The following is a 288358-nucleotide window of genomic DNA, read 5'->3' on the forward strand; positions in this document are numbered from 1 at the left end:
TTCTCTGCCATGTGTCCAGGTTCCCAGGCGAAACTTCCCTGCCAAGCCACCTGGGACGGCCACTCCCGCCCCTCTCTAGCCCCTTACTCCACCTCCATAGTTTCTTCTTAGCACCTCTCCCCCCGACACAACACACACCTATGTATTTGTCTGTCTTCCCTGCCGTGGCTGTGGGTCCCTGAGAGCAGTCATTTTCTCTGGTTAGGTCCCTGCCACATCCCCAACACAACACCTGACATGGACACAGGTCTCAACACCTACTTGCTGAATGGGTCAAGTCGCTTAATCCTTACAAGGCCTCAGCTGAACCAAAATAAATGTGAATGTTTCTTTCTACGTTGACGTTTCCTTAGAGGATGTGGTGCGTATCTTCCACGTTATCAGGCTCCCGTCCACTTGTTGTAAGGCTTTCTTTCATTCTGCTGTCGTCCGATTGCACTGACTCTCGCAACTACAGAGGCATGACCATAAATACACTGGGATCCCAATCGGGCTGCTTGCTGGCGTCTAACCTCATCTGGGTTACGTGTCATCTGCAGATAGGCTAAGGATGCTCCTCCTCAAGGTTGCTGAAAGGAGTGAACAGTTACAACGTAAGGAAGACCTGGCTAGGACCCAGTGCCCAGGAGATGCCACGCCTCTTAGTTGGGAAGTTCCCTCCTACCCTCCTCATTCCCTCGCTCTTTCCTCCTCTGTTTCACTGTGTGGTTTTTCCTTTCTCTAAAATGATGTTGAAGCGAGGGCAGCTATGCGCCTCGCGAGTGTGCAGAGAACACAGTTGTCATTCCATGTTTTGAGTGCTTGATACTATGTTAGCTGCTCCAATGGGAGCTTTACAGAACGGCACGGAGGTAGGTCCTGCTATGGTCCCATTTTGCAGTTGAGAAGGTGTGGGCACAGAGAGGTCAGAAGTTTCCCAGGTCACCCACCTGGCTGCCGGGAGGGTTGCTCAACTTGTCCCAGGCACGGCTCCCCGATGTTTAAAACATGGTGACAACAGCCATCCTCCAAGTGCGTGGGTTTCTCATAGGGCCAAATGAGCAAAAGTGAAAGCTCTCCGCAAACCTCCCAGGTGCCGCACACCTTTTAGTTTTGTGTCATTGTGACCAAACCCTGAATTACGTCCCGGAGGCAGACAGATTCTTCAGAGGCTATGAGCCTCTGAAGTGTTGAGACCTTTACATCCACCCCTTTAGCAGTGCAGTGTTTTTAGGACCCTGGCGCCCTTGGTAAAATGTTTGTGGGTGTGTTCATTCCCCATCGTTCACTAGTAGCCCATGTCCTCTCCTGATTGCTAGGTGTGCAAGTGCCAGCCCACAAGATAACTTGTGTGTTAAGTTAGAATCAACAGTATCATCCAAAACGTGACTTTGATTAAAGGCTGCCCTGCTCCAAAGCATTCAACAAGCCCTTGTACATGAGGCAAAAGTCCAAATTCCCTAATTCAATGTTCAAAGCCCTTGCACCCTGACTCCCCAACGCCTCTCTCTGTGGCACATTCTCTGCTTGCTGCTTCTCCCTTGGGCTGACTACTCCTGACCTGGACTCCCGTCACCCCTCCTCTTACACGAGATATGGTGAATCTTCTTCTTTCCCTCCATCTCCCTCTCCCGCAGCATCTCTCCCTCCCCTGAGCTCCTCCGGTTCCACTTCTCTCTCACTCGTGATGGCATTTACTGCCCTGCTCTGCTGGTTTCCCTTTGACCTAGATACATCCTATCCACATCCGTGTCTCAGCTTTGTTGAGCTCTGGGCTCTGTGTCAGCACCCACGTTACAAACAAGAATAAGAGAGGGTGCCTCTCCTGGACGACTGGGGACAGATGTCCCTTCTGTGATGCTGCCAACAATGAGAGGCCTGCTCTCCCTGATATGAGAATGGGTCGAGAAGAAGGAAGGACAGGACCTCTTCATGTCGAGAGACAGCCTTCCAGCCTTCCTTCAGCTCCGAGTCCGAGGTTTATCAAGCTTTGTGGTGCACTCGTCCCTTCCAAGACGATTCGCCTTCCTGGAGTTCCATCAGCTGTGAAGGTGGATTATCAGGCTTGCCCAGTGCACAGGGCTGCCGTGAGGATTAATTAAGTCACTGTTTGTAAAGAACGGACTTGGAGATCTCCCACCAAAGGTGGCTCAGAAGGACACGGGCTGATTATTAAAGTGTTAAATCCCAACTTTGCTGCTAGATAGAAGGCAGCTCAACTCTCCCCAACTGCTCGGGAGAAAAACAGGATTTCTACACATCCCGCCTCCGGGTGAAAAATGAAATAAAACCAGTTAAGATGCACTGTACTTGCTCCCAAATATGTTTACTCTTATTTAAAAAGTGTGTGAGTCTCTCTGTTTATTGATCTGGGCCTTCAGCAGTTAGCTGTTGTTTATTAGGCAAATTTGGTGCATAGAAGAAGAGTGCAGCATCCAACATCTCGGTCAGGTGGAGTGAGTCCCTACGAGATCAGATACTGTGACAGTGATGCGCTTAGCAACTGCTTGTCAACAGACCGTTTACGTGGGAACAACTCCAGCTGCATGCACCTAAAACACAGAGCACCAGGGGCAGGAAAGGCCTTTGTGCAGCGGCACATGAAGAACACATTGCAGAAACCACAGCATTTCATGTGACACAATTCAATTACCCTCCTGGAGCCCACCTGGCCAGCTGGGCTCTCGCCTGTCTTGTGAGTAATGTCACTTATTTTTGAGAACTTCAGTCAAGCTAGAATGGGAGGGCAGCCTGCCTCCAAAGTGTCACAGGGTACTCCCGTGAGCTGAGATGGAGCCGTCTGGAAGCACCCTGATAGACAGCCGAAGTCACAGACAGAGCAGGACTCTGCAGAGGCAGCATGCCCTGAGTGCCCTTTGCCCCATCACACTCAGCACCCGGTGGCAGCCATGACCCCGAGGTGCCTGCCCGGCTCTGCCACAGCAAGCTGTGGGCTTGGGCACAGCATGACACTTCTCTGGGCCTCAGGGTGTCAGATCTGCTTGCCCACTGAGCAGGGCTGGCAGAGGCAGAATCCTATCTGCTGGTTGGTGACAATCAGGTGTGCTCGCCGATGCTGGTGCTGAGAAACAGTCATCTCAGGAGCAGAGGGGTTGCTAATGGGGATTCCCAAGAATCATGCGAGGGAAGTCTCACCCGAAACGCTGGACCCCAAGGGAATCTGGCCCCAGCATCAAAGCAAGAACGGGGTTTGCTCCCTGGAGGCTCAGCAGGTTTGGGCGGTTCATTGACACCTCCTGAGTGTCCCCTAAGGTGTCTTATGAATATTCTTTAACAGCTTTATTGGGATATGATTCACACAGCATGGAATTCACCCATCTAAAGTGCACAGTTCAGCGGGTTTTAGTATATTCACAGATACGTGCAATTATCACCACAGTCGATTTTAGAACATTCATCATCTCAGAAAGTAACCCCATACCTTTAGCTATCACAGCCCACCCCTACCCTACCCCTCTGGCCCCAGGCAACCACTAATCTGCCTTCTGCCTCTATAAATTTCCCCATTCTGGACATTTCATATAAATGGAATCATGTAGCATCTGGTCTCTTGTGACTGGCTTCTTTCACTTCGCATAATGTTTCCAGGTTCATCCACGTTGTAGTGTGTGTCAGCGCTTCATTCCTGTTTATGGCAGAATAATATTCCATTATACAGATAGACCACATTTTATTTTGCCATTCTTCAGTTGGTGGAAATTTAAGTTGATTCTAAATTTTGGATATTATGAAGAATGTTGCTCTGAACATACTTGCTCAAGTTTTTGTGTGGACATGTTTCCATTTCTTACCTAGGAATGGGATTGCAGGTCAGACAATAACTCTTTGTTTGATCATTGAGGAACTGCCAGACTGTTTTCCACAGTGGCTGCACTGTTTACGTACCCCAGCAGTGCACAGGCCTCTGAGTTCTCCACATCCTCACCCATTATCTGACTTTCTGATTCTTGCCATCCTCGTGGGTAAGAAATGGTCTCTCATTGTGGTTTTGATTTGCATTTGTCTGATGACTGATGATGTCGATTATTTTTTCATGTGCTTATTGGCCATCTTCTCTGGAGACCTGTCTATTCAGATTCTTTGCCCATTTTTAATTGGATTTTCTTTTTTATTATCGAGTTATAAGAGCTCTTTATATATTCTGGATACAAGTCCCTTATCAGATATATGATTTGTAAATATGTTCTCCCAGTCTGTGGGTTGTCTTTTTCACTTTCTTGATAGTGTATTTTTTAACACAAAAGGTTTTTCTTTTTTTTCTAATTTTGGTTAAGTCCAATTAACCATTTTTTTCTCTTGTTGCTCATAATTTTTGTGCTATATCTGAGAATTCTTTGCCAAATCCAAGATGACGAAAATTTACTCTTAAGTTTTCTTCTAAGATTTTTATAGTTTTGTCTCTTACATTTGGGTCTTTGATCCAACTTGAGTTTGTTTTTGTATATGGTACAGATTCAAATTTGTTCTTTTGCATGAGGATATCCAGTTGTCTCACCACCATTTGTTGAAAAGACTATCCTCTCCCTTTTAAATGGTCTTGGCCCCCTTGTAGAAGATCATTTGACAATAGATGTACGAGTTTATTTCTGGACTCTCAATTCTGTTACGTTGATCTATATGCCTTTCCTTATGCCATGCCGTACTGTGTTGATTACTGTTGCTTTGTAGTAAGTTTTGAAATTGGGAAGTGTGATTTCTACTATGTTTTGTATGATGTTAGCTGTGGGTATATCTTCTGAATCTTAAAGGTTACAAAGCTCATAAGTAGCAGCACTAGAATTCAGTCCCTGTTTTCTATGGTGCAACATTCTTAGAAGGGGTAACTGGCCATTTTTGAGTAGTTCCAGTGATGGGGAATGTATTTTGCAGGAGCAGTCGTTAAAACATTGGGTCAGCTGCATCTTGACCTTCCCACAGGACTCCAGCAGATACCAAGCTTTGACCCAGAGTAATGCAGTTATGTGTAGAATGGCAAGACATGCCAGTGGCACACGTCAAGTATGCTTTTCATCCTAAAACACTGCCTTGAGCAGCATCAGGCCCTGGTCTAGCAACCACGTAACATTTAACCACCCACATTGCACAACTTTCTTATAACCAAGCAGAACTTCCCCCTAGAAAGCCAGTCTGTGGTCTTCCTGACTTGTAACTTCTTGGATCCCCCTAAGGAGCCCATTCTATTCTGAATGTTTTCACTTAGACTGAAGAGTCATACAGGAAAATGGTGTTTCTTGATTTCCTGCTGCCTGCACTTCTCACCTGCTGGCATCTTCCATACAGAGAAACAGCTATGGCAGTAGGACAAATAGGAGAAGTCACTCAGGAGACCTGCCAGAATGGGCACAACCTTGGCACATTCTCCATTTTATCCTATAAATACCCACCATATGAAAGGAGAGTTTCTGCACTACTTTATATAGACAGGTAAGCAGACTGTTACAATACCGTGTAATAATGCACTGTCTGTCTGAAATAAGAAAGGGGACAGAAAAGAAGACATGAATGGAACGAGTGATGAAATGATGTGATAAGATTTATGATTAAAAAGACACACACGCGAGGTGCCTTAGGAGCATAGAGGAGGGGCATCTGAGCCAGCTTGGGGGTTTGGGGTACCACTTTGGCTTCTTGCAGAAGATGACAAGGGACTGAATCAAAGTGAGAGAGATGGTCCATGCAAAGAGATGTGTGTAGACAGACACGAGGTGTGCGAAGGAGAAGGAAACTGAGGTAGTTCAGCATCATGTGATGGCTCGGTAGGGGCATTGCATCAAATGCTTCAGCAGGTAGGCTGGAGCCCAGGTATGAAGGTTAGGGCATCACTCTAGGGCACTGATTTCTCTTGAAGGTGATGGAGAAACACTAAAGAATTGTCAGCAGGAAGATTTGACTGGCATTCATTTCACAAAGTTGTATCTTAGAGAGCTGTAGAGAATGGACAAATGGGAGCTGGGGCAGGGCCCAGGCAAGAAGCTCCGCAGGCATTCAGAGAAGAGGCAATAAGGCCATGGGCCATGGTCACGGGCTGTGAATTAAAGCAAAAGGGGCCAGCCTGATGGTGTAGTGGTTAAGTTCACACACTCTGCTTTGGCAGCCCGGGTTCACAGTTTCAAATCCCGGGTGCAGACCTACACTGCTCATCAAGCCATGCTGTGGCGGCATCCCACATACAAAATAGAGGAGGGTGGGCACAGATGTTAGCTCAGGGCCAATCTTCCTCACCAGAAAAAAAAAAGGAAGAAAGAAAAGAAATAGAAAGGGGAGGAAAAATGCTTGGAAAGACATTTGAGAGGTGGACTTGAATGACCCCAAAACAGCTGGATATGGGGGTAGGGGAAGTAGTGGATGTTTCTGGGCTGAGTGACATGAATAACATTACTACTCACAAAAAAAGGGAACATAGAAGGAGAAGGTTTTAGTGGATATTTAGTAAGTTGCCCTTCAACCTGGTGATTTTCTAATGGTTTATCTGAAATATCTAAGTAGAAAAGTCCAAAAGGCAACTGGAACTAAGTGTGAGTCTGAGTTGATGCAGACAAGCTGCAGGCAGAGACATGAGCATTGCCATCATGCAGATGGTGCTGTGAAAGTAAATCAGACCTCACTGGAGGGCAGGGGATGAGGCACTAAGAAAGAGTACGTTCACATTTGGGGCAGCTGTAGGCTTGATTTGGGGGTGACGTGGAGGCCTAGGTAGGTTCTTAGTAATTCCCATGGCTAGCGTGGTCATGTCCAATATTTCTACTGAAAACCATTTTTATAAATATATCCTCATAGACAACATGGAACTCCAAGTTTACTCAAGAATAAATGTGGTTTTATGAAATGTTTGTTTCTGTTGTGGTTTCAATTTTCTCTATAATATTCATAATTTGTACGTGCACACTGGATCAAGTTGTCAAATGTTTCAAGTTTTTCAAAAACTTGAAAGCTACCAGCCTAGTTCCATATATAAGAGATGAACCAGGCTCCCGAGCAGGGGGAACTGAAGGTTCCGGGACCCCCATTCAGGAAACAAGAAGTGCACACCAAGAGTCTTGGGAGCACCAAGCTGGCCCCACACCACGTTCTTAGCTGACTCACTGGGTCCAAGTGGCAGCGCCCAAGAAAGGGAGCGCATGGCATCCCACATTGTTCACCAAGCTATTCTGGACTGTTTTACTGCAGGGCACCCTGTGCTTTGTTTCCCGACTTACTCATCAACTGAGCAAATATGAGCACATTGTTGAATGTCTTTCCAGGTTCTGTTTGAATCTGCAAAATGAGGTTAGTAACACCCACTTCATGTAGTTGTTGTGAAGATTAGAGACACTGAGACAGTGCCTGGTAGTGATCCCACACAGATACGCCTGCCTCCCCCCTCTTCCTTCCTTCATCCATTTCTTTATCAATCAAGTATTACTTTAGTGCTTGTTATGCCACACGGTGTGAGATGTTAGTGACATAGTGGTGAGACATGGTCTCTAACTTCTGGTAAAGGCAAATAATCAACAAAATAAGTGCAAATGTATCACTGTGACAAAAACTAATTTTGGTGTATAAAATAGGATTCTTAAAATTTTAAAATGCAATTGAAGAACTCAAAGGTAAATTTGAGAAAATCTACCAGAAGATAGAGAAGAAAGAAAAAGAGATGAAAAAAATATGAAAGCTAAGATCAATGGAAGATAAATTTAGAGACTCCAAATCCATTTAATAGAAATTTTTTTTAAAAAAAGCAGTAAAGAAAATAAATAGGAGAAATTATCAAAGAAGGGAGAAAAAATTTCTCACCGATCAGTGGGCTTCAGGTTGCGTAGATGCACTGAGTGCTAAGCAGTAAGAATGAAGAAAAGATTCCTGCACCCAAACCCAGAAAACCAGGAGGAACAGAAGGTGGTGAGAGCTATCTACAGAGGAAGGCTGTGCTTCTGACAGAACGGGAGTCAGTCTGGCCTCAATGGTGGGTGCTACGGTGGAAGCAGTGCTTCCTCATCTTAGAGAAACGATTTACGTTTAGCGTGTCATGCTGGAGACTGAAATAAGGACGCTCTCAATATGCAAGATGGCCTCGGCCGGAACCCTCTCTTGTAGGTCCTTATTCCGAAAGAATGCCTGCAGCTGAATGTCAACAAAATGGAGAAGAAATCCAGGAAGGAGACTGTTACAGGATGCTAAAAATAAGCAGTTCCCCTGCCCTCAAGTCTCTTAGGGTCTAGAGGGATGAAACAGGCAGGTGGCACTCCGTGATGCCTGCTGTGGTGCCCAGGTCAGGCTATCTCTTTTCCTTTCAAGCTCTCCATGTGGACATTTGTGAAGGCAGGTTTTTCAAAAGCAAATAAACAGAAAGAAATTAGGTCTGAGACCTTGATTTCCTAAAATAAATTTCCCAGAGGGAATTTCTGCCACTGACTTTTAACGTTAAGGAAAAAAAATGCACTAGTTTCCAGGAAGAGGAATTCTGGTAGGTTCTGAATCCTGGCTGCCCCGGGGGGCTCCTAGGCCCCCGGGAAGCCTGCAGAGGAGCAGGGTGGGACTCAGCCTGTGCCTTCCTGCCCAGTGAGGGGACATTTGGCTTTGTGCAATAAATATTCTGTTCTGAGGCACTCGAAGCCATCTTCTGATAAATAATGGGGACACGCCGCTTTCAGACAGAGAATGTGCTCTATCGCATTATCCCTATTCTTCCATTTGTTCTTTTAAGGGGCATTGTCTAACATGGTTTCATTGTTAACAGAACACAAAACCCACGGACGAATATGCTTCAGGTTTATGTGACAACTGTGGTAAATAAGAATCTTGAATCCAATTTATGCTGAGAACGTGAGTTGAGCCATAATTAACAGTTAGCTTCTCACTTATTAATATATAATTTAATTAATTTTTAAATATTGTGAGAAATTTTGTATATGTATTTCTTGATAATACTGCTAACATTCAGTTAAATATTAGCTGCTCACAAAATGCTTCTTTTTATAACTATAGTTTTATAAAAGAATTTATTTTAAAAAGGCAAACATCTGCACGTGACACGGTATTAAAACTGAACATGTTGTCACCATATTAACATGTTTTAGTTTTAGTTTTAGTAGGTTATGTTGTATTTTTCTCAATTATTGGGGGTTTTTTTGGCAAATTTAATGCTGGCTCTGAAATATCTATTTTACACAAACATACGGTTTTATGTTTTTTTCTTTCTGTTCCTTCTTTCCATTTTTCTTTATATCCAAAATAAATTACTTTTTCCATATATTTAAGATTGCAACTGAGTTGATCCTAACTTCTCTCTATTCTTCCTTTTATTCTTCCTTTGAATTAATGTAGCCATATCTCATTATCGTGTTTTATACCGAGTCACTCAAGTGTAGCAGAGTGCCGAAGAGTTAAGTCCTCAATAAATATTGGTTGAATTAATTAAAGGCATTCCTATCTAGAGAGCCAGAAATCTCTGCATATAGCTTTTGCTGCTGCTTACATCATCACAGTTATAAATGAGAAACTGAAACTCAGCGGTGTTATGTAGGTATGTTAATAAATTGGTACATAGTGATAATAATCTATACATGTACAACCATTTATTGAGCATTTACAGTTAGATAGATCCCTTTTGTATATTATCTAATTTAGGGATTGAAAGATTCTAGGAAATCAATGCTTATAAAAAAAGCTCAGGTCATGAGGTAATAAGCAGTAGTACTTTAACAACACAATTCTGTCTGATTTCAAATCTTGTAACCATTAAACATTTTACTTGTTGGTCAAGTCACTTGTATAATGTAATCCAATCAATTAGAATTAGATTTGCTCCTGCACAGGTCACTGGGGTGCTGTCTTTTCCTTCCTTCCTTCCTTCCTTCCTTCCTTCCTTCCTTCCTTCCTGCCTGCCTTCCTTCCTTCCTGCCTTCCTCCCTTCATCCCTCCCTCCCTCCCTCCCTCCTTCCTGCTCTCTTTCTTTCTTTCTTCCTTTATTTTTCCTTTTCTTTTTTTTGTCATCCAATCAACAAACCCGTACTGACCAGCCAGTAGGTGCAGGCACCTAAGACACAAAGGCGAGTGAAATTGTCCCAGATCCTGAGGTGTGCACAGCACAGAGGGTTATGCCATAAGACAGATGAAGAGCTCAGAGTAAAGTTTAAGGGAAATCATTAAATCCTAAGGAGGAGGTGGGGAGATGTTCTTTCATTTTAAATGGCAAAGTTGAAAAGAAAAAAGACAAATCTGGTCTAATTCCTTTCTCTTTCTGGTAATTTATGATTTTAAATCTTCCGTGGTCTATATCCTTGTGTTCTTGGCAAGACACACATGTTCAAACACTTGGTCACTGTCTGTGGATGAAGTCATCCCTTGGGAAAATTGGGTGTACAAGGAAAGGGTTTACAGCTCAGTTTCCAAGGGTAAACTGAAGCAGACAAAGAAGAAAGTTCTGAGGAAAATGACCTTAGTGACTCCCTTTGTTTCTTATTGAATTCAACCACCGAGTTGCCTGTTGCTCAAATGAAGAATTATGAAGAAAGATGATATAATAGTTTCTTGCTGTAAGTGTCGTGCTGGTTGTCCAGGTTAAACAGGTTAACTGAAATGCCCATTCCTGACGCATCACCTCAAAGCATCGCCAGGCTCTTAGTTCACTTGACCTGTGGAGGTGTAAAACAGCCTCGAGATTTCTAGTTCCAGTAAACCACACAAGCAAGATGCACTGAATCCTTTTGAATGGAAGAACCCCTTTGAATGAATATCCATGGAGCTTTTTAGGGGGAACTCACCCAAAGCCACAACCCGAGGGCTCATCCAGGACCACTGGGACTCAAATTCCTTGTCCCAGGTCTTAGCCCTTTAGGTTCTTCCTGGGAGTATATTTGCACAGGCCTTATTACACTGGGAGGAGTCCTAGACTTGCACACGAGAGAGTTCAGTTTCAGTTATGGCTCTCCTTCAGGCTCTCTGGGTAGCTTTGAGGAAATATTTCACCTTCTCTGAGTGTCCATTTCTTTACTCATAAAATTAGCATAAAGTTTGGTTGAAGACTAAATGACATAATAGATAAGAAAATAATGTTTCATAAACTCTTCTAGCTCCACAAACTTTAAGAAGACCAGCCTAGTCCTATAGCCCCTGAAGTCCCTGGAGAAATCAAAGACTCAATGAGGGTCACATGTGAACTCTGGTTGGTAACTGCCATGCTACCATGTAGGCTGATTCCAGCCCATATCTAGGAAGGCGAGTCTCTGTAAGGATGCCTGGAGGGATATTGGGCCATGGGAACCAGGAGTTCTAGAACCTTCTCAGATAGCATAGAATATCTCACAGGCTGCAAAGCTGACTTAGCTGGCAGGGAACAAAACTTCCCAGACAGAGCTTGTCCCAGACTGGACCACCTGAGCAAGTCCCAGGAGACACCTTTTCTCAGAGCCAAAACAGCAAGCCCCATGTCTAGGAGAATAATTCTCAAGGGGAACCATTGTCCCTGGATAGGACAGAAGACACTTGGTCCCTGGAGGAAGCTGAAGGGTCCATGCTGCCAGCTGCAAAGGGGATGCCCTCTTTTTACATTTCTTCCTAATCGGGTCATGAAATCATTAGGTGCTTTATATTGTGGTTTATATTTTGCAGATGGAGAAATCGAGGCACAGAGAAATTAAGTGACTTCGCCACAATCCCAAGCTGGGGAGGACCAGGATTAGAGCTTAGAGAGAACCCCTGACGCTGGGCCTGTGTCCTGACCACGGAGTCACGCTGCCTCCGTTCCTAGGAGAGAAGACTTCCTGCAAGGTAAAGTGTGGCCTCCCTGCCCCTGGGTTGTGTGCAGTCCACACTGAGGTGGGACAGCCCTGTCTACACAGCAAGGTTGTGTACTCTGTGCATGTGTAAAGGACTGACCAGCACGCACGTTTCCTGACGTGGGTTAGGCGTCCGGTCTGGACCACCGTTGTCGGCAAACTGCTCCCTTATACTCCCCTCCTCAGACCTTTCTGCAGCCACATCTCTTCCATCTTCCTTACGTCCTGCTCGAGGGACCTACTCCATCTTTGCCTTCTCCTCTTTTCAAATCTATCACCTCTCCCTCTCTGATCGGTGGATCGACCCTATCCTGGGATTTAAAAAAAGAAAGAGAGAGAGGCTTCCTTCAGCCCTGCTCAGGCTCTTCTCTTATCTCTGTCCTTTTGGGGCCGGTCCTGGGCAGTGCCTTCCTCGTTGCCGGTCCACTGCAGAGTCTATGGAAGTCTGGCTATTGTCCTGCCTTCCTCCTGAAACTTCTCTCTAGAAATCCACCATCAGTCTCCTGAGCACCAAGTCCAGACATTGTCAGAGGTGGAAGGGGTTTTAAGCATCATCCAGTCCCGCATCTCATCATCCAATGGATGAAACTTCCATACATTGATCCCAGCAAGACAATTTCACCTACGCTTGACCATTTCCCAGTAGGGATCAATCTAAGACCAACAAGCTGCATTCATTTCTCCCCTTTCTTTTTTTTTTTTTTTTTTTTGTGAGGAAGATCAGCCCTGTGCTAACATCCATACCAATCCTCCTCTTTTTGCTGAGGAAGACTGTCCCTGGGCTAAGATCCGTGTTCATCTTCCTACACTTTATACAGGACTCTGCCACAGCATGGCCTGACAAACGGTGCGTCAGTGAACGCCCGGGTCCGAACCCTGGGCCACCGAAGTGGAGCACGTGCACTTAACCACTACGCCACGGCGCCCCCCCCCATTTCTCCCCTTTCAAAGCTCTGTGGTCACAATACTCCTTCCTTCCCTGCACCCCTTCTAGAATTTTCTCCTCTCTTGCCTTCCTGTTACATGCTCTTTCTTTAGGTTGTCTCCCTATCCTTTGGAGAACTCTTCTTCTATGGGTGTGTTTTATTTCAGTTCCTGCCCTCTGAAAGCTCCTTCCAATGAGGGTGTGTCTCATTTGGTGGTGTGTTTCTCCTATTGAGAAGGACATGTCAACATACAAACAGATGTGCAATAGTGACAGCCTAGTGAGGACAGCCCAGTGAAATGACAGTCTTGGGACTACTCAGGGCAGACAGAGTCACTCCGTACACTGAGGGGCACTTGACAGTTTACAGAGTTCTTGCAGACGTGTGTGAGCTTTCCCATCCCTCCGACCTCCACATTAAGTGTAGGGGAGAACATTATCTTTACTGTAGAGTTTGTGCAGATGATGGAACCAGGTTCAAAAGTAAAGAGACCCAGTAAGTGGAAAATACTAAATTCCATCTTTAAAATTCCAAGCCCAGCCCTCTTGCTCCGAAATTCATATATATTTCCCACTTAATAATTTCTGAACCATTTTAATTTCTGGAAATTTTCTGTGGAATAGTGTATTTCATCTCCCCTGAACACAAATGTCATTGACAGATGACACACTCTATCTCTTGTAGACAGAAGCTTCTCTAATTTTCTGTTCTTGATTCTTTTACTATTGTCCTCACCTTAAAAAATAAGTCAAACAATTTTTTTAAAAAGCTGGATTAAGAAAATTTATAAATGGACAGTTCTATTATATTTTTCTTTGTCAAAACATATTTGAATCTTTGAATTTTATTTTATTTTATTTTATTTATTTTTGAAAAAGACTGGCCTTGAGCTAACATCTATTGCCAATCTTCCTCTTTTTTTCTCCCCAAAGCCCCAGTGCATCATTGTATATCCTAGTTGTAGGTCCTTCTAGTTCTTCTATCTGGGACCCCACCTCCGCATGGCTTGATGAGCGGTGAGTAGGTCCACACCCAGCATCCGAACTGGCGAACCCCGGGCCATGGAAGCGGAACGCGTGAACTTAACCTCTGTGCCACCAGGCCAGCCCCTGAATATTATTTTCTGTACTACTTCACCAACATTTAAATTAGGGAGAAGTTGGGGGCCGGCCGCATGGCTTAGCAGTTAAATGCGCACACTCCGCTACTGGCGGCCCAGGTTCGGATCCCGGGAGTGCACCGATGCACCGCTTCTCCGGCCATGCTGAGGCTGCGTCCCACATACAGCAACTAGAAGGATGTGCAACTATGACATACAACTACCTACTGGTGCTTTAGGGGGAAAAAAGGAGGAGGATTGGCAATAGATGTTAGCTCAGAGCCCGTCTTCCTCAGCAAAAAGAGAAGGATTAGCATGGATGTTAGCTCAGGGCCGATTTCCCTCACAAAAAAAAAATAAAAAAATAAAAATAAATTAGGGAGAAGTTAAGGTGGAAAATGTTGAATAGAGAACAGATGTAGTCTCAGAAGTAGACTTATAGATCTGCTCATGAATGCAGAACATTATTTACTACTCATCAAAAGCAGTCCTTTCCTCACTTTTGTGGTTTTTATAGCTATCAAAAAGATGTTTCATCTCTCTGTTTTTTTCACTTCACCTAAGGGACAGGTCTAGCTGGGGCAGGCATTAATTGGAGAAGGGAGCCCTCCTGGCTCATGAATACACATGACCAGGGTGCAGAACAGGCCACAGAAGTGAGGCTGGACACATCCTCTTAGACCGGGAGGGGCTGAGCCCAGTGAGGGCCCAGGAGGAACCAGCTCCACTGACAGGAGAGCTCAGAGCGACCAGGAAGTGAGGCTCTGTGAGGAATCACAACCAGGCCATGGGGCACTGGAACTCTTTCCAAATGACTGGTGGGATTACCCACAATTTTTACTTATATGTGGGAAAAATACCACCAGCAAAGTAAAAATAAGCTAAAAGAAAATACTTGCAACAGATAAGAGGGGTAAAGGGGTTAATAACTTAAGTATACAAAAAGCGATTACAAATCAATGTGAAAATTTTAAAAATAAGAAAAATAGGTAAAGGGTGTGAATAAGAATTTACAGAAGAGGACATGCAAGAGGCTAACATATGAAAAAATGCTTACCCTCATTCTTGGTCAGGGAAAGAGAAATGTAAGCAATGATGAGGTATATTATTTCACTCAGTAAAAATAAAAGACTTGTGAGATCCATTGGTGACAAGCACTTAGAGAAATGGGCATCATCATGCCTTACTAAAAGTGCATGGATTTTTATATTTTCCAACTGTAAACTGACAATGTCTTCTGAGAAGACTGTATTATGGAAATATGTACCAAGATGTGCATGATATTTATTGCACCTTTTTAAATTAATGGACTAAAACAAATAAATGAAATAAAACAACCTAGTCATCCGTTAGTAGGAGAACTTACAAGGATGGCTGGATAAATTATAGGCTATGCATTCTGAGGAATGTTATGCATCCATTCAAAAACTGAGTTTAATCCATAAGCACTGACCTGGAGAGAGAGCTGTGATTTTTGGTAAGTGCAAAGTAGTAACTTACAGAAAAGTTCGTGTATAATGGAGCCTGCTTTCGTAAACAATAAACATACAAAGGGAAACTGCTCTGTTGATTCATGTTTCAGGAGTAGAGAGAACACTGGTTACCTCTGGACGAGGAAATTGGCTGGAGGAAGAGAGATTAGAACTGCTGCTTTCTTCCCCACTGCATAGCTGATATGTACTTCATTTGATTTTTTCAACCCAGTAATGTAGAAGAAGTAAAGAAAAGAAAGGCAGGCATTGTTGCTTAGATCTGAGGTAGTCAATAGGGGCCCACTCTGGATTCTCAAGCCAGAGATCTCCATGATGGAAATGGAATGATAACATCACAGCTGTAAATGTAGTGGATTGACAAGGAGGCAAAATAGAGAGAGGCTGGGCATGGAGAAGACTGTTGAATGACTCAGTCTTGATAGGTGAGGGTCTGAGCTGGAGCGTGCCCAGGGGGGTGGAAAGAAATGGCAACAAAAACCAGAATGTGCTAAGTAATTTGACAGAGGAGGGGAGAAACGAAGAAAGTCAAATACGATTTTAAGGTTTCAGACTGAAAGAATGATCACTTCATTTATTCAGTAAATAACCGTGAAGAAATACTGGCCTGACGCTGGGGTATTACAGGATCTCTCCTCAAGATCTTATGAAACAGTGGAGGGAAACTTTCTTACCGTAATACAGAGAAACAAATGTCAAATGGAGAAATTTACAAAAAGCTGAGGCAGGACAGGGGCAAGAGCAGTAAATAATGGTGAGACAGGAAGAAACGACGTGTTCCGGGGCAGGCCCTGTGCTGGGAAGAAACGCTGTGACTGTGGTGTTAACGTGAATTTGATGTGAGCTGTGATACTCTGGAAGCAGCTACAAACGAGGAATTAAGGTTTGAGGGAGAAGTGAGGGTTGTAGACACTGTCTGAGCCATCCCTGTAGAGCAGTAGAGACACTTCCTCTGAGTGTGTGTGGACCTGGGACACAGCTCCGATGGAGCTGGGGCCTCAGGCAGACGATGGTTTCAGGGACAGGGAGCAACAGCATCAAGTGCTTTACTGAGGGTGAGAGTTGATAAGGCCTTGGGGACTTAGGAAATGGGTCACGGGTGACCTCTGAAACAGGGATTTTAGAAGTGACATCCAGCAGGGTGCAAGCTGCCTAGGAGAAGGATCACTGGTGGAGGTTGCTGTTGGAGAAGTTTGCCAGCAGAAGAAGGAGAGAGATGTGACAATTGCTGAAGGTCAGAGGGTCCAAGAGTGGAGGAGACCAGAGCCTAATGGAGAGTAGTAGAAGGCCAGGCGAGAGGAGCAGATTGAACATGCTAGAAAGAAGGGTGAGATAGGGAGCCCCCCTCTCAGGGAAGTTACCTCACAAGACTGTCAGTGCAGAGGCAGGCAGCATATGGTGATGGTTAAGCATAGGGACTTGGAACCTGGGCATGAATTCTGGCTCCAGTGTCTTTTTTAACTGGCTGACCTTGTCCAAGTCACAGGCCCTCTGTACTTCCTGGACTTTGTCCATAGGCAGAGACAGTAATCGACCAACCATGTAGAGTGCTTCAAGGAAGAAGCCAGAGAATGCAGGGAATGCGCTTGGCACAGTGCTCGGCAACAGCGAGAACCCAATCCATGGTCGTGATTTGGGGATCTGGATTCCGGACAAGGAGAAGGATGTTGAAGGGAAACTTCTTGCTGAGAGACTGGCTAGAAGGGAATATCAAATCAGAGGCACGCATCACGTAAGTGTGAGCGATTCTGTTGGCTGGCTCCGCTACCCTTGTATAGGGAAGAGTGCAGGCATTTACTCAGAGGGGAGAAGAGTGGAAACGTGAGACTCCCGATGGGAAAGCCCCTAAGGAGACTATCTAGACTCTATAATAGCCTGAGGTTCATCCAGGCACCCTGATGGTTGTCCATCAGAGCTGTGTTCTCTATTCCAACATACGCCTATGCAGTATGTGCAAAGGAAGGCGTTGATCTTACTTCTTTGCATGACTTTATCATAGCCTGAGATGTAGCACTGGAAGCCTAGAGCTCTGGACTTGTGGGTTTATACCGAGGCATGCTTGGAAAATAGGACCAGACCCGACACTACAAACTAACTTTCCTCAGGTATGAAGAATTATCTTTTCCCAGAACTCTTTCAAAGCCATTGTCTTCTTTGATCTCCTAACACCCCTGGGATACACATGGGTACTCTTAACCACATATTTATAATTAAGAGAACTGAGACACAGAGAGGTTACATGGCTTGCCTAAGACTCTACAGCAAAGAAGACACAAAGGAAGAATTTGACCACGGGAAGTTTAGCTCGAGGGCCCGTGTGGGCAGCCTGTGCTCTACACTGCCTTCCCTAACACCCCATCGTAGTTCAGATTTTGGCACCTGGACTTGTATTACAATTTTCTGTTTGAGTGTCTGTCTTCCCTGTGATTTACTACCTGTTTAAGGGTCTCTTATTTATAAGAAACAGTGCACTACTTAGAGGATCCAGGAAACACAATAATGAATTTAAAAAGATCTTACTCTAGAAAACATTGCGTACTCTGTAAGTAGCGTAAGTTTGTAAACAGCTGTGGTGCAGGAAGAAGGTGAGGGTACACCACAGTGGTGCCAGGGAGTGGGCTGTGAGCTCCCGGGAGAGGCTAAGTCTTCTCTAGGCGTCTCAGGGAAGGGACAGGGCAGAGGAGGAAGGGGTTGTGCCAGTCTCCCTTGACCATGGCGTCATGCCCTCTGCCTGCGAGGATCTGATTTCAGAGCCTCCCAGCAGGCTGAGAATAATGGTTTTTATCTCAGGCCGTTCCTGTCTGAAAAAGCACCAACTACAAGTCACTGCGAGGATTGTAGCCTATCTCTTCTGAACATTCATTCTTTACTTAGTATTTTGGAAGTGTCCCCTTCCTATGAAGGAATATTCAGTTCTAGGAAGTATTTCACTTTTTTTCCACTCCTTTTCTTTACTCTGTAGAACATCTGTCCACATTGCCAAGATGTTCCAACATGCCTTACCTGTTCTGTAAGGGAACTGTGCTATTTTTATTTAGTACAGCTTGGCAAATATTTATCATGCAGCTGCCCTGTGCCAGGCACCATGCTGCAGGCTGAAGAATGCAAAGACACACAATGCACATTCCTGTCTCGACGGCCCCACACTGGTGCTTGGGGCTGAGTCTACCCTGGTGCACTGAGAGCTCCACGCAGGGGCTCTTCTATGAGACAACCCATTTCCCCAGGCTTCCAGGACGACAGCTTCTGAGAGATGCTGAGAGAGAAGTCTAAAACCTGTTAAAAATAGTTAGTTGGATTAAGGGAGATTGTCAAGAGTCCAAGAGAAATACTCTCCACTAGAAAATAAAGTTATGTTCCCCATTTCTCTTTCTCTCTCTCTCTCTCTCTCTCACACACACACACACACACACACACACACACACTTTAGGTTTGTAAATATAACTGAACTTTTGGCTCTAGGAGTCGTTATGGAGACTACACTCTGAAGCAATGCACCATTATACTGGTTCAGATCCTCAAAGGCCAGTAAAACATTTGGTGTCATAAAAGGTAATTAAAAATACAGAGAGGACAACATCTCCCCTCATCACAGGTGATATGTTCGTCCACAACTTGGATATGACGAGCATTTCTGCTTTCCATCCCTTTAAAAGAACATCTACACCTAGAAAATTGAGATGAGAAGAAGGAACACACATCTTTTAAGCGTCTCTCACGTACCAGGCACCCTGCTAGGTTCTCCCGTAAAATCATTTCATTCCATTCTCTCCAACACCCAGTGAGAATGAATGTGGGGACTTGAACGTGAGAGAACTGAGATCCATACACATCACATTTACACCTCACACAGTTAGTAAGTGTGGAGCTGGCAGTCGCCCCGCGGGCCACCTGCCTCTGAGGTGTGCTCCCTCGCCGCCGTGCACAGGGAGACGCGCGTCCACAGAGATCAGGGGAAGGATGGCTGCTGACACAGAGGACTCGGAGAACATCAAGCCCTTCCCTCTGGAGCTGCAGGTGAGACAGATTACACTGCCTGCAAGGCCCTGAGACGTTCCGAGCCGCACCGTACCATGCCTCCACACTCCATCCACTCACCTGGGCTTGTCCCTGCCCTGCGCCCAGCACCCCAGAGATGCCGGAGATGCAGGTGGTCTGGAGGGGAGGATGGAGCCTAAACAAGCACTGTAAGACAAGATTATAATTGCTTTAAAGCAAGTACAAAGTCTCTGCAAACCTATGTGGAGTAACTTTCAGGGAAATTAAAGCACAGATTACTCCAAGAAGAAGGATGGAGAGGAAATTGAAAGAAATTATTGAACATGGAGCGAAAGCACCTACGCTGGAGACACAGCTTCTGCAGAAGTTGGCAGGTGCTGAACTTCTCACCTCCGCGGTCAGCGTCCCAGTCCAGCCCTCTGAATCCCACACCTTGGGAGTCCACTGTCCTCAAAGGTCCTGACTGACTGGATCCTGGGTCTTGAGAGCCAGGATGGGACTACTATTCCTATAAAATTACATAAAATCCTACAGCGTTCCTGCATTTTAGGTCTGGCTTCACCATGACTCTTCAGAGGCCCTGCGACTGAGATGTTCTGTTTTGTTTTCTTCAGACTCGAATATCCTCAAGGGTAGTGAGTTCTGGCCGGGAGCGGGTGTACCCAGGGAGACCCAGGGAGCGTATTCACGCTCCAGCCCCGTGCAGCCTTGGACAGGGCAGTCGGTGTCGTACACGAGGGACGGGACCCACACAGGACTTCAGGCGGTAGGGCTCCACGCAGGAACACTGACACTCTAGTCAGCTGTGGCAGAGAGAAACTGAGCACAGTGTTTCCAGATCCTCCTGCTTTTCCAGAAAAATCAGAAATTCAGATTTGGATATAAAACCTCCAGATTTTGGGGTGTTAGTGTGTGCAGCATGGAGAGCCTCACAGAACAGCTGGATACTGGCTCTAGGGCCATGAGACTCATGGGTGCCTCCTCCCCCGCTGGCCCTAAATTCTGATTCTTTGCATTTTCTGCCAAAACTAGCTGTCAGGATAGAGCAATGAGAAGTCATTAGAAACACACTCATATTCAGAAAGTTGGATTTTTAATGCACATACAGGTTTATTTTCTTACTTTTTCACTTGGAGCCCAAAGAGCAAAAGCTATTTTACCAAAAAGCAGTTTGGTATTTGAAAGGCACCTGATGTGTTATTCCATCTAAAGTTTGGGGAACGGGCGCCTTCCCTGCTCAGCTGTCTTCTGAGCTTGGAAGAAAACATCATGCTGTGACTGTGAGCACAACAGGTGAATGTGACATAAGCTCAGCTGTTGGTCTCTAACTCTGAGTGTGAACTAACACAGCTGGACAGTGGCTCCACGCTTCCCCTGGGTCCCCTGCGCCCCATCAGCTGCTGCTGGGCCCCGCCTGGCCTGGGACATGCGCGCCACGAAGCAGACCCCACGGTAAAATGCAGCTCCCTCCTCCTGTCCCGTGCCACCTCTCCCAGAACTACTTGTCATGGTGTTTTAGGTGCCTCTCCACTTACGATAGACCACACAAATTGAGAAGCAGATTTTTAGTGGGTGTAAAATTGCCAGATCACCCCTTATTTGAATAAAATCAAACCAATTATTTTGTTAAAATACCACTGCCTTGATGGCCCTGGAGTCATCTCTGAAGCCTGTGAAATTTTGGTTTTGTTTGAAATGTTCTGTTAGGTCCCCAGCCCCAGCCTGGTTAAGAGGACCCTTCCTTGGGCAAAGGAAACCCAGGATTTCCTGAGAAGCAAATTCCCCATGGCTCCTTTTGAAGTTACAAAAGACTTCTCAGAGTTTTTAGTTCCCCTCCGGACAGGAGGTCCAACGATTGTGTGCAGCCGGAGGGCGTGCACCTTTGACCCCCCATTGATAAAGCCATCGCCGACCTTCCCATCACACTTGTAGAAGAGAGGCACCTTCTGGCTGCATGTGGGGTGGATATCTCTTTGCAGCTCTGTATTTATATCATAAAAGTTTTTAAAATTATTAATAAATTGTAATTAACGACTAGCTGACCAAGAGAAGCATTAGTTCACTGTAATTCTTTCATTCATTCATTCACTCAGTCATTTAACCAGAATTTACAGATGCCCACTGGTGCCGGCACCTTTCTATCACAGGTCTACCTGCCTCAAAGATGGGATCCTGTTCCTTTGACAATTTTCTTTTCCTGTATTCAGAAGAGTAGGGATTGAGTGAACTTCGTCATGGTTGTTCTCCTGACTCTGTAGGTCCAACGCCTGTGTCCCCCAACATACACACACACAGTCTTGAGGTGGAGAGGGGAGGCTCATCCATGGAGTGAGGGGTCAGCATGGCGCCCTCCTGTGCAGGTGTTTTAATTAGTAGCATCCCCAGGTAGCTCGCTCTCAGAGTGCAGTGTGTCAAGATGACAGACTTCCTCCCTAGGGCTCCCACTACAGGACTTTTTATTGCAAACTGTCATTGTCTCTATTGCTCTTAGGATTTCTTGCATTATTTTTAAAGTGATAACTTCCAAACTAGGCCCAGAAGTTTATTAAGAGTTGACCGCGGCTACTTAGACGATTTACTTTGAGGGTTTCATGACAATACTTGGACAGCCACATCCCTTCAGTTCCACAATCTTGAGCCACGGGAGCAAGCGTGAGTCCTCAATTTTCTGAGACTGTTCTGATTTCAACTATCCTGTCTAGGTATGCCAAAAACTTGCCAAATGTCCTAGAAGTTCCAGTAATTTGGCTTTAAAACTCTATCTTGCAGACTATTTCTTGACCAAAGAAACAGCATAAGTATTGTTTGTCAGACCACATATCTATAATGTTCCTTTTGAAAACACGGCCACTCTGCCCACAGCACTTAAACCACTTCCCACCTCTGTGGACAGAGCATTGTAGTGATGAGAAGGCATCTTCCAGAGTTTTCTCAAGACCAAAGCAAAATACAGGCAAACAGATTTAAATACTTGCTCTGTTTTCCTGACTCATAGCTGAACGTCAGTCAGCACCTTCATAACTTCCATCTGGGAGAAACCAGCGGAGGCCCGTCGTCCACGACGGGAGTCCAAGAAGAGAATGACATTCTGAGGTCAAAATTCAACTTGTTTTCACACATAAACTCTTTTAGCTTTTCAGTACCTGATGATAAGGAGTCCATAACCAAAGAAAGAGGGGCTGCTTCCCCTCTCCAGTTCAGCTTATGGTCAGCTCTTAAAATGCCATGTTTTTGTAATGACTTTCTAAACGTTTTGTATGCCACCTACTTAAAGTTGACTGAATACTTATTAACCAGTTCCTAAAATAATTAGCCTTCAAGGCTCCACATTCGAATGAACTTCAAATACACTAATTTCCATATTATTCTACATTTAAAAAAAAAATGCTACCCGGAAAATCATCCATGAGAGAGAATTGTGCAACATTTTCCCTCTTTATTCCTGAGTCCAGAGGGAGTCAGTTCACTTCTGGGTCAGCTTGACGAACACCTCGCTCTGTTCCGCAGCCACAGGGAGGACGTGGACAGACTTCAGCTGCATCTTCATTTTCTTTTTGCCAAGAAAATGTTGATTTTCTCATTTCTATCCCTCTTGCCTCTGTTGGCAGCAAGCGCCCTCACGGAACATGCACATATAACTCAGTTTGGGGTGAGGGCCAAGGGGCGGGGTCTCTTTCCTTTGAGGATAGTTTCACTGATCACCATCCTTGCTGATAAAGAAATGCAGAGGAGGAGGCAAAGGAAAAATGAGGAGTTTTATTTGCCTAACTTTTCCTCATTTCAATCCTATGAGATTGGAGTACTAAAATTGAAAAATTATAAACCAGGATGCCATGAATTATAAACCCATTGCTCTCTTCCAACTTTGCAACCTCTTAATAATAATTCTATTCTTTCTCTTAATATAATTATTGGACAGAAATCCTAAATTTTAACGTATTTGCACTACATTAAATTCACTGAAAACAGAAAATTTTGCCATATTTTGGAAAACAATTTTTAACTGTTACAGTCCTTTTTGTAAGCTCTATTCAAGAAGGACGACAATGTGTACTTTCTGGTTCCTGCTGCTCCTTACAGGTGGATTATTTTGAGCCAAACTTCCCTGAGTCTGAATTGAGACATGGAAGCAGTTTCTCTTGTGTGAGATTGTGCATGTAGGGCCGGGTCTTGGTTACCTAGGAGACAGTAATTCCAGGGAATAAAATCGCCCGGGAAAACATCAGCATGCAGTTTGATCTGCATACTTTATTTTGCCAGAAGCTTCTAGCTTCTCTTCATTATACCTTTCCCAGACTTTCTTACCAGTCGCAACTTAGTAAATTGAACTCAGCTTCTGCCCTTGCTGCAGTCTTCTCTTCTTGATGATGCTAATGAGCAGTGAAATGACCCAAAGTTGAGCAGCAGGAGGTGAAAGATAGGGTCTGGCTAATTGACAAATGGGTACTTGCCTCCTGAATAATTGAGGAGTGACTTGTGGTGGGGAGATGCAGTGGAGCTCGGGTGCTGTGTCAAGTCAGAGCTGTCCACCACGGAGACTGTGGTCCAAGTGTCCCTCCTGCCAGAAGGAGAGCAGGCTACCGGTGTGCAGAGACACAGGTCAGAACTCAAGGGAGGATGTCGTGGGCTTTCACAGACCTAGGACCCAAGTCAGCTCCTCCCTGGGCCTCACACTTGTGGCCTGAAGAGCTGTTCAGTATCACAAAGCAGCCTCCACTTGACTGAATTTGTGAGTTTTTGATGTAGTTGCTATTCTGTTATCTTCACTGAGGCTCAACCTCAGGAAAGTGTACACGTTATTGGGAGGAGGAAGACAGAGGGAAAATCAAAGTAATAAAATAAATCCTGATTCCAAATATAAAGTGTACATATTATAAAATAATGCACTTGCTCTCTCTTCAGTAAGTCATTCTGATAGCCTTTGTTGGTTCAAAGTAAATTTCTTAAATTCAAGACTTTTCTTTAAGTATAAACCCATTTAAAGTTCCTAAGGTAACCTATGCTTATTTTAAAAATAAACACTGGACTTAAAAATAAAATTACTGTTCACATAGTGCTCTAAGGATGATCTTTCTAAATGTAAATTACTAGAGAGGGAATCAGAGACCCGGGCAATGACAACAGGGGTGAACTTTCTCCAGTTCCAGGGAAGATCAGAACTGAGATGTTAGAAAAACGCTACTGAACCATTCATGGCATCACCAGATGGCATTTCAGACCCACCTGAAGAGGGAATTCAAAACACGGCTCACCCGATGCCTCTAATCACAGTCGCCAGTTGTCGGGGGAGCCGCTGGTGAAAATAAGAGCTGCTGCCTTCTGTTCAAAATGGCAATGGGAAGGAGGAGGGGACTCCTGAAGAAGTGGAATGTGTGAAGGAGCCCGCAGGTGTTAGGTGGCCTTTGACCACGCACTTTTAGGTGTAAACGTTAGAAAATGAAAACGCTCCTCAAATTTTGGACCATAGATTTCATACTTCCTGCTTTATATGAACCTCGCTGGCTGTTTGCATATATTGAAACGTCCATGTAAAAGTAAAATTTAAATCAGTTTTGAGCTCTCCAGTTTTTGGTTTCATTAGCTGAAGGAGAAAGAAAAGGGAACCACCACCGACTCCGGGTCGACTGTTGGCTGCATGCTGTGCTGGACATTTTTTACAAATTATCCCACGGAATCCTCACGGTAAAAGTGGCTTACTTACCAGAGAGCAAAACATATCACAGAGCCCTGAAACTCAGACAGGATTCACACTGGAATAAACAGGTAGAGGACTGGCACAGAGCGGTTCAAAAACAGACCCACTTATGGTGAGAATTTAACATATAGCAAGAGGGATATTTTAGTGTGATGGGGAAAGTATTATTTATTTAATGAGTGATTAGTGGCAGAATTAACTATCCATCTGAAAGGAAATAAGGTTGTCTCCTTCTATATGCAAAAAAAATTGATCAAAAATTTAAATGTAAAAAATAAAACAATTCTTAGGATGAGCAATCAGTTAATGAGGCCATGTTTTTCAATTTAATACCCACAGAGAAAAGCTGGGCTCACTACTCTTTTGGGGACAAGTTCTCTCCTAAGCTACAGCCAGGGGTATCATGAAGGCAGGTTTACCCCTCAGATGGTGTAGGAACCTAAGTGAGCAGGGGCACCGGCTGCGAGAGTGACCACGATGTTCCTCCTAGAAGGTTTGAGAAGCCTGCGCCCTGTTGTAGGAAGCCCCCAGCAAAGCCCCGAACACAATCCCTCCTTGGGTCCCCAGAGCATACCACAGTGCCTGCAAACCTCAGGGTCTTTGCACATCCTGTTCTCTCTGTCTGGAACATCTGCCCCTCTCTTTTTTAAAACCTGAAACCTGCAACTAACCTTTAAAACTCAGCTCAAATTTCGACTCCTCCAGGAAGTCTCTCTTTCCACTTCCCCGGGATGGGTTAGATGCAGCTCATCCATGTTCCTTTATGCTACATAGAGAACATGTCTCAACTTATTCCCCTAACACAAACTTTTCACTCAGTTTTGAATAACTTAAAGAATAGGATTTCATCCCATTATCCCTGTATCCTCAGTCCTATGGCAGGTGCACAGTGTGTCAGGAAATACGCTCTTGCCACAGAACATGACACAGTATTTTCTCCATCACCTTCTTGAATGTCAGTGCACACTTTTGGCTTATGTCATATTGGCTCAATATGCTTTGCTAAAGTTTTACAGTGTTTGGAAAGCTTTTCCAGGCGGAACAGCAGTTTCAGAGCATTGATGTGTTACCCAGGGGTGCTATTGACTTTTATACTGCAAATCCACAAAATGTGCCTGCATTCAGGGATTTCACACCCTGTTTGTGTTTAAATAATAGAAAAAGAGCGGATACTCAGAAGAGGCCCGACAAGCCACTGCATCACGTTGATTCTTAAAATGTTTCTTGAGTTCATTTCTTTCTTCTCGCTTGTGTCTTCCCTGGACAGTTGCGTCCCTGGAGTTGCGCCCAGACTTGCGGGGGGCTACTCTCTCGGCGCTCCCTTCTTAAATGACTACCCCTCTCCTCTTAGCTCTCCTGACCCACTCCTGCTCCCCTCCACGCTGTCACAAACTGCCGCTAAATTCATTTTTTTCCAAAATATATCTGTGAGGTATCTTCCCTCCCCGCCGCACCCCGCCATGCTCAAAATCGACACCAGCTGTACATCCACTGGGTCAATTGTGACCCTTCCCGGGTCTGTTCCGGCCTCCAGAGTGCCCTCTCCACTCTCCCAGTGACCTCACCCAGGCCCTCTCTCTGCTCCATTGGTCCCATCTTCTCAATACTCGACCGTGCTCAGGCCACCTCCCTGACCTGCCATCTTCTCCACAGATTCCCTAACTCATTCATTCACTCCTTCACTCAACAACTGCATTTCAAGTATCTATACGTGAGCTAAAATACAGGCTCTTTCTCTTCCCTCTACACCTAAACAAATAATTCTTAAGTATCAAAACTTTCTCTGATAAGTCTTCCTTCAATGATCCGCCTTACAATGGCTCCTCCTTTTCTGAAATTCTTCTCATTTTACTAAATCTGGTGCAGTCTTATATCTCCACAGATACATCTTCCATTAAGAGACATTAAGCCCATCAAATGGCTATGCTTTTCATTATAGACATTTTTTCAACTCCTGATACCATACTCAGCGCACAGTATTAATAAATAAATATTTGGTGGTCAATTGACATGAATGTTAAATCAGGAGCTGCCAGTGGGACATCACAAGGCCTCAGTGTTACATCTGCTGAGCATCGTTCCTTGCCAGTAGTTTATTTTAATGGCAGATCTGCCCTGCTCTCTTCTATAGCGAGATCCAACACAGCATCTAACTGGAGTCCACTTTACCCCATTCTGACCTTTCCTGTCATAGACTGTGGAGACAGTGAACTGTGCATAGACAGCATTTTATGGTGTCCCTGTCTTCTGCCTGGAATGCAGCTCTGGCCACATTGGACAGAGCAAAGAAATCACAGATGGGGGTTGCAAAGTTATGTGCCTATAATCGGAGGAGCTGTCATCTTTACCGCTCCTCTCTTATCAGCCCCTCTGTTGAGTGAGTAGACTTCTCCTGCTGTGCAGTTTCCCATGTATAAATTATTCATACCTTGTGGAAATATTTGGTGCACAAATGCACTGGCACATATTCACCCATCCGGCAATGTGTTCTTCGACTTAAAGATGACATGTAGACAGGTGGCTTGGTTTCAGGGCCCTGCACCAAAACTTCTACTTGGATGATCTTGGCCAAGTCACATCTATCAAAGAGATATACAAAGATTCCTTCCCTACAAAATTGCGGTGAGGATCATACAAGGTAACATAAAAACGCTTTGTGGTCTCCAAGTGTAAGACGTGTCAGTTACATGAGTGAAGGCTCTGTGTCCCTGAAAAACACCCTAAAAGTTTAGATCAACATGGACAGCAACTGCACCCCAGGACTGGACAACCGTGAGGGCAGCCCCCCAGGTATCACGCTGTCCTCCTGCAATACCAACTCCTCTCCTCTTACTGCTTGATCAGATTAAATCTTGCAGTTACAAGGAGAACCCAGACTATTTATAGGTATTTACCTTCTTGCAAACTTAACAGCAATCTGTTATATTCTTGGTACAAAATGCAACTCTGCGTCAACCCAGATGTGTCCTAATCAACCCTTTAAAAGAGAGTATATAGGTTGCCCTCAAGCTTCACCCAAGTCTGTCCGGTTGCAGACAGCAGGGGTCCCCTGATGAAGCGTTCTCTGCAAGGTCGAGGTCTGGTTTATTATTTTTAATCACACATTTGGAGTGCCTGACGCTTCCCTCCCACGCCCCCTTGTAGAGGGCTTGCCTTCACAGAGGGAAACCGGATTAAAACACTGTCACTAAAATGCTGGCACACTGCTGGCCTTTGCACGCAGGAGAAGCACGCTGACCACCTGCTAATCTATCCCCAGATGGAGGTGGACGCCGAGGAGAAGCGTCATCGCACACGGTCCAAAGGGGTTCGAGGTACGTCCGCGCCTCCCTGAGTCCCTGGAGGCCCCGCTCAGGGTCACCTTCGTCCTGCAGAAGCTGTTTGCATGGTTCATTCCGACCCCGCCTTGACACCCCCCTCTAGGGAAGGTTCTGTGGAAAAGGGGTAATTGTGATAGATGATAAATTTTTATCTATTTCCCATCTCTCTGCAGTTCCCGTGGAACCAGCCATACAAGAGCTGTTCAGGTTAGTGCTCTGCGGGTAAAACGTATCCCCATTAGCAATTTAGAAAATTCATGCCTCTTAATGAGTAGACTGTACTTTCGAGTTCATCGGCAGCTGCTCATGCCCTGCTGCACTGATGAAATTAATTCCCCTGAGACTTGCTAATAAAAAGCATCCCCTAAGTTTCCCCTCCTTTCGGTGTTTTGGTTTCTCCCTTCTGCTGTGTTGCCCTCCTCCCTCTGACGCCACAGAAGCTTTGGTCTGACCCGCCTGCAGCCTGCAGCACCTGTGTAACTGACTCTTTCCTGTTGCAGCTGTCCCACTCCTGGCTGTGACGGCAGTGGTCACGTTAGTGGCAAATATGCAAGACACAGAAGGTAATGTCTGCGTTTTTTCACAATGTGCTAACACGACTCATATAGGGACCCAAAACCAAACGATGGAAATGAGTGGGTGGTGCTCTTGAGGACAGTGAGTGTGGTACTTTCCTTTTCTCCTCTGACCTGAACTCTGCCTTTGGTCTCTTGCACGGGTTCTCAAAGCATAAGCCTTTCTAACCATCTCATGGGGCAGAATTTAAGATAATACGTAAGATGACATAAATTAGGAGCAGCCTTAAACTCATTTTCCCATGTGCATGCGGCGGCTCACTAAGAACCTCCCACTGTCCCGTTGAGAAGGCTCGTTTCTCCTTCCCCGTTTTCTCATTCTGGTGGCTGCAGGACAGTAAATCACGGAGGCTAAATTAAAGTGTAACCTTCCTGATCTTTCTGTAGGAACTGGGCTTCCATAATTTAACAGTTTGTCCTGGGAAACAAAATCCAAGCCTGGCACCTGGGCAGCTGCAGGGGGAGGTTACAGTGGGAGGTGAACGTCCAGGACAGATCACGCTAATGAGACTTTGGGGCTTAAATGATTATATTATTCTCGTAAATACTGGGATTTAGGTCCGTCAGAGAGACGAGTATGGAGACCATCTAGAAGATAAGGTAGCCAGGTAATTATTGCTAAACATGGATCACAGCAGAGTGATATCACAACACCCAAGGCTGGGGGTCACGCAGAAACCAGCCCTGAGATTTACTTTTCCATAAGGATTCTCTCTTCTGTGACATTAATTCAGCTTTGCTTTCCAATGGAAAGTTTCAGTTATGATGAGTTAGAAATGCTTACAGGCTATAATAAATTTCTAGCTAATTTTTCACAAATTGGATTGCTAGGACTAAGGTCATTCAGCCTAACAAACCGTCAGGAGACGGGCCCACGCAATCAATGCTCAGAGGCTTGCAGCACCTCAGGGTGACCTTCCCGCACCGCCTTTCATTTTATTTCCTTTTCAGCTGAACGTTAATTTATGGGTGAAATCAAGCAATTATTTTGATTGTCCTTTAGTAAAATCAAGGGAAAAATTACAAATTACTCCCCAAATCCCTATGCCAGCATTTAAGGAGGCCGGGAATTTTTAATAAGCATCCGTGATGAGACAGTTATCAGACTTCTGTTCTATACCAAAGGAATGACGGGTCATTTTTTAAGGGAATTTTGTGATTTAGAATATTAAATTTAATTAATTATATTATTATTGTTATTGTATGAAAGAGTAAATTGTTGAATATGTAATTTAAATAAGTAGTTCATTTAAAGTATTTATGTTATTTTATGAAGGAGTATATATGTAAATTCTTGATCTAAAAGTTTTCAAAAACTGCACTGTTCATATTTTCAATGGAAAACAAGTTAGTAAACCGTGAGTGAAATCTGATTTTTTTCCCTATCTGTCTCATGATTAGTCAATAGTTAAACTTCATCATTCTGTTACTAAAAGAAATGATTAAATTTGGCTAAAAAGTTTTAATTAGGTGTCAGCTGAATGCAATTTCATAACCACAGTTTTACAGTAAAAATCGTGAAGTTTCCAAAGAATTATTTTAAACATTTATATTCTTACCCAAGGTGCATTCCCTCACGCTGTGGACCGAGGTGTCCAAGGTGGTATGTGTGCACGCCTGTCTGTGAGGTCTCCTTCCCTGCTTAAAAAATGGTACTCAGACTCAGGCTGGGAAAGATTGAAGACCAGGCTCCATCCTCCTCTGAGACATGATGCTGTTGTAAGCACAGAACACCCTGAATCTTACAGGAGCCAAGTAGATGGAATTTTAGAGAGGATTCACAGAAACATCCAAATCGAAAAGTTTTTCAACAAATTTTTAAATTTAACTTAAAATGTCATGATTTTTACCAGGAGTCATGTTGTATGTAATTATTAGAATTCCTAACATTTAAGTAGAATAGCCAATGTGACAGAGTGGAAGGAGAACTACTGCCCGCACAGAGCTTCAGGGTCTAGTTTCCCCTTCACCACGAACGAGCCAAGGGGCTTTGGACAAATTATTTCGCATTTGTGTGCTTCTGTTTCCTCAGTTTAAAAAAGAGTGAGTTTCGGACTTTGTTATGTAAAGCGATTACCATTCAAAACTTATGTCACCGGATGAGCCTCCTCTCAGTAATCTCACTGAGGAAATAAGTGAGGCTTTCTGAGTTTTGTGTTTTGATGTCCATATGTTATCAGAATTTTTAACCAAGGGATCACATTCGAACTTCTTACACTGACAAAGAGCTCATTGTAGTAGACAAGACTCATGTAGACATTAACATCTTTTGACTGTTGTTATTTCAAATCTGTAAAATTTCAATTATATCTGGCTTTGTTTCTTTTTCTGGTTTTAAAAGATTTACTGGGGCCGGCCCAGTGGTGCAGTGGTTAAGTGCGCGCACTCCGATGCTGCGGCCCGGGGTTCCCCAGTTCGGATCCCGGGCGCGCGCCGACGCACCGCTTGTCAGGCCATGCTGTGGCGGCGTCCCGTATAAAGTGGAGAAAGATGGGCATGGATGTTAGCCCAGGACCGGTCTTCCTCGGCAAAAAAAGAGGAGGATTGGCAGATGTTAGCACAGGGCTGGTCTTCCTCACACAAAAAAAAGAAAAAAAAAAAGATTTGCTGCTATAAAGGTTTCTCCCCTCCAACAGCTATTCCTGCACATAAATACCAGCGCGCGCCCCACCGACGGGACCGTGGCCTTGACCTCTGCTGTCCATCCTGCTGGGCCCCAGGGTCCGTCCCGCCTCTCCAAACACGACCAGAGTGGCAGCCTCGGTGTGGGTTTTGATGAAATTGCCCGTCCTTTTGTTCTTTTAACAATAATTTTTCCAATGAATTTATTCCTGTTAGGGCTACAATTGGATTTTATTCATATATGGCATCAGTTCATAGCCGAGTAAAAAGGCATTATTTTAGTGTGTTGAAGTATCTATTTATTTGAACATGCAAAAAATAATTTGAGGCAGGTGTGGGGAATCAACAATGTAAAAAGTCCTGGGAAATTTGATACCAAGTGATAAGATGGTGCCTCCCAGTTAATCTTTATTTTTAACATAAGAACATTTCTCGAGAAATCGAATATTAATCACAATTTCAGAGTGGTGGCCCTTGATGGCTGCACACTGCTTCAGTGCCTTTGGCTTTCCATGGCAGCTGCTGACACCATGGCTTCTTTCTTTATTATTTTCAGTACGATAGAGGTAGGGGTGTGGGTTTGTGAGAAATCAGGAAGAGCAGACAGAAGAGAATCAACCACCAGTCATAGCTGAGAAAGGAGACAGTAATTTGAAAAGGAATTCACAACTTCAGATCTTGATTAAAACAGGGGGGGTTATCATACTTATTTTATTGGATGGTCTGCCTTACTGCAAAAATTGTGTCCTTGAACCAGAGATAATCTATTCATGGGCATTTATGTGTGCTGATAGTTCATAAACAATTTGAGGAGCTGATAAACACATGCACAACTGCACAGTTAAAAGTTAAAGAGATAAATTAGGAAAAACATAAAAGAAATAGAAACAATTTTACCAGAAACCCGGGATATATCAGGGTTGCTATAGTTTTACATTTAGTTCTGAGTCTCCTGGCAGCCAAGGCAAAAACAAGAAAGATAAATGAGGGAATTCCCATTATCTGATACAAGTGTGACACCAACTCCTCAGAGAAACTTACTCTCTTGGTGCCAAAGATAAAAGTGTTTGAGTTCCCATACACTGACTAGCAGGGATCCGAGCTCAGTGAACATTTCTGTGCCCCAATCCATACACCAGGGCCAGACCTCTCATGCCGCTAACCAATATAACAGACATTTATCTTCAGACATCATTAGTATCTGGACACATGAATCTGACTTTTATTTTTCCCACCTGAGGCTTTATATTATTAGCATATAAGTACGACAAAAACACCATGGAATTTGCAGTCAGGGCCAGAAGTAATTCTCCTATTAGAAAACAAAATACTAACTCAGTCTTTTCTGCACATAGCAAATCTGACCTCTTCCTTTTGACTCTCATTATTATATAGCTGTGCACATGGCTCAGCTACTCTGAGTGCACACGACTTTTCTTAGTGATACTTAGAGTGGCTAGAGACATGGATGTATCTCCAACATAGGGTCCAATCACAGAGCTTCCTTTGCAGATGCAAAATCTAACTTCAATCATCGTAAGTGAGTTTTTCAAAGTTTAGTTTTCAGATGGCCAAGTTCAGGGAAGGGAGCTCCCTGGATCACCTCCTCCCCAGTGTGTGAACAGACTTGTGATCTGTAAGCATTTAAAACTCCATGGGTGAAAAACAAGTGCTTTCCCACCTGCCTGCAGCCATTTTTATGGTGAATGGGTGGTAAAAAAAAAAAAAGGAATTTTTGGAAGCCACAAACACAAAAATGTAGGAAGTTCCTGGCCTGCCGGTTTATTGGCAGGAAGGCTCCCGGCAAGGCGTGAAGTACAGAGATGCAGCCCAAAGCCTGCGGCTAGTGTGAGCGACACCACATCAAGGGCGGGCGTCTGCGGCTGCCAAGCTTCTGGAACACAGACCCCGGAGCTGCAGGGACCGTCAGGGGCTGGGACTTGGGCCCTCAGCACTTTCCGGTGGCTCCCAAACCGAACACTGACATCTTAGGAAGGGTGGAAACACGGTGAAAAGAAGCCACGCCTGGCACTCTTTCTGTGAAATTGTTTTGGTATGATTCAACTACTGGACGAAGAGATGTCATTATTAATCCAGAATATTCCACGAACTGATAGTAAGATAGGAGCTAAAACGCTGAATGTCAAAGCATTTCTTCAAAAATTTGCTTTTGAACATTTGACTAAGATTGAAAATTCTAGTGCCTTATATTCACAGTTTGTTTTTTTCTCCCCATGTTGATATAAAATATTGTTTGTGTTGAAGACAAGGTGCAAATTCATGTTTCAAAAGGGGTATATCTATAGAGACTAAATTTATGGCCAAAATAATGGCCAATTTATTGTTGTTAAAGTTTTTTTTAATTTTCCCAATATAAATTAGAAATAGGAATAATAAGAATTTATTAACATCTATTACAGATTAATATTTAACAAAGCAGAGGAGCTTGAATTTTAGCCTTCCCTGTAATAGTTATACACATACTGGAACATTTGAAATTAATTGGACTTACTTCTTTTTGAATAGTGATTTTTGTATAAGCCTGTAATGGGGGAGCCGAAAGACAGAGAGAGAGAGAGAAAGCCCCTAACATGAATTCATTCTTTGCCTATCTGTTTTGTGAACCCTCTTAATTTATTTCAGAAATTTAATGGATTTCATTTACATTTACCCTTCACTGCAATTTTTTGTTTGTTGAGCATAAGGTTCTGATGAAATATTTGACCCGAAATTTAGCTTTAGATTCTTGCGCCATCAACAAGCACCCAAAAGCTAGGTGATGGGTATTGGTATTATATTTAAATCCTCCCCAATTTAGAAAATTCAGTCAAATCAATTGATCTGGAAACTTCAAAATTAAAATCTCCAAATGGCAGTTTTTCTTTTTTATTAGAGAATTATTGGATTCTCTCTGGCCTGTTGTGCATATTCCTTATTCAGACATTTTTCCTTTTCATGTACCTCTGCACCCACCGGTGTGATTGCCATGGCGGCAGCCGCGGGTGAATAATTGCCTGTCTTCGCAGGAGCTTGTTCTGGAGCTGAAGTCGAGGGCTTGCTTCCTGATGTATGCATGCCTCATTTGGATTCTGCCAACAGCCGAGGGGCTGTATTATTCATGCCTTGACAGAGAGCACTCACTAAAAGCCTTGGCACAGAGCCAGGTACTGGGAGCAAGATAGTGGAGCATGGCAACGTGCAACTGAGAGGAGCATCTATAATCCACAACAAAAAAAGGAGAAACAGAGAGGAAGACGGAGAGAGGAATGGGGATCCCACACCTCCCTTTTACCCATGTCACATTGATAGAAATTTCATTTGCATTAAAATAAAATACTCTAAAATAATTGCATTTTTTTCTAACCATGCTTGAAAGTTTAACACAATCTTCCACATTTAATTGCAAAGCTGATTTTAATTAGTAAGGCCCCGCATGTGAAAAATGAAGGTTCGCTTGGGTGCGTGGAACACGTCGCAGTGTCTGCTGAATGCTCTAATGAACGCACGGCTGCTGTACAGCAGGGCACTCCGTGGGATGTTTATGAACAATTCTGCGCACGCAGCCACCCAGCCAGTCTATCTGTGCTCTACTTCATGAATCCACAGAGTAGATAACTCCCCCCTCATTCTTTATGAGACATCATTGTGCATGCCATCACCCCATCCATAAACTTTATGGCATGCCTGTCCTTTTTACTATTTGTCACTGATATTATAAATCAGAAGTTAGGGCACACATATTTTAACATTAATTTGATGGCTTGCACCGTTGTACATGGACCAAAAATTTTGAGATCTGGGGACTTATTTATACGAAGTAGAGAATCAAAACAAGTGGGTTCCCAGACTCGTCATTGCTCTGATACCTTATTATTAATCACATGTGTGCAAACACACCACATTCAGGCAGTCTTCTTGGACTGTGGTGGCAGTTAACCTTTATTGTCACAGTAAATCCTCTATTTAAAAAAAAAAAAGATTCCTGGCCATTATCCTAAGAAAACAATTTGCCTGCCACTTGTCTATAGTGTGTCTGCCCAACAGACAGATCTCTGGCCGTTGCCTATTTTGTTCCATATTTTACAATACAGTGTGACTGACTCAGTGCATTTAAAACAAGAAACAAAGAGCATAATACATTTCAGGGCATATTTTTGACATTTGGTAAAATTAAATATACTTTTAAATAATTCCACATTCAAATAGAAGGAATATAGGTATTTTCAGATAGGGAAATAAAAACAATCCATATACTTAGGGAGAATCTCTGACGTCCACGGTCTGTATTGGTCAAGTCTAGATTTAGTGATGACAGTCTCCACCTGATTTCTTGACTAATGATTAAAGACGTATAAACGTGGCTTTGAAACGTCAACAGAACGTGCACCAGAAATCAGTGTGTAGTACCGCTGTTGTTTGAAGTGTACCCACCGAGAGCCCATGGTTCAGTTCTGACCACCATCATCTGCGTTGGAATTACGGCAAATACACAGCAGCCACTTTTCAGATCTGATGTGCAGAGGGTGGGGTCCTGATGCGGCGATGAAGGATGTCGGGGGGAGTCGGCCCCGCTGTGTGATGATGAACCACACCAACCGTGACACACCTGCAGATGGCTGGCCTTGTAACCTGAGCTGGTCCTCCACCTCGTGTGTGTGGAGTCTCTGCTGATTCTTCCTCTCAGGTCCGAAAGACCGCTGACACCCTGAGTCAGCTGGCTGTTAGATGGATCTCCAGGCTCCGTCTACTGAGGGTGTGTGCTCCCCACTTATTAGAGAAGTGAGGGTGCTGGGAGAGGTGGCCAGGGACTGAGAACCCATCACACCAATTTAAGTGAGTTTAGGTGACGATGCCAGGCAGCAGCTCTAAGTGCCTGGAATCTTCACTCATGACTAACGACTCCGGAGAAACCAGCATGTTGAGCAGCATTGTGATCTAGTTCCTTAAATATGTATTTGAGGACATTCATGCTGTTATTGTTATTATTTTTACTCACACTTTGAGAAGGTGACACTTGCTAATTCTGACTTGGGAAGTGGTTATTTCTCCTCCTTTTCTGACCTTCTGTCCTGAAGAGAAAATCATGCTTCAAATATTAGACCCCAAAATATGATTGAAACCCCAAACTTCAGTATACTCTTCCTGCCAAAATTAGTAAAAGAGTCAGAGGAAAGAAACACTACCTTAGCTATAACGTTGCTTTAATACAATGAGATTTAGTGTTTTCACCTGAAACAGTTTCTGTGTAACTTTGCATGTTTCTAGCTGCAGTAAGTGAAAAACCCACCTCAAATGGGCTTAAACAATACGGAATTAATTGTCTCATGGAAACTGGAAGTGGCGAGGTGCATGTTGGACTCAAGGGGCTCCGGCTCCATCGTCTGGCACCTCCCTTGCAATCTTCTCAGCTCCCGTGTTCTTACCTTATCTTGGGAAAAGACTATAGCCGTGCCTGGCTGCACAGCTGCCCCTAAACATCCAGAGGAGGCTGGAGGGGGTCATTTCTAGAAGCTCTCAGAAGAGCGAGGAGGAACTTTCTGAGAAGCCACCAACACCATCCTCAGAGCTCGAGTGCTCCAGCTGGTCCACGACCGTTCCTGAGCCATCCCTGAGAAGCAAATATCATTGCCCGCATGACTGTCAGGCCATCCCTGGAGCTGGAGGCTGGGTCAGCTTCCCCTAAGTCTGAGGTTCTCAAAGTGAGGTACCCTGACCTGGAACATCAGCATCACCTGGAACTTTCTAGAAAGGCAAATTCTTGCTGCCTCCCCCAAACCTGCTGAATCAGAAGTTGTGGGGTGGGGCCAAGCAGTCTGTGTTTTTGCTTCCCCTCAGAGGATTCTGACGCTCTCCCCAAAGGAACAGACCAGTGTGCACAAAGGGCGGATACCTGATTTGACTTACGGAGTTTTCTGGAAATGAGGAAGAGGAGGATTTATTCTGGGTGGGCACTAACAAACAAAGCCAACAGCGCACAGCACGTATGAATTTGAAAAACAAACATACAAGCCTAGAAAGACAACCAAACCCGGCCCCAAAGACCGTTAGTGCTGGAAGCTACCTTGCAAATCTGTGCTGGTCCCTGCTCCCTCTTTCAGACCTAAGTGCGGCCCAGGAACTTCTCAGTCACTGACACACAGACTTCGGCTGACTCTGAGCCTGACCCAGTGCTCCAGCCCACAGACTGCAGCCTGCATGTGACACACAGCAGCCCCCAGCCTTGACACCACTGTTGCTGCCACCCGGCTTCACTCCAGAGGCCTTCCAGTGGCTGTGGAGGATGACTTCTAATTGGGGACAGCGTTATCTTCCACGTCACTCTGTTCACACCGTGGATTTATGAATCCGATAATCAAGGAAGTATTTAAGAGTGCCGAGGCAGCTGTCTGTCTGGGGAAGGCCTGGGCAGCCTGGTTTGGACAAGATCAGGGCTATGGACCAGGCACCTTCTCCAGGCTCAGCCCTGTTCCACGTTAGGATCCCCCAGACCCATCACGGGGCTTCAGGTCACACATGCAGGTGGGGTCCATAGGTTCTGGGCTGCTCAGAGCCCCCGGTCAGCCCCCTGCCTGTGCATGCCCCCTAGGCCAGGGCGCCGTGGTCACCTTGCCCTTTCTGCCCTGCAGCCTTGGCCTGAACAGACCCCGTGGCCAGGAGCAGACAGTCTTAACGGGCCATAGCAGCTCGGCTGAAGGACACTCTGGACGTGTCCTGGAGATTGTGTGAAACCTTGTGGAGGTGTGTGTCTCCCCCACTTAGAGCGAATGGTCTGGACCCCACAAGCCTCTGTGAGACCCTATGATCCTCAGAACGGAGCGTTTCGATAAACGCACCTTCCTTTTCCTGTGAGGGGAAGGCTCAGAGCTCCACCCATTTAATTCAACAGCTTTTACAAGACCCACTCACTGTAATTGAGCAGCCACTCTGTGGCTGTGAATACTATCTAATGCTGTATTTGACATCGCCAGAGATATGCTTCATATGCAAGTGGACGCATTTCCTAAAACTCTAGGGAGGAGAGAGTAGGGAGGAAGCGAGCATCTTGGAAGCAATTCTATTCATAAATAATGCATCATGATTCAGTGATGCTCTCAGATCACTTCGTTAGCCCCTCAGCCAATCCGATGGCTTGTTGTGCTTCTGAGTGAATGGCCTGTTCTCTCCTGAGAGCTCAGGGCAGGGAGGGAGAGTGGGCAGACAGGATAGAGGAGAGGAGTGGGCAACTGCGGGTCCATTTATCCTTTGGGAGCTGTCTGGCTATCTCCTGTGGGCAGGAGCTGAGAGCTAAGAGGGCAGGGAGGCAGAGGCAGCAACCTAGAGCTAGGGTCTCAAACCCGTGCGCACTCATCACCATTCTCCTGTAGGTCGAGTGGAGTTAATTATAGAGCAGCCACTTGGCCCTCTGTCTAGGAAAGAGACTCCACCCTACAGAGGGGGGCAGAGAGGTGTGGAATGCAGACATGGGGCCACTCAGGGGAGGCAGCACCGTGTTACAGTCCAGATGACCTGTCTTTCATCCTAACTCGGGTCTGGGGTGTCTGTGTTGGGCCTGCCGTATGCAGGCCCACAGTGATGGTATGGGGGCTGCCAGAAAGGGGTCTTGGCAAACTGATGTGTAAGAATGTTGCTGCCGAGGGCTCCTTCCTCCTTCCTTTTGGGAGCCCCTTCTGTGGCCCTCATAATCCCTTGTAATAACAACAGCAACAATCACAGCAGCAGTGACTCCGAGAAGCACTTTGCATTGACAAATCGTGGCCCCCTGGACTGCATCGTCAGTCTCCGTAGCCCCCCAGCTGGAGTAACGCACTTCCTAGGCCCGCAGCTGCTGTTCCACTCCACAGTGACTTCTCCTGCCAGCTCCCTACTTCCCTGCCCCAGCGAGTCCCAGAGAGTGCTAATCAGGTTAGTGCAAGGGGGCACACAACGCTTTGAGTGACTAATGGATTGAACTTTCCCTGAGGCGAGCATGGTTTTTGTCAGAGAAGCTTCTTAAATTAACCCAAACTGAGTTCTAAGAAGTGATGGTGGAGGCAGAGGAGAGGAGATTTTGGGGGCTGGGGCTTCCCCTGGAGCGCCCTCCACCCTGGTGTGTCCCTGCGCTGGGTCACCCGCGGGTGCCATCACAGCACTCAGTGTGGGCCACACAGCACAGGCTCCTGGCCTCCAGCTCAAGCGGGAAAGGGGAAAAGAAAGGCTTTTCCATGTTTGAAACACTTCAGAACCTGAAAAGATAAAAAGGACTTTGCTTTTCAGATTCTCTTAGCTGATTCTCCCAGGGAATTGTATTGGCAAGAGAAGCCAAGAGTAACACTGTGTGGGCCGAAGGTGACCCACGATAAAAGGCGGGGAGATGCTCGTTTCCTGAAATAAGACTAAAAACAAAGCTGTCAAAGAAATGATAATGGAAAGAGGACAGCTTCTTATAAATATATCTGTCATGTTATGGTCACTGTGCTCAGCCCAGAGCAATGTGACATTTGCCCAGAACATCGGTAACCATTGCTACATTTTTTTCTTTGATTTTTAATGCATTTTTGCTACTTAAGTTACTCTCATATTATAGGTGTAAATTTGTATTTCTCTTTTTATTTTTACTTAACGTTATAAGGTGGGCCTTTCTGATGTCATTAAATATTTTGATTTTAGTTTTCATGGCTAACTTCCATCCTGTGGTTGTATTGTAATTTATGCAACTCTTCTCTTATTGTTGGAAATTATTTAGGCTTTCTTTTTTTTTTTTAATTTTCCATGTTATCAATAATGTGTGATAAGTATTGTTCCAGACAATTTTTATGACCTTTTGATACTTTCCTTGGGGTAGATTGTCATAAGGAGGAGCATTGGGTTGAAGGATATGAGGACATGTACTGTTTTAAGAGTTTCTTTCCGGGACGATCAGACCTGTTGACGTTTTCACCAGCAGAATGGAAGGTGGTTATCCTACTGCAGATCATATAAAATACAATTCTTTTTGAAATATTTCCTTCTTATTCCAAAGAGAATTTTCTTATTTGTAAAAGAATCAATTTTTAAAGGGTCGATTGGTAATATTTTTCAACAACGCCTTTGCCAGAAAATTCTTTGTTTCTTCCCGCTTTCCTCTAGTGAGGCGCCTCTGCACGTTTATTTAGCGTCTCTTTAACTCTTGGCTGCTGCTGTCAAGAACTCAACTTGACAGTGCTGGTAGAGCGAGCCAAGTGGTAGGTCAGCAAGCTCTTCTGAGGCACTGCCGAGTCTGACTGAGAGCTGTGCCGGGCACAGCCCTACCCTCAGTGACAGCCCTACCCTCAGTGACCGCCCTAGATGCACGTGCCAAGGAACCAAAAGGCAAATGGACGGTTCCAGCACAGCACAGGGAATGTCATCCTGGCAGCGTGGAGATGGTGCAGTGAGACCAGGAAGGAGCAAGCAGATGGAGGGGCTGGATTTCCAACCCAATGCCGAAACTCACCCAATTGTTTTATTTCAGAAATTATAATACTTGTTAGAGAGTTACATCAAGGCAAGTGTGAAATGGTCGCCTGTCTCCTGGCCAAGTAGAAGATGATATGACTCTACAGATTGCTGAAAAGATGTTCTGTTGTACTAATTATTGAGTGCTCACTGCACACACAGCTCTCTGGTAGAAAGGGTGTTTAGGCACAAGGAGATATCCCTGCCCTGGAAGTACTTACGATGTAAGGTGTGCAACATGTGACAGAGATGCACACGTGCATCTAGAAGTACAGGATTGTAAGGGAGGGTAGTGTGCAGTGAGGCAGGAGGAAGGATGGTGGGAGGAGCACTGGAGACATGAGCACCCACAAGGAGTCTTCTTGAGCTGCAAAGAGGGTTTCACATGAGACCTCTGCCACATGCTCCAAAAAACTAAGCCAAGGAGACCAAGGCTTGAGATGGGCAAAGATTGCTGGCAATATCATTTTTAATTTCTTTCATGCCATTATAAATGCAATGGGCACTATGCTTGTTGGCTTTAATCTGAGAAATAGCTTGGACACAAAAATTCCAAATTTGACAACATTTTGGAAAATGGAAGTTAGAAGACTTTTATTTAGTCCTCGGCTTTGGCTCTAACTAGTGGTAGGACCCAGGACCCTTACCTCACCTCCCTGTGGATGTGAAATACAGATGGACGCCAGACTCCTTCCAGGTTTGGTCTACATTCTGCGTTATTCACTTGCCATATGATTCTTCACTTTCCACAAGGATCCATCATGACTTTCCTTTAAAGAGTAGCTTCTTTTTCTGCATTTAAAACATTATGTTATCTATACAAACTTTTGTGAAGCACTTGCTTCTAAGTTGCCTTTCCATCGCTGCACTGTTTCTGCCCATGTATAAAATTTCCTTCCCAAATAGATTGTCATCAACTCCTCAGAAGATAGAGAAACTCTCTCTCTGTGTCTTACCGTGGCATCCTTTACAGTGCTGGCTCACTGTGGCCACGCATTAAATGCTTGCCGGGAAACATTGTCACCTATGAATAAAAGGATGATAAAAAGGGAAAATGATAGAAAAAATAGAAGAACAATTTCTCCATGCGAACAGATTGGGTTAGGTTTAGTTCTGTGTAAATTTACAATCCGTAGTAAGATAATATGTCTTTTCCTCGGAGGAAGGCTTCTTGATTCCTATCCTAATATTCACTGCCTCCACACCACACACGTGTCAGGACCTCTGCTCTACACAGAGGGGTGTGTCCTGGGAAGGAAACCTTTTCTCCTCTAGGGAACTGCAGCCTCCCTGCATCGTCACAAGTGAGATATGCTGTCCCAAGTGCCTCAGAGGATTTACGTGGAGGGGCAGGGAATCGAGAAGGAAAGGGATGGCACCCTCCTGGCTGCTCAGTCCTCCCAGGAGGAGACTCTCCACTGGCCACTGAGGGGTGTGCATGTGGGGAGAGCTTCGCATATGCAGTCACTCGTTCATCAGGCAGTCAAGCTATTTGCTGAGCCCCCGCAATGTGACAGTGCTGTGCTCAGGTTGCCATAGTAACAGAGGAGTCTCTGGCCCCCACATACTTTCAGGGCCTGAGGGCAGAGGACGCACAAGAACTCTGGAGCAGCTGAGGCTGAGGAGAGACTTGACCTGTAAGTAGGCGTCAGCCCATCGGGGCAGGGTGAGGACAGTGAGGAGAGAAAGGAAAGCAGGTCCTTAGTGGACCCGTGGCAGTCCCCACAGCTGTGAGTGCAGGGGGGTGAAGCACAGCGAGGAAGGGGGCCGTGGTCATAAGAGGGGTCCCCATCATGAAAGGTTCCCCATGTTGAGAGGAGGAGATGTGGAAGCCCAAGCCTTGGGGTGGCAGCACAGGGGGTAAGGATGTCAGCAGGACCAGTGGTCATAGAAGGCAGAGAGAGAGGAAGGAGGACACGAAAGAGGAGGAGAATGGAAGGAAGGAAGGAGGGAGGGAGGAAAGGAGAAAGGAAGGAGGGAAGGAATGAAAGAAGGAAGGAGGGAAGGGAGGAAGGAAGGAAGAAAGGAGGGAATGAAGGAAGGGAGGAAGGGGGGAGGGAGGGAGGGAAGGAAAGAAGGAGGGAGGGAGGGAAGGAGGGAGGGAGGGAAGGAAGGAAGGAGGAGGGAAAGAGGGAGGGAGGAAAGAAGGAGGGAGGGAGGCAGGAAGGAGGGAGGGAGGGAAGGAGAAAGGAGGGAGGGAAGGAAGGAAGGGAGGAAATGAGGGAGAAAGGGAGGAAGGAGGGAGGGAGGGAAGGTAATGATGATGCTTTACAAAGATGACCTGTCAGCACTGTAGTCAGTGAATCAGAGGAGAGGAGAGCAATGAAAAGCTCCCCGTGACCCAGGAGAATAATAGCCAGCCTGACTGAGGCTGGCGGATGCAGAGAGAGGAGGAGCAGCAGCAGCAGGCCTCAAAAGCTGATTGGGCGAGCATGCCAGAGAGGAGGAGTTGCTTAGATCCAGGTACTGCTGTTCTGATACCGAATTCAGTGCAAAGCCCAGGAATTGAGGGGAGTAGAGCACACTTAATGCAATTGTATGTGCCACAGCTGACATTTTCACATTCATCTCAAATCCTTTGTGGAACGAGGCGGACTCTTGATATATTTGCAGCTTGCGTGTACTCTTACACACACAGGAACATTCTATCATTCTATCATCCTCATTTTATGCGGCGACAACTGAAGCTCAGTGGGCTTGAATGCCTTGCTCAGGTCCCAGGGACAGGAATTCGTAAGCTGGCTCACAATCAGTCCTTCCCATTCCAAATCCTGTCTACTTTTCATGACACCTGCATCCCTTTTGGCCCTGTTCCCAGTTTGACATCAATCCTATTGCCTTGTAGTTCTTTCTTTCAGCAGTGGGACGTGGCACTCAGATGCAGTCCCAGGAATCTGAGATATTATGAGGGTCCTTCTTGAGTAAACTGAAGCTAAGATGCCACTGTGGCTATGGGCCCACTCCCACCACTGAGAGCAACCCTGGGGACACACAGGTGAAGGAGTGTCAGGCGCAGCCACCCGCTTGCAGAACTACTGTTTTAAGGTTTGCAGTCTCTCAACGTATCCTGAGGTCAAATGCCCTTTTTATGGCGGATCTTTTCAATTTCTAGAAATGTAATAACCTCCGCAGCACACGGGCATTTTTCAGGAGAAGGGTGGGCAAGCATGTCCAGGTAGACGTTTTCCAACTGGGCTGGGGCCACTTCTGCCTGCAGAACACTGCAGCTCTGCCACCATCCTCACAGCTGGCCAGAAAACTAACTGGCTAACGCTACCCAGTGCCACCTGTGCAGACCCAGCTCCCGTACCAGCAAGAGAATCCCAGCCCGTCTGCACAGTGCAGAGCTCACTGGTTTATCGCTGGTGGCTTATGTTTTCATATTCAGAGACTTCCACATCGCCACGGCAGGATGGGAAATATTGGGCTGGTGTATAGTTCTTAGCCCCGTGGTGAGAAATTGTTTCTATACGAGCATCACTTTAGGAGAAACAAAACTTCTGTGGGCTACAGGTCTTCACCCAAGGGGTGACCTCCATGGAGGTGGGGTGCCAGTGGGTCCTGGAGACTGAACCAGAGCCCGCAGATGGCACCCACCCCTCAGTGAGGCCTGGGCTTGGTCTCTGTAGTGACTGTTTTGCTCCTGAGACAAGGGAAGGGACACCAGGACTGTCGGCTGGTGTCCCATTCTTCTCCCTGAAGACCAACAGAGAGTGGGAAAGGGACAGGGGCAGGGAGTCTGAGTCCAGCTTTCTCCCAGGGGCACCGAGGTCGATTCTGGGCCTCATGGTAAGACATGTGGCCCCAGGAAGCCCGAGTGCACATCATTTTGAAGGAACATCTGTGAATGGCTCATAGGCCTGCTTACTTCATTATGGGATCTAGCCTTGTAGTTTCAGACTCTGTCTTTTGGGGGTTTTTCCAGCAATGAGGTGATACGACACCTATTGACTTTTCTTGTTGTCAGTTCCCGTGTTAGCCTCTCTCAAATACCGAGAAGCGGACAGCCCCAAACAGGTCCACACTCTGTACACGGGTCCTTATTTCTTTTTAATTGATAGTTTCTAATTGATGAGACTGATCTATTTCAAAAAACATGTGAGGAACCCCATTGCAATAGGAACTGTGAAAGGAAACACCAGAGAATCCTAGAAGGAAGGGGCCTTAGCGATTAGGCAAGTTGACTGAGCCTCCCACATCCTCCCCAGTAAAAGCCTTCCATGGAAGCAGGAGGACCCTGACGTAACAGGGACCCCCGAGACACCTGGTCTTTAGTCCTGGTTCCAGAAAACACCCTTGAAGACCACTCTCATTAGCTCTTTCCTTTTGTAGATGAGGAGGCTGACACCCACAGTGATGGTGACCCACTTGAGGTCACACAGTAAGTGAAGAGTCTCCAAATCCAGCTGTTCTGGTCCCAGACCAGTGTTCTTTTCCTGAGTAAGAAGTCGGAGAATCTCTGCACTTTTGGGACTAAGGTATATCTTTCTCCTCACAGGGAGGAGGGGTAGGCAGTTCCTAAGAAAACTGATAGAAAACAAGAAAACTTCTTGGCTGTTTAGTATTATTAAACGTGGAGACAGATAACATGGTGTTAGGCTCCACACAGCAGCGTCATTTATATTCAACCAGGTACTGCTTTGGAGTCTACTGACTTTATTCTGAAGCTGAGAGAGCACCCATACAATGGCTGCCTTCTCCTCCTGAGGAACCTCGGCAGGTGTCTGCACGACACGAAAGAAGCAATACTGCATTTCTTTAAAAAGAGGAAAAGTTCTGCAACTTTTAGCCCCGGATCTTATCCCCGGGGCAGTGGACTAAGTCGGTTTGGCTGCATTTGCAGATGTCCCTTTGGAAGCCTGTCCTCTTTCCATGGGCGACAGTGGGGAAGTATGGGAGCTATGAGGAAGGCTCCGTGGCCTCGTTAGACAACACTATGTGGGGACCCTGCTAGAAACGGTTAGAGCCTTTTCACCAAAACATCTCATCTCATCGCTCACTGTAAATGAGCCATCTGCTCATTAAAACAAGAATAAATAAATAAAAGCCACACTGAGGACCTACTATGTGCCGGGTCTGCATTCTAAGAGTCTTTCTCCTTGTTGCCTTTCTCTTTGACCTGTGCAGGTTCAAAGGAATTCAGAGATCAGAGAAGTAAAGACCTACATCTCAGAAGTTAGTATGAGGGAGATAGAGCTGGCTCACACACACGCATACACACACACTGTGACCTCACACCCAACCAAGACCCCCGGTGACGTCAGATCTAAATAAATCAGTTGATTGCTGTAGTCTGCAGCACCCCGCCCCATGCCAATCACTTCTGCCATATCCCTTCTCACTGGATATTCTGGAAGGCCAGAAGCACCGTCACAACCACACTGGGTGTGTCCCCTGAGGGCATCTCCCTGCTCACAGAGACAAACCAGCTGGAGACAGACGGGACAGAGACACCATATTCAGAGAATCCGAGAGAGACCTCGAAAGGAGCACGGTGGATATTTTGAACTTGTCTTCAAAGCACCTTTCCTGTGAAATTCTACCCCATCTCCCCTGAAGCAAACAGGGAGCTTTCCATTGCTTTCTCTTAGTTATGTGTGAAAGTAGAATGGCCTGTTCAACACTAGCGTTGTCTGTCACGACAATCTGACACCTGAGTTTAGAAAAAAGAGCCAGTAGTTCTAGGGATGGTGGAGATCATAGCCTCGAATGCAGTCTGTGACGAAGCACAGCCCACACGGTGACAGGGAGCTCTGTTGAAGGCACGACCTGAGTGGTGTTGGCACAGGCAGTGGATCTTAGAGCAGGGCAGTAAACACACTAAGAAGTCTGTCATGTGCTCTCTTTGGGCAAGTATTTCTAATGGTTATTAGGAAAGTAAATAACTCAAATAAGCATAGCTGTGTCCAGCTGAGGTTTTAGCCAAACACTGGGTGGGAAGCCCTAAGGCGGATGGGTTTGCTCATAAGGTTCCACCCCAACAGGAAAGTGCAGGCACAACAGCTTGTAGCTAACCAGTGCCACCGAATTAAAACCAAGGTGACGTCATGGGGAAAACATGTTTAATCCTCTTTATAATGACCAGATTTCAAGGCTCATTATTGTAGCCTGGTGCCCATTAAACTACAGAGCAGCTTTGAAAATCTATGTGGAGTAAGAGCTTGTGTTTTGCAAGCAATAACTTACCAGAAAATGCATATTTAAGAACCTCCACAGTTTCTCTGAGAGACATATTTTGCCTGGAGTGTGTATGTGTGTGTTTGTGTGTGCGTGTATGCACATGGGTGCATCTATATATGTATATAAAATGTATTTCTATCATATATTTATATATGATCATAAGAATGATCATATTTCTTTGAATGAGGAATGTTCAAGTGGGTCTCCTCTATCCCCACGCTAAACATGTAAACATCTCAATCCTTCAACTATCAGAATTTTAAATATTTCACACTTGAAGAATTTCTTACCAACCATATAAAGACAAAGTACTGTGTCTTAGAGCATCCGAAGAAGAGGAATCTAGCATGTGTTTGAGGAAGAGTAGGAAATCTTTGGTGTTTTGTTTTTATGTATTTTCTTACATATTTGCCCCTGAGGCAAAGAAGTAATTGGTAGAATCATAAATTCTTGTATAACTTGCTTCTCAGTTCTTCCTCTCAATCTTAAATACTGGAATTCAAGGTAATAGTACTGGTGTGACTTCGGGAGCTTGGTAGTATTACTGCGGTCTTAAGTGCCTACGGTCGTACAAAGTGGGACCGTCACTTGCTAATGATGTTGTCACAGTTGCTGCCTCAAGCATTGAGTTTCTTCATCCGGACTAAATACAGACCGGATAGTCTGTGCTGCTATTATTGTTAAGTGTCACGTAGCACCTTTCTGACCAAGAGTGTTGGTGTCAACTTGTAAATATTCAGAAATATAAAGCTGAAACAGATATGCAGTTGACAGTCTAACCATGCGTGGTGCTCCTTTCCAGCAATGTCCTCTCTGGACGTGTTCCTTGAAGCTAATATAAGTAGACTGCCCAAGAGGCCGTGAGTCCTGAGAATGCAGAGCATAGACAGGTCCCCAGTAGAAGCATTTTTTCTGGCCAATGTTCATTTCAGCTTTTATTGTGGCCTGGCAGAAGAGGTGCTCGCTTAGCAGGCAGCAAGTCCAGTCACGTCCTGGCCTCGTGCATCACTTAATCTATCTGGCCTTAGTTTCTTCGTTTTCTAAGTGAACAGATGGATGGAGTGATTTCTAAGGTTCCTCTCTCCTCGAGACTCTACTGCTCTGAGGATACTGTCTTAGTCAATAGTGTCTCCCAGCACGAGTCGCTAGCTCGTAATGAGCTAGCCGCTTTAGGAACTCCTGTTAACCATCTGAGATTTTTAGCTAAAATAGAAACAGTCTAAGCGTGTTTATACAGCGGTTTAATTACCGATCATACTGCCGAGAGGTAGAGTGGCTGTTGGGATGATTTTATCCCACACTCTCAACGTCCTAGTCCAGTAAATGGCACAGATAGTAAAGTTGTTTTGTAGAGGGAGAGGAGATAGCACACTTTTCACTGAAAGCCAGATGCTGGCAGAACCCAAGTCCCGACAGGCCCGTACCGGAAGTGTCCATAATATCAATCAATAGAAATAAATGTTGAATACCCACTCCTGGGCAGAGTGGGGACTTAGAATAGTTAATTATATGGCACAGTCCCTAAAGCCAGGGAGAAACAGTTCAATTGAGATGATGAGATGAGCACACATCAAAAATTCAAGAAAAATACAAGGTAGTTTACAAGATTGATGCTAAAGATCTAATGGCACAGAGTTCTTAAATGTAGAAGGTCCTGCATTCTAGACTGATCAGGAATGACTTTATGGAGAAGATAGAACTTGAGATGGTCTTGCAGGGTCAGTATAAGAGGGCATTTTAGGCCAGAAGAGTCATGAATGAACATAGAAGTATAGGTTGAGAATGATGGAAAATGGGTAACCACAATGAGGGATGAATGCAGGCATGGAGTAGAATCTAAAATTATATAGAAAGGATATAGCCACATTTTTAAAGTTCTTAAAAATTAAGTAGACAATGTCCAAGTTCAAGATAGGTTTGAACACACTTGTTAGCTAGTACTTCCTTGCAGACCTCATTAAAATGACAGCAAAGAGTTTGGTTCTTAAAGGCAAAAAGACAGTGGGAAAAACAATGGGAGAGGAGGGAACGGCATCAGCATTTTGGAAGTTAGAAAACAGAGAATTGTGTGTGGTCTGATCTGGCAGACTCCCTGCCCCTCAGCAAGAGCTGAATTCTAGGCACCTGAAGAAGGCTGAGAGGCAGCCTGGTGTTGCTGCGGAAGCCCCTGAAGCCCGAGAAGTGGCGGTCCCAGGCACTCCTGAAAGTGTTGGTGACCGTGGATCTGAAAGCTGGAAAACTGGCTTTACGTTTGCTGGGAAGCAGAGACCCCAGTCTACCGCTCTGCTCCGTGAGCCAAAGGAACTAACCCTCTTTCTCGCTAGAGGTGTAATAAGCTTAGAGAATTGTTCCCTAGATAAAATAAAGCGTAGAGCTTATCACTGGGGTCACCAGACAGTTGAGGGCAAACAGGAGGGCTTAGTGGGCATCTGTGCACTGAATGTTGAGACGCTGGATGTCTCCCACAGTGGATTTAAAGCATATTGTCTGCCAGGACGGTATCCTCAGCCAGGAGCTTGAAAGAGCCTTCTCTGGGGAATCTGACCAATACAAGAGGGAAAAAAATACTTCGTGTTGTGTTACTTGGCAAAGCAGCCTCGTCAGATCACTGTACCTGAAGCTCACAATCAACACATAGTCCTCTCCTAAATATGAGCGGACAGTCAAAGTTAAACAAGAAAAAGCCTCTAAGATGAAGACAGTAAAACAGAAGAAACAACTTGAAGAAAACAGAGATTATGCAGAGAGAAGACTTTCCAAAACAACGCAATATTCTCAAAGAAATGGGAAGATAATTTATTTAGAAAACAATTAGAAGCTCTATGAAATTTAGAAAAAATTGAAAGTAAGAAATAAAAATTCAAGAGAATGCTTGAAAATAAAGTTGAAGAAATCTCCCAGTTAGAAGGACAACACCATGGGAAAAAATAGGAGAGAAAAGATAAGACAATGAAAAAACCAGCCCAGGAAACACAACATCCAAACAACAGTAATTCAGAACAAGAGACCAGAGAAAACAGTAAGGATAAAATAGTGTAAGAAGCAATTCAAAAAATTTCCTTGAACTGACTTTCCAGATCGACACAGCCCACTAAGTACCCAGCACTAGAGAGGAAATATCCCCCTCCAAGAGATGTCATCAAGGAACCTCAGAACCCTGAGACAAAGAGGCGATCTGAAAAGCCCCCAATGAGAAGGGACAAAAAGTTAAGTTTTCATACAAAGGATCAAAAATCATAACAGTACTGGACTTTTTGACATGATCACAGGAAACTAGAACATAAGGAGGAAAACTGTTTAAGTTCTAAGGGAAAATGCTTTGTGATTTAAAATTATACACCCACACAAACCATCAATTCAGTGCCAGTGTAGAGCAAAGACATTTCAGACATGCAAGGTAGCAGAAAATGTCCCCTTCATGCGCCCTTCCTCAGTAAGCTCCTAGAGGATGAAATCCACTCAAATGAGAGATGACAGAGGAAGAGAAACCTTGGGTCCAGAAAATGAGAAATCCAACACAGGGAGGAGGGAAGTGCATTCCCATGAAGATGATGATGGGGATTCCACGATGGACAGGGGCCTGGGGTAGACAGTTAGAGTAGGTGAGACAACTCAGATAGAGACTCCTTTAAGGCAAGATTCATGGAAGGCCTGATGGATCTGATCTTAAGCAGAGTTTTATACACCTGGGGGAAAGTTTGGGAATCAAATAATGAAAATTACATAGAAAATTAAAAATGTATTGATACAGGGAAAATTAAAGTTATGCAGGAAAGAAAAAGTACTCCTAGTACAGTACCTGGCTCTGCTGCTCTGTAATGTTCAAATAATATCAAAAGTGAGTATCGATCTAACCAAAATCACACAATAGTCAGATTGGGAATTTGGGGATACTAAAAATGCACTTGTTTACTGGGGGATGTGGGGGGTGGGGAGTGTGATGTCAAAGGTGACCCTCATCTTTCAGAGTAGGAAGTCAACAGAGAATGCCTAAAAGTAGGAAATCAAGAAGTAGTAATATATATAAGCATTTATTTAGAAAAGTAGTAGTGAAAACCAAAAGAATCAGCTTGAATTTTGACAATGATTACTTGGGGGAATGGAAATTCATGAGGGTGAGATTTGGAAGACTTTTCAAACTGGTTGTCTCTTCAAACTATGTGCAAATAAAAACTAATTTAAAAACCAAGCAGAGGAGTGTAAATATGATTCAGTGTAGAAAATCTATTGATGAAATCTGAATAGAGGACGGACCTGATAAAAGTTGTAATTCAAGAAAACGTGTTTGACCTCAAGCAGGATGATAGCAATGGGAAGAGACTAGATTTAGAAATGTCTGCTAGAAGGAAACCAGGTGTGGGAGGTTGAGAACCTTATGAGGGTCAACAGAAGTTGGGAGTGGAAGGAACACCTGGTCAGACCTACATCCTGTAGTGCAGGCTCATAGCCTTCCTGAGATGCATGCTCACCTTCCCCATGCCTCACCACACTTCCCCACTCCTCAACATGCCTCCCCACACCTTCCCCATGCCTCCCCACACCTCACCATGCCTTCCCCACACCTCACCACGCCTCACCACACCTTCCCCACGTCTCACCACACCTCACCAATCGCTTCCTTCCCTTCAGAAGGAAGTGTCAATCAGACAAACTAAATATAAAGGACGATTCCTGGTATTCTTTGTGACCAGACCCATGTCCTCGTGTTTCTGGATCTGCTGCACCTGTGGCATTTCAAGAAATGACCTGACTCAGAATAAATGGTCTTAGTGCAACAGATACTTCTGGAAGGGATTGTAATTGTGAAAGTCCTGAATATCTCCCATTTAGGGTGTGCTTTTGAGGCAAATTCAAGATTAGTGATATGTGGTTGGAATAGAGAAGTCCAACAGAATCGAAAGAAAGAAGGAAGGGAGGAAGGGAGGAAGGAAGGGAGGAAGGGAGGAAAGGAGGAAGGGAGGAAGGGAGGAAGGGAGGAAGGAAGGAAGGGAGGAAGGAAGGGAGGGAGGGAGGGAGGGAAGAAGGGAGGAAGGAAGGAAGGGAGGGAGGGAGGAAGGGAGGAAGGGAGGGAGGGAGGGAGGGAGGGAGGAAGGGAGGAAGGAAGGAAGGGAGGAAGGGAGGGAGAGAGGAAGGGAGGGAGGGAGGACGGGGGAGGGCAGGGAGAGAGGAAGGAAGGGAGGAATAGGAGAGGGGCAGGGAGGCACTGCGCTGGTGCTGGTTGCTGCTGGTGGTGGCACCCACACTCAAGGGCTGCATGAGTTGAGCCCTTTCAGCTTTAAAGGAATGGAGACACACCGGTTATTTCAGGTGAAAAGAGAAAGAGGAAGAGGATATTGTAAGGATTTCAGGAATTTTAAAAGCACACAAGAAATAATCTCAGCAGCCAAATAACCAAACCTCCTGGAAAGTGGATTTGGGAAAACGGTGCCAGCTTACTGCATGTGCCGTGCCCAGCCTCGGAGGGACCATCAGCGGGCGTGGGGGCACGGACCCGCGGCCTTCACTTGGGGAAGTATTTTCCGTGAGTTGAAATAGATTAAAGTTAGTGATTATTTTATGTTTTATTTGAATCTTTGAATTACTATTCAAGGCAATAAATATTTAATAACAGACTACACCATGTAAAGTGACTTAAAAAAAGATGATAAAGCAAGTCTCTGCCTTCCAGAAACAGATTTTTTTTAATTCTCGGAGCAGAAGGGTCAAGTAAATATTTTGAAAAATTATTCCTTGAATGTCTTAGAATGCTTAGAACATTTATGTCACATATAACTTAGAAATGTATACTTTTCAAATCAGCTAGACTCTTATTTACAGCACTCTACAGAGGATAAAAGAACAAAATTATGAAAATACGTCAATATCTAGTTAAAACTGTGAAGTGGTTTTATTAATATATATGTTGAAAAGCTCTATCGGGAAGACATTTGAAATGCTGGCTATTTAATTGAATAATTCAATGAAATAAATTACTTCTGAAGTATTTTTAAATGCTTTTATATATTCTAGAAACATATAAAAATAATCATTTAAAAATTTAGAGGTAAGAAGAGATGTCAATTGTACTTAAAATAAGAAGATGGAGAAAATAAGAAAAAGAGAACTCAGTTCTTGAAGCACCTCCCACATGCTAACCAATAGGTATTTTACATATATTGTGTTTTTTATTTGCTGCCAAAAGTCTATGAAATAGATATTACTGTGTCCATCTTACAGATGGAGCAATTGAGGCTAATGGGAATTATAGAAGTTGCTCAAAGTTAAATAGTTGTGTAACCTTGAGCAAAGTTACTTACACATACACAGTTGGTGGAGTTATTGTTTATATTGATATAGTTCTGGTGCTGTTCACAGACCTCTCCAGGCCTCTGGTGACCTGAACCTTCCTGCATCTTTGTAGACGGCTCACCCTTCCAGGGAGGTTCAGAGCCCGCCCACGGTGCGCTGTCCCAACTGGCCCTGGTCGCTCTTCTCACACCTGCTGTGGGCCCCCGAGCGCTCTGTGAGCTGTCTGGAGGCTGCATGTTTCTATGATCCCACCTTCCTCCCAGCCAGACCGGCATGGCAGGATGGGGGGCATGAACCCCCATGCCTTATGCCTCCTGCGAGCCCTCCCAGCACTCAGCCAGGCCTCAGGCCTCTGCGTCTCCTTCCCCTCTCTCCTCCCTTTCCTAAAGTCCCTCTGGTGCTAGGGGTTCTGTCCTGAGCTGCCTTCTCCTCTCACTCACTCTTTTCCTGGAAGCCAAGTCCATGTCCAACCAGAGACTGCAGTGCTGACTGCCCCAAAGCAACATTTCCAGCCCAGACATCCCTCCTGATTCTAGCCCCTCTAGCTGTCCTCTAAACTGGGACACCTCAAATATAGCGCACCAAGTCAGCCTGATCTCTGCCCCTTCCCACCAAAAAAACCAACAAAATCTTTGAGTCCTGTAAATTCTCCGTATCATGGATATGACCTTGCTTTCCTCCAGCCCGTCCCCACATTGCAGCCACAGTATGGATCTGATCATGCTAGTAAACATTCCAGGGTTTCCCACTGCTCCTAGGATAAACACTAACCACCTTATCACTGCCATCTCCATCTCCAGGTCCACATCTTGCCATCTCACTGATGCAGTCACACTGCTCCCTCTCTCTGTCTCTCTCTCTTTCTCTCTCTCTGTCTGTCTCTCTCTCTGTCTCTCTCTCTCTCTGTCTCTCTGTCTGTCTCTCTCTCTATCCCTCTCTCTCTGTCTCTCTCTCTCTGTCTCTCTGTCTGTCTGTCTCTCTCTATCCCTCTCTCTCTGTCTCTCTCTCTCTCCTTCTTGCTCTCCCACCCCACCCCTGCCCTATTGGTTCCTCTGTGAAGTTTTCCCATCCTCTCCATTAGGGTAACTGTCTCTGGTTGTGTCCCGTGAGGTTAGGAATATGTCTCCACTACTCAGCGAAACATTTCCTGAACAAATGAATCACTCAATCTAATCATTCAACAAATATTTTTTGAGCACCCACTTACTATATGATAGACATTAGAGAAACAAATATGTTATTATTTTAGTGGCTCCTTACAATAGCCCAATGAGAAAGCATGGTGTGTTTGGCCCTCTCCAGACCTCAGAAAGCTAAGACACGGAGAAAAGAGGAGTTTCAAGGACCTTGTTCAGTGTTTCTCAGCCGTGTGACTTTAAACAGTTACTCAAAATGGGAATAATAACTTCTATCTCATAGGGTCATCATGAGGGATTAATAATGGATTAATAATGTAAAGATTTTAGAAAACACCAGGTACATATTAAGTGCTCTGTGAGTAGTGTTGGTATCAGCCGAGCTGAGATTAGAACTCAGGACTCCAGAATCATATTCAAATATTATTTCTATTATTCCAAAATAATTATTTTAACCTTAAAAAACTGAGGCTATTCAAGCAATACAAGAAAAATATCATCCGTGAAAAAAAAGATTATAAAGAACCACTTGTAATTCTCTGAATTGACTTTGTGAGGCCATTCTGTGCTTCACGAGCATCACCGTTGGTGGATGACGGGCCAGGAGGCAAGACCATTCTTATTCCCACCGCTTTGTCTCTTATAAGCGGCTGTAACAAGAGATTGGGGAGCAGGGCATGCTCTAACAATTGGGTTTCTCTGTTACTGAGACCCTACCCCCTGTTCGTATTAAAATTGGATAAATGAAACCTCAAGTAAAAGACCGTTAAAAATAACATGGAAACCAGCCCCGAGACCATGTAATACACCATATTGCAAATATATGTGTTCACTGTGGGAACTCCATAGCAAATAATCAATTTTCTAGAGTATCCTGATGCAAAAGACTGAAGATTGTTGGGGCCAGCCCTGTGGCTTAGCAGTTAAGCGTGTGCGTTCCGCTGCTGGCGGCCCGGGATTGGATCCCAGACGCGCACTGACGCACCGCTTGTCAGGCCATGCTGTGGCGGCGTCCCATATCAAGTGGAAGAAGATGGGCACAGATATTAGCCCAGGGCCAGTCTTCCTCAGTAAAAAAGAGGAGGATTGGCATGGATGTTAGCTCAGGGCTGATCTTCCTCACCAAAAAAAAAAAAAAACTGAAGATTGTTTAAATCAAGTTAACGTCAAAAAGATTGTAAAAGCTACAACAACTAAAAGGCATTTTGAGGAGTCCAGACGAGCATGGTGGGCCCGTAGGGTAGCGAGGCTTGGAGGAACTTGGAGCTAACCAAATGCAGTTCTTCCACTTGTCACTTTAAGTAACTTAAGCGGGGTTAAAACATATGAACTACTATGATCTTATGAGTAGCCATATTTACTAATGCTTTGAAGTTTCTCTGTGTGAAAAACGTATAAAATGCGTTTGTTGTAATCTTCACGTGTCTGCTGCTATAGGAAGGGGCGTGAGTTAGGGTGGGGTGTAAGAAAGAAAGGGTCTGTCAGTGCGTTGCGGACGTTGACTTTGCATCCAGCCTCGAGGGTGTGAAGAAGCATCTGCACATGCTGCAGCGCGCCGGAAGCATCCTTCTTCATTCGGCAGATCCTTATTGAGCGCTTACTGTGTCCCGTGTGGCAGCCGCTCGCCACCTGTGGCTATTGGACACTTGAAATGTGACCAGTGCAGCTGAGAAATTAATTTTTAAATTTTCTTTCATTTTAATTAAATCGCTACATATGACTGGTGGCTACTGTATTGGATACTGCAGCTCTAAAATTTAACAGTCAATTAAACAGAGGCCATTTTCTCAATCTTGTGAAGGAGAAAGACAGTAGGTCAACCCATAATCACATGAGAATGTGATAATGCTTTCATTTTTAATAAATAGAAAAACTGTAGTTTGTCCATTCAATAAATATTCATTGAGCAAGCATCATACGCGAGGTTCCTTCAACCACCGTGGGAAATACTAGTGGAGGCTTGACGAGGGTACTGAAAGCAGGAAGGAGGAATGAGACAGTGACATGAATTCCAACCATAAGCTGAGCTTGGACCCTCCCTGCATGTGGGAGATGTGAGTGAAGAGCCAGACATGGCACCTGCCAAGTTCATTTACCTGGGTTTCACCTTAGTGCCAGCTTCCCAGTTATTCCTAAGAATCTACCGTTTATTCCACATGGTTTCTGTCACTCTGGGGACATTCCAGAATTGTGGAATGTCACATAGAAAGACTCATATGTGTTGGTAGACACGAGCGCAAATGAATGTGGAAGTGATGGCGGCAGTGAGGCAGGCTGGCTTTCCCAGCAGGTGGATGGAGAGCACCTGCCAGGTGGAGGAGCCGTACCCACTCTCGTGCAGGTGTGGAGATTCTCTACTTCCAGCTCACGGGACACCTCATCAGCAGATGTGGTGTTCACAGAATGTGGGTTGAGGAGGACCCACACTCCCCAAGTGTTCCAGAATTGCTTTCTATGCTTCGCTTTGAAATATTCCAAACTATTGGGTCTCGTAGACCAGGAGACATCTGTCGATTTGAGCAGATTTTTGAGCCATGTGCTGTTTGACACAGAGAGAATGAAATCTGTCTTGTGGGCTTGAATTCTGCTGTCACATTTAAAGTGAATAGCAGACCTGGCAGTCAATGAGAATGGCTCAAATAGAGAAGGGACAAACGGGATCTGTTTGTAGTTGGAGTGCAATTTTATTTACTGTTTACATTAACGGCCAGAAGGAAAAGCTTGAGCATCAAACTCTGTGAAGTGGCAGAAGACACTGGAAGTTTGATGCCAGCTAATTCCAAACAGTTTAAAAAATGAAGCCAAATTGTTTACAAAATGTAGGATAGGGAAGTAAAACCAATCCAGGTGAAAATAAGACAATTTCCGTTCTCTTGCTCTGAACTCTGCAGCTTCACCATCTCAAGGTCTAAGCAAACATGAGCCACTTTGAGATCTGGGGCAACGAAGTGTGTGAGAGAATAAAACAGGAAATCCCATCTGAGTGCTGAGTGCATCTGAAGACGCTTCCCATTGCCATGTTGAGTTGGGGGTATTTTGAATAACATTACTGAGGAGCTTGGAGTCAACTGGTTTTACATCATTTCCTAGCAATCTGGATGAAGCTGATGGTTAAAAGTGGGCCTCCTTATCTGTTTTAGTGAATGCCCGTCGTGCAGTTTTGACGGCAGAACAGACGCATCAAACAATTTATTAGTGAGCTGAGAAGAGAGAGAAGAGGTAGGGGAAGGTAGCAATAGTCATTATGACCTGCAAAATCACAGCAGACCCTGCAAGAGCAAGCATACTTACTGTTACATCTACTAACTTATTATTTGGACAAACACAGAGTGAATGCATTAAACAAGTCCACTCAGATCCAGGACCACCTTGTGAGAAGACTGGTTGGTGTGGACCTTAGATTTGACTAGTTGTCAGGTAGAATTCAGCACAATGGCGGTGGAGAGCAAGGTGGAGTGGAACCAATCCATCAACACTATGGAATGTTTGTCTGAGATTACTGACTCAGATTCTTCCCAAAACATGTAAAAGTTCACATAAAAGAAATCTTGGATATCTGTTTATTTCACATTATAAATACTATATAGACCAATATTTGTTTTTTCTGGTTATAATAAGTATTATTCTTGTTTTGATTCTTATATTTTTAAGCGATGATAACTTGTAAAAGGCAAATGACTGATCATCCTAGTATTTCGTAGGATAGTGGCACTGCCTGTGCGCAGCTCCTCATCTCCTGTCTCACGCGCCCTCCAGTCTGCTCTCCTCACTGCACCTTGCTGTCACCTTCCTAACGTACACATTTGATTGCATCATTGAGCACGTGAAAGAACTCAAATAACTCCCTATTTCCTGCAAAAAATCTAGAAGCCCATAATTAGTCCGTAGGTTGGTCTGATCCTGCCAACTCTCAACCCTTACCGCCCGCTCTCATGCGCACTCCCCCCTTCACACTCTAGACTGCAGTGTTTTGTTTTTATTTTAGTTTCCTGAACCTATCATGCTCTTTCATACATTCACATCTTTGAAAACTCTCTGTTTTGCTTGGAGTTTATTGAAATAGTCTCTTTCTCTCACAGACGACATGTATCTTTCCTTCAAGGCCTGGCACCAGTGTTGCCTCTTCCTGGGGAACTCTCAGCTCCCTTCAGTGGCTGCCCCTCTTTTCATGGCCTAGTGTCCTCTGTGTATTTTCATCTTAGCATTTGTCACACTCCACCCATTCATTCAACAGCCGTTTATTGAGTGCCTATGACCCGCCAGGTCTTTGTGTACTGTGGTAAATGGTGATCATGGTTCTAACACATTCTTACTCACTTGTCTAAGTCCCCAGTTGGATCCTTGAGGTGAGGATCTGTGCGTTTCACCTCTGAATCTCCTGCACAGCACAGGGTCCAGCACAAAGGAGCCTTCCAAGATAAATATGCACTGGATGGGTGCATGACTGAATAAATATCTCACCATTCCCAGATCTAAACATAAGCTAATTAAAGTCTACAGGAACCCCTACCAAAGTAGTCGGTTAGTAATGGAGATTGCACATGGCATTTTAGACAAATGGGATATTTGCCCACCCTGTTTTTGCCTCTGTCCTTTTTCCCCTTTTTCCTTGTAGTATATACATAGAGTGTTCAGGAAGAAAAGAACTGTAATTAGCAACATAGCTTTGGAAAATTTCCCTTCCTCCAGGAATGAGTGTGAGCTCCTGCTGTACGGGGCTTACCCACATTTGGGCCGATTTCAACATGATTTGGTAATGACTGCCAATATCGCTGAGTGTTTCTGTAATGCTGGGGGTGGGACTGATGCAAGCCAAGACTGATAACATTCTGTATAAGTTTAATTGTAGAGTTTCTCTCACCAACAGGTGTTTATGGCTAGTCTTCTTTGAGTAGGTTATGGTGTCTAAAGATAGAATTTTATCCATGGAACATGTAAATCCAAATATATCCAAAGCTTTTTCACAACGTGTATTTTTATATATCACATAAATGTATATATGTTAATAGAGCGTGCATGAACTAATTCTTCTTTTAAAATGTGCATTACACACAGTATATATTTGGTAAGATGTTTACTAAATTTGTGTTGTCAACTGCATGATATGGTGCAAGTGCTTCATAAGCCATCCTCATGAATTTTATTAAGATCTCCATGTTATTACGAGGAATGATAGTAATGAGGAACTGGAAGATCAGGCAAAATGTTAATGGTAACTAGACAAATGCAAGCTGAATTTCTTTGTACTATCATTTCGTTAAGAGATTTTGGCACGTGTGTGAGAACGGGTGTATGCTTAGATCCTGCCGGCATTTGTGCTGACGGCACGCGTGCTAAACCTTAGCTCTCTTGGTCAGAACTCTCATTGCTCATATCTTCAAAGATAGTAACACATCTTCTCTCTCTCTCTTTTTTAACAGTGTATATGGCTGCCCCTTGGCTAAAAAAAGAAAAACACAAGATAAACAGCCCCAAGAACCTGCTCCTAAACGGAAACCGTTTGCAGTGAAAGCAGACAGCTCCTCAGTAGACGAGTGCTATGAGAGCGACGGGACTGAGGAGGACATGGACGAGAAGGAGGAGGACGACGAGGGGGAGTTCTCTGAAGATGACGACGAGCAGAGAGATGAAGATGACGAGGAGGAGGAGGTGGACCGCGAGGAAGAGGAGGAGATTGAGGAGGAAGATGACGACGACGACGAAGATGGAGAGGATGTGGACGAGGAGGAGGAAGAGGAGGAGGAGGACGAGGACGAGGAGGAAGAAGAAGAAAATGGTAATCTTTAAAATATTAGCAAAGTATCCAGTGGTGATTTGGGCCAGTGTTTCCACAAGAGTTGCCTGGTGTTAACATTCATGACACGTTAACGACTACCGTATAAATAAGTCGTCCTGGTCAATGCTGAAAAGAACCACCGTTTATGTGTCTTTAACTTTCATTTTAAAGAATTCCTTTAAATTATCTATTAGACACTAGATTTTATTTCAGTCAAGTCAGTGTTCAGATTGGTCATCACAAATACTTGCTGAAATATTTATTGTGTACATGTGATTAGCTTAGCAATTTTTTTCCAGAAAGTTAAGTTAGCACATCTAGTCTTTAATTTTGCATTTTCTTGGATGCTCTACCCAAGAGATACTGCTATGAGCCAAAATAGTGGTGTTGGGATGGCTTAGCCCACATGCCTCCCCGGGAGTTGGGAGCTTTGTTGTGACCACGGCTGCATCAACTGGTGAAGTAGGTTTTGTCTGTCCATTGCCAAAGCTTTACTTTGGTGACTGTCACGTATTGGGATGAGAAGGAATACTGCTGAAATGAATTGATTAGTCGAGCCGCATCTGCTTCCATAGTCGAGAACCGTGTTTCTGCTCTGAGGCGTCCAGCGTTGTGCGTGAGACATAGAAGTGAAAAGCATGTTGCACAGGGTAGTGGGCGTGTTTTAGGCAATACATATAAGATGATTTTGCTTTTATATCCAGTTTTATTTTAGTGTCAGACTCAAAAATATGACTTCAAAGCTAATCTTTTCAAAAAAGTCATTTCTTCCCTAAAAAGAAGTGGCAGTTGTCTGAAGAGTCTAGTTAGATCTTCATTGGCTTCAAGTTTGCCTCAGAGAAATGCCAAAACATGTTTAAGACTGAAGGGAATGTTTTTTTCTTATGCTTCTTCCTGGGATTCAAAGCTCCTCAAGAATCTGAATTCTGGGAGACCTAATTTCTCAGTACAAAGGAGAGTTGTTCCAGCCAGTGGAGAGAGCTCTTTTAGATCAGGCAGGTGTGAGTCGGTTGTTGCTAATTCTGTGTGGCGAGCATAAGTTAACATTCCTCTTTCAGAAGTCGTAATAGTTTGTTCCAGTAAACCTGAATTTTTTGAAATAATCCTGGACTGTTACAGTGGTTTAATGTCCTTATGAAAACAATTTACCACTTACATTCACGTAGATATACAAGCGTATCTATATATACGTGTATACACACACACACACACACATACATTTTATGGATTAAAATTTGGCCTCTCAAGATTATTTTTCCTGCTTTGATATTCTAGAGCATGGTGTGGAGAAAGCGTAATTAGGAATATCAGACACACACATATAAGCACCACCAGTTCTACTAAGTGGACCACGGACATAATGCCCCAGTGCCTTTAACGAGGTGATGCGGAGTTTCATGCTGAGAATGAACAGTAGCTCTGTGTAATAAAATCTGTGGAAAGTTGGGGAGTAGACAAATTTTGCAAATTATTTCTATACACTGTATTAAATGTGTGTAGTTTTGGGTGAAATCGTTAATTGTTGAGGCTGATTAATGATTTGTAACTTAACCACGACTTCTTATAAAGATGGCATAAAATATTGCTTTTCCATGTTCTCATTCTATGCTTGAAAGCAGTAGAATTAATAAGTTATGTATATTTGTATGTGTGATAGATTAGGGTAGGATTTGTAAATATGCACCATCTAACCAAGGGTCTTAACCGAATTTTAGGTTCTGCTCTCTGTTTGCTAGAGACTTTCAATTTTAGTTTACTTAGGGTCATATATATTTTTTTTTTTTTGTGAGGAAGTCCATGCCAATCCTCCTCTTTTTGCTGAGGAAGACTGGCCCTGAGCTAACATCTGTGCTGATCTTCCTCCACTTTATGTGGGACGCCGCCAGTGTGACCTGACAAGCAGTGCGTTGGTGCGTGCCAGGGATCGGAACCCAGGCCACCAGCAGTGGAGCGTGCGCTACACCACAGGGCTGGCCCCCTTTAGGGTCATATTTAAATAATCTATTTTTAAAAATAAAAGGGACATATTTTGAAAAAGTAGTCGGCATAATTACTTGTGGGCATAATGATAGTACCATGAAACAAACAATTGCATAGTTATAATGTAGGCCCCAGCATTTCTAATTACCAATGACATGACCCACCTAGCATGGTGACCAGCACTCAAGTGCTCAGCAAATTTTGTGTCTGAATCTGAGGCACACAAGGAAGCAGGTTCCGGAAAGAAAATACCCATTAAGAGGATAAATAATCGATTGTTGGATTCCTGGTTTCAGAATTTATATTCAGCATCTGGATCCCCAGCTAAGCACCTTCTAGAATCATCTATTACATGAACTTTAAAGGAATCAACTGGAACTACTAAAGAAGGGTTCAGCCATGGGGAAATCTTATGAGATCATTAGGCTATCTCCCTCCATTATAAGACAAATATATCCGATTTACTGAATATCTTTGGCTGTAAAATGTAAGCATTTACTCCCTTTCAGGTAGCCTCTGTCAACCTACAAAAACAGAAACCAGTTTAAGAGGCAAATTGTTTATTTGAGATCTGAGAATTACAATTCAGGGAGCACAGATTCAGGTAGAAACCCAAATAGTGTCCTGATTATAGGAAAGGGGCTCAGGGTGTTTATGGAAAAAGGGAGGATGAGATGAGTCGTATTAAGGAAGAGTTCACTGGCGCTAGAGGAGGTAAGGCTGGGTCTGTACTTCATAGATGGGCTTGAGATTCGGTCATCAGGCAAAAGGCTAGACTGGTACTTCATTGACTGGTTGAGATTTGGTCATCAGCTAAGTCCAGTTTCACCAGTCCTTACAGACAGGATATTCTTGTCCTTACTGACTTCTTGGAACATTGGTGGTTTGGTCCAGTTTGGAAGATAAAGAAAACAAGACATGCAAGGCAATTCCTCTGAAATGGCTGCTCTGGCTCTATTTTAATATGGCTCTACTCGTGGCATCTTTCACATGTCTCGTGCGAATTCTTAGTCTCAAGGAGTAATTTAGATAAACAATAATGGCCTGTGTGGAGCACCCTCCACCATGGTTCTGATTGCTGCAAGTTCTCTGCAGAGAGACACCAAAGCTTTCTAAGATTTCTAAGTCAAACGAAAGTACCTCTCCTAGGAAGAAATCGCTTCACAGGCCTGGTTCCTGGAGACTGTTTCACCAAGCTTCTCCGTTATAGAGAGAAGTCTCCATTGGAGGAGCCCGATGAACAGGTGTTCCAAGACTCCAAGTAGCCAGTATCACATGAAGATATTCTGGTGGACTGTACTCCAGGTATTTCATAACCCTACAGGGTCAGGAATCTTCAGGTAGATTCTAGATCCAAGGAACTGCATAGCTTTGTTGATTGAGCACTCATTTTACGTGATCAAACTCCTAGCTGTGTTTAATTTAGTGAGAAAAAGCTTCGAAAGGCATATGTCTGTCAATCTCCTTCTTCCCTTCTCCCTTCTTTCCCTTTACCAAATACACTCTATTTTACCTAACTGCTAAATTTAGTGCCAACATCACTATTGACAAATGTGAGTTTCTGCCACAATAGCAATGTCTTTAACGCAAGAAACGCAGTGTGAGTGCTACAGGACATTCCACATAGTGCATGAGAGAGATGTGTGTCTGCCCCCTCCTTGAGTGGATTTAGCAGACATTGTGCATGCCTGAGAAACTGGGGGGTGTACCTTTCTGTGTCTGGTGACCAGAGTTCTGGGTCACCATCTTGAAGTTGGCCTTGCATGTCCCTTGGTTGATACTCATGGTGACCATTATATCCCTGGGCCGTCAGCAGATTCTCTCCAAGATGGATTGTGCCTTTTTCTTAGCAAATAGAAGCACAGAAAGGGACCTAACAGAGAAGCAAAGCAGTCATAACACAGTGAGAGGAGAACATCCCAGACAGAGCCAAGAGTCTGGCTGACACATGCACGTCTGCAAGTAGTAGACGATCACCTAACATGAAGAAACCAGGGCATCATGATGGAGCCGGAAGGACAAAACTTAAGCTGACGTCAGCCTTATGAGTAGAAGTAAAGTCTCAGACTATTTCTACTAATAGGATGCCATTATTTGCTTTTCCAGTGTAGTATTTTCCACTTCCATTATAAATTGAAATATGTAGTTTATTGAGAGATTTTGTTTTAGATAAAACAGATGTATACAAACCACCAGATTAGAACAATAGGAGCCCACGGATTATGGAAAGACTGTTATTTAGAACTTGGGAATTAGATATTAATTTTAATTCCAAGGATCCTCCAGCATCGTGGTTACATATGAACCAAAACGTTACTGGTGATGTGTATTTCCAGTGGTTATATTAATGGACAGTATTGTTTGATTTTCACAGTGATTGTGTAAGGTAGGTAGAGAAGAAACTACTTCACTCTCATTAGAAACTGAGGCTCAAAAAGAGTTGGTTATTCTCAATAAGTGGTGGATATATGGTCAGACTCTGTTGATGGTTTTTCTCACTATGGAGCTCATGTTCTTTTTACGACTTTCTGCTTATTTGAACAGCAGGGAAGAATATCTGAGTAATTCATTTCAGATTACATTAAGTTCATGTTTAATTAATCAAAATGATATTTCTTGTCCAGTTAATCTATCATAGGCTGGTCTTTTGCATGAAGAATTTTATTTTCAAAATACATTGTAATAGTCTAAGTCTGCATTTATTAAATAAAAGTTCCCTCGTTATCCTAAAGTTAAAAAAGTTATTATTCAGGGGTCATAGATTTTTCTATTCGCAGATTTTGTATGTGTTATGGTAAATATCCTTTTGGATTCTTGTGATTTGAGAAATATAGATTAAATGGTTATTTAATGCCTAGTAAGTTATGGTGTGTTTTCATACTTCAGCCCACAAAAAAGAATAAATATTTAAATATTGTGTGTATATATACTCACATGTGCGTGTATACAATAAGTATATATGTCCTTAGGAGTACATATTGTAACTGCCCACTGATAGGAAAGAAAATTCCATGAGGAGGAACATAGCAATTTGCTTTCCAGACTAAAGAAAACTTTCATATTCACTACCACCTTTAATGCATAACTGTTTCTTAATATATTCTGTTTCTGAAATGCTTTTTATGGAATCTCAAGACTGTCTTAGATAATTCAACTTTGAAGGACAATTCACTTGACCATTAGGTTAGATTAGATAAAATGCAAAAACCTACCTTTTCTGAAGGTTTTCTGGCTTTCTTTAGCACGTCGTTCTACATATGAACAGCCAAAGAGGTGTGGTGGCATTCGTGGAAGTTCACATCTAAGGAGAATTGGGTGATTTGAGGGAAATGTGAATAATCATGTTAAGAACCTTTCGAATATAGATATGATTGCTTTAGACAAGTCAAAGCAAACTGACTAGAGACAGGAAAAAAACGCGTGCTGTAGAAGCAACAGGCACCTGTGTTAGACGGCATAGTGCGCCTCATCTCCATCATCTACAGAAATAGTCTGACCTGCTGGTGGTCAGTGACTGTGACGTGCTGATCCTGGACTGTTGCCTACGCCCTCACCATGAGACGTCTGGTAGATAAGTCGAGCTTCTCACAGGATGTTTTCCTTCTGCGCTAACTCAACTTTCTTGGAAGGGAATTCAAGACAAAACCCGCCCTGTATGAATTCCTCCTCAGTGAAACAAAAATTTTTTAAAAATTGCAAAGTTTCCAGGACATTTTTTCTTCCCAACAGGATGATGCCCTGGTCCCCCAGTCATTAAAACATCATGAGAATTTGCAGTAGATAAGCTTGACTTTCCTAAGACGACGACAGAAGGAAGGTGAAGAGGGTCTGTGCTGTGGCCTCTGAGTTCCCCAAACTGCCTTTAGGATGTTGTTCTCATATTGATTAGCCAATTATCCTCTTACATCGTTCTCAGGGAAATGTCCCTAATGAGGGAAGCAAGTTGAAATGCAGACAGACTGTGAAAATCAGAATTAGCCGACCAGTTTTCTACTGCAGTCAGCAGAAAAAGCAATGAGTTCTGAGACCAACATAGAAACAAAAATGATGTGTTTAGTATGCAAGGTTTCAACTTGAGAGTGGCTGTGGACACAGTTGGGAGAAAGAATATGATGATTTTTTATCATCTTAAAAATTAATCTTTCCCTACATCCATGAAGGCGTTATTTTAGGAAGTTTGGTATGCAGATATATTGAAGTGTATGGCTCTATCACTTGGAAATGAGTAAACGCAGAATTAGACATTTCTAGGTATCAGTCTGTGATAAAAATTAAACTTTCTTGGGGGCCAGCCCGGTGGCACAAGCAGTTGGGTGCGCACGCTCCTCTGCGCCGGCCCAGGGTTCTCAGGTTCGGATCCTGGGAGTGCACCAACGCACTGCTTGGCAAGCCATGCTGTGGCAGCATCCCATATAAAGTGGAGGAAGATGGGCACGGATGTTGGCCCAGGGCCGGTCTTCCTCCTCAGCCAAAAAAAAAAAAAGAGGAGGACTGGCAGATGTTAGCACAGGGCTGATCTCCTCACACAGACACATACACAGAAAAAAAAATTAAACTTTCTTCATGCGAACTATTTTGCATAATTATAAAATATAATTATATCTTATATTTCATGAATTTTCAGACACTTCAATACAAACCAGAAAACTTGCTGATTACATAATGTCATGTACATTTAAAATGCAAGCAACATGTTTAAAGTACTGGGAAAAAACTTTTTTATGTAGTAATGAGAAATAAAAGGTGTAAGAGAATAGATCTAATATGTTTTTATTCAATTTGTTTTAAGGTCCGATTGAAGGAATTACCAGCTTATTTGCTTTGTCTTGTGAATTTAATTTTTATTCCAAATGCTAGTTTATCAAAGTTGAGAATAAAGCCTGGGGACAAGTTGTGTCTTCTCACTCTGGTTGGACCACATATCTTGAGCAAGTCGCTTACTCTCACTGGACCTTAGTTGGACTTCCAACAGTTAGGATGATAATACTCGCCCTTCATTCACCCTACTGTCGTGTTTCAAAGCTTCAAGAAGTGGCAGTATTTAGAAATGCTTAAGAGAGGCAAGCGATTCAGAACTATAATGCAGCAAATGTAATTAAGAATGACTTCTGCATGGTACCACCCTCCCATGCATTTACTTAAGCTTTTCTGTAGTTGTGAACCTTAGGTCCATGTTTATACGTAGCAAATATATTATGTGTATAAGAGCTGCATTAATTTAAGACTCAGACCATGGCGACAGCTCATTTCAAAAAATGATATGTATTTTCCATGGGCCAGTAGAAGCAGCCTGGTCCAGTAGACAGGTTTGGACTCAAACCAACGTTGAGTGGGAATCCTAGATTTGTTTCCTAGCCCTATGACCTTGAACAAAACACTAGACCTCCCTGGCTCCCATTCCTTCATCTACAAGGTGAAGGTGATAACATGTAGCCTGCAGGTCGTTATGACAACTAGAAATCACGAAGGCACCGGGCTCCAGGAGTGCGTAATGCAGTGGAACTTACGGCAAGGCTGCTAGTGCTGTGTTTTCCTTAGCAGTGCTCATGTGATACAGCCACCCCTGTCTGGACATCGCAGGGTGGCCTCTGGACTTGCATCCTGACAGGCTCTGGCACTCGCTGCGTGTCAGCCTCACTGCCACCACTCGGCCCTTTCTGTTTTCTGTTCATTCATGTTTGTTTCTCTCTTTCACCAATGACAGTGTGACTTCCCTGACTGCCGAGATGTTGTCTCTTTGGTTCATTGTTCTGCTCTGAATGGGGCTCAGTAAATAGCTGTTTCACGAATAAATGAGCAATATTCTCTTAGCGTTCCCCCAGGCCCATCAGAATCGGCCTCCATGAAACTGTGGACAAGCATAAATTTGTCTGTGATCTGATAAAGGGTTGTCGTATGCTGCCCTCTGTAAGGATTTTGCATCTTGCAGTTTGAAGAAGCTATCTGGAAATGCAGATATGTAACCCACGCAGAGAAAGGCTGAGGGAATGTTACAGCCTCGTATCTTAGGTAGACGTTTTTCTCCCTGCCTCAGCTTCCTACGTGAGATCATTCTTGTGAGATTTGTCGTTGCCGTTGAATCAGCTGTGGCGGATCCTCCCCATCCTGAGCTGAGGTTTGCATCTCCAAGGTTACTCTTAGCTTAGACAATGGGTGTCTGTGGCAAGGCGGGAAAAGCCTTGCCTGCGGCCTCATTTCAGTCATAACAAAGCCTCTAAGACAGCGACAGGCGCCAAAGTCAATAAACATTTTAGAAATAGATGACGTGGTGGGGAGCCTTCACGTGTTCATAAAGGGGAGACTGTGACAACACAGAGACAACACGTACGACCTGACTGGGTGTGGGGAAGCATTTGCTCCTGCTCTGCAGAGTAGATTGATTTGCAAAGACAGAAGGCAAAAGACAGCAGGAAATACAAAGGTACAGAGCAGATTCAAATCCATTAAACCAGTTCCTTGGCGGTTAAGTAGGTTGAGATGTGCAATGTGCAGACATTTATGGTAATGAGATTGAAGCCCAGAAATAACCACAGAGGAAACAACACACAGTTCAGAAAAGAGGGCTGGAAATGTATTTTGGGTGATTGCATATAATACACCAAAATCGACTCCCCACTGATGAGCACCAATGATAACAAAGAAACTAGCATCTGAAGGAACACGGAAATTGAAGGTCCCGCAGGGCGTGGGCGTTATTGAAGGTGAGAGAAATTCCCTAGGAGACTGTCTGTCATTCTACATCTGAGTGGTAGAGTCGTCCTGCCTGGCGTTAGTAATCTCTCGCAGTGTCAGTCTTGGTTTTCCACCCACGAATAGCTCCTCTGTCCTTGCCACTTCACAACAGCACACAGGTAAGGAAGACGAGGAGGCCGGCATGGGAGGAGGCCGTCATCACGGGCTCACCTCCACCTCTCTGAGAAAGGTGAGCATCTCTCCACTGGGAGGCTCCAGGAGAGTAAGACTGCACAGGCTGTGACAAGTCTCTCTCCTCATGTCAGCACATGCAGAGGGTGTACTGGACTGTGCCATCTGCATGCAACAGAAATAACTGTGCCCAACATAGTGTGTCAACTACGGATTCTCACATTGGTGTGCGAGTCACTCTAGTTAATTTATACAGTGCAGGGGATTATTACTGCCATGGAGTATTTCTACTTTCCTTAATTTAAAAAAATTCCAGCTCATTCTAAATATTTTTTCACAATCAATAGAGAAATCATATGCCAGATATCAGTAATTCATTTTTAAACAAGATTTCAGAGAGACTTCAAATATTTTTTTTTTTTTTTGTGAGGAGATCAGCCCTGTGCTAACATCCGCCAATCCTCCTCTTTTTTTTTTTTTTTTTTTTTTTTTTTTTGCTGAGGAAGACGGCCCTGGGCTAACATCTGTGCCCATCTTCCTCCACTTTATATGGGATGCCGCCACAGCATGGCTTGCCAAGCAGTGCGTCGGTGCGCGCCCGGGATCCGAACCAACGAACCCCGGGCCGCTGCAGCGGAGCGCGCGCACTTAACCGCTTGCGCCACCGGGCCGGCCCAAGAGACTTCAAGTATTTTATTAGTCTGTGAAAACAAAATTCAGACCCTCTTCATCCAGACTGGTGGCGGTCAGCGCAGTCTATGGGTGTGTGTCTGTGCCCCAGCACCTTGTGCCCCATCTACCAGCATCAGCCGTGCAGGGAATTGTGCTATTGCGGATGATGCCGCTTAAATGTGTAACTAGCACTTGAAGTTTTGGGATTGTGAAGGAATGGATATGGTAGAGAAATGCCCTGTAGTTGGGAAGAGAAAGGAAAAAGCAAGTCCAAGTAGAATCAGACCATATCTGCATCTATTGAGCAAAACGAGAAACAAATGAATTATCAGAGAGTAGAGGGTCCTTGTGGGGGCCACCAGGGTGGCTTGTAGAGGCAGACTTGCTCCTCTGCCCTGAGATAGCCCTGTGCTCTTGCCATTTAAGCTAAAGAATCAGGGATGGGCTAAAGAACCCAGGCATAGGCTCTTCTGTTAGGAGACAGGTATTTAGAAAAAACTCTGAAATTTGTCCTTTAGAACTCACTGCCTCCTCAACTGAAGTTCTGTGCTCTTCCCAGGCACTCATTCGAATCAGAAGCGGGGGAGGGTTTGCTGTGAGTTGAGCCTCTCTTCCCGTTAAGACAGCCTCAACATGCTCCCCACAGCCTCCTCATCTCTCCAGCATAGGGTGTGAGGGGCAAGAGTTACCTCCCCTTGAAGCAGAGAAATGCCTTCTCAACTGGGGTCTTTGTGTTTCTTGGATAACTAGTCTTTGAGAATATACCATTTTATAATCCCCAGAATATTTACAGGTTTTGGGAAGTAGGGGAAGCATTGTGTGATGGAAAAAGACTTGGGGTGGCGTAAGATGCCCAGGGTGACAATGCAGGACCCGCCACTCCCCAGGGCATGTTGATGGTGTAGGGGAGGAAGAGAATTCCTCTACCCATTCTAGGTCCTTCTGGGTGGGCTATGAATTAAATTGACATGAGACAGAATAACAGAAGAAAATCAGACAAAGCTTTATAACATGTATACATGGGAGAAACCCAGGAAAACTGGGTAACTCGCCAAAATGGCTGAGGTTGCCACCTCAAATACTATTTTTAGCTAAAGACAAAGGAGCGTGTTGGGAGTGGGGGGAGTCAGTTATGGGAGATTACCGGAAAAACAAGTAAACAAAAGTAAGTTTATTGTGCAGATTTAAGTCCTTGCCTTCCGCACTGATAAGAGTTTCTAGAGATAAGGTCATCCCCCTCTTCCTGGTACAGAAAGTGAGATTCCTTTACAACTGGAGATTTTCCTTACAGATGTAAATGTCTCTTACAAAGGGTAACTTCTACTTGGTTTTCAGAGCTTTTCCCATGTCTGCTGTTTTTAAAAAAATAACCAGCTAAAAATAATCCTTATGCCAAAGAGACACATCTTGAGGTGGCCAATTCTGATCCCCTACAACGGCAAATAGGTTGCTTCAACTCCCTGGACCTCAGTTTCTTCAGATGTGATATCAGAATTTTGACTGAATTATCTCTATAATTCTTTCCAGCACTAATATTTCTATGATCCTAAGAAAATAACAATGGCTGACTCAGGAAAATGTGGCCATCTTTCTTGTTCTCATGCTTGTAAGGGCCGTGAGCACAAATCTTTACTAGGATCATTTTAACCTCTAATAACCAGAAACCACTTTTAAACTGTGAATAGGGGTAGACACAGTCTGAAAGTTCCCCACAAAACTCAAAATAAGACAAACAACAACACTGTGAAGTAAGACGGAAATAGAAAAGGTGATAGGCCTAGAGAGGTGAAGAATCTAGAATCTTCCGGCCATATATGACAGGCACATCCCACCTCTGTTCCACTCTTACCCTCAAGATATTCCCCTTCATTCTTGTTGAACTGAGGGGGGCTTTTGATTGTGAAGGGGTCTTAGAGATTTTCTAGTTAGGCACTTCACTGTTCAGATGGTGAAAGTAAGACTTCAGGAGGGAGGGAGGGGTGCCGGGGTCCCAGGGCTAATCTCTGGAGAAGAGCCATGACTAGAACTAGCCTCTCCCTATCCCCCTCCCCACCTCCCCCTCCTCACCAGATCCTCCCCATCAGCTGGCTCCTCTCCCAGCAGAAGCTGTTGAACTGAACGCCTGGGCAGGTAGGAAACGTTTCTTCTGCCACAGAGGGAAAGATATTGCATTTGTCTCGAAGTGGGTCTGGGGTGTTTGAAGGAGGACTGAAGAGAGGGAAATGAATTCACAGGGCTCTGTCTGGTCTAGGGAGTGGGCTGCATGTGTTACAGGCAATGACAGGATCATTGTCAATGGAACAATGAGGTGGTCACAGCCTGTCCTGTGGTCCCTCTCACTCCCCTCTGGATAACCTCATCCCTGGTCATCACCTACCTTCACACCTTCCCACATACTCAATTCCCTCACACTTTCCAGGAATCTGCTGTTATGAACCCACCCTCTCTTAAATATCAGTCCAAGATTTTCCAATTTCCTAATCTCCTTTCCACAGAATGGACCTAAACTCTGTTAGTTAGGAACCTAGTAGATGAGGGGCTAACTAAGCTGACAATCCCAGCTTGACAAGTTTCAATGGCTGGTATTATAACCAAATCCTCAAATCATACAAACAATGTGCAAGATGAATGCAAAAAACAACCACCACCTTCTGCATGGTAGACAGGTGGGAATCATATATCAACAAGGAGCTAGAGGTCCAGCTGGAACCAGTCTGGAAGGAGCCTCTGGGTTCCTTGTTGGTGAGAGCCGTGGAGGTCTTGTTGCTGTTGGATTAGAGGCCGTGCTGTGCCCAGAATCCCAGGAGGGCATTCCTGCTCTGTCACTTACCAGCAGTGTGACATGGAGAAATCATTCACGTCTCTGGGGATCTGTACTGCCATCTCTAAGAGGGAATAGTAGGTGCCCCGCACCTCTCTCATAGGGTCATTGTGGGCATGAAGTGAGGACAGACAGCCATGTGCCGGGAGACTATGTTGGCTATTATTCTGTGCACACTAATTTCACATACTCAACACGGGAGCATCTGTGCTGCACTATTCATGTGATATGGTATATGCAATGATTGCCACTTTTTCATCTTTCCTATAGTTACAATGGCTGTTAAAACACCATTATCTTTTTTTTAGAATCTAATATGTTATCACATTTCTGTATTTACAAGTCAAAAATGAATTTTGATATTCATTTATTTCTATAATCAAAAAAGATATACCCATCTAATGCCATTTGAAATGGTGGCCTTTCATTACTTGGAAAGCCTTGGACTCTTAGACCATGTCTCCTACAACCTAGTAAAGTCTAGAGTAATTTCCAAGTAGTAGTATCTCTTCTATCTGTTTGTTTTCCTATGTTTTTTTAAAAATCGGTTGTATATTTGCTTGCCCATGGCCTATTTTAATGGCTAGAAAGAACAACAGGAACACAATCAGGACTAGACATTGAAGGAAACAAAAGTTGAGTCTCAGACATATTTTTTAAAGACAGAACAGTAAAAAGCCGGTGCTTGTATTTATAAAGTTATAATCCACAGAGTTCTAACCACATCAAATTCTAGCCCTGAAGATAGAGAAAAAACAACCTCCCTGACTACATTTTTTTGTTTAAGAATTTCTTCTGGTTTTCTAATTGTAACTGTTGAGCATAAATTGTCTATAACAATATGACTCAAAGGAAATAAAATTGAGACCTACAACTTTTCATACAGCTCACGTAAGATTCAAAACTATGCATATAATAGCAACAAAAATTAGGTTTGTAATTGGCTGATGGAAATGTCAAAAGGGCACATGGACTTAGCCACCAAGCTGCCTCTGCTTTCTGGGCTCAATTTCCTGACCTGGAAGTAGCTGGACCGGGTCATCTCTCATTTCCCCCTTGGCGTGAAAGTTCTGTGAGTTTGCCTCAACAGTGAAACCCCGGCTGGCGCCCACCAGCCAGTGACTCCTCCTCATGTCTGTCACCGTGCAGCTCCACTGGAGGACAGGCTTAGAGCAGAAAACTACAAAAAGAAGGCTGAGGTCCTTTGGTCTCTTTAAACCTCTATCTAAATTGCTGTGCTCTTTTATTTAAAATGTGAGCTTGTATTTTAAAATAATTTTCTGGTAAAATGCTTTATTTCATCACAAGTACATTCTCCCTATTTGATAGAACATTGATCACATGAAGAGCTAATCCAATCGACTCCTTTATTTCCTGTTGTTGGAATATTCAGTCTGTGGACAGTCGGTACCACATTGTTAATCCCTGACTGGCCGGAAAATTCTGGTCCTTTTCCCATGGCCCACTTCCACATGTGGTCCGTTTCATTATTAGCCTCAGCAAAAACATAACTAGATGGGCAAATTTCCTGAAAACGCAAAACCAGAGATGGACTTCTAAAAGCTCACTGTAGGTGACTTTGAATTCTGGAGGAAGCCAATGCGTAGTAGCTATTTAGAACCTGCTTGTTGACCGGCTGACTGACTGTTCCCCTCCGTTAGCCCACAGGACTGAGAGTTGACTTTATTTCACATGTATGTTGAAATAGTCAAATACCAGTAACTTGAGACATTCCATCAACCTACCAGGGTTTTCAGCCACTCGTGCCATTTCACCAGCCGTTTCTACATTTACTGCGAAGGTCATACAGCCTCAGACGACGCTGAACATTGGTAACCTGGAAGGAGAGCCAAGCCTTGCAGGAGGCTGTGTAGTCAAAGGCTAATACATTTCCCTTGCCTGTTCCAGATTTCTTCTACAAATAGGCTGATTTCCTCAGCATCCACTCTGTAGGCCGATGACCACATGATGGGACTAGCCCCCACCTGCTCAGAGTGCTTTCGCTGTGTCTTTACACAGCACATCCTGGTCACACAATTCCTGTAGGAGGTCTCTGAAGGAGGCCAGGCCTAGGTCACCAGCATCATGCAACTAGTAAGCAGCAACGGAGTGACCAGACCGGGTTATCTGACTTCTACTTTCACTTTCATTCTGAGATGAATGCAAAGCCGTGTGCAAGTCTGCTTTTGCTGTACTCACCACTACAATCCAAAGCCAGAAGGTATGTTGGAGGCGGCCTTGCTCTCCCACTTTTTAGATGGTAAAGGAACCCCTTCTCAGCTTTTTCTCAGCCTCCCTCCCCTGAGGCTGTGAGGCTGTGTGAAGAAGTGTGTCCATCTTTGTTTTAATCTTCTTTTGGGGAAAGTAACTTATGAATCGAGTCGGGAGATGAATAGGTTTCTGATGATCAATAGGCAAGACATATTCCTTAACTGTGTCATGCAGAGGGGAATGTGGGGAGCTCAGAAATAACAGCAAAAGCCATTTCCTATCTGGGACAAATGAACTGAAGAGAATCCTGAGATTTAGAATGTGGAGAGTTAACTAGATCATGTTCATAACAACTCTGGTAGGAAGGAGAAGAGCTTCATAAAACGTGGATCCTTGTCAAATTCCACATGCAGCCTTGTTGTGGTTTTACAAGGCGCAAGGACATGACACAGGTGTTTTCTTTTCTTGTTCACCACTGTCATTAATCTTCCCCTTTTCCAAGTTCTTCAGGATGCCATGATGCATTTCACAAGAGAAAGTTAAGAGAAAAATCATGAAAATAATAAATCTTACCCGACTGTGGTTTCTTCTTTGACTCAACTTTCAAAATGCTTCAAGATGTAGCATGTGTTTTCCTGTTTTCAAACCATAACTTATAAATTCATCTCGTGGTTGGTTCTTTGTAGGTAGAGTGGTGCTGGCTATCAAAAATCACCAGATGTTGTGTGGAGGTAATGTTCCTGGTTATCCAGAAGCTGCTTCTCTATTCACAGCCCATGAATATAAACATCAAAGTGCATAAATTGAGAGGAGAATATTACTTTTATATTTTCAAAAATTCATTAAAACAGGATTGCCTTCAATTCTTAAAGGCTTAAGCCCTAGGCCAGTGGCATAGTGTGCATTTTAGATGAATACTTGCACAGCGTTTCTGATGGCATTCACTGGTTTGATTTTCTCTCTCTTGATGCTCTTTGGAGATATGTGTGTCCTTGCGCTAAGGAAATTGCTTGATAGGAATTATCCCGAAGACTGACAACCTTTGTTTCATACAGTTAGTGATGCTCTATGACTAATATATGGCAAATTTGATTTGCTGATGTTTATTAAAAGATGTGTTCAATTTTAAAAATTTGTTGGTTCTTTGTATGGGCTAGCAAGGATATTCTTTCCTGCTGTTGATATGTTGATGTCCAAACCTTTTTCACCAACAAAAGCCTTTTCTGAAGGGACAACACAAAATCCATAAAGAAAACACTGGGGGCATCCTGACTCAGCTCTTAGTCAACAGGTATTTTCTGCTAATCAATATATCTCATTTCTTCAGCTCATTAATAAACTTTAAAAACTCTTACTCTGGTTCACAGATGTGACAATGGCATGCAGTTAACCAAATTCAATCTGAGGGCCGGGGGGGGAAGGGGAATACCTTTGAGAATCCATTTATAATTATCTATATTTGCAATTTATGTGATAGCAATTATGTAGCATTGTGAAGAGAAATGACATAGCCCAAATATTCCTTTAGTGTTAAAAAGGATACATTTCAGATGAAACCTAGGGGTTTTATATAATTTTTAATGTGGTCTTTTTTTCAACAAGTTTTCCTAAATACTTTTTTGAGATTGGATGTGATGTTTATTCACGCATTATTTCTACCAGCTCACCAAAATTTCCCTAGGCTATGAGGTGGATGAATGTAAGACGCTGTGTCAAATTACAGCTGCATTGTATGTGTTACAATCCATACTGGTTTTTATAGGCATTTGGTCACTGCATACTTTTTCCCTCCCACTCTCTCAAACCTGCTGAGATACATATATAGGAATTAAGTTCATCAGATTTAGTTCTAAACTTTTACTATGGCATTCCTGTTGCTTCACTGTGAATCACGATAAATTGTCTCTAAGGTAGAAAATTCAAAATAACTCTTAATTCAGCCCAAATACGTGCTTCTGATATTGAAGGCCCAACGTAGGCGGCGTCCCTGCGTGATTCCTCAACAACCTGAGGCTTTCTTCTGTCTTGCCTGAGCATCTCTGTGAAAACAAACAATTTAAAAGCAATTGCTAGGAGCATCTGTGTAAGAGTTGGCAACAAGTAAAGGGCATGAACTCTTAGAAAGCCTATTGATATGATGCATGTAATTCTTATCCATCTGGTTGGGCTGTAAATAAAGCCAATGAAGAAAATAAGACATTCTTAAAATTTAGAAGTAATAAAAAATTCATATTTTAAAATTATATTTACAATATATACCGGTTTATTTTAAGGTTAGTTAAGGAAATTAAGAGTTTATAGCAACTATTTTAAATGGCCTCCTGTGTTTTTAGCACAATCCATTTTCCTTGTGTCAACACTGTCAGCGGAGCTGCAAGTGGGACTTGAGGCTCTGTTAGGTGATGAACAGGGTTTGACTTACAGTTAACGTGCTATCCATACTGTTGCAACTAAACTTCAAGTGCTAGCCATTTTTTTTCTTTTCTTTTCTTTTTTTGTCCTTGTTTTATTTTCTTTGCAGAAGACCATCAAATGAATTGTCACAATACTCGAATAATGCAGGATGCAGAAAAGGATGATAACAATAATGATGAGTATGACAATTACGACGAGCTGGTGGCCAAGTCCTTGTTGAATCTTGGTAAGATTGCCGAGGATGCAGCATACCGGGCCAGGACTGAGTCAGAAATGAACAGCAATACCTCCAATAGTCTGGAAGACGATAGTGACAAAAATGAAAACTTGGGTCGGAAAAGCGAGTTAAGTCTAGACTTAGACAGTGATGTCGTTAGAGAAACGGTGGACTCCCTTAAATTATTAGCACAAGGACATGGTGTGGTGCTCGCTGAAAACATGAATGACAGAAATTATGTAGACACTATGTCACAGCAAGATAATAGAAACATGAATTATGTAATGTTGGGGAAGCCCATGAACAATGGACTCATGGAAAAAATGGTGGAGGAGAGCGATGAGGAGGTGTGTCTGAGCAGTTTGGAGTGCTTGAGGAATCAGTGCTTTGACCTGGCCAGGAAACTGAGTGAGACGAACCCGCAGGAGAGGAACCAACAGCAAAACATGAACATCCGCCAGCATGTCCGGCAAGAGGATGACTTCCCGGGAAGAACGCCCGACAGGAACTACTCTGACATGATGAACCTGATGAGGCTAGAGGAGCAGTTGAGTCCCAGATCGAGAACTTTCTCCAGCTGTGCAAAGGAGGATGGGTATCATGAAAGAGATGACGATACCACCTCCGTGAACTCGGACAGGTCCGAGGAAGTGTTTGACATGACCAAGGGAAACTTGACCCTTCTTGAGAAAGCCATTGCTTTGGAAACTGAAAGAGCAAAGGCCATGAGGGAGAAGATGGCAATGGAAGCTGGGAGGCGTGACAACATGAGGTCATACGAGGAGCAGTCGCCAAGACAACTCCCCGGGGAGGAGAGAAAACCTAAATCCAGTGACAGCCATGTCAAAAAGCCATACTATGGTAAAGGTAATATTTCTACCTAACGTAAGTTGCCTTGTGAAACATGAGCTAGACTAAAAGATGTCAATTATAGTCTACAACTAAAGTATGCATCACACTAAATTATATCCCTAACGCATATTTCTTAGAGTGGATTCCAGAATTATATTTTGTGATTATGTTTCTGAAGAGCAAATAAAATATTTGTCTGAGAAATACACAAAGCAGTTCAATGTCATATTATCAGAGCAGATAACTAATATGATATTTCAATGGAAAATGCATGCCTTGGAAAGAGAAGCTTAGAGCGCAAACACGTCATGTGACAGATAATATTAGGATGAACTTGTATTCTTGTAAATGAACCACAATCTTTGTGGAGGGCAAGGGGGTATGTAACAATTAGTCAATCAGGGATGAAACACGTATTTTATAAATTGGAATGGGTAGGTGGCATCATAATTTTATACAATTATCATCAAATGACAGTTATTGATGAAACCTCCCCAACAGAAAACATCCCTGATAGAAATTGAAAAGTAATGGAATGACCAATAACATAAGACAAGGGCAGTGACTGTGCATTAATTATCTTAAGACAGGAAGTGATGGGAGCCATTTGATATGCAAGGCACGCTATGTCCGAGGCAGAGATCAATAGTAATTTCTTTAGTATATTCATTCCCTCTCGCTGATTCCATTGCATTGTGGAGCAGTTATGGTGCTTACTTTATTATAAAACACTCAAAACCATCCAATATAATAGTTTTAACCAGATTTTCATTTATGAAATATGTGGGCACACATTTGCATATATCTATATATTCAATCACATACATATGTAGTCAATGTATCTAATATGTGTATATATATTTCCAACCTGAATGATTGGCTTCATGTTTGCAGTAAAAACCATGTCCACTTTCCCTATGAGGCTGGTTATAATTTAACCTCATGTAGAACCTTGCCATTGCGGATATCTCAATTACAAGACTCTTAAAACTAAGTAAGAAGCAATTTCAAGAATGAAATTGATGATTCCTTAAATCCCTCCATATTAGTATCGAAAAAGATTTTCCGTTTTGCATGTTAATCTATTCCTTATGAATACTGAGTTTCCTCACTGCGGATCTGGTAATGAGGTCCAGGAATTTGGTTTGAAAATCAGTTGCTGTATAAACTTCAAAAGATCAGAAGAACTATTTTTTCTGTTGTGACATAGGTGTGTATTCTCCTCTCAATGTGTGCACATAACTCTCACGGTGAGTTGGGCACCACGATGACCAAATCTCAATTGGAGACGAGCCTTAGCCAGAAGCCCTTTGTCCTTGATTTGGCAAGTGTTGAGCGCTGACCGTCGTTTCGGTGATGCAGGTGCAGGCTAGACCCTCGTGAGGTGCGCGTGTGAGGAAGGGGCTGCTTCTTCAAGGCAGAGGAGTCCAGCTCCTCTGGACTGGACTCCTGGAAGGAAGCATCGGGCGTGCTGTGAAGACTATGAAATGTGGCATACGTGTTTATAACTATAGTACAATCTGTCAGGAATTTTTAGTTGGATATTTGAGAATCATATAGGAACTAAATATTTTTAGGAAGCAACAGTGTCGTTTCTCATAGGATTGCTCAGTTGGACAAATACACGTTAGGCTTATTTTTCAGAATTCTGTAGAGTGGATTTCATGATGGAGTCTTGGCATTGAGAAATGCAGTGATCTACTACGGAAACCTTCGGGCTCCTTCTGCATTGCAGATTCTTTGTTGTTGTGCCTTCTTTGGTTTCTGTGGTTCCTTTATACCCAGCGGCTTTCTGTAAATTTTGACTCATTTTGTTTTGTTATTGTTGTTTTGTTTTATTTTGTTTTTTGCAAGAAATGGAATTCAAACCACTTGTTTCCCCTAAATAAATGGGGCCAAGGTTGGGAATGAACAGTAAAAACTGAGATGTGCTTTTTCCCTGAAATAGGGAAAGGGTTGGGGATTTGGACTTTCCAAATGAGTTGGAAAGCATTCATTTCTACCTCTTCCCAGTTTTTCCACATCTTCTTCCTCTGATCAAAGCTCATTTCTGTTTCTTATCAACGTGTTCCACATCGTTCCCAAGTTTCTTTTGAAGAACCAAATAAATAAAACCAAGCAGGGACACCAAAGTAGGGTAAAGAGATTAATGCCCTCCTTATTAAAAAAAATTATGTGGTATCTTACCAATGTGGCCAATGGACAGTTCCTACAACCACATAGTGGATCAACAGTCTCTATTTTCAGCTTCTCTGTTATTTTATTAAAGATGGAGAGAACACTCTTAACAATTCTCATTTGTACACAATCTTCTCAAAATGATTTAAATTATTAATGAGTAACCTTTCCAAAATCATAAGCTAAAGCAAAATTTATCGCGAATCTCCTCTATCTTTCTTCTTCTCAAGAATCTACTCCAAAGGGAGTAAACAAGCAGGCTAAACCTAGGGCACAATTATTTTTATAGACATTGTTGCAAGGTTTTCTGTTGACTTGTTGGTCTGTTTGCTTGGTTGTTTTGTGTTTTCTTGAATGTTTGCTTTCAGGATGAGTTGGGATTTCCAGAACTAGGAAAGCAAGGGAGGTAATGGTGAAGGCAAACACCGTCCCACCTCCACCGGGATTCATGCATCGAGAGGAGACTATGCCCTTGTTGTCTTCCAAAAACTGAGAGTTTGAGCCACTTTGTTTTCATGTAAATCTGTACTTAACTTCAGAACATTTTCAAAATCTGTGAAATAATATAATTTGTTAGGGAATTGTAAGTGTCCTGATGAAAAAGAGTCATTTAATGATTAATAATAATTTACTTTTTTGTCCTTTGAGTCATTTATATCTAGCTTATGATTTTAAACTATATCTCTAGTTTTGATTTTAAATAATATTTTCCTTTAAAACCGTTACAGTGCACTTACTATTTTATATTTATGTTAATTAAATTGTACCAATATTATTATGAAATTACTCAAAAGGGAATAAAATGCTAGTCTTTTAGTTTGCATGTGTAAGAGAAGCTCCAATAAGATATTTAGAAATTGAAATCACAACAATACAGTTTTAGATTTGTTTTCAGACATTAGTGTCTATAAATAATGGTAGGAAGTAGCTGACAGTTGTATCTAGATATTTCCCTCAACACCAGCACTGGTTTAGGAGATTACAGGTCCTGAAAGACATTATGTAGAATAAAATGCTAACTAAAAAAGAGAAGAAGGGGCTTTTTCTATAAACATAAAAGTGTTTCTATATTCCTGTGTGTCCCTTGTCTATTTCAAGTTCACATGAATGACTTAAGAAGAAAGTCCATAAGAGTTAAAAAAAATTTTAAACCAAGCTTTTTCTTGATATAAAATAAATTCTTAACCAAAAGTAAAATTTATATTTTCTAGCAACCATGATTGGCCTGATTAATGAGATATCAATATAAAAATATTAAACCCCTGCAGAAATTTTAACGATAGCATTCCCTGGACCAAATCAGAGTAGTCACTATCTATTGATAATCTGTGCAACTGGTTTTCAAAAACTGGCTCAAAAATAGTGTTTCGCACACTTGTATTACTAATTGGTCTGAGCTTTATCTTAGAAATATTTTCTGGAGTTATTTTCTGCACGTGTATGAACTGTGGTCAATTCTGGACATAGAAATAATTTTATTAGCAATATCATTCATTTCTGGCATCTGACATTCAAGTTTTGACCGAATGTCTGCTCTGTTGCTCCCTTGACTGGTATTGCAGAGAGCGGGCAGGGCTGTATGAAACCATCTCCTCTTAATTTTGTGTATGCATGCACAGCATTAACGAGCCTTCCTCTGGTTCCAAGTACAGATGAAGAAATCAAAACAAATGGTTGCTTCAGCAGCTTCTGACACATTTTTGATTGCACATCACCTCTGTCAGGTGGGATCTCCCCCACTTTGGTCATCTGCTTACAGTGCCTTCTGAGAGTTCAGCTGATTTCAGAGAAGTACTGAATTGGAATGCTAAGGAACGGTGTTGCAAGAGAATAACTTTCAACACCAGTAAAATTTTGCAGCTTATAGTGTATACGATCAGAGCACTCAATACAAAAGAAATTCCGTTAAAGAGTATTTGAATGGCATTATGTTCCCTGGTTGAATTTCACACAGCGATTGCTGGAGGATCATGGTAAAGTTTTGTTCTCTGAGAAGGTCACTGTCTCATCATTATTTATGTTGATTTCTTTGAGAAACACAGCTTATCATGTAACACACGGGAAAACAATCAAGATTTAAGGTTGGGATAGGCTTTTTTTTCTTTAGTATAGAAAGTAAAATATTTTACAGTTCATGATTATACTGTTTAAGGTCAAAAATTCACCCAAAATCAGAGTACTACCTATGTAAAAGTCTGATGCCACAGCCTGTCCCCTGACACCTGCTTTATTTCTTTATTTATCAAGGTCTCTTCAGATTGTTAAATAATCACGTTTGTCTTCAATGGGTAAAAAATTCATTCTCTTGACACCTGTTGTCGCTTTTAGATCCCTCGAGAGCAGAAAAGAAAGAGAGCAAGTGTCCAACCCCGGGGTGCGATGGAACTGGCCACGTAACGGGGCTTTATCCGCATCACCGCAGTCTGTCCGGATGCCCGCACAAAGATAGGGTCCCTCCAGAAAGTAAGTCTGTGTTTCTCCAATCCCCTTGGGAGCACACACACCTGTGACTCTGTTTACTTCATCCCTCTTGCCTTTGTCATTTCCATCTATGGCTCAAGTGAAACCTTATTTAACCAGCCCCTTCTTGTCCTGATGGGTAACTCACTCAGCATTCACGGGCCCATCAAGGCCTCTCCTCCAGCGTGCAGTGTTTTCTTGGTATCATTCCTGCTAGATCTGCCCTAGAACAGTAGCACACCATGCAGTATTTCTTCTCGCAGCATGGCCCCGAGCGGGCAGGCCTGGGCTCTAGCCCTTGTTTCATCTCTGACTTGCTCTGTGACCTCAGGCACATCACTCCTCTCCTTCTGTCCTCACAAAGTATAGAATGGAATTTAGATAGCCTCTAAAATTTCCTTTCAAGCACTAAACTGCTAGGAATCCCTGAGAAAAAAGACCTTGAGCTGTTTTTTCCCAATTATCTGAACTGCAATATATTTGTGAATCAATATTATATTTATATTTTATTACATTTTACTTGTAAAGTCTGTTTTATATCATAGTTGTCCCAACATTTCTACACAATAAAATCTTAAATAAAGAGATTTAAGTCAGTGGGTTTTGATCTTATACATTCTTTTAAACTAGTTAGGTTCTGAGACTATGCAATGAATCTATGAAAACAACTAAATTTCTTTAAGAACTGAAATGATGTACACCTTTTTTTGTTTATCTTTCTCTCAGCATATCAAGTGTGCCAGCTATTTAAATACCATTAGAATTGATTGCTCAGGAAAAAGGCATATTTTCAGAAATGACTCTGTGAGGTTAAGATCCTGACTTTGAGTCTGAGATGTGTTAAGGATTGCCCTCATTATCTAAGACACGGTTTCTAGTGGGGAAAAGGTCACAGTTTGGCTTGAGATATGACAAGATGACCAGTGGATTGTTTAGAGGAACTTTTAAGGATAGTTCCATTAAAACGGCTAACTTGGGAATACCTGGGAAGCAAATCTGTCAAAACAAGGAAAAGTTCATAATAGTAGTTGAAGCTTAGAAAACAGGTTTAGCTGAACATTTTCAGGTGAAATATTTTCAGGAGCTATTGTGGTTCCAGGTTTTCAAGTGGCTACTGAAAAATAGTAAACCCACGTTTCTTGTAACTGTCCGGTGAACAGACTTGGAGAGTTGGTTAAATAGACAGATTCGAGTGAGTGGCTCTTCCTCCGTGTGTTACATGAGCAGGGAGACAGCATGGTTTAACTGCCACAGTTTCATTTCTGAATACACTCGCCGTGTTGGGTGCTCAGTGTACACTCAGAAAACACTGACTCCTTTAATCCCCAGTAAGCCCTGCAGGGTGGTATCACCCTGTTATTTACATGAGGAAAATGAGAAGCAGATGCTATCATCCTTCTCTTTCCAGGGATTGGCACAGTGCCTGGCATATTGAAGACACTCAATATTTTTTAAACTAATCTGAGCAGGTACTAACTTGTCTAGACAGATAGCTGAGCTAAGATCTAAATCCACATCTGTTGGAATCCCAAACCTGTTTCTACTGAGACCTGGGTTTGGTATTCCAGTCTTGGCCCTAACAAGTTGTGTGACAAGGGGCATGTCACACACTCTGTACTGCATTTTCCTCATCTACAAAATGAGGCATTAGCACCGAACACTAATGTCTTAGGAAAAAAGAGCTGCTTTATGCAATTTTTCTTTAAGGCATATGTTTTCACCTTCAAAGTAGAGTATCAGATCCTTTTCATGGCTGAGAAATCCTCCTGACTGCATATTTTCACAGAAAAAGTCTAAATGTAGCAGAAATAAGACCGTGTTCTGACAAGCTGTGTGTTGTCAGTGCTTATACAAACCACAGGTCAGATCACACCTGTTCTCACCTTCACCCGTGAGGAAGTGGGAGCTCGGCTCTGACAACACTCTTACAAAGGCCTTCCAGAGCATCTGTAGAAAATCCTTTCTAAATATTTACTCATGTATAATTCTTTATAATACCATAAAAATGTAAAAAAAAATTAGACTCCACAGAGGGCATGTCTTTTTTTTTTTTTTTTTTTTAGTTTTTTCTGGGCTAGCTCTCCTAATCATCATTTCTGTTCAGTTGAAATTAATAAAGTAGTCTGCACCCCCAGTTTGCAATACAGTGTTGAAACACAGGACACACACTGAATGAGACACAGTGCTGGGCCTCCAAGTGCTCCCAACCTAGCTGAGAAGGGGGCATGCACACAGGACAGAAAGCAACCCTCACGTGATGGTGTTTCAACAGCATGCTGCGAACACATTTCTGAGACAACAGGGATGGTGACTTCCCTGGGGACCTATAGGCTTCACTTAGGTCACATTTTAGCTGGTCCCATGTGAGAGAGAAGCTGCCATACTAGTCCACGTGAGAAATCACGGCGTGAAGGAGGCAGCGGTGGTGGGAAGGGAAAACCTGGGCCAGATTCAAGAAACCTTCCAAACACAGGCTGGCAGGAGTTGAAGACCATTATAGATGATACAGAGAAGAAAGGGAGGCAGATTGAGATGACGCCAAGGATTTTCGCACTGGTCAATGGTAAGGAGGATGATGCCAATAATAGATGTAGTGGATTGAGAAATAGGGCCACATCTAATCAGGGAACCATGACTTGGATTTTTCCAATTTAATTGGAAGTGCTGTATGATAGTCCCAGCAGGCTGTTGGGAGGAGGGATCTGAAGAGCTGGAGAAGGTCAGATGCACAGGTGGCTATCTGGATCTATCCTCTGAGCAGTGTTAGTAGAATCTGAGAATGAAATTGGCCAGAGAGGAGGCATAAAGCAAGAATGAACAGGAGCCAAAAATGGGAGGTTTGGAGGTCAGTGTGTAGAAAGATGAAGAGAGGCAGGTGGAGAGAAGTCAGAGGGACCAAGGAGAGGATGGTATTTCTGCAAAGGTCCCACATATGAAGGGGATGCCTGAGAAAGAAGTCCAAAGTAATCTTGGACAAAGAAGTCTAAGAGAAGGGAGAAAAGAGGTCATTGAGTCTATTGAACAAAAGCCTGCTGTTGACAACTAGGAGAAAGACATGAGAACTAAGAATAGGAGCCATACATGCTGCAGAAGTTTAATAAATATGCATGGGGTTGAGGAAATAGAGGTAGAGTGTAGACAAAGGATGTCCAAAAGATTCCATCTCAAGTGTGGGTCCCAGCTGACGATGGTTAGGAAGGATTCCTTGTCTCCACTTAGCAGGAGAGAGAGGAAAGGCCAATTTGAGATCTATACCATAGACAAGCATGGAAAGTGTTTGCTTTCTCCAGGGAAGATTTTATATTTGAAAAGTTTAGCATAAAAGGAAAGGAAAGATGTATATTAATTTGAGAGGGAAGCTGTATCACGGGAAGGGTTTGTGTGATGTTATAAAAGGATGATAGGAAAATAGTAAAGAATAAAGAATGAATGACGTAGGTAACTCAAGACCCTGATAGAAAGGGAAGATGACAGGTGAGAGAGCAGCCTGAAGAGCTCACTTGGCCGGGATAGTGGGGGGCACTCCCTCCTCTGAGACAGGAGAGCAAAGATGCAGGGAGCTGTGCCTAGACTCCCCAGAGAGGGGAAGGGAAGACCTCCTGAAAGCCCACTCCAGCCAGTTCTCAACACAAAATGAGCCGAAAGTCGACTCTCCATTGTTTGACTGCCATTTATGGAGCATCGACCGTATGTAAGGACGAGGCAGGAGCTATGAGAGCTGTCAAGATGAAACCAAAATGGACTTGGTTTTTAAGGAACCGACCAGGAGTGAGGAACTAAGATGTGGACTCAAGTAATAATGACATCATGTGGAGGTAGCATGTGGATTGTAGGGAAAAGAGAGATTGTTCCAGAGAAGGAGCAGAATTATAGAAAATACAATTTTCATGGTCTTCCATGTTCATCTGGCATTAGGGAAACCTCACTGGCAGGGAAAGCTCCAACAGTCCCCAGGTCTCGGGTGTATGGTCAGTTGTGCTGGGGTCAGTGTTGGGGTCAATTCTCTTGACTTTCCACCAGCACTTCTCATCCCCACTAGCCTTCCCCCACAGTCCAGAGCAGTGGCATGTTCACTGAGGACCAGGAAAGAGAGGGTATGCCGACGGTCCATCACCACCACGGGGTAAATTTAATGGCTGTCTCCTGACAGCAGCAGGGAGCTTCCTTCACCTTGAAGACCATGTCGTGATGTCTCCCACTTGTTACTTTCACAGGTGAACTGCGTAGCACTTACCATTCTAGCTCATTCCATTTGAAGAATAATAAAGTACTTAATTCCTAGATGAAAAGTCATTATTCAATTCATTTTATTTAAAAATAAGGTTTGGGGTTCTCTCTTCACCCATGACCACTACACCTTCATAATACTGTGTGTTTCCAAAGCATAGGCATGTTTTAAGAATTACTCCTCTACGTGCTGTTACATGGCTAATCAACCCTCAGTGCTTATGTATGGGAGACCTACCAGGGGCCTTTGCTTTCCTATCCCATCCGGAACAGTTCAGTTATCATGTGCTCCAACCTCCACGGCTCCCCGTCCACGCACCCTGCTTTGCATGCCAATTAGAGTAAGGTTGAGACAACCTCCTTTTTCTTCCTACCTGTGTTTCCCTGACCATGCCCATCACAAATGTTTGTAGGACTGTCTGTTGTAAACTAACGCAGCCTCTGTTAAAATGATTGCATATTCTTGTATTCAGACCATTTCTATGTTTTAATGCTGGGCTGTTTTCTCTGCCTCTCCTTGTCAAGTTCTTGCCATGCATGAAAATGTTCTCAAGTGTCCTACTCCGGGCTGCACAGGGCGAGGGCATGTAAATAGCAACAGGAACTCGCACAGAAGGTAAGCAAAGTTCTCCTGCATTCTGCGCTGCAGGGAAGGCAGTTCCCTGACAGCCATGTTCCCACAACCTCAAGAGGGAGTGCATGCCCCTGCACACACCTCCATCCTGCCCCAGGAGACAGAGGCCCTCAGGCCATGGCTTCCAGAGAATGGAGAGTGCTGTCGCATAGAGCATGGGAAAGTCAGATGCTTAAACCCCTTTTTCGCAGGTTGAATTTTTTTAGCTGTCTCACCCACTTGTCATGATGGGGTAACAGTCCCATGAAAGGTGCCGTCCTTGGGGTAATATCTAAAGATGGAACCATGATCATTTGCAATGACTAGAAGGAATGCAGTAAAGGCTCCATTATCCCTGAGGGGTGAAGAGGAGCTGTCCTGTGCGCCTTGTACAGAACGGAATTAGAATATAGTGAGACTGTATGGTGTATGACTTAACTCTGCTGCCCCCTTGACACTCTGCTGAAAGCCCCCGTCACCAGTGTGGGCATCATCAGAATACTAGCAGATGTCCAAGAGCGCTGCTTGGGGAAGATTTGGCATGACAATGTGCCAGGCAAATAGACTTCTCCTGGACTATTGCTGTAAATAAGCATGCTCAGAATCACACTTTCAAATTCCAATTCTCTTTTTCTGTCATATTCTGACTTTTACTAAGTTTCTTATATCGGATATTTTTTTTCAGTAGTGGAAAAGTGATTCTGTTAAGAATTGTCTTATAGCCTATAGTTTGAGCTTCATAAGCTCATGTAAAATTATATCTAAATGGAGGAAACTGTTACGAGTCTCACTTTAATTTTTGCTTGTCTGACTGGTAAATTTGGTTACTTGTGTCAAATTTATAATGAAACAAATCACAACCCAGTGCCTGTCAGAGATCTTGCTGGGCTTCATCTGCAGAAGGAGGAAACGATCAATTGATCGGGAAAGCTCATGCTGAGGACTCTTCGATACAGTGTTTACAGGCTCAGCTCCTTCCCCAAGTCTTCGCACAATCGTATATTTTTGAGACGTTACACTACATGGAGTAAGCATCTGCACTTATGTGCAGATATACATACTGATAGACAAAGAGCAGACACCAGGATTTCATGAAAAATAAGCTCAAACACAAGAACCAATCTGTTGTCTCTTCCATAAATATGTAGTTGCAAAAAACATTGTAGGGGACTCCCAGAGGTTCTTTTGCTTTCTCTTCCACTTTCCTTTCTCTTCCTGGGGAGGAGGCAAACAGACTGCCCAGACACAAGCCAAAGCACCACCGTCAGCAGCGCTCGGGGGATCAGCTTAGAGCTCCATCTTCTGGTGCCAACCAGAGAGCTCTCTTTTCTTGGGCTTTTTAGAAACTCGCCCTGCCCAAGTAGTTAATTCCTCGTCTCCAGAAACAGTGAACATCCGGGAATGGAATCTGTGTCTAAAATTTTAACTAGCTCACGATCTCTTGAATGTCACAGAATTTGTCTTGCTCTCGTGGGAAATGACCGAGTGTGCTTTATACACGGCATGGCCATCAGCCATGTCTACTGGAGACCAAGAGGAAAACATGCAAGCTGCAAACGGTTATTTCTCCCTCTCCCCGTTCATCCCACCAGGAAAGCCCACGACAGGTTTGGGAACCTGTTCCACAGTCTCTTTGTGCTGACAAAGGGAGAGGAGGGGAGAGGAGGATTGGGTCAGTGTGCTGTGAAGCCAGCACACTTAATTGAGGAGACAATTAAATTCCCTTTCTGTAATTCTAGCCTCTCTGGATGCCCTATTGCTGCAGCAGAGAAATTGGCAAAGGCCCAAGAGAAACACCAGAGCTGTGATGTGTCCAAGTCCAACCAGGCCTCAGACCGAGTGCTAAGGTACAGAACATGGAGTGTGTCATTTCACGAGATCCATGTAGAGCCAGGCCCAGCACACCCAGGCGCTCAAGACTCTGGGTGTGATGGATGGTCATGCTTAGTGACAGGAATGAAGGTAATGCTGGTACAGTTCAAAGATGATCCCCGTCCTGGGAGCCAAGACCTGAGCCCACCCCTCACTCCGTCCTGGGGGCTGTGTGAGGGCAGGAGGTCCCTTCGCCTCCCCGGGTTTTCATTGACTCATTGTAAGTTTTTAATGAGAGAAGTGGATGAAATTGTTTCTGGTTCTCTTTCTGGCTCTGATATTTCGTGATTCTATGAATGCCAGATGAAAAGTAAGCTTTAAAAATTAATGAGTTGCCCAAAGTAATTTTATCTTAATTTGGAAGAGAGAGCATAACACCACCCCACAGGATGGTGTTAATGTTTCTGAAAGTGTCAGGGTGGTGGGAGCACCACCGTGCATGGACAGGGAGGCTCCCATGTGAAAGCACCAAAGCTGCTGTCCTTTGATCCTCAGCCGCCCTGAGAGGCAGGCGGGAGGAGGTGCGATTACCCCCACTTGACAAGCGAGAAGACCAGAGTGCAGAGAGGTTAAAGGATTTACCTGAAACCACTAATCACTGAATGTTAGAATGGGAAAGACCTCAAATATCGTCTGTCTGGTTCAGCCCACTGTTTTTTTAAGTATAGCCAAGAATGATTATTGGGAGAGGCAGTGGAGGAAGAAACCCACATTTCCACAGCCCTCACATCAACTTTCATTTCTGCACGTCCCATTCCAACCCTCCTCCATGTGACAACAGTGACGATCATCTATCTTCTGCCTTTCTGTCAACATCATACGGAAACACACTTCCATGTCTACATAGGAATCATAATTGTCATCTTAACTGCAACATATGTTCTACTGGGAACTAGGTTGATTCCAACTTCTACTATTGAAGAGAGAGGAATAAGAACACACACACAATCTTGCTTCTGTTAGATTATTTCTTTGGGATAAATCACTTGGAAAAAATCACTAGGCAGACAATATGAATACCTCTTTGGTTTTGTTGTGTATTATTTCACAGGTTTCCGAAAGGATTTTACCACAGTCATTAAACTCCCTTTTATCCCTCAATAGAAAAATTGAAATCTTTATAGAAAATGAGAAATATTTAAATAGACAAAAATAAGAAAATAAAAACCATCTATGATCCTACCATTCAGAGATAAACCCTCACTAAAGTTTGGTGTGCATTCTTCTAGATTTTTCTGTGAATGGCTGTTAACAATCTAACACGCCCCCAATGGGCCTGTAACTCACTCATCTCACAGAAGATAGGACTGACACCAAGTAATGACAGGACTTCCCTGAGGGTCCTCCCGCAGCCCTCTGTTAGTTATTGACAGCATGAGAACTCTCCCTAAAAACCCCTCGGGCTATGTACATTTGTGAAAGAATGATTATTAACCAAAGGAGATTTTGAGGAAAGTTAGAGAGGAATTGAGGCTGAAGCCTTCTGTTAATTTCCCTTGCCTACTTTGGCCAGACCCCCAGAGAGCTAGAAAGATCCCGGGGCCCGCCCACTCCTTGAAAAGCCACCAGGGTAACGGTGCTCCATTTCCTCCAGTCAGTACCGAGCGTGCATTCCAGGGAAAAGCCCCATTGGAGCTGAGATGGACAAGATAACATCCATAATTGCAAACATCACCCTGTTCAGACACAAGCCTCCATTCTGATATGGAGCCTGAAACAAAAGCCTTTTACGTTGCTCCTGTGGCTTCATAGCCTAGGATCCCTTTCTCTGGGTGGATACAATGGAAAACCACATCAAATGACAACAAAACAGAAGACTATGGGCCAATAATTGTGCATCTACAAACAATTTTCTTTACCTATGTCTGGGTGGGTGTGTGGAGGTAGGGTGGGACAGGGCCAGCCCAGGTCGTGTGGACTTCTGGCTCTCTAAGGAGGAGCTTGAACTCCAGCTGGTGCATTGGCCTCTCCTGCAGGGCTCTTCGTGCTGTCCAGATCCCAACCACACACCTCGGGCACTGAAGTCCCAGTTATGAGCAAGGTCTGAAGGCCCTGGTCTCCGCTGGGGCACCTTTGTAATCCCCACCGTGTCTCCATGCAGAGGATGCTCATTCAGCAGGGAAAGGAAAGAGAGAGGAAAGAAGGAAAGAGAAAAATAGTTTAAACCTACAACCATTTAACTAATTAAGATTTTAAGTCTTTAAGTAGATTGTCCAACAGGAACCTAAGACTTAAGTAAGTGCTTCCAGTCCTGTCCAAAGTTTTCATCTCCTTAGCCGCGCCCTGGCTTGCAGACCTCATCACAACATCCGTCTTGTCATCAGGCCTTGCCTTCTTCCTGATGCCTCTGCTCCAGTCCTCCCTCCTTCTGAGCTGGTCCTAGTCTTTTGAACGCTTAGGGAATATGCCTGCCCTGGCCCAAACTCTTTGGCCTTGCCTACTAGGCAAACGAACAGATTCCCAATCTGGTCCCAAGCGCCCAGATCTCCTGCTGTTCCCCAAAGATGCTCCTCACTTCCCTGCTCCTCAGCTTTCGACTTTGTAGTTTCTTTTCCTGCAATGCTTTCCCACCCCACTCTGGATCTTAACCTTAACAATTTTACCCATTCTACAAAGCCTACTTAGAACTCTACCCTCTCCATTAAAACTGAACTGAATCTCATAGCCAGAAGTGATCTCTCTTCCCCAGAATTCTCATCGCAGATGGACTCTGAAAATATTATCACATTCGACATGATCTTTGAAGGCAAGGCCAAGGGTGTTATTTATTCATTCACCCTCCATATGGTAAAATGCCTCAAATAATAGACATTTAACTAATTGTTACATTACTTTGTCCATCTGACAAAAAGTAAATAGGCTAAACTAATGAAATCAAAATAAACGTGTGAGTGATTTTGTCAATAAAGATGTTCACAAGAAGGAAGTCGGTGAAGGTTTAAGGAAACCCTCTGCACAGCTTTTCTGTAAGTCTAAAATTATTTCCAAAAAAAGTTTAAAAATTCTACCGATGAGATAGATAAATAGATGGACACACACATACACACACAAAACAAGATAAAATATTAATGAATGAATAATAATTGAGTGTGCCTCCATTTAAATATTTTATTCCAAAGTCTAGAAAAATGAATGCCTGCTAGGTATAAATATTAAAAGTATATGATAATATTTGTCAAAATACGTTATTCCATGTTCCATTTTATTGTCCAGATAGATAAATTTTTGTCTAGTTTCATCTCAGTCTATGTCCCCAAGAGGATTTGTTTCATTTCCTCTTATATTTTTAAGGGAAATATCTTATTAGCTCACTTCATTGTATGTAATTCTTACTCTTTGAAACCACTGCAAAAGAAAGTGCATGGGAGTGAGAGTCTTTCCCATCCTCATATCTCATTCTTCATCAAGCTTACCAAAACTCTGAAAAAGAAAAGAAAAAAGGGAAAAAAGTTAAATATTTTTGTCCTTTTTATTGCCAAAGTTGACATTTAGGTAGATAACTTATTTGATGCTATATAATTACAGCACACTTGGTCTTTTCTCGGAAAAATAGAATTGTGATTTTAGTGCAATGTTCAGACTCCATAATGCAGTTAAGGAACAAAATGCTCTAATATTAACATGAACCATATCTTATCCACAGCTACAAGAAAGCAAGCTGTCAACTGTTTCTTGTTTGCTTCCAGGCCAATGTGCTTTGTAAAGCAGCTCGAGATCCCTCACTACGGCTACAGAAACAACGTCCCTACGACCACACCTCGCTCCAACCTGGCCAAAGAGCTGGAGAAATATTCCAAGACTTCCTTTGAATACAACAGTTACGACAGCCATACTTATGGCAAGCGGGCCATAGCTCCCAAGGTGCAAACCAGGGATATATCCCCCAAAGGATATGATGGTAGGAGGTGCACACTCTTATACATGAGAGTCACGCTTGCCGTTAATGATGTTGTTGTTGTGTATATCCGTTTCCTACAAACTGGTCGAGCATGTGGTCACTTGATGGGCACCAAAGAAAAGCAGCCCATAGCACGGGCTTGTTTGCCTAAAGCCCCAGGTTCACACAGGTATGGGTGAATAGGAGCCTGTAGGAGGGAGGGAGATGCTCTTCCCTCAGTACTCCCAAAGCAACACACTCTGGCCGCTTGCAGAATGTGGGGACAGACAACCATTGGCTCATCTACTTCATGCTGTTGCTAAGACACTGTCCTTATCTTTATAAACTTCCTTTAACAGATGGCCCCAACACAGATAAAACCGGGAGAACCAGTAGTAGCACACTGAAGTTTTTGGCTTTTTTGAGAAGCTCTGCATTTCCACAGTGTTATCCACCTTGGATGCACATTAGATTCGTCTGGGAAGATTTTAAAAATTCTGATGCCCAGGCTGTACCCAGACCAATTAAATCAGAATCCCTGGGGGTACTCCCTGTGCAGTGGCATTTTTTAAAAGTTACCAATGATTCTAATGTGCAGCCAAGGGCAGACAACTTCTGCTGATGTCACCCAGCTCTTTCCAGTGGGCTTGGACCCTGGTCTGTTCTCCGGCTGGGGAGTGGAGCCCGGGAACGCCACCCGTTGTGACATAACTTTGTTACGGGCTGTACTCATGGCTACCACGGCATCCACAATAAAGCAGAACTTATGAAACAAAACACTCCGTGCTCCACAGGAAAATGAGTTTATTTTCCCTCATGTGAATTTGAACCCACTGCCAGGGGTGTAAACTAGTCCCCATTTCATCACAGAGCTGACTTGGTAAGTAGTTGAACAATCGAGGGGAAGACTGCATGTCTCTGATTTTACTTATTTATCTAACCACGTGTTGACTTTAAATTCTAGGAGATATGACTTAGTTGGCAAATTTTACCAGTTGGGATGTGAGTTGTATAAGTTTTGATGATTTAAAAGTCTTATCTTGGTGTTCTCTAGCACAGGCAAGGAGATAGGTTTTTAAAGATCTTCAAGCTACTCTCTGAAAAAGATATTTAGTTAAAATCACAGCACACAAAAAAATCCATTTGAATTGAATGCTTGGGGAGTTCTGAAACCTTTTTACAACTCAGTATGAGTGGCTACACATCTTTCTAAGTTATGTTAGTCATTCTTTGCCTTAATAACAATTAATTTATGTAGTGAGTGAAATTTAATATTTCTTTGGTGTATCACATATAGATTATCCTTGCGTGAATCAATTCTTAATGTATAGGAAAAAAGATGTAAATGGAAAAAAGGAAGTGGCTTAGGATATAACAGAAAATAATTATTTTCACTTCATTTATTTTGTAATAATAATTTGCCAATTTCAGATTTTGTTATAATTTCATTTATCGGATTGCAAATGAAGGAGCAAAAGAAATGGAATTTGTGTAATTAAGGATTCTGCTTATATGATGTCCAATTCATGGACATGTCACAGTGATCTGACGAGGACTTGCACTGATGTTCATTTTCACACACCTCTTCATTGCTGTTGTTCCGTGTGGTCCGATTTCCTCAGCCTTGTTGTTGTGGTCAGCCTCTGGGTAAAGTCGTGACCAGTAGAGCACGTCTTCATGGTTACAGTTGCCATTTAGCAGATTAGAAGTTAAACCAAGTTGGGTCTCTTCTCAGCTCTTCTGTTTAGGAGCTGTATAATATTGGACAAATTAATCTTGCTGTGCGTTAGTTTCCTCAAGAGCAGAGTGGTAGTAGTAGTGTGTATCCTGCTGCCTCAGAGGGCTGTTGTGAAGGTCAGTTGATAACTCTAAAGAGGTGAACAAATATATGGTAATAATTGGCATTAACTCTCACCCACCCAGAAAAAAATACCAGTTGTGAGAACCTTAGGCAGAGCCATGCTCTTCAGCTGACCCACAAGAAAACAAGAATACGTAACAAAAACTTCAATGGTAGGTCTTCAAGAAACTAAGAAAAAAGGAAAAGCAGCCTTTTACCACAGTATACTGAAAAGAAAATCGTTGACTCCATTTCTCTTCCACTGGACTCATCTGACAGATTTTTAAAACATCGTGGAAAGTGCCCACTAAGGATGAGATTGGCTGAGTCAGGTTTCTCGATGGGGTGTGAGCTGAGAGGAGCCATTTCTGTGCCTGAGTATCAGGTGGTAGACACCACGGAGTGACTGCATTCTGCTTCAGGTGCACAAAGAATCAGTCATTGCTCCTAAAAAAAGACAGTGAAATGAGTCTGTTGTGGGGAAGAAGCATAATGCTTGGGAGCAAGGAGCAGCACCCTGGAGATGCTGAACAGGATAGAGAAGTGGGATCCTTCTCCCCAGGCTCTGGATATCATCCCTACATCCCACCGACTGTTATCAAGTAGATCACGATTGAGATCAAACATTGATTTAACCACCTGCATCCTTCCAGGCACTCACTGGTTGCTATTTATCTGTCTGTCTGTCTGTCTGTCTGTCTGTCTATCGATGTATCCATGCTGTCTATCCATCCATCCACCTATCCATCCATCCACCCATCTACCTATCCATTCATCTAGCTATCATCTATCTATTATCTATGTATCTATCTGTCTATCTATCTATTTATCCATTCATCCATCCATCCATCCATCCATCTATCTATTATCTATCTATCTACACTTTCCCTCTTGATAAGAAGTTTCAAGGAAGAGATTGCAAATAAATAGAAGATAGTGAAACTCGTACTCTGCGTGGTGAAGCAAGGAATCCATTCTGCCTGGAGGAAATAGCATAAGATTTACCAAAGTGGCCAATTTTAAATTTGATCATGAAGCTTGAGTAGAAATTACATGGTGGCAGGAAACCCATGGGTTAGTGGGAACTGCCAGTGGGCTGGTGAGGCTGGACTTGAGACACATGAGAGGAGGGACAGGGGATAGCTATGGAGATGGTGAGGAAATGGCTCTGCGTCATCTGCCACGCAGAGGAGTTTGGACACTCTCCTGTCACATGCAGGAAATGATGAAGGATGGGAAGGTGGGAAAGAACAGAGGATTACCAAACGTGTGTCTTGGCCCTGCCCTCTCTCAGGTGTGCCAGGTCTGCATCTCCTCCCTCATCCCCCCAACCACTTATTTTTTATGGTGAGATGAGAACGGCCCTTACATTTTTAAATAGTTTGAAAAAACAAAAGAAGAAAAAATGTTATGTGAAATTAAAATTTCAGTGTCCATAGGTAAAGTTTTATTGGCACACAGCCACCCTCAGTCGCATGGTCCGTGGCTGCTTTCAATTAACAACAGCAGAGCTGAGCAGTGTGGCAGAGACCACATGGCCCACAGTTGCTAAGCTACTGGTAGGTCCTTTACAGAGGAAATTGCTGACCTCTGGTCTAAGACATCCCCGCCGTGTCTCTGAGCAATTTGTCACCACCCCCAGGTTTGTTTAAAACCCGTGGGTTCCCAGCCTCCAAATGGGCTTCCTCTCAGGAGCTCCTTTTTGTTACTCCCAACCCCGTATTCTCCGGAGCTTAAATCTGAGGGCCTTTGAACTCCCTCCTTTTCACTCTTCAAACACAGTGCCATTCAGATGAGCCCAACCTCCCCATCTTCTGCCCCCACCCTTGTCCAGGCCCCCTCGCCAGGTGGGTCCCACAGAACTGCCTCCTGCAGCCTGTCCCGGGCTGGCCCTCCTGCCACCTTCCAGGATTAATCCCCTGGAGCAGGGCCTCCCAGCCATCCATATCCCTGCCCTCATGCCAGTCTTTCCCCACGAGACCCGCCCTCCTCCTCTCCACCTGACCATGTGCTCTCCCGCATTCGACACCTGCTTCTAGAAGCATCTCTGAAAAATCCCCAGCCTGCATTCAGCGGCCCTCCTCGTAACTGACTTCACAATATTGCTTGTGTAGATCATGATGCCTCTGTCCTGTCCCACATGCAGCAGTGAGTCTCATCCTTGATTATTTCACATGTCCTCTGTTCCCCTGGACTGTAAGCTTCTGGTGGGTAAGAGGCCCTATCTTCAGATCCAGACCCCACAGCGTCAGTGCCGGCCAGGCAGACAGCAGCCACGCAAAAAGTACTGAGTGAGTGAGAGGGGAAAACCAGGATCTTTACTTGGATTTGATGTGTTAAATCATGTGAGTAAGCTACTGGCATTGCAGGTGGTATTTAACAGGATATTCTTACAAGAAAGCTCCTTTTTTCCATTTAGGATTCCGAGTCCATATTTCACTTTGTGTATGATAAAGTACAAACATGAGCCTACGTAAAGACTATGAGAGGCAATGCTATGAATTACGGTGTTCGGAGGTCTGAATCAAGTCAGATAGGCCTAAATTAGGGTGCCAGGTTCCACCCAGTGGGATAAATCCTCATGAGGCTTATCTTTGAACTGTATTCCTTTTTGTCCGGTTTTCAAGGACGTTTGGATTGCAAGGACACATTTATCTATTCCTGATAGGAAAATATTAATATGCAAGAAAGTAGACATTTCTATGGGAAGGAGACACACACGTTTAGTGAGACTCTCACAGGCAGAGAAGGTTAATAAAAGGTCCTGGTCAGAGGAGTTTTGTTTTGTTTTCGTTTTATTGGTCATATTTAAACACTACAAATCCCATAGGGTTTTTCTTTTTCCTGCAAGAGGAGGTGGAATACTTGAAGAGGCATTTCTCAACATGGTGTAAGGTCTGGTGGGCTGATGTTGTCAAATGCATGGTGGGCTCCAGAGTCACAGCAGTTGTGTCTCACAACTTCCAATGGTACACTAGTACCAGATAGAATGCACAAATTCTTGTCTGCTGATTGACTGGAAAATGATGTGATTGAAAATAGCTTTTTTTGCCAAAAGAAAAAGAATGTGCATTTGTTGTGGTTAAAGTGCTCCCATCTGACAAAGTGGGGGCTCCGTTAGTACTGGGGAGGAGAGGGGACACCTGAGTGAGGGACATCCGCCTTCCCAATGCCCTGCTGCTCTGTGGCATCCCTGGTGTCAGCGCAATAAGCCTGAGAAACCCTGAGAGTGGTCACAGACTGCTGACACTGATGGTTTTGCAAGCATTTTACAAACAGGCAGTGATTATGAGGATCAAAGACCTTCATTACCTGGAAAATCTGAAGTATAGAGACTCTTCATTTTGAATAAAATAAAAAATGATTAATCGCATTTAGTAAAAGGATGCATCTGAAATGAATATCGTCCTAGTTGCTTCTCCTGGATCATGTGAGCTGACAGGCCCACCAGCAAATCGTCCACAGTGCAGTCACCTGCTGATATTCTTTATGGGTCCTGTCGACAAGGCAGAATGCAGGAGAAATCTTAGGATTTAAACATTTGGCAAAGTCTATGTACTTTACCAAGTTTGCTGCAATTTGTTGCACAGACACATGTCATTCTGCTTACTTTCTGTTAGAAATTGAAATTTACTCATTTCAAAACAAAACTGTCATTTTTCTTATTTATGTGGACCACAGTTTTTTTTCCTGAACCAGTAGCTAGGCCTTACTAGGGGAAAAAAATAAACCTCATAAGTATTATTTCATTTCTCCACAATTTTTATATTCCTATTTTTATGACAAAATTGTACACGATGTAAAACCACAAACTTTGGTCCTTATGGGGAGTATCATGAGCTGTGGCTTGTGTTCCTGCCTCGGCATGGCTTACGCACCCGCTGGGCAGGCCCTAGGGCTGCCTCTCAAGGGAGGGTCTCTGTCGGGCCCCTCTGGACTGCTCCCTTAGCCCCCTGGCTCCGTGCTCAGATCCGAGACCACTGCCGTCCACGCCACGCTGTCTGCTGCTTGGATGAGGCACATTCACGGAGGAGACGGGAGGGAGGGGCACGTCACCAGACGCACCAACATGAGGTGTGGTGACTGCTCCTCATGGTCGAGCTCACTCAGGTTAGCAGAATAGAAGTAACTTACCTGCAAGTCACTCCTCTGGCTCAGCGGGTTGAGTGTGTGGAATTGACCCTCTGGTCCATGCAAGGGAACCTGGCTCCAAACGGTTACCAGCTTGTGCGCTGGCTTTGTAGCTTTTGGCAGGGACTCTGACGAGGCCGGGCCATCGACCGCTCCCCCAAGGCTGCCTGTGCTCTCAGAGCGTCGCCGCTCAGCCCGGTGGCAACAATGAACCTCGTCCTCAATGTCGGCAAAGTGCAGTCTTCAGTCCAGAGTTGAAAGTTACTGACCATGAAAGCTTGGTTCTTTTTTTCATTTGTGTCTGAATAAGGTGCTTTGGGCTGACTTCTTGGTGTTGCTCATGATGACCAACCGTGTTGGCCATGAGGTTTGGTATTTAGTTCAATGTGGTTTGCTTCTTCCCATTGGGAGGAAAGCATCATAAGTCCTCCTAAGAGGGGGATGCTCAGGTCACAGACGGCTGATGACAATGTTGGAGACCACTGAGAGAGCAGCGGCAGCCTGCAGGATCCCTCCCTTCCCACGTTCAGCAAGGGAAAACTATGGTTCCCACTAGAATTATCTAGATGAGTTTCGTTCATGAGGACCAGGTGGCCTTAAGCACAGCTGGAACCCCATCCAGGCACCCCACCCAACATCAGGTCCTCCCACTGTGCCTCATGCTCACGCAGGGAAGCCAGCTGACCTTTCCTTGGAAAGGAAGTTGGAGAGATGTGTGTGCTTCCTAAAAGGGGTGGCTCGCTGATGGAGGGCTTTAGGACACTGCGGAGGGAAACATTTTGTGGAGGGATCTTCTGGCACCCTCTAGGTTGACCTTTGAGTAATTCCTCACTCCACAGGATCGTAGTGAGAAATCTGACCCCTGAGCGAATGGACATCTTGTGACTTTAATGACCCTGACAGTGATAATTGGGCCCATCCTAATAAACTATCCATCAAACATCTTCTCATCCAAGGAGATTTTTCTTCTCATCTAAAGGAGATTTTTAAATAGCCCCAGAAGACAACACTTGCTCCTAAGTGCCTGTTTGGCTGTTAGTGATACTGGTTGTTCAGAAAGGAATCCCGTGAGTGAAGCTGCATGCAGGGACACCGAGGCTATTCCTCTAAGACGGGTGGGACGGTGTGCAGCACGCACGCGGCTGTCGGCACGTCGCTGAGCAGCGCTCTGCCACGTTTGTGCTTACCTTGGGCTTGTCCACGTCCACAGGGCTGTGCTGTTCTCTCCCCTCAGCCGGCACCCTTCACCACGTGGTTCTTTATTAGAATCACTTGAGAATGAGACTTTTCTTGAGGAAAAGAGTGTTTCAGTCACGTTGTCTGGTCTGCACACCCAACAGTGAGGCCCCAGTGGCCACTGAGGCCCCTCCTGGCTGGAAGGAGCGGCCAGTCTCCTGAGGGGTGGGTGGTCTGTGGGGTCCCCATCACCCAGGGAGCTGATGAGCAGTCATGACAGGGAGCCTACCTCCTCGGGCCTTGGCCAGGCTGGTGCCTGTTCGCTTCCCGACATCCTGGTGGCCGAGTCCTAACCAGGTGTGTGCCTTTAAACAGATGACGTAATGTGTCCCACGTGCAGCCTGTGCCAGAGACGTAGGCATTTTCTCTTCCTGCTCATCCCCAACACTGCTTATTCAAATACGTGCAATGTTAAGTGGGAAAAAAGTGCAGCCAGCCTGGTGGCGCAAGCCGTTAAGTGCACGCGCTCCACTTTGGCAGCCGGGGTTCGCAGGCCCCGATCCCGGGCGTGCACCAACGCACCACCTGTGAAGCCATGCTGTGGCGGCGTCCCACATAAAGGAGAGGAAGATCGGCACGGATGTTAGCCCAGGGCCAGTCTTCCTCAGCAAAAAGAGGATTGGCATCAGATGTAAGCTCAGGGCTGGTCTTCCTCACACACAAAAAAACAAAAATAAAGGGGAAAAAAGCCAGATGGTTTTTTTCTTTCTCTTATGAATCAGCCCGTTGGCCCCATGCCCTCTTGATGCTGTGTTACGGACAAGGGCTGGCGGGAGCGGGGCGGGGGGCAGGGTGCCGGGCTCTGCCCTTCTGCCTGCTGTTGCGCTGGGCGGCGGGGACCCGAGTCATCCCCGTCCCCCTGTCTCCCCAGCGAAGCGGTACTGCAAGAATGCCAGCCCCAGCCCCAGCAGCACCAGCAGCTACGCGCCCAGCAGCAGCAGCAACCTTAGCTGCGGCGGCGGCAGCAGCGCCAGCAGCACGTGCAGCAAGAGCAGCTTCGACTACACGCACGACATGGAGGCAGCCCACATGGCGGCCACAGCCATCCTCAACCTGTCCACGCGCTGCCGAGAGATGCCACAGAACCTGTCCACCAAGCCGCAGGACCTCTGTGCTGCGCGGGTACGCCCACCTGGCAGGTGGCCCCACCTGGCGGGGCCGGGGGCAGCAGGGCTCAGGTGCATCCCTCCTGAGGTCACGCTGGCCGCTTAAAGACACGGCTCAGAGCAGCAGCCTGTGCCCGAGGCTGCTTCACTGTGCACAGGCCCTCTGCAAAGCCTTCATCTCACAAGGCGTCTTTCTAGTTGAAGGATTAAGGCAGCTTTTCTTAGAGCAGCCTTATTGGCAGTGGTCCGAGGAGGACTCGTGTTCTAAATCAGAGACATCTTCAGGTCTTTCAGATTGATGTGTATAAATGGACCCTCCTCTTTAGGATCCAGAATCATTTCTGTAAACAAACAACACCACACGACCCTCATGTAGTTTCAAATGGCTGCACAGAGTATAGACAACTAAAGAAGCGATGTGCCTTGGATTGTAAACACGAGGAGGGTTGGGTAGTGCTGTTGTCAGGTAAAATGCAGGACTGTCCCTCCACAAGTGCTCCCAGTAGGTCACCCAGAATACTAGGGAACAAAGAAAGTAAAAATCCAATTTGCACGTGGTCTGCTCAGTCATGCAGTTTCAGCCAGCTTTCATTAGCTCAGAAACATCATAGATGCTAAAACGTATGCAATATTTATGGCGGTTTTATCGTTATGATTTTCTTGTCAATGGCCTCATTGCTTGTGCTGAGAGCAGGAGAGCGAGCCCTTTAGGCTGCAGCGGGGAACTCAGAGAGAGAGCTGCCTCTCGAAGCCACTAGGTGGCCCGGGAGACGCAGGCGGTGCCCGTGTGGCGTATTGTGCTCTCAGAGGACATGTGAGCAGGCAGACGTGGTCGGTCACCTCCTCTCCAGAAAACAAAGGGTCCCTCTCCATTACCTAAAGCTGTTCGGCCATGCACCATGAGCTCACCACCCTGACAGTAGTTGTTATAAATAATTGTAATTTGTATGAATGGAGAAAGGTCAGTAATTTTATGTTTTGCAAATGCTTTCTTTTCTATTAATATTTTTATTCCTAGATTTTGGAGAAGCGTCAGGGGCATGCAATTTCCATGGTGAGCAGGGCTGCTAAACGCAAGGCTAGCAGGGAAGAGATTTTGTGGCAAGAAAAAAAAGACAGTAACCTCTTCCAATGTTTTTCACATTATTAAAATTAAACTAACACTGAGAGAATTAAATCCAACATGATTAAGGCTAAATTAGTATGAAAGCCTGCAATCAGGAGTGCACTTTGACAAAAGGAGTTCAGGCAGAATAATACTCTGTGCTTTATCAAGGTAACAGCCCGAAGGATGGGATTTTCATTCCAGGCATCCTCCCTCTGCTATTACATCCAGAGGCAGGAGCCAGGAGACATCTGAGTAGGCAGTAGCTTTCACGCCAGCTCAGAAACCAGATTTTTGCTCAAGAGAGTATAACTCTCTGGGAAAAAATGGAGGCTTGTTGGGGGTGTTTTGATTTTTCTTCTTCTGTCCTCCACATGTCCCTCCTTCTGTCCCTCCTCCTGAGAGGCAAGCTCCAAAGAATTCTTGATCTGTTTCAAAGCATCATTTAGAACAAAAGCTTGCCCTGTACCTCTTTGTTTTTTCTAAGCCAGTTGACTAAATTGCAGGTTTGCTAAACGTGGAGTGGTGAGACCATGAGCCTGCAGTGGAGGCATTCTGAACTGTGACGGCACGTCTCCCACTCTTGAAATGGAAATTCTCTTCCTCATAAGATTTTGTATTAGAAAATAAATTCTAGTTCCTTCTCTCTCCTCCCTCCATCCCTCTAATTCTTTTATTTTCCTCCTCTCCAAGCCTTGAAGTGTTAGCATCAATGAAACTGAATGAGAATTTTTAAGTATGTATACATTTTTAAGTATATATATATATATATTCTGTACACATACACACACGTGTATTTCTGATCTCTTAAGAAGCATTTGAACTGAAATAGAATTCAAATTCGGCACTTCTTTGATTTTCTTCTGGCCAAGCTTATTTCTAAAAGCATAGATGTATTGGGGAAAAAAAGAAGATAAAGATAATGATAGACAAAGGATGGATAGATGATAGAGAAGTGATAGATAAGTAAATAGAAAAGAGATGGTAGATGATTGACAGATGATACAAGATTAGTAGATAGAGAGATGGAGGCACGCGTGCATCTGCCAACCAATTTCACAGCTAAGCATGGGATAGCAGAAATGGATGGAGAGACCACTTCTGCTCACCTTGGGAGCTTATGTAAATGAGATTGCAGCAAGAATTTCGTGTTTGAATTCTGTACTGCCTGAAGGCAGAGCTGCCATCTGGGGGAAGGAATCGCGGCGTCACCCTGTGTTTCTGTCCCACAGAACCCTGACATGGAAGTGGATGAGAACGGGACTCTGGACCTCAGCATGAACAAGCAGAGGCCGAGAGAGGGCTGCTGCCCCATTCTGACCCCCCTGGAGCCCATGTCCCCCCAGCAGCAGGCGGTGATGAACAGTCGGTGTTTCCAGCTGAGCGAGGGGGACTGCTGGGACTTGCCCGTAGACTACACCAAAATGAAGCCCCGGAGGATAGAGGAGGATGACCCCAAAGAGATTACTGTATGTCCTTTTCATTGATCTGCCTCTGTCGACTCAAGAGTTTAAAGTTGGGCCTCAGCTGAGAGAGAATTCCATTGGCACACACCTTAAGAGAAAAGATGTTTTCTCTTTAAATATGACCTTTAGATGACTAAGGTTTAGAATACATTTTTTGTTGACCCAGGAGAGATTTGTGACTAACATGGATTTGGCGAAACAAGCCATTGACTCTTTTAAATGATGAGTTTTGGTTTCTAACAAGTGTGTTTTGTTACAATGCTTTCTCTGAGAAAATGTGTAAACAACACACCAGTTTGTTTTTCTGGGTGACATAGTGATACAATGCAGGATTTTCCTTGCAGGTAGAGCATTATAATGAGAACTGTTAATTAGCTAGCACCTTGAAGCTCAGGACAGCACCTGCTTAGAAACTTGAAATGTTCAGACAAGTATCCTCGAGCCTGGAATAAACCATCTGAGTATAGTCACCTAACTCTTTGTTGACTACAAAGTTACCAAAACACCCACGTCAGGAACGTATTTTTAAAGTAGTTACAATTTTCAAATTCAGGTTATTAAAATAATTATAATATCCTTTAGGCTAAGAAAAGAAGAAAAATTTGTTCTTTGTTAGACTGACTTTTTCTCCAGTGTTCAATTCTGAAAATTATGACATCTTCTTTATTCACTGAAAAAAGAAAATTCTTTTTGAATAGAATGGGGAGACCACCATCAAAGCAATAGCATCTCAGGGAAACAAGGAGAAAAAGGAAACGTTAGCTGTTCGTAGGCACTGATGGGGAAGGCGTCTGTTTATAAGGCCATTGCCTCTTAAAGCCTATCATCTCTATTCTTCAAGCTGATTTAAGGATCCAGGCATTGTGAAAGAGAATAGAATCTGAGTGGCAAGCTAAATTCCAAAGCATTTTTTCTCTCCTACAGTGTTAAATAGTTATTGCCAAATAAGGCATGGCAGTTGAATCTCCAAATTTATTTTAATTAAAATTAAGCCCTCATAAATCGCTAGAAGTATTTTCATCATATAGACTGTGACAGAAGTAAAAACCACTGTCTCATGTACTGGTGAAACACATTTGCTGAACATTGCCATCTGCAGGAATTTCTAGGTTACTGCAATTGGTCCCCCTTGAAAAAGGAAATACTTGCTATAAAAAAAGGAAATGCTACAAAGGAATAATTTAAAATTACAACATTAATCTAAGCTGGTCTTCCCTTGCCTTAGGACTTAAAGTACATATGTAGAATTCTTACCAATGATTGGTAAAAACCTCACTCTAAAGTATCTTTAGGTATAGGCTTCAAGCTTTGCAGATCAGTGTTGGATAAAAGTGTTATATTGGCAGCAGTACACCCACAAGTGTTTATTGAACGAGAAAGACCAACTTAGAAGTAGTCTTTGGTTGCCAGACCTTTATCTGTGAGTACAGCCAATGGAATATTGAATACGGCCCTGCCCACTGACAGGTTACTACAAGTTTGAAGTTTAGAGCAGTTGATGAGAAATTAAGATCCCCCATAGAAGAGAGAGAATCTTTGAACAAAGTTCAGTTTGCATTTTCAGAAGGGGCCGTAAGGACCAAGATAGATCACGATTTTAAGGGTGTACTTGGGAGAGGTGAGGTGGCAAGCGTAGAGGCGGCCACTTCCCTGCCGGGGGACATGTCTGTGTATTGTATCATCCTCTGTGTGGCCCTGAAGCTGTGTTTTGCCTGCAGCCAGAAGACCTGGATCCCTTCCAAGAAGCTCTGGAAGAAAGAAGGTATCCAGGGGAGGTGACCATCCCGAGCCCCAAACCCAAGTACCCCCAGTGCAAGGAGAGCAAAAAGGACTTAATAACGTAAGCATAATGGGAGGTGAAACTGTTACTCTTCTTAACTTTGCCTTTCTCTGCCTTATTCTTAAAAACCAGATCTGCATATGCCTTGCCGTTTGAGCATGCGACATTCGCAGCATATAAATGTCTCAAACTGCCAGTTCAGTAGAGTGGGAAGCCAGCCATGGACTCGCTTGTTCTTAACGATGCTCTGTGCTCTGGAGGCGTCATTTTCATTTAATCCTGTGCATTTTGCAGCTTTTCTTTAGGGTGCTTAAGTCCCCTTGCAGACATTGCAGCTAAACTGGAAACAATGAAACTTTTTTAAAAGTCTTTTTTTTAAACATACTTACTATTTTGGCTGTTTTTGTTTTTGTTTGGTGGCAGATGTCCAACACCAAGGTGTGATGGGAGTGGTCATGTGACTGGTAATTACGCCTCACATAGAAGGTGTGACTTCATTTTTCTCATGGTGGATTCTGTCTTTTCAATTTATTGTTTTCAGCTTACCTCAACAATGCTGTCAAAGTAAAAACGTTGAATTATGTGTCAACCCTTTAAGTGCTATATGTTGACCTTTAAAAGCATGCTAATTTATGTGTTGTATGATGTCTTTTATTTTGAAATAACCTACCTGAATTTGGAAAATTCTTTACAAATATTTAAACCAAAAAGCGCAAATATTCTCATCTTATGTTTTAAAAACTGTTTATTAACAGACCTCTTTTCTTAAATTTATATATAAACATATACAGAGTTAATTATACAAAAAAATTCAACATACAGCACTTGCCCCATCGCTTTTCTGCATTAAACTTTTTAATTTCAATTGTATGTTGTGTCTGTCCGGGAGGCTGCGCTGGTTAGAGGGACTACTCACCTGACTCTTCGGGCCTGTCTTACAGTCTGTCGGGCTGCCCACTGGCTGACAAAAGCATTCGGAGTATGCTGGCCACCAGCTCACAAGAACTCAAGTAAGATTTAATGAAAATCATTCTCTTTTAAAAATCTATTCACTTGGGGGTAACTAAAAGGATGTGTCATTTGAGAAGAAAAAGTGTCTTTAAGGAACCGCTTGTGCACGTCAGCGCCTCAATTTAGCACGCATGATTGGGTCCGCAGGACTCTCGTCACTTTTCCGGACAATCCGTTCTGCCTTTTCCCTCTCATTTATCTCTGGCTCTTTCGTATCATATCCTTCTGTCTTGAATTTTCTAAAGCATACGTACTTTCTCTCCAGATATGCATGCACATAGAAGGGAAGTTTTAAGAGTTACTCAAACTTTTAGGAAATGATTATAACTTAAAAAGTCAAAAATTGATTTTTTAAAAGCCAGTAGTTAATATGATTACCTAAAATATGGATATTTAAATAACACTAATGACAAAAACCCACCACCATAATAGCTAATTCCTTAAGTACACTGTGGTCATAGTTATTAATGCTCTTTAGGACAGAGATAACACAGTTCACTGGTGTGCATAGTCAGGCATTCACCAGTGCTCGGGCACCACATCTCCCTCTCCTCTATGCCTGTCATTTTTTCTATATTTTAAACATAAATCTGGTCACCTATATTATGCCACCAGTCTAAGGTTTTTCTTCTTTGTATGTGTATATATATCTAATGAACATGTTCAATTCCTAGAGAAGTTTTAGAAGAAGTTGGTGGTACTAGTCAGAGTAGACATTCAGCTGTATCTGAGGAACGAAGGGCAGGACTTGAGAGTTCCACAGCATAATGAGAACCAAGAGCCCGAAAGAGTTGTTTTTAATTGAATTACCTGGCGTGTTATAAATATCATCATGTCAAATTGCATGGCTTCCAATTTTGTTTGGAAACAACTTCATTGCCCATGTAGAGAAAATGCTGTTTCCAGACCCATTTGATTCCTTTCCAAAGACCCTGCCCCCACACCCCAATCCCATTGCCGTAGACCAGGGCTATCACAGAGTGTAGGGTTCTGTTTCACACCATGTCGTTTTTTACAGGATCCCTGTCCAAGGCCCTAGTGCGATAGATCACCTGCTCATGTTCAGTGACCTCCTGAACTAGCCCTTTCATCACAAGACCCTTGGAGTTTTCTTCATGGCGTGTAAACACCTGGAGGGCATCCTCTCATTTAACAGCTTTAAAGTCTGTAGCATCATCCACTCAGTGCCTCATGGACAAATAGCTTTTAGAACCTTAAACCGGACAGAATTAGCAAGAACTCAACCCACTTTGTTAAGGCATCTTTCTTCGTGGCTTGAAACCATATTTCCCGCCTGGTCAAAGCGTGATTAACTGCACTTGGAACTTGGCCAACACAGCAGAACATGGCAACTTTCCTTTGAATTTCTTGATGAGGAATACTTTGCAAAGTTTGGCATATCTCCAGTTCCACCAGGCCAGCTGTAAACAAGAAAACAGCCTTTGCACATCTTTTATCTAATATTGCTTCTAACTGGTTAGTGTGTCAAGAGCCCCAGAGACCAGAGTAGTTTTCTGAGAGGTCTAGTTTTCATTGGTTTGCATCCCTTGACTCTGGGCTTAGAAGTTTATGTTGATCTGAAGTTCCAAGTAGACCTGCCACTTCTCCAGTTTCAGCACTTTCTTCTTCTCTTATTTCATCTTGGAAGATGGTGTGCTGGTCCTCACCATCAGCATCTTCAGGGAGAGGCAGTTTGCCCTTCCCTTCCTCCAGGACAGTGCGGGGGTGGTCTGTTCCCTCCATCCCGCCTCTTCCTGGAGGGGAGACCTTATCCTCCAGAGGGCAATGGCCTTTTCCTAATTTTGCCTGATCTAAAAGCCACACTAATTCCTAAACTTGTCTTTGCAACACGTAAATCCCATTTTGATTGACCCTTTCTGGGAAATCTAAACTTGACCAATTTTCTGAAATGGTCCATTTTTATTAATGGATCTTCAAAACTAGGAGTTTCAATTAAATGTCTACTATAAAAAGTCTGATATTTAAAAGACCAATTTTCAGTTGATGATATGTCTTTCTAAACTGAGGAAACCATAGATTATAATATTTTTTCCTTTAACCTTTTAATTGATGGTACCCCTCTATCCATTTCTTTTTTATCTGAGTCACAAAGATCTCTTAGGTGGCTTTCCCCTGCATGGGAGCATGGATTAATCCATTTAATGTTTACAACAGCTTTCTCTAGAATAATTCGTGCATGTGCTCTTTCCAATAGGTTTTTCTTTACACATATTTTTAAAAGCTTTGGTCAATTCCTGTTGCAGCAGCCTTTTACGTGATTAAAGGTGAAATCACATTATTCATTGTATGATGCAGCAATCTCTACTTGTCCATAAAGACGCATTAGAAAGTGGGTCCCAAATACTTCAAAAAATGTTCTCTATTATGCATCAGCTAAGAAGTGGAATTTTCTGGAAATGTCCCTCTTGTCACTTCTAACACTGAGTGTTGACAGTTGGCCATTAACAGGACATTCTTTTTGTGTGTGTGAGGAAGATCAGCCCTGCGCTAACATCTGCCAATCCTCCTCTTTTTTTACTGAGGAAGACTGGCCCTGGGCTAACATCCGTGCCCATCTTCCTCCACTTTATGTGGGATGCCGCCACAGCATGGCTTGCCAAGCGGTGTGTCGGTGCGCACTCGGGATCCAAACCGGCAAACCCCCGGCCGCCGCAGCGAAGCGCGCGCACTTAACTGCTTGCGCCACCAGGTCAGCCCCAACAGGACATTCTTGATCGTGGACAGACGAGTTTTGCCAGATAGACTCTGGGTCTTGGATCCTCAAAGCTCTTAAACTTCCCGAGATAACAGTTTGCCCGGTTCTTATGCAGAGCAACACATGTGGGACATTCTTAAAAAGAAGTCGACAATTTTATGTCTAATTACGTACAATATGTAAACTGAAAATGTATTAAAATTTAATGTGTACATGAACATCATTCAAACTCTGCAACTATTGCTTTCTCTCGTCTCTAGTCCATCTAATGTAGAAAACATAGTTCAGGGGCTCAGAAGTGAGGTGGGAAACAGCACCGGTAAAAAGGAAGCTTCCAGGAGGCAGACAGGGGTAGTGGCAGTTCAGAAAGCCCCAGGACTTGCAGACCCTTATGAGCTAGCACTCAGTGTGTTGCATAAATGTTGCAGGAAGCTGCCTCACTGCGCTGTGAGGACCCCCGACTGTGGCATTCGCTGAGATTCAGGCCAGAAGTAAAAAAAGAGTAAAAATGTTCAAAGTAAAGTGATTTTTTGGTGAGAACTCTGCCTACCGTGAGCTGTGATTCTGAAGGGAGGTTTCTTCTTCTTAAAATGATTACCTGAAAGCAGCAACTTGAAAGCACTTGCAGATCGCATCACATCATCATCAGCCCTTTTTCTTTCTTTTCTTGTTTGTTTGAGAAACCACATCCTCCCGGCCAGGAGTTCTTTTTCCTGCTTCCAGATGTGCGATCAGTTACAGACACAGGCATGATGTAGGTGTTTCAGCCATCTCAGTAACCAATTTAAGCCAAATCAAACTGATTTCAATCAGAGGCAATTAACTCTACAAACAGGCCCCCAGATTAGCTTCCATTTATACTTTGGTTGGCCAAATTTAGATACCTCCTTATTATTCATATCGTTATCTTATAATACCCCATTCCTGTCGTCAGTGTAACTCCTTGCAGGAAAACGAGGCATAGAGCCCAAGTTTGTCTTTAATTCTTGATGTTCGAAGTTTGATTTAATCCTCATGGGGCTGGGGTGGGGTCCTACTTTTGGGTTCTCTGACCTTTAGAATATTCTCTTGTTTATTTTGTAGTCTCTAAGCACCTATCTGCCTTAGATATAGAGGAATTTTAACCACATATACTATAAACCTTTTTTTTAACCTGGTTACATTTATTTTAAAATAAGCTTAAATTGAAGAATTAAAATTCTGAACTTATGCCAAGATATTACTTTTCTCTAAAGGCTACTTATTCCTAGAATTTGCTAGGGCTTATTTTCTCAGCTACAACCATAATGCAGGCGGCGGGCAGATTATCTACCAGGATCTAACAGAGCCTCACTCATCCTGCAGCTTGTATTGTCTAGGGTGCAGGAAGTTTGCCCACTTTTACTGCACACCAGGTTCTTAGAAATAATCCTCATTTCTATAATCTTTTGCTTCACGGTTTACAATAGGAAATCCACAGAACTTTGTGAATGACAGCTGCCCTCGCCTTCGGTCTGGTTTCTTTAACAAACAGCGTATTTCCTTATCAAAAGGACGCGTTGACCCCTGTGTAAATTTAGCTCCTTTATGACAGGAGTTGTTGTGAGGTTCTGGCCTCTGTGTTGGAGAAGGCGGATAACACACGATCTTCCCTTCACAGAATACTCCCTCAGGCACCCTCCTTTCCGCTGGAAAACTCACTTTGTTCTGCAAGTGATGCAGCTGCCTGGGGACGCCTGGGTGCCTGTGAGACCCTCCACGCACATGAGTGTGACTCTCGTGGGTGAGAAGCAAGTGCCAGACGCCGGTTCCTCACGCCCCTACACTTGGTCTCCTGAGACTCAGTGAGCGCCACTCAGACAGCTGAGAGTTAGCCAGCGCTCAGGAGCCTTCCCCAAATCCATGATGGCACTGCTGGCGATGAAATACGTCACACTCAGAAGGCGCGTGACAGTTTACAAAGTGCCCGTGCACAGATTGTCTTCTCTATGAGAAGAGCCTAACCCTAACCCATGTTACGGATGTGGAGACTGAGGCCGGGGTGGTGAGGTGGCTCAGTCAAGACCCGCAGACAATAGGTGGCAGTGACAAAGCCTGGAGCGAGTGTCTTTCCACACATCATGTGACCTCTTCGCAATCGGTACACGTTAGTGTGTTGTTTGGGATGGAGACTTAGAAGTTTGTATTTAACGCTGGCTCTAACCCCAAAAACACACGCACAAACTCCAGCGTCCTCTTTCGGAAGCTCTCCATGTTCGTTTAACCCACACGAACAGCTGCTGCTGAGTCCAGTGATGGCTGAACTCCCAGGTAGTGCTCACAATCAAGAGTGGAAAACTATTCACAGGCATTTCTCACAATCAGCTAAATGCGTTTTGTCCTTGCCCTGGGAAGAACCTAGTTCCACCATCTATATTTCGACATCTGTAAAAGGTTTATCAAGTGTGCACTATGGCATTTTTTTAAAATACCCTAAGAAATACAGCTTGTTGCAGATAGATTTTTATTTTATCGTAATGAGTAGGGCCAATTTAAAATAAGTTCAATATAGGAAGTTTAGTTGAACACAATATAGTAAAACTTCTAAAATAAGGATGTTTGAGGATGACTCCAATTACACACACACTCGTGCGCATGCACACACAGGAGTGAACATACGAACAGATAGAATAAAGCAGAGCTACAGCACTCAGATCTTGCTTCCCCAAGTTTCTTCTTCAGGGAGGGTTGATGAGAATCGCCTGTTTCTGTCTGTTTCTGGAGCGCACCGACCCTGCAGCTGGGTGTGCGCCCCCCCCCGCGTCCCCGGGAGGGGCCCCAAGGTGGGGAATAGAGACTGGACCCTGGACGCTGACGCAGATCCTTGCTGGCTTGTTGTCAGTTCCCCGCTGTGCCTCTCCCTCCTATTTCCTTCTGCTGACGGCCGGCGTTAGACTCAGACTGTTATTAAGGGAGAGTTCCAGGTGTTTGGGGTTGGGGTTATATTTTAACCACCTTTAACTAACTGTATTCACACACAAACCAACCAGAAACAGACAAAGCAGAAACCTTGAGTGTTTGATTCACTTTGTGTGGGCTCTGTGCTTTACAGTAGCGCTCTGGAGTTCTCCAGCAGTATTTGAAATGCATTTAGGAGTGATTGTCTTTCATTTGGTCATGCCCCACGAGCTTCCGGGTTCTGAGGTGGATTATGGTAAAATTCACAGAGTGAGAACTCAGACCTAGGTCATCAAAGGCAGACAGAGGTGTAGGGTATACGCAGTTTTGCATGACTAGACTCTTTGTGCAAGATAAAATGCAGAGTGTGGTCCCCAGTCAGAGGGGACATTGTGAACCCCCTGTGCCTCGGTTTCCTGTCTGTGAAATGGAGTTGCCTGGTACTGGCACAGAGCAGACGTGCCGTAAATGTTATTACTAACAATGTCAACACACGAAAGTCCCACAGCTCTTTTTAAATTGTTGGGTTCTGTGAAAACATTAAGCAGACTTCAAAGAAGGATAACATAACAGTTAATCTAACTTTTATAATAATCTGACTCTTGTAACCTAATGACTCCGTATCCACCACCTGTTAGGAGGTCCCAGAAACAAGGAGAACTTTAATTCTCTCTAAAATCTTTTGAGCCTTTAGCTTTGGAGGACTTTACTTCAAGTCCTTTCATTAAAAAAGGAAAACACCCTAGAAGAAAAGACAGTGCTGCAGTCAGACCTGTTAGAGCGTCTGGGAGATTGTTCTAGAACGTGGGGTGGAGCTGTGCCCTGGTCTTTTCCTGATGTGTTCGCACAGTGTGCATGCTGTGTGTGTCCTGCGGTGGGGTGTTTACATTGATGTGTCACAGTCTGGTGTGTGCATCATCTAGTCAACACACACGCCGCGGCTGGCCCAGCCCCCCAGCTGTTCCCCAGCCCTCATTTCTAGCCTCTGTGCTCACATCCCACGGCCCTTCAGTAAAGAGGGACAATGCGGTTTGGGCTAAGCTTTAGGTGGAAGCCCAAACCATGAGAAGATGTTTTCAGGAAAATCATAAACCAAGCGTTTTCATTCCTTCATTTGTTTAGTTTTAAAAGATGTAATCTGCACCCAGAGGTAAGACACAGTTTCTGCCCGCAAGGAACTCGTGGTCGATTTTTTAAGGCAGACTAAAAAGAAAAAAGCAAAGGTTGTGTCCAGAGCACCCTGGGGCAGCACGGGAGCAGAGAGGAGACACACACGTTAAGCGGTCAGGTCAGGGAAGGTGTCTGGTCATCAGGCAGGCGTGGGCTCAGTCTGGAAGGGGGTTGGAGCTGGTCTGGCGATGGATGAGCAGGGAAAGAGTTCACACAGAGGGGAAGCAGGCCCGTGGGTGTGTGGGGCAGCGTGAGCCCCTGCTTCCTGCACCTGGCAAAGGGTCAGCTGGCGAGAGCAGCAGGGCCTGGACTGGGACACATCCTGTGGGACTTGGTCCTGAGGCTGAAGCTTAGCTGTGGCCTGGATCACCCGAGCCTGGATAGCAGACCGCAGGGAGAGGAGGCTGGGAAAGCGTGTCGTTGCAAGAAAACACTTGGAGCATGAAGTACGCAGTTGAGGGGTGGGGCGCAGAGCTGAGGGGCCGGGGTGAAGGGAGATTTGGAGAGTGGAGCTGGCAAGCTGGCTTTCTGCTCGGCCATTGGAGGTGAGATGCCCAGGCTCCCTTCCTGGACACCAGGGTGGACTCCCGGCAGTCACTTCAGACAAGGTAGCCCCTGGCTGGAGCCGATGGTCACAGGTTCAGTCTGAGGGGCTGACGTGTCCACAGTGGCTCATCACAGGACATCGGAACAGGCGCCACCGCCGGGAACGTGGTTTTCAAATGGGATGTTGAGGTGGCCCGCGTGTGCTCTTGAAAACACGCCTCAGCGCCTTCTCCTGTCAAAATGAGGGATTTGCAAGACCGCTGAGAGGCCTGCCATGAAAATCTGGTCTTCATCTTGCTCATGGAAAATGAAATTTTTAAGTTGTTCATTGATATTTCATCATCCATTTCCATCAAAACTAATTGAAACATGATGAATGTGGACAAGATTCCCCAGCCACAATCAGCTCAGTCACAAAATAACTGAAGTCTCATTTAAAGCGTGTAGATCTGGACCTTCCTCATTAGTTACTGTGGTCAAGGAACTTTCCCTCACCAAACTCCCCACCGGGGACGTCAGCAGGCTTTTTACTAAACCGAGGGTGGATTCAGTTGACATTCACGTTTTATTTTACCTTCAACCTGCCGTATTTGCTGTCTTTCTGGCTAGACTACTTTGCTTTGCCCCCTCAACAATTCACACGTTAAGCCTTTTAAGAAGTAGTTTGCAGTGACCGTGGTGGGCTTGAATTTAGGGAGCCCAGAGTCCTCCTTGGGAACGGAGGTTAATTTCCACCTTAATCGAACTGGCTTTGGGATTTTTATGTTTTTTATTGTGGCAAATTTAGGGAACACTTTAAATCTAGAACAAGGCCATGAGAGAGATTTTTCTTCTGAAATATTTCTTAGCATTCCATTTCCCCATTTTCAAACGACGACACATTTAATACAGACATCAGAAAGTACCGAATGATCTTGCCTATTTCTAAACAAAAAATAATTTGTCGTCTAATGAAATGTAAAGTAATACATCCTCTACAAACTATTTTAAAATTATTCTTTGAGGGCCGGCCCTGTGGCTTAGCGGTTAAGTGTGTGCTCTCTGATGCTGGCGGCCCGGGTTCGGATCCCGGGCGCACACCGACGCACCACTTCTCCGGCCACGCTGAGGCCGCGTCCCACATACGGCAACTAGAAGGCTGTGCAACTATGACATACAACTATCTACTGGGGCTTTGGGGGGAAAATAAATAAATAAATCTTTAAAAATAAATAAATAAAATAAAATAAAATTATTCTTTGAATGATATTGTTTTTTAACTTCTGGATTAGTCACTTTTCTTTGTAAAACATACAGCATATTTGATGCATGTGAACAAACGGAAAAATTATTTTCCAAACAATTTTAAGTACTGTAGTTTTAAAAATATTTTAAATATATATACACATATATATTTAAGTATAATATATATTATTAATATATACACACACACACGTGTGTATGCATGTATTTTGTTGTTGTCTGTGTCATTAGGCCAGGAATCAAAGCCGGACACGTTTCCGTTCATAAAACCTGTTAAATTGTCTTTGAGTCTTCTTCATATATTACATCTAGTTAAATTTGGCTTCTCCTAATTATTGGGAATTCTGGTCCCATTTTCATCTCATTCTTGGCTCCTCTGGGGTGATTGTGAGAAATGACCTCCCTTCAGCTTCACGGGCACTCCACGTTGGTGCCAGACCCACGGACCCAGAGCTGGAGGAGAAGTCAGCTTCGGTGATGGACATATCTGGCCAGTAAGGACTAGGGTACATTGGCCTTTAATTGTAAATTCGAGGTTTTATTCCAGTAAACACTTCACTAATTTATAGTTCCCTGGAGCAAAATGAACGAAATTGGAAATAAAGTAGATGTTCCCTTTGGGAAATTATTGACAAGGATTTTGGAGGGTATTTTTCCTGGTAGTTTCAGGAGAGAATCATTCCTTCATTGGAAAGACTCTGAAGGGGTAAAAGGGCTATTTGGTGGGCAAGGGAGGGCCAGGGAGCAGAGAAGCTCCATCAGGAGCAATTCAACCTATCTCTATCTTTAACCTATCTGTACATTTGTTCCAAAACAAGCTGTGATCTTCCAATTCAAGGAAATCACAGCTCATCTATTCTATTCTTTTGTTGCATTTTTACAGAAAGACATGTGTGCCAGCACTAGTGAATTCTACTCAGTTGTCTATATTTTAGAAGTCTCTAGGTTCTGTAGGTGCTTAATAGTTTTCTCTATGCATAATTAAGAGATGGAGACATCCTGTCTACCTTCAAAGAGAATTCGAGAGTATTATAATAGTATAAAGAGGTAAGAAGTCCCACTCTTACCTGATTTTTTTTTAAGAAAAAACATCCAGTTCAAGTACTTTCTAATAATCAAAATGAAAATGTGATCTGGCCTTGTGAAATGAGCACCTACAGGGCTATCCAGCAGAACTTTCTGGGATCGTGGAAGTGCTCTAGACCTGCACTGTCCAGTACGGCAGCCACAAGCCACATGTGGCTACTAAGCACTTGCACGAGGCCGCTGTGGCTGAGGAACTGAGGTTTTAATTGTCTTTAATTTTATTAATTCAAATTAAATAGCCACAAGTGTCAAGTGGATACCATATTGGACAGTGCTGCACAGAACCTTAGACTTCATTTATATTGTTCTTTATATGTTTTTACCACATTCTAATAAACATTCAGAAATATTTTATTCCCAGAACTGAAAAGTTTATGATTTTTTTTTAGCATCTGTCCTCAACATTTTTGTTATATTGTTAAGCCATCGACAAATAGGTTAATCCTTTTATATTTACCTACTGTCCTCTTTTTTAATTTAATGCCATTTGTAGACAGATTAAAACTAAAGATGACATAAATTTCACAGTGTAACTGTTTTGAGAATAGAATGCGTGCATGTTGTATGGAAACCTCGCTGTTTTGGACCACTAGGGTGGCATTCAATATAAGTGATTGGAAAGTCTCAGTTATGTTATTTTTGAAATATATTCATCTTTATTTCTTTCAAACTTGTACAGAAATTCAAATCTGGTTAAGAAGATGTTATCAAAGAGAGATCCTCAGGCCACTTTCTTTAGTGACTAAATAAACCTGGCTTATAATTAGCATATCCATTATTAATACTTGGGGCTTTAAAGTTGTTCTCCATTAGTATCTTAAATATTTCTCTTTCAAGCTTGCTTATGCCATCAATTAGCCTACCTGTAGAGAAAAGCTTGCTACGTGGAGGTGAACTTCAGCACTTCCCTTGTCGCAATTATCGTTAGAGTCCGCATTCTGAAGATGTCATTATAATGCACTTTTCACAATCTAGGCTTGACATAGGTGACTTGTGTTAGCTAGTTTTCACTCTCAGGGCCAACAGAGAGCAGCTTGGTCTCAGTTTTCACGCTCATTGACCTGTGACTGCATGTCTTTGGTGCATCCCCACCCCTGCTCCATGTCCCCAGCACAGATGTATGAATGACAAATGTTTCTGTAGCTTCCATTTTAACATACAAAGCAACAACAAAAATTCCCCGGCACCAGGCATCAGACGATTGAAGCAGGCACCGTCCACCGGGGCCCTCTGCCTCTGTGAGCTGGGACAAGGGCAGACTCTTCATAGAGCTGAGATCATAAGTGGACCACAGATGTGAAGTGCTTTGTAAAGTGTGATGATATAATATACATGCATATAGTTTATTTTATAGAACTAATAACTCACATATTCTTACCTAAGCTTTAAAAAATGACAGCAGGCAAAAGTCTTGCATAGATCACTGCGATTTGCATGTAAACCCCTGCTGTCTGGGGCCGCTGCTCTAGGCTCCAGCATACCGTGAACAGACCAAGTCTCCGTCCTCTGCTGCTTCCCGATACCCAGGGAAACAGCAGGAGCACAACCCTGTTCACCCACAGGAACACCAAGGAGGTCAGCGGAGGAGCGGCTAGGGAAAGTTCTAGAATGTGAAGCACAGGGGCAGGAGTCAAATCCCGTAAGAGCTCATAGGACCTGGCAGGACTTTGAGTTCTGTTCCAAGCAAGATGAGTTTTCAGCACAACGGTGACATCATCTGACATATTTGTACGAATCATTCCACTTGTAGACGACAGCTTGTGGAATGGCGAAAGTAGAGAGAAGGCCAGTTGGGAGGTCTTGGCGACTGTCCAGGTTGGAGATGATGCAGCAATTCAGGTCAGGAGCAATGCAGGGGAGGAGGAGTGGTCAGATTCCGGGTGTTTTGTCCGTGGAACTAACAGGATTTGCCAGAGGCATGTGATGTGGGGTGGGCGTGAGAGGGCGGGCATGAGAACCACCGGAAGGTGCCCCCAGCGCACCAGCTGCAGCGGGAGAGGTTTGAGGGAGAGACTCCGAGTGCCTGGTTGGACATGTGCCCAACGGGGTGCCCGTTAGATGCTCACGTGGGGGTGTCAAAGGTGGTGTATACATGTGGGAGTTCAGGAGAGGACTGTGTGAGCAAGCGTGGAGTTGGAGGGAGAGGGGGGCTGGAAACCTAGATGTGTGGGTCGTCAGCACACAGATGGCAGTTAAAGCTGCGAGACGAGGTGACTGAGTCACCAGGAGTGAGCGTGGATGAAGGAGGACCGCCCGTTCTTATTCACCTAAAATCTGGACCTCGGCTCAGCCTCGGGTCTCCCTCCGTTTAGCACTCAGTGGGAGGGGCCGAGGATAATCTGATTACTTTCAGGAAATGAAAATCATTACAAATTTTTGAAGTCCTGTCATAAATATTTTCCCTCAAAATGTCCAGCTCACCCTAGAGTACAGCATTTCTCCTTCAGACCGTCACAAAATCCCTATAAGAGTGAGGTAGCATAAAAGTTGTCAATTTATTGACCTTGGCAGCCAACCCAAAACCTCACCATGGGTGTGTATTTAGACAGAATGATATTTCAAAAACCAAATTGTACATCTGACTTGGGAAGGTAGTATAAATATTTGGGGACTGTTTATATATGATTCTGATGCTGTGTTTTTCTTTAACACATTATCAAAGGGGCAGGACCCAGCCGTCAAGGGTGGGCGTCTCCTTTGCACAGTTACACCCCTGGACACTCCCTGGAGCAGCTGGAGCTGGAGCTCGCTATTCCTCCGGGCTCCTGGGACAAAGCAGTTTCAGGCTCGAGCGACCCTTGGTAGAAGGCCAGGAAAGGGTTAAATGAATGTCTTTCATTGTTGCCTGTTACTGGCGATGATCTGACTATCAAACAGTGACCTGCATCCAGATTTAGGTGTGCTAGGGCAGGAAGAGGCGGTGAGGCTGGATGTAGGTTGGGGAGGATTTTCATGGGAGAAATGTCTTGGTTTTCCCTTTAACAGGAAGGATATCCACACTAGAACTACTTCACCTCGAGGCTTAAAGACAGCTTATAAGAGATCCTAAAATGTATATTTCTTATTTCTTAAAATAACCACTTAAAAATGTATGCGTCTTTTATGCTACAAGAGTTATGTGATGCTCTTCCCCTCGAACCCCTTGCAACGCAGGCGCCTTCCCTTGCAATGACCTTCTTGGACTCCTCTCTTGATCAAAATCCAACCTGTCTACTGAAGCCTGACCACAGAACAAGGTCAGCCCTCAACTGAGTTTCTTAATCCCCTCAAAAGGACATAATATCTCACACCCACAAACCCATGGTGCACTGGCTTTTTCTACAGCGAGCGTGTTCCGTCTGACTCTGTGGTTACTGGGTCGCCTGTGCTGTGCTCTAGAACGTGGGCTCCCTGAGGGTGTGGCTCAGGGTTTCAACACTGACCTCTCCTCACAGTACCCATCAGAATGTTTTGCATATTCCTGGGAATCCAAGCCATTGAGTAAATGAGTTAATGAACGAATCAGAATAAATTTATTTTCATGACACAACCTTGTAAGGAACCCATGAATTCTGAAGAGAGAACTGTTGAAGGAAATCAGTGGGGTAGGCAGACAGGCCAGCCTTGGGCAAACGAAGCCGCTTCTCTGAGTTCCAGTCTCTCCCTTGTGAAGTGAGGGGATTGGGCGAGACTATCTGGAAAGTTTAGGTGAGTTTGAAAATTCTGTTGTTCGAGGTGGACATGAGGCTGGGATGGTGGCTGAGCTCGATGACGTCACCTGTTTTCAGGGGAGAGAGTGGGACCTGCTGCAGTAATTGTGTGTGAGCGGTATCTGGCTGCAGTCCAGTCCATTGCACGTGAAGTCTGTCCTCTGACGTCCCACGGAGGTGAAAACATGGTGGCACACGCAGAATGACACGGCTCTAACCTGGTTCTGCTGCCCAGCACACGCCTCATCTCCTGAACCAGGACCGTCTGATTACTGAGCAAATAACAGAGGAAAGGCATACATTCTCAGCTAGTGGACGGAAAGTGGGGGTGGAAGCAACGTCACTGTCCGACAAGAAAGCCTCACTGCCCTTCAGCTGTGCCCTGAACCCATGTGCCAGATTCACAGCCCTGTCTTCATGGCACGATGGGAGAAGCACTGATTACAACAGAGAGCCAGCGCCGAGCCAGTGTTAGCTAAGAGTCAGCAGAGTTTGAGAATCTTAACCAATTTGAACACAATTGTTAATTTTCCATACATTAGCCCATTTAGGCTTCACTAAGTAGGTAATCATATGATCCCACTTCATAGCTGAGGATCCTAAAACTTATTGGAAGGAATAACTTGGATTTTTCCATTTATATCGGCTTCCCCACATTTAAAAGTCATCTCAGAAAAAAATGTACTTTACCTACTTTCAAGACTGGGCTGTTTGTGAAAAGAAGTGAGATTCAGAGCCAGTTATTCTGCGCGTGGACCTCTCAGGGAATCCAGGGGACATCCCATGGCTCCTGTCCGGCAGGCTCTACTCCCCTGCTCTCTCTCCCTTTCTTTCCCTCCACTTTACAGCTCCTGTCACTTCTTCTCTTCCCGGGAGCCCATCAAATAGATTCTAATGTCATCTTCCATCACTTGCCTTCCCTCCCCAGCACCTGTGATATTTATCAGACTGAAGATATTAGACACTGCCGAGCCTTTCAGTTAATACCTTTCAGGCCAAATAGGTTTGAGTATATGCTCTTCTCAAAAGTTTATTGACTGCCAAGGGAGTATTGGATTTTCCATTTTGTTTGTTTGTTTTAAATTAAATGTATGATGTTTTCAGCTTAGTTCTCCTGACTTTAGCTAGGCTCATCCGTGTGCTCAGGCCTCCCTCAGAACCCACTGGAAGGCAGTGTCAGTGAGGCTGGGATGTGGGTGTGTGTGTTCTCTGCTCTTTGCCCAGCACCCAGGACTGTGCCTGGTTTCCACTCGGTGCTGAACACATCCTTAGTGAATTGAATTGAACCGTAACCTTCATTCATTTTGATGAATTCTGGCCTTCCAAAGGGAGATCTGTTTTGGTTCAGTTGCACTTTTTTTTGGTTCAGTCACACCTTACTGTCAGAATAATCCTGCAGTGACTTGATCACGTTCTCTTTCTATATATATGTTAGAAGCTTTGGCTTCTCCCTAAGGTATTTCTGCTTTTTTTTTTTTTTCCTTTCATATTATGACAAGAATTTTTGCCACTGAAAATGCCTGGCTCTGGCTTTTAATTCCCCAGAGATATCAAATGGAGCAAGTTTTTAGGCTAAGTAGAAATAATTTAAATTTTTGTTTATGGTTTCATTGCGAGTATTTGGAATCTACTGTTTGTTTTCTTTGAAAAGTTATTTCAAAAATCTAGTCAGAATATTTTAATTGCGTTAATAAAGACTCCTCAAAGACCTAGAAGCATTTAAAAAATCTTTGGGTTTTTAAAAATATGATGTAAGAAAGACAGTAGGCAAGCGTCAAGAGTTGACGTCTTCTAACCTCTCGATGGTACCAGGCGATATCCAGAGTCCACGCTTCCAAAGGTTGAGGGAAGAGTCAGGAGCAGAGAGCAGTGCAAGTGGGCTTCCTGGCTCCAGACCCTGGCCCAGCCAACAAAGCTGGGTGATCTTAGCAGGCTTAACCTCTTCAATTCCCATCTACAAAATGGGGTGCTGCTGATACCCGCTTGATAGTTCATTATAAAGACTAAATGAGTTCGTGTCTGTAAAGTGCTCAGAATAGCACCGCACCCAGAATAAGGGATATAAGCATTTTTTAATGAAAGAATGAGGTCTGAGAAAGACAGAGAGACAATAACCAGCCCATGACAGCCTGGCGGGCCGGGCCAAAGGGGATTCAGCAGATATGGAGCTGATTGGATTAGGGGGCAGGAGGTCAGAAAAAAAAGACAAAGATAATCAACACCCAAAGTTTGACCCAATTCCAACAACAAATGAATGAAATAAAACTTCTTGTATTTGAAACTCCAACAACCAAGATCAAAATATTTCAAAGATAAAAGGATTCCATTTTCCTAATATGTCTTTTTCTTTCTCTTGTCTAACATGGTACAATTTTAAAATACTTATATCAGACTTGCAAATCAGGTTTAAAATTATCAAATAAAAATGTCCATCAGCTCATCAAATTCACATCACATCTAATCCCCACTTACTGATTGCAGCCTCCTCTCCCCACTTTCTGAGTTCTGAAATGTCTTCCCAACTGGCATATTTTGATCATCCTATTCTCTGTCATTTCTTTATTTTTCAAACTACCTAGAATTCTTGCTTCAGTTCTCTTGCCTTTTTTGGATGACATGTGTTTTAAGATGAGAACATAATAGAAATAGAGGCATTTTTTATTCCCTGTACACTGTTGTGGGTCAGAACAGTGCTGGAGATGTTGAAAAATCCTCTCTTCCTTCTCTCTCCCTTTCGTAGATCCAAGACAGAGCAGACCCCTGACTTCTGTCTGTTACACAGCAGATTAGATCCCAACTTTCCCAGTAAACTGCTATTTACACCTGCATGAGGCTGTACCAATGTCGCCTTGACTAGTTACCCGTCACACTGTATAATGTGTGGTGCTGTATTGCTTCTACAAGCAGCGTATCTTGTGCAAAACCCATTTTGATTCTTCTTGATTTTATGTCTCAGGCATGATCTTCAGGTCAGCTTCAGGGAGCCTTTGATGCTAACTTCCTACTCTCAGTACTGACAGTCTTGGCTTAAATCTAGAGCCCTCTTACACATAATAGTAGCATCTTATACTTGCTGGCCCTTCAGTTCTTTCAAAACATTCTGCTCTTTTGTCACCCACACAATCAATTCCCTCAATGAGCTCTAATTTACAAATTTACTTTGTACCAGGCCCAGAGATGCTGAAGGTAGACTTGACCGAGACAGGCAGCTGCCGTCAGGGCACAGGACCCGGTGGTGTGGTTGGGCCAAGTATGATGGAGGATGAGGGATGCAGGGTTTGAGGTCAGAGAACCTCAATTCAGATCCTTTACACTTTCTAGGTAAATGGTCTTTAGCAAGTCATTTAAACTTCTAAATTTCAGTTTTATTGTCTAGAAAAAGTGACGAAATGTCTGCCCCCCACCTCACAGGACTTGTGTGGGGGTCACACGGGAACATGCTATATCTAGTGCTCAGTTGAGACTGGTGGTGGCGGAGCAGAGGCGGTGCATCCTGATTGCAGCTCAACAGAGGAGGGCTGCTCACAGCCCTCATTCTACAGGCCAGGAAATGAAGGGGCAGAGATGCTGAGTGACTTCCCAGGAATCACAAAGCAACTTAGCTGTCAAACCGGGCCTAGAAGCAAATCTCCTGTCTGGCTGGCCAGTGGCCCTTCCATCAGCTTTCATGCAGATGCACGATCTTAGCACACCTAGATTTCCAAATCGCTTTCAGTGGTTGGCCTTTCGGTTTAAGGAAGTTGCCTATGAATAGAGGAGGATTCAGTTTAGACACTTAAGTTGTTTGATTTTGAGTTCATCAAAATAATGTCTTTTTGGTGAGGTTTGATTACTCACTTTGGGAAACATGTTAACAGATTCCAGAAACCAAGAAGTGCTGTGGTGTTAACAAATAGACCATCTTGTACTCAGAACTCCTCATCTGTTACTTCTATCTAATATCCATTTCCTCCCCTTTTCTTGTCCTTTTGTGAAGACTCTGATGCATTCCAAATACTGACTGTGTCCCTTTCACCAGCAAGTAGCTATAGCAGAGGGCAGGAGGAATAAAGCACTGAGGCCAGTGGAGTAGAATGACAATCTGAAAACCAGGTAATGGGCTTGAGGGACAGGTTTCCACAAACAGGAAACTAGTCCAAAATGATCCTTGTGTGTTCAGAGGGCTGTGACTCTAAAAATGAGTATTGCACTTCAATTAAAATTTCAAAGCTGCTTTTCACAAAGACAAGATTTCAACCCAATCTTCCATAACTAGAGGAGAAGATGATATTGATTAATATTTCTAGTGTTCAGTAGGCTCTGATAAATTGCATACACAAAAACACGTAAATCACATAAAATGCCCCTTTCAGAATTCCACCTAGAACAGAATGAGTCAGAGTTCACTGTGGGCTTGACCCAGCCTGGTCTTGTCTGGCGTGTGAGGCAATGTAGTACCCCAGCCCAGGGGACAAAGACTGGCTTTCATTTTCTTCCACAATGTGGGCTTTGGTCCGAAGACAACTGAAGAGACACTCAGTTACTGAGGCAGATTTGGGATACTTCCACAAGCTTCCGCATGGGTAGAACTCCACCCCCACCCAGAGCAGAACAGCCAGGCTTCTGGTGAGGTCCTGGGGGGCGTCCCCGAGGAGCAGAGCAGCTGTCACTCTCTGCCAGAGGCAGAGGTGTCATGACCCATCCACAGCCCGGGAAGAACAGAGTTGTGGAGGGAAGAGCATGCCAGAGAAAGACCAGTCCCCACGGGGCAAGCCGACCAGAGGGCCTGGCCTGCTTCTGCTATGAGCAAGAAGGACAAAGAGCATGATGACTTCTGGGCACTCACGGCATCTTTCTGGCCAAGGAGCCAGTCTTCTCTGGACCAGAAAATAATTTCAGGGAAAGACCTCAATGAAGAAAGTCATCTTATTGGAATTCCATATTTCCGTGAGCCACGGTAAGAGGTGACATCACACAACAACTGGGAAATAAAACGTGCTCCACATTTGACTTCTCACCCTGAAAGAATGTGACTCCAGAGCACATTGACCCTCCAAATGGTCAGTTTTACAAGCAAAGGATAAGTTTATTTCTTCTTAATGTACCTGACATTTAAAGAGTTTATTAGGTCAACAGCTCTTTTCCTGATATCAGAAGTGAAAAAATCTTTGCAGTGTGATGAGGCAAACACAGGCTCCAGAGTCACACCAATTAGCTCCCACCTTGGTTTGGCCACTTACTAGCTGGGCAGCCTGGACTAGTTACTTGGCTTTTTTTGAACCTTGATCTTTTTATTTCTAAAACTGGGAAAATAATAGCCATCTTCCAAGTTTTAGGAGAAGACTAACGTAGAGGAGCCAGCGTTTAAATGCCTGATGCTATGCCTGGTGAGTTGCAGGTAAGCACTGTGCAGACAGACCAGAGACAGAGAGAAGTGATGGTGCTCAATGCTCACAGCCGCATCACTCTCCCGCACATCCGAGGGGCAGATGCTTTTCCCTTATCAGTGAGGGTTTTCCTCTTTGAGCCTGTGAATGTGCGGCACATAGTTGTGTTTCTGTTACACAGGCCACACACACACACCCCTACTGTGGAGGATGTCCTAAAGTAGCACAGCCAGCTAATGAGAGGGCTGGCCGCAGAGTGCCAGGTGTCATGAAGCCCAGCGCGGTGCCCTTTCCAACATGTGCCGTCTTCCCTGGACCCTGTTTTTAGGATGTCATGGGCAGGGCAGTCCACACACAAGACTCCCAGGATTCATGCTTTGTGTTTGGTAGCACATAGAAAAAGGATTATAGCAGCACACAATGCTGATCTGTCTGGGGACACAGAAATGCTGACTGAGCTTTGAATCGGTGTGACTCCAACTCTCCAGGGTGCAGCCAGGTGGATCCTGGCCGCAGGGTGGCCTCTCGGCTCTCGTGGTTCACAGAAGCCCTGAAGGCCGTGTGCATACCAGGGTTCCTGGTTCTGGTTGTGCGTTGTCATCCCAGGTGAGAGACAGGTTGAGTTGAGCCCCACACCTGCTGAAAGCCCTTCCCTGTCCTCCCCAGTTGCCTGACCCCATCCCACTCTCAGGGCAGCGCTTCCGCTCAGCTCCCTGCTGCTCAGAAGTAGGCTTTTTCAATTTTCCTTCACATTATAGAACCAGCTGCACCGTGGGGATGACTGAGGGAGGAGGTTGCCATAGCAACTCCTTCTCTCCTCCCGCATCCCCTCCTAGTGGCAGGGCCGGCCCTGTGGTGCTGCAGGGGGATGCTGTGCTGCAGGGGGTGCAGAACATCCTTGCTGCCCTGCATAAACCTCCAGAGAGCCTTCCTCCCAGGTTGGTGACACCAGCCCTGCCTTCTGGGCAGAAGGATGAGCCCCCTAGAGACCTTCCAACGCAGTTGCTAGTGAGACATGAAAATTAAACATTACTGCAAGCCTCACCCTCTAAGAGATTTCCCAATTATAAGGATTTCTTCTTTCCCTCCTTTCTGTTTCTCCTTCCTTCTTTTTTCCAGAAAATCATTCTTAGTCTGCTCTTATAGCTTGCATACCAAAAATCATTTTTAAACATGATTCTTTTCCTAAGAAACACGTTTTTGGTGTTAGACAAGTGAAATTTCCATTAAAATACACTCTGGAACAGCCACATTTTAAAACGATTTGCCTAAAAATCAGATTCAAAGTTGCTTTCCATCAAATAAAGACAAACATTGTTAATATTTACATTTTCCACAATCAGCAACCTCCATAGCACATTTTTATTTGGAACAGTTTTCTGTACACGTTAATGGAGACTAGCTAATGTAATGAAGGCAGTGTGTTGACAACGACCTGACTCTATACATTTCTCTAACGAGCACGTCCACTTCCAATCACCAAACTGCTGTTGCAGCCAGACTCCTGCGGCACTCTGGGCCCTGGGAGTGAGCAGGCTCACAGACAGCGCAGTGTGCAACCCAAGACCTGCTCACCGGGACAGCCGGTGACTCACCCCAGGGCCCCAGTCCCTGGTGCTCAGGGTCATTCTTTCAGCACCTGTCATTCACTGACTTCAACTTCCTACCAGTCTTCCTTTTGACAGTGCTGCCTCCTCCCGGGGAAATTGCGGTACCCTGAGGACGAGGACGCTTGTCTCAACTTGCTTCAGGAAGACCTGACATGTCCACACCAAACCTCCAGCGATGTGTGAAACAAGGGAGTATGCATTTCAGGAGCTGAGACCATTGTGACCAAGGCAGAGGGGGCTCGGGACAGTGCGCATACGCTGCGTGGCTGTCTGTGTGGCCTCTCCAAGGGCGCTGCAGTTTTTCTCCCCTCAACGCCAGCACCCCATGATCAGTTTGCCCCAGATCTGAAGGAGATGGACCTGTACCTGCGCCTCCCTTTCTCTCCCTCCAGTGGCTTGTCCGTGGGACGAGGGCACCGTCCTTTCACTGCTCTTGCTCTGCCTACTGTGAACAGCCCTTCTTCTCCCACTCTTTGGACCACCTTGTCATCTGCCGGATGTGTCTGCAGTGCCCTCTCATTCCTTACCTCTTCACAAGGTCCCTGTCCCACCACTGCCGTTCTCCCTCCTCATTTTGAGTGATCTTTCTTATATAAAAATAAACAAAGATCTCCCCATTCTGCTTCACATCTCGCTTCACTTCAGTGCCTTCCACTTGTCCCCATCTGTCTTTCTCCCCCAATCTGGGGACCCCAATCTGCCGCTCCTGGATGCTTACCCCCACTGCTCCTTCCCACAGATATTTCCTCTTACTCTTTACTCTGCGTCCGATACTATGATCCCGTGAGCCATCCTACCTGATGCAGTATGGCACGCTGCCAGTTAAACCCATTGACTCTTGAGTGACCACCGGGATTCAAGCCCAGCTTTGCCACTCCCTGCCTTGGGCACTTTGCTGAGCATCTCTGTGCTTGTTTCCTCTGTGAGATGGGATGATGGTAGCAGCATCCAGTGCACGCGGTTGTTGTGAAGAGTAGCTGAGCAGTTGGAATGTTGAGTGCTACATTAGAGGCCTGCGACAATCATTGGCTCTTCCTCTGTGATTGTCTAGACCACCGAGTGCCTTGGACAGTGAGCATTCAGTAAGAGTTGCTCTTCTTATCAACCATCCATGCAGAACTCTCGGGCATGCTCTGCCCCAGTGAAATTTAACGAGGCTCTATGCAATCACATTGCTCTGCATAATGGGGGAAAGAAGGTCAACACTCTCAGGAAATGTAGGCTCTCTGCAAGCTAGTCTATCTTTAAAAAAAGAGAGAGCTGGAATTGTGTTATTCTAGTTCTTTACTCCTAACAAGGATCCCCGGTGCTTGTGGGCATATTTGTCCTATTTTATGGATTTCAAGGCTGAGATCAGCTAAGGACAGTGTTCCACACGTGCTGAGCGGATGGTAGGGCTCCAGTTCAAGCCCAGGCCCAGCGCACCAGGAGCCTATGCTCCTTCACTGCCCCCTTTGCTCCTCTGCCTCCAAATGGGACCCTGGCAGGGTAGGAAGGGCAGCTCCCAGCGAGGGCACGGTCCACCTTGGCCTGCCTGCAGCTTCTCGAAGCAGAGCAGGTCCCTACACAAAGACACTCATAACCTAGATTGCATGCAGCAACCTAGCTGGTCAGCATGCTGATGCCCACACAGAAAGTATCCTCAGCCCTGCCTCCCCCGTGATAGAGGCTGATGGGGGCAGTGCCCTGGGGCCCACACAGCAAGGACAGGAAAACGCAGCTTGCCAACTCAGGCTGGAAAGAAAGCTGAGCTTAAACGGAGGAAAAGCTCACTCTCTGGGACACAGCCAAACAGCAACCCTGGCTACCGAAATCCAGATGAGAACAAGGACGGCCATTTAAGACAGACCACAATCAAGGCCACGTGCCCACGCACTAGGGCATCTACACCAGCTCTGGGACTCTTGGCCCCTGGTTTGCTAACAGAAAACTGAAAAGCTCAACAACCACTCAGTGAACCGGCTGCCAATGTCCCAGCTGTGAGGAAGAAACCATCCACCTTCTGCGTCCGTCTGGGCCACAAGACCTTGAGCCTGGGTGAGGAGTGGCGCCAGTGCTGGCTCCATCGCTGCTCAGGCCTGTCCTCCAGAAGCCTGCATTTAGCGAACAAGACACACACACATACACACACATGCACGCACGCGCGCACGCGGAAGGCAGCGTCGTGCTCCATGTGCTAAGCTGGAGGTCAGGCTGCGACAGAAAGAGAAAGGGCTGGTTCTCGAGAGGGGCATGGCTGGGAAGACTCACTGGGACGTGGGAGGAGATCTGACGGACAGGTGCAGAGAGACAGCACAGCCCGGCACAGGGATACACGTGAAGTTCAGGAAGGCTGGAGTGTGCCAGGGAAAGCGAGACGACAGAGGCATGTTTGAGTGTGGAGACTCCTGTGTGGGTGAGATTGTCGCTCCAGGAAATAGAGGAGGTGGTGTGGAGGCTCAGGTCAGAATGGGCAGCCCCGAAGCAGGCCCAGGCCTGCCTCTCCTCCTGTGAGCTTTTCTCTCCACACTTTGGAGAAAGGCCCCGCCCATGAGTGTCCAATCACCTGGAGGGAGGGAGGAGCCTCCTGGAATCCCCTGAAGTAGCATCCTGGTTTCCCAGAGGGATGGACACTTGCTGCCCCTCTGGCCTACCCAGGCTGTGGACAAACCCTGAGACTTCGGCCCTGGGGCCTTCAGGTAGTCACTAGCAGGCGCCAGTCCAGCGCACCATTGTGATTCCCATGCTTCTTAGTGGTTAACCCAGCTTGTTCTCGGTCGCCCCCAGTGTCGGAGCGCTCAGCACTCCCAGGACACTTGTTCTTTCCTCTGTCAGTGCTACCATGAGAAAGCGCTTGCTGAAAGTAGGCCCCTGGGCCCTGACCAATGTTCGGAGCCAGGTGTCCCTCCTCCTCCTGGAAGCCTTCCACACGTTTTAGGGCCGTGGCTGTTCCCTGGAGTCCTCTCTTCTCCAAGCTAAAATCTCAAATGCTTGATTTATTATTTCTCAAGTGACGTGGTTCAGGTCCTTTTAGCCTTGGTCACCCTTGGCATATAACTGGAATGTACAGGTTCTCTCCCTCCGAAGTTGGGCGCAGACAGGATGTTCGGGAAGCAGTCCTCCGTTCTGCTGCTGGAGTTCTACACCCGGGCCATGTGAGAGAAGCCTGAGAGTGAGCCTCAGGACCGAGGGACGGTTGTATCTTACTTCAGTCTTTCATATCCCTTTGGTTTACCACATTTTGCTTTTTGTCTTCTTTTTCGAAGCATCTCTTTCTTTTTCCATTTAGTCAATTTCTCCTAACTTGCTCTTTAAAGCGAGTCCAGGTGGAGAGGACCTGCACTTCTCCAGCAGGCGCCCAGGGGAGACTGAGCGGCATCCTTCGCTCATCTCAATGGCCAAGGAAAAAAGTGGACGTCGCCACCACGGTGTTCCCACAGCAAACCGAGCTGGCAAACAGCACACCCCACACTTAGTTCTCCAAAGCTACTGATCTTCAGTTAAGGCTTCTGATAGGGTTGTGAGCCGTTGGAGGAAAGGTCACTGTCTTTCTTTCCAAGAGGTTGGAGAGGGATGGGGCCCGAGGCCAGGCACAAGCATCATTGGGTCTCCACCACAGGACACATCTGGATGTGCTGCTGTGCACAGAGGAACAGCGTGTCCGTCCACCCTCCCGGGCTCCCACCCCCAGATCATCCAGTCATGTGAGCATCCTATGGACACAGGAGTCTCTGAGAATTACTGGGTCATTTGTAAGGCGCCCATAGCAGCTGCTCCTACACTCCACCTCTCCCATCCCTTCCTCTCATCTTCCTCCTCTCCCACCTGCCTCGCTCGGCTCTCTCCTTCCTGACTTTCCCCTGGAACACTCCAGCTGATTCTAGTCTTTTCCTCAGTGGAATATACTCTGCTGGTTCCAGAACCGGTGCATGGGGTCAACACATCAAAGCTGTGTTTGTTGTCGATGCTCTGATGCCCCCTCTGCTCTCTTGTCAGCCCTCCTCATAATCGGAGGGAAATCATGACAACCAGTGATTATTAGAAACCGCTTATGACTGTGTCCTTGGTACGGAAGTCTAAAGAAATTTTATTTCGCTTTCCTACTATCTCCTTCACTCTCCTCGTTTTATGAGACACTGAGAAGTCCTTATCAATAAATAAAAATTGCAAACAGAGGAACAAATGAACTCTTGTGTCTTTAAAAACAAATGAATCTACCTGACATGAGGGATAGACCATACGATAGGTTCATAGGTTCATAGGTGAATATACTTCACCTATTTGGATCTGTCTCCTTGCCTGTAAGACAAGGATAGTTGATTAATTTATTTCTAAAATCTTTTGCAACACTAAGTTTCTATGGAATCGTTTATAAATTTGACAAAATAACAAGATGTGAAACAAGGGAAAAGGCAGATTCCATAGGAGGAATTCCATAGGAAGGGAGAATATGCTAGAACACCATCTTTTTTAAATGAAAGACTTAAAGAGGAGAAAATGAACTGAAAAAATATTTAAAAACCAGATGGTTATAAACAAGAGGATAGGGCAGGAGGCAGAATTAGGGACAGGAAGAGAGAAGGTTAAAAGTGTGGGAATTTCAGAGAATTCCGGGGTCACACAGGCAGCAGGGGGAGCACAGAATCTTTTTTAATTTCTCCTGTTTAGAATAAAAAACAGAGGAAAGGTCTCCATGAGACAAGACAGAGGCTTCAAAAAATAAAAGATCCACAAACATGACAAACACAGAGAAAACAGACAGGAGAACAAAAATAAAAAGAACATTAAAAGTAGGAACTTTTTAGCCAAAAAGGAGAAATGTGTGGCTGCCCTCCCCTCTGTGGCCCTAGAATCTTCCCTTTCTTCTGTCCTGGAAGACCTGCTTCTCTTTATGCTCACTGCAGTCTACAAGCTTTAGGAAACTAAACTGCCTTTAAGTCACATAAACCTCCTTCTTCATTTAAATTAAAAGTATTTTGAAACCATCTGTGGACAGAGAAATGGAGCTGATGTCCCTCAGTTACTGTGGCTTTTACAGCCTCAAAGTCACCAGCCACGTGGACCCACGACGGTCTGTGTCTGACCCAACAGGCAACTCTGGGCCTCAGCGTCCTCAGACTTGAAAAAGCAATGTACGAGCTGTATTGACTCCGTAGCGGCTCACTTTTCCCTGTCTGCCCTTCGGAGCTGGGGTGCGGGCTGTGCATGCATGCCTGTGAGTGGTGGTAGCCTAGCCGCCAGAGTAGCCATCGTGGTTGTGGTAGATCATCCGTGTCTGTCTCAAGCGCAATCCAATTGGTTCCTGGTGTTGAGAAAACTGGCATTTCCAGCCAGCACCTCTGCAAAGAATCCCCTCCCCAACCCCACCCCACCCTAATCAGTAAACTTCAGCAATGACCCACTCATCATTCCACGTGTGCTGCTTACCACTAAAGACCAATTGGATATGGTCACAAGTGCTTTCTCGTTCTTAGAGGCAAGGCACGTCTGTGAAAACATTGCTAGTAAAGTAGAGGTGCTCTTGCACGTCTCAATCCTGTTCCCATGGCCAGAAAGACATTCCCTGCAACAACATGCATACGAGCCTTAAAAACCTGTTCTCACTACACATAAACGATGGTAACTGCCTAAGAGCTCAGTTAATCAGCTGAAGGTGAGTACTTCCTTTCTGGCCCCCGTCCCCAGCATCCGAGCCCCATGAGAGGTCTCTGCATGCCAAAGTTGAAGCCCCACCTGCACCATGCGAGTCTCTGTGAATGCGGACAGGCCCCTGAGTGTGTGCGTCACCCTCGTAAGGACAGGAGGTTAGAATGGGGGTTTCTGTTGCCTTGAGTCAGCTGCACCAGTCAACTTTTGTATTTTTTTTTTTGCATGGGTCCTCCGAGTCCAATTCCAATTCTGACTCCGGCTGCCCCAGCCTCTTGTCTAGCCGCTCCACTGCTGCTGGACGTGCATGTGCTCTGGCAGCAGTTTCCCATGGACACATCCCGTTAAATGAATGGGACGTCAGGATGTGCTAGGTACGTTCGGCCGCACTGGACAGGAGCCTATTCCTGGATGTACCTGGGACGCCATTCAGCAGGCAGCGGTTCAGTGTGGCAACGAGGGGTCCGAATTAGGCTCCCACTCCCGGACGACGAGGCGGCATGATCTACACTGATGACTTACACGTTAAGATTTATAGGCTGCATGTTTGAAAAAATTAAAAATTGCATGCAGCATGAACAGTAGAGCTGCTGTGGCAGCCCCCCTCCCCCAGGTGCTCCCCAAACAGCCAAACTTGCAACTTGAGTCTCCCGTGGAAAAGGGACCCAGGAGCAAGGCCAGACCCAGCCTCAGCTCTGTTTGGGGCCAGTAACCCAGAGCCCTTATCATTCAGCATTGACAGCCAAAACCAGGGCAGCATATACCCTCCAAGGCCATCCTGGGGGCCTAGGGCGGGGCGGGAGTGGGGGGAGGCGGTTCACATGGCACATGTTAGAGTCAGAGGGGATCCAAGGTTGATGGCAGGCGTGCAAGCCTCTAACCCAAAAGTTAAGCCTCTGGTAAGCACCCTGTTTATCAGTGGTTGAGGCTAAGTGCACTGCCCAGTGGACTTCACAGGATGCAGTGTGCTCGGAGAGCACAGGCACTGACCTCACGGAACTGACCAAGCTCTTCAACCCACCCAGTCGCTGCCAGTGTCCACCTGCTGCTCCACAACCACACAGTTCCTTGGGCATCCGACAGCCCAGGGTTCCCAATGACCGGAACTTCGAGTCTTATCTGCATTGTGACACCCGCTTTCTTAGTGACCTGAGGCCCAACCTATTCCAAAATGTTAACCTGAATCATCAGAACAAAATTTGTTTAAAAACCACATTAAGGGTACTTTTAAAATTCTTTTTCATTTATTTGTTTAGGTTTTGAGGGTAATTTAAAAAGAAAAGTGCTTGGAACCAAAGAAAAAGGTGTTTTTGTTTACACGTTACATGCATCAGAAAGCAAGCCTTCCACCTAAATTCTACTATCATTAACAGGTTGACCTCACATTTTGAAATGTGTAGGTTTTCATAGTACTGGAATATCCTAAACATCACGTGTAAAAGCCCCTCACTCGGCTCGAAAGAGGTGAAGGAGAATGGGAGAAACTCTTCCAGGAGAGGTGGGAGTTCAGGGGCTTGGGAAGGGGGAGGCCCCCAGCCAGCCCCCTCTGCAGGCCACGGTGCAGTGTAGGTGGGATAACAAGGGTGCCAGGACTCCTGCCCCATCTCCAAGCCCCCACCACACAAAATCTGCAGTGGCGTCACAGGGCTTTAATCCCATGACATGTAGCGTGAATGTGGAATTCCTGGGCGATCTGCTGTCTCTCAGGGGAGGCAGGAAGAGGGACGAGGTACAGCAGAGGGCCTGGCAGTGAGGGCCGAGGTTCTGGGGGCTTCCGGGAGGCTCTGCAAGTGAGAAGACAGTAAAAGGGAGCCTGGAAAGGGCCACATCCCAGAGTGGGACCCTCTGAGGTGGTGTCAGAGAGGGAGAAGCTCAGAATACGTATACTTAATATTGAACTTCAAACAAAGAGAAAATCATTCAATGTCTTACAGATTAAGAAACAACTTACAAGATTTTGTCTTTCTTTGAGTTTCAGGTAATATATTTAAGAAATTGGGCAGAAGCGATGTATGTTGCTTTTAAGTGACCTGGTTTCTTTCTGTTTTGGGAGAAAATTGCAGAAGTGTAGCATAAGAATCAATATATATCATTTTTCCATTTAAAAATATCTTTATTTTCACTCCTCTGCATTTATTTATTGTTTTCCATGTATATGACAAAAAATCAAAATAAAGAAACGTATTTTTAGAACCATATATCTTTAGGCAAAAAAAAATGTTTTTGAATTGAACTGTTTATATAAATAGGGCAAAGGCTTTTATATATGTGGCCTGAATCATTCCAATTCACAAATTCATTTTGCTGCTATAGACAAGACCTAATTTTACATTTTCATGATTTCTTTTAAAATTGAAGACATTAAGAAAAAAGAATTATATTTTTTCATATTTTGTGTTTTACTTATTAAGTTCCCTTGATAGAGTTGCCATGAAGGAAAGGAACAAAAAAGGCTACTAAAGGTCTCCATGAAATTCTTCAAAGAACTCCCACTATCAGTCTGACATGTACATTATTATTCCAAGTGCTCAGGGAGTATTTTTCTGTACATTTTAGCTTCTGTGCTCAGAATCAGGTGAGTTTGAAAGTCAACTGGCCTGGGTCAGCCACATGGACAATTCCAGATATAGTTCAAACAGGCCAACAGTACTTTCAGCCTTCATTTATACAAATTTAAAAATTAGTAATCGACTCTATCGAGGTGAGAGGTCATGAGTGTCCTCACAATCTTTTCCCTATACGTGGACCTGGGGGAGAGGGACCACACGCTTCCCTGGCTCAGCCCCGCCCCTCGGGGTGCCAGGTCAGGCCAGCGAGGCGCGGAGGAGAACAGCTCCCGGGCCTGTGCGCTCCGAGGGCAGACCGCCCCTCAGCCTTCAGTGCAGACAGACAGGAAGAGACGCTGACCAGACTGCCTCAGGCATTGACCCACAGCATATCCAGCAAGGGAACGTAGGCAGCACGTTCCGGTCCCTGAGAGCAAATGTCTGTGTTTGTCAAATCTGTCTTGGACTCCTCCTCAAGGAGTTTACTGACCTCCTGCTGATGGGGTTGAGGAAACATGAGTTCACCTATTTCAGCCCCTGATGTGTAGTGAAATGTAATTCAGTGTGTCCATTCGTTTAACTAGAGGGCACTCCAATCATGAAGAAAATCATATTTTAAATGTCTTATTTAATGTAACTATTTATCAAATTCTCATATTTATTTTCGAAAGAGAGAGAGGGGATGATAGAATATGGAGGAAGCACTTTAAAGATATTCTTATAAATAATTAAGCAACAATACAGCTCTAGTCAGAAGATTTAACTGTTTCCATTTCTGCTACCCTGTTTCAGGACTGTGGTTTTGTAAATGGGAGAAAACGCAGTAATAGATGACATGCTTTGCTGGAGGACAAATCGGAGGCAAACTTGAGAAGCAGGTTGGCGTGTCGTCACGTTTTTGTGACGTGTGTCAGTGCAAAATCACAGGATGTTCATGATTATGTCGTTTCAGGCGTAGCTGTTAAGTGCTTTTTTGATGGTGTATCTTATGACCTCTATGGAGGTGTGATCAGTGACGATTCCTCACAGGTCCAAACAGAACGTTTCTTTTGGTGGTGTATAGTTAAGAGAAAGCCAGGAGCACAGAAGGCGTTCTGGGAGGTTCAGGCTCGGAGACCTCTTTGATGTCTTAGATCTGCAAAAGCAACAGACGCCTAGCTTGTTCCCACTTGAGAAGGGCTAGTTCCATGAAATCAGAAATCCGAAAATTCGTGAGTGGTCCTGAATTTTTTTATTTAGATTTTGCCTGGATTCTGCAAATCTTAAACACTGCTTAAGACGTTTTATTATGATTTTTCCATTACCATTCTTAAATGTCTATACAAGACCAATTTTTCCAGCCAGATAACAACATGTACTACCCAAAATTAGTTTCTCTTGATGTTACTTGAATCCCAAGGCAAACGCAAGATCGCAGATAAGGAAGGGAATCAAATATTTTTGTCTCGAATACATCTGTGAGGCAGCGAGTATAGAGCCAAGATGATTTGCTCATCATTTGCTTTCTCAGAGTGTTTTCACTAACAGCACCTTCGGTGTGGAAGAGAGAAAAAACACCTAAAGCAAAGGTTTTGTTTAATGCCACTTTGCCTCCCTAAAATAGACTTGGTGCTCTTGTCCATGGGAAGTGCCAGGAAGCAGGAGGACGTTCGGCTGGGTTCTTCCCCGTGGCCACTCGAGGACCTAGTGCTTAGAACCTGTGCCTCAGAGAGGGTTTCCTTGGAAACCCAGTCAATCGCTTCTGCCATTTCAACACCCAAGCTGTGCAGCACGTGCTACTGTCTGATTTTATCCACAGGGGATTTTGATTATCCCACATAGGCCTGCCTTCATGGAAAAGATGTGCTCTTAGATGGGTAGATGCAAACTGAATTTTTGTAAATCGATTTTACATGCCCCATTATCAAGGGTCCTGGAGCTGGCTCCATCTGAGAAGCAAAGACCCCTTTCGTTAGATAAATAATCACTTTTCATTCACCAACTTCAGAAAATTGTGTTTTTGAATGTTGAGATTTCTTAAGGCTAGGAAATTTGTGTGTAAATCTAAGAGTTTAAAAAAGCCTTAAAGTCTTAAACAGTAACATAAAAATGAATCCTAGAGCTGTTGGAAGAAAGAATCGTTGAGAAACCATCCTGGGCTGCCTTCTGTGGGCCGGAAGCACCACCTAAAGATAAATAAGCCAAATTACCACCCTCGAAAAGACCAGGAGCTGCTGATTTCAGGGGGAAGCGAACAAGGAAATGCAGTGGGTACCTCCGCGCACACATTCTCCCCCTGTGCGGAGCAGGAGAACTGAGGATTCGGACTACAGTTGGGCCTAGGCACATCCTTCAGCATCAACCGAGTGCAAGGAGGAGAGAAGGGAAGTAAACCTCCCCAAAACAAGCACAGGGCAAGCCCTTTGAGGATCTCACCTTGTTTTCATCCTCATCACGTAGATGAGCAGGGGGCCTTAGCCCCAGAGGAAGGGGATGAATCTCAGCAGGTTTAACCGCGTCCCCAGATTCACGCAGCCAGCAAGGGGCAGACCTGGGATTCGACCCCATCTGCCTGACGTGAAACCCTGAAAATAAAAACACACCTTGTAAGAAAGAAAGATCTCTTTCTGGGAATGTTTTCTTCTTTCCCAACACAGTGAAATCTCCGAAAATGAGCCAAGTCAGTGTTTTGTTTGTTTGTTTTCATGGTGATAAAGGACATTTTAAACACCTTTTTTTATCATATGATACATTTGTAAACGGCTTAAACATACAAAAACTACTCCTAAAATCTTTCTCTCTCTCTTTTTTTTTTATAATTAGTAAGATCTGATTTTCATTTGCTTTATTTTGGTTATAATGCCTCACTTGAAATTTGAACAGAATATGCCAACCTCCTCCTGCCCCCACCAAAAAAAGACATATGAAAAAATTTCTACTCATGTTAAAATGAATAAATTTTAAATAAATTTGCACTAAGTGCTTAAATTAGGAAAAGTTTAAGGATTTTTTTTTGAGTAAAAAGCAAGGCCAACTATATCTTATTGGCTAGTAGGGAACATTCCTGTATCTTGATACATTTTCAAACAGAAACTTGCATGAAGATTAGCTTCTTAGATAGAATGATTTGTATCACTTTCAAGTTTTCTCCCTCTGGGAACATTCTGGGATTGGGGTCTGTCCACATAAGGTGTCGTTTGGGAAGTCAGCTATTTACGTTCAGTCATTTAAGTCATTATTTGGAAAATAATTACTTAGCAATCGACAGAATAGTCTTGTGATCAAACTTTAAGTGTACATAACTGCTGTTACCTTAACAAAAATCAACTTAATAATCCAATTTGGGCTTGTTATTCTTGATAGATAGATGATAGATAGATAGACAGATAGATAGATGACAGGTAGGTAGGTAGGTAGATAGATAGATGATAGATTGGTAGATAGATAGATAGATAGACAGATAGATAGATGATAGGTAGGTAGGTAGGTAGATAGATGATAGATAGATAGATAGATAGATGATAGGTAGGTAGGTAGATAGATGATAGGTAGATAGACAGACAGATAGATAGATGGTAGGTAGGTAGGTAGGTAGATAGATGATAGATAGATTGGTAGATAGATAGATAGGTAGATAGATGATAGAAAATTGATAGATATTGTTTTAAACATCCCATTGCTCTGCCTCAAACTCCTATTTTAAAAACCCTTATTCCCTTAGGCACACGAAGGATTTCTCTTCTCCCTTCTCATGCACTGTCTAATTCTCCCACAGCACAGGCTATAAATTAAAGTTTACCCTTTAAGATGATAAGACAAATATCAATTTTTATACCCTGAGAGCTAGAATTATGTTCCCTTTCTCAAAAGTAAAGGAGAATTAGACAATTTCTAAATACCGAAAATTGTGTACACATCCAAGTGTCCAAATACAGCATTCACACACTTGTACTTCCTCTAGAGTCATGTCTTTCCATTTCACTCCCTGGCTCTCGTCTGACCTTGAGCCAGTCCATCTCTAAGCAAGTCATTTGCTGGCCTGGTCTCAGCATCTGACATCCAGGGTGACTTTCTAAGTGGAAAACAAATTGAAATCTCTTAGAAGCAGTATCCATTTATTATGTGTTTAAAATTTGTGACTTTTGTCCTTACCAGGAACACAGGTGCTCATTGAGCAGAGTGGGCACAGGCGTGATCTGTGCATTGCTCCTAGGCGGTGATATCGCTTACTGCATCAATTGATCCTTGTCATTGTTTGAGAGTTGCAAATTTAATGGAAAGAAAGAAGAATTTTTCTTAACTTTTGTTCTTAATTTTGACATTCCTGCTAGTACAACTGCAACTGAAGTAACTAAGTGAAGCTGTCTTTGCAGGACACCTGATTATTCTTGAGATGGCACATTTAAGAAGTTACGTGGAGGGCAATAATTACAAAACTCTTTTTTAAAAACGTTGTCTCCATTGGAGCAATGGCAGTGTGGTGGTTAAGCACCTAGATGAAGCTGCCTGGACAGGTTTAAGCAGAGGCAGCACAGGTGCCGTGAACTAACCTGAGCATCTCAGCTGACTGGACCTGGTGGGTCAGGAGAGCTGTGCTCTACTCAAGTCAGTTAGTCACCAGGATTTTAAGGGACATCAGAGCCACCTGAGAGCTCAGCGGTGGTCTGGAGGATTGTTGCCCAGCTTCCCGCAGTTCAGGAGCAGGTGGCGGCTGCATCGGGATCGGGGGTTGACCGGTTGCCAGGCTGTGAGGAGTGAGTTGCACGGGAGCCCATTGTAGTGCTGGTGTTTGGAGTTTAGACGAAGGCTTCTCTCTCAGACCGCTGTGTGTATCTCTCCATGTGAAAATCTCACGTCCTCTATGGACAGTGTAGCCACAAGCCTTGCTGTACCTGGGCTCCACGCGACTAGAGGGAACAAAAAGGGAAAGACACAGGAGACGTTTGGGGGCAACAGAGACTCTGGAGTAAACACCTAGGGACCAAGGAAGCTCCAGAGACTGTTGAATCCTAGGCAGTTCCTCAAGTTCACAATCCTTCTGGAAAGTGTCCTTGTGCTTGGAAGGAAGAAGGCAGTCAAGGTGGTGTCTGGTGGTGGTGATTCACGGGCGCTCCCACGCACTCCGCTAGGGAGCTTCCCGCTCCATGTCGCCTCTTTCACGTGGGAGGTTAAGCATTAAAGAGAGTTTGCTTTCTGGATAAATAAGAAAGTTAATTGTTTAGGGAATTTTGTTTCTTTCAAGTGAATCACCCAGTTTGCATTTCTGATTGTAGGTGCCCCACCCCTGGCTGCGATGGCTCTGGGCACATTACTGGCAACTACGCTTCTCATCGAAGGTACGTGGAGGTGCTTGCTCTTCTCTTCATTCTTTCTTGTTTACCGTCCGTCCTCCACGGGAATATTGCAAAGGGCACGCTTTGACTCCAATGGTAAATTAAGGTCTAGAGACTCATAGGCCACAAAGCGCACTGTCCTCACGGGATGTCACTTAGAAAGCTCCAGAACCACAGGCTCCTCTTTGCTATCTCATTTGTCATGCAACTGGCTCCATCTGCAAGAGACACTGGTAAAGTCACCCGGTAGCACGTCTTTCTAAATTGAAAGAGTACAGGGAAAAGAACCCTCACTGGTATACGACAGGACCCCTGAGAACAGTCATGGGGAGGCAAGCATTCCAACACCACTGAGAGTTGATCTGTTACTTCTTGAGAGTTGAGCCACAGAGCTGTGCGGTTATTATAAGCAGAGGTCAGCAGAGCTGAACACACAGACATGCTTCCCTTACACACTCGAGGCACTGTCACTCCCAAAGAGAAGGAAGTGTCTAAAATACAGCATGGAGATTCAGTCATGTGAGATAACAAAAATTCAGTAAATATTCTACGAACGCCTGTTTTATGCCAGGCCCTCCCTGTGTCAGAAGTGAATTGAAAGAACCTTATGGTGTGATGTCTACAGAGAGGTGGATCCAGACCCAGTGGACAGGAGCAAGACTTTCTTGCCATGTTCAGTTAGGATCAACAAGCCAGTGCCAAGGCAAGGACCAGAGCCTGTCTGAGCGAAGATCCACTGGAGGCGGCGTCTCCAACGACGGAAAGCAGTGCTGCATCTGGCAACTAAGCTGCGTTCTCACAAAGTGGGCAGTCCGAAAGTAGAGGAGCCCTTCTGCTTAGATGCATCCCCCACAAAAAAAGAGAGAGAGAGAGAATTGGGGCAGTTAGAGCGAGTGTCAGTATCAGCAGCCGGCCCACCGCCCCCAGAGGAAGGGGGTCTGCACAGATCCAGCAGAGTGGATCGTTCGGATCTACATCACGTGGCCAGCCAAGTGACAGACCCCAGTGGTCAGAGCAGGGGACGCTCACAGCTGGCGGGCATGGTTTGGGTTGGGGACAGAGCTCACACGGGGGTCGTTTCCTCACTAAGATCCCACTCCAAGTCACGTGTTTCTGCGTTCACTTTCTGACCGTTTCAGCACGTGTCTGAAAAGCACCAATTATGAATGCCACAAGGACAACCAAATGAAGTGATTTGTGGGAGGATTCTTCATACTCGCTTGATGAAAAGGTCTCATCCTTTAGACCAGGGCTGTCTCCTGGGCACTGTGGACATTCGGGGCTGGATCGTCCTTTGCTGTGGGGCTACCCTGTGCACTGCAGGGTGTGGAGCAGCATCCCTGGCTGCACCCATTGGTGCCAGTAACACCACCGCCCCATTTACGACAACCACAGAGGTCTCCAGACTTCACCAAACATTCACGGGGCCACTGCCCCAGACCACAAGGTCAGGAGAAGACTTGTGATGGTCATCTGGTTTTACCAGGCAGTCCAGAGCCAGCCAGGATACTGTGAACGTAGAACAAGGGCAACCACCTCCAGAAAGAATTGTCAGAGTAGGACCACTGCATTAGAGTAAATAAAATAAAATAAAAAACTCCAGCGGCTGGCCCTATGGCCTAGTGGTTGGCACATTCCACTTTGGCGGCCTGGGTTCGGTTCCCAGGCACAGATCTACCCTACTCATCAGTGGCCATGCTGTGGCAGTGACCCACATACAAAATAGAGGAAGATTGGCACAGATGTTAGCTCAGGGTGAATCTCGCTCAGCAAAAAAAAAATAAAAACTCTAGTTAAATATAAAAGGTCAAGCACATCCTACTCTACTCTTCATTTTCATTTATCTTGGAAAATAAATGTCTTAGTCCTACATGATCAGAACTTCCAGCATTTAATAATGTCTGCACAATTAAAGGGAATATTTACTAGTCATTTCATGTGCAAATGGCTATTTTTCTACAGATGTTTTTTTGGTTTGGCATCATGTAAATTTATTCGTGATTAGTTTAAACATTTTTATTTAACTTGTATCTTAGAATGGTGGATATTAATATAGCATAAACCTGTGAGTGAAATATAATTTAAGTTTAGATTTAAGCTATGATCTATGCCTGGAGTAATAATACAGGGTTAATGTATAGAGTTGGAAAGTGAATTTGATTTTGTTTTCAGCAAATTTGAGTACTACATACAGCTCTATGGGGGCTTAGCATATTAAAAGTAGAGTACATTGTAATATTACTTATCCTAGTAATAACTTCCCTTATGTAAAAGTGTTAATGAGGTTGAACACTTTGTTAAGCAAAAGTCTTACACTCAGTTAACAGTTCTTGTGTAAATTGGCCACTAGCAAAAGACAGAAGCAAACTTCCCCGGTCTGTTGATTCTTGATGGCCATATGTACAGGTAGGGAAACTTCTTTCAGAGTTAATCTTCTGTTGTCCATTTCCCAGGAACATGAGACGATGTTACTTATATGCAAACTCTAGAGAAAACTTTACTTAGAGGGTGTTTCTTCAGACTTCTTTTTAAATTGTACCACAATTCAAGTCAGTTATATGAGTTTGTGGTGTCTTCATGCCCCTCCGTGGGCTCCAGTGAGAAGAGAAGTCAGAACAAGGACCCTCAATGCGTTAAGGGCCACAGACCTGCCTTGAGCAGCTGTGACCATCTGTGAATCTTACCCTCCCTCTCAGGCCGCATGTGCACATCCACATTTTGTCTCAGTTACAGGATGTTCACTGCTCCCTAATTTAGCTGCCGCTCCCAGAACCGGCTTTCTCCTGGCACAACCCTGGGAACTTAAGAAAGTGTGCTTTCCTCTGCCATCTGCAGAGCCACACGGAGTGTTAGGCAGTTTCCTTTCTTTATGCACCAGAGGAAACTGAGACTCTGAGAGGTTACATAGCGAGATGAAACTCAGGTTCATGCTGTCTGCCTCCAATGTCACCCTTTCTTGTGGACTCCATGCCCAAAATGGCCGTTGAAGTTCATGCAGTCAGCTCCTTGTGGGAAAGTAGGAGCCACCCAACCCACCCGAGGTGGGATCTGGGTTGTGCTGGCTTTTGTTTTGGTTTTAATGGTGGTGTGGTCTTTCAGTTTCTACATCATCTCTGAAACTTTCCTAAATTCACTTTAATCAATAATTTTTGACTGAATATGATTCTATCAAAAAAACTCATCATCAAATGTTTTGCTCTCCCCTCTGTCCTCAGTGAAGACAGAGACCTTGTTTACCAGCCCATATAAAGGTGTTCATAAAGTTCACAGTCCTTGCCAAACTGTATCTGGGTCTCCTGGTCTTCAAGGAGCGAAAATCCATGTCTGTAGCTTTCCCTCAAAGATCCTATTTCCAGGCACCTTTATACTTTTCCCTGACCCTTCTCCAGGCTGGCTTTTTCCTGCAATTGTCAGACGTGCTGCTACAGCGACCTCTCGGCGTGGTCTGACCCCACAGGATTGCCAGGAGCCCCTGGTTTTCTCTGATTAGATCATCCCACCTATAAACAGCCAGAGACACACAGGCCTGGAGTTGTTGCTCTAGCGTAGAAGTAACATCTGCAGTTTTCACAAATGATTATGCTACATGAATCTGACTCCCACTGGACACCCTCCCAGTGTTACAGAGCAGCTACAGCCCTAGGGTTCCGGAGCGTTCTCTAATAACAAAGAACAGTATCTATTGAGCACTTACTGTGGACCCAGAGCGTTACTGAACATTTTACATATACAATCTCAATATCCTATGAGAATATGACTTTTCTCCTAATTGCATGTGAAGAAACAGGGCACGAGATCCTACCTGATCCACACTTCAAGTCCTGTTTCTCCTGGGGCGTCTTCTCTTGCTCTTTTATAATAATGGGCAAAATGTGAGCCTCCAGGACGACAGGCAAAGGGTCTGACAGTATCTCTATCTGCTCCTCAGTTCCAATGTGCTTTGAGAAGTCAAAACAAGGACCTCAAAGGCCTTCCTGCTGAGAAGCAGACAAGTCCCCAGGTACTAAGGGAGGCAATGAAAAATAGGCCTGAGGAAGCTCAGACACCAACAAGGAGTGAGAAAGTCCCCCTTCCAGGGTCTTGGGTCCTAGTCACAAAATCAGGACAGGTGACTGCTCACCAGGTGACTCCTAGGACCTACTCGGCATGGCTCTGGCTTATCCCCAGGCACCAGCTCTCACACCCACTGCAGATCTCTTCAGCCAGAGGGTCAGTGCCGGGCAGTTTCTCCCTCGACTTTAAGCTTCAGCTGCAGTGACCATCCCAGCACCATTTCAGGTCTGGAGGCCACAAGGCACACTTCCCTCGACCACAGTCCATGCTAAGAGCCCAACATCTCAACTTTCTGTGAATGCTCAGCTGTCTGAGAGCTGTCCACGTTTTCCACCTCCAGGCCTTTTCCCCCACCCAGAGAAGGCAAGAATTCTAAAAGCCTTAATGATGTCTCCAAAATTTTTAAATTTTCATATAAAGATGCGGATATATAATGAGCCCCTGCATCAATGATATCCAATTGTGGAAAGTACAATTTCTGTCTAGGAAACTGTTAATCATTTAGAACATAATCGCAAATGTCAGCCCAGAATTCTAGAAACCCAGTAAATGCAGTTAATATTTATTGACCACATAATATGTGCTAGGAGCTAAAGATACAGATAGAGATACAGATGCAGATATAGTTATTAAAGCATAAAGATGATAAAGAAGGTAGGTCTTAATTCTGACCAGGGAGGGTGGGTCAGAGAAAGCCAGAGAGAGGCTGTGACCTCTGAGCTGCGTGTGGATGGCTGGGTAAGAGTCGCTAGGAGGTCATGAGGAAGAAGGGTTTTCTAAGTGGAGGAACAGCATTAGAAAAAGCGTTGTAGCAGCAGCAGCAACAACTAAAATCAATAGTTCAGTTTGGTTGGAGTTTCGGGTGTAAGCATATGGGAGTGGCTATAGATGAAACTTGTGTTGGGAGTCCTGTTATATCCATATGGGGAATTAAGAGAAACTTAATTCTCTAGGATCCAGGAAGTCACCCAAATAACAGAGAGACAGGGCTGGCTTTCAGCACAGAGAACGCACTGTTGAGAGATGAAAGGCTTCTGAGAGTGCACTTTCGGGTTAACAGCAACATCCCCAGAAGATTGGGAGCAGCTGGATGGAAGCAGCCCTCACGCAGGGCCCATGTGAGGACAGGCTCGTTGGCAACGAAGCGGGAGGGAAGGACAGGCTGAATGTGAGGACAGAAAGGCCAAGGGCGTGCCCGAGATTCCGGTGGACAGATGGGTGACTGGTGATACCCTCATCTGAGATCAAGAAGCCCCCAGAGAGCATGCGTTAATTTCTGTTTAAACGCATTAACTTTGAGATTCAGGTCAGCAGAGGAGGCAGGGCTGGAGGAGAGATGCGGGTGTGGAGTGTCCAGTGCTGTTCGACTCACTGGAAGTTCAGTGGAGTGGAAAGAGAATCACACTTTTAGCAACGACAGGAGGGTCCAAACACTAAGAGACTCACTCCCACCGGGAGCCCTGAGCAGACGCCCCGGGGAGGGATCGCTCCCCCCACCTCTGAGCACACGCCACCGTCTGAGGCTCTGCAGAGTGAATTTCTGTGTCACTCAAACCGGAAGGAGAACACAGGCTGAATGACTTTGCTGGACTCACATTTGGACCCTAAAGAAGGAATCACAAATAGAGACGAAAGTTGGAAGGACAGGATCTAAAATTACTGACTACTGTCCCTGCGGGCACCTTGTAGATCAAGCCAACGCCGTGGCTTCATAAAGACCGTGCATTGCAGTCTCCACCCTGTCACACAGATGAGGCGTCTGAGGCTCTCCACAGCTGACAAGGGGCAGAAGGGACGTTTCAATGTGCTGTTGATGCCACATCTCGTGAGCTTCTCTCACCCAGGGCCACCCTGGGGAAAGGCCGCCAGATCACAGTTCTGTAGAGAAGCTCCATGCTGGCATCGGTAGTGGACAGCGGGTTTTCTTGCCCATGGTTTAAGCAGAAAACAAGAGTTTTAAGATGTTGATCAATGCTTAGTTCCATTTTTCCTGGGGTCCCCATGCTCAGCTGGTGGTGGGGACAGTTCTCTTGTTTCCATCAAGCATGGAGATCAGCAAGAAGTAAGTGGGATGAAGCCACAGGCCCAAGCACTCAAATGCTGCCAGTGAGAACAGACCCCATGGTCCTGGACTGCGGACACATCAGCGCTGACGGGAAAGCCGGGCCACCACTGCACATGGGCTGGGATAGTGCCGCGTGCTGGCAACAGGGGCCCCAGGTAGAAGAGCAGGGCGAGGACCCAGGAAGTGGGGGGAGGCCTTGTCAAGAGCAGCACACCTGCTGGATGTACACGGGCTTCTCATGGGGCGGTGGGAACAGCACCCCACACGCACACACAGAGAGGACGGTGCCTCTTCTAACCCACACACCAGCTTTCCAGAACACTGGCAAAGCCACCTGTGGAATTCCTAGCCCTACAGGAGGCATTCCAGGATTCTAGCCCAGCCCCTGTGTCAAGGTCAAGGTCTCCAGGTCGGTTACTGTCAGAGTCAAGTCTAGACCTAAGTTTGCTGTTGTTATTTGTTTTGTTTTGGTTTGTTCTGACTTATTTTCATCCCAGCCCAGGTCTCATGAGGCCCCAGAGCTGCCCCTCACTCCCAAGTCCAGGGAGCGATGAGAGGGAGAAGGTGGAGAGCAGAGCAGAGGCGAGCCAGGCTTCCCAGATGGAGTCCTGGACTTTAGCTTCTCTCCCCGACAACTGAGTTCTTTGTCCCGGGAGAGGGAGGAACAGACAGGGTCCTGGGGCAGGATGTGTAATTCCCACCATTCCTCCTTCATCCATTCACTTATTAATTCACTCAGCACATATTTAGCTGTCACCTACTCTGTGCGAGGCCCCGGACTGGGAACTAGGGAAAGAAAGGTAGACACACACACGGCGTACACACTCCTGGAACCAACAACTTAGAGGATCGTGTGGATCGGTGAAGGGACGATCACCAGCACACCAGGGCACCGGAGAACTCGCAGAACTGGTCATCAGAACGGCCTGCAGGGCAAAGAAGCTTCTGGAAGGATGCCCACCTGAGCTGAGGTCAAGCCCATGGGAACAGGCGAGCAGACAGAGCACCGTGTCAGCAGCGCCAGGGTCCCAGGGCGGGACTGGGAGCAGGCAGAAGCTGCGGAGGCCGGTGTGCGGACACAGGGAGCAGGTCGTGGACGGACACGGGAGGCAGGCCTGGCAGCAGGGAGCCTTGTATGCAGACGAAGGACAGGGCCTGACAGAGCACCCGGGTAACAGTAGAAGTGTCAGCTCAGGCAGAGCAGGCGGCCGGTGAAAGTAAGGAATTTCCAGACCCGGGAATCACAGAAGCCGAGACGAGACACTGGCTCTGGAAGGAACCGTCTCAGGGGCTGCAGATGGTCATGCTATACAGGCTAAGAGTGTCCGCTGGCTTCGATGTCCCGGGGACCCTGGCAAGAGCAGTTTTCATGGAAGAGAGACCAGGAGCCAGACAGCAGGGGGTGCGGCGGGCTGAGGAGTCAGGGGAAAGTGCAGACTCTGCTTTCCAATTTTTATCATAAAAGGGAGGAGAGACGTGAAGGTGGCCAGAGGGAGCGGATCGAGACCTGCTGTGTCTTCTCTGTTTTCAGAGGGAGACAGGCCACGAGAGCAGGGCTGGGACATGTGACAGTGCAGAGGGAGGGCCCGCAGGACTGGGGGGCCGGCTGGGGTCCCACACTCGTCAGCCCCTCGCTGAGGCCCTGGGACGCCTCGAGACCCCTGCACCCACCCTCTGCCTGTGGGGTGCTGCTTCCCCCCAGAGGGGCCAGGCCACTGCACCAACTTGGGAAAACGCTAAGGAAAGAGGGCAGTGATGGGGTGACGGGGAACAGCCCTCCCTCCAGGAGTCAGGCCCTCCGCCTGAGAATCAGCGTGCTTAGAAAGAAGCCAGAACTGAGAGAAAGACATATCCACGAGCTCAGAAAGACGAGGAACAGCCGCCATATCCCGCCTGGGACACAGCTGTGCCTCCTGTCGGGCTCCACTTCCACACATCCCGGGGCATCTCGGGAAATGGTCTGGCTCCTGGTTCTCACCTAATTTCTGGTTCTTCAATTCTTAGCAAAGAATCCCATTTATTCTACATGTCCTCATATATATATTCAATAGCCTAACAGCCTGTGGTTAGCCTATTGTTGAATTGAAAAATACACATATATATGTTCTGGCTGGAAAATTTCCTTTAGATAAATGCGAGCCTCTATTTCCAAAAATTTCAAAGTTAAATAAAATAGGCAAGTTCAACTTCTGCTGTACCTTCTGCAGATACCGCCAAAGCCTGTGCTTCAGGTAAACAGGAACAGATCACCAGCGTATCGCTGCCTCCCATCGTGGAAGGGCTTGGGAGCTGGCTGTCGGGAAACAGCCCCAGGAAGGAGGCCCAGGGAGGTGCATGTTCTCCGTCTCAGTGCCCCCTTTTCTGTGTGCTCGTCCATCCTCCCTCTCTCTCAACAAGACATTCCCCAGTTCGTTCCTGGCAACTCCTGCCTGCCTCCATTTCTACGGGCTGACCAGTTCCCCTGGCCCGCCCAGCCTCGGTGTCCTTGCAGGGGCTGAGGGTGCCTATGGGCTGAGAGCACACAATGGGGGACCCTCCTCTGGATGTTGTTTTCATGCCGAGAAGCACCAGCTTCTGGAAAGAATGGAGTCCAGCCCCATCCCTGGTGAAGGAAGTTTGCAGAACCAACAGTGCAGGTGTTTCTGAAATCCAGTTCTTCTTCAGCCTTTCAGGGTGCCCGAGAGCAAAGAAAAGTGGCATCCGAATAGCACAGAGCAAAGAGGACAAGGAAGACCAGGAGCCCATCAGGTACGTGGGGCACAGGAAGGGGGCAGGGCAGGGCAGCAGGTGGAGCGGGGCACACGCTCAGGGGACTCCAGGGAGCCGCCGTGCGGAGGAGCCACAGGTCTGTGCGGGCTTTAGGTGTCAGTCAACTGCAAGGTCAGACCCTTTAAACCAAAAGCCAGAGCACACCTGCTAGTGGGCCAGAAGCATCCTCTAGACTACAGGTGATGGAATGAGCGAATGTCCATCCATCTGATGTTCTGAGTAACCAAACACAGGAAATTTCCCTCGACCCCAGGGTGGAAAAAGCAGTTAATTTACTGGGAAAGGCAGATTCATGAGAGTATATGAAGGTATTAACCGTAACACCGAAAGTGAACATTTTGCTGACATTCTGGCTTGTGAAAATCCTTTAACTATACTCTGCCTCCCTCCAAGGCAGGACTGAGACCGATGGGTACCCAGGCGAGAACGGCCCCCCAGTTCACTCAGGTGTTTGCCCAAACCGATGCCCAGTGAGCCTGGGCCTCAGAAATCCATCACATAAACCTGGTGCTATCCTCCTGAAATTTTAATCTCACTCGATGTCTTTGGAGAAAAATTTTGATTAAAACACAACAAAATTCATTAAAATGAAAATTGGCGGTTCTGGTTGTGTCCTCGGCCCTTTGCTATAACCCGTGGTAGGGACGTTTCAGAAGCACATGCTGAACTTCTGCTCTAGCCAATGAGTCTTCCATTTATTCAAGAAAGTGCAGCGATGGCGCAGCGTGCGTGTGCCAACACTATCCCAGGAGCTTTGACTGAATACCATCTCTCTGGCTTAAAATCCTCTCTGGAGAGGTGTTGTATGGCCTCCAGAAAACACAGCCAAACAAATAAATGTTTTCTAGCTCCACCTCTTGAGAAGAACACAGGTTTCTAAAATAATCTTTTAAAAATAATTCTGCAATTTCCCATTGACTTTGCATTTTTCCACCATAAAAGCTGTGATTCTGTCCAAAAGTGCTGTCTTTAAGCAGACACCTGTATCTCACTTGCTACAACAAATTAGATCTTCTTTTCCTTGTCCATCATTCCTCACAAAGTGTAGACATTCTCTTCCAGAACAGCCTCCTCTTATCAGAGGTGGATCAAGTACTTCTGCGAGGCTGAAATGTTCCACGGCCCCCCTAGGTGGTATCTTTAGTGAACTTTTCCTTCTTTTCCTTCTGTTTGAGTAGAGCGATGGTTTTGTCCTTCATGTCGGGTTATTTTGACTTTGTTGTAGAGGCCCCCAGGTATACGACGGCCAGACAATAATGATGTGTGTCCCATCTGTCTGCTACCCAGATGTCCCGTTCCCGGGTGTGACGGCCAGGGCCACATAACCGGGAAGTACGCCTCCCACCGCAGCGCATCCGGGTGCCCCCTGGCCGCCAAGAGGCAGAAGGACGGGTACCTCAATGGCTCCCAGTTCTCCTGGAAGTCGGTCAAGACGGAGGGCATGTCGTGCCCCACGCCGGGCTGCGACGGGTCGGGGCATGTCAGCGGAAGTTTCCTCACGCACCGCAGGTGAGTGGCCCCTGTCTGCCTCCTGGCCCGGGCACTTCTGCTGGGAGCGGTCTGTCTCGCTGGTGTGACGTGAGCGCTCGCAGCTCCTAATTCATCACCCATGGCGAGAAAGAAAAGACGGGAAACTGTGATATCAAACTAACGTCATGCTGAGGCATGGGAAAAGAAGAAAAAACCTTAAATTTATTCTGAAAAGCACTAACTCGTTCCATCACATCTACACATCAGGACAGCGGTTTCTCAATGGATTTAATCAGGATCCACAGTAAGAAACAGGTTTTCATTTTGCACACGCACATGCATATCTGTAGCTTTAGTTATTCGTTTTGACTGAATATTGCGGGTGGCCACCCTTGAGGAAAGAGGGTGGTATTTGACACAGGGGCCTCATGTTGAATGCCTGGGCCAAAGATAGATTAGGAAATTTCCAAAAGAGCCAGTCAACCCGTTTATTTTTATTTGCCTAATTTAAAAAGAGATGCATGCGACTAGATTGTCTTAGAAGAAGAGGCCTGTTCTGTCTACTCACATGGCATGCGGCGGGCTCATCGTAGAAGTGTTGGGATGGGTGGTGTAGACAAGTCACAGAGGTCAGTCGAGCCCTTTGGGCTTGGTGCCCCAGCTCTGTGGACACCAAGCTGGGGAGGACGCGAGGAGGAAGCTCACTGTCGCAGGTGCAGGAAAGATGCCATGCGCCTGGAGGGTTTACAGCTACCCCTTTCTGCTTCTCTGTCGAGGTACTTGCTGCACAAACCACACACCGCACAACCTGCCTCCATCTGTAAAGCCATCCCCAACACAGAATGAACAAAAGTTGATACACGAACCACAGGAATAACGGTGTGTTCAGGAATATGTGACAATGAGCCTTAATGTTTTTTAAGAAATATATTTTTTTAATTATATGTAAAAGGAATTCCTGCTCAGGTAGGAAATCCAAAGGGAATAAACAGGCCTAAGGAAAAAAAGGATGTCCTTTCCCGGCCCTGGCCTCCCAGGTCACTTCCAGAGGCAGGCGGTCCCTGGGGCTCTGCTCAGAGAGAGCCCTTGAACAGAGACGCACACGGCCCTGCAGACGTGTCTGCGCCCAGGCACGTGGCTACCGCCAACCCCACCCGCACACCGTGGTTTTTTGTTTTTTATACAAATAGATCGCGATGTTTCTTAGGTATCTGCCCAGGACAAGGGCCTTTTCCCTGCACCTGTAAGTCCCCAGGCCTGGCCTGCGGTGGGCGTTGTCCTCACATGGGCAGATCTCCCAGCGCGGCTCAGAGCTGCCGTCTCCTGCCCCGCTAGTGTGTTCGCGAGCGCGCTGCCACGCGTCTCCGTTCTAGACGTGCGTGCCACCAGGAACTCTGCGACAGGCTCCCCGCCGCAGACGTCTGTGTGTTCCTGGGCAAGAGTGTCTTCAGGATTCAGGCCTAGAAGCAAAAACGCTAGTTTTTAAATTTTGACAGGCAGTGCCAAAATGCCCTCCAAAAGTTCCTGCTGTCTTAAATCTTTGGCTATCAGTACAATTTTTAAAACCCTGTCCATATGATGTGGGAATAAGGGTGTACATGCTTTGCAATGACACAGAAACAAGTTCCATTTGTCTGATCAGACATAAGCACTTTAGCTTCCATAACTCTCGATCTCAGGAGACAGGCGTTTGCTGGGGAATCGCTGGGTGTCCTGGACTATGGAGCATCTGCGGAGCCCTGGGTCCCAGCCTTGGGCAGCGGGGCAGGAGGTCTCCCCTGGGACCATGCCCTGTCCCCTCCCCAAATGCCACTGGGCCCTCACCCAAGACCCCTGTCTGACACCGAGCTACAAGTATCAAGGCGATCTTATAAAGGCTACTCCCAACCTCTCTGGGTTTCTGGCCTCTTCCCTGTTTCTTTTCTCCAAAGGGCACATCACCGGGGTCTCAGGCAAGGAGAGGGCAGTTGGTCCAAATGGTTCCCTCGTCCTGACAGGCTGGACAGAATGCCAGCATGCAGGCCTCCTTCAGTGAGGACAGTCACAGCTGACAGACCAAGAGTCTCTCCCTCCCAGAATCCCCATCGACTCGCTCTAAGGTCTGCAGACCAGTCACTCAGAGCGCTGTGGGCTTGCCCTCCCTCCTGTGGCTCCCCAGGGCTAGGCAGGCTCCCTTCCGGGGTCCCGGGCCCCTAGAGGAGCCACAGAGGTCCAGGGCGTGAGGGAATGACCGCACCCGCCCCAGGACCGCCCCACCAGCCATGCTGGGAAGGGCCTGAGGCCTTGGTCTCCGTGATTTCAACGTGACCTGGAGCTGGGAGGGCCACCACTCCAGTCTCGCGATGGAATCCCAGGTAGGGCCTACTTTCGGTTGGCAGAGCTGTGCAGAGGCTTTGATACTTTATTTCACTGGGGAAGCTAAGTCAGGACAGTCTGACTTCTACTTTTAGTCCTCTCTGAGGAAGGAGAGGGGAATCGATGCTGTGTAGGCGAGTGTTCTGAACCCACTGGTGTCAGGTGACTAAGCCCATCTTCCGTAGGGTCTGAATATGTCTGTGCGTGAGGAAAAACAGGGCTGGGGCGCAGGGGTGAACGGAATGAGCAGGGCCGTGAGCAGAGTGGACCTGCATTTTTCTCATTGTAGTCAAAAACATATAACGTAAAATTTACCATCGTAACCATTCTTAAGTGTGCAGTCCAGTGGCATCAGCTACATTCACACTGTTGTGCAGCCATCACCACCATCCATCCAGAGAACTCTTATCATCTTCCCAAACTCAAACTCTGTCCCCACTAAACACTGACTCCCCACCCTCCCCTGCCCCCGGGAACTTCATCCGCCTTCTGTCTGCAGAAGGGATGACTTTCAGGGCCTCATGTGAGGGGAATCACACAGCATTCGTCGTCTGTGACGGCTCATTTCCCTCAGCACAGTGTCCTCAAGGCTCGTCCATGGTGTAGCCTCTGACAGGACTCCCTTCCTTTTTAAGGCTGAATAGTATCCCGTTGCATGTTGACCTGCAGTTTCTACCCGTGGAACAGGTTTTCACTTGTTTCATTGGGCAGACACGACATTGTTCCCTGAGGGTGTAAGAGCAGTGATCTGGGGCAGGAACAGCTCAGCGGGGTCTATACGGTCTCCCTTTCCTCGGCCCACCGCCCTGCCTTGCCATCCAGGGCTGACCAGCGGTTCTCCCAAACCTTCAGGCCCCGGTCAGGCACCTCAGGAAAGACATCGCTGGTGCTGAGATGCAGGCTCCTGGAACACCACATGCTAGAAAACAAAGCGGCTTCAGAGTCAGAAGGAAAGACGAGACTGACACAGAAATTTCCTGTTTTATTTCTCTTTTTCCCCAAGTTGTGACAACCTAGTGAGATGATGAAGGATTGCCTTCTAACGGTGTCAATAAAAACAGTAGATGAAGCAGGAACTCACATCCGTGGCTCTCGGGTCCCACTGAACACGCTCACCCCACATCCTCTTCAAGGAGGTCACCCCACACGGGGACGTCCAGAGCCCCCGTGAGCTCTGGGCCCCCACAGTCCCCGTCCGCTGTGAAGTCGCTTCCACCATTTCACAGTGAATCCTTCATACACGTGAGGTGGGGGGACTTCCTCCCAGCCTGTTTCCTCAGCAGAGCTGATGGAAAGCACACAGAAAATGTCCTATTTTATCTTTAGGATAGGCCAGGTCGTTCTAGAAAAGCAGTGTTTAAAATGAAGACTAAGTCTTTCAAAACCAGATGTTTTCTCATATAAATCAGACAAATGTTTCTATTGAGACAGGCTACTGACACTCACATAATAAAAAATAATAAATTTCTTTTTTTTCTAATTATAGGCAGCACATTTTAAAAATACATGCCCTTCAGGATAAATCCATTTCTGCTATTTCTCGAATGTCTGAGGGCGACAGATTCTTCCCGCAGGGCTCGTCCCCATCACTAAGTGAAGGCCAGCTGTGAGCAGCACACAGAGGCGGGGAGGCCCCAGCAGGGCTGAGCAGCCCGGACAGGGGGCCCTTCCAGGTGCCAAGGACCACGTCAGGCTCCCAGATGCACAGCCACTAGGACGGAGCGATATTAATCGTAGGAGCAGCTAAGTTGAGATTCTCAGGTCAGACACAAAAGGCCAGCCCTTCCCAAACGAGGCCAATGAGCAGAGGTGGATCAAGATGCCCAGGAGAGAGGAGCCAGGGAATTCCGCAACGACAGTTAGAAGTCGTTATAGAAAACACCGATTGTATCCCTGAGGAAGCTGCAGGCCAGACGGCACAGCTCGGGGGCACACTCCTCAGGCCCTGTCCCAGCTCACACAAACCTAGGACAGGGCTCGGTGCAGCTGGGAAAGCCAGCACAGCCACTGCGTGGTGCGTGCAGCGCCTTCCCTTCCATTCCACAAGCATCCACGACGCACAACACCCGCCGTGGGAGGGCGAGTGAGACGCAGCCCTCAGCTTCCCCAGGCCCAGGACCTCACAGTGAAGACACATGCTTACAGGAGGACCCCGCACACAAGGCAGGTCAAATGGGATGAATGCTCAAATCAGGGACAGGATGTATGGGAAAGACAGATTTTAGACTCAGATAAATCAGACAGGGCATCTTAGGAAACTGAGACCCGTTAGGTATATTCCCAAAGAAATCTCAACCCATACCAACCCTCTGTCCTGAGTCCCTGACTGGTGGGTCAGCCCTCATTCCATGCAGCTCGCAGTGATGGAGCCGCCTCCAACAGCATCCCCAATCCCCGTGTTAGGTTCTGGTTGACAGAGTTGGGTACCACAGCCTCTGCCCTTAAGAGAAGAGGGAGACTGTGGTCTAGAGGAGACTGTGGATAGAGAGGAACCAGCACGCGGCTCTAGGATGGAGCTCAGGAAGAGAGGAGGAACGTCCAGGGCAGACCCGGTTAAGCAGACAGGCTCTACCAGGAGGAAAACTTGGGCTGCGTTTTGGAGAAAGAATGCCCTTCACCACAGGGAGGAAAGTTGCACGAGGGTGCTTTGAATAAAGCACCGAGTCCATGTTTCACATGCACCATCCTGGTGGCCGTGCAGGGTTTGACAGGGCAGGGAGGCGGGGGGCAGTTCTCGTGATCCACACGCAGGAAGATGGTGCTGGATCTTTGACATGGTAGAAAAGACAGAAGATTAGAGAAATGCTTAGGAGTAAAACCAGCAGGGCCTAGTGAGTGAAGGCTGGAGGAAAGAGGGTGCCAAGCCCTTGAGCAACTGCATGGGTAGTGATGCTACCAGTCAAGAATATGGGAAAAGAGGTAAATTTAGACAAAAATGGGCACATTAGCCTGTTTGGACTGCCATAACAAAATACCACAGACTGGGTGGCCCAAACAACACAAATTCATTTTCTCACAGTTTTGGAGAATGGAAGTCCAAGATCAAGGTTCCAGCAAATCTAGTAACTGGTAAGATCTGTCTTCCTGGCTCGTGGACGGCCACCTTCTCCTGTGTCCTCAAGTGGCAGAGAGAGAGAGCTCTCTGGTGTCTCTTCTCATAAGGCACCAACTCTATTGGATCAGGGTCCCACCCTCATGACCTGACTTAACCTTAATTATTTCCTTGGAGGCCCCATCTCCAAAGATAACCACACTGGGGGTTAGGGCTTCAACGTATGAATTTGTGGGACACATTCAGTCCATAACAGTGGGAAAAGATAATTATTTCATTTTAAATATGTAGGTTTGAGGTTTTGTGAGACTTTGAAGTAGAAACGTCCATCAGGCAGCTGGAAGTCTGGAGAGAGCAATGTAAGAGTCAGCAACATCTGGGTCAAAACTGGCCCCATGGCCACCCAGGGACCAGGAACAGAGTGAGAAGAGCCGCAGGAAGGACACCTGGGCAAACACTAACGTTTAACGGACAGGTGGACCAGGGTGAGGCCGTGAGAGAGACAGATGTGCGACAGGCAGTGTTTGGCCGGTGACGGGGCAGAGGCGTCTCCGAGAGGAGAAGGCGACTGCAGGACAGAATGGCAGAGAGGGTCCGGGAGAGAGAGAGTTTCAGTGATTACTGGACTCCAGATTTACGAGGGCGCAGACATCGGGAACACCACAGTCACTTCGGGGAGTGGTTAGAGGGGGCCAGGTGCCAAAAGCAGACAGAGATGGGTCAGAGGACTGCAGGAAGGTGTCCCGGAGGAGGATGTGACACCATGGAACCGTAGATGAGACGAGAGAACAGCACTCAGGGGTAACCGCAAGGGGTTGGGAGCAAGGACGTTTTCACAGGAGGAGAGAAATTGGATATGTTACTTATCTGAAGGAAGAAACCAGGAGATAGAAGGAAACTAATGACACAGAGCAGGCACAGGACTTGATGGGGCCAGATCTTGGAGGAGGCGAGAAAACCAAGGACGAGAAGGTCCAAAAGGATGAGTGAGGATGTAAGTGAGGAAATGCTGCTCTAGAAGGCCTTCTCCCCAGGAAGCGCAGACGTCAGGTCACGGCTAAGAGTGAGCGAGCACCTCAGGCAGACGCCTCAGGGAGGGTGGCGGATGCCCATCCTCAGGAGTATGTGAAAGGAAGCCATGAGCTGAGTGATGAATAATGGGGATGTGAAGGCATTGGTGGTTGAGAGGATGACGAGAGCAGGGTCCAGGATGGGTAGGGAAGGACAGAGAAGCTGGGACCACATCCAAATTCCTAACGTGCACCCACAGGTCTCCTCAACCCTGCCCTGCGTCTCTCTGGACCACCCCCCTCCACCCTCTCAGCTAGCCTCTCTGAGCTGCCAGGATTCCATACGCATCCTAGTATTTCATGCCTCCACCTTCGCATTACCCAGAGTTCCCTTTTCTCCAGCTGCCCATCTGCCCCGTAAATGCCCCCACATCCTTTGGAATAATGTTGCTCGATGCTACTTAGGGCTTATTGTGCACCAAGCACCTCTATATATTAACCCTCCTAATCTTCATAACAACCCAATGAAACAGGTGCCATGATTATCCCTGCTTTAAAGATTAGAAATTGAGGCAAGAGAAGTTAAGTAACTGCTCAAGGTCATGCAGTTTGTAAGTGACAAGAGTTCAACCCCAGGCAGCCTGATGCTCCAGCCCAGGGCCCCCCTCCCCTGTGCCTCTTCTCGACTCTGATCCTCTCTATCAACTTGATGAAACAGCCCTGACTGCTCTCTCCAGGTGGTGTGGTCCCTTCCCTTCGTGCCCATCACTGAATAACGGCAGACTCTGTCATGCTCTGTTGTAACCACCTGTTTGATGCATGGGGACCTCCTCTGAGTCCCCGCATCTCCACAGCACCTCACTCATGCCTGCAGGTGTCAGCATTTAAGAAATGCTTTTATGCATCAGTGACAACACATTTTTAAAAGGTTGATCAGAGTTGTGGTTAAAATAGGGAGAAGCTGTTTTCACTAGATGCAGATCGAAGGACCTGGGGTGTCACCAAAGACACAAATGTTTCACCAGGTGTGTGAAGGGTCCAGAGACGCGAGATTCCAGGACCACGGTCAGAGGCGTTAGGTGCGCGGGCAGGGAGAGAGGAAGTCGGGGGATGCCCTGCCTGGGTCTGAACTGACTCAGGGGGCTGTAGGCTCAACTCCACCTCAATGGAAAGACCCTCAGCAGGCATGGGTCAGGGCGGGAGGACTCAGGCACATCGTGGAGCCAGCAGATACAGGAGAGCGATGCAGGCTGAGGGGAGGGAATGGGGTAGAGGGATGTCTTTAACTATTGAACCTGTTTCTTTGTTATGTAAGGATGCTGAACATACTTCTTTGCCATCACTTCAATCTTACTCCACTTCAAGTAAGATTAGGAAGATTCTCCAAAATTAAAGTCACAATTCTAACACTGAAAAATAAATAAATAATCTTAGAAGTCATATCTTCTCTCATAGGGCTTGACCAAAATAAATTTTTTTTAAAAAATCACCTCCTAGACCCTCTTAAACCTTTTCCACCTGGACCATATGACCTGAGAACAGGAGAGAAAGGCTCTGCCAGCTTCAGTGTATTTTCCAAGGGTTTGTCTCCCTTCCACAGCCAGAGAGAAGACAAGAATGTGGAGGATCCACTGGGGAGATGGAGGAGAACATACCACTTCTTTCACATCCCCTGGGCAGAACCCAGTCCACAGCATCACCTAATGCAAGGGCCACTGGGAAGTGTAGTCTACCCGTGGGCTGTTGGGAAATGTAGTGGGCTGTGGGCTGCTGGGAAATGATGTCCACCTGTGGGATGCTGGGAAATGTAGTCTACCTGTGGTGTGCTGGGAAATGTAGTCTGCCTGTGGAATGCTGGGAAATGAAGTCTGCCTGTGGAATGCTGGGAAATGAAGTCGGCTCATGGGATGCTGGGAAATATAGTCTTTGTGAGTCAAAGAAGAGGAGGAAACCTTTATTCATCCTGCCTATCTGATGTTGAGCTGACATAGTTTTTACAAAAACGTGTGAAGTCAACCACAGCACCCTGAGATCTGTATGGTTCCCATTTTAGAGATGAGAAAACTAACTCAAGGAAGCCCAGTCACTTTCCTTCCCATGCCAGTAAGGAGAAAGCTGGGATTTAACCAGGGACTGTGCAGTGGGCTCCATCCATGGGCCACCTTCACCTCACTCACTCTGTATACCTGCAAGACCTAGGACAGGCTTTCACAGTGCAAGTACCCAAGAAACCGTCATTAATGAGGGCACACAACTAACTTTCTCCTAAGTTTCATTTTGGTCTCATAGGCTAGATCACTAGCTGCTCTCCAGGGTTAGATCAGGAAGCAAGGTGAGGCAGACCCCGCTCCACCCCAGCGGTCCTTGCCCCGTGGAATGCCCACTGCTCTGGGCCCACCACCACCATATCCATGCCTGCCAGTGAGTGTGGACGGTGGGGCCTTTGGCTCCCTCCCATGGCTGAGCTCCTGGCCACTCTCACCAAGACCACACACAGCTACAGACAGAGGACACTAAAGGAGCTTCAAGTTGTTCTTCACTCAAGACCTTCTCTGATGATAAATCCAAGTTCCACAACATCAAGGAATGAAAAATCGCCAGTCTGGTGACTGTGATCCAAGCTGTAGACGAGTCCTGGGCCCTTGCTGCCTCAGGAATGCTGAGGACACTCGCCTTTCCCAAGCAGACGACCTCTGCCACCTTCCTGCTCTCTCTGAGTCCCTCCTCCTGCGTCCGCTGAGGGCAGGGCAAGAGCGGGAGGGAGCTGGGAGGGCACGGCCTGGACTCCTCCAGTCTGGTGGTGATTTTCTGTTAAAGGCTGGCATATTGAAAATATCCTACTTTACATTAACACAAAAAGAATGGTCTCCTAAATTCCAGGTTTCTCTGTGATGTGCCAGAGATGAGAGAGGAGAGGGGGTCGAGGTGGCCTCACTCCAGAAGTAGGTGCGCTATGAGGGGATGGAGAACATTTTCACTCACGGCCAGACCGCCCCGGGAGCTCTGGCCCCGCGTGCGCCCCGCCTCGCTCCGCGAACCCCGGAGGCCCCGAGGGAGCTGCCAGCGGAGGCCGTGTCTGTCCGCCTGTCCGTCCGCCCGCCCCTCCCTCCCACCGGCCGCCCCCCAGCCCCCCCTCGCGGCGCGGGGACGCGGGCCGCCTCCCGGGCTGCAGCCCGCCAGCTGCCCCCTCGGCCTCTGCGGCCGGGAGCCCCCGCCGCCCTCACCCCCGGCTCCCGGCCCCCGGAGCTCACTCGGGGGCTCGGCAGGATTCACTCCCGGATTCTAGGACTGGGGTCCCCTGGTCTGGCTGGCTGGGTGGCTCTGGGGGGCCAGAGGCGCCTCAGCCCCTCGCTGCGTGGCAGTGATGCTCCAGGCAGCCGCGGGGTCTCCTCCGCGTGTCCAGGGCTGAGTTTCACGAGGTGTCGCCTGGTCACGAGCGGGACCGTCCGTCACAGGCACCCCTCAGTCAAGGAGGGGAGCGGGGCGGGGGCGCCGGGGCCGAACCTGAGCCTCCCCCAGGCGCACCGCGGTGGCCACCGTGCTGGGGTCTTGGGAGAAGTGAAAACCTTCACACCGTCTCTGCCCGGGAAACTCAGCCTGTTAGAATTTTATAGGGAAGACCACTGCGCAAGAGGAGAGTTAACCAGACGAACAAGATCATTTTATCTCCAATAAACAGGTGGAGAAACTGATCTCTTCAAACATTTCAGGTCGATCTGTGGTTTCATCTCAGGTACACACGCGCGCACACATAGAAAGGCTCCCAAGCGTCGTGATCAGCGTGGGGGCTCAGACTAGACCCAAGATCTTCTCACTCCTCCAGTCGTTTCTGATCAGCACAGCCTCACCTGGATTCTACGCAAATAGGAGGTTCTCAGGAGTATGGCAATTTTAAAATGTGATCCCATTGTATACACATTCTGCAAGTCTATCTATTTTCTGAGCCTGAGCTGGTTTCCGTCCTGTGCTCCTGTGTGACAAGAGCTTGGTCTGGAGGAAGCCAGCGCCTCTGCTGTCTGTTTTCATGGTGGGCGGCCCTGGAGGCTCCTAGTTCCTGTCTTGTCTGATCTGATCTCAGCCCGCAGGGCCGGCCCTTTGTTTCCCTGTGTCCAGGCTGGTGGGGGTGCCCTCTGGGTCTCCTCCAGCCCCGTGTGTTCCCAGGTGGGAGGGAGGCCGGCAACTGCTGGCACCCACAGCCCTTCCTCTTCTGCAGCTCTGGCCTCTTGCAGGATCACAATCGGATCCCTGGGTTGCGGGCCTCTCGGCTCTCTGCTCCTCCCTCTCCCTTCCCCTGTCCCTTCTCCCCCTCTCCCAGAATCTTGATCTAGTCGTGACCCTTCCTCCAAATCCACAGCGGGGGCCCTGACTTCTGTCCAACTCAGGCGGGGACTCGGCGTCCACGACACTAAACCATGAAACTCAGCCCTTTTCTCTGGTTTCAGCTCCAGCAACAGTCTCCGAAGGCAGCACATGCTTCTTGTTCAGCACAAATGGTGGTAAGATAAGTAGGAAGACCAAAAACACGTCAGCTAAGATCCTCTGACGCCCCCATGGTCCACCTCTCCCTGGGCAGCCCAGCCCCGGTACCAACCTGAGCCCCGGGGCGCCTCCCGCAGCCTCTCTGTGGGAGGACTGGCCCTTCCAGGCCCTCACGAGTCACCCAGGCCCCGTGCTGTCCGGCCCCAGAGCAGTCACACCAGGCTGACCAGCGGTGAGGTTCCATCGGCAGGGGGCCAACTTCCTCATGTCGCCTGATTCGGTTGGTACAAGTTTACACGTGAGCAGCCGCGGAAGGCAAAGCTCCCACGCTGGATGGCGCGGGTCTGAGCTCCGAGCTGGCCGTGGGCATCCTGCAGGCCCCGCACTGGGAGCTGGGGGTCAGCAGCCGCTGGGAGCTGCCACAGGGTCGTCGCGTACACTCGGGCTGCACGTTCCCACCAGGCCCTCCTCTGGGAGCTGGACCCTGGGCGAGGTCAAGTGCAGAGCCCAGGCTGGAACCTGTCAGGGCTGAGCTGGGTGAAGTCAGGACCGGCGACCTTCCTGCCACTGCAGCTCCCCCCACCAGGAGGCCGGGCTCCCCAGACACCCCCTCTCCTGTGTCTTCAGGGCCACAACGTCTCCTCGTTCATGGTCTTTCCTCCCACGTGTCAGTGCCACTTGCGCGAACTCACGGTGAAAGCTCGTCTTCACAGAACAGTCATGTGCACGTAGTAAAAAGTGAACAGACATCTTACGAGAAAATGGGGGAACACCTGCGCAAGGAACCACCGTGAGCACATTAGTTTCCTGAGCTGCCCTGACACTTTACCACAAACTGAGTGACTGAAACCAGCACAGATTTCTTCTCTCGCAGTTCTGGAGGCCGGGATTGGGAATCAAGACTCAGACAGGGCCGCACTCCCGCTGAAGGCTCGAGGGAGGCCCTCCCTGCCTCTTCCCACTGTGGTGGCTGGCGCCCTTCGTGTCCCTTGGCTGGTGGACGCATCCCTCCGTCTCTGCCTCCATCGTCACGTGGCTTCTTCTCCTGTATTTGTACCCACATTTCCCTCTTCTAACGCAACACCGCTCATTGGCTTAGGGCCACCCTGATCCAGGGAAACGGCATCTTGACCTGATTATTTCCAGACAAGGTCCTGTTCACAGGCTCTGTAAGTGAGGATGCCACCTCATCTTTTTGGGGGACACAATCAGCCCACACCAGTGATTCACACTAAATTTGGCCCTGAGCTTCCCGAGAGTCAAGCAAAAGGGGAGAGAGAAAGAGAAGCAGTTTCCTTACTGTCTGTTAGGACGAGGCTCCGTTGTCAGCAGCAGGAAACCCACATTGGGGCTGAGAAGGCAGCCGTCCTTTATCACAGAAACGCTCGTGACCGTCAGGACCCGACTCCACAGCTGACACTGGCACTTCAGCCTCAGCGCCTCCTCTCGTCCTGGACTGAGAGCGGCTCTCCCTGAAGGACACCCCGCCCGGAAGCTGTGGCGTTGGTTCTGCTTCCACCCCTGGACCAGGTGTGTTTCTGTGGCCACGCCTCGCCCGGCGGCTCCTGGGCCTCCCTCTCTTGGGGTTTATCACTGAGGAAGAGGAGACGGATGTTGGGCACAGCCTGAGCCCTCTGCCGTATGGACCGACAGAAAAGAAGAGAAAAGAGCATACTTTATACAAGGTACAACATGCACTCGTCCCCTCATCCTCGGGGGACACGTCCCGAGACCGCCAGTAGATGTCTGAGACCGCGGATGGTACCGACCCTGCATACACCGTGTTTTTCCTACACACATACCTGTGATAAAGTTTAATTTGTGAATTAGGCGCAGTGAGAGATGAACAACAATAGCTTCTCTTTGGCATATCTGAGTTGGCAGCATCACTACTCTTGTGCTTTGGGGCTGCTGTTGAGTAAAATAAGGGTTCCTTGAGCACAAGCACTGCCGTGCCCAACAGCCACTCTCTACAGCGACAAGTCTGAACGCACCCCGACTGGCTCTCAAATCTCAAATTACTTATTTTCCTTCCCAGTGAACAGTCCTCCCCCACCGTCTCTATAACCACGTGTCCCCGGACGTTTTTACTGGTTTAGCTATTTTCAGCTCTGATGTTCTCCTGAAGGAAGTCCCTTTTGGACGGATGTCCTGATAAACACGTCAGGCCTCCCATCTCCTTCTACAGCGTTTGCCTGGAACCCTCCCTGGAATTCCTGGTGGGCCAGTGCCAGACGTCTGGGCCGGAGGCCGAGCTGGTGCAGAGCTGGGTTAACTATTTGCTGCCCCAGCGTCCCAGAACCAAGATTCTATGGTTTCCAAGTCCATGCTCAGGGCAATCTAGTCTTAATTCAAGAAGTTTCCACGGTGGCCCGCTGTGTCTCCATCTCAGGACTCCACTCCCACCACACTGAGACCCCCCCGCCGGAGTCACTTTTCCCCAAGATCCCCAGACAGCTCAGGCCCCAGGACCCCGGTGCCCCTGCCAAGTGAGGCTGGCGAGAGCCGCCACTAGATGGCACTGCGTGCACGAGGACGCCAGCCACCCACCCGCGGGCTGGCCGGGCACTTCCAAAGCTGACCCACACTGGCGACAGGATCACGGGATCGGAATGGGGGGCCGAGCGTGGGCGTGTTTGCACAAGGCGTGTCATTCCATGGGCTGTCTTTGTCTCCTAATTTAGCCCAGGCTCTGGCTGAAGCCTCACGCTCCTGAAATGATGCTGTCGTGGCCTCTCCTAGCTGGCCGTCTCACTAACTGAAAACTAAGAAGCAGCCTAAGACCAAGTTCAGGTCTGAACCTCAGTCTGGGTCTAGGAATCTGTGTTGTACGCAGGTTCCCGGGTTGTCCTGCTGCCCAGCCCGTGTGGGGACCAGCAGTCTGGTGACTCTGAGAGACACTGGCCCCTTCACTTCTTCCGGCTCTGCATTCCCGAGCCTTCCTCTTCATCCTCCTCCATGCACCGTTCCCTAGCTGAACTCTGACCCCCTTATTTTCAGGGTAGGAATTCAGGGTTGGGAGACACCCACTGTTTACGACACTCAGTCTACGAGTGTTCTTGGAACTCCTGGCCACGCCTCTGAGAACAGGCCTTGGCGATGAGGGGAAACCAGGAAAGATAACTGAGGATGGAAACTAACCCACGTCAAGGGTCGAGGCCTCAAGGGATCCTGGGACCCGAGTGGAAGGGACTCCTGACTGGCTGGGGTTGGGGGCCAGGACTCCCAAGAGTACGGGCCCTGACGGGCCCTGTTTTGTAACAAAGGAGTGAAGCAGAGTTGGGAGGACTGATGGGGGCAGAGCAGGAGAGCAAAGAGACACAGACACGGGCTGCACTGGGGCATCGGCCGGGCTGCGGGTGGGAGTCGTCCGCTGGTGCGGAGACCCGTGAGAAGACAGAGGGACCCGCCAGCACTCAGAGGCCACTAGGAAACTGGTCATGCCTTTGCACACTGCTCTGGAGCAGCTGCATTCCCCAGGAAGGGCGGGTGGCATGGCAGAGATGAGCTTTCCGGGGTTCCTTCAGGGTGGGGTGCAGGTGAGCTGGGTGGGAGCCAGGCTGAGGCCCCCAAGACCAGCTAAGGGACAATCACCGGGCACTTTGGTGATAGTGAGAAGAGGAAGGGACAGGTCTGAGGGACAAATTGGCTCAAGAAACACCCATTAGGCTGGTCACCAGGTGCACAGCGATGAGGGGGAGGCTGGCCTTGGGGCGCCAGCATCAAACCCCCTTAGGAGAACAACTCTGCTCATGGGGAGCCCCTTGGTGCCTTCCAGTCACCCACCCGCTGCACCATCGGGGTCCCAAAGCCTCTGTTTCCTGGGGTTTTCTGGGGGGCTGACCTCAGGGAAGGGAGAGGACAGGGCCTGGGGCTGGTGATGCCCCTCTGGGTTGAAGTCCCCGCTGCCCCTTCCCCTGTAAATCTAGAAACACTGTTAGCACACAGTTCACGCCGGCGAAGTCCTGGGAAGAGCAACAGACGTGGTGGTCACTGAGCATTGCAGGGTGCTCCAGAACAGAACCAGACACAAACATCCCACCAAGGTCGCATCAAAGACCACTTCAGTGGGAACATGAAGAACAGTAACAATATTTGTTGTACAAGATATGTTTTCCCCAAATGACTGCTGACATCCTCATATATTAGAAAAATCTGTCTGAAGTGTTCAGAAAGCCTCCTTATATTAATGTCACATTGAGTAGCTGTTCCTAATAACTGTTGATGCAGATAATCCATAACCAATCTATAAATCAGAATTGAGGTGAGTTGATTATGAGCCAGATCTGAGGACCATATAGCCCGGGGCCTTCCTTCCCCAAGGAAAGAAGGGCACCAAAGAAGTGGGGTGTACAGAGCGGTTATATGCCATCAAAGAGCATGTATCACACATGATTGGAATGTCCCTTTTACAATAGTCACAAGATTGCCCTGTCAGATTGGCCTGCCAGGATAGAGATTGATGGATACTGCAGGTAGCAGGTCTGCTGTCTCGAGTTGGGTGGTCACAGGATGAGTGCAGCAATCAAATCCCAGCCTAGGGAGAAATGCTTATCCTTACAGAAATGCTCAGTGGATGAAGTTGCATCCTCATGTTAAGGGCATTTGTTCTTGTCTTTGGGACATGTTAGTTGCTTAAAGCAGATATACAATGCATGTTCAAAGGCCACGGTCAGGCCCTTTTGGAAAAACAAGGTCAGGCCGAAATAGTTTACACTGAATGGCTTCCTCATATACTCCAGTATGTCCTGTTGCTTGCCATTTATTTTTCCTTTTCCCCCTTTTGATCTATAATCTTTCAATAGAAAGCATTGATGATCAAAATATTGTCCCTCGGTGCCAGGGTGGCTGCTGCCTGCCCCGGGTCCATCATGTCCCTTGCTGCCAGGCTTTTATCTCATTTATTTGCCCAGTTATCCACGTTGGGGGGAATTAATCGGATATAGCGGACAAGCATAAAGGTATATATATTATCAGAGGAAGGATTTCATACATTTTAGATTAATTTTAGGTTGTTGCACACACATTGTATATGTGCTTTTCTATGACTCCTTATGTTTCAAGCACAGTAACAATGATAATAATTCAATATATGTTGAAAAGATTAGTTTTAAATGGGTTCTTAGGCATAGTACTTATCAGAGAAGGAAATTTGTCCAGAGTTATAAGATCCATGGACCAGCTCAAGTTTCATTACTCCAGCTTACATGTCAGTCTTACAACACTGAGTAAAGAAAACGGCAATTAGTTTGAATATTATGACTAGTACAAGAATTCCAAGAAGTAATAGAAATAGGAATTGCTCTCTGGATCAAAAAAGGGAACGGGTACTGTAAGGGAGCCAACGAAACAACTCAAGACCGGGTGCAGGATCACTTAAGGCATTCACCTGCTTTTTCATGTGCTTTAGCAGAGATGACACATGGGAAGACTCGTCAGGTATAAACCCAGCATTTAGTTTGAATGATATATATATATGTACCACCTTGGGATGCAGTTAAAATATCTAAGGCCATAGTATTTTGAAGAACAGTCTTTTTCATTAAAGACATTTTAGTATTTAATAAGGCAATTCTTGCTTGACTGTCATTAAGGGCTTGTGTATGTGGTATGACATCCTTTAGCCCCAAAAAGGAACAAATATAGCTAGCTGCTCAGTGGTCATACCAGTGGAACACTGAACGAGCCCATCTGGCCTCAAAGGGAGGGAGATTGGCAACAGGTGTTAGTTCAGTGTGAATCCTTCCCTGCATACAAGAGAAACTCAAGGTGCAGTGTTTTAGTCACCCAGGCTGTAGCCAAGGCCAGAGATTTGTTGCACATAACCACTGAGTTCCACTAGAAGCCATCCGATAGATGCCTGGCCTTCGAGACAAGTCTGTTCCAAATCTATCGCTTTCGTTAAGTATGAGAGTATTTTGAAAACCTTAAATGGAACAATTATAAAATCGGTATACAGATTAAGCATAACAAAAGTTTAAATGAGGAGATATAAGGTTAGGAATACAGGCCTGGTCTGGAGTCTTGGGACAGCTGTCTACAACAGGTGCTGTCTTCTTCTCATCCTGGTTTGGAGAGATTTGTATTGGCCAGTTGAAGTCGGGTATCAGAAATAGGAAATGACACACGCTCAAGTGGAGAAACCTCTTTTTAAAACGAGAAATGTGAATCCGTGAGTCTATGCCTTTTGCTTCTGTAGTGCATGAATTGGTTAAAAATACCTCGTATGGTCCTTTCCAACAGGGCTGCAAAGAGTTTTTTATTTGATGCCTCTTCTGATAAATAAATTCTCCTTAAGAAAGATCCTTAAGGTCTGGGAGCTCTCTGTCAAAAGAATCAACTACCAACCTCTTCTTCTTTTTTTTTAAGTGTCTCAATGAGACCTTGACAATAATTAAGATATTTTCTTTAGGCAAAGTTGGTTCATACATTTTTTTGTCTAATTGCATAGGCCATCCAGTTATTATCTCGAAAGGAGACAGCCGATGTTCACCAAAGGGTGTAGATCTAAGATTGAGGAGCACTAGCGGGAGACCTTTTGGCCATGAGAGATTAAATGCTTCTGAAAGCTTTGCCAATCAAGTTTTGATTGTGCCCTATAGTTCTTTCCATCAATCCTGAGGACTGGGGATGATAAGCACAGTGGAAATGCTGTATTTTTGGCCAAATATTACAAATGGATTTCATTATTTGTCGAGTGAAATGAGCTCCCTGGTCGCTATGTAACTCAGTAGAAATTCCCCAAACAGGAATTATTCTCTCTAATAGTACTTTACCTACTGTTAGAGCCCTTGCTCTTCTGCAAGGAAAGGCCTCGATCCAATGTGAGAACACACAGATCATTACAAGATATATTTATATTCTTGAGATGGTGGCATTTGGACAAAGTCCAATTGCCATACCTCAAATGGTCCCTTAGGAAAGGGAAAGTGGCCTTGTGATTCATGAAGTAGTTTCCCTAGATTATATTTCGGGCATATAACACAACGAGTATAGCTTTATGAGCCACTGTGGGAGAAAGTTTTCAAAAGTATTGCTTTCCCCACAAAATTATTTTTTCAGGTGCCCAATGGGTTAATTAGTGTATATCCTGGAGCAGTGGCAATTGTGCTCCAAGAGGTACTATGGGTTTTTCCTTTATTGGATCTAAGCATATCTGTGAGGGGGTATCAAAAATTCCCCCTTTTGACTGCCATATCTGTTTCTTTTCTTCCATGGCAATTTCTTGAGCCTGTAGAAGGAAGTCTTTTACTGGGTTAGCAGAGTTAATAGGAAGTAGCAGGCATTCTCAAGGCTGAACAGAAAATCCAGCTTGATAATGTCTTGCTTAACATTTAAGCAAGACCCATCTGTAAACCAAATTAGATAATAGAATGCAGTCGTGGTCTTTTCCTCTTGTGATGTTTGTAGCAGGGTAGCAGGGTTAAAATAGTGAATAATATTTACCTATGCAATATAACCTAAGAAGGTTTATCATTTACTTGACAATGCTTCCCATGCAATTTAGCATGCCAAACAAGCCAAATTAGTTTAGTATTTCCCTCTTAATGGAAGAGAAAATAAATTTCTTTGAGAAGTCCCAGGGCCCTTTGAAAAGTCTCAAAGAAAAAAGTCAAAAGAAAGACTTTACTTAGGATATGAATTTTGTGGAGCTTGTCAAAAATATCAAAAGCTTTTAAAACACTTGGTCAGACAAAATCAAGGGGCTGCTGATCTTGTCACAGTGAAACAATGCTTAGTTATCCGTTCAAACAAAGTGACAACAGCAACAGTCAAGGTCAAACAGCATTTAAACAGTCAAAAAAAAAAGCCTTAATAGAGAGACCTCAGTCTTTTGAACATAGGAAATTACATTAACAAAACATAGATCTCTGTCTTTTAATTAACTTACTCCAAGGTAAAGAAAACCTTTTTATATAATAACCTCTATCAAGAGCAGACTAAGAGTCTAAGAAAATTATCCTTTTAAAAGAAAGAGACATGGGCCAGCCCCACGGCTTGGCGGTTAAGTGCGCGCGCTCCGCTGCTGGCGGCCTGGGTTCGGATCCCGGGTTCGCACCGACGCACCGCTTCTCCAGCCATGCTGAGACCGCGTTCCACATACAGCAACTAGAAGAATGTGCAACTATGACACACAACTATCTACTGGGGCTTTGGGGGAAAACAATAAATAAATAAATAAATAAATAAATAATTATAAAAGAAAGAAAACTAAATTTTAATTTTTTGCACCAGATTACTTCTGATATTAAAACTTATTCCCTTAATTAAATTTATTTTAATCTTAGCCAATTTGACCATGTATAAAACTGGGGGTTCCTCTTCAGCAAACTTTCTATAAGTTTCTTTTACATTAGCATTTCATGGCTTGGCAAATTTATAAATACTTTTTTTTTTTAATTTATAATTTTTATTATTTTTTTTTTAATTTATTTTTTTTTCCCCCAAGGCCCCAGCAGATAGTTGTATGTCATAGCTGCACATCCTTCTAGCTGCTGTATTTGGGACGCCGCCTCAGCATGGCCGGAGAAGCAGTGCATCAGTGTGCGCCCGGGATCCGAACCTGGGCCACCAGCAGCGGAGCGCGCGCACTTAACCGCTAAGCCACGGGGCCGGCCCTATAAATACTTTTGATAATTTTTAAAAATACATTACTTCATAATACAATCTTTTAATAAAACTCGACATGTTTACCAATAGACCCAAAACACCTTTTAGTTTCTCTGTAATAAGCCAAAAGTAGATAAAAGTATATTTAGCAATCAATGTCTAATATCTTATCTTATTTGGAAATGATCTAGATACTCAATGAATTTTTATCATTTCATTTAACCTAGCAAAACCTCAAGGTTTCATGCTGCCAGAGAGAGTTTGGAAGCTATTTTAAGTACGTACACCATGACACGTGATTATTGTTAAAAGTTCACCCGACACTCATCTTTTTCACGTCGATTTAGTTGCTTGTTCCCAATAATTATTTCGATTGCCCACAAGACTTCATGAGACATTAGATAAAATTAGCTGTCATTTAAGTTATTATTTTTGTTAACCAGTTTTGTAATAGAAGTAACATCACCTTATTTGACCAATAAATGTAGAAAGAAGGCTGCACGTCTGCATCATATCCAATGCCAAAAACCAACAAACTTAAATAAGATTTTATTTACCAAAGATTATTTCATACCACGTTGTCTTGAAAAGCATTTGGGTTAGTTGCATTTAGAAATTTATTTTTTTTTTTTTTTTTTGGTGAGGAAGACTAGCCCTGAGCTAACATCTGTGCCCATCTTCCTCTACTTTATATGGGACGCCGCCACAGCATGGCTTGACAAGCAGTGCATTGGTCCACACCCAGGATCCGAATCCGCGAACCCTGGGCCGCCAAAGCGGAGAGCGCACGCTTAACCGCTGCACCACCGGGCCAGCCCCCAGAAATCATTTTTGTAAGCACTTACTTTAAGCCAATTAAACAGAGCTCTTAATTTTAGCCATACCATCCAGAGATAAAATATTACACACATATACATATAGACACACATAAACAACAGACAAATGCAACAAAGATTTTATAACCTCTGTTTTAAAAATTTTAGTGGTTTGTGTCTGCAAAAGCTTCTTTTCCCATTTTTTTTCTTTCAGTCTTAGGCCCCTTTTTTTTTAAGCACGTGTGCAAGTCTCCAGAGCTCGGAGGGGGAGGCTAGCCATTCGGGAATTGGTCAGGCTTTTTAGAAGCTCGATTTCCCGCTTTTTTTTAGTTTTACTTTGCTATAAAGTCTGAACAATTTCTAGGGACTGTGTAGTGGGTCAGAAGTGTGCTGCTTGTGAGTGTTACTCGCTAAAGAAAGGTCGTAATCACTCTCTTACGTGCCTCGGTTTTTCCCGCCCACAGCCTAATACCACCGTGGGGGCTTGGAGCACAGGTGACCAGCCCTTAGGCACTTCCCCAGATGAGCCTTTAATTAATTAATGTGAATGATAGTGGAGTTCCCTATGGGACCGCTGCACATAGTTAGGATTGCCTCTGACGCTCCCGCTGAGGTTCTCAGTCACCTGAGAACACCTTTTGGTCGGGAGGAGCAATGTCCCTTTTCTTCAGAGCTGAACACAATCAGTCTCTCATTTCTCTATCAAGCAGTTTGTTCAGAGCTTGTAAACACAGTTCTTCCCAATTTAAAGCCAAATTTGAAAAGGTCAGCACGCCCCATTCACTCCAACAGTTCCTCTAGTCTCCCCTGGCCTAGGACATTCCCCCTAGGCTTCTCTTTTCTAGTAATTCCCCCTAGGTACCTCTGACGTAGGGTATGTACCAGTCCCCTCTTAAGACACCTAGTCTTAAGGCTTGAAACAGCTCAAATAAACTCTGGACCGTCGACTTAAAATAAGGAGGTCCGGGTTTCAGGAGAACTCACCAGGGTCACCTGAAGAATGCAGTTACCCAGGGGTGCTCAATGGGCCCAAATGCCGGTTCAGTATAGATTCCAGGTGGTCTCTGGTGGGTTTCTGTGAAATCCTGCAGTGACTATACCAAGATAATCATGTAATGTATGCTACTGCTGGGTGTTGGGTGGGTGTAGATGTGGATGAAGCCCTAACGCAGCATCACTGTGCTACAGACAGGGCCCACCCAGCACTGAATATACGGATGAAATACAGAATTATACATACGTGACATAAACATATAAATTATACACATATACAGTTTTTCATTATATCGGTATGTGAAGTGCCAGGGGGACCCTGACACGAGTACAGAGGGATCCTTTGGATGGCAACTGGGGTGAGGGGTGAGGGATGAAAGGTGAGGGATGAAAGGTGAGGGGCAAGGGGTGAGGGGCGAGGCAAGTGAGACAGGGCCCAGGTTTGGACTCCATAGAAGGTGCTCAGGACGAGAACATCGTCCTCAACATGTCCACAGCAAGAAAGAAAGGAGGGGGATAGCGGTCCTGTGAACGTTGTCAGACCCCTCGGTCCATTTCCATAAGTGGGGTGCCCGTGGGCCGGAAGGGACTACTGTCCATCAGCAAAGTCAGGAGATGACGGGGGCTTGAAGCCATACGTTTGATGACACTGGCACTAGCTTTAGAACGTTTAGGTGAGATGTTGACATTGAGGCTCTGTTTTTACGCCTGAGTTTCCTCCAGAATAACTCCGGGGAGCGGGAGGTACAGAGGAATCTGGATGCGCCGAGAGACAGTGATTGAATCTGGGTGTGAGCTCGTTATTCTGTTCCTTTTGCTTTTGTTTGTTTGACTTAAGTTTTGAATTCAACCCTTGTATAAGTTTGACACTTTCCATAATAAGAAGTCTTTTTAAAGCAAGGTTGTCGCTCCATAAAAATCCCAAGAAGCCCTGCAAGGCAGACAGCAAGAGGCACGTCTCCCTCCCACCCCAGAACCCCAGTGGCGGGATCCCACCCCGAGGTCACCCTGCAACCTGTGTGCTCAGGTGCCGTCCACAAATGCGCGAGAATCCACAGACAGACACATCAGCCTGGTGCACGTAGCTGGCCAGGCTGTGTTCCCTGGTCGGGCGGGTTTTCCCGTTTGCAGACGGCAAGCGGCCTACTGAAGGATGCGGTGACATGCCTTGCTCCTGACCCCTTTCTCCGCAGGGCCTGGGGCTCTCTCGAGACCGTGACTAATGCTGTCCTGTCTTGTCCTCAGCTTGTCGGGGTGCCCGAGAGCCACGTCAGCCATGAAGAAGGCGAAGCTGTCGGGAGAGCAGATGCTGACCATCAGACAGCGGGCCAGCAACGGTAACCGCCCAGCCGCCCCGCCGCTCAGTCCCCGGCCTGACCGGAGCCAGGCACGGTCACAGCCGGCCTCGCAGACAGCGGAAGCAGAAACAGTTCTCGCCCTGTCTCTGACGCCAGTCCAGTGGGGGGAGCAGTCTCTCCAAAAGCTGTCCCCCGACTTCACCTCTCATCAGAACACAAGCCGAATTCAGAGGGTGCCCCCAGAATCCACGGCAGCTCCCCAGGCCCTCCTCCCGGGTCCTCCCCACAGAGGAGCAGAATGCGGGCTCCCTTGGGCCACACGCAGCAAAAACACAGCACCCCATCCCCTCTCCTCGCTCCCCTGCACGCTGGGCTCTCAGGGGCCTGATGTTCTTGAATCCTCCCACTTGCCTCCGTGCTACCCACCCACAGGGCGTCTTGTGTAGAAAGTTCTAGGGGGAGGATGAGAGGCCGCGGGACAGGCCTGCAGAGTGAGGAGAGCACAAAGTCCTAAGAGACATTTCAGTCCATCACCTTGATTGGTGGATTCCATACTTGTGAATTTGCCCACTCACTAAAATCTATCTGTAAACCCAAAATCAACACTCCTGGCAGGTTCTTGGCCACTCAGGGACAGGCAGAGAGCGGAGAGAAGTTTGAGTCTCACCTGATGCACGTCCCAGCTGAGGGGAGCAAGGTCGCTCTGTCTTCCTGTTCCGGGTCCTCCTGTGAACAAGGGTCCTTTTCACCATCTGTTTAGTGCTTTTGTGTTTACAAGGTCCCCAGGCCTGGTGCTGGGTGCTGTCTAGGTTCCTTAGCAGAGGCTGTGAGTTGCCTGACGGAGAAAATATGCCATAGAGAAGCTTCATTGGGGCCTGAGTTAGGTGCTGCTGGCTGTGAGTTCATGCCAGTGGATCAACAATACACATTAAATAAGGTGTCTTTAAACGAACACACACGAAACACGCTTATGTGTTGATAGGTTGATGAAGACTTTGTGGCCAGAGGCTCACAGGGACCCATCCCTGTATTTCCCCCTGAAGCAATGGCTCCGTGTTCACTGACTCCGTCTCTGTGGTGACTTTATAGAACATACTCCCCGAGTGAGGAGGGCCAGGTGTAATCTGTAACCACTCAGCAAAGGTCGCCTTTGACCAGGAGCTGGCCTCCCTGCTCAGCCCCTCGGGAGGGTTTTGTGAGCACTGGGCTTGGGCAGAGCAGGATTCACCCTGAAACAGGAGAAGCAGAGGCTCTGGGCAAGGTGCTTCCCTAACTCTGTGTTCCTCAAAGGAACTGAGCACGCCAAAACGTGAGTCACTCCTGGGCTGATGTCCCTTTGGCCATCACAGAGAGTCCCAACCTGTAAAACTGGCCCTCAAGTGGAGCCAGGCCTCCTGTCCTGGGGCTTCATCAAAGCCGGCCTCCTCCCCAGGGATCCGCTGACAAGGAGACAGACCCAGAGGAGCTCCCTGCGGAGAAGTGCACAAGCCTGGGCCACAGGCCTGAGGCTTCCACACGACATTCGGCCATTCATCTGAGGTCCTGAGGGCAGCACAAGAGACTCAGCGTGCACCTGCCTGACAAAATAATCCTTAATGTGCGGCCGTCGTTTCCTGGGAAGACAGTCAGGGTCACACTATTTCTATCTTGAAGGATTGGATCCCACGGGCCCCGTGTTCTGCCTCCGCACTTCTGTCCACAAGGTCAGGAGCCAGAGAAATGGAGACTAGCTAGACAGAGTTCTGCCTTCCAGAAGTTCTCAGGCCCACCCTGCAGTCCCGGTGGCCAGCATGGGGAAACCTGTTTTGAGACAACATGATGACCAACATCACTTCTCCCTCAGTCATCGAGGGGCAGTGCTCATTGCCAGGAAGAAAGCAACATTTACTGAGCTCTTGCCAAAATATTCAGCATGACATTTCAAAACAACCTTGGTGCTAAAGCAAAAATCCTTAAACACATTTTTCTGAGTTTGTATCCGTTTATGATTCACTAACGAAGGCAGTGGTAGTTAGACGGAGGGCTAGTGCAAAAAAAAAAAAAAAAAAGGTAAGAAAGCACATTGAGAGAGCAGATCTGCAAACCCGGGCGAGGAGCTGCTCACACACGGCTAGGCTGCCGGGGCCGAGAGCAGAAAGTTGGCCTAGCTGGCATCTCTCAGTCAAATCACCATCACCTTATCAGGGGGCGTCCGAAATTCAGAATCCTCTTTCTGTAACTACCAGACACAGCTGTTATTCAGAAAGACTAGCACCGTGTTGAAGAGGTGAAAATAAGGGTGGTCTGTGACTATTCACTGGAGGAGTCAATGCCCGGGCTGCATCCTGAGTGGGCACCCGGCACAGGGCACTGCCCCAGTCAGCCAGGGTCGCCAGGCTGGGGTCGCCATCTGCCTGTTTCTCTGCATCCGAACACAGTTTGCATGATTGTAGGCTTTAGGGCAGTAACATTTCTTCTTGCTGTAGGTTCTATTACACGCATGTCCACAGAAGAGGACCATGGGAAACCCCAGGTCACCCGGAGAGTAAGCAGCAGAAGTTATCCCCAGGTCTGAGTCCCTGCTGGATCCTGGGGCCCTCGGTCCTCTTGTTTCTCACCTGTTGGGGCAGCCTCTGTGCCAGGATCAGAGACATTTCTTGCTAAACCCCAGAGCATACTTCTCTCAGTGCAAAGGCTGTGCTGCAGGATACAGATAACTAGCCGTCGTCTCTGTGTCTGTGTGGCTAACTCAAGGGCAAGACTATGGGAAATTTACCACTGCTCTTCTGGGGATAGAAGTGTGAATATTCCATTTCCCACTGCAGTTGTGCCATCCTTCAAAATCAAAAGACTTGGTTTTGATGTTGCCTTAGCTGTACATGTGGAAGAGACAATCTCTCTTCCTCTCTTTTCTTGAACATCATGAGTGTGAAACCTTATCTGAGGTCACTGTTATGCCTTCATGTGTGACACATGTGTCTGGAAGCTTCTCTCCCTCGGTGCCCTTGTCTAGAGTGACAGGATCTCCGAAACCTCAAGGAGACCACCGTTAGTTTCCGTAGCTGACCCGGGTAAGGCGGTTGCTGTCTTGGGATTCCAACTTTTTCTCTCAAGCACTTATCTGAATAGGAAGGAGCTATTCTAAATGGCCTTGAAGCTCCCTTCCAGCTCTGAAATCCTTTTTGTTAAGTTTAGAGAAGAGTCTGCTCTCATCTCTTCCCCCACAAGATTATCGTTATTTTATTTATCCCACTGAATGACCTCATGTAATTAATCAGTACTCAACCCGCTCGGAGCAGCCGTGTAACGGGAACTTAAAGTTCACTGCTGGCCTGTCGGCGTCTTTGCCTGGTGGTGTCTCTGTCTCTGCTTTTTTTTTTTTTTTTTTGGCCAAGCCTTTAGGAGAGAAGGAAATGAGATAATTTTCTTCATCATCATAGAAGATTGGAAGCTGAGGGAAGGAGCTCTGACTTTTATGGAGCAAGGAGATGCTGCGACTTGTTCAGACCAATCCTTATCTAGGCCATGCCCTGCCTGAGAGCAAGCAGGCCCATCCGTGGAACTTAGATAAATTAGTTCTAGCTCAGCCAAGCAGTGGGGCGAGGTGCTGCTGGTGCCACCCTAAGACACAGGCACCAACAAGCACAAGGCAGCTGGCTTTCTGGGCCCCAGTCACTGCCCTGCTGCACCCCAGCGTGAACCGAGGGGACTGGGGGTCTTTGCACCTGGGTCTGGCGTGCTGTCCTCTCCAGAAGTGGGCTTCACACAGAGGCACACATGTGCTGGCCTCTCAGGGATGTCTTGGGGGCGAGTGGACACGGATGGCTTTAAGGAAATTCGTTTCCAGACCCTCCAATTCCACATTACTCCAGAATCCAATGGACTGAGATTCTGTCTGTCATCTACCAGCTCTCTCCCCGCCCCTTGTGTCACTACCCACCTTCTCCACCTTCACAGAAGAAAGGCTGCTCCCGAGTCCTGGAGCAAGACATTTGCAGGCACCTAACAAGGGAGGGCTCACCAATGCTGGGCTCCTGAGTGTGTGCCCCAGGAGGGCAGGAGGGCAGGAGGACAGGAAGGTAGGGCTGGAGAGCTCCAGGGAGAAATATGCAGGTGCTGTGCTCTTTATTTCATCCAGGCAAAAACTCACGTGTTCATCTACCCATCCATCCACCCATCTATCCAACCATCCACACACTAATCCATCCATCCATCCATCCATCCATCCACCCATCCACCCACTGATCCAACCATCCATCCATCCATCCATCCACCCATCCACCCATCCATCCATCCATCCATCCACCCATCCACCCATCCATCCATCCGTCCACCCACTGTCCATCCGTCCATCCACCCACCCACCCATCCATCCATCCACCCATCCACCCACTGATCCATCCATCCATCCATCCATCTGTCCACCCACTGTCCATCCATCCATCCATCCATCCATCCACCCATCCACCCATCCATCCATCCATCCATCCATCCACCCATCCACCCATCCATCCATCCGTCCACCCACTGTCCATCCGTCCATCCACCCACCCACCCATCCATCCATCCACCCATCCACCCACTGATCCATCCATCCACCCACTGTCCATCCATCCATCCATCCATCTGTCCACCCACTGTCCATCCATCCATCCATCCACCCACCCATCCACCCAGCCACACATCCACCCACCCATCCATCCATCCATCCATCCACCCATCCATCCCTCCATCCATCCACCCACTGATCCACTCACCCATCCATCCACCCACCCATCCATCCATCCATCCATCCACCCATCCATCCCTCCATCCATCCACCCACTGATCCACTCACCCATCCATCCACCCACCCATCCATCCATCGCCCACCCATCCATCCATCCATCGCTTCTATAATAAAAACTAGATACAGAAAAGTTGTCATGGGACCCTTGCTAATACTTTTATTGGGTTTAAAATGATACTGACGTCTGTCAGAAAGTTGATTTGCTCTGCATATTGGTTTGATAATGACGCCAGTAGGTTTATATAGTGGACTTTTCTCATAAATTTTATAAACTAAACATTCCAGTCCAAAGTTTTGATGGAAAGACATTGAAAGCACTCTATAACATACAATTTTGTAGAAATATATATATTTTGGGCAACTGTTTAAACTCATAATAAAAACTTTTAGATAACGACTTTAAGACTTGGGAGGAGGAAATTGTTTTTAATTTTTTAGTTCAACAAAAATGTAAGCCCACTGCACTAGACCACATACAACATATTTCCTTTTTCTTTTTCTTTTAATTATTTGTCAACTCACATTACTGTGTCAGCTACTTTTCAGTCAAAACACAGATAAGTTTGTAGACATGAATTCTCTGCCTGTCTTTGCCGTCTCGAGCAACACTCAACATCTAACCTTTCTCTTGAGCCACCATTTAGTGAGTCTCACTGTGGGTCAGGTATCTTACATGGTTCATTTATTTCTTACAGCCGCTCTGTTGGATGGGGACCATTTTTGCAACAGAGGAATTTGAGGATTAGAGGGATTCAGAAAATTACTCATCACAAAACTCTTAAGTAGCAGGAGATGGATTTAGATTCCAGGTCTGTCCTGTTTCAAACCCCAGGGTCTAAACCCCTGACTTCTAAAACCTCTCATCAGGCGGTTCAGAAATGCCTCTAGACCTCAGGAAATCTGCCTGGTAATGTGATCTCTATCCCCTGCTTACATGTGGTTTTCCATGAAAGTCAAATAGAAAATGATCACTGTTGGACACTCTTTCATAAAAATTCAAGCCGGTAAAATGGCCCTCCCAGATTTAACACATACTCCAGAAATGCCACGTTCTTTTCTCATAACTTTATCAGAATTCATCTGAGCTTTCATCACCAGAGTCTAGCCCCAAGACAAAGTTGTTGACCTTTTGAGCTGTTTGATATGCTGCACTCTGCACTAGCTGCCATTGATGGAGCGGCTCTGACAAGCCAATTAAGCTGATCTAATTGGAGTTTTGGGGAAAGCTATTCTTTCCCACAGTTCTCTACATTTTGCAAAGGCACAATGTTCTTCACGTTGCTCATCTTTAAATGGGCTGTTTGCTTATAATTCCACTTGTGCACCCTAACGGAAACGTGCCATCTTGATGTTGGGAGCAGGCAGATGGTTAGAGCATTTTCACCTTTCCTATCAAGAATTACCCAACATTAAATATCTTGATCAAACAGCTCTGGGGTCTTCAGCGGATGGCTCCCCAAGAAGAGCTGCACGGCAGCTTCATGTGCAGATTCCAGCTCTCAGAAAATCGACCCATTGCAGCCTGGGGAATCGAGGTGTTATGAGTATTCAGGTCACTGCGGGCCTCAGCTTACACAAGAGATGTTCTCAGTGAATTTGGACTGCTTGCAATTTAAAAGAATTCAGTGACAAATCCTTGTTAAATGATAAATTGATTCATGATTCAGTTGCTTCTCAATCCAGATTGTTAGACATTGAGTTTTCCTATCCTAAGGTATATCTGCACTTCTACTACAGAAAAAGAGTGACATTGCCACCTCCTTGATCCACACTCCTGCTTGCCAAGCATTATGTACATCATCTCAATTGATCTTAATTCCTAATTTTGAAAGATTGCCATAAAAGGCTGATCACATATAAAAAAGGGGAAAAAAATAACAGCCCATACCTGAGAAAGGGTAAACCTCATTACTGGCATCTTTCTATGATATCTTTGAATTGCTTTGGGGTGCACTTGATAAACAGGGGAACTTTGTTGTCGATGTTCTGGATCCTATGAGACACTGGCAAGGAATGCTCTCTGAGGGCTTAAGTGGCCGGTCACAGGTCATGGTCTCAAGACCACCACTTCTGGTCAGTAATCCACACCAGGTCCCTCTGGGTGAGGCAGGAGCACACCCGAGGGAGGAGGAAAATCTCTGAAGGCACTCAGATCAGCATGTCTGTGAAGCTCCTTTAATACCTAAGGCTGATTCGTCGGAGAAATGATCCAGAAGGAAGGTACATGGGAAAAGCAATTGAACGAGTCACATGCTCTTCCTCGTTGCTTTTATGAGAACAGTGTTGTGGGAGAAATGTGACTCTTTCCAGGAAGATTGCTTACTCTTTTGAATCTTTTTTTTTTTTTTCGTTGCACTAAAAATAGCAACTAAGACCCCAACCCGAGCACTTTCTCTTTTCTTTGTCTTTTCAATGTCTCGGTGGGGAGGAACCCATCATTGGGTCTCTGCAGTGTTTTGGGGTCGTCTCCGGTTGACTGCACCCCTCTGTCTATAGAGCCGGAGAAGGGTGTATGTACCCCACCCCAGCTCCCTTCGGAGGCCTGGGCTGCATGTGTTTTCCCTTGGGTTTGAGGAAGGCTCCCTTGTTGTGGGAATGGCAACCCCATACCCTGGATTGTCAAGATAGCTGCATTTGCAAGATTTCTACTCTTCTTCCCCATAAGGACACACAGTCGTGTGAGACCAAATGGCCCAAACTAGAAAGGATCCCGATCTTTCTGATCCTGGCAGTCAATGTTGCCAGCAACTGAACACATCAGCCAAGCCAGCCAGCTTTGACAATGCCCCTGTAAATACAGTCATTCTGCCCCTGTGCCAGAGAGGCCAGCGCTGACCCCTGCAGCCCACTCAGGCTCAGGCTGGTGGGCGGTCACCTGCCTGGCCCTTCCTCTCCCTGCACGGGACCACGGCTCAGGCCGGGACGCAGGGACTCTATCCAGCCGAGCTTCTCTATGTCGCGATTCTGTCAGCTGATATGTACTTTCTATCATTCAAAATGAGGAGTTTTTTATCAGTTAAAAGTCAGACATTCAGAGAGCCCTTTTGTGACGACTGACCTTTTGTCTATCACTGCCCCCGTCATTCTCTTCCACATCAGACGGCTTCTTTTTAGTCAACAAAGTAGACAGTCCTCAGCACTCACTGAATCAGGTTTTTGGTTACACGTCTGTCAAGGTTTCCTCCCCAAAATCTAGCCTTGGTGAGGGCAGGGACTACATAGGCCTCGTCTGGGGATGTGTCCACCTGAGAGATAGAGAGAGAAAAAGAGGGGGATAGAAAGGGAGTTGGGAGGGCGAAGAAAGACAGAGATTAAGAGAATAAATGAAGGAGACGATTAGTACGCTAAACCAGGTAAATCCACATCCAGGACAAAGGCTCCTGTCAGAAGGTCACCCCCTGAGGCTGATTATTTATCCAGAGGAGATTCAACCTTTCAGTGCTTGGGGGCCAGCGCGAGGGTCTATGTACCCTGAGTCATTTCTTCTGGTTTAGGTGCCTCTGTTGTGGGGAAGGTGGTGGTAGGAGAGAGAAGGACACACAAATTGTGACTGTTTTTTTTAATTCAAGAGTATATTGTCAGGAAGGACGCTGGTGTCGAGCAGAATAACTACCGTGGCCTCCCGCGCTTCGCGGGAACTCCAGATGTGCGGCCTTCTGGCCGGTGTCTCTTTCCTTGTATCTCTGGGATTGTAGCTTTCTGTCAGTTTGCTGTGGCTGAACCAAGAAAGAAGGCAGATTTCTGCAGAAATTGTGATTCCATGACAGATTTTGAGGGGAGAAGGAAGGCTGGTATCTTTCAGAGTGCAAAGTGACTTTGGAATGTAAAGAATTTCTTTGGGTTGAATTCTGTGGAAGTGTGTCACTCATTGACTTGTGTTCCTGAACTATGAAATGTGAATGTTTGGGCTAAGGAATAGTTTCTCTTGATAAATAAACAATTAAGAAATGCTGTGACGAGAAAAAAGAGTATATATTTCCCAGCAAATTCAATTTGAACTATAAAAAGAACAGAGAAATCTTACCACCGCTAATGTTTTCACGCTCTTGCGGCCGTCACCACAGGTATAGAGAACGATGAAGAGATCAAACAGCTGGACGAGGAGATCAAGGAGCTGAGCGAGTCCAACTCGCAGATGGAGGCTGACATGATCAAACTCAGAACTCAGGTAACAGCCCTGAAGCCTCAGCCGTAGCCGGCGCGCGTGCTGTGACCCCGGAGGAACACACGGAGGCGTCGTTTCCTTTTCTTTGCTCTTTTTGTCCCTTTATGTTGTCACCTTTTATCTTAATTTTCTGCTGAGATCATTTCAGTGGCAAACTTTGCTGTAAGAGGTGGGCCTGGCTCACCTAGTTTTCTGTCTTGTGTTTGCTTTTTAATGACATGCCCTTTGTGGGTAGTCCCAGCAGACCCCCGTCCCTGCAGTAGACAAGCTGTTTCCTCCGGGACACTGCAGGCCCCGTGTCACTGAATCCCCACGTTAAACACAGAGCAGCCGATATCCCCAGGACTCCCGTAAGGGGTGCTGTTCCTCGGGGCTGTGAGGGCGGCCTCTGTCTGTGCAGATTCCCAGGCCCCGAGAGGTCAGCACAGACGCCCAGTGACGTGCAGCCAGCTAGCTGGGGTGGGAGGGCGGGACGGGCTTTTATTGAGCACCTGCTGGACGCCCCATCACAGGGCTGTGGTCATCTAACCCCACTCTGTGCTCACAGTGGCCCACTAGGTAAGCATCCTCATGGTTGTTTCACACACGTGGCATCTAAGCTTCAGCGAGGGCCCTTCCTCAGCTAAGCCAAGACCACAGAGCCAGCCCATGGCCCGGCTGACGGTGCCCAGGGCTCCCCATGTGCCCTGCCGCCCCTCTAAGAGCTGCCCAGGTCCCAGTGCCCAGCGTAGGTTCTGGGAGTGGAAGCTTGTTGCTCAGAGCAGCTCCTTTGCATTGCTGTCACAGGTAAGGCGAGGCATTTCTGTCCTGTTAGGAACGAGGCTACAGCTCCCACCATCCCTGTGGACCTGGACCGGCCCCTCCCCAGTGGGCCCCTCGACAGTGTTACTGGGATTCTCGGGAGAGGCTGAGAGGGACTTGCCCTCGTCTTGTGGGGCCAGGTAGAGGTCACAGCTCCACTCTGCCACCTGCTGACCCTCATCCATGGTGGGCACAGCCTCTCGGGGTGGGGGGCACTCAGGCTGGGTTCCCACCAGAATAACCAAAAGGGATCTCATGGGTGCCTCCCTGTGAGGACGAAAGATGAGTGGAGGGTAGACGGTCTCTACCTGCGCACACCTGTCCTGTCCCGCTGTTTTGACACCAGCCTACTCGCAGACCGCAGCCTCGCCCTCGGTCACCAGGGTCAGCTCTTTTACCTGGCCAAAGGCTCACCCAGAACAGGCTGAAGTTTTCCTTAACATTTATCCAAACCTGTGGCTTTTCTCAGCCACTGACCTGGCCAAGGTCTGGCGGAGGCATTGGCTGTCTAGAGGACCCTCCCACGAGCCCCCTTTGCTGCAGGGAATACAGACAACCAAGCCAGCCGCGAGGGCTTAGACTGGCAGACGAGAATACCCACCCTCCGGTTTTACCTGCTCATAAGGGTGAAAAGCCTGAAAATCCTGATTAATTCCCCTCTGAATGGCACATTTCTTTTTTTTTTTTTTTTTTGTGAGGAAGATCAGCCCTGAGCTAACATCCATGCCAATCGTCCTCTTTTTGCTGAGGAAGACCAGCTCTGAGCTAACATCTATTGAACGGCACATTTCTAACAGTGGTGAGGATTCAGAATTTCCTCATCTGCCCGGCGTGTTAAGTCCACAGTCCACCGGGCACCCCGTTCCGCAGGACACGTCTCAAACACCAGGAAGACCCCTTCCCTCCCCCGAGCCCCTCCTCTGCAGGGAAACCCTGCCCCCAGTGTGTCCATTTACCCGTGGACGGAGAGCACTCACCCGCTGTGAATACAGCCTGGACGCGGGCGCCCAGCTCAGGGCCGAGGCAGGTGAACGCCGCGCTCCCTAGACCTGAGCTCGCTGGGGACCTGAGACATTCAGACCAGAAGGGCGCAGCGAGGCCTTGCCCCACTCCTCCCTGCTCAGCGATCACTTGTTCTCTGTGTCAGTCCTCACTGCCCTTTCTGGCCTTTTTTGGTGTCCCGGGTGGATGTTTGCACCCCGCAGCATCTATTTACATCTGATGTCAAAAACGATTTTTTTTTTTTTTTTGAGGAAGATCAGCCGTGAGCTAACATCCATGCTAATCCTCCTCTTTTTGCTGAGGAAGACCGGCTCTGAGCTAACATCTATTGCCAATCCTCCTCCTTTTTTTCCCTTTTTCTCTCCAAAGCCCCAGTGGATAGTTGTATGTCACAGCTGCACATCCTTCTAGGTGCTGTACATGGAGACACTGCCTCAGCGTGGCCAGACAAGCGGTGCGTTGGTGCTCGCCCGGGATCCGAATCCGGGCCGCCAGTAGCGGAGCACGCGCACTTAACAGCTAAGCCATGGAGCCGGCCCCCAAAAACGAATTTTAAGGGTTAAAGTGTATTCTCACTGGCCTGGCTGATGAACAGCGACCTCCCGGAGGTGCCCGGGGTGGCTCCTCTACTCTGGAAAGCCAGCCCAGCGCCTTGAAAGTGACGGGGACCCACTGAGCCAGGTCCCGAGCTCTGCAGTTTTCGGGGCCAAGGGGTGGGCTGCAGGTTGAGTGACCACGAGCCCTGAATATGGAGACAGGCAGTGGCCACACAGGCCACAAAATGCGGTAGTCAGCAGGTTAGACCTCAGGCAAAACTCGTGAGAAAACCATCTGAGCCCACAGCTGGAGGAGCGGCCTTCCTCCCTCGCCCCCTGCACAGCCTAGTTAGTGTCTGGGGACAAGCGGTAGCCCTGGGAGGGCCTCTGACTTCTTATCTTTGGCCAGGGCGCAGTTAGCCTCCTGATTGTCTCAGAAAATGCCAGAGGTTGGAGGTTCTGCCTAGGCTTTCTGGTGCCTCTCACGCCCTCACTCCGCGTCCGTGCCACCAGGAAGGGGAGAGACCCACACCACTGTGAGTTTTGTCCCTTCTGACTGGAGGAGAAGGCAAGCTCTCCTGGGGCCACTCAGCCGCCCGTGACAGCTGGGGAATGCAGCCTCGTCTGCAGAGCCCAGACCTCCGGCCAGAACAGCCGGCCAGATGGTGAAGGGGCAAAGGTCAACTGGCCTGCTCCCCAAGACAAGGTGCTGAGGATGTCAGAGCCAGGTCCTGGGCCGCGGCCCGCCCAGGCGCCTGGGGCCCCACTCTCAGAGGCCCACTCTCACCTGTCTGGTACACTACGGGTCCACATGAGCCTTCAGGGTAAAAATAGATTCCACTGCTCCAGAAAGATCTTATGAGTGGCCAGTCTGACCCGGACCTCGTTCCACAACTTCGGGAACTGAGGAGGACGAGGGGCCGTCCCTGTGTCCCAGGTCCAGAACCTGCAAACGCAAAGTGGCAGAGTTCAATGGTCTCTCCATTCAAAACGGTCTGAACAGTGTGAAGAATTACACATATTTTTGATATTATCAAATCAGTGATTTCTTAGCTATATTTATTTCTCTTACAAATCTTATTTTTAACTTCGGCCCCAGCTAGATTTTACACACACACACCTTCCTGAAGGGGCTCCTCCCGCTGCCACAGGAACCCGATGCCCTCAGACTTTTAGACAGAGGGCGTGCTGCCCATGATGGGGCACCTTTCTCCCTCTCCTCGAGGCTGAGGACAGTGAGCAGACCGCCCAGGAGCGTGTGGCTCACGGCCGACAGGACCAGGCTACTGGCCGCTCCCCTCTCCCCCAGTCCTGTGCTCCTGACACACAGCAGGCCTTTTCCTGGTGTGGACACCCTCCTTCAGAGCCACCTGGCCTTTCAAAAGCCAGGCGTCGCTGGAACATCTGGGACCCCTGATTGCTCCAGGATGGGTTTGAAGGGGGGTATCTGCCTCCATCCTCCTGTTGGCAGCCCCTCCCAGAGCCTGGATCAGGCCACCCTCAGAGGGGCTGGGGTGGGAGGGGGAGGTCCTCCTTCCCCGTCACCTTTCTCCCATTTCTGTCACCTCCATGTCGTGTATCCAACTCCAGTAAGTTCCCAGGGTGTTTCCCTTTAGCTTGAACCCCTTGCCTGGGACAGAAGCCCAGGAAAAACGTGTCTTCTTACTGAAAACACTGCATGTCTCTAGATGAGATGCACTTGGGCAAGTCTTGTTACTCCTGTTTCCAGGAAAAGAACCTAAGTTACCTGACTGGTCTAGTAAAGCTGAAGCCAGTAGCTCCCCCTAGACTCCCAGTTTCTTGGTATCGTTGAGAAAGGCACCAGGCAAGGGAATCTGAGCAGGGAAACCCTGTATGAGAAACTTGGAGTTCAGTTTACGAGCTGGAGAGTCAGGTAATTCAGGAGCAAAAGGTGGAGACGACTGAAGGAACTGAGGCTGAGACTTGGCGTGTATCTGGCAGTTCTCTCCATGTGTGCACACGTCCCCCCTGACACTGCCATGGGCCTGCATGCTGCTCTGGCCTGAGATTCGTGGCTCACATCTCTGTGGCCTCCAGGGAGCACAAGGCCCTTTGTCATCAGCGCTTTGACGACATTCGTCCGCACTGCATGTCTGGGTCCACTGTTGTTGTTCCTACAACCCACGCAGGTCGATCAGGACAGCTCTCCTCCCTACCTGTGTGCGAAACTGGTTGTATGAGTAAGTGCTGGTTGTCTGGTTGTAGGTGGAGGCCAGCAAGGCACCACCTAAAGCCCTTTGACCAGGGCAACAGTTAAGTTCTCCCTGGAACATTAGGGGAAGCAAGAGCAGGCCAGGAAGCCACGGCAGGCCTTCGTCTGACATAGGAGTGTAGGAATACCGTCAGGGGTGGATAAAGAGGCGTCTGGCTGCCGCTGTCTGAGAAGACAGTGATGTGCCTCACAAGCGAGTTAGTATCTTAGGACTTCTGCATGGCAGAATTAGATTCAAGTCGAAAAAGAAGTGTTAGCAGCAAGTCAGTAAAACTCAAATAACTGATGTAGTCCCATCGAGCCAGTGGCGAGGACAGGACAGGAGAAGGAAACAGTCGTCATGTGACAATCTGTGCACAATGACAAGCAGAACTTTAAAGAAACTGAATAGAAGCAGACACAGCCCAGAAGGCTACCTTCCACTAGCCCGTTAATCCTGCCTCAGAAAGATGAGCCGTTATAGTCCAGTTACCGAACTTTCAAGGGTGATGAATCAGAGCACAAATACCGAACACTTAAATTGACAAATTCCTAACGCTGAAGCCTTTTTACTTAAGCAAAAAGGTTCTTTCTTTGCACCGATAGACTTGTCACTCAGGGCAAGAGAGTGTGCTTCCCAAGGCTGGCCTTGTGTTACATGTTACACAAATTTGTGCATTTTAGATTACCACAATGGAGAGCAACCTGAAGACGATAGAAGAGGAGAACAAAGTAATTGAACAGCAAAATGAGTCTCTTCTTCATGAACTGGCCAACTTAAGCCAGTCTTTAATTCATAGTCTAGCTAATATCCAGCTGCCACATATGGTAAGTGACTGAGGGTGCAAGATGAGGCGTTTGGTGATCTCCACAGGGCACAGCATAAAGTAGATGTCTGTTTCTATTACTATTTTCATGTTCTTCAAACTTTGGATGTTTGTGGGTACCATCCCAAACCATAATGTTAACTGCTAGAAGCTTTGGTGGGGCTGACCCAGTGTACCCATAAGATTAAGTATGCTCTGAATAGGCCTTTTAAATATCATAAGGACAGTGGCACTATGCTGTGATACTATTTTATGCTGATGTGAATATCCTATTAAGAAAATAAAAGTTGTATATGAACTACTATTTAATATCTCGTAGGATCCAATCAATGAACAAAATTTTGATGCATACGTGACTACTTTGACGGACATGTATACAAATCAAGATCGTTATCAGAGCCCAGAAAATAAAGCCCTTCTGGAAAATATAAAGCAGGCTGTGAGAGGAATTCAGGTCTGAACAGCTGCTGTAGTGATGGAATCTTGCTTAAAAAAGGATGCCTCTTGTTTTTTGCTGCTGTAATTTACCAGAAAGTGTTATATATTTATTTCTGTTTGAAACAGTGTTATGCTTACAAGACTTCATAATGATTTTATGTCTTGCTTTAAAGATAGTACCTGCAGAATAGTTTTTGAATACATTCACATTTTGTACGTTTTCATATAAGCTGACCTAGTGTGATATGCCATGTAATGTTTATAGCTGCTAATGTATGCACATTTGGGGGTATATATATTTCTGAAGAGGTAAGCCGATCAAAATAAATAGAGTGTAAATTCTTTTTAATGCTTTAGTGATTAAATGTTTTAGTATTTTGGACTGAAATGGACAAAAAAAACAGCTTTGAATGACCATGTGGTGGCCCTGCAGCCACTTTTTAGACATTATCGTTTTGCCTCATGTTGGAGGATTTTATGGAATTTAAGAAATACATTTTGTGTGCATATTGTTTCATAGCAAGAATCGGTTGCAAAAAATGCTTTATTTTTGAACAATGCTTGGAAATATTATGTGATTTTTTTGTTTGTTTGTTTTAGGAGGATGGTGTATGGTGGGGGCAATAAATGAGGTTTTTTGCATTCCAAGGAAATGGCATATGGATTAACTGTAAGAAATGAGATAAGTAATTTATTGTAAGACCACATCAAGCCATGGAAACTTGGCAGAAGATTCAAAGCAGCTTAAACAGCACTTTTAAATTAACTCCTGAGCATTACGTGGTGTGACTATGGGAACTTCAGCTAAGACAGGGGCTTTACAGAGGTGGACGGCGAGAAGATTTCCTTTTCCATTTTCAGTAAACTTTGGGACAACCTTCTCTTATCTTCCTGAGTTTTGTGCCCCTCTGAACTGTTATTGCAATGTGGTTTACCCAACAGAATCTGTGTGTTTTAATTTAAGCTCAAAGATAATTTAAGAGTATTTATTTCTCCTTTCCACTTTTAAAAATTATTATTGTTGTGGTTATTATTATTATTTTATATTTGGGGGATGAAAGCAAATGATCTGTAAGTCTTCAAGTTACTGGACTGGATTTTCTGCAAGACTGTGGGAAAGCAGCTCAGTAAAGGGTCTCCCTCCCCCGCCACCACCTTTGGCTTTGAGTAAGCGTTTGGTTCTGCTCAGAGAACGCCTAAAATGACCTTCATGCTCTACCTTTCGTTGGAGACCGCTGACCACACAGCACTCGCATAGCCTTGTTTGGTTTGTCGTGACCTATCCTAAGAATGAATGCAATCAGATTTTAAGAGTAATGAAATCTACTTCAGCACTTTTTTGCTTTACACTAGATCATCTTAGCCTCGTTGTACCTGGAGATTTGGTTGTTTTCTTCCAATGACTGCACTACATGTATGCATAAGACCACTTTCGATTGCCGCGTGCTCCCCTCCTGAGTAGTCCCTAGGACGACGTGTTGTGTTTTCTGATGTCAACTTGATTTACATGGAATAGCATCTCTTCCTTCCATGTCTTGATGTTATGCAGGAAGTACAAAAGTACTTTAAAATTTTGTTATGAAAAAAAAAAGATGGGTTTTGTAAAAATAAAAAAAAAATATTTTTAGCAGAACAGGACTTACAGGGTCATTGTCCCCACAGCGTGCCAGTCGATTATTTGCACTTACCTTGTCCTATATATCCGTACGGAGGTGTGCAATTCCTGGTGTCAGTAGCCTTGCGACACTGACCCTGGAAGAATTGGAGGAGGCCCTCACGGCTGACCCGATGATGTTGCTAAGGGAGATTACAGGGATCTCACAGCAAATATTCTGATACAATACTCAACCTCGGTATATATATATGTATAAATATATGTATATCCCAGCGGCACTTTATACTGCTCACTGTACAAAAGCTTACAGTTTTCCACGAGGACTTTAATAACGAGCTGGGAAAAGATTATGTAATTACCCTGGGGCTCTGCAGAGCCTTCTCTGCAGGGTGCCCTCTTTCTGTTGTGCGACTAGTTGTAGCTGCCATGCTCAGAATTGCCTTTTTGAGAGCTGAAGCAAGGTGCTTCTTGTCACCTGATGCCATATCTGTTGTCCGTGGCCCCAGCCTCCCTGCGGGGCCCGCTGTTCATATGGGCATATGCATTTCCCGGCCGCGTTGTGTCTGCAGCTTCTTTGCCAATATAGTAATGCTTTTAGTAGAGTAGTAGGTAGCATCAGTTTTGGATTCTTCTTGTCATCACCTATGTACAATGGAGAGGGGTTTTAAGCACAAATCTGCTGCTCATCTAACGTTGGTACATACCATCAAATCAGAAGTTACCTGTGACTACTATATAGGGTCACAAGGTGTCACATATAGAATGCTGACCTTTCATATGGAATTATTGTGAGTCATCAGAGTTTATTTATTATAACTTATTGTTCATATTCATTTCTAAGTTAATTTAAGTAATCATTTATGAAGACAGAATTTTGTATAAATATTTATCGTGCTCTCTGTGGAACTGAAGTTTGATTTATTTTTGTACTACACGGCATGGGTTTGTTGAGACTTTAATTTTGCTATAAATGTGTGGAATCACAAGTTACAGTGATACTTCATTTTTAAATTGTGAACTTTGTACAAATTTTGTCATGCTGGATGTTAACACATCTTACTCTCAATAAAAAAGGTGTTGCCACATCTGTCGTGCTGGGTCTCTGACAGGTCTGCGTCTTCCCTGGAGTCTGCACACGCTGTCCAGGGCCGCAGTGTCCACCAGGAGCCTTTCCCCCCAAGCCTGTCACTTTTGTTTTAAGGTTTTTAGAGGTTTAGTTCTCTACTCCAGGGCAGGTAAGAGTAAACGACTTTTTTTATTTTTATTTATTCTTTTGTGTGTGTGAGGAATATCAGCCCTGAGCTAACATCTGCCAATCCTCCCCCGCCTTTTTTTTTCCTGAGGAAGACTGGCCCTGGGCTAACATCCATGCCCATCTTCCTCCACTTTATATGGGACGCCGCCACAGCATGGCTTGACAAGCGGTGCGTCGGTGTGGTGCCCGGGATCCAAACCGGCCAACCCCAGGGATCCAAACCGGCCAACCCCAGGCTGCCGCAGCAGAGCACGCACACTTAACCGCTTGCGCCACCGGGCCGGCCCCTAAACAACTTTTTTTAAATGACGTGAGTACTTTAGTAGGCTCACTTCGTCTTCTCGTCACTTCCAAGTGCAGGTCCCTCCCCAGGACAGGGCACCCTCCTACTCGACCACAGTGCAGTCATCACACCTGATATGACGTCATCGTTATTTAATATGCATCCATACCCAAAAGTTCCCAGTGGAACCCATAATGTCCTTCACAGGTTTCTCCCTTATCTGGCTTTGTCAAGGATCACACACTGCGTTCAGCTGTCATGTCCCTTGTCCCTTGTCCCCTTATTCCTGAGCAGGTCCTCAGCCTTCCTCTGTCTCCCAGGGCCAGATGTCTGTAAGTGTCCAGGGCGGTTGGTTTGCAGAACCTCCCTGAGTTGGCTCAGTCTGATGGCCACCGCCTGGAGCCTCTGTTTCAATGGGAGATGTCGTGTCCTTCTCAGCATCTCACATCCGGGGCACACAAGGTCACTCACCCAGTGATTGGTGCCCTGGGTGCTTCATCATCCATGGTTACTTCCACACTGTCAGCAAGGACCACCTGTGAAACTTAAATTACCCTTCAAAGATGATTTAATGATGAATTACTCACCTTCCCATCATCTATGTTAGTAAAAGTAACCCTTTAAAATTCCAAAAATACCCTCCTATAATAGACACAATCCCTCGAAATGTAAACTTTGAGGAAGAGAACCTCATAATCTTTATTAAAGCCAAAATGTATTCCCAGTGGAGTCTTGAACTGCTCTGAGATTCACGGCCACCTGAGCCGCTCTTGCCAGTTACTGTGGTCTGGCGTTTTATACGTGACAGCACGGTCAGCTTTATCAGCGCTGACGGAGGGGAGGGGGGACGCGTTCTGAGGATCCCATCGTGTCAAGGTCTCCAGATTGGAGGGGCAGGCTCTGTCAGAGGCCTGGTCTTTAGGAACAGATAAAGGTAAATCCGATGGTGGTGTGCCAAGGAGCTGTTGTCAGTGACTAAGTCTGTCACCTTGATTATTAAGAGCCATTTTTTCCCTTAGGAGCAATGTGGCTGAGAATTGGTATAAACATTTTAGAAAGCAGTTTAGCAATAATGTCAAAAATCTTATAAAATTCAAATTTTCGACCCAACAACTCCGGAAGTCTATTTTAGGATAGACGTGTGCTGATTGCTAAGAGCCACTCTTCACTCCGCCCAGCTATGCCTTCAGGGTCAGTGAAGGTGACCCTGGGTGGGGAGCAAACCAAGGCGGTGAGGGGTGGGTGACTGGCCTCAAGGACGTTGATTTAATCAACAAAAAAAAGAGAGGAGTGGGGGGAGCTGGAAAAGCAGATTAGAAAGCACATATCTCCAGGTTTAGGGCAGGAATGGGAAACGACGAGGAGCAAAGAGAAATAGTACAGGAAGCTGTGCCCTGGATCGGCTGCCCAGGGCCCTCTGTCTAAAGCGGGCCTACTGTGCACATTTTGCCCTACAAGTACCAAAATGGAAGGCTGGGATCACATTTTTCTCATCACGGACAAAGAAATGAATTTTAAAAAAATAGAAAAGCTCAGGTCTGGTGAGGATTCTAGAGGGTTTATGGGAAGAGGGCTCATGGAATACTCTGCGGTCTGTACTACCTAGCCCTCTGGGCACTGGAAGCAGAGAGGATGCAAGAACCTGGAGCAGAGAGGGCAGGAGACTAGTGCTGTGCCGGGGGTGCTGCTGCAGTGGGCCGGCCGCTGATTCCATCAGGAGAGTCCACTTGGAGCCCCACCACCCCCCACCCATTACCAGGAAGGTGAGACCATGTCCATTTCCCACTCCCTCCTCCTTAGGACATAGTTTCTCTGGGAACATTAGAAGCCCTTAGCCCCTAACACGGCTGATGTATGGTTTCTCTGAATTCCCACCAAATGCCCGCTTCCCTGCACACAGTTAGGTTGAGGCTATTTCTGCTGGAGGAAGACTCATGAGTAGTTAGGGTCCCTGTCAGCAAAACCTCTCCCTCCACTTCCTCCACTCCAGTCAATGTGGGCAGAGATTGACGTGGCACCTCAACACAGCAGAGTAATGCAAGAGAGCCCAGGGTCTTAAGCAATTTAAAATATAGATTAAGGAAAAAAATCAAACTTTTATACTTTGCCTTTGTATTTCAATTGCCATAACACCCAAAAAAGCTATTGGTCACTGTACAGACTGTGAATGAAATGGAGAAACACCATAAAGATCAAATCCCACCTCATACATGCAGATAGAACAAGCCTATCTTACAACAACAAGACGGACACAGCCAGCTCTGGGCACACCGTGTTCTGTATGTAACACAGTGGCCTATATCGAGGCCTGCAAGTTGATCCCAAGAAGACCTGACTGTGTTACGGGAAAACACCAGAATATCCTCTGCTTCGGCAGATTAGAGTCATCTCTGGTCTCTACTCTCATCCCTAATTCCGAATTTTCTTCTCTCTTCTTTTTTTTGTCTACATATTTTTTCTTCCTATAGTACTGTCTATATCCTTTAAGTTGTCTCAAATCATTTTTTGAGCAGGGCAAGATAAAATAAACAAGGATAGGCCTTGTAGGGAAGGAGAAAAAGCTTTTTCCTTCTACCCTCCTAGGTTCCCAACTGGGTCTCTGTAACAAAAGATCAAAAAGGGAAAAGCATGCAAATTTATTTAATATTAGTTTTACATGACATGGGAGCCTTCATAAGGAAATGAAGATCCAAAGAAGTGGTTAGGCCTGAACATTTTTATGCTGGGATTGTTGAAGAGTGGACAGTCATGGAGAAATGTGATAGGACAGAGGGGGTTGATCTCAGCGTGGTCAACTGCGGAGATGTAAGAACGCTGCTCGTTAGGTTCCCCTCAGTGCCCTGCCATCTGGGGATCAGGATGCGCCTTTCCTCTGGGCAGAGGGAGGGCACCTCTCACATGAGGGTCTGTGATCTGCTTCAGGGGGAAGCCAGAGAGCCCTTCCCACACCTGCCCTTCCCCAAATCCCTCCAGCCTAAGATGTTCAATATGCCAAAGTGCTGTGTTTTGGGATAGCATGCTCTGAACCCCATGATTAAGTACAAACAAGCATAGGTGTATGCATGTGTGTGTGAATGGCATGTAAAGAAGGGAGATCAATCAAACAGAAAAGGGAAGAGAGAAGAAGGCAGATGAGAGACTCATAAAATAAGAATTACATCTTAGAGCTTGAAAAAGGAAATAGCGTTGGGTAAATCGCGGCAATCTGTAGTTTAGTAAGTATCCAAGAACTGTTCTCAGGGCTCATGCTGCAACTGTGTTCTATGGCTAATCAGGCAGAATGTCACGCCAAGCTCAGCTTCTTTTCCCAAGGAAGGCGGTCAGCCTTGCCCAGCACCGCCCTGTCCTGAGCCAGACTGACCTGCACTTGCTCGTCCCGCATCCACCCTCTTCATTTCTGAGAAGAAAAAAGCTGTGTTCCTCACTGCTGCTCTCAAATATCCTGAATGGAGCAGATGCTCTAAGGTTGGAAGTCAAATAACTCAATGAAGGGATTATGCATTCGTTTTTCAAAACACTACCTGACTGCAAGCAAACTTCTTAAAAAATTGATCCTGAGTGTGTGTCAGGGTGTTATTGGCTCATTAACAAGGGACCCGGGAAAGAGACCAGAGCGCGAGCTGTAACGGTTCATTCCCAGGGCTGTAAAGCATCGCGTCTTTATCAGGGGCCAGGATAAAATCTGGGAGTGCTGACCTGGCCCCTAAATCAGAAATAAGGGGCAATGGCTCCGTGGTGCCTGGGCAATGACACCCCAATCCCCCACTCCAGACCAGCCAGCTGGTCAAGAATGCAAGCAACAGTGCTCTTAGCACAGGAAGCTAACAAAAACAATGAAGCCTCTAATAAAAACTACTAGTAATTATGGTTTTACTTTTTCTCATGTTTGAAGCAATTTTTTCTTTCTCATGTGTGAGGCATAAACGGGAGGTATTAAACTTATTCTCTTCATTTGATATGTGGGGACAAAAACGTGCCCAAGACCACTTGGGGGAGCAGGTGAGAGAAGTGACACTAGCATCTGATGCATATTGGCCCCTGAGCCAGGTTGTTTACATACTTATCTCCTTGTAGGGTCCCCCCCCTGCCCCCCGAGCAATCTCCACCCAGAAATCAGCTTCATTGAGGCTTATCTGTGGCGAGAACACGTCCTGGACAGCAGCTCATCCTAACTAGGAGAGTCGTGGAGCATCTAGGGTAGGGGAGGCCCCTCTTCCTCTCCTCGTGCTCCCAGATGGGGGAGGACTTCTGCTCCCCACCTGGAGGGGACGGCAGTGGATCTGACATGACGCTCTCTCTCTCCTCTCCTAGGAATGACCTCATTAAAGAGAGGCGCAGCTCTAGGACATTAGAATTCAAGTACAGTCACGCACCACATCATGACATTTTGGTCAACAAGGGACCGCATAGAAGACGGTGGTCCCATAGATTAGTCCCAGAGAGCCTAGGTGTGTAGGAGGCTGTACTTTCTAGGTTTGTGTAAGTACACTCTATGATGTTCACACTACAATGAAATTTCCTAACGACACATTTCTCAGAACATATCCCCATGGTTAAGTGACGCATGACTGTAGATGCATCTTATATCTCCACTTAAGACATGGCCCATCAAGAAAGGAAGATTAAGAAAAGAATGCAGCACTCCTCAAGTTTGAAGTCCTTTATAACGTAAGAGCTAGTCAGAGGTCTTTAGGAGGAATCTAAATTTCCTTAGAAGGAATTTAATGCAGAGGTTAATGGGGGGATGAAGCAGTCTGGGTGGGGGTGCTGATGTAGGATAGGAAAAGATAGTTTCCCTCTATCCTTCTAAGTTCTTGGCTAGGGCCCCTGAAACAAAAGATAGGTTAACAAGAGAAAAAGAAACAGAAGTCTATCAACATGTGTATTCATGTACACATGGAAGACACCCAGGGAAATGAGGAACTCAAACAGGTGGTTTAGAATTCAGGTTGAATACCATCTTCAGTGAAATCAAAGAGAGATGGGTGTGGGGGAGGCCAGTAATGGGAGGGGTCCAGGTTAGGTGTAACCCACAATCATTTTATGCTCAGAAGCGCTGTGCTTTGTCCCCAAGGCAGGACCAAATGGATTGGTCTCTGGAAGCAGAAGGGATGGCCTTGGGAAGAGATGTTATCAACAGAAGACATGTGAGAAGACAGATCGTGTTTCCAAGGCAAGGTAGTCAGAGAAAGCCTGGCTGTTCCTGTTACAACGCAAGTCAACTAGGTTTAGCTTAGGGCTCCACGAACATAATTACACCACTGGAAGGTAGTTACTCATTCACACCTTTTAGCAGGTATCTGTCTAAAATTAGCAGTTGGTGTGATTCTTAACCGTTTTTGTTAAATTGTCTAAAAAGCAGAAGGTGGAGTGATTTCCTTAGTAAACCAAGAGAGTTATTGAATACCAGAGACCTAGTTCAAGCCGTAGTTGCTAAAAAATAAATCCATTACCCTGATAATGGCTATTAAAATGAAACTCAATAAAAACTAATACTGGCCAGAGCATGTAGCTTTACATCTTTTAAAATAGATTTACTCCTAAAAAAATTGTAACTCATATTATAACTACTTTCAGCACAAAATTCGAGATTCATTCTTATGGAAAGAATTAGGCTGAGAGATGATAAAAATATATGAATTCAGGAAATTGGTTTAGATCATATTTAAAGAAATATGTATCATTTCCAAATTTTGATATAGCAGTCCTACATTGTACCCTCTATTAAATTCTAATGCATACAAGTTTACTTTTCTGGAAATATCTATTTCTGGAAAATGTGAGTCTCCCTTTTTAGGGATAATTGAAAACAAGGGAATCGGAAGAAAGATTACAGGTCAAGAGTTATCAAATATCAAATGAAGGCAGGTGTATATTTTTGAAATTCAGCATTGGAGGTACATTTGTCTCTGGAGGAGACTGGACCTCAGTCCTTAAAGAGGGTCACTGGGTCCATGGTGGGACCTGGGCAGTAGGAATTGATCACTTGACTGGAATGCCACACACAAAAAAGGATGTCTTCATGCTGAAGCTATTAGCAAAATATTCGTAAAATGCCGTTGGTACCATCTGTTTCTCATCATGTTATATCTATTTCATTTTAGTGACTGTTGAAAATATAAGGTCTTCCAGTCTTTCTATCTTATTTTTTCATACAATATTCTTCAAATTCATTTATTTATTTTATTTTTATGAGGAAGATCAGCCCTGAGCTAACATCTATTGCCAATCCTCCTCCTTTTTTTTTTCTTTTTTCCCTTTTTCTCCCCAAAGCCCCAGTAGATAGTTGTATGTGAGAGTTGCACATCCTTCTAGTTGCTGTATGTGGGACGTGGCCTCAGCATGGCCTGACAAGCGGTGCGTCGGTGCGCGCCCAGGATCCGAACCTGGGCCGCCAGTAGCGCAGCGTAACCGCTAAGTTATATTAAGGTGGTTCAGAAACACGGCCCTTGGAATAGGGCAAATCCATAAAAGGATCCATGTGATAATGCCACCATCACAACATAGAAGCTTGAGAGATGTGAAGGGTTGGAAAATCTGGCAAGTTCGCTCTTGGGCGATGGACTTGGGCATTTGGAAGACTGCCTCCATTTCCTACACTTATTTTGACTAGGGTATTACGTTTCCCATTGGAAATTATTATGGAATAAATGGTAGTGTCCCCCAAAAGTCATATGTTGTAACCCTAACCCCCAATGTGATGGTGTTAGGAGGTGGGGCCTTTGGAATTGATTAGGTCATGAGGGTGGAGCCCTCATGATGGGATCAGTGCCTGTATAATCCTCTCCCTCTCTCTCTCTCCAACATGCGAGCATACAGATGGCCAGCTGCAAACCAGGAGGCAGGTTCTCTCTAGACACTGGATCAGCCAGCGCCTCGATCTTGGACTCCCAGCTTCCAGGTCTGTGAGAAATAAATTTCTATTATTTAAGCCACCCTGTCTATGGTATTCTGTCATAGCAGCCCAAACTGACTAAGACAGAAATTTTAATGTCAAAATAAAAAATGTGAACTTTCTCCTTCTCTGCACAATGACCATTTATCTTAGAATTTGAGGGTTGATAGTGATTTCACATACAGAATGTCTGTGAGGAAAGTACCCAAAGTTCTCGGAAGACCAGTCTTAAAACAGCCACAAGTTTTTTGCAATAATAAACAATTTTCCCTTTTAATTTGACTGTAGACAGCACACAAGCTCCTTACACACAAAAATGCTCAGGTGACAAAATTTCATAACTGATTTTTAGGTTGATTTGGGGCATGGGAAGAGATTTGGCATAAGTAATAAACCAGTTGGATTTTTTTTTCCATTGAACAGAAGTATGTTCCTGGTCACAGAAGCATCAAAGGCACTAAAGAGAGAGAGAGATCAGCAACAAAAAGATCCAGAAAACCAGAGACTAATTTTCATAGGTGTTACCTGCTCTCTTGGAGCTACACTTGCTTGCGCCAGCTTTCAGAGTTGTCTTGATTTTCTTCCCTGAGCATCTCCATGTAAAGCTTGCTTTCCACTCTCATTTGTTTCCCTCTTTTTCTGGCACTGATGTGACCAGATTTGCCAATTACAATATAACAACCAGGTCTCCTGCTTCTCCTCTCCTGTCTTCAGTGTTGGAGCGTCTCTGCAGTTCTGTCGAGATGTTCAACTTGCCACTGCTTGGTGAGTTACATGCCACCATTTGCTAAGTTGCCAAAAATGTTTACTGGAATCCAGTGAAGTGTTGACTCAAAAATATTCTTAAACTCTTTAGGCTTATCTGATGCAAAGTATGAGAGATTCGCACATGGTCACATTTTTAAAATTCTTTTATTTCTGCAGAACAAAGGGAGAATCCTCTTTCACTTTCCAGTCTAGAAAGTCTTCCATAAGTCTGGATTTGAAGCCTGATCTGTCTCATTTTCCGACAAATGAAATGGTTAGGTTTCTTAGCCCCCGCAAGGCTGCCTCACCTCTAACCTTTGGTCCTCCTCGAGACAGGCGTCCTCAATTCGTTATCCTTAATGCACCCCACCTTCCTGATACAAAACTATGTTCATTAGCTCTGGCAAGCTTTTCCCAAGACCTGGCTGCTTGTAGAGTGAGCTTGAGAATTAGATTTAAGCTAGGATAGGCTCGGGGCCGGCCCTGTGCCGTAATGATTAAGTGCACACACCCCGCTGCTGGATGCCAGGCTTCCGATCCCGGGCACAAACCAATGCACCGCTTGTCAGGCCATGCTGTGGCGGTGTCTCTTATAAAGTAGAGGAAGATGGGCACGGATGTTAGCCCAGGGCCAGTCTTCCTCAGCAAAAAGAGGAGGATTTCCATGGATGTTAGCTCAGGGCTGATCTTCCTCACCAAAAAAAAAAATTAGTATATGCTTATAAGAATTTAAGAGCAGAGTGGTGAGGACGAATGGGAAAGTAGGCTGAATTCTTGGCTTGAAGTGGCTAGGGTGATAAGTAGTATTGCTTTTGAGGAAAAACACTGTGAGTGAAGACCACAGGCCTATGTTCACTCATCGCTTGGCTTGGCACAATCCTTGGCTTGCAGTGGCTATGGTGATAAGTAGTATTGCTTTTGAGGAAAAACACTGTGAGTGAAGACCACAGGCCTATGTTCACTCATCGCTTGGCTTGGCACAATCTAAAAGAAATCTCAATTTAAGGGACTGCAGGCCAAGCCCCCAGCTGTGTTTCATTAACCCATGAACCCATCACTGGGTGCCATGCATTCATTCTGGGTGGTGTGGGATATCAGAGCATGCCATCCCAAACATGCCTCTTTGGAATCAGGATTATTTTGACACTGGAGAAGCTCTAAAGACAGAGCATAAGTTTCCCTTTTGTAAGGGCACTTTACTGCTGAGAGAAACTTCCATACCGAGGGGGTCTCCCTCTCTGAGCAGGAAGAGGAGGATGAATCATCAGAGACTCTTACGGTTGGAGAAGGCTAGACCTAAATCTGCACAAAACCTGACCCTGTTTACATATCTGGTCACCCTGCCACCACACCCTGCTTTCTCTGATTTCCCTGAAGGTAGTATTTAAGCCTGAATTCTAAGCCACTTCTTTGAGACTTACTCATTTCCCTGGGTGTCTCTCACATATATGTGAAATATTTTTGTTGTTAGTGCCCTGAGTCAATTCCAGTGGCAGAGCTTTCAGCATCACAACAACACGCAGCCCTCACAGTATGACAACCAACAGAGAGGTGGTGTGGTTCCCTGACCGGAAAATGAACCCGGCCCGGGACGGTGAGAGCATTGGATCTTAACCACTAGACCACCAACGCTGGCTGTACATGAAGTACACTTGTTGATAAAATTTTGTTTTTCTCTTGTTCATCTGTCTTTTGTTACAGGGGCCCAGGCGAGAACATGGAAGGGCAGAGGGAAAATCATCTGTCCTCCCCTACAAGGGGAACAGGCTGTGTCTTGGAATCCTGAAATAATCAGGTTCAATACACACTCTGAAGGTGAGCCTAAGAACACAGTATTTATGGAGAAGCCAAAGAAATTCTTTTTTGTGTGTGTGTGAGGAAGATCGGCCCTAAGCTAACATCTGCCAATCCTCCTCTTTTTGCTGAGGAAGACTGGCCCTCAGCTCACATCTGTGCCTGTCTGCCTCTACTTTATATGGGACGCCGCCACAGCATGGCCTGACAAGCGGTGTATCGGTGTGCGCCCAGGATCCGAACCGGCGAACCCCGGGCCACTGCAGCAGACCGCGTGCACTTAACTACTTGCGCCACCGGGCCGGCCCGCCAAAGAAATTCTACTCTATCCCTGGTTCTTTGCAGCAGACGGTGGCCCTGGAACAAGGATCCTTTGGCTCATCTACTGAGAGCTTGTTAGGATTTTTCTCAAGCAATAAGGCATGAAAGCCCACAGACGCTGGGCACCCTCTTTACATACACAAGCCTTGGTTCCACTTTCAGGCCTTTGGGGTCACCGTCAATACCTGTCCTCTATCAGGTGCTCCCCATCCACAGCTCATAAGTGCTTCCTACACTTATTCCTTCCAGAACATTCTTAAGGTGATGGAGCAGGGAGGGGTACAGTGCATTCCACCCAAAGACCAGAGTTCTACCAAGGTGCAGGTGAGAGGGAGATCAAGGCTGGATCTGCCTGGTTGAAAGTGTAAATGACCCAGCAGAGTCTCTCTGGGGTGTCTGGGGGTGCACCCCGTCTGTGCACCTTAACAGCTCTCAGCGTGAGGACAAATGCAAGTTAAAAACTAGAGGCTTAATTCCCCCTGTGGAAGATGAGGGAAGCAACTTCCCATTCCCCTTTTCTTTCAGAAAGTCTTTCTCTGTCCTTTTCAAATGTACGTAAATGTTTTTAATGGCTAAAATAAGCCTCTGCTCCTCTCCAGTCAGCAGTTTCCTCAAAGCCCTGAGGGCATCTCTTTGAAAGGTGATCATCAGGGACAAGGCGTCCACCTTCTGGTTTCCTGGGAGGAGCCAGCTTTCCTGGTCACCTGACTCTAAACTACAATGGGTTGTATCCACTTGGCTCTGTAAATGCCCAGATTTCCCAACTTTGCCATCTCTTAGCAGGTTTCCTGTGATGCCATCACGTCCTGGCTTAATGCTGTGGGGTAGGAAATACTGTCGCTCTATCCTCCCAGGTTCGATGGCTGGGTCTGTGAGATAAACGGACAGCAGGAAGGTTAACAGGAGAAAAGGTACACACGTTTGTTAATTTTTAACATTACCTGCACAGGGACTTCACGGGGAAAAAATGAGCGACCCAAAGTTAGTGACATTTGAGAACTTAAACACCCTCTTCCTGGGGAGGAGAGAGGATGAGGGCCTGTAGGGGAGAGTCAACAGTTTCTAAGATGACAGGGCCCTTAGAACAGATGATGGGTGTGACAGTTTGTGACACTTGTCAGGGGGTGGGGTCGACTTTCAGTCTCCTCTCCAGGGGACAGAGTCAATCTTCCCGGTGGGTGAAACTCCCAGGAGAGACTGATGACAACGGAGTTCCTTTTGGAGGACCTGTCCTTAGGCAAATGAAGGGGAGCAGAATATGCCGCCCGGAAACGTGCTGCTTTGGCAGATAGACTATTTTGAGCTGAAGGCAACCAACACCCAGCCCACTCAGACTTCCCAGATGACTTTTACCAGGTACTGAGTGCCAGGCGTCCGTCACCGGGTTCCGAGTGCGCGCACCCCAGGCGTCCTTCACCGGGTACAGAGTGCCAGGCATCTTTCCCTGGCCCTGGAAGGCGGTGATGGGCTGTTGGAGTAAAGCCTCGCCTGTGCCCAGACGGCCAGCAGGTTGCGTGTGGACAAGGAACCTTATGAGGACTGAGGAGCCTGCTGAGGCCGTGGGCCCGAGTGGAACCTTGGCCCTGCAGAGGCCACGTGAGGAACTGCTTAGGGCCAAGCCCCAGACTTATTCGAACAGAATTAGGACGCTAACTCAAGTAAACAGGTGATCAAAGCCTTGAAAGGCTAAGCCATACTCACAGGTATATTAATTTTAGTCTAAAACAGCTGTAAGTGCTAAACTTAGTCATCTGAATTTTTGAATTTTAAATTTAGAAAAGAGTCTTAGATAATCTAATGTGCTGCACTGTGACTTACTGACCTCAGCTTCAAGATAAGTGGGTCGCAGGAAACAGTGCTGGATGGGGTTACAACTAAACACTGGCGGATATTTATCAAAGTGAACAGCTTTAATTTTGGAAGAACTGATTCTTACCCCCTTTATCTATGAAGTTACCTTCCAGTTGGTGACAATAAAATGACACCATGAGCTTATGGCTGTGCCTTTATTCTGGAGTGGAGGGTTTCTGACAGTCCTTACAAGAGGAAGAGGACCAAACATGTACCTGTGTGCTTATCTGGAGATAGAGACGAACACCAGTGTGTGAGTCTGTGTGTCTGCATGTGCCGCTTTACATGATGACTGTCCAATGGCTTCGTCCATGACCAAATCCTGGTCACAGAGCTGAAGGTCAACACAAAGCACAGAGAAGCCTCGTATAATCGTATGTTCCTAAACACTTTCTCCAACAGAGCACAGAGTTATGATTAGTGGAATATCGGTGTCCCAAAGAGCAAAGCACCACAAACTGGGCAGCTTAAAACAACAGAAATTTTTTCTCTCACAGTTCTGGAGGCAGACATCTGGAATCCAGGTGTGGGCAGGGCTGCGCTCCCTCTAACACTTCTAGGGGAGGACCCTTCCTGCCTCTCCCAGCTTCTGGTGCCCCAGATGTCCCTTGGCTGGTGGCTGCATCACTCTAGTCTCTGTCATTTTTACATGGCTGTCCTCCCTCCGTGTGTATCCTCACATGGTGTTCTCATCTATCTGTGTCTCCTCTTCTTATAAGGACCCCAGTCACAGTTGATCAGGGCTCATCCCAAAGACCTCATCTTAACTTGATCACATCTGCAAAGACCCTATTTCCAAAAACGGTCACATTCATAGGTTAGGACTTCAACCTGTCTTTTTGGGAAACAGTTCAACACAACGCAAGTGGAATGGCCATCCCTAATGTGTGTGGGGTCATCCTTTAGACTGGGGCCGTAAGAGCCTGAATTTATCAATCCTGCAGCTTATCAAGCTGGAAATGGCTTGAAGTTTTGAAGGAACGCCTAATGAATGACAAGATCTAGAGTCAGGGTGAATAAAGAATTGACCCTTAAAAAAAGAATGGGCTGGACCCTGGCTGAGCCCCACATGCCCAGGCCCACTGGGGAGTGTGGGAGCAAGTAACTAGCGGCCTGCACTTGTGAAGCCACATGAAGTCAGGCTCTGGGCGTCCACGTGGTGGGTGCCCTCAGGCCCTATTAAGAACATTTATGCCTCCAGTCAGCCTTGCCCTGGCCTGGGCCCCCAAGACTCCTGCCCTCTGCAGGGCACTGCCCTGGCTCTGCTCAGGCTGTATCCTCTTCCAGGGAGAGGGTGCTGCAGGTCAAGGAACATGCCCACCTGGAGCCGATGCCTCACCATGTTCTAAGAACCCTGGAGTCTCCTTCCCAAAGCATGCCAAGCCCACCTCCAGGGCCTGTGCATGCACCCTAGGCCCAAGGGGTGCTGTTACAGGTTGAGGGCAGCGTGATGAAGCCTGGTTGATGGGCTGGGAGGGAACATCCCACCATAAGCCGGGTGGAAAGAGAAGGACCCAGCTGGAGTCTCCATTTGTGCTCTGGGCCTGACAAAAGCCAGGGGTTCCTACCCCAATAATATTGTCCCAGATCCTGCCATTGCAGCTCAGGGGTCTCAAGACCACTTTTAGATTCAATGATTCGCCGTACTCAACAAAGCTGTTGTATTCACAGTTAAGGTTTCTTACAGTGAAAGGGCACAGATTGCATCGATAAATTGTCAACGGAAAAAGGTGCACAGGCTGAGTCGAGGAGAGACCCCGCAGGAGCTTCCAGCTCATCTCCCAGGGGAGCCTGACATCCCCAGACTTGGGGACACCACCCGGCCTGCCCTCCTGAGAAGGCCTGTGAGACTCTGCTCACGCTTAATTTTCTGCCAAACACACCTCTAGGCCCTGCAGTGTCTCCAGACTTTGAACAGCCCTACGGGCTATGTATGAGTTCCTGTGGCTGCCGTGACAAAGTACCCCAAACTGGGTGACTCCACACAACAGAAATTCATTCTCTCTCAGTTCTGGAGGACAGAAGTTCAAGATCAAGGTGTCAATAGGGTCGTGCTCCCTCTGAAGACTCAAGAAGAGGCTACTTCCTGCCTCTTCCAGCTTCAGTGCTGCCAGCAATCTTTGGGGTTCCTTGGTTTGTAGGTGCATCACTCCACTCTCTGTCTCCGTCATCACATGGCCATTCTGTGTGCGTCTTTGTTCACATCATCTTCTGTCTTTTTATAAGGACACTAGTAGCATTGGATCAAGGTGCTGCCTGACTCCAGTACAACCTCACCCTAACTAATTACATCGCAACAATCCTATTTCCAAATAAGGTCACGTTCTCAGGTACTGGGGGGTAGGACTTCAACATGTCTTTTTGGGGGATATGACTCAACCCATAGCAGGCTGCCAGGACCCTAATCCCACAAGAGCACCTATTCAGGGAAACTCCACCAGTTAGTGAAGATGCCAGGGTAGCCACAGCATTCGTTTAAGCTGCAGTCATCAACTAGAAATCGTTAATACTCTGGTTGCAGAAATATTTATTTAAACAAACCATTGTTGAGATCCACAATAATTGAGTTGGGAAATTAAAATAAAATCAACCAGTACTCTGAGTCCGTGGCTCTCTAAACAGAATAACAACAGAAACAACAGAAAAGCTTGAACTTGTGACTTGTGCTGTGAGTATCAAAGTCGGAGATTTAGGCCGAGGAGGAAAGCTGGATCTTGGCAAAGATTGCTTTTTAGTTAATGTCTTTGTTTCCACCATTTTCAGTACAGTATTTTACATGGTATGTTCTCAAAATATAGCCATCAATCCACGTGGCTCCAAAGACAAAATTATCAGCAAGAAAAACAAGAAAAATTGGTTAACACACAGACTCCTTGCAGGGTCTCCACAAGGCCCTGGCCACTTTGTTTCCTAACATGGGAGTGACAGCATGGCCCGCTGGTCCTCCTCGCCCTGCATGAGCTTGAGTCCTCGTCTCAGGGTAGTCGGGAGCTCCTGTGGGGAAGGAAGGCCAGGCTGACGGTAACGTCCTGCTAGTTGTGACCCCGCCAAAGGGAAGGACATGATTAAGTCCTAGAATACTATTTATGTCTCTCCTACCACGGTTTTATTGCCTTGTGGTGTGGAGTGTGGTTTGGGTATGAAATCACAAAGTTTCCATATTATGAAAATTACTGTGGACCGAAGAAGGTAATGCCACTGAAGATCCTGACAGCTGCCTTTACTAGTAAGCGAGACGATTAAGTGACTCCCAGGCCGAGAGTTCAGAAATGTGGAGGTGAAGTCATTTGGCACACGACGGCTTAGCTGAGAAGGAACATTTGATTTTCTAGAAAAGCGCAGGCTGGCAGAGTGGAACACTTGTACTAACGACCCTTGTCTGCAGCGCCAACCCAATGAGACCCCTAATCATTTTTAGCCCTTGTGGCAGTCCTGGGGGATAGGATTCCCGCTTCACGAAGGAGGATTCTGAGGTTCTGAGTGCTCAGTTTGTCCGAAGTCAGGCAGTTGATAACTGTCGGAGCTGAACTGGAACCATCTCTGGTTCCAGACTCTGTGCCCCTCCAACCCAAGCACAGCTTCCCACACGGAAACCCTTCTGACAGCTGGGCAGGCCAAGTGCGCCTCCACAGCCGCAGAGCAGCGAGTGCCAGGCTCCCAGCTGGCTGGCTCCGCAGGCCTGTGCCATGGGGCAGCCCCTGAGGTGGTGTCAGACCAGGAGGGAGGGGTCCCCCATCTCTCCCCCACCACCCTGGGCCCCTTCTGGCAGTCACCAGGCGAGAACCGTGGAGTCCTGCCTCCAGGCCGGGGCGGAGCCTTGGACGCCAGAGCTCAGACACACTGTGCTACGTGGTCAGACTCTTCTGAAGTTGCACTGAGTTTACAAAGGAGGGTCCTGGAATTTTCTCTTAAAACAAGCTCATTAGTTCTACAGCCGGGATGGCAAGCACACCCACGGCTGAGTTTCAGGCTCTGTGTTGCTGTTCTTTGGCCGCCGCGTAAATGCTGCCGGGTAACGTGTGCCGTCTGCAGTCGCTGCGCAAAGGCTCCGACAGATCAGAAACATCCACCGGGGCTGTGGCTCGCTGAGCCCACAGCGACTCTGGCTGCGGGCGACTGACCAGCGGGCTCACACTGCTGTTCCCAAAGTGACTAACTTACGACACAGGATTACAGGGCATTTTTGGCGGGACCCAACAACGATTTTGCCCGTTAGCCGAGCATGCTTCGCATGTGCGGTACACTCCTGGCTGGGAGCAAGCGTGTTTGCCAGAACAGAAGGTGGGCACCTGTTAAGTGCTGACCCACCCCTGCCTGGAGAGCTCGAGGGGGCCCTGGCAGTCCTTCCACGCTGTTTGTGGAGACTTCTGCATTTTACGGCAATAATGCGCTCTTGAGGAGAAGGGGACTTTTCCATGTTCTTCATGGCCTCGGTTTGCCTACGCTGTCCACCTTCCGCACGAAGGCAGAAGCCCTCCTCCCGGGAAGAGGTCCCACGTCGTCTAGACAACCACCCCCACGACGTAGTCCCAGGAGGCCAGGAAAGCTCAGGAGTGCCAGCCTCAGTGACTTGTTATGTATGTGTTGAGGGATGATATCAGATATCTTGGATGGAGTCTGAATAAGTGTTTATTAAATCCAGAAAACACAAAATTAGTAAGAATAAAAATATCTGCTTACAGGATTCCTCAGCGAGAAGCTTTGCTCTCCCCCTGGGAGGCGCCTTTGGTATACACTCAACTCGACAAGTGTTTGTCAGAGGCCTACTCCTACTGGGGCACCCCCCCCACCCCCGTCTTACTGTGAAAGCCTCCCCAGCTGTCCCATTCTGGCGAGGATGCCGTCCTTTATTTAGCCGGGGCCTGTGGTCTCCCCTCGCTTGGGAATTCTCCCCAGGAATTCCCTTTAGCTGAGGTGTATTTTGCGTTGTGTGTATGCAGAGTACACACACATGCACACACACTTACTCTTTCCATTGGTGTCCACAAGGCAGAGACGCATCTCGCCCAATTAGCCTTCAGCTCAGCATGGAATAGCTAGCCCCTCAATACATCCCCGTGACCAATAAACCAACAGTGTCTGTTTTCGCCTGACCGGTTGGGGAGACAGTGGCTTCAGGTGCCCAAAGAGGGCAGACGGCTCCAGGATGGAGGGGCAGGGAGAAATTCCCTGCAGTGGGGGGGACTCAGGATGTTTCTAGAGAGAAGTAATTCACCGTGGTTTTGAGTTATCTGCTGTTCCCTGGTGGCTGTGGACCCATCGATTATGATCACCTGCTATCCAGGTGGCTTCTTTACAAGCCTGTTTTCCCCAGACTACGGGTTTCTCAGGGTGGGGGCCCTGCTCACTGGTGTAGTCAACACTGAGTGAACGCAGTGCTCACCGTTCTTCTCCAGATCCGCCTCTGCCCCTCGCTGCCACCGTCCAGGGGACTGACTTCCGAATGGAGAGTCTCCAAGACCCCCCAGTGTGCTCCAGTTGCCTGGAGTTACAGGACTTGTCCCTCCCTTGCCTTCCAAGGCCTTGGATGGGTGCGGATGCGCAGAGGGGAGTCCTCGCTCCCCTGGTCCTTTCAGGTTTCCTGAGCTCACTCACCTCTGAGTGCTGCTCAGTTAACCTCTCCTCTGCTCAACCCTACGCATGTGCACCTGAGTCCTGCTGGGACCCGACTGACACAAGGGCCATGTGCAGGAGTGAGACATGACACCCTGTCTCCTGGATTTGGGCTTCAGGCTTCCTGCAGTCACCATGAAGGCCCCAGGGCTCCAGACACGAGCGTCAGCGGGGGGACTGGGGGATGCTCAGTCTGTGCCCAGGGCCCATGGCTGGGAAGAGCATTTCTCAGCTGGACGGCTCTCTCGGACATGCCTTCTGCTGCCTGACTTTGTCATCCGGGCACAGGGAAACCTTGAGATCTGAGAAATCCACTGAATGCAAGTGTGCCGTGTAACTTATGGAATTTACGTAAATACCCCAGAGGCAGAGGAGCAGGTGGTCCATCATTCTCTGACTGAGAGGGGCTTTTTAGGATTTCTCTCTTCTTCACCACATTGGAACGACTGGAAGGATGGAGAGATGATGGATGGAGAAGGGCTGATCCTCCACAGTTAGCATTAAATTCTAGAATTCCAAGTTCATGTGGCTTAACTGAGGACAGCAAGCCATTTTCAGGCCCATGGACATCTTCCCTTGCCTCCCAGGATGGAGCCCAACACCATCCTGCTATTCACCGCCGCACCCCCCGCCCCGCCCTCACAACCACATCTCTTTATCATGAAGCCAGTACTAACCTGAAGCCAATCCTAACCGAGAACTTGCTGTGAACCAGGCTCCGTTCCAGGTACCCTCCTCACTGAAGCCCTGCAACAGCCTATGAGGTAGGCAGGCCCTTTAATAGGACTCCAGGCCACAATTTCAGAGCTTAATACCCTCTGCCATGTTGTCTCTGTCCCCAGAATCTATGTCATTCCTGGGAGCTCAGAATGTGAGCTTCTCTGGAAATAGGGTTGTTGCAGATGTAATTAGTCAGGTCAGGATGAGCTTAGGATGGGCTCTAAGCCAATATGGTCCTTATAAGAGGAAAACACCACATGAGGACAGATACAGGGGAACGCCATGTAAGGACAGAGGCAGAGGTTACAGTGATGCGTCTACAAGCCAAGGAATGCCAGGGATTGCTGGCTGTCACCAGAAGTTGGAGAGGCCTAGGACAGATTCTCCCTGTGAGGCTCAGAGGGAACCGTTCCTGCTGGCACCTTGGTCTTGGACTTCTGGCCTCCAGGCCTGGGAGAATGGGTTTCTGCTGCTCCTGGCACCCAGTCTGTGGTGTTCTGTTGCAGCAGACCAGGAAACTGGCTCATGGAGTCACTCACCCTCTCAGCCATCCGCCCTGACCAGGCTGGCCCTCCCTTCCCGTGGACTGCACAGTGCTGAGTGGGGCGAGGGGCTGAGCAGGCAGAGGCATGCAGCAGGCACTCAGAAGGATCTGCTGGATGAGGGTGAAGGGTGCAGAGAGAGGCCTTAGCCTCAGGCACAGCCAGGTTCTGCGAGGGGCTGACTCATCGTCTGGGAATGGCCCCATGGCCTTCCAGACTCCGGGGCCCACCCAGACCCCGGGAAGCTTCCCGGGCAAGAAGGTCGTTCATTCCACCCAAATTTAGTGAAGATTACTATGCAGGCGCCTCACGCACTTTCTCGTTTAATCCTCACAACAGCCTGTGGGGAGGAGCTGCTCTCCTCATTTTACAGGTGGGGAAACTGAGGCCCAGAGAGAGACAAAGAAAGTTGCCCAGGGTTAAGGAATTGGTGAGGTTGCCTCCTAGTTTTGTCTTGTTCCAAAACCCATGTTCTTTTCTGTGTAAATCCTCGAAGAGTGTTCAGTCTAGGGGGGGAGACAGACAGGGAGACAGAGGACATCATTACACTGCAGAAAATACAGACTGTGGGCTTCGAGGGACCCTGGGGGCACTAATGACATAGACACATTCTTAGGTTAGGCCCTCAAAGCAGAGTCTGATGATTCAGGGGGGCTCTCGGGAGTGAGGGCAACTGACTGGACAGGGGGAGAAGCTGGCCATAGGCCTGATGCCCCAGGAAGCTCTACAGCCTGGCAGCCAGAACTGCTCACTCTGCAAGCATGGAGAGTCAGTCCAGCCCTAAGTCAGTCTGCCGTGGCCGTGGGCTGTGTCAGGGGGGCAGAGCTCCCAACGTTTCCCGGGCAAGGCTCCTGCTAGCCCTAGGCAACTCTCCAGAGAATGTCAGCAGCAACTGGGATGGGGTGCAGCAGCCCAGTACGGTCTGGGAGGGTGCCCGCAGTGTCCACTGCACTAGGTGAAGCACAGAACTCAGTGCCTGGCACACTGTGAATGCGGAGTCAGTATTGCTTTCCTTTCTCCTCCCACGGTCCCTCCTTCCATCCTTCCCTTGATTAGCTACAAGTGCTTGGGCAAATCACTCAAATTCTCTAAGCATTGGTTTTTTCATCTGCAAAATGGGGATAATAATACCTGCTGTGCGGGATGTTGTGGGGCTCAGATCCCAAGACATCTGTGCACAGACAGTTGTGGGAGTCCTTGCTGCAGAGGCCAGTATCAACCAGGGGTGGAGATTGTTTTCCTGTGGCTCCAGGGCCACGCCTGTGCACCGCAGACCTCAGTGACAGCAATCACAGAACACTCTTCACCAAGGATGAGGTTGAGAGAGCATCTTTCACTCATTCATCTTTGCTTCTTTGTATGGAAACCTAAACAACTAAAGATTGTCAATTAGCACAATCTCACCTGAAAGGAATGTTTGCTGTAGGACAGATAACAGGATTTGGGGCAGATAACAAGATTTGGAAATTGGTCATCAGAGGGAAATGGGAATATTTCACCTGGGTCCATGGCAATAGAAAACTTCAGTGGCTTTGATCGTCCTCAAACAATTCACCCCCTGGGAGGTCAAGATCCTGGAGGTGTGAGGGTCTGTGGTCCTCTGAGATCAGAAGCAGGAAATAATGAACAAAAGATATGGGAAGCACTTTTAGCTCAAAATAAGGAAGAGCTTCATTACTCAAATGTAAATTCTTTCAGGCTAAATCACTGTCCTGGCCTCCCACTCCCATCACACTTCCTCCTCCAGTGCCTTGCAAATGGGTGTGTCAGTCAGGGGTTTTCAGAGAAACAGCACAGTAGGATGGATGGATGATGGATGGATGCATGGATGGATGGATGGATGGAAAGAAAGACAGATTGATGGAAGGAAGGAAGCATGGATGGATGGGTGGGTGGAAAGATGGGTGGGTGGAAAGACGGATGGATGGAAGGATGGATGCATGGATGCAAGGGGGGATGGATACACAGATGGATAGATGGATGTATGAATGATGAATGGATGGATAGACGAATGGATGAATAAAAACATACGTAGATTTTAAGGAATTGACTTGTGTGACCGTGGGGGCTGACAAGTCTGAAATCTGTAGGGCAGGCCAGCAGACTGGAAACTCAAGGGAAAGTTGATGTTGTGGGTTTTTTTTTTTTTTCTTAACAGCTCTTTTCTTTTTTTGCAGGGGAAGATTCACCCTAAGCTAACATCTGTTGCCCATCTTCCTCCTATTTTTCCCTTTTTTGCCCCCACAAAGCCCCAGTACACAGTTGTGTACAGTTATAAATTCTTCTAGTTCTTCTATGTGAGCCACTGCAGCAGCAGGGCTAGTGACAAACGAGTGGTGTAGTTCCACCCCGGGAACTGAACTCCGGCTGCAGAAGTGGAGCATGCCAAGAACTTAACCACTAGGCCATCAGGGCTGGCTCTTGATGCTGCAGTCTTGAGGCAGAATTTCTTCTCTGAGAAACCTTGGCATTAGCTCTTAAGGCCTTAAACTGATCGGATGAGACCCACTCATATTATGGAGGGTAATCTTAAAGTCAACTGATTGTAGATGTTAAAGAATGTTAATCTCATCTACAAGATACCTTCAGCCAACACCTAGACTAGTGTTTGATCAAATCACTGGGTGTGACAGTGGAGCCAGACGGACACATAAAATTAACATCACAGCTGGTTTAGAAGATAACTGTTGAACTCAAAAGAGGAGCTGGCAATTTGTGCTGCTCAGAGATGCCCCTGCCTCCTGGGAGTGGCAGTCGGCTGACTGTGCAGTGAAATACAGCCATTGCCCAGTTAAACTGGAGGGGCCCAGAGATGTCTGCATAGAGACATGGCAGGGGGTCCAAGTTGTGACATATTCTCTGTCGGCTGCAGGGAGGGTGGACTGGGTGGACGCAGGAGGCAGGGTACCAAGGAAAGAGTCTCAGTGGTGGTCTAGGGGTGGTGGAGGAGGGCCGGGACTCTCAGTCGTTATGAGGCAGGAGGATAGAAACAATGGAAGGATTGAACAGCAACGAGCCACTGGAATTAACAGGATCTCATAACTCCTTGAATGAGTGAGGACTGAGGTGGGGACAACTTCCAGGTTGGAAGTTATGAGAAAGTGGTTTGGAGGATCAAGGTAGCGATTCAGAAGAAAAAATACATTTTTAGGGAGAGTAATGTTTTTGGGTTTCTGACGTGATAAGTTTTAAATTCTTGTGAGACACTCAGGTGGAGACGTCTAGAAGGCACTTGGAAATGAGGGGCCAGGCCAGGAGTGTGCTGTGGGGGAGATTTGTGACGGGTTAGAATGTAGGACCCCCGGAAGGCTTGTTTTGGGTCCACAGAAAGCTGTTCCATGTGGTAATAGAGATAGCAGCTTCAACAACAGACATGCAGCCTCCAGGGGGGCCAGAACCCCAGCTCAGCTGCGCCGGATGTGGACCCTCTGAAACTGTGAGAGACACAGGTGAGTGCTGACAGCACAACAGTTCAGTACCCGGTCACCCCACCGGGCCCATTCCAGCATGCCCTCAAGCACACCTCTGGCAGAGAGCTCCTAACAGTGCCCTGAGGTCAGCTGGGCAGAAAATGGGTGGTTAACAGGCCTAGGGTCTCAGGCAGGGAGCCTGACTGCCTGGCTCAAATCCTGCTGCAGTGTGTGTCCATAAAGAGAGAGAGAGAGAGACACGGGGGGGGGGGGGAAGGGGGGTTGGAGAGAGAGAGAGAAAGAGAAGGGGGGGAAGAGGGGGGAGAGAGAGAGAGAGGTGGAGACACAAAGACAGAGACAGAGAGACAGGGACAGAGAGAGAGAGAGAGCGAGAGAGCGAGAGAGAGCGAAAGAGCGCCCGCTTGGACCCGCGCCTGGGACATAATAAGCACTCTAAAAGCGTTTTATAAAACAACAAAAAACCCATCTCACACACGTGGAAACGGCGGCTAGGCGAGGCGAAGCAACTTGGCCGAAGCCCCAGCGCCTGAGTGCAGACCTGGGGTTGAAACCCGGATCCCCATCCTTTTCTCTGCCCTCCGGGAGCCCAGCCGCGAGGATGGGGGCGCAGTGACCGGACGCCGCGGCCGGAGGTCCTCGCCCCGCCCCGGCCCCTGGGGAGGTGGGGGCGGGAAGGGAGGAGCCGCGCGCATGTGCACAGCTGGCGCCCCCCGCCCCCCGCACACAGCTGGGACCTGGGCTGCGGCTGGGCGGGCGGGTGGAGTCCGGAGCCGGCCCGGGACGCGCCGGGCCCTCCGCGGTCTGTCGGTGCGCCCGAGCGTCTGTGCGCGCCGTCGGCCATGGCCGTGCGCCCCGCGGGCCCCGCGCTCCCCTGCCTGCTGGCGCTCGTGCTGTGCTGCGGCTGGGGGGCGCTGGCCTCGGTCGTCCCGAAGCCGGGAGCCGGCTGTCCGAGCCGCTGCCTGTGCTTCCGCACCACGGTGCGCTGCATGCATCTGCTGCTGGAGGCCGTGCCTGCCGTGGCGCCGCAGACCTCCATCCTGTGAGTGCGGCGGGGGCGCGGGGGGCTGTGGCTCAGGGGTCCAGGCGGGATCTGGGGCGCAGGGGGATCAGGGACGCGGGGATCCAGGGGCATCCGGGGGCGCGACGAGGGGTCCGGGGCCGCAGGAGGGTGATGGACTAGGGGACGTAGGGGAGGATCGCGGCGTCGGGGGCGGCCAGGGGCCCGCGGGCCTTTGTCCGCCGTGGTCCGGGCGCAGAAGGCGCCTTTGTTCGGAGCTCGGAATCCCCCGCTGGACCGGGAAGTGGTCGGGAGCAGCCAGGGAAAGCCCCGCTCTCCTCCGGACGGCCCTCCCCGGGCCCCCGCGAGGCCCGGATCCCTCTTGTTCGCTCCCCTTTTCTCTCCCTCCGCCGGTTTCCTCGCCGAGCGCGGGACTCCCCCTCCTCCGCTCAGCCCGGATCTCCCTCCTCCTCCTCCCCCGCCCCTCCTCCCTTCCTCCTCCCTGCTTCCAGTCTCCCCCTCCTCCCGAAGAGCGGTACTCTCTGTCCCCGCTCTGGGGGAACCTCCGTCGCGGACCTCCACTGACCCGCGGCAGCGCCCCCCGCAGTTCCCGCACCAGCCTGGGGCGCGGAGAGCCTCCTGCCCGGGGTGTCCCCGCCCCGCGGGGCGCACGGTTCTCTCGGGTTTTCCCCGCGCCGGGAGCAAGCCTGGAGGCGAGTTTCCGGGAGGGGCCCGGTGCGGGTCTCCGAGTTCTGGGGCAGCTCGTGGTGGCCCGGGTCAGGACGGAGCCGGGGTCCTAGCGGTTTCTGCCCAGGGCTCGTCCCTCCTTTGGTCTCTAGCCTGGGCGCGCCGCGATCCGGGTATGCCAAGCTTCGCAGATACTTCGCGCTCAAGTTGTTACAAAGTGTCGCGCACTCGCGCCGTCCCGCAGGCCCGGAAACCCGCACCCGCCTCCGCCCAGGTCCGTCTCCAAAGGCCGAATCCCGTCCCTACAGGGCCCGAAACGCCGCCAGAGTTCGCTGCAGGCCTCGAGGTCTTCCGATGCAACTTGGATTAGAAATTTTCAAAATCTGTAAAGGCAGGCATGCATTTTAGGCGCCGCCTGTAATTCAGCGTCCTACCGCTGCCCTTCTGAATGCCAAAAATAGTTTCCACTTTTCTTGGCTGAGCCAAGTTCTTTTGGCACCGCCGAAAAGCCTGCAAAAACTGTAAAATTTTGAGTGAACTATTCAGGAAGTGGGCGGTCAGTATTCTTACTTTTAAAACAAAGTATATGAACAGAGACCTCTCCTAGTGGTCGCTGAGTTTTCAGAAAGCTTCCTTCAGGGTCTTTGGCGGGAGTTAGTCTCAGCTGCAAAATTGTTCCTGGGAGAGAGATAAATAGGGCTTTCCTTCCAGAGTGTCTGAGCGGCCAGCCGAAGCGGGATCCAAGAGGGCATCACTCTAAGAAGCGGACTTGAGGCGGGCAGAGGGAGGATTTTCTGGATACGGATAATTTAATTCTTTAGTGAGTCAGTGGATAAAACTTGGACCATAAAGCGATTTTTCACATCTGTCCAGTGTCTAATTTTGTACTGTGCTTTGCCCTCAAGTCTTAATTGCTTTTTAAAAAGAACAATATTTTAAAATATGAGTGTCGTGGAGCAAAGTGGGATCCTCCAGCCTGCCGCGCATGGTTAGAGTCCCCACAAAACCCAACGGAGCATTTGTAAAATTGGGGGGGGGGGGCGGCACAGGAAGGGAAAGTGACGTCATCCTTAAAGGATTTCCTGGAGCGTTCATCTGCATACACTTATATCTCATGCTTTCGTGGGTTTCTGTAGTTTTCAAAAAGCTTTGAAGTGACCCCGCGTGGTCTCATCCACTCTGAGGCAGGCGGAACAGATGCTGAGCTGACCACATCCCTCAGAGAAGTAAGCTGATGATGGGCGAAGTGAACACACCCGTTTTACAGCTGTGCAGACACCCGCTGTGGGAGAGGAAGGTCCCCATCCCAGCGGCTGCACACACTGGGAGGAGGGCAGAACTGAGTCCCCGTGTGACAGGTTCCAGCTGGGGGACCATTTGACGGTCACCCCTGGAGGATCAGGACTGAGGGCACAAGTGGAGGCACAGTAATGATGAGGGAGTAGGTTTTTGGAAACAAAGAAGAGACAGTGTGATGGAGTCATCCTGGGGGGAGCGGGAAATGATGGAAGAACACCTGGTGTGGGGACACCCTGTTGATGTGGTCTCTGGGGTCCAGTCTGGTGGTGTCTTGGGCAGGGTTGCATGGTAGGATGCAGTCACAAATTGCCTGAGTTACAAATTCCACTCAGGCAGAAATATTTAATTTTCCCTTTCAGCTTTTCTCCCAGGTATATGATATTTTTTCCATTTTTAAAAAATTATTTGGCAGAAATTGAGGCCTTAGGAGAAATGAAGATAAATAAAGAACAGGTCCCCAAAGTTAATTGGGCCATCCAGCCACCACATCATCCCTTTGCTTTCAAGCCCTCCCAGACTGAATCAGAATCACTGGAAACTGTCTGACTTTTCTCCTGCTCGCAGTGCCCAGCAGTGTGGTCAAGCCGGGCCTGGTACTGCATTGTTTTGATCGTGGTTGGGGCTTCAGAAAGTAATGTCTGAGACCACCTTGTGATTCAGGTTTGGTTTGACCCTTGAGCTCACGCCGGCTGGGAAGTGCAAAGTGGTGTTCTCGAGCAGCCAGTACCCTGTGTCTGGAGTCCTCGGCTCTGTCTGGTCTGGCAGGTCTGCTGCTCTGCAGCCTTTGGAAAAACCCTCTCACCAGCCAGTATAGTATTCAGCTCAGCTCATAAGTTTTTGTAGAAATGCTTGTTTAAGTTTTGAACATTATACTCTTTTCAGTGCCACAATGGAAATCTGTCACCATGATAATTAAAAGGCTAGTATTAAAAGATGAAGTGTGACATGTTTACTTTGCCCCCTTCCTGTCCTCCTCTCAGCCCCAGCCTTTTGGCCACAGGCCAGGGCAGGGGACGGGGGTGAGGGGGGCTCTGGCCTGTGGGCCCTTCCCCTCCACACCCCCTCCTCTCTGACACCTTCTCCCTGTAGCCTCCAGTGTGAGGTCCTGGGAATCAGCTCTTCATAACTGACATGTGTCTTGCAGTCCAGGCCACTCCGAAGCCCCGGAGTTAACCCTGGAGTGCCGTCCATGTGACAGGAAACCCCGGCTCCGGAGGGAGTCTGGGCATGTGGCCTGGGGGGACCCGGGAAGGCAATGCTGCAGAGAGACCGTGGGCTGGCCCCAGAGCAGGCAGGGGGCTAGTGAGAGTGTCCTCCTCCAGGGCACGCTTGGTCGAGTCCTCCGCTGTGGACATTGTCCTCCTGCCAGACGGCTGTTCTCCCACTCCTCGACTTTGTGATAGCCACTCTGTGTCTGGGTCTGTGCCATGTTTCGGTTCCTGCCTCTTGGAGTACCCGCTCCAGTGGGGGTGTTGGAGAGTGAGGGCTGTGATGCAGTGATGAGAATGAGCATCCCGTGCACCCGGCTGCTTTAGGCACTGTGCACCTTTCGTGGTCTAGGTGAGTGGACGCCTGTCGTCCGGCCCATGTCCACATGGGGAGAAGGTCCCGGAGTTGCCACTTCGTGGGTCGGGTCCCCACCTTCCTACAGGGCCCCCACGGGCCTCTCTGGGATTGTGACGCATAGGTGGAGAGTCTTCAGGCCATTTCACTGTTTCCCTTGGTCCCCTGGAGACTAGCCCCCTGAATCACAGCTTCTCTGTTCACCAGCCTCCGTTGGAGCTCTCCAGCCTTGGTTGTCAGGAAAATCTAATTTCCCATTGCACAGAGATGAGGTCTCCTTGTTAAAGGTGGCTTGAGGTAGAACCGTGTTCCTCAGGCTGGGTGGGGTGGGCAGCGGAGGGCAGCTGTGTGCTGGGAGGCTGGCTCTCTCTTGGCACTTTTCCCACTCTCCGTCTGGCTCACAGGAAGCCCCCTCCCTCCTGACTGTGCCCTCTGGGGACACCCTCAGCTCCTGCGGAGGCCGGCGTCTCCTGGGGCAGGAGATTTACGAGGTCAGTGGATGTGAAGGCAGCATCCTGGCACCTCCGGGCTCTGCAGGGCACTCGTGCATGCCGTGCTGGGGACAGCAGGCTTTAAGTTGGAGCCTTTGGCTTACATAAAACAGACTACTACTTTATTTTTAAATTCCCTGTTAGGGTGAAATCTTTATTGTTGTAGCTCAAATGCGTTTGAAAAGTACCATAGGAATATTTTTTAAATATTTAGGTATTGGTAATTTATCTTTCCAAAATGGTGATGGAACAAATATTTCCTCCCGCTATCAACGGCTCTTTGGGGTCCCGGGCCTATGGGGAGGCTGTCACTGAGCTCTGAGAGCACCCCGTGTGCTGTGTCCGGAGGAGGAAACTCGTCAGTGTCCTGGACAAGCTCCGAGAGAGCCTGTCTCGTGGATAGTGGATACCCCTTGGGGTGACGTGCTTGGTTATAACCACAACGTCACCGTTTGAAAGTGTGAACCTGTGCTTGACAGCTGGGCCTGGAAAGCGCTCCTCCTGTTAGAAACTTCAGGTGTGGTGAAACCCCTCCCCTCCTTTGTGTTTTGGTGAGTCGAGGAAATAGTTGTAACAAGCAAGCCTGGAGTCCCAGTGTCTCTACATCCAGAGGCGGCTCCAACTTCGAACGTGGCTTCACCCAGGGTCCAGATGCTGCCATCAGGGCCTCGTTTTGATGCCTCTCTTGGCTCCTTCCTCTGCTCAGTCTGTGACTCAGTTTCTCCACACAATGATGACTGACAGCCGTTGGCGTCCCTTCTGAGGGTGCTCAGTGCGGCGGAAAGAGAGGGAGTGCCTCTTTCTTGGTGCACAAGTACAGGTTCTGGGAACTGTCTGAAGGGAGCGATTGCCTGTTCTCAATCACATCCCCGAGGGATGGGAGGTCTTGCCCCCAGGCCTGGGCCCGGCCTGCTCCTGGAGCCCAGGATGGAACCTGCTGTGCCCTGCCCGGCTTGGGGGCTGGAGGCAGGCGCCCTCACTGCCCAGAGGAAGAAACAGGGCGTTTTTGTTAGAAGTGGATGTTGGGCAGACTAGCCAAGAACTGTCCACTGCACTGATGAAAGGTTTCACGTTAAAAATGTCAACAAAAACAATGACAGAATTCCAGTCTCCAGAGCTGATCTCTTCATCAGTTCGAAAACTAGGTAAAAGTTGGAAGTCGACACGCACTATGCTGATTCCCACTGGCTAAGTATGGGTTTTTATCTTTTTTGTTTGTTTGTTTTTTGTGAGGGAGATCAGCCCTGAGCTAACATCTATACCAATCCTCCTCTTTTTTCTCAGGAAGCTTGGCCCTGGGCCAACATCCGTGCCCATCCTCCTCTACTTTATATGGGACACCGCCACAGCATGGCTCGGCAAGCAGTGCGTCAGTGCGTGCCCGTGATCTGAACCGGCGAACCCCGGGCAGCCACAGCAGAGCTCAAGCACTTAACCGCTTGCGCCACCGGGCCGGCCCCATGGGTTTTTATCTTTTTGGTTGGCGATTCCAGGCTTCTTGTGCACCCCAACAAGAAGATATGAAATAGATGCCAGTGGTGACCATCCAGGGGCCAGCGGGGCCCCCATCAGAGCTCCGCAGTCAGAACCCAGGGCTGGGAGTCAATGTACTGCGTGGACTTGGAGAGGTCGCTGTGGACCTCTGGTCTTCAGCACCCGGCATATAAGGTCTCCAGTGTCCAGGTTCACTGAGCGTTATAATCCTGACAGTTTCATATGCTTTGGGGTTACACAGAAAATGTGATTTATTTAAAAATGCATTTTTTGGTGAATTCGATTTTAAAAGCGTTAAAGTTTACTGAATCTGATGCTTCAATAGTCAGTCAGGACATTTTGCATTACTGATGTCTCTCTTTTTGGGCCAGTAGCTCCCTGGGATCCGAACTGGACTGGACAGTTGTTAAGCTCTGTGTGCTGCGTATTCCATCTGACAAAACTCAGCATAGTTATGTCAGTGGGTGAGCGAAAGCTTTTCTGGTGTTTAAAGTAATATCATTGATAGCTTAAAATCTTTCTAAATTGGTAATTCCAATGATTTATAGTCTCTTTGTCTTGAAGTTAATTTTGGAAAATAGAAATCGTACTTTTCCTTCCCTGGACACGTGGTTTCTCTTCAGATGCCACAAGTCCACAAACAACATAGACAATCCTGAGAGATATCTTGGGCAATGATTACTCACATGACATAAATCGAAACTGGCAGGAAAGTTAAGTGAGAATGTGCTAGTTGTTTCATGGGTTAATTCTCTGGGTCTGCTTTCCCCAACTTGGCTGTGAGGTCGGTTATCCTTGTCAATTTGTTGTGACAGTTTCTCTTTTCTGAACGCTGTTGCCTCTATCCCGTTTCTCTGCATTCTAGGGGGTAGAGACTTGGGAGACCCTGACCCCCCAAGAACTTCACCCAAAGATCTTGCCTGAAGAACAATCAGACCCTCCTCTCTGTCCCCAGGACACTCCTTGTCCCTCTCTGGTAGGGTTTACTTCAGACTTCTTTTTTTATAGGAAAAAAGGCTTTGTTCTAGATCTGACTGCCCCCTGGATCATCAGTTCATTGAAGACAGGGGTCACGCTTGTCCGGGCTGGAGAGCTCAGGGCGGGAGGGGGAGTGTTCACAGCGGCGGCCCGCTGGCTGGTCATTCGTTCAGCGCCAGCTCAGTGGGAACGGAGCCTGCGGGATTGTCTCATCTTTTGTTCTATATCAGGTCTGAAGTAGAAGCTTAACCAGAGACTATTCCCTTATTTGACCTTTGTCCAGATGAATTTTCACTTTAAAAAAAGCCTTATTGAGACATAATTGACTTTAAGAAAAGTGCACATATTTAAAGTGTACGCTCTGGTGAGTTTTGACATGTGTCTGTTCCTGTGAAACCATCACCACAATCGAGATAATGAATCTCCCTTGCCCGAGGTCCCCTCGGTCCCTGGCAGTCCTTCCCTCCGCCCTTCTGCCTCAGTGGAGACGCCTGCCTCTGTGCTCCGGAGGGATTTCGGTCTTTGTTTTCCTTCCTGGAATGTCTTTGTCTGGCTTTGGCATTATCAGGGTAAATCTTGCCTCCCAGAATGAGTTGAGGAGCATGCTCTCCTTTTCAGTTTTTGAGAGTGTGAATAGACTTGGTTTTAGTTCTTCCCTGAACGTCTGGTAGAACTTCCCGGGGAGGCCTTCTGGGTTTGGAGTTGTCTTTGTGGGAAGGTTTTAAGCTACAATTTCAATTTCTTCCATAAATAAAGGGCTATTCGGGGCTCTTTCTTTCTAAGTGCTTTGGTAGGCTGTGTCTTCCCAGGAGCCTGTCTGTGTCACATAAGTTGTTGGATTTGTCAACATCAAGCTGTTCCTCATTATCCTCTTAATATCTAGGAATCTGGAGTGAGAGTCTCTTGTTCCTGAAATTAGAAACGCCTGTCTTCTCTCTCTCTCTCTCTCTTTTTTTTCTTGATCAGTCTGCCTAGAGGTTTATCAGTTTTATTAATCTTTGCAGAAACTCCACTTAGATCCATTGATTTTTCTCTTCTGTGGTTCTGTTGATTTCTGCTTTGATCGTTGTTATTCCCTTTCTTCTACTTTGGGTTTGCTTTGCTCTCCTGGTTTGCCCACACACGTACACTGGTCGGGCTCTGCAGATCCCTGGAGTTCTCTCCCTCTGGCTGAAGCATCCTGGCGTCCTGTCTCTCTCTGTCCTGTGAGTCCATTGCCTCAGTCTCCTCAGATGCACAGCATCGTCTCTCCTAGGCAGCGGTGGGGCAGTTGTGTGGTCACCTCATTTGTTTTTATCTCTCAGGGGTCCTGTCCGTTGTTGACCAATACACAACATCTTGAAAACAGTTGTTTTGTGTATTTTGTCAGCTTTTTGGTTGTTTCAGACAGATCAGTAAGTCTGGCACTATTATTCTATCTTGTTCAAAAGTGGAAGTCCCCACTCACTTTTTTAAAAAAAACCTTTATATTCTTCTGCAAAAAGGTGTGTTAAAAAGTAAATAGCAATTAGAGTAAAATGATGATTGAGTTCACATGCCCAAGTCAAATAGTTAAAAAAAGTTAAAAACTATTCAACTCTGCTGTTTCCACTTGCCTTTGGAATGCCTTTGTATTAGTCAGGGTAATTGCACTTGAGCTGCTGTGATGAACTGTTGCAGGATCTTGGTGGATTAAATGGAACAGTGTGTCCGCCTGGCTCACAGGATCCAGTGTAGACGTCCTCTGTGGGGCAGCTGTTGTCGGAGGCCCTGCTTGTAGCCGGGGGTCAGCAGACCACGGCCAGTAGGCTAGCTGCCTATTTGTGGACTGAGCTGCATGGGGACATGCCAGCCCTTCATCGGCTTTTCTCTGTGGCCGCCTTCTAACCACAAAGGCAGAGTTGGGTACTTGCGACAAGTCAAAATATTTACTACCCAAGAAAATGTTTGCTCTCTCAGTGACTCAGGGACTCCGGCTCTGTCCATCCGGGAGCTCCACTGTCTCAGTCCCTGGCCCTCTGCTGTCACAGAAGGGGAGCAACGGAGCATGAACGTGACCAGAGGTGAGCCATCACCGCTGCTCACATCGCGTGGCTGGTGTTGGTTACATGTCCTGGTCTGGGTGTGTGTCCTTCCGTGTGTGCCCGGGAAGAAGATGTGAATTGGGAGCATCTCCTCGGTTTCTGCCCCGGCCCTGCTGCACTCCCTCTTCAGACGCCCTTCACAGGTCGTTTCCGTGTCTGTGCCTCCTCCACAGGGTGCTGCAGGTCACCCACAGGGAGCAGCTCTGCTCGCATCGCTTTCTCCATGGAGAGGTCGGCTAGATGTCCACCGTGTGGTGTTCCCCATGTTTCTGTGCCTTATGGGGGATTTCACCGCCCCACCCTGCTTAGTTTTATTTAGCTCTTGCTGTTGTCTGTAGCAAAAACCATCACAGATAAACGCAGGTTAAAAACTTCTTCTCTCTCTCTTTTTTTTTTTTTTGTGAGAAAGACCAGCCCTGAGCTAACATCCGATGCCAGTCCTCCCCTTTTTGCCGAGGAAGGTTGGCCCTGGGCTAACATCCATGCCCATCTTCCTCCACTTTATATGGGACGCCGGCACAGCATGGCTTGACAAGCAGTGCGTAGGTCCACTCCCGAAATCCGAACCAGCGAACCCTCGGGCCGCCAAAGCGGAGCGCACGCACTTAACCACTATGCCACCTGGCCAGCCCCCTTCTTTTCTCTTCTAACATGAAGAATTTTGTTGTTTATTATTTGGGGATTAAAGGCAGATTGTTTATCCTCCACAGAGAGCTGCTGGATGTGATTTTTCTGGGGTAAGTGTCCAATGGTCTCACTGACTGTAACCCACAGATTGCAGCCACATTTCTTGTAAGCAAGGTACTTAAATAAAGACTTTTCTCCAAGGAATGCGACCGATTTGGGTTTGACATGATGTCAGCCCTGAATAATTACAGAAATAAAGGGTGCAGTGGTGAGGGGCTGGAAGGAGAAAAATCACGATCGTTAGTTTCTGGGAACCAGGAGTCAGCTGTATTTCTGAGGTTCTTACTTAGGAGGGAAACCGTAAGCTCCTGCCACCTGTGTGCCAGGATGGGCTCGTCCCTCAAGCGTGCATGCGTGCCTGCCTGCCTGCCAGCCGGAGGATCCCGGTCCTTCCTGTTTACTTCCTGTAATTCCAGGGGAAGTGTATGAATTTGTGAGATCTTTGGAAGTTTGCCCCTCTGCCTCCTATCTTGGGCCCCCTCAGCTGTTCATCGTCATTCACTTCCCGTAGGCTTGGAGTTTTGCTGGGTGCAGGCTGTATGAAATCAGCCGTGCCTGCTGGAGGGGCTGAGCAGCGCCCCAGAGCTGCCCTCGGAGGAGGTTGTGCAATCTGCCCTCTTACCCACGTAACTGCACCGTCCTGTTTATTTTTCTTTTACAACATATTTTGAAGATGTTTTTATGCAAGTCGTGCATGGTCATGGTAGAAAAATGTGAAAATACACATAAACACAACAAAACAAATTACAGTCTTTCATTAGAGGAAACTGTTACAATGTTGGACTTGACTCTGAGATATACACGTACACAAACATTTATAGGAATGCTTATGTACGCAGAAATACTGCATGTCTGTGTGTCTGTCTGTATCTTCAGCTCTATCTCCATATCTATCTGTCTACATTTATCTACCTTCTACTGATCATCTGTCATCTATTTGTGTATTTATATACCAAACTATCTGTATTATCTATACATGTATTATCTGTCTGTCTATCTATCTATCTATGGATCTATCTTTCCGTCTATGGAACTATCTACATATTAGCTATCTATCTTATCTATCTATGGATCTGTCTATCTATCTGTGGATCTATCTATCTGTCTATGGATCTATCTATCATCTATTTCCAAAAATTGGTCATGCTTTGTGTCCTGTTCTGTAGTGCATGTGGCACATTTTTAACTCTGGTGACACATTGTGACCATATGTCTGTGCAATAGAAGTCTGCACCATCATTGTTTTTTTTTTTAATAATTTTATTTATTTATTTTTTCCCCCAAAGCCCCAGTAGATAGTTGTACGTCATAGTTGCACATCCTTCTAGTTGCTGTATGTGGGACACGGCCTCAGCATGGCCAGAGAAGCAGTATGTCGGTGCACGGCCAGGATCTGAACCTGGGCCGCCAGCAGCGGAACGCGCACACTTAACCGGAACGTGCACACTTAACCGCTAAGCCATGGGGCCGGCCCTGCACCATCATTGTTAATAGCCACATAGTATTTAATTTGTTTGGAATTGCCAGATTTATTTAACCGAATTCTTATTATGGGTCATTTCTTTGTTTCCACTTTTAGGCTACTGTAAACAATACCTCCAAAATGCCATTGTGTGTATGTTTTTGAATATGTTAGGGCTCCTGCCTCTGCTTTTTTTTTTTAATTTTTATTTATTTATTTATTTATTTATTTTTGTGAGGAAGATAAGTCCTGAGCTAATATCCGTGCCAATCCTCCTCTTTTTGCTGAAGAAGACTGGCTCTGAGCTAACATCTACTGCCAATGCTCCTCTTTTTTTTTTACCCCCGAAGCCCCAGTAGATAGTTGTATGTCATAGCTGCACATCCTTCTAGTTGCTGTATGTGGGACGTGGCCTCACCATGGCCGGAGAAGCGGTGCGTCGGTGCGCGCCCAGGATCCGAACCCCGGGCTGCCAGTAGCGGAGCACGCGCACTCAACCGCTAAGCCACAGGGCCGGCCCTCCTGGCTCTGCTTTGCCCTCGTACACCATTGGGTAATTTTTTTTCATCCCTCGAAGGCTCGGTTTCCCCATCTGTAGGGGCATTCTGAGGAATAACAAATATATGTGAGTCTCCTGACCCAGAGCCTGGCACGGTAGATACTTTTACAATGGAAGCTATTGTTTTATTATCTCATTCTGGATTTATTGAACCATGCAAATTTAAATGTGGGGCTGTGCCAGGAGTCCAGAGGAGGGAGCACTCTCCCTCACTAAGCCCAGGAAAGTTGAGTGGGGGGAATTGGGACAGGTGTGATGGGCAACGTGTTCCTCCTGGTGGAGTGCAGGACGTGAGCCCCAGGGCGTGACTTTGGTTATTTTGTGTGCTGACTTGAATTGAAGCAGATACTAGTGATGCAGACAGGAAATACCACTGAGCAAGTTTTCAGTGCATTTTACTTAAGCAGTTTTCTCTGATAGCCCAAATCGAATGTTTAAGAAGCATCTAATTTTCCCTCGTGAGGACAGCTCCTGCGTTGCGCCTTCTGCAGTTCTGGGACCCAGGAAATGTCCTGTAATGTGAGTTCTCTTCCCTTCTCAACCTCCCAAGAGGCATAGACCTAATGTTAATTATTTGCTAAGAATTAAGGACAATAAAACCGGAAATTCAGAGTTACTCTAAATAAATGTAAGGCCGACATTGGTAGAGATGGGAAGATTTTGCCTTTGCAATGACTGGAACTCTTAGATTAATATTTTCTCCTTTTGTGGGGAAAAATAAGACTATTACAGCTCTCAGGCAGGAATTTCTTTACTCGGAAATGTTGTGGAAGGAGGCATGCTAGTAGACAGATGTGAGAGTGTGTTTCATCAGTGGAACGGGGCTGTGGCTTATCTGAAGTTCCTGCTAAATTTATGCTTCTCTTCCTCCGCACAGCTTCCTTTAGGGAAAGAGAACTTAGACTAGGCTTGTCGCTTCCTGGAGTCACACAATATTTCTAAAAATCTATAACCAGCTGAGCAGGACTTTAACTTTTAAAAATAGCAATTAAAAGTGGATACAGTTAGTCATCATTGTTACTTATTCAGACATGTGCGATGTTTGTATTGGCATGGCAACAGGTGGCTAAATATTAATCCTGAGCATTTGTTTTCTTACGCGTGTTTTTTTTGTGTGTAATTTTCTTAGGTCAGTGTCTGTGTCACCCCTTCCATCACACGTTCACCCTTCGATCCATAACCATCCACCCATCCACCCGTCCATCTTTTCTTCCATCCACCCACCCGTGCATCTATTCACCCACCCATCCTTCTACCCATCCACCCTTCAGTCCATAACCACCTATGCATCTGTCTATCCATCCACCTACTCATCCACCTGTCCATCCATCCACCCACCTATTCAGCCATACACCTTTCTTCCATCCACCCACCCATGTTTCTTTCCATCCATCCATCCATCCATCCACCCACCCACTCACCTACCCCTCCATCTAGTCATTCATTCATCCATCTGTCTGCCCACCTGTATGTCCCTCCCTTCTTCCCTTTCTCCCTCCTTCCCTCTCTCCCTCCCTCATTTCTGCCATCCTTGTTACATGTCATGCACTGGTGGTAAGACACACAGACCCTGCTGCCGTGCGCTCACTGTCCAGGAGGGGCCAGGCTGTGATGTAGGCAGTGCACTGCTATCCTGACAGCCCTGCCCCTGCCCCTTCCTACCCTCCGATGGGTTAGGAGTGGGATTGGAAGCCTAGCTAGAGAGTTATAGAAGAGGAGATAGCTGTGGAAAGAATTCTTTCTGTAGACCCAAGCCTCTTTTTCCCTAAGATCAGAATGTGTTGGCTTTAAATTCAACTTGCTTGTTGTTTTCTTTAGTCTCAGAGAAGCTTCTTCTTATTCCTGTGAGGTTTCTCAGAGTTCTGTGTCTACCAGCCTTTTTCAAGCAGTTCCTGAGAGAATGAAGCCCAATAGAAAATGACCTGAGTGGTTATTTTTCTCCATTCTTGCAAGAATCCTGCCTCGCCAACGTCTGGATGCTGGAGATGAACCAGCTCATTCCATACAGTGGGGGCTGCGTTAGGGCTGCTCCTTTTCTCCCTGGAGTAGGCCTGTGAGACCACAACTCAGTGCAAAGGAAGAAGACTGCTCCAGCATCCCAACCATGGAGTTGTGGAGAAGGCAGGTTAGGCTGGTAACGTGGAATAACCTTAATTAAAAGGAAGAGATCCACATAGAGATTGCCAGGAGGGACTACCTTGGCTAAGGTTTGTTTTTATTCTTTTTACAGGATTCCTTTTTGTTCCCTCAGAAGCCTGTCTGATGATTCACTCAAACCATCGTTGTCGGCTTCTTTTGGGGTTTGTCTGTCCCACACCTCCTGACCTGTGATGTTTTCTGATTCATGAAATTATCTCGTTTGGAACTCTAAAAATGTTTTCTGATTCAATAATTAGCTTGAGTTGCATTTCTTGTCTTCATAAAAACTGCTTGAGTTCTGTGTGTGTAGGAAGCCCCCTACGTCAGGCGCTCTCAGAGTATGTGTAGGAAACCCCCTAGGTTAGACGCTCTCAGAGTATCTTGGGTAGAGAGTAACCATTTGTTATCAGTATTTGTTCATTCCATTTTATGATCTGTTTCCTCAGAGGAGGCAATTAAAACACAGTTAGCCTCATTTGAGGCTTTTAGAAAAGCAACAAGCAAAAATCAGCCTGTCTTGGTAGAGCCTGAATTCTGTTACTTCTTGGGCTTGGTTTATGCTGAGGGCATGTGACCTTCTGGCTGCCGGTGGGCCACGTCGTGGATGAGTGCCCAGTGGGATAACATGATTTATCCGTTTATGTTGCTGAACTCAGAGAGCGAGCTCTGTCTCTCTGTAGGAACAACCTCCATTAGCCTGTTGAATTGTTTAAATTATAATATTTGTTGAAACAAGTAGGTTACAGCCTGGGTGTTCGCAGTGGTAAATTTTCTATGTCAACTTAGCTGGGCCACAGTACCCAGATATTTGGTCAAATGTTATTCTAGAGGTTTCTGTGAAGGTGTATTTTAGATGAGACTAGCATTTAAGTCAATGGCTTTTGAGGAAAGCAGATTACTCTCCACAACCTGGGTGGGCCTCATCCAGTCAGTTGAAGGGCTTCAGAGAAAAAGACTAGGGTCTTCCAACCTGGAAGGAATTCTGTCAGCAGACGCCCTTTGGACTCAGATAGCTGTTCTTTTCTGGGTCTCTAGCCGGCCAGCAGATTTTGGACCTGCCAATCCTCCACAATAAATCTCTCCTTGAAATAAATCTCTCTGTATATATATATGCACACATATGTCCTGTTAGTTCTGTTTCTGGGGAGAACGCTGACCCACGAAGTGTCCATGCTGAGTGTCAGGTGACCCTGGTCCTCCTAGTCACAGCTGCTTGGATCTGGGTGGGCACCTGACCAAGGGCAGCCAGTCCATGTGCTGGCCAGTTGCTTGTGGTCAGGCTTAGCCCAGACAGATCTCTTTGGGGAACTGGAACTAGAAAATTTTTTTTTTTCTTTTTTTTTGTGAGGAAGATCAGCCCTGAGCTAACATCCATGCCAATCCTCTTTTTGCTGAGGAAGACTGGCCCTGAGCTAACATCTGTGTCGATCTTCCTCCACTTTATGTGGGACGCCACCACAGCGTGGCCTAACAAGCAGTTCGTCAGCGCGCAACCGGGATCCGAACCGGGGCCGCCAGCAGCGGAGCACGCGCATTTAGCTGCTACGCCACCGGCAGGCCCCTGGAACTAGAAAATATTAAGGGAATAAATATCTGGTAGTGGACGCTGAAACCAGCAGCCGTGGTGTAGAGAGGGTCCAGAGTAGCCATAAAAGCCCCGTCAGAGGCACAGAGCTCCAAGGAAGCAGAGAGAGCAGACAGCAGGGCAGGAGGGCAGCCGGCATGTTGACACCGGGACACCTGGCGAGAGCATGGCTGGCCCAGGAGCGACTCCCGGAGAGGAGCCCGTGTCCACAGCTGCCTCTGCTCCCATTCAGGACTGCAAGTTGTTGAATGGTTTATTCCTTGCCTGGAAATCATCTAGGAAATCGTCTAGAAATTGTCTAGAAACAACTTGATTACTTTACTTTAAAACATAAAAAAAGGAAAGGAAAAAACCGTATCTTTTAGTTATTTAATATGACATAAGTAAGACCATTCAAGAAGATTTTAAAGCATGTTAAGGAAAAAGGAAAATAAGCCTAATTTTGCACCAATAATCCTTGGGGCGTAGAAACTTTGCCTTTCTCCTGTGCATCTGTGTACCCGTGTCTGTATCACTGACTGACTTATTTTCCGCAGGAGACGTTCTGTGTATACGCCTCCCCGTCCTTCCCCCACACTCACGCCGTCTGTTTAGTTTCTGTGCCTTTTCCTCCTTATGAGATCAGATTGGTGGCCGAGGAGACCTTGTTAGTGCTGTCAGCTGGTCCCTGGATACCTCTCCCCTGCTCACCCCCAAGGAGGTGGTTTTCTGTTAACAGGATCATCAGCCTGAGTCACGGAGCACCTGCTGTTAGCCCCACTTTCCAGATGAGGAACCGAGCCCCTGCTGCAAGGTTAGGAACGTGGCCCTCCAGGTGGCCAGTCGGGGTAGAGCGGGGAGCCCAGGGTCCATTGGAGCACCGTGCCCCTCCCGGCTGCCCTTCCTTCTGGAGTGTGCGTGCCTGCGTGTACCTGGTTCGCTGACCCCCTCGGACGGAGGCCCACCAGTCTGGAGGGGTGAAGGGTCTGTGTGAGGTTGCAGGTGGAGGAGTGGTTTTGGGCGCGGGTAATGTGGGGAGAGAACCTCCACCGGCACAGAACCTGCCTGAATGGATCCTCCCGTGGGCACTGTCACCGAGGCAGGGACCTGTGTGGGCCAGGGTGGCCCTGTGGTCCTGCATCCTTAGGCCCGCAGCTGAGCCTTTGGAGTGAACCCGCTCCTGCCCAGGGTGACCCCTCACATGCCCTATGTGCTCGCCCTGCTCCTGGGGGGGTCCCCCACGGGTTTGGGGCTCCAGGGGCTAGAGAGAAGGTCGCTGACTTCTGCGGGCTCGGCTTGTGTCTTGGGGACAGAGGAGATGGGAAGGGAGGCCCAGGCTGCTCTGCTGTGGAGGAGTGGAGACCATGCCAGCTGCCCTTTGAGTTTTGGTCCTGATTCCCCCGGGCTGTAGAGCTCAGGCTGCGTACCAGGCCTGTGCTTTTGTGCAGACCGTGTGTCGTTGTGTTTTGTGGATGCACCCCTGACAAGCCACTTCATCGAGGGGCTCTGTCAGCGCTCACAGACGTTCCTGTGGGCGGTGGCGGTGCTGCGGAAAGTCAGCTGGTGGGTGCTTGGGTTAGCCAACCCTGTCACAAGGGCGAGAAGATGCCGGAGGGAGAGGGCTCGAGAACTTACAGCCAGCCCCCGTGCTCCCCTGCCTGCACCGTTCACCATCGGTGCTGGTGTCACTTGCCCCTGCCACGAGACGATGGCCCTCATCCTCACAGGTGTGGCACGTGGTGTGCTCACCATTGTTCCCACCTGCTCTGGGCGTTGCCTCCTGGGTCCCCTCGGCCCTCTCACTCCGTCTGTCGCAGTCTCCAGTGTTGGCGGACGTCCACCCTGCTTAGTTGCCCCCTGGGTGACCTGCCCCCTCTCCTCACCCTCCCCAAATCCCAGCTTTAACTTCCCTTGGGTTTGTTAGAATTAGGGACAGAAAGAGAGTGCCTTGGAAGGAGAGCCAGGGAGCCGGCCCCGGGCTCCTGTGAGGGGGTGGGGTGGGGGAGTGGGGAAGAGTAGTGGATAGGCTCTTATCTCATTGGCCCCATGAAATTCTGCGCTTGATGTTTAGTATATACTCTACCTTTATTACTTTTAAAAATATTAGGACTCAGTTTCTTTCCTGTTCATTATGCTTTAAGTCTGAGGACCATATTCTGAGGATAGAATATATTAAAAGTTACAAAAATTTGTATAGGCAAACCATTTCCTTATTTTATATATTTTTTTTTGTGAGGAAGATTAGCATTGAGCTAACATCCATGCCAATCCTCCTCTTTTTGCTGAGGAAGACTGGCCCTGGGCTATCATCTGTGCCCATCTTCCTCCGCTTCATATGGGACACCGCCACAGCATGGCCTGACAAGCGGTGCATCGGTGCGCGCCCGGGATCTGAACCTGGGCTGCCAGCAGTGGAGCGCCCGCATTTAACGGCTACGCCACGGAGCCGGCCCCCCATTTCCTTATGTTGATGGCCAAATGTTAAAATGTTGTTTCTCATGTCATTTATAATCTTGTCACAGTCCACTTAATGAAATTTGGTTCCATTTCAGTGAAAATTATCCTCCAGAGTAGTTTTTTTTCCTCTAGGATGACGGCGTAATTTTACCACAATTAGTATGTATGGTGCAGAGTTTCATGCAAGTGAAGTGTGCCAGCAGTGTGGTCATTTAGACGTATTTAAACAAACAAACACGAAAAGACGAAGCACAGACTTGCTGCTGCTCAGATCACTGCAGCGTCTAGGACCAGCTGCTTCTCGTGATTTAAAAACAAAACAGCAGTAAATGAAAAAGTAAAATAGAGGGTCAGTGTAATGGATTAGTGTGATAGGTTAGAATAGTAGATTATACAGTGGATTGGACTCTGTAGTAGACTGGTAGCAGGTTAGTGTGGTAGACTAGTGGAGTAGGTTGGTGGGGGAAGAGTTTGTAGAGCAGTGTGCTAGAGGAGTACATCCCTCCGTGGGTGGATCCATACCCTAGATCAGTCTAGTAGACCATGGGCCTCGGGGCCCCAGGTCAGCCATTCCAGACGTGTCCCAGCAGGTTTTCACTCTCTCCCACGTGACTGGGGTTGATGGTGCATGAGGTGCGTTCCCCTCTGTGCTGTGGTTAACTTGTTCTAGCGCCCTGCTGAGAGGTGTAATGGACAGAAAATATTCTGCTCTGGTTTAGAGTGTTCATTTGATCAGTTCTGACATGTGGATACCCCATGATATCACCCCCAAGGGAGGTGGGCCGCGAGAGCTGAGAGGACACATCGGGAGACTGGTCCTGGCCCGTTCTCGAGGCTCTCGTCGTACGACGTAATTGCTGTGGGCGTGTACAGCCCTCACTCTCAGGTGGTTAAACGTTCCTGTGGCATCTGTGCCCCCACCTCCTGCTTGTTCTCAAGCTGACTTACGTGATACAGCGTTGCATTTCTCCATACTTGGTGGTTTGGTTATCACTCTGACCCTGCACAGAAAGTAGAAAGGTGTCTTAGTTAGTGTATCTGCAATGGAGAAAGTCTATGGCTTCAGACTTCTCTTAAGTTTGAAAAAATCAGAAATCAGAAATCTCATCTCAGGCAGTTTCCAATAATTCAGATTCCTAGATCAAGAAAGATCATGTTGGGGCCGACCCGGTGGCCTAGTGCTTAGGTTCATGCACTCCGCTTCAGTGGCCTGGAGTTCGTGGGTTTGGATCCCGGGGTCGGACCTATGCACTGCTCATCAAGCCATGCTGTGGTGGCGTCCCACATATAAAGTAGAGGAAGATGGGCACAGATGTTAGCTCAGGGCCAATCCTCCTCAGCAAAAAAAGAAAAGAAAGAAAGAAAGGAAGAAAGATCGTGTTGAGGTCTAATCTTTATAATCAGTTGTGTATTAAGAGTCTTGCTGGTTGGGAGACTGAAGAAAGAGTTGTGGAATTCTGGGGCTCACAAAGGACCTGAGGAGAATGGCCGGGACATCATGGAGGTGGCATCCCTAATGATGGAGCAGAGGAGTCTGTTTGCCATGTGGATGTCAGGAAAACACTGCCTTAGACTGTTGCCTCCCCGGAGGGTGTGTTCTCTCCTACAGCAAACAAAAGATAGAATTGACTTATAACATTGGGTAAGTTTGAGGTGTCAATTTTTTTTTACCAAGTTATGTTTTGTTTTAGGGAGAAGGGTTTGGACCATTTTAGGGTAGAGAACAGCTGTTCATCATACCATTGCTTAATTCAACAAATAGTAATTGGGTGGTCATTGATTGGTGGCAAGGCCTGGCTCTGGGTGTCACAGGTGTGTCAGGAGGTGGTCCAGTCTTCGGAGAACATGGTGTCTAATGGAGGAGATGGGTGTTTTCACCCATAACTGGACTGTTAGAATACTCCTCAGAAGTGAGACTTCATATGGGAGGATACAGGAGAAAGGGATTTTTTCTGTTCAGGGCAATTTGACGGGTGTTTATGAATGGGAATGTGGCTGTTTAATTTGGACTTTGAAGGATGAGTTAATTTTGATTTGTCAAGTGTGCGAGAACCATCTACTAGCTGTGGGGACTACATAATCAAAATCAGAGACATTGGAAAGCCAGGGATGCATTTGAGGAATGTCGCTGGCCATGAGGTGTTCTGGAAAGATCCTGGAAGTTAGCACGAGGAGGGCCGTTAAATTCAGTTGGAAGAGCAGAGGCTCTGCGGGAGGAAGACTTTGAACGCTGTGAGGAAAGAAATGGCGGGTTAGCTTCAGATTGGAGGATTTACTTGCAAATAGCAAGGTGGATTGCCTGGGTGTGGGTGATAACCACTTGCTGGTGACGGTGTCAACAGCAGAAGGAATGAATGTGAGAGGCAGCTCAAGACATGGTGTTTAATTAGAGCCTGAAAGCTGTGTGTGCACAAGCGTGTGTGCAGGGAAGGGACTGAGGAAGAAAGGGGTCTACTAGCCTGGAGAGTGAGAGATAAAAGTTGGTTTTATAAAAGGGCGTCTGATTTTCATCCTCAGCATTTAAAATAAAGTAACGGATGAACACATGGATAAACAGACAAACGGTATTAACCTTGAACGTTGATATTGCTGCAAAGCTGGTAATCTAGTTTTTTTCACTTAAACAAGAGAAATATATTACTTTTAACTAAATATTTGTTTTTCAATTTTAGTTTTATTTTTTATTTTATCCATAAATACTTTATCTCTAACAGATAAGAACACCTTCAAAAAATAACCACAATATTGCATCTAAAAATTAACATGTTGGGGCCGGCCCTGTGGCGTAGCAGTTAAGTGCGCGCGCTCCGCTGCTGGCGACCCAGGTTCGGATCCCGGGCGTGCACCGATGGACCACTTGTCAGGCCATGCTGTGGCGGCGTCCCATATAAAGTAGAGGAAGATGGGAACCGATGTTAGCCCAGGGCCGGTCTTCTTCAGCAAAAAGAGGGGGATTGGCAGATGTTAGCTCAGGGCTGATCTTCCTCACACACACACAAAAAAGATTAACATCTTAACATTATGGTGTGATATCCCTTCCCCAGTTCTCGTGTGTGTGCGCGCGCAGGTGTGCGCATATGTGCATGTGTGGGGCCTGCAAACGGTTGGTTTTTTGTGTCAGCATTCAAAGACCATCTGCACGCGGCGTTAGGTGACTCATGACTTGGTTTTTAAAATCTGCTGTTCTCCGTATTTTATTTTATTTACTAAAAAAGGCAACAACAGGACATGTGCGTTGTAGCATTTCCCACGCTCTGGATGTGGGAGACTTCCGTGTGGAACATGAATCTCTCTGTCCCTGTATTCCTGTAGCGGGTCACGACCTCTGGAGGAGGGTCAGTTCCAGCTTCTCTTCCGGCCAGTCCGCTTGATAGGTGGTGCCCCACGCTCCAGCGCTGTGTCGGCACGCACGCGGCCTCCCGTCGTCGTCTTCTGTCATGTTCAGACTGAGGGGTCTTCGATTTCCGGTGTGGTCAGCCTGACCCCTCCCTGAGACTCCCCAGCAGGCTTCAGCAATGCTTCCGCACCCCGCTGTCATCACTGATGCCCTCGCCCGGCTCTAATTCTGTGACTCCCTCTGCAGAGAGTCTGCTATGAATAAGAACTGTCCCGCATCAACAATCTGGCCACCTGATTCTTAGCTTTTCACCCATTGAGTAAATTAGGTGAGGCTATTGTAGTAAGTTTACTTCCAGTGGGAACTAACAACCATCCAGAGGCGTCCCAGTGAAGTCTTTCTTGTTCGCGTGTAGAATCCATTGTTTCCTGGTAATATGGTTACCAGTCGGGAAAAGCCGCTGAGCCCGTTGAATCAGATTGCCCGGGGCTAGAAGTGTTTGAGCTCGTCCCCTGGCGTCTGCCCCGAGAACAAAGGGGCCTGGAATAGGAGCTGACAGTCTGCGCCTGTCAGAAACCCGACTGGCCGGCTGGGTATTAACCTGCTGTTGGGGGACGGGACTTCACAGCCACGCACCATTCTCTTTCCTGTTGTCGCCTCGGCTGGAGTGACGCATCAGGGAGCTCTCACAGGCCGTGTTCTCAGGTCATGGAATCTGGCATGGCGTGAGCGTTGTAAGGGAAGTGGCTATATTAGGATCACGTTAGTCTTCCCACCCATACATGCATCTGAGCCAAGTGACAACCGGGAATGCTGAGCGCTGCTCTGACTGTTTTCAGATCTTGCTGGGTGAGGGTCTGCCAAGAGTGTGCCCACGGAAGAAAAGGGTCTTAGGGACTCAGTGGATGGCGGAAGAGGACAGAGGTCCGGCCTGGGGACCAGGCCTATGTCCCCTCCTTGGCTGCCCCTGTTGGGCCGTGTCATTTCAGGCCCATCAGCTCACTTCTCTGAACCTTTCGACTGAGTGTGAGATGAAGGAGCACTACGTGGCGCCAGAGGGAGGGAGCCTGTCTCTTTCAGAGGGTGGGCCGCAGGCCGACCCTGCCTCCTTGGAAAGGGATGCCTCCAGACAGAGGGTGCGCCCTGCCTGCCCGTTGCCTCCGCGCTCTGATCCCTCTGTCACTAGTCAGTTCCCTGCTCAGCTCATCTCATTCATGTAGTCCTCAGTGATGCTGTGAGACAGGTGACATCATCACTGTATTCTGTAGATGAGCAAACGGAGGCTCAGAGAGGTCAAAGCATTGTCCAGGGTCACACCGCCTGGAAAGTGTAGAGGAAGGATTTGAACCCCAGCCTGTCTGCTGCTTCCTCTGGGCAACATTCCCCCCACCTGCTGTAACTAGAAAGTTGACAAACCTACTCAGAGCTGTTGGAAAAAGACCCCACTTTGCCTGGAGAAAACGTGTCTGTGTGTCTACACATACATAGGTTCTTTTTGTCTCCCGTGGACAAGTCCTGAGACGCAGGCTTGCAGCCAGCGTGAGTTGGCTCGGCAGAGAGGCGGCCCTCTGAACAGGCGCGAGGCTCGCTGTGGCCTGCTCGGGTCTGAGGCCAGCGCCCAGGTGTCTGCTCTCTCGCAGCGTCTCAGCACCTGGCCAGGCCCTGTCTCCTCGTCCCGGCTGCTTACACCTCAGCCTGTGGGCTCCCACAGGCCGGAGCTGGAAGCCAGGCTCAGCCGGAGACCTGGTGGACCCGTCGCTGAGTCCCGTGTCACAAAAAACACCCACGTCCACCATGGTGTGTGCTTCCCGTTGAAGGTGCGCTCACTCAGCCGCACCTGCGTCCTGTTTTCATAACAGGAAGACGGCGCGTGCAGGTCTCAGCAGACAGAAGAGCGCCTCCTTCCAGGCCCGGGATGGCGGCGGCATGGTCCCGGGGGGCACGTGCGTTTGCTGTTTTCTTCGCTGTTTCTAATGAGAACAGTGTTTTCACTGACGCACGTGGTTGGAGAGCGTGGGCGTCGTGCTCATTCGTGCGGGCATCTTGTGTGACTCCTTGTTGGCTTAGAAGGCGAGAGACGGGCCTTTCCCTCTAATGACCCCGCTGTCCTCGGTTTAACCCCTACGTGGTAGGCTTTCTAGGACAGAATAAAATGGCCTTGGGAAAAGTCTGTAGTACACAGTTCTGGCCACTTTTGTGTCTGGGAACAGGAAAGGTACTGATTTCGTTTTTTAAACACCCATGGAAGAAGTTTGGGCTATTTTCCCAGAGGAAACAATATGCATGGACTAATAGATTGTATTGTTCCTTTGTAAGGCAGAAGGGAAGGCTTTGCATTAATTGGTTGTGTTTGCATGTGGCCTGAAAAACAATACTCCTGAAACATCAAGCCTAGAAATAGGTTAATCTCCTAGGACAGAGTGGGCAAGACACCATGCTGGGCCAGTGCCTGGGGGCTCCCTCACTGCACCCTAGTCCGGACCCTGGGCTGAGGCCAAATGTGGCCCATGAACTATGGATTTTACATTTTTAAATGGTTGAAAAAAATCAGAAGAGGAGTAATATTTCCTGATGTAATTTTCTGAATCTCGTACTTCGGTGCCGTGAGCACGGTTTCCTGGAGCAGCATGCCATGGTTCCAGCACCGTCTGTAGCTGCTCAGTACAACGACAGACTCCAGTCGATGCCACAGAGACCATGTGGTTGCAGAGCCGGGAGTCTTCCTGCCTGGCCTTGTGGGGAACGTGCTGGCTGCACCTGCTCTAGGGGGGCGTGTCCCTGGAGAGGGCCCGGCAGGGCACTGTTTGGTGGTGCTGGGGAAGGAGCAGACATTCCAGAAGGTGTAGCAGACGGTCCCGCTCTGCTTGGAGGATGCAGATGCGTTCTCTCCTCTCATAGGAGCTGCTCAGCACAAGTGGCAGGGTGCTGGGTGCCCACAAGGTGATTGTTACTACGAGGGGCTTCCCCGGGGGTCCCGGGAGGGGAGGAACGTGCTCTGGGCTGGGGTCTGGGGTTGGCCCCTCATGGGCCTCCTGGAGAGCCCCCTGAACGCGACACAGAGATTCTCAGTGAATGACTGAGGACCCAAGTGCGGACACGGGGATGAGCAGTGGGTCGTTCAAACGTGAACAGTGCCCTTGATGCTCCAGAGAAGTTTGTGAACAGAGATACAGCCACCTTCCTGGATCTTTTTTGTCTGAGGGCTGTTTCCAAAGCCACTAAGTCCAGAATTACCCCAGGTTATCAGGAATGGGTGGCATTTTCCGGGTGACGGGCAGGTTTGCTCTGCTTCCGTCCCCCGTACCCCTGGGGAGCCTGCACCTTCTCTGCGGGTTTGAGCTCAGATCTGAACGCTCTAAGCTCTTTCTTCTCTTTCTAAGCTATATGAGAACTGTGGTGAAGGACTGTGTCTGGAGACTGGGCTAAGAACAGCAGCTCATCTAAGAGCCGAGGGCCCTGAACGTGGGGACACCTGGAGCCAGTAGGGTGGGGCTGGCTCATCCGTGTGACCTCCGTGCTGCAGGATTCGGGCTCTGTCTGTCAAGAATATTTAAGTATCAATATTAAATATCATCACTGCTCTTTTATACTTGCTAATGAAGAAAACCCGAAGACCTAAAACCAAGATAAAAACGTTTATGTATCTTCTGCCTTTGAATGTGTCAACACCCTGATTTATTTCCAAAACTCAGTTTTCCTTTGAAGGAAAGTTTTCTGTCCTGTGATTTGTATCATTCTCTCAGGTTTTTTTTTTTTTTTTGCTGAGGAAGATTGGCCCTGGGCTAACATCCATGCCCATCCTCCTCTACTTTACATGGGACGCCACCACAGCATAGCTTGACAAGCGGTGCGTTGGTGCTTGCCCAGGAGCCCGTGAACCCCTGGCTGCCTAAGCGGAATGCGTGCGCTTAACCGCTGTGCCACTGGGACAGCCCCTCTCAGTTTTTTTTAAAGTGTATATTGGAGAAAATAAATGGCTTTTTTTTTGCCTTCCTCTTTATTTATATACATTATTCACTATTTTCATCAACCAGAATTTTAAAGACTTTATTAGAAGATGAATTAATTCAATACCCCACCTTCGGGCGCCAAGATGGGCACAGCTGGTTGGGTGCTCAGCAGGTTTTTGGAGGAGGCGGTCGTGGGGGAGGCGATGGAGCTGGGCCCCGTAAGGCCGCGCCCTTCCTCAAGCACCGAGCTCAGAGAAACGGTTACAAGACAGAGCCCCGTGTAAAGGACCTTCAGAGCCGATTTTCAGTTCTTGGCTGCTCCGTGAGTGGGAGCCGGCGGGGCAGGAAGACTCAGCCTCGAGACAGCGCCCTCGCGAGGCCCTGCCCAGGTTCTTTTAGGCGACCGTCTTTCCATTCAGCCTGACTGGAGGAGCCCCGCTTCGTGCAGATTCCAGGCCTGTGAGCCCAGAGTGGGCCCTGGTTTCATGGTGCTTAAATTCCGGAAGGGCAGAAGACAAAAAATGAAACATTTGGCAAGTTGTGTCCCAAGCACCCTTGTGCCTCTTGAGTCCCTTTGGCCTCTCTTTGGAGTCTGAGATGCTGGAGGAATGGTGGCCCCAGGGGAGAACTTGGAGCCGTGCAGTGGGAAGTGAGGTTCTCAGGGGGTCTGGAACTGCCTCATGTTAGCCTTGGTGGGCACGGGCCCAGTTTCAGTCCTCGCTCCTCCCTTGCTCATCTAGGGATCCTGTCAATTCCCCGTCTCCTCAGAGAGTTCGTGAAAGAAGTCAACTCAGTGATGCTCAGCAAAAAGCTTGTCCCCGCCTCTCCCCGTCTCTCCCTGGGTGGGGACCGCGGTTCCCACTGGGTGTTCTTTCTCCTTTTGTACCTCGAGGCTCCTTGCCCCGGAAGTGGCCCACCTGTTCAGTCGTTCCTGTGGACGTCACCTGAAGAAGCGATGCTCAACGTTGGATCTGCGCTCTGGTGCCTGTGTGCAGGCCCCTTTGTCACTGGTCAGTAGCAAGATAAACAAAGGAGCTTTCACAGCAACGTGACCTTGCTGTGACATCCGAGAGCATTTTTACTGTATTTTACAAAGGTGCCGGTCCATGAAGGAGTTGGGGAAAAAGCAAACCCAGCAAACAGGTCCTTTGCTGGTGGCTGGAGAAGCACTGACCTCCAGTATTCGGGCTGCTGGCCCTGCGTGTGCTCATCTACTTCGTGGTTGGCGTGGGCCCCCTCATGCAACGGTGAGAAGGGCCAGAACTGTGCTGCTCAGGTCTGATGGCTCCATTCTTGAAAGTGGAGACAATCATTTTTTTTTTTTTGCTGTGGGGAAGATCAGCCCTGAGCTAACATCCACGCCAATCCTCCTCTTTTTGCTGAGGAAGACTGGCCCTGAGCTAACATCCGTGCCCATCTTCCTCCACTTTATGTGGGACGCCACCACAGCATGGCCTGACAAGCAGCGTGTCAGTGTGAGCCCGGGATCTGAAGCCGGGCCGCCAGCAGCGGAGCGCGAGCACTTAACCGCTACGCCACGGGGCCGGCCCCAGCAATCATTAATAATATTGTGCTAAGGGGTGTCTCCTGGGGTCCCATGGGCAGCCGGTGTGCAGTCACCCTGGGCATTCTCGTCTTACTGCAGCCTGCCCTGTCCAGGGTCCGTGAGCCCTTTACATATAGAGACGTCGTGTGGAGGACCCAGTGCAGCAGTCGAGCAGGGCTGCTGGCCCTGTCTGATTGGGTGCAAGGGGAGGTTCCAGAGTTGTCCCTGGTCCCCTGGGGTGCCAGTGCTCACAGCCGGGCCTGGGACCCAGACTCTCGTGCTTTTCATTGTCGTATGCTGCTGTTTGTTTTGCTGACCTGCGTTTTTGTTTCTACTGTTTTAAACTTCAGTAACTTGGATAAAGAGGGAGTGCGTGCCTATTACAAGGGTAGGCAACACACGGGAGAGGATTAGCGAATCCTTGTATGCAAATCAGGGTCCAGAAAGGCCTCGGGAGGCCGGAAGGATGAGCCAAGATAAACAGGATGAAGTTTGTGTAACTGCTTCGATTGAGTCATGCATTAAAATTGTGCCCATGGCTTCCAGGGAGGGGCAGAGAACATCCACACAAGATCAGTCACTGAACCTCTTTTCGGGATGCCGTTTACTACACCTGTGCGCCTGATATTTATGAGGGTCTTGTGAGGAATTTTTCGTGTGTCTTAGTACCAGTAACAGCTCCCTTACTCCCCGAGGGCTGGCTAAGGACTGTTTGGGGGCTAATGAACTTTGTGGCTGCTCACACTGTTCTTGGCGTTGGCTGCTGGGTGCTTGGGGCCAGACTTGCCTCCTGCCTCTGGCATCCGCTCGGTAATCTTGTTCTTTTTCTGACCTTGTTTTCCTTTTCTCTTTTTCCCTAATTCCTTAAATGATTTCATCCATTGTTTTTTATGTATTTTTTTGGATGCTGTCTCTTAACTACTTGTGAGAGAAAGAAGATAGGGATGAAAACAAATAAAAATAAACCTGTCCTTGTGTATAAAAATTCTGTAATTTCTAGCCATAGCCCCTGTTTCTTCAAATCTTCTCAGTAAAGATTGAATTTAGTTACATTATATTTTTAAAATCAGCTGCATAAGTACCAGGTTTTGGGGGGAGATGTTGATTAAAAGCGATTCTTTTGGTCAAGTTTCACGGGCATAGGTTGAACTGGACTCCATACAGTGAAGCACGGGGTGATTGCCAGAAAGGCCTGATCAGTCACTCTGCTGTTTCCTAAGAGAACAGAGCTCAGATCAAGGGAGGTGATGCCCAGGTCTGTTTCTCTTTCCTGAAGGCTGGTGGAAGGATACGCGAGTCCTGCTCAGAGACCAAGGGTGTTATTACTCCCAGCACGGCAGCCAGCATGAGCTTCCTGTTCACATTGGTTCCCCGGGTCTCCGCGTCCTCATGAGTGTTCTAGAGGCCCGGCTGCACGGAGGAGACGAGCACTGAGCCTGGGGGAGCACCACTTTTAGGGGGAGCTGTGGGCAGACCTGCTCCTGGACTGGAGGAGACATTACCTCATCCTTCAAGGCTGCTCACTGCAAACTCCACTCTGAGGAATGGCCTGGACAGAGGGGTCAGGGCCTTGCATTCTTAGCATTGCTGGCAGGAACAGGCAGGGTGAGGGCTGACTGCCGGTCTCTCTCGATAGGCGGGGTCTGGTCCGCCTGATATCTGTGCTGGTCAGACGTGCCTGGGAGACCACTGCCATGTGGGCACCGTATTTCATGGTGGACAAAGTGAAGTCAGCCTGTCGGCAGGGGATTGGAATGGGCTCCATATGGTTAGTCAGGTAAAGAAAAGCATGGAAAGCATGATGTGTACACCTGCCTCAAGCTCAGATCCCCCTGGGCCACAGGACTGTCTCTTGTGCTGTCTGACTTCCCCCGGACCCCGATCACCACTTTCTTCCTCTGAACTCCAGGCTCGGCCTCCAGGTTCCTTCCCCTTGTTGGCGGCACCACCACTCAGCTCCCCGAGCCGGGAGCCTGGGCCACCCTGGTGGCTCTGTCCCTGGCTGTCATTGCTCACGGTGCCTGTCCTTAACCTTCTCTCTGCTCGTTTGCCCCCCCCGCCCCCCCACTCTGGGGTGTTCGCTCTTGTCTGGACCCTGCAATCGCTGTTTTGTCTCCAGGCTTGTGTTTTTCACCTCTTCCTCCACATCACCCCAGAGTAGTTTCTCAGACAAACACCTGCTCATGCCATCGGTCTGCTCAAACCCGTTGTCACGTCTCCACTATAGGAAGAAGTCGGAGCCCCTTCCGCTGGCCACCTGAGACCTCACTAGTGGCGGGGTAGAGTGCCGTGTTGGGAGCAGAGAAGAAAGAGCTAGCGGAGGGTCCGATTCTCTGCAGCGTGGCACTGGGCAGGTTTCTGTAGGTCGGGCTTGCGATGCGTCTGGGGTGTGAGGGTAACGTTTTTACAGAAGTGACCGGCATTTATTAAGCGCCAGATGTCAACTGTTGTCACCTGCGGTTATCCTTCGACCCAGCAATGCCACCTCTAGGAATGCGTTCCATAACACATTAGCAAGAACATACGGAAAGCTAGCCATTGCGTACAACTTAACAACAGCACAGACTGGGGGAAACTGAGTCCCCCAGTGAGGGGCCAGTGGTGAGTGCTCATAGGGGTCCTTCGGCAGCCGTCCGGGGGAGGCAGGCACGTGCACATACCGCCTTGGGTGCGCTCTAGAATTCGCTCACGAAAACAAGCAAATTACGGGAGCATGTGCATAGCACACTGTCTTTTGTGTAAGGAAGGGAAGGAAACAGACGCACAGACATACTTGCTTGTATTTTCAGAAAGAAACCGTGGAAGGATGGGTCAGAACAATCACAGGGCAACCCGGGGAGGTGGGAGGAGCTGGGGTTGGGAGTCTCTGAATGCATCTTGTTCAGTAGTTTTGCCTTTGGAACAATTTAAATGTTGGAGAAAATGGAAACAAAAGTTAAGGCTGGTTAGTGAGGCACCGTGCTTGGCCAAGTGGAAGCACGCATAGCTTCCCCGAAGAGGCCCCTCTCACCCCTGTGCCTGTACTGGGCTGGGCAGGGGCCTCTCTGAATCAACTTCTTTGCCTGTGTAGCTCATGAGGAGCTGCACCCTCCCTGCAGGCTGCATCCCGGGTCATGGGGAGCTGAGCCCTCCCAGCACGCTGCATCCTGACTAATGGGGGGCCGTGCCCTCCCTGCAGGCTGCATCCCGAGTCATGGGGGGCCGCGCGTTCCCTGCAAGCGGCATCTTGGTCATGGGGGCCTGTGCAGTTTGCCTCCTGCACTCAGCCCACTCACCCCCAGCTCTCCTAGAGGGACTGTCTCTGGCAGGCAGATCTAGTTTGGAGTAAACTGGAACATTCTGATTCAGAAGCAGGTAGAGTCCCCAGCCCTGGGACGTGTGTGGATGTAGTAAGTGTGGCCTGGTGGGCAGTGCCCGGGTGACATCTGGGTTATGTTGTGGTGCTTGCTGTTGCATTTCCCGTAACTTTTGCTTATTTTTATTTGGTCCTTTCTAGTCCCTGTGTGTGTTATCTCATTAAATCCTCAGAATGCAGCGATGAGTAATCAAATGATGGTTGATTTTCCAAGAAATGTCATTATGGAGGCAGAGTGGGCCTCAGTGTCCCCTTCTCTCTTGAGTATCTCCTGCCCAGTCGTAGCCTGTGAGAAGACGAAGGGTCTGCAGTGAAGCAGAGGGGAGTGGTCTGCGGTGAGGAGAGGAGGGTCTGTGGTGAGTGGGGGAGGTGTCTGTGGTGAGGGGAGGAGGGTCCTGTGGTGAGGGGAGGAGGGTCTGCAGTGAAGCAGAGAGGAGTGGTCTGCGGTGAGGGGAAGAGGGGTCTGCGGTGAGGGGAGGAGGGTCTGTGGTGAGTGGGGGAGGTGTCTGTGGTGAGGGGAGGAGGGTCCTCTGGTGAGGGAGGAGGGTCTGCGCTGAGGGGAGGAGGGTCTGCGGTGAGTGGAGGAGGGTCTGCGCTGAGGGGAGGAGGGTCTGCGCTGAGGGGAGGAGGGTCTGCGCTGAGGGGAGGAGGGTCTGCGCTGAGGGGAGGAGGGGTCTGTGGTGAGAGGGGAGGGGTCTGCCCCTTGTGCTTGGAGTAGAGGAACCACCATGGGGGAGGGAGAGAGGAGGAAGGACCCACAAGTGTCCAAGGTTCAGATAAACCTCCACTGCTGGCCTGTATCCTGGCTCTGCCTTCAAATGTGTGCGAGATTCCAGGACCCTCCAATGCTGACCCCTTAGGCCTAAATGGACTTCAGCCAGGTTTCTGTAACCGACCACCAGGCGTGTCCTGGGTGATAATTTTTTGAGATCGCTAAAATCCTGGCTGTCGTGGGGTTCAGGGAGCCTTAGGAGCTGGAGCCGGGTGACACCGGGAGGCCAGAGGGACAGGAGTGGGCTGGCGTAAGGACAGTCAGGGTGCGGGACAGGGACCCCCCTTCCTCAAGGGACAGCTGACGTCAGGCAAATGTGCCTTTTGGCAGTGCAGGGCCCCAGCACTGTGAATCAGCTTTTCTGTGGCCGAATTCAGCCCCGAGGTGCTTTGCTGATTGTGTGGTCAAGATTTTAAACCTGTTCCAACAAGTTTGTTAAGAAATTCATTGAGGGACCGGCCCATGGCTTGGCGGTTAAGTGCGTGCGCTCCACTACTCACAGCCCTGGTTCGGATCCCGGGCGCAGACCAACTCACTGCTTGCCTGGCCATGTTGAGGTGGCGTCCCACAAACAGCAACTAGAAGGATGTGCAACTATGACATACAACTATCTACTGGGGCTTTGGGGAGAAAAAGGGGAAAAAAAAAAGGAGGAGGATTGGCAATAGATGTTAGCTTAGGGCTTGTCTTCCTTACCAAAAAAAAAAAAAAAGAACCAAAAAAAGAAACTCATTAATAAAGGTGCATTTCAGAGTTCTCCTTTGCAGTTACAGAGTAAACATCCCTGAACAGATGATCTCAGTTTTGCCCAGACCGTAGGCACTGCCATTGGTGCAAAGCCTGCTGCACATTCTTCCTTTCCTGCAAGTCTGCCTGCAGTTTATAGCCAAGGCTCACTGCCCCTGTGATCATAGTCACAGGAACAAGTGGAAAAGGGTATGTGCTCCTGACACGACTTCTGGGCCTGGCCCTGGAGGGCAGGTCCAGTTACCTGAGCTAGTGTGGTGCCTGGGTGGGAGTTAACTGGGTGAGGAGTACAGAAGGGAGCCTTCTAGTGGGGGGGCAGCATGTGCCAAGGGCCCCTGCAGCAGGGACGGAGGTGGGAGTGTTGACCTGAAGCATCGGGAGGAGAGATGGGCCCCGTGGGAAGTGTCTGTGCCCCTAATCAGGAGTCTTGTCTTTGTGTAGGAGCAGGGGGCAGTCCTGGGCTGCTGTTAGACCCAAGGGTGACGTCAGGTTTGCAGACACGGCCAGGCCTCTCGAGGGTCAGAGCGGAGGAGGCAGGCCTGGCCGAGTGTCGGTAGTGGTGGGATGGAGGAGGTGGGGGAGATGCAGGAGACAGAGGCGCCACAGTGTGACAGGTGTTTTTGGCAGAGAGAGAGGCCTGGTGATGCATTGGATTCGAGAGATGAAGGGGGCATGACGGACAATGAGGTGAAGCTCTTGGCTCCCATGCCGGGATGGTTGATGGTGCCTGCATTAGCCTAGTTGAAGTCAGGAGAAAATGTGGTTTGTGGGGGAAATTGTGTATTGAAGATGTGTGCAGGCCATGTGTGTGCCTCGGGCGTCTCCTCTGATGTCTTCAGTTCTCTGTGCTCAGCAAACAGGGAAATTCACACCGGAGACTTGCCAGGTCATTTAAAGACGTTTTGTTTTTAAAGCAGTCGTAGTAAGATGGAGCAGAATGTGAGATGCATGGACATTTTTAACGTAAAATGCTGGGTTTCAGGAAACAATAGCCCCTGATAGGTTGATTAGAGGCACTGCACTGGGTGATGAGGTGACCCCCCCACCCCCCATCAAGCAGAGCTGGGTAAGTCAGGATTCCGGCCCCCCGACTCCCCGTCCTCTGGACAGAGGAGGAAGCAGTGGGCTGGGTCACACAGCTCCTTCCATCTGCTGGGCCCCTCCATAGGATGGTGCTCTCTGTCTCAGAGCAGAATTTAGCATTTTTAATTTTGAGTGGAAAGAAGGGTGTAGCTAGATAAACTGCTAATCACCTGAGTTTAACTTTTACACGTTAGAATAGGAATAGGCTGTAGTTTCCTCTCCTCTAAGAATCCGCAAGATGAGATTTAAGTTTAAGAATTGTAACATCCACCTAAGAGTTGGGTTATTTTTATACTTTTGGGCAATTTCTTATCATTGTTGTGCTTTGAAATTATGGAATCTTCTAGTGTGAAAAAAACCAATTTAACTTTTTCTGTCGGATTTTCTGCACCATAGAACAAATGACTTTCCTTTTTCTTATAGCAAACCTGAAAAACCAGTAATTTCAGTGAGAAAAATGCACTGCATCGTCCTCCAGCACTCCAGTGAACAGGCCCACAGGAGAGGTGCTGGGCTTCCCTGTTTAGGCCTCAAGGAGACGAGGGCGCTTGGGGTTTTATTGTCTCTTCAAAGCTTCCTTGACAGCCTTCCTCACGTAGGAGGTTTTGAACTTGCTGAGTGGACGGTTAAGTGCGTCCCGCAGGTGCCGACGAGGCAGCGTACAGCAGGCATCTGCGGGGTTGTTTGGTGAGGTCCCGCTGAACCTCAGGGCTGAGTGCTCACTCTGGAAGCCTTCTCCTTTCTCCGCTCTAGGAACTCAGCTTCCCTCCACACTCCAGCCCCTCCTCTGGGTCTGCTTCCTCAGCTCTCTCCCTCTTCCTCTCTGCCCTGAAGGTTGACCTTCTTCAGAAGCTCCCTGGGGCTGCCCTGCCCTCTCCTGTCCCCTCCTCTGCACAGTCTCTGTAGAGGGCTTCCCAGGTCTGAGGCTGTAAGTGTCAGCTCTGTGCCAACAACCTGTACCTTCATCCTGACATGCTGGGCTTTTCCTCTGAGCACCAGACCTACCTGCCTACTTGGCACCTTCCCCTGGAGGTCTCACTCGTGTCTCGGGTTGGGTGCCCTGAACTGAACTGGTGACCCTCCAGCAGCCTCCAGCCCTCCTGTCTGGGTGAATGGCTCACGCATTGGCCAGTAGTCGAAGGACGTCGCCCCTGAGTCCTTCTTTCCGTCACGGCACACAGCCAGTCCACCAGCGACCCTGGTGCCTCTTCCCCAAAACACATCGCCAGCCCCGCCACCTTCTCCAGCCACTGCCCTGGTGCAGGCCTGAAGGTCGTCTGTGTGTTTCCGTTTCACAGGTACTGGCTTAGTGCTGCTCAGTTAGCATTTGCTAAATACATAAGTGAATGAAATTATTGTCTTAATCATTGGCTGTAAAGAATTAAATGTGGCACATAAGACTGTGCATCAAAAGACATCTTAGTAGATATTAAAAGTAAATTGATGGGTTTATGTGTGCATTCCTCCTGTGTTAGAACAGCACTATTGTTAACACGAGAAACACAAGCTTTCAGTATTCTTTTAGTGTCTGAAAGGCATGCATTGGTACAGAAAATGGAAGTCATTTAATTACAGCCAAATATTAATGAAAAACCCTAAGGTCGGGTTTTTAGAATGCTGTTTTTCAAAATCTACAACAACCATAAACCTCTGATATTCTGCACTTTCAGTAGGAATTGACGGGGGAGGTATGCTGGAGATTCAGCATTCCCAGTGGCTGGAGAGCTGGTGAAGACATTCTAGGGTGCATGCCTTTTTTTTTGTTTGTTTTTTTGTGAGGAGGACCAGCCCTGAGCTAACATCCAATGCCAATCCTCCTCTTTTTTTTTTGCTGAGGAAGACTGGCCCTGGGCTAACATCCGTGCCCATCTTTCTCCACTTTATATGGGACGCCGCCACAGCATGGCTTAACAAGCCGTGCGTCCTTGCACGCTCAGGATCTGAACCGGCAAACCCTGGGCTGCTTGTGCCACCGGGCCAGCCCCCAGAGTACATGCCTTTTGAGGGGGTGTTGCATCTGTTATAACGCTAATTTTTAAAGTCAATAAAGTAAACATTCTTTGCATGTTTTCTCTCTGAAGTAGAAAACTTTCAGAGCCTTTAGGTTTGTATTGTGGTTGCTCTCGCCGCGGCACAGAAGGCTTATCAAAGAACCACAAAATCAGTGTTCATCAATATGTGACTTATGTAAGGAATATTCATGCTGAAATTATACAAATTAATGAGGAACATAAAAAGGAGGATAGCTCTGCAGTTAGCCTGAAGATAACTTTTTTTAATTAATTAATTAATTAATTTATTTATTTCCCTCAAAGCCCCAGTAGATAGTTGTATGTCATAGCTGCACATCCTTCTAGTTGCTGCATGTGGGACGCGGCCTCAGCACGGCTGGAGAAGCAGTGCATCGGGGTGCGCCCGGGGTTCTGAACCCAGGCCGCCAGCAGCGGAGCGCGCACACTTAACCACTAAGCCACTTAACCACTAAGCCACGGGGCCGGCCCCTGAAGATAACTTTTAACATTGTGATCCAAATGTGATCAGAATTCTTATGTAACATGTAAAGATGCCCAAATACTTCTCAAAAATCCAGGCTAGTAATAAAAATCCATAGAGAATAATGACAATTCACCTCTGAAATGTGTTATTTGTAGAGAAATATTTGCAAGTAGCATCCTGGCTCTTGATAGTTAGAAACATAGCCCCAAAATACAAAACAGACTCGAGAAAGAAGAAAATCATAGTATCACAAAGTAACTTTTGTTGAGTTTTGATGCTCTGATATGGTCAGACTTTTCAGTCTATAATCGAAATACTTTTGGTTCTCACACCAAACAGGATATACTGTGTAAGTTTGAATTGGTTGACAAATCATTCTTAGATTTTTTTTATTTATTTAAAGATGAATTGAAACATGTATCACTTTGGTAAATAGGAAAAAGTCAAGATACTCTTGTTTTAGAAATTAGCATTATTGAAGATTATGGTTAAGATGAACTTTATAATACAGTCTAATGATTGCACCTTTTCTTCTCATAGTAACTCTTGATGATTAAATTAAACGTCATGGAGTGGTCTGGACTTCGTCTGTCACTGTGAAAGGGGATCCAAAGGCACAGAGCCCTCGAGGGGATAAGATTAGCACTTGAATCTCCAATTGTTTTGTAGTTTTTTTTGTTTGTTTTTTAAGATTTTATTTATTTATTTTTCCCCCAGCGCCCCAATAGATAGTTGTATGTCATAGCTGCACATCCTTCTAGTTGCTGTATGTGGGACGCGGCCTCAGCATGGCCAGAGAAGCGGTGCGTCGGTGTGCGCCTGGGATCTGAAACCCGGGCCGCCAGCAGCGGAGCGCTCGCACTTAACCGCTAAGCCACGGGGCTGGCCCTGTTTTGTAGTTCTGAACTGGGGTTGTTCTATGGTCTGTGATGAATTGTGAGTCTGGTATTGGATATAAACCTGTACTTTGATGCTTCATCCCCAACACCTCAGTTCTTCCCAGGTTTTTGTTCTTGTTTTCTTCTGGTAGGTTTTTGGGTTCCATCAAGATTTTGCAATTATGGAAACATTAAAACGAAACGAAACGAAACAAAATCACCCTGAAACTTGTTGCCGTATAAGCTTAGAGTCTGCTAGCCTTTTCAATATAAAGTATAAATGGACCCGAGTTCTGTTTTTGAGAATCTGACGTGAAAGATTCCTGTTTCCTTTGTGGCGGTTACTCCGGTCTGTCCTCTGCACTGAGAGGGCTTGTCCTGGCTTCATGCTTCCTTGAGGAGGTCGGAAGAAGTAGCATTTTGAAGAACTCTTGAATGTGTGTGCTGCAGGGAGGGAGGCATCTGCTGAATTCCTCCAGCAGGAGTGGAAATACCTTCTTGAAGGCCTCCACTGGGAGCAGTTTGGTGCCAAGAGAAGAGCTCTGGGCTGCTTCTGAGTTCATTTCTAGTTCTGCTACTTACGGAGCGGGTGACTTTAGGCAAATTAACTGATTTTTCTTAGTTTTTGAATTCTTGTTTGCCACATTTAGGGATTTCTTCCAACATGATTCCAGTTCTCCCTCCCAAAACCAGCCATCTTTACCACGCCGTAACTTGTCCCTGCCAGCACCCCCACCATGTGTCACTTCTGTAGCCAGATAAAGTTGAAGTTGCCTGAGAAGTTCACCACAGTCTTGCCTAAAATCGTAATTTCTAGGAGCCCTTGAGTGACTTCCTGTCCTACACTGAGATTCTCCAAGTATAGAAACTGCTTAATTCAGAGATTGTCACCTAATGCGTACTTAATATGCTCAGTGAATGAATCAGTGAGATTCTTTGGGACTCTGTAGATGACGGTCCCCATAGATGTTCACAGAGAGCTTTTACGGTGTGTGGAGCACTTTTCACACGTGTGAGCTCTTATCCCTCGGTCTCTGTGTACACGGGGTATTGTTACTACCACGGATTTGACGGTTCAAGCGCCTGCACTTTAGGAAGGATGGGCACTGCTCCAGCTCACGCAGGAAGGGGTGCAGAGCTGTACTGGGCGTCTTCTGGGGTTTCACTCTTGGCTTCAGTGGAAAGTTTACAGTGGCCCTCTTGATGTCAGCTCTCACTGTCATGTGTGTTCAGCTTCCTGGAGTGATTACTCCACTTGTGGTTTCCCAGAGCTTTCTAGAATCTATCTCCATTCCCTCGTTATGCCGATTTCATGGAGGAATTTCCAAAAATTCATTGTTTGTTGGGAGAAGTGGTCCTGAAGGGCAGCTGGCAGATGACCAGAGGGCCTGGTCACGAGCAAGCAGGTGTAGGTAAGGGCCGCCTGGCCATGTTGCCCACCGTACCGAGTCCTGGAGCCCCCTGGCCCAGTGCAGAGGGGGCTTCACCATGGGAGTGGGGGCAGCAGGGACAAGCTGAGGGAGTGTTTCTGAAATGCTCGTTAATTTTAAAGTTTAGGACAGTTTTTTTCCTTTTAGGATTGTTTGTGGAAGCAGTTATTGTGATTGTCAAAAGAACAATTCTCCTAGTAAAATAACTGAGCCACCTAGGTGTGTAATGTAGGTAATGAATGACCCCATGGTCATGTTCTGTAGGGTTACATACATTGTCGGCCCAGGCATGTGTAGACAGTCATTTAAAAGTTAAAAAAGAGGGGAAGTTCAACCACACACTTGGTTTTAACTGCTTTTTAGTTGGAGAGCTCAGTTTGTTGCATTTAATATAAGCTTTATGTCAGCAGTGACACACAGGCTCAGAGTCAGAAGTGGAGGAAGCAGAGAGGGGACGAGCAGACGCCTGCTGAGTGTGTGTGCTTGTGTGTGTGTGCATGCATGCACGCATATCCACACACAGAGACAGAAGCACACACTTATAAATATGCGTGCAGTCACACGCGCACACATTATTGGAGAGCAGTGGTTTCAAGCTTCACCTTGCTTCTCTGGAAGGATTATTAAAATGCACATCACCAGACCCCGCCCCAGAGTCTCTCATTCTGTAGATTTGGGGCAGGACCCAGAATTTGCTTTTCTAACAAGTTCCTGGTGATGCTGCTGATGAGAGGACTTCACTGAGAAGCCAACCCTGCTTAGGAGAATCGTCACCATTACTAAATTAATAAAGCCCTCCTGATTCTCCCTACAGAGCGGGAATTAATTCAAGGAGAAAAGCAGCCCCTGCGATTTGTGGTTAGGACCTAGAATGTGGGGCTCATATTTGACATGACTGTTGGTTTCCTGACCATCTATTGGGGTCACACAGGCCCTTACTTTCTGCTCTTCTGTTGCCCCGGAGGATGACGGTCCCTGAAGAGCCCGCAGGTGCATGTAAACAGAGTGTGTAAACGTCTTCCCTCTTCCGATTGGATCATTTCTAATATTTGCTTTCAAGCTCACTCCCTTTTTTGTCTGGAGTATTCAATATGTTGTTAATTCCATGCACTGAGTATTTCATTTCAGTTATTGTGTTTTTAGTTCTAGAATTTCAGTTTGGCTCTTTTTTAACTTTTTAATTTCTCTGCCAAGATTCACCTTTGTTGGAAAGGGGACCTTCTCTTTTACCCTCTCTTAGCTGGGTAAGCGTGCCATCTTTTTCTGGTTGTGTGGCTAAGAAATTGGGGAATTGATCTGACTGCTTGAATATGGATTGTGAAATATTCCCCCTTAACCTAGACCAGCGTTGTGCAGTAGAAGTCTAATATGACCACATGGGTAATTTTAAATTTTCTAGCAGTTTCATTAAAAATTAGAAAGATATAGATGAATTTTATTAAGACTTTATTTAACTCTATATACCAAATATACTCATATTTCAACATGTAATCAACATACAAGCTTATTACGTAATGATATATTTAAATTCCATTTTTCATACGAGGTCGTTGAGATCTGTTGTGCATCTTCCACCGGCCCCACATCTTGATTAGGACTGGCGACCCTGCAGGCGCTCGGAGCCAGGTGTGCGGGGCTGCTGTGTCTGGGGCACCTCCCTCTCCATCACTCCCAGAGTTTGGCAGCACCCATTTCAGACCTGGGAATAGGTTTTGCCACATCACGGAGGTTGGTTTGTAGCGCTGTCTGCAGCCTGCTCAGGTCGAATTCTAAGTTGCCAAATCCTTCGTCGTTGGTTTGCTTTCCAGTTTCCAAATTGTTTTTGCCATCGTCTCCCCTCTGTCACTTGAGTATGGATTTGTAGAGAACAGGAGCCAGAAGCCGTGTGTGTTCAAGCCACGGTCTTTACTCTGGATTCGAAACTTGATTTCTTGACTAGATAATGTCCCGATTGGTATCTGCTGTGTGTAGTGTGTGTCACGGCATTCCAGAAGGTTTTCTCTGGTGTTTGCTCCGGGCTCATCTGTTCAGATTCTCTGAAACCCCATGCTGCACGTGAGGTCAGAGAGCTTCTTCCAGTCATTTGGGTTCATGGTGCAGCCTAGCTGGCCAGAGTTCTTTCCTTGTTAACTGATCCACATTTCACACGTTAGAAATCTACATCCACTGCCCCTCCTTCAATGACCCTGATTTTCCACACCTCTCCAAGTGGAACCACTTGCAATATTCTGAATATGAATATAAATTAAATTCTCATTTGCTTAAAAACAGACGTGTCAGTGCAGGGGGAGGAGTGTTCTGGGGAGAGCATGGAAGGCACAGAATCATCAAAGAGAGTGAACCCAGGTGAGGGCTCATGGGGGCAAGCTCTGGGCAGATGGTGACTGGCTGCTTGGGTGGGCAGAAGGGAAAATGACCTCCCCTACCCGAAAACTTAACCCAAAGCAAGGAAGCAAATGACAGAATGTACCACATTTCACTTGCTGACTCTACGCCAAACACAACTAATTTTAGTGACTCAAACAAATACTTTTTCAGAAACCTCTGATTGTACCATAAACTAGAACCAATTCTATAAATTATTTACAATTACTAAATTGTCTCAAAATAATCAGATTCCTGAAAAGATTATGAACAGTTTTAAAAGAGCTCAATAGGGGCCGGCCGGTGGCGTAGCTGTTAAGTGCACGCTGTCCGCTGCGGCGGCCTCGGGATCACAGATTTGGATCCTGGGCACGCACCGACGCACGTCTTGTCAAGCCATGCTGTGGCAGCGTCCCATATAAAGTAGAGGAAGATGGGCCCAGATGTTAGCCCAGGGCCAATCTTCCTCAGCAAAAAGAGGAGGATTGACATCAGATGTTAGCTCAGGGCTAATTTTCCTCACAAAAAAAAAAAAAAACAAGCTCAATAAATGTCATAAGAGAAACATCCATTCATGATTTGGACCAAATGTTGCCCAGAATCCCTGTATTAGTTTCCACAACAAAGCATCACACACTGGGGGCTTAAACAGAAATGTATTGTCTCTCAGTTCTAGAAGCTGGAAGTCCGAGATCAAGGGGTCAGCAGGGTTGGCCCCTTCTGAGGCTGTGAGGGAAAGTCTGTTCCAGGCGTCTCCCACAGTCTCTGGTGGTTTTCGGCAATCCTTGGCATTTCTTGTTTTTTGGCAGAATAACTCCAGACTTCACAAGGTTTCTCCCTGTGTGCCTGTACACAAATTTCTCCTTTTTCTACGCACACCAATCCTGTTGGATTAGGACCCACCCTGATGACCTCATTTAACTTGAGCACCTCTATAAAGACTTATCTCCCAATAAGGTCACATTGGGAGGCGCTGGGAGTAGGACTTCACCATGTGAATTTGGGGGACACAGTTCCACCCGTAATAATCCCTGCTGGACTAGTTTAGAAGGAGTTGGACCTGTGAGTAAGGAATTTTCATTTTTATAAGACTTTTAAAAAGTAAGTGGTCTTTCTGTTTATTTTTTCATTCACTTTCATGCTTGTTAAATTAATAGATTTTAATTCAAGTTGTGAGAGGATAAAAACAGACATCTTTGCACACCTCTGTCCCTGAACTCATGGCCCCCAGGGTCAGAGCACCCCCCCCCCCGCCCCCGCCCCGGCCCGTGTGGCTACACCACAAGCATCCATGTGCTTCTCCTGCACTGGGCCAGCTGGCGGCTCTGTCTCTGGGTCGATTCTGTCCTGCTCCCTGGTCTCTACTAGGCTGGCTGTTCAGGTCCTTCCTCTGTCCCTGAAAAAATAAATAACTGGTCTACCAGTGCACCATTTAACTCTATTTTAAACACCTGTTTAGAAATGTTAGGTTACAATCCATACATTAGTTATCCTTATTTTCCCAATTCGCATGCTGAGTAAGCTTAGTGGTTTTGAGACATTCAGTCTAAACTTCCTCATTGAGAAAACGTGATAGATAGGTAGCTGATGAACAACTGAATTCCGGGGCCTGAAGTTACGGGCAGGAGCTCTGAAGTGTCTACATAATTGCTCGGCAGGTGGGACTCACCTCCTGAATAGATGCAGGTGATCCTGTGTTTATTATCTGTTACGACTTACTGACATTTTCTAGTGGGTTGGCAGAAGACGGATGGATAAGTCGTTAGAGTAATTATTGTTACTATGTAACAATAAAGTAATTATTGTTACAGATTTCTATAATGTGATATCATTGGTCTGTCTTTCAGATAAATATTCGTGCTAGCCTCAGCAAAGAGATTATTCATCTAGGAATAAACTTTGAGATTTAATTTCTTAAATACCTTATCACTGTTTTGAAACTGGATATTTAAAAATGACACAGAACTAGTGACGACTGCAGATCTCTCTATAAATGCATTTCTTGTTTCTTCACAGGGACCTTCGCTTTAATAGAATCAGAGAGATCCAGCCTGGAGCGTTCAGGAGGCTGAGAAACTTGAATACGTTGTAAGTCCAAACGTTCTATTGGGAACCAGGAGAAAAAAAATAGAGAAGTCATTGCACTGTTACCTGTGGGTGCCTCTCAAATACTGTGGTCAATCCCGATTATCCACAGTCGGTGGCATGAACGGGCAAAGTAAAGGTGGAACCTGAGAAAAGCGAGTGCAGATTAGAACGGATCCCTATGGATCCTGTGCTTGGTGGCCGTTCTGGTGTTGTCCCCATCTGTCTGTCTGACATGCCTGAACCCCCGTCGTATGTGTGTGTGATCCAGACCATCGGCCATGTGCTCCCCTTCTCTTCATGTGAGTGACTCAGCCCCTTGTTGGGCTGAGTTCGGTCAGCCGTGCTGGTCTCTCATGGGAGGGTTGAGGGGACGGTACTTCTCCTGAACTGGCGTGGACTCAGGAGGGGTTGGAGGGCCACCCAGTTGTGACCCAGTGTTTAGACCTCAAGACTGGACGAAGGGAACAGGCCTGACCAACTGAGTGGTTCTGCAGTAGACCCCAGCTGCTTTAGAATATACTGAGCACAGTGGGAGGCTGGTTTCTCTGGCTCTTCTACACCAGGACAAAGACTCTTGTATGCAGGGGACTATGCAGGGCAATGGGATCAGGGGCCTGGAGGGCTAGACCACCTGTGGCTCTGCACACCGGTTCCTTCCCATTGGCTAGAGGACTTACCTTCAGTGACACATCTGGCTAGACACCCTGTGCTTCCTTGATGGCCTTCCAGTGGGGCACAGTCCTGACTAAAGTAGAAAATCTGACAGCAGGATGAAGGCAGATATTCCTGTCTCCTATACAGATATTGTATAGGAGAGAGGAAACTATTTCTCTCTTGTATACAAAGGTGAGACAGTGTGGGGTGACATGGACATTCATTTCTTGAGAAAACTTATAATCACGAGATTAAACTCGGAAGATGCTATTTGTGTTAATTTAGCATTTAGTGAATGGCGATATTAAGGTCTGTAGCTTAATCATTTTATGACTTTCTCCAAGGCTATAGGAATGTGTTTTCATAACACAATTCAGAAGTGTTGTTGTTGCTGTTTTAATTCTTATTGAAACTTACTTTTGTAGACTTCTCAACAATAATCAGATCAAGAGCATACCTGGGGGATCGTTTGAAGACTTGGAGAATTTAAAATATCTGTAAGTCAGTGATCATCTCTTTACCCCAAAAGCTTATGTTATCTGTATTTGGACTATTTAATCATTGAGCTAAATTTTGTACTGTTGATGAATTATTATAAATACATCCATTTAAAGAGGTTTTGTTTTCAGAAGGTGAGTGAAATTTTGGCTGGGGTTTTTGAAATGAGTTATCGTCAGTATAAAGAGCTGCATAAGTGATTTTTAGTGTTTAGCTACTAAGCCTTAAGTAAATCAGGTTGAATAAAATTAAAAGCCATAGCCTCTGAAAAATCGTTCTAGGACTAATAATGACACTTCTTGATATGGAAGCTGCCATTATGTTCAGTTGCCAGTGTGAACAGCTGACAGATGTTTCCTGAGAGAGAAGCTTTCAGAACAGTTTTGAGTTGCCTTTGCAGCTGTGGGCAAAATGTAAGCTGTAAATTACAAATCCCTTTGGAATGTCACCAATTCCTGCTAATTTTCTCTGTTTTCCTCCAAGTGATTTCACCTCTTCGTATGTTTATGCAGTTAAGTTTTATTTTACTTTTAAAATTGATTTAATTAATTTATTGGCATTTAAAAGATCTGCTTGTCGAAGTCAGGTTTGCAGTTTAGAAGACGCCCTTCAGGAAAGTGCTGGTTTGATATCTTCACGGCACTTATTTTAAAATTGGGAAGCGTTAAGAAAAACGCTCCGATTACATTCCTGGTTCTAGACAGATTAGAAGTCTGTGTCATGTGCTTTCAGCAAATTATTCTTACTTTTGGAACTTAGATAACTTTTTAACTAGAACCATTTTAATGAGGGATTTATATCAGTGATTTTTATTGAAAATTTATGTTATATGTGAACCTGAACATCTTTAAGTTATATTGATTTTTAAAACAAAGTCATATTGTCAGTATTGATGTGTGTTTTGAAATCTAACCACAGAATTAACTTTAATTCTGTGTATTGAAATGTGTTTTCCTCAATGAAGATATATATTTGAAAGTGTTATGTATAAACATTTTTTCCGTCGCTTTTGGCATAGTATGTTGATTTTTAATTCTATAAGAACGTTACTAAGCTTTGTTATACATTTTTAAACTGAGGGACAGGCCTTATATTTAGTCTTTGAGTTTTATTTTTTTGTTTGCTTTATTATTTTTATTAATTTTAAGTGCTGTGCGAGTTCCAGAAGAAAGCTTTCGATTTCTTGGACGGCAGATCCGTTAACCGCCAGCCAGCAGCCATAGTGTGTGTGTGTGTGTGTGTGTGTGTGTGTGTGTGTGTTTGCTTTGCTTTTTCTTTTATATTTTGCTTTTGGTATGAATCACCTAAGAGCAACTTAGTACTCTGCGAGTATATTTAATGTGAGGGAGTTTGGGATACCTTGTTTTTCACTTGAGACAATCATCTCTTTTAACTATTGTTTGTAAACCTTGTGTGCTGACCAGCTTGCTCTCAAGGCATCGGTGCTCCAGCCTTTTTCCTCTCTCCCACCCGAACATATCCCTGATGCCCACTGGCAGCGGGTACCACAGGCCCCTGGAACCGGCCGAGCAGTGGTCAGCAGTAAAGAAAGGGATGGACTGTGATGAGAAAAGTACCGAGAAGCAGCGGGGGAGCTGGGACGGGGAAGACCCTGGGACACCTCAGCCAGCTGTTCAGGCTCCCCAGACCCCTCCTCCGATTCCCTCACACCTCAGTGGGAGAGGACATTCTGACAAGCACTGATTTAGGAGACTGTGCAATAGTATAATTTAAGTGTTTAAGAGCTCTTCTGTAGTTTATTGATTTTATCAGTCTTATATATTTGGTCAGTGCCAAAAGTATATCCTTAGAAATTGAATATTCCTTATCTGCTGGAACCTCAATTACTTCTGGTAAGGCATAAACCTTCCTCTTAGTTAATATTTCCTAATGATGAAATTAACATGAGATAGAACTCATATTCAAAGGGTCATTTCTGTGATGAGGTAGAGAATTATTTGCAATTTATTATTAGAAGATGACCAGTACCCAGTTATTCTTATGAAAACAAATTAAGTCCCAATGTCTTTATTGGCATGCATTCATATATATTAGTTTGGCTCAGTTGCTTTGCATATTCTTTACAAGGATTCCTTTACTTTCATTTTTTTTGAACGCCTGCATAGTGATGTTCCTAGCGATGTTTGGTTTTTGTTTTGTTTTGTTTTTAAGAAATGGACACAGAAACCTCCATTCAGGCTTACCTTCTATAGGAATAATAATATCAGTAATAACTCACACCTGAACAGTAGTTACCATGTGCTGGGCTATATTCTGAAGCTTTATGTATATTTATTTAGCTTCAGTCAGCCAGTCCTGGTGGTCTAGTGGTTAAGATTCGGCACTCTCACCACCGTGGCCCCGGTTCGCTTCTCAGTCAGGGAACCACACCACCTGTCTGTCGGTTGTCATACTGTGGCAGCCGTATGCTGCTGTGATGCTGAAAGCTATGCCACTGGTATTTCAAATACCAGCAGGGTGACCCATGGTGGACGGGTTTCAGCGGAGCTGACAGACTAGGAAGAAGCACCTGGCCACCCACTTCCGAAAAAATTGGCCATGAAAACCCTATGAATAGCAGCAGAGCATCGTTTGATACAGCGCTGGAAGGCAAGAGGATGGCAGAAAACACCAGGCAAGGTTCCCTCTGCTGTGCACAGTGTCACTAGGAGTCAGAATGGACTCAATGCCACTAACAACAACAGATTTAATTCCAGTGATCCTATAAGGTACTGCTGTTCTCTCCATTTCACATGGGAAGAAACGGAGGCAGAGGAAGGTTAATGTCTTATTCGAGACCACACCGTGAGTGGCAGTTCAAGGATCCCAGCCCACACACCCTGGCGAAGTAACTACTGTGCCAGGCCTCCGTTGTGGGCACTGGGCTGTGGGTTCTGGGGAAATTCTGGCTGGTCTGTGTCACAGCTCTTTGTGAGGCCATCTCAGCGAACTTGCACAGGGGAGAAGTGAGAACCACTCGGATGGATTGCAGTAATTAGAGACAGCAGAGCAGTCCTGCTAAACTGGGCCCTGAGCCCTGCGCCAAACATTGTTAGTTAAAGTGCAATAAAACGCTTCGTCCTTCTGTAAACGAAGCCTGCAGTATTACAAGCGTTGAGACAAAAAATGTTGTTTATTTGGTGGAATACAGCTAGGTGAAAACCATGCTGCTGAGTAACTAATGTGAAGAGAAGCTTCAGCTTAAACAAAATGTAGGAGGGGTGAGGATTTCGATTTGTCCCTTTGCCTGTATCAGTGATGGAGAAACGCCGGGGCTCATGTCTCTGCGTCTGAGTGTGGAAATCATGTGTTTACCACCACGTTCCTGAGGTTCACCAGGATCTGCTGCTGTAGAGATGTGTTAGGAGAGGCATGGTGCTGAGGACAAGTCTTGTTCCAGACAGACGGGTAGATCCAACATGCATGGTTTGTGGTTCTTGTTGGAATTTTCAAATTTTTTTGTGAAAGTCTTCATCCTTGATAAATTCGTTCAGGAGTTGGCTGACTTTTCTGTAAAGGATGGAGCTGTACGTATTTGAGGTTTCACAGGCCATACAGTCTTTGTCATGACTACTCAACTCTGCCACGGAGCACAAAATGGGCCGTAGACGATACTAAAAGAGTGGACGTGGCCGCGTGCCAACAAAACTTTACCTATGGACACTGAAATTTGAATTTCGTATGATTTTTATGTCACCAAATATTATTTTTCTTTTGAAATTTTCAAACATTTTTAAAAAATGTAAAAACCATTCTTAGCTCGCAGGTCATACAAAAACAGGCAGCAGGCCGGTTGTATGATTCTTCTGACATGCCCTTGTTGCTTCCGTTTTATAAGAGTGGGGTTCTGGGCAGGTGAGAGTCATTCAGGACACATGTAGTCTTTGTATTGTCTGCTTTTCAAATTGCTTCTGGATATTTTAAAACTGTATCAGTTATAGAATCTTATAATCAATGCATATCACATGTTTGCGGGGAAGGATGAGCTGTCAACAACTCATGAGCCACACTCCAAGAATCTGTGTGTCACACAGCCGAGGTGTGACCACTCCCAGTTTGGGGATTTTCCTTTGAGAGAGGGAAGGGGAGCCCCCGTGGGAGGGACTGTACTTACGGTGTAAATGTTTCTTTTGTATTCTCATGCAATCATTAATTTTAAAACTGTCTCCATGTGTCCACATAGTTCTCCTTCTCTGAACATAGTTCTCTTCGTCTGAAGTTGTGCCTCTAGTGTGCACTAATCCCCCCATGTTTCTTGTTTCAGCTATTTGTACAAGAATGAGATCCAGTCAATTGACAGGCAAGCCTTTAAGGGACTCTCCTCCCTAGAACAACTGTAAGTGTCCCTCTCCCCACCTTTAGGGTCTCGGGTATCACCAGCCCTGTGCCTCCCGTAGGAAAAGTGGACTAAGTGTCTGTTTGCACGATGCATGTTTGCACTAAGGGGGCGTAGGGAGCATGTGCATGCGAATGGAAGAGCCGTAACTGACTGGTTATTCATCTGTCTTTGGACTCCCGTCCATCCGGTAGGAGATGTTTACTGGTTTCCACTGTGCACCATACGCTGCACCCCGCATTCCTGATGCAGAGAACAGTGAGGCTGAGGACTCTTGTCTCTAGGGTGCTCGCAGTTTAAGGGGGAGACAGGCTTGCAAACATATTTGAGCACTTAAAGATCTTTTGGGGAGAAGAACCCAGGGCAGTGTGGGACAAGGAGGCGGTCTTCATCATACACCATTTCCTGTTTGTGAATCTGCACACATCCAGTTTACTTTCTTCTTTTGTGATGTCATTATTTTGGAGAAAATCAACTGTTTTCCATGTGTTTCTAGTTGGTGTATGTGAGATGTTTCTTTGGCCGCATATAAAGTCCTACTTTGCTATGAAGTCAGCGTGTCCACTTTTAAGTAGAATTTTTGGTAAAAGCAGTGTTTTTCTGGTTTCTTTGCTTGGCCAGCCACCTTTCAGTCAGTGAACTGAACCAATTCCCGAGGGGCTTCAAGTTGGCACACGATTTTACTCACATGGATAGAAAACAGCTGTTTGCTGTAACGCAGAGTGACATCCTTCTGCTGCAGCTGTTGGTGTGTTTTCATGTTTTGTTGGTTGTCTGGGCACAGAAATATCTCCAGAGACCTTAAGGCAGAGCTGGAGAGAGGGCTTACCCTGAAACCAAGTGCTTTAGAAGCACACACAATACTCATGTTTCTAAATAAGTGTTTATTCAAGCGAGAACTACTTTCCTGAGCTGATTGTGCATGGCAGGGAGTGTATTGGGAAAAAGTTGTGTCTAAGACGTTGTATAATCTCTGCTTTAGAGGGAAGGAAACAGAAAGAGTTCAGATCATCACAGAAACACATGGAAAATCTGGAAAACATCCAGATGGAGAGAGAGTTTACAAGGGAACAAGTCCTTGCGTCCAACACGCTTCTAATGGAACGGGGGTGATAAGATAATCGTTGCAGACAGCTGTAAAATGCTGGCTGTGGTTTACATGCACTAAGAAGATGAGAACTAGGTGATGCTCATCGAGCTGTATGAGGGGTGAGTCGAGTGATTTTTAGGGAAGAAAGAGGCACAGTCCAGGGAGTAACGAGGACAGGAGAGGAATGGCGCCATGGAGCACTGAGTAGGATTTTCTGACTAAACGTTTTGACGGTTGTGGGAGGGCAGCCTGAGTCAGGCTGCCTCCAGACTCCAGGGTTAGAAGGTTAGGTGTCCTGCTGCTGAGACTTCTCCTTCACTCAGGTAGCATCGCTGAAGTGCCAAAGAGACAATTAGGACTAGGTCCTACCCTCAGGGAGGGCACTGGTGGGGAGGAGATGAGCATGTCCACCACGAACTCAGGCAGATGCTGTCCCTGGCGTGTGTGCAGAGTCTACGGGTCTCTGCTAACTCCGTTCCCATCCCGTGGAGGCTCCTCCAGACCCAACCCCTGCAGACACGGGCTCTCCCAGCCAGAGGGGAGACTGGAAGGCATGACCCCTCTGGAGCCCCGTCGGGGGTTGGGGAGACAAGGAGTCCTCCGCTGTCTGCTGAGCCCCTCTGCTCTGGCGGGCATCAAAAGGTAAACTGAGGCATATAAAAATTTTAAGAGTTTATTTGAGCAAAAAGCGATTTGAATGGGGCGGCGCCAACCCACAAGTGGTTAGGAGCCTCCCTGACAGGATGGGAGAGACTTCTAGAGAGAAGTTGCGGAAGCACAGAAAGGGGATCCCTGATTGTCCATGGCATACGCTGGGTTGGCTGTGTGATGGGTCGTCCTTGGGTCTGAATTTCATTACCTTGAGGCATTTCCAGGTTCAGATTTGGGCTTGTTGATGTGGGCGCCAGGGCGTTGGAGCCCCTCAGTTTAGTGGTCTCCACGTTTGATTAATTCAACTTGGGCCCCGTGGGAGGCTGTGGTCCTGTGTCAGCACACGTGCGTGGCCAGAGTCAGGGAATGTGGGTTAGAACTGGGGCCTCACTTCCTGTCTTTGGTCCGTGGTTTTCTCCACTGTTGGGTGGGTGGCTGGCACCCCCAGCTGCCAGGGGCTGCAGCTGCTCTAGGAGTCTGTGAACCCCTGACGGTCAGTTTTCCTGGCACCATATAAGGCAAGGCGCCTGCATCCCACCTGGAGGGCCTTCTTCCTGGCCAGCCTGCCCTGTGGCTGCTGTGTGTGGATTGTTAAACAGCCTCTGCATGGGGACTGGCACATCCCGCTCTTCTTCCTCATTGGCTTCTCCCAGGACTCCCACCCTCCCCGCCCTGCTGAGCAAGTCCGTTCCGTGCGCCTGTGTCCCCAGTGGCCCGAGTCCCCAGGGCTGCTCCTCAGTGGCTGTTGGAGCTTCTTGTTCGCTTCTTTCTCCTTTGGGCACCGTCCTGTGTCGCCATCGATTGGGGATTTCCTTCTTTTCCTGCTCCCGTTCATGCCGCTCTCACAGTTCCCACTCATGGATGGAGGGCGATAGGCACAGACCTGTCCCCTTGAGGCGGCAGGAGGGCAGGTAGCAGAGAGTGACATGGCTCTGAGCTCGGCAGGGAGGCCTGAGCTCTGCAGCCTTGCAGCCCATCCGTTCCCCCACCTTCTCAGAGACTCGGGATCACTCTGTGGTCCTGGTGAGCTGGCCCAGGGCCAGATCCGCATATGGACGGGACAGGGATGCAGGCAGTTGAAGTTTGGTGACCTTGAAGTTACAGTAATTTCAAACATTAGTGAAAGTCTCTGACTGATGGCGGGTGAGTTTTGAGAAAGCTCTCTTTGGTGTGGGTTCACAATGAGACCTGTAACCTTGATGCTGTGACTGTCACTCCTGTGGGTCCTGCGTCTTGTGAAGAAGCTGATGTTTGAAATGTGTCGGGGTGGGTGCCTGCGTGGAGACCTCGCCTCCGATGTGTGGGTGGAGGGCTCACTCACCCACTCAGCTGGGAGGTGACATAGAGCATTGTAGGCAACGGAAAAACCCACCAATTTTCAAAGTGAAAAAAGCAGTATTCAGGAAAATTAGAAGAAATTGGTCATGCCAAAAATGTGTAAATTATGGGAAGTAGGGAGACATCTTAAATGGAGAGAAGCGTAAGCTCCGGATGGTCTGTATAACTGAAGGACGTTGGAGGAAGTGCGCTACCCACTTAGTCCAGGGCCGTTTCTTTCGTGGTGTCTGTAGTTGTTGCTGTAGCTGACAGTACGCTCAACGTCAAGTTAAGGTGCAAGTCGATCCCCCTCCTAAATTCCTATGTAAGTTAAAAGATTTGAATGAAGGTATTCATGTACCTGTATATGTGCCATAATTAAGATTATGTTGGTTTTTCTTCTAGAAAGGTCCATATATTTTGAAAGTGAATCAACGAGGTGGAGCAGTCGTGGTTTTTCCCTCCGGGTGTGAAGGAAAGGCCTGCATGCGTCTGACCCACAGTTATCGTCGTCCAGCCAATTATTTGGAAGTCTGGGCCCAAGATAGAGTTGTGTTTAATCTTCCTATTTGATTGTTTCATTCGTTTTCCACACAATGTAGGAAATCTGGAGAGTTATCTGTTGACACTGAATTTGGAATGACTTAGAAAAGAAACTTTCAAGCAGAAAATCTAGACCTGTAAAAAGTAATTAAAGTTGTTTTTTTCTTTTTTCTTTTTTTTACTTCTTTAGATACCTGCACTTTAATCAGATAGAAACGTTGGACCCAGAGTCATTTCAGCATTTGCCAAAACTCGAAAGGCTGTAAGTCGACCTTCCGCCTTCACCTGCAGGGTGGAACTCTGGGCTCTGCCCATTTGCTGTAACCACATTCAGGCCGCTCTCTGTTCACACACCTGGAAACTGTCTCGGTGAAGAATCTCTGCTCCTTGTCTAACGAGTCAGAAGCAGGACTTCTAATTTTCTCTTTTTTGGGAATAGTGATAAAATAGAAAAAAAATTCTAGTTCTTTTCTGGACTAATAATCTTGTTCTTAGATTCATTTGTATGAAGTAAATGCAATCACTGAGAAATTTTCTTAAAAGCTGATTTATTCGACAGCATACACTCTTTTCTATGCATCTAAGAAGTATTTTAAAAAGTTGTTTTGTTGTGTTATCTCTTTCAACAGATTTTTGCATAACAACCGAATTACACATTTGGTTCCAGGAACGTTTAATCACTTGGAGTCCATGAAGAGATTGTAAGTATGGGACTCTCTGTGCTGTCTTTCCAGCAAAGCCTAATTTCTGCCTTCCTGACCTTTTCTCTTGGGTGCTGTCAAGTGTTTATCATGATCAGAATGCACATTAGCAGAGTTCCTATAGATGGGGGGGTGACGGACCCCATCAGAATGTAAACCGAGAGCCAAAGTGACTCAGGGAATGTGGCAGTAGAGTTGTCCTGTAATAGGCGGGGAAAATGTTCTTAAAAGTCAACTTTAAATTCTTCAAATTAGTTTTTAATTCTGCGGTGCTTTTTTTCTAGTGGAAATAAAATCAGTCTAGAAAGAATCTGTATGCTGTATTCCATTCCTTTTATTTAGGCACACACATAACTAAACATTATACTGGGTAATTTCTTATAATGGAATTAAAGCACTTTAGTACTGATGGAGGCAGTTATTTGACATCCTTTTTGTGTTTTCCTTCATGGTCTTGAAGCCCATTGTTTTTTAGTTTTGATCACTGAGTGTATACAATGAACTAGAAGAGAAGGAAGCAGAAAACTCAAATCAACAAGCCTAGACGCAGAGTAGTCTTTTGTTTGTTTCATCTCTTCAGTGAAATAAGACATAGACTTTCATCACTATTCGTGATTTTTTTCTTTGGGGTAAGGAAATCACCAGGCAAACTAAAAACCACATTCCAGGGGGAAGATACGATCAGTACCTCCATATTTAATTTATAAGAGAGAGTAGCAAAGAAATTGCCGGAATAACCATGACCAGCTCTAGGCAGGCAGGCAGGGCTGCTGAGTCTGGAACATGCTGAGGATGGGTTTTCTCTGTTTCTGGCCCCTTTTTAGACCAAGGCCAATCCTTCAACCTCGACACCTCATTTCTGCCAATTTGCTCCCTTGACTTTGCTCAGTCTATGAACCTCTACATTTCAAGGCCCCATTGACTTGCTCTTTTCCCACCCAGATGCCACAGCAGGAATGTGGAGATGGTGGGCTTCCTTCCTTTGGCCTGCTCGGCCTTGGGAGGGCTGGCCAGGGTCACATAGCTAGTCTTGCCCATCTGGTTCCCCCCCTGAGCCCCGTGGCCCGTCTTGAACTTCAGGGGGTGTCGGCGCTGCATCCCCTTCCCCTCCGAGCGACCTCCTGGAGAAACGCGGGTGGGAGGTGTGACGTCACAGGCCCCAGTCTCCTCTGGGAGAGCTCTGGGCCTACAGGTGTGGGCACCTTCACTCGGGGATCCCGGTGAGTTCCTCCTCTGTAGGTGGAGGCCGCACCTGCCTCTGCAGGTCTCATGGTGCCATCATCACGCATTTCTGTGCTCCTCTTCCCATTACAATTGCTTCCTACCTTTGTGCTTTGCTGCAGAGGCAGCCACCTTCCCTGGGGGGAGGAAATCTTGCCTGTTATGCCTGTTGAGACGTGGTGCCCGGCTCCACGGGACACCTTCCTCGGAAACTTTCAGGATGACTTCACCCTCCAAGATTTGTGCCCTGTGGGCTGGCTTTAGAATTAACCTGGCCACGAGGTGCAGCTCCACCGTCATGCTCTCCCTTGTGGCATACTTCAGGATTCAGTGAGAGGAGTGTCATCTTTTATTCGTGTTATTTGGGTTTTTTCCCGCTCTTGGGTGCTTCTTTCTATTGACGTGTGGATCTCTGCTTGGTTCCCCCTGTTGGGCAGGACTGGGCCAATGCTGTTGTCTGAAGCATCATCTCACCCATTGCCCTGAGCCCAGCTGGCCCACCACCTGTGTGCCCGTTCAGGTCTGTCTGGGCTGGATTCCCACCTGCTGATCCCGAGTCTCACTGGCTGCTGCTGCTTCTCACAGGCGACTGGACTCAAATGCGCTTCACTGTGACTGTGAAATCCTGTGGCTGGCGGATCTGCTGAAAACCTACGCCAAGTCGGGGAATGCACAGGCAGCAGCCACCTGTGAATATCCTAGACGCATCCAGGGACGGTCGGTGGCCACGATCACCCCAGAGGAGCTGGACTGTGGTGAGCGAGCCCCGGGGCCCCCAGATGGGGGACAAGGACCCCACCAGGCACCTGGGCCTGGACCCCCGTGTTGGTGTTCCAGAAGGTGTGGGACGTGCTCTAGCCGAGTCCCAAAAATCAAGTCTTGGTGGGACCTGACAAGGACCTGCCTTTGCAAAGCCCTGCTCTATAGTGTCTATAAGAAACTATTTGGTAATAAACTTGGTTTTATTTTCAGGTTCCCCTGCAAAAACTAACAAAATGAAACACACTGCTACTCGCTCTCCCTCGCTCCTTTCCAAACCTCTGCATGTAAAGGCTGTTGCTGCCTGACCACAGGACTCTTTGGTAGAGCTGGACGTCAGGGTGGGCGACTTCTGGGGCTGGGCTCAGGTGGCTGATTGGTGGTGGCAGCATGCTGCATGTTGATCTGGGTGGTGGCCACACAAAGGTCCATAGCTCAAGTTCATCCAGCTGAGTGCATCCGTGCATTGACTGTATGTATGGATACCTTACTGAAACATCACAAGAAAAGGACAAAACACATCAGATTGTAGGGTAGAATCTTCCTTGTAAATGCCCAAAGTGTTACTCAGCTTTTTCTTTTCTTTTAATTTTAGCACTATTTTGGGGTGCTACAATTAGTTTCTCAAAAGCATTATTATTCTTTTTTAAATATTAAAAAAAAGCTCAATGAAAACTAAAGATCAATACGTTTCATAAACAGCTCCAGCAATAAGGGCACTGGCCTCGTTGACATTTGTGTCCCTTTGTAAACTCCCCTTGGGAACTTGTCTTCCTGTCTTGTGTAGAGGTGACTTGTTTCAATAGTGCTGAGTGTCCGGAGGCGCCCTGGCCGCACGCCCCCATCCGGCTCACTCTGTGCCAGGATCGCTGTTGGGAGTCCTCCCCGTTCACGGTGGGGCCGGCTGGGCTGTGTGCACCTCTTTGACAAGATGCTTTCCTTAGCATTCACTTCCTGGGACAAAGCCGGAGGCCGTGGATGATTGTGCTCCCTGCTGACCTCTGATGGCTGACCCTGCCGGGCACGCCGGGGTCATTTTCCCTGGGCCAATCTTGGGTCTCCTTCTCTTTCTGATAACCGCCTTCGGGATTCCTCATAATTCTCTTCCCGGGGGGTGAGCCATCCTGGCTGCCCTTCCTTCCCCAGCCCAGCTCTGACTTTGTCAATGGGAACCCGGCTCAGGAGGCGAAGGGCAGGAGCGCCTTGAGTGTTCCGTCCAGCACCACAGTGGCCTGGTCAGTGGCGCTGCCTCGAGGACGTGTCCCCCTGCCCCGACTGTCTCTGGAGACCCTCTGTTGCTGCCCTGCCATGCGAGGCCTCCTGGGGCCGGTGGTTTCCTTCTCCAGCTGCTTCACCACCCGGTTGGCTCTGTGTGGGGAGAGCATGTGGAGAAGCAGAGGTTTCCTGAAGTCCCTCAAATTCAACACGCAAAAGAAGAGATGGAAAGTGGGTGAAAGGGTCATTAAAGTGTGGCCAAGGATGCGCAGTGAGAGCCGGAGTTTCTAGAGCCATGGGCAGGGAGAACCGAGGAGCGGCACTGTGGGGGTCGAGGGGGCCTCCTGTCGTGGGCTGCAGGGCACACGGCACCATGAAGATGGGGGGCAACGATTCAGGATCAGGGCGAGTTTGGGCCGGCCCCGTGGCTTAGCGGTTAAGTGCGCACGCTCCGCTGCTGGCGGCCCGGGTTCAGATCCCGGGCGCGCACCGACGTACCGCTTCTCCGGCCATGCTGAGGCCGCGTCCCACATACAGCAACTAGAAGGATGTGCAACCAAGACATACAACTATCTACTGGGGCTTTGGGGGGAAAAAATAAATAATAAAAAAAAAAGGATCAGGGCGAGTTAACCTGGGTGCACGGTGAGTTTGAGGCGTCTCCTTTTGAGCACTGAGCAGTGATAACGATGCGGACCACGTTTTGTACCTGAGACGTCAGATACTGTGACGGCATGTGCACACACACATACGTTTGTGTGTGGGAGTTCGCTTTTTTCTTTCTGTAATTCTCTCAGCAAATGTACCTGGGAGATAGATGAATACCTGAGGCTTTGAGAGGTCAAGTCGCTTCCTGAAGCGTTCCATAGTTAGTAAGTGAGGAGGCAGAGAATAGAATGCCACCTGCCCAGTTGTGAAGCCCAGCATCTCTCAGCTGCGGGGGGGGCTTCAGAGAGGACAGTTACACGGAAGGCCTGGTGTGCAGGAGGGACACACGTCAGTCCTCGGGAGCCATCAGCACTTGGATGGAGAGGAGAACCAGAGTGTGGACAGCTTGCACGAGGAGGCAGGAGGAGGCAGCTCCTTTGGCCCCAGGGTTGTGGGTGAGGGGCCGTGTACACAGGAGGATGAAGGACGAGGATGAAGGACAGCTCTACTGCCCTGCCCTGCTTGGGACGGCTTTCTGTTCTCAGCATTGCTTTAGCTAAGAAGTATTATTTTCTGTTCTTTTATTCACTAAAAACCATTATTCATGGAGTGTCCAGTCACACGGGTGTCATGCTTTCTTGAAAGGTGAGTAGCCCACTGGGGTCATTTTCTGATGCTTGTCTGAGACCACCTCAGTGCCAGCGTCCTCAGTTCTTAGAGGGCGGATCCCTGAGTATTAGACAATGCTATGTAATTCGCACTATAAGATGGTCTCAGTAGAGAAGCCTGTCTGTCATTCTTGAGGGGATGTTTGTGGTTGAGGTACATGTTTGGACACTTGTGATGGTCTCTTGAACCTGAGGGATTTGGTTTGGTTTGGTTTACTCCATGGTTTAACCAAGAAGGTCTCTGTTTCCTTATTGGAACAGAAAGGCCCCGGATCACGTCTGAGCCCCAGGACGCAGATGTCACCTCGGGGAACACGGTGTTCTTCACCTGTAAAGCCGAAGGCAACCCCAAACCCGAGATCATCTGGCTCCGAAACAAGTAAGTTGGGTGTTGGACGGATGCCATCGGGCATCTGGTGTTGTGATTCTCACAGTCTGTCTGGTGCTTTGTCTGCTGGACGGCACCACCCCACCACCCTTCAGACCCCGCCTCAACTCTTTCTTCCTCTTCTATGGAGGAAAGAATATAAAGGAGGAAACATTGTTTCTGCATCTTCCCTGCTTTGAAATAGCAGGTGCGCCTGGGAGACAGACGTCTCTGCCGTCTCAGGCCTCCATGACCCGAGTCCCTGAGTCTCGTCATGTGAAGGGCCAGCACGCTCTCCTTGTCACCTGCAGTGGTTGGCAATAAAGGGGCAGCAGGTCACTCCCTCCTCCTGGGTTGGGAACGGGAGGGAAACTCAGTTCTTCTCTACCCGTCCACTTTCTTTGGCCAGAGGCTGTGGTGACTGGTCAGTGGAGACCTCACACCTGGAGCCTTGGGACCAGTCCTCACTGGACGGGGGTCCTCCCTGCTGGGGACAGTGTCCACAGGGAGACTCTGTCAAGTGAATACAGTGTACTTGGCTCCCGTGTGAGTTGGTTTGTCCCCTGAAACAAAGGTCGCTTCCTTCCGCAAGCATTTTGGTGTGGGGAGCAGAGCATAGGTCAGACCTGTGGTTAGTCGGCTCGGTGGGGTCCTGGGGTCAGACCATGGAGGGTCATGTGCTAAGTGCGGCACGTTGAAGCTTGCATTTTGAACTGAATCCTTGGAAAGAAATTCTCAACCTGAGACCACCTTATCATCTCTTCCCATGTTTATTGCACGAGGACTCCGACACGCACTCATGTATGAGCAGAATGCTCGCTGTGGGTCTTGGCACTCAGCATTTCCTCTCAGAGCTTGCTGGCCATGTTTAGTCATGATGGAGCAAGGAGGACATCTCCAGAGATCGGAGCCCAGACACTGACTGAGTCATCGTCCCTTCCAGCCCTGGGCCAGACTCCCAGCGGAAACATGGCTGGCTCTTGAATCAAGCAGTGTTTGCAGAAAATCAAACGGGAGCAGTGAGCTGGGCGTTAGAGGGTTTTTAGGTGCAGAAGCAGAAGACGTCTTCCTGCTTATGAAGACGAGGAGGCTGGTGCTAGGCCTGGATTTGTTGTTGTCTTGGCTGAGCTGACACTGGACTTGGTCCCAGCACTGTGCAGGGAATGTAAGATGCTGTCCCAGTCTTCAGACCTCTCATTACCTTGCATAGCTCTGAAGGCGATGAGATTTAAGATCCAGAGTATAACCCTGGAGGAATTCTGAAATATTATGAAGTGTGCATTGAAAGGGCAGAGAAGCATAAATTTGGCTCAAGCTCATAACTACTTTTTCTAAATGAACAAATTGATATTAAAAGTTAAATCGCAGAGCCAGTCATGACAGAGTGAGAGCCAAAACTCCAGGCTTGATGTCTAATGTGGGGCTGTGCCCTCCACCTGCCAGAGTCTGTGGGCCAGCCCCACCTGAGAGCCAGCCCCACCTGGGAGCCAACCCCACCTGCAGGCTTGTCCCACCTGAGAGCCTGCCCCACCTGAGAGCCAGCCCCACCTGAGAGCCTGCCTCACCTGAGAACCTGCCCCAATGTAGGCCAGGCCCACCTGGGAGCCAACCCCACCTGCGGGCCTGTCCCACCTGAGAGCCTGCCCCACCTGAGAGCCTGCCTCAGCTGCTGGCAGACACTGTTTATGGAGGGAACTGGGCGACATCAGTAAGAGTCACTTGTGGGGCCTGAGGTGACTTGCTTCCATCCAGAAAACCTTGCTAATGAGGACAAGTTTCACTTTTGGTGGTTTGGTGTAGGTAGAGGAAGGCGGGTGGGGACCAGGTTGGGGTCGCTGCCACACGACAGGGTCTGTAGTCTGGGCACTGCCTTAGGTTTCTGAGCAATGTCTGACGGGAAATGCCTTCAAACTAGGACGGTTTTGTTCTGTGGACTTATGTAATCTTTTGCATTTAGTCACGTAAATGTTTTTACCCTGTTATCTTGAATTAATTTGTCAGAAACAAAGGAAATTTTTCCTTTGAATTTTTTCCCACTGTGTTTATTTTTTCCCCTTTGGAATGGAGACCACTTTAAAACATTTATAGATTGAACGTGTAGATAATAAAAGTAAAGATTTAAATTAATTAGAGATGCAAATGCATAGGCACATTTCCCAGAAATGCCAATTAGGTCAGAGGCTGTTAGGAAGGAAATGTTTCTTGGGAAGGCAAGACGGCACCATCTGCATCTCTGTGTGTGTGGGGTGCACTTGGACGCCGGGTCCTGGTGCCGGGACCCAGACCTTCCGCTGGGATTGGGTGTTTCTTTGTGCCTTAAGAATTTGAGCACCCAGATTTCTGTCTTTACAGTAATGAGCTGAGTATGAAGACAGATTCCCGCTTAAACTTGTTGGACGATGGAACTCTGATGATCCAAAACACACAGGAGACAGACCAGGGCATTTACCAGTGCATGGCGAAAAACGTGGCCGGAGAGGTGAAAACACAGGAAGTGACCCTCAGGTACTTCGGGTCTCCAGGTACGTGGACAGCGTCTCACACAAGGGGTCCTTCCAGAACAGTCCTTCCTCGCAGTTCGCTTCCTCTGTTTCTTGCATGGTAAATACTCTGTAAATACGAACAAATGCTGATGTCTCCAGGTGAAGCTCCAGTGGCAGGGTCAGCCCACGAGAAAATCGGGTGATTTCCGACCAGTGCCCCAGTCCACGGTCACCCCCTAATACAGGACGGGCACTCAGAGTGGACAGTTGAGGCCGGTGGTGCTGTGAGCACAGCTGTCAGAGGGAAGGCATAGAGAGTCGTGTGCCCCTCCACCCACCCACTCCTTCCACTCACCCTCGTCTGAAGGGGCTTCTGCCAGCTCTTGCTGTTTGGCAGTGGGGGTCTCTATTGTGCTGAGGGCTCTGGTTATTGAAAAAGAAGCCAAAAATCTGGATTTTTATGCAAAATTCCTATGTCTAAAATATTGGCACCTGGTCTAAAGAGACTGTCTGAGCCAAAGGAAGCACAGCCATGGCCTGGAAGCGGTTTGAGTCCCACCCAGTTGCAAACCCTGCTCTTGCTGACGTGTTGAATCTGCAAGCTTTGGTCAGAAGAGGGACTGGCCCGTGGAGAAGAGTTGAGTGGAGTGATCTCTCGCCCTGCTGTTGGAAATAGCACGGGCCGCTGTGGCGCCTCCCTGGGTCCACGTTCCCTCTCCGTGGGTGGGCCAGCAGAGTCCTGTTTCTTACCCAGGACACGTTGCACCTGTACCTGCCTCTTTGAAGCCTTCCCACCCACCCTCAGCGTCACACGTTAGTCATTCTGGGTCTGTGTGCCCTGGGGGTTTATATTTCAGGCTATTTTGATACCTGTTGGATGGCAGTGTAAATGGCTTGTGTGTGTTTCTTTGTTTAGATTCTTAGCTCCTTAGAAACTAGTCTGGTCTTTGTATTTCATAAGGCCAGATTTAACATGACAGGTTCTACAGATGCCCTCAAGGCGGCTTTGACTTGCGTGTTCTTATCCCTGTGAACAGCTTCACGATCTCTCCTCCGCCATTCTGCTAGAAATGCTAATGTTAAATGTCATTTCTGTGTTTTCTATAATTGGATGTTACTTAGATATTTGATTAATAGGGCTTAAACATTAACAGACATTAGAAGATGTAAAAAAGTCTCTCCTGTCTCTTTCCTTCACTGAATTCCTGTCTCCGCTCCCATTTCCCCAAATTACTAACAGCAGTTTCTCCTTCATCCTTCTAGAAAAGTTGTCAGCATATGCAAGGCCAGTGGTTTTTTTTACTTACCACATCTTAGAGGTCTTTCATTTCAGTACACAAGGGTCTTCTTACTCTTTCCTTTTTACAGCTGCAAAGAATTCCATCATCTAGATGTAACACAATGTATTTAACTAGTTCCTTTTTGGAGCACATTTAGATTTTTTCCAAATTTTTTGCTGTCGCAGGTCCACATCCCTATATCCAAAACCCCTTGTGCCAGATATTGTTTGAAATTCAGAAATTTGGGGAATTTTTTCAGAAGGGCCACATGGTACATAATCCATTCACTGACTTATACATCCTATAGTCAATACATTATCATCCTCTAGCAAGTGTGTGGCTATTCACGGTAAGTGGAATCAATGAGGAGTCTAAGTAGCCTCATGCCAGACAGATCAAGGTTTGTAAACAAATAAGTTACAAAAAATATTTTGTTTTTGTAGCTTTTTGGATTCCAGAATTGTAGATAAGGATGTTGGCCCAAAGAATCAACACAGCAGTAAAAAAGCCTCTTCTTTGTACATATGTCGTTCTATGTGCTTGTAAAAATATTACCTTCCTAGCCGAGTAATTTCTGGGCAAAAGGGTGATGAATTTTAGTTTTATTGAATGTGGCCACGTTACTCTCCAGGTGAACAGCTTACACCCCACCCAACCTGTGAGAGTTCTGTTTCCTTACAAACTCACCCACAAAACACATTAATAAGTGTCTGGATTTTTTTTTTCCTACATTTAGAGTGGAAAAATAATAGTGTAGTTTTAATTTGAATTTTTCCTTTTGTGAGGGAAATTGGTTATTTTTGTAAGTTCTAAATACACTTCAAAAACAATGTCTTATACCAGTAAGAACTAATAGCAAGGTTTAATAAGATCGACATAGTGTATTTAGAATAAACAAAAGCAAGAATTCTCCGTGGATTTCTGTCCGTGTCTAAAGAAGAAATAGATTTTACCATCAGTCAGAGTTGCTGACTGCTCTCTCGACCCTCGAGTGACCACTTTTACTGTCTGCGCATTCCTTTAAACAAGGAAAAAGACAAGAAAGTATGCAGTTAAATTGTTGTTTTACTTATTTTAGAGGTCAACAGATAGAATGAGTAGGTGAAAACAGAAAAATTCAAGCAAACAGCTCTTGCTAAACTGAAGGAGATTAATTCAGAATTTGTGTTTCATTGTGACAGCGAGACCTGCTTTTGTAATCCAGCCACAGAACACGGAGGTGCTGGTGGGGGAGAGCGTCACCCTGGAGTGCAGCGCCACTGGCCACCCCCCCCCGAGGATCACCTGGACCAAAGGGGACCGGACGCCCGTGCCTGTGGACCCTCGAGTGAGTATCACTCCTTCTGGCGGACTTTATATACAGAACGTCGTGCAGGAGGACGGCGGGGAGTACGCCTGCTTCGCCTCCAACAGCCTCGGGAGCATCCACGCCACGGCCTTGATCATCGTCCAGGGTGAGACCCCGTACTCGGGCGGCAGACCCTGTCTCCCCGCGCGGTGCTCCCCGCGTGCCCACGCTCGGGCCGGTCTCTGTGTGCCCAGGCTCAGGCCGGCTTTCTTCCGCCCCGGCTCCCGTTCCCACCCTGGTCCTCCTGGCCCCTCAACCGGCTTTATTGTTACCCGTCGCACTTACTACCATCTGTCATGTTTCTTGAGGCTTGATGACAGGTTTATTTTCTGAATGGAAGCTTCAGGAGGACAGGGGCTTCATTTTTCGGCTGTGTTATCCATAGCACCCGGAGCACCTGGCGTGTCCGACGTTTGTTGAGTGCATGAGTGTGTGCATGCGGGTGTGCATGTGTGTTAATCAGTAAGTCTTGCACACATCTTGGAATTTCCCTAGGAAATTCTTAGCATAGGATGCTAAGAGTATGTTATAGTTTTAAGACTTAATGCTGTGCATTACCAAATTCCTTAATTGACTCTATAATGAGTTTCTTAGTTTTTAAATAAATTAAAGTGGGACAGTTGTGGGGAAGCTCTAAGACAGTACAGAAGTGCAGCATGCAGAGAAATTCATTCTTTCCCCAATCTTCTCTCTTCACCAACTCTTCCTGCCTCCAGCAGAGGCCACTTCACTCCCAGTCTGTATCCAGCCCCGGCCTTCTGCACACGGAGCAGCAGGTCACCTCGTGTTCACGTTGTTGTTGTGGTTGTTACTCTTATAAAAGCAGAATCATACTCGATATACTATCCTGTAACTTATTTTTTTCACCCAATAATAATATTAAAATAAGTCTTACTGTGCACAGTTGTACTAGATGACATTTTTTAACTCTTGGCAGATGCTAATTTGGGTTGAGGAGTGAGATGAATCTCTAAGTCAGCCCTGCTTCCACAAGTGAAATAAGACGTTGTCTGTAGCCTGTATGTTGTAGCTACAGTGTTAGTAAATGAACAGACTCTGTGCACGCTTCCTCAGCGTGGTGCCGAGCCGCCCATCATCAGGTGTTCTGCTGCTGCACATCCTCTCACTGGGAAGTGTCTCGTAGATACATCTCCTAGACGAGCTGCTCACGGATCCTGCCCCAGCAGGAGGGTGTCCGGCAGAACCCTGTCGTTCTCGCCTTATTATGGGTGCACCTCCCTCTGGGGAAGGAAGACAGCAGTGTTGTTTGTGCCACATCGTTACCCAAAGCTGTCTTTTAAATGTCATGTTCCCAATGTTTTTTCTTCCGGAAGCTCTTCCTCAGTTCACTGTGACCCCTCAGGACAGAACAGTTATTGAGGGTCAGACGGTTGATTTCCAGTGCGAGGCAAAGGGCTACCCGCAGCCGGTCATCGCCTGGACAAAAGGAGGTAAGACATGACCCTGTGTCCTGGCTCCGTCACCCTGCTCCCTCCCTCGGGACACACACTCAGGAGACCAGTCTGTCTTCCCCTCATCCAGGCGAACCTCAAATTCTCTGGACGGGCCGAGCGATGGCAGAACCCAGCACGACCCAGGCGCTGGGGAGGGACAAAGGTGTCTGCGTGTCCCGGCCATGGCCATCGTGGCGGGACACTCGGAGATCCGTCCTTATTGAAGGGGCTTGGGTGTGGCCTTCTGCTTTCTCAGGCCCAGCTCCTCCCAGATGGTCTCTGTGTCTTGTCCTTAATGTACACTTAATTGGCATCTTGAGTGAAATGTAACAACATGTAGGCTAGAACTTCCTGGAAACCGGCAATGGGACATATTTTTTAAACTTTGCTGTCCCTAAATTCCCTGATTTCTTGTGTCATTTCTCCATCTGCTGTTGTTGACTGTTGATCACTTTAATCCTCTGGGTCTGATCCCAGCCCTCTTCTCCAGCTGGTAAACCACTGGCCACATGCCTGATGAAGGCACAGCCCATTCCCCTGGGGTGACAGCAACCTGGCCGGGCAGGTTGGGGTGAGAGCAGGTGGCCAGGCTGGTGGACCTCAGATTCTGTCCTGGGATAGAGACGGGTGGCCTTGAGAACCTTGAGTGATCCCCACCTTGAACCAAAAGGCAGCTCCCCTCTTCGTCCCCTGAGGGGCACTTTCCAGGATCCTGGGTGGAGACCTGCATGGGCACCTACGCCCTGGACCTCCCTCCTCGGCAGGAGGGCTCCGCCCCAAGAGGAACGGTTAGGGCCTTCCTGGGGTCCTTTGCCTTTGGATAACTCTGGCCCCCCATCCTCTTCCCAGCCCTGTCCTCCGACACCCAGCCTGGGACTAGCCTCTCCAGGACCCGGGTGTGAGCCGCCTGCACGCCCTGCCGTCCTGGCTCCTGTCTACCTTGCTCTTGTCTCTCTGCCCCTCACCCCCTCCCGGGGAGTTTCTTGGGGGCAGGGACCGTGCTGCTTATCCGTGAACTGGCACATCGCACAGGCATGTAACGGCGTCTGCGGTGAATGACCGTTTGCTGACCGGAGTCCAGGACGGGTTATTCTGGGCCCTAACTCAGGCAGAGACAAGTTTGTGCAATCCTTTCCCTTTCTCAGATGGAGTTTTGCCTGACCCCGGGTTTTCCCTCTCCTGCCTGTAGTAACGCCCCCGTGTGTCCACGCCTTTCAGGGAGCCAGCTGTCGGTGGACAGGCGGCACCTGGTCCTGTCGTCGGGAACGCTCCGGATCTCGGGCGTGGCCCTCCACGACCAGGGCCAGTATGAATGCCAGGCCGTCAACATCATCGGCTCCCAGAGGGTCCTGGCGCACCTGACGGTACAGCCCAGAGGTACGCGGCGGTGGGTCCTTCCCGGTGGGCCTCGCTGCTCTGTGCGGACGGTTGGGGGGAGGACAGGCTCTCCACCCCCTCACAGTGCTGTTGCTTCTCAGGGCTTGCTCCTCCTCTTTGAGTGACTGTCCCTCGTCGTCGTCTCCCCAAGGGGTTTACGTCGTAGCTCGTTAAGTCTCACTCACGTTCCCAGCAAGAACACTTATTTATTTCTTAATGATGCTTGGACTGAACTCTGATAAGGCCGACTTCTCAAAGAAAAATCGATTGGTTTTTCCTTGGCTAGTTGCTGTCACTTTGAGGAGGGCTGTTCTTCACCGCCTTGTCTGGGAGGTTATTGAAGCAACGCTGGGTCTGATGACGTCGGCAGACCCGTGAGCAGACCGGTGTCTCGCAGGCGTGATTCTTCTCCTGTTTGCCCTCCCATAGTTCGCCCCCCTCTGCCTTCTGTCCTTCTCCGGTGCCCCCTGACTGTTCCCTCCACCCAGAAGGACCTGGGGCAGCGCCCAGCTGAGGGCTGAGGCCTGCGGAGGGTCCCTCCTGTGAGAGCTGGGGCCAGGAAGAGGCTCCCCTCCCACGTCTGTTCTCACCGGCTTGCCTGGCTCTGGGTTTATGGGTTTGCCCTTCTGGCTCCTGCCTGGGCAGGACTCTGGGTGGCCTGCTGGGTGATGGTGTGTGGAGGGTCCCTGAAAGGCTGCCCGCTGTTGGCCAGGTCCCTCACTCTCTCAAGCGTGTGTTTCTGTCCCCAACCATCAAGCACTCTTGGGGTCCTGTACATCCCCACCCCTCTCCTGGGGTCATGGGGCCATTGGACTCGGCAGCTCTGTCCCTTCCGCTCCTTCACTCTGGGCAGACACAGCTGGGAGGGAGGCAGAGAGATGCCCGGCTGTGGCCGAGAGTTCTCAGTGCTCTGGGTCTGCCCTGATGGAGGGGAAGGGGGCCTTTGCCCTTTTGAAGCTTTTTAGTGTAAATTACGAGTTTTCCTGGGTTTTCTACGTTTGTCAGCTGGGTATCCCTTGCCTTCCAGTCACCCCGGTGTTTGCCAGCACCCCGAGCGACATGACGGTGGAGGTGGGCAGCAACGTGCAGCTCCCATGCAGCTCCCAGGGGGAGCCGGAGCCCGCCATCACCTGGAACAAGGTAAGAGCCCTGCTGCGGGAAGGTGGCAGGGCAGCTGCCACCCACTCGCCTCATCTGCAGACTTTCTATAGCAGAGGAAAACATCCAGACTGTAAGCCTTGAGTGAAAACATGCTGAGGGCATCCTTTCTCATAAAAACGGAGTGAGACCAACAAACTCCAGTCTCCTTTTCACGTCCTTCTCCGTGACAAAGCCGAAGGAAACCTTCTTGTTAGATCCTCGGTCCCATAATCAGTAGAGAAGGTTGTTTTGTTGTTATTTCATTTTTCTGTATTGTTTTTATTAAGCACAATATAAAAATGTGAAACAGTGTTAAAACATTATTAAGGATTGTTTTATTATGAAAAGTGACCCCCGTGGAGACGGCTGGCCATGTGCAGTGCTCCCCTTGGAAGGAGGTATGGGCTCTGGGCCTGGGGAAGCATCGGCCTCCCCACGTTCCTCACTGCTGCCGTCTTCTGCGCTCTGCCAGAACCACACGGGGCTGCCCCCGCGTGCGCCCGAGCGCTTGTTCTCGCCCCCGATGTGGTTCAGGCATCTCTGGATGCCTCTGTGCCTCAGCATAGAGCCTATCCCATGGGGGTCCCTGTGTGCCCACTGTCCACACACACACCATGGGAAATCCCACTAGCACCGTCTGTGTCTAGATCTTCTCTGGATCTTTTGCAAGCGTGTAAGAAAAGTTTAGTTTACCCTGCTGAGTTGGTATTGGGCCAGTCGAATGAAATGTCCTTCTCTTTCCACTTTTGCGTGGGTCTGAGCAGAGTCTCCATGGCGTTTCCATGATGAGGCCCCTCCCCCCTAGGAAGACAACTTCTTCATCTTGTTCCTACTATTATTTCTATTCCGTTTTGCTGCAGGACGGGGTTCAGGTGACAGAAAGTGGGAAGTTTCACATCAGCCCCGAGGGGTTCTTGACCATCCACGATGTTGGGACCGCGGACGCAGGCCGCTATGAGTGCGTGGCCCGGAATACCATTGGGCAGGCCTCGGTCAGCATGGTGCTCAGCGTCAACGGTAAGACTTCTCACGTGAGCCTCTCCTGCACGCTCATCCCATTGCCTCTGCTCAGAGGCCCCAGAAGGAAAGCACACAGGCCCCCACTGCAAGTCCAGCCTGATTAGTTCAGGAGTTTTAGGATTATTAGAAGACAGCGCACCCCTAATTTGCAGGGGAGGACACCGGGGCCCAGAGGAGCAGAGCCGCCTGCTCAGCATTACACACCCGGTGGTGGCCGGGCCAGGCTGGCTCTCTGAGCCACTCCTTCCTGCTGCTCTGAGACCACAAGCCACTGTGGTCGGTTCGCTCAGAGGAGCTTTCCTGGCTGTTGATTTGGTGGTTGGTTTAATGGTCGTCCAAACCCATCCACACCCATTGCAATCTGGCAACGTGTAATTACAGTCACCATTTGGCAAAAGTACGGCTGCAATTATTGCTTTAAGAGAGTCTGTGCTCCTTCCTCTGCTTTCTCTCTCTTGGATGTGGCCGTGTGTATCCTGGGCTGTGTTAGGTCCTGAGAGTCTTCACTATAAATCTTCAGATAATCACGGACAATTCCCTTCCCAGGTCCAGCTGCCAGCCCTTCAGCCGTACTGACCCCGCCTCTGTGTCTGCCCTGGCACATCTCATGCAGTGTCACAGGGGAAAAACAACATTACTGTAACATGAGTTAGTTATATATGAAATTTAAGAAGTGTCTCCCACCCGGAATCCCACCCCTAAGAAATAACCACTCTTAACATTTTAGTGAATTTCCTCTAATTTTTTTTTAAGATACAGAGATAAATGTTTACGGATTATTTTTCTATGATCACTGCTTACAGAAAAACAAATTCAATATAAATCATGGGTAATGAAACATTAGAGTCCTAAAATTATGTAAAATTGTCTGCTTCGTTTGTCTAACACTTGGCATAAAATTATTAAGTTCCAAAAATAGTAAATTTGGGCTCTGTTTAAGGTACATAAAAATAGGGCTCTGCCTAGGGAAAATGCTTTCCAGCTCTTTGAACACAAATGTGTAAATATCTCAGGTACGCAGAGTGGCTGGTCAGCTCACAAACTGTGTGCCTCTGTGTGTCGGACAGTGACTTGGATTAGCAGAGTGTGGGAAGATGGCCTGCCCGGGGCTCTCTGCTCAGGGCAGACTGTCCTTCCCTCCCACAGATGCCTGAGGGTGCATGTCAGGCTCTGCCCTGGGCCCTAGGGATACTGGAGTGAGCAAGACCAACTAGACCCTCGGACTCAGTGCTGAGATGCTGGTGTGGGGAAGTGAATAAGAAACAGTAAAATGAGTAGTTAGGCTTGAATGGCGAGCGCTCTACAGAAGCAGGGGCAGGGGGAGGTAGAGGGTCCTTAGATGGGGTGTTAGGGGGAGACCGCCCTGCGTGTGTCAGTTTTGAGAGGCAGAGATTGGGATGGGAGCCACCGACCCAGGAGATGAGCGGGTGATGCCCGAGGTCAGGACCAGCCGCATGCCCCAGGGTGAGAGAGGACTGGGGGGGGGAGATGGGCTGTCCCAGGGACCTTGTTAGCCGTGCTGTGGAGTTGGTTTTTATTCCAAATATGATGAGAAGCCACTGGAAAGTTCTGAGCAGGGGAGTGCCATAAGCAGTCTGCTTTTCTAAAAGGTGACTTTGTTGTGGTGAAGGACTGCATGGGGTGAGGTGTGAGGGCAAGGAGAGAGGAGGTGCTGGTTCTCCCCCATTCGGCTTGGGTAATTTGGGCGTCATTTACTGAGGCTTCAGAGACCATCAAGGTAGAAGCCAGACTGGGGAAGAGACACATCAGTTGCTCTGTTGGCACACAATAAGGTTGAATGCTAGAGATGTGAGTCTGGAGCTCAGAGGAGAGTTCAGATAGACAGCCGGCTGGTTACTATGCCCTGGCTGCTCCAGCAGGCAGAGACCTGGCAGGGAAAAGACACTCTAAAATGGACCAAAACGGATGAGACAGCATCAGGAATCAAGAATGATGAATAGTCAAATTCTGTGCGCCTGTCAGTCAAAGGAAGAGAGAGAATGAGCCTGAGACTGGAAAGGAGTCCTTGTGAGGCAGGAAGGAGTAGATCCCAGTCAGGAGAGGGTGTATCCAGGCAGGAGGGAGTGTATTCAGTCAGGAGGGAGTATTCTTGGACCAAGTGAAGGAAACATTTCAATAAGGGCATTTTCAACCATGTCAACTTCTGTAGAAAGGTTTAGTGTGAAGAAAGAAAGCACCGGTGGTCTTGTTAAGATGTATGTTGGTGACCTGGCAGGAGCCACTTCAGAAGATAAAGATAAAAGATTGGTTTGATTATTTTATTATTTTACTTAGCAAACTCTTAAGTGCTGGAAAGTATTAAGTGAAAGAGAAATGAGGAACCTAGAGACAGAGCAGTAGCTTCAGAGATTACAGGTGGAGTCTTGTGTGCATGTGTGTGTGTGTGCGCGCGTCTCTGTGTGTGTGTGCATGTGTACATGTGTGTGTGCCCGCGTGCATGTTTGTGCCTGTGTGCATACGTACGCGTGTGCCGGTGTGCACAAGCATGTGTGTGTGCATGTGTGCCAGTGCCTGTGTGTGTATATGTGTAGTGTGTGTATGCATTGTGTGCACTCGTGCCTGTGTGCATGTATGTGCACTCATGTGTGTGCATGCGTTGTGTGTGCACACAGATGAAGTATAATGATAGCAGTGGAATGGCACTGACAGCAGTGACACAGATCCGTCCACGAGGGTATGGGATGTTGGAGGGAACAAAGTCTTTGAAAGGGTGAGCGGGTTGAGATCCAGCCATCCATGGAGAGTTTGACCCTTGATGAGAAGACCAGCAAAACCCACCTGGGTTTAAAACGTCTTGCTCTGTGCCCAGCAGACCGGCCACTCAGGTTGGCCTGAGTTAACACCTCCCCTGTGTGTGATGCTTTGGTAAAAGAAGTTCAATGTTTTACGTTATAACTACTTTTCCCCTCTGCTTTCATGGGGTGTCACACGATTTCAAATATTAAAAGTCTGTAATTTCCATTCTGTTTGAAAACAGCTTCTAGCAGAATTTGTGTTAAGTAATTTAAGATTTGGTGTGAAAAATAGAAATAGCATTTGGAGAAAAGTATGCCTCAGGTCTGCATGATGGAGTGTCTAGACGTTACTTTATGAGTAACTTGTGTAGTATCTTTCCGGTAATGTGCGACTTCATGTTTTTCTAGTTCCTGATGTCAGTCGAAATGGAGATCCATTTGTAGCCACATCAATTGTTGAAGCAATTGCAACTGTTGACAGAGCTATAAACTCAACCCGGACACACTTGTTTGACAGGTATTGTGGAGAAGTCAGCAGAGTTCTGGCCCTCATCTCACTTAGCTTCTGGGGGGTTTAGAGAACGCGTGCAGCTCCGGTGCACAGAGTTTTGACTGTGTCATCTGATTTAAAAATAGTAAACAACGTTGGCATCCGCTTTTCTGGGGCTGAAGATGACAGAAAGTCCTTTCCCAGGAGAAGCTGAACTATGATTCACAAATAAAACATTTTTTTAAGATTTCAACATGTTCTTTTGGCTAATTCCTAAATGATTTGGCAAAAACAAAATATTTCACAAGCCATAGTGTATTTGCTCATGCTGGTAATTCCAAAGTGTTTTTTCTGCATCTTAATTGAAAAAGAATATCTGTGCTTTCTCTATTGACTTAATTAACTGTTTGTTTTTAGTGTCTTTTGGTTGTGTGTTTGTCTTGTTGCCTTCCACTGGGGATGAGTAAGGTACAGTACCTCCTGTCTGTAGAAAAGTAGCGACAGAAATAGCAAATGCAATAATTATATTTTTGGATGCGAGTGATTTTTGTCCTCAGTAACTTGTTCCTTTTTTCCGTTTTTCCTCCTGAACTCCCGTTAGCCGTCCACGTTCCCCCAACGACCTGCTGGCCTTGTTCCGGTACCCGCGGGACCCCTACACGGTAGAGCAGGCCCGCGCTGGGGAGATCTTCGAGCGGACCTTGCAGCTGATTCAGGAGCACGTGCAGCACGGCCTGATGGTCGACCTGAATGGAACAAGTCAGTACCCGTCTTTTCCTGCCTCCTCCCTCCCTCGCCCTGGGTACTGACCTCGCTTCAGCTGCTCCGCCTTCCCAGGAGAGCCTGGAGCATCCCTGTCCCATGGCATCTGTGATGATGCGATCGTTGCTAAGTGAGGCTGCGTAGAGCCGGGACGGTCCTGGAGTTCTCTCCTCGGGTCTAATGGGAAGCCCGTAGTGATGGGAGGTGTGCTCACAGAAAACCGCACACTGGGCTGTAGGCCGTCCTTGCCCAGGGGCTGTGACCATCCAGTCCTCTGGGACGAAGGAGATTTGAGGGAAGACTTGGCACGACAGCAGCTAAATAAATGACACTGTATCCACGGGATGTGACGTCATGTGGCTGTTGGAAAGGATGTCTATGGAGCGCCAGCTTCTGTAAAGCAGTTGATGAGATGAGTGGTGGCGTGGAGTGACTGACACCCTCTCCCTCTGCCCCTGGCACGTGGCACTGCCTGAAAGTGAAGGTGCCCGCCATGTCAGGAGGACAGTAGTGCTGTTAGAGATGTAGGCGACCTCCATTGCTGTTGTGGAAAAGCGTCATTTTCAACGACGGTTGTTTATTCAGAGTTGTGGGCACACACACACACACAGCCCTGGGAATGATGCCAACTGTAGCTGTCTCTGAAAAGGGGTGACTGGGTGATTAAAAATTCTCTGCTTGATGGTTTTCTGGTGATTTCTAACTTGTCTTTGATGAGCACATCTTTTCTCTTCAGCACACAAGCGTTTAAGAATTGAGCATTAAGCAGGAATGTGAGTTGAAGGAGACACGGAGATTAGAACTATAGGGTCGTTTCTCCCCATCTTGGACTGGAGTAATTGTTCTGAGCCAGTCCTCAATCTTGCCGCGTGTGGGTCCAGTTTGTGGCTGAGCTTTGGCACCAGCAAGCCCACAGCCGTGGGTAGACCCCTCTCCTGCTTCCCCATTCTGGAGGGACGCTGGCCTCAGTAGGGCATTGGAGGGCCCCCTCAGGACGTTTCCACTCCTCTTTATGGACAGACTTCCAGCCTCACCCGTGGGCATGCCCTGGGGAGAAATTCAGAACCGTTTCATTTTGCCCACGTGTTTGTGTTGGGTACTTTCTGCCCGTCGGGAACAGGGCTGGTGCTGGGGACACATCGGATGCCTTGGTTGTCCCTGTGGTGCCTCCCAGCCCTCCCTGGCCCTGATCTGGCATGAAGGAACGCTTTTTCTCCCATGAAAAGGACCCTCGGGGTGGCCCAGTTATTTCTCGCCACTGCTTCCTTTCTTCATTTGGCTCGTAGTTCAAATGTTTCGACACTGCTGTGGCGGCCTCAGCAGGCGGGTCGGTCGTCAGCCTTCTGCAGCCGCTTCCAGAAGTCAAGCCCAAGTGCGACCACTCCTTGGGGGTCTGCATGCCGGCTTCCCACCACACACCCTGTCAGAACCCTGGGGAGACCAGAAGGAGGAAGTAAAATCACTCACCTTCTCAGCAGAAGCGGGGACAGACTCCGGGCCGTGTTCGGGATATCTGAGGTCAAGCAGGCAGGCTGGTGTGGCTGGAGCAGGTGGAGGCAGGGGGAGGAGACGAGGTGGGGAGGTTTTGGGGTGCCAGCCAGAGGGGCCCAGGAGACGAGATGAGGACTTTGTTCTGCATGAGATGGGAGCCACAGGGGTTCTTGCAGAGAAATGACGTGAGTCAGCATGGATCGGGTTGCTGGGTGACCATGCCGTGAGGGGTGAGGGCAGACGCTGGAAACCAGGCAGGCATCTGGAACGATCCGGGAGGAAGGTGACAGCACTGGGGCTGAGGAGCGTGGTGAGACGAGTAGATCCTAGGTGTGTTCTGAAGACACAGGTGGCAGAGTGGCTCGTGGCCTGGATCCAGGTGGTGAGCACCGAGTCTGGGGCTCAGGTTTTCTCCCAGCGGCCAGAAGGAGGGAGCTGACACTTAGTGGACATCGGCGTGGGAGCGGGGCTGTCTCAACGGCCAACGCACAACCAGGTGTGCACGTGAGACCACCATCTCCAGGCCTCCCCGTGTCCTTGTCACGGGTATAACCGCTCACTGTGGAAGAAAACCACGTAAAGCTCCGACAGGACCTGCCGGGCATTTTCCTGTCGAGAAACAGTCCTGTGGTTCATCCCTTTCTTCTTGGCTACGTGCTTTTTCTCACATTCCAGTATTTTCACCTGTAGTTAGTTGTCTACATTCTGAGGTGGTTTCTATTTCTAAAGCAAACTAGAGTGAGTTAACGAGTCTGAAATGGTCAGGGCAGTTTGCAAAATTCCTGGTGAACGGCTCATGTTTAAAAAGTTATTTAGGCACTGCGTTGATCAACCCACTGGTTGTGCAGATAGGCTTGGTTTTGCAGCATTTTTTCAGGAAAATTTTAGGATGTTCTGTTTCCTCAAAGCACAGCACATGCTTCTCATCCCTGGGCTGTTGGCTGGTGCCTGCCTCTGCCTGGACTTCGCCTGGTCCCTCCGACAGGGCCCAGCCTGGAAAACCATCCGGAGGAACCACGATGCTGCCCGCTGTGGCCGAGAGTCACTGCTACACCCGTGGCCAGTGCTGTGGAGGCAGTGACGGTGCCGGTGGAGGCAGTGACGGTGCCGGCAGAGGCTGGTCTGGGAGCCCGGCAACATCTGGGAGGAGGCGTTTTCCTTCCTGGCTCTTTTGATGCTCAAGACTGAGAGTTTTCTGAGGTCTCCTAAGAGTAGCTGAGCACAGAGCCGGCCATTCCAGTCTCGCTGTTGTAGTCCTTCGGGGGCACACAGCTTTCAGGTCGCATGAGCCCGAACGCTCTGGGTGGTTGGGGGAGCCCAGTGTCACGTCCCAGGCAAAGCTGTTTCCTTGTGCCGTCTGCCAGCGCTTGTATTTCTGGTTGTTTCTCCCCCAGCCTGTGACATGCTTCACCTCCAGTTCCCTGTCACATCCTTTTTTGGGTATTGTGGACACTGCCCCCTTCAAAAGGGGGCCGTCTCTTGTTTCCTTTAAGTGTAGGCAGGGTCGGTCCTGATCAGCTCTGAGGTGCTTTGGAAAGAAGATGCTGGTGTGGGGGAGGGTGAGCGAGCACGTGTTGAGTGTGTGCCCCTGCATGAGTGCTCATGAGTGTGGAGCTATTTCCCGGGCCCTGGAGCGCCCGGTCTAGGAGGAGCTTGGAGCAAGAAGCAGCCTTGGTGTGTGAATGTTTAGGAAGAGCCTCGGGAGGACAGAGGCCTGAACGTGGCCCGTCCTGGACGTGGCGTTG

The 288358-nt window shown here is 47.1% G+C and overlaps 2 protein-coding genes and 1 long non-coding RNA gene across 9 annotated transcripts in view; 2 read left to right on the forward strand and 1 right to left on the reverse strand.

The window, feature by feature from the left end:
• The first annotated feature begins 28224 nt into the window (after positions 1-28224).
• On the forward strand, positions 28225-189418 carry MYT1L (myelin transcription factor 1 like). Of its 4 annotated transcripts, none has more exons than XM_058550695.1 (21): positions 28225-28279; positions 28459-28492; positions 28786-28848; positions 59960-60315; positions 77385-78356; positions 82854-82988; positions 87738-87828; positions 89565-89672; positions 93384-93595; positions 96566-96568; positions 101653-101903; positions 104225-104461; positions 106177-106298; positions 107180-107248; positions 141014-141076; positions 149856-149939; positions 151248-151469; positions 173990-174081; positions 182875-182984; positions 188211-188354; positions 189392-189418. In XM_058550695.1, exons 1-21 carry the CDS (start codon positions 28225-28227, stop codon positions 189416-189418), a joined length of 3450 nt encoding a protein of 1149 aa, XP_058406678.1. The 4 variants fall into 4 exon arrangements, with proteins under 4 accessions (XP_058406678.1, XP_058406679.1, XP_058406676.1 ...); XM_058550696.1 differs by having other exon boundaries at positions 182875-182978; XM_058550693.1 differs by lacking the exon at positions 189392-189418 and adding an exon at positions 188673-188813 and having other exon boundaries at positions 77385-78362; positions 182875-182978.
• An 18452-nt stretch (positions 189419-207870) lies between these two features.
• LOC131412239 (uncharacterized) lies at positions 207871-214541 on the reverse strand. 3 transcript variants are annotated; one of them, XR_009221737.1, is made up of 5 exons: positions 214334-214541; positions 211927-212027; positions 211559-211794; positions 209843-210933; positions 207871-209611 (listed from the first exon to the last, which is right to left on the reverse strand). It is a non-coding gene; the product is annotated as an uncharacterized LOC131412239 (long non-coding RNA). The 3 variants fall into 3 exon arrangements; XR_009221736.1 differs by having other exon boundaries at positions 211559-211802; XR_009221738.1 differs by having other exon boundaries at positions 211559-211802; positions 214330-214541.
• A 91-nt stretch (positions 214542-214632) lies between these two features.
• Positions 214633-288358, forward strand: part of PXDN (peroxidasin) — an 88159-nt gene continuing 14433 nt past the window's right edge. Inside the window, exons 1-16 of one of the 2 annotated variants that reach the window (XM_058551870.1) lie at positions 214633-214897; positions 256273-256344; positions 257424-257495; positions 261761-261832; positions 265624-265695; positions 266063-266134; positions 267941-268110; positions 270907-271024; positions 273365-273534; positions 275957-276229; positions 277458-277574; positions 278796-278954; positions 279982-280094; positions 280955-281111; positions 284279-284387; positions 284962-285119. In XM_058551870.1, the coding sequence (XP_058407853.1) occupies positions 214698-214897; positions 256273-256344; positions 257424-257495; positions 261761-261832; positions 265624-265695; positions 266063-266134; positions 267941-268110; positions 270907-271024; positions 273365-273534; positions 275957-276229; positions 277458-277574; positions 278796-278954; positions 279982-280094; positions 280955-281111; positions 284279-284387; positions 284962-285119 (2104 nt within the window). In that variant the 5' untranslated portion in view covers positions 214633-214697. The remainder of the gene's footprint in view (positions 214898-256272; positions 256345-257423; positions 257496-261760; positions 261833-265623; positions 265696-266062; positions 266135-267940; positions 268111-270906; positions 271025-273364; positions 273535-275956; positions 276230-277457; positions 277575-278795; positions 278955-279981; positions 280095-280954; positions 281112-284278; positions 284388-284961; positions 285120-288358) is intronic. The other variant, XM_058551869.1, reaches the window with a different exon arrangement.

The sequence above is a fragment of the Diceros bicornis genome, chromosome 12 (assembly GCF_020826845.1).
Source record: "Diceros bicornis minor isolate mBicDic1 chromosome 12, mDicBic1.mat.cur, whole genome shotgun sequence".
Classification (NCBI taxonomy): domain Eukaryota; kingdom Metazoa; phylum Chordata; class Mammalia; order Perissodactyla; family Rhinocerotidae; genus Diceros; species Diceros bicornis.

What these genes read in the sequence shown, in the direction of transcription:
- MYT1L (XM_058550693.1), top strand. Translation starts at nt 28,225, where the DNA reads ATGGAGGTGGACGCCGAGGAGAAGCGTCATCGCACACGGTCCAAAGGG. An exon ending in AAATATGCAAGACACAGAAG is followed by an intron (nt 28,849 to 59,959) that starts GTAATGTCTGCG and finishes CTTTTTTAACAG; the next exon opens with TGTATATGGCTGCCCCTTGG. An exon ending in CAGACAGCGGGCCAGCAACG is followed by an intron (nt 174,082 to 182,874) that starts GTAACCGCCCAG and finishes CCGTCACCACAG; the next exon opens with GTATAGAGAACGATGAAGAG.